Below are 230,868 nucleotides of genomic sequence, written 5' to 3'. Positions count from 1 at the left end.
CTGTACTATTGCAGTAGGCTCCTACAGGTCTACCTGCTTCTGCATTTACCTTCACCACAACTATTCTCAACACAAAATCCCGAGTGATGCTTCCAAGACCCAAGTAAGATCATGTCATTCCCCTGCTTACGATCCTCCAATGGCTGGTCATCTCAGAGTAAAAGCCAAAGTTCTTATATTGGTCTACAAGGCTCTACCTCCTGGCACTCATTACTTCTTTGACTTCATCTCCTACTATTCCCCACATTCACTCTGCTCCTGCCTCAAGACTTTTGCACCTCTGCCCAGAAAGCTTTCTCCATACCATCACACAAATGCCCCCTTCTCTGAAGACCTGACTTTCCTGTTTTAAACTGCAAATACTTTCCTCCAGGAGTATTCTCTATCCTTCCTTTCCTACTTAATTTTTCTTCACAGCACTAATCAGCTGGCACACCATCTATTTTGTTAATTTGTCAAATCAACCTTCATTAGAAGACAAGCTCTGTGAAGGCAGCAGGGATTTTCATTTTCTTCATGGATGTAGCCTCAGTGCCTGGAATAGTATCTGGGAAATGAATAGTAGGTACTAAATGAATGCCTGTTAGCTGAAAATATATATTATCATCATTAAGAATATTCATTCTTTAAAATAGTTATTGTGCAATGTTTCAAAAGACAAACCCTAAAAATTCTCAAGACCAACTACAACCTGCTTTTTAAAATTGACAGTGACTCTTTATTTGGGGTTATAAAAATTACACATCAAAGACTGACTTAAAAACCTAGAACCAGCCCATTATACTAACCTTTCTACTTTCATATAAACATGAAAAGTTCTTAATAGAAAGCTTTAATAAAGCTTTCAGGAGATGGTAGGATGAAATTTTAAATCTTAGGCTTAGATGTACATGAGTCTTTAAATATAGTATTTTCTATGTAAAGTCTTTTCCCCAGTTGGTTTTGGGTGAACTTTGAAAGTCTAGCTTACTAATTATCATTTAAAACACAATTGCCAACATCAGAATAATATTAAAAATAAAAGCTAATTAAAAATTAATGCCTATTTTATAAAAGTTTGCAAGTTAAAAAAAATGAACAGGAAATATACAACCTGAAATTTAGTACAGACAGGTGTATAATAGATTACTATAGATTTGAAAACAAACAAAGCAGAACTAAGCAGGGCTGGCTCTTCAGGTATGAGGAAAATTCCAGGTAGGACATTTGTTCTGTTACAGGGAGCTCTTGCTGTTCATTACCTGTCCCATCTGTCCACTTTCCAAGTTGATTAAGTCACTCAGCTTCCAGAGGCACTGGTTTTAAAGGCCAATCTAATTTCTCATAAAAATTTCACAAAAAGCCATCTTACTCTTGTTCAATTTCATCATGAATCACTTCTCAGTGGCAATATCTTGTAGGTGAACAACTTGTAGGGCACTCTATATACTCACTTTGGGATAGAAAACCAGAAGGGATTCTCTCTCCTGATCTGCCTTTTTCTATTTTCTCATTAAGTGTAGTCAGTCCAATCAGCTGATCTTCAGTAGGGAAGTAATTTCTGAGAAAAGTAAAGGATGTAATAGTAGCATGTGTCATCAATAAATATAAAGCTTGATCAGTCAGTAATGAAGTACTACTTTTGAGTAACTTATATGTGCATTAATTTTTTTAAGACACCACCTTTACAAAAATGGAAGTATTAAAGATATCTGCTGGGAATTCCCTGGTTGGTCCAGTGGATAAGAGTCTGCTTTGCAATGCAGGGGACATGTGTTTGATCCCTGGTCACGGAACTAAAACCCCACACTGCAACTCCTGAGCCCACGTGCTGCAAACCACGGAGCCTGTGCCCCACAATGAAAGACCCTGCATGTGACAACAGAGATCCCTTGTGCCACAACTGAGACCCCATATATATAAAACTGCTAAAGTTCCGTAAATTCTCCAGATGTGTGGAGGCTCACATTTCATGAAAAAAGGGAACAATCAACAGGATAGAATCATGATCTTTTCTTGAACTCTTGGACACTCTGCAATCTTCCATTAGCTTAACAACCCAGACTCTAGGCAGAAAACTCAGCCCCTGGTCTATCAGCTCGTTTCCCTTATTGGCAGTTGAATCAATTAGCTGACTATGTAGAAGGCAGTGAGTGGGGGGTAAAGGAGAGACGTGAACCTCTTTAATAAGCTTACAATTTGGTGGAGGAGAGAAACACATATCTATACCCAAGTGCCAAATGGAGGCCCCAACACTGCACAAGGCAGTACAGAATCTAATCTAAGTGTAGGGTCCAAGGAGGACTTCATGGAGAGGGCATCTAAATTGAAGCCATGAGGGACGAGCAGTAGGGAGAAAGGAGGAACATTACAGGCTGGGGAAAGAGAATGAATATGGCAATGGACGTGGGAATACAGCAAATCCAAGAATAAAGGCCAGATCAGTGTGGCAGGATCATTTGCTTCGGGACAGTGTAGAGGGTCATCAAGCTTAAATGGCAGATTTCAGATCAGTTATAGGCAAGAATTAGTCACTAACAGATTTTGAAGATTGTGTTAAAAGAGACTTCTGTGATGGCTGTGAAGGATGACTGTAAAAGGCATGAAGGTAGTTACTATGGTCACCCCCACCGAAAACAGTCCAGAATTCAACCTCTGACCAATAGACTTAGAAAGAAGATAGCTATGAGGCATTACAAAAGACAACTTTTTTACATCAGTTAATATGAGTAGGATGAAGTTGCTGAAAATGACCACTAACAGAATGATGGTGCAATTAACTGAGGTAGGGGATAAAGAAGCTAGTTATCAGGAGATAAGTTATTTGGTTTAGGGCTTAAGGTTGAAGTGCTGGTGGGGGTGGGGGTGGAGGGGAGGCAAAGTTGAGGTGGGATCCATCTATATGGTAATGTTCACCAGTTGGAAATTAGGGACTGAATCTTGAAGAGAGATCTTGGCTAGAAAAGTGGACTTAAGATCCACTTTAATGTAAGCAGCACTGTGTTCAAGAGAAAAGATGAAATTGTTCAGAGAATACAGGGACTTGCTTGAGAACTATTTCCCTTGCACAAATTTAAAATACAAAAAATCAGTATTTTAACACATTCAAAATTAGTGCCCAGATTTTATTTTCAAAACAGAAACTCCAGCAAGCTTTGAAGGAACTTGAATTCCTGAGAAAAACTTCTAATTCATCAGGATTCCCAGTCTTTATATGTCACTGTCTAAAGATGCTTTTAATAGTTGAATTGGGTAGTGGAAACAATGGCTGGTTTCATCACAAAGCCCAAGGATGGACTCTTGGGTCTAGCACTTATCAGCCACCTGACCATTTATCTGAGATTCAGTTTCACCATTTGTAAGATGGTACTATGACCTACTCTTATTGCTTTGTAGGATTTTGAAGATCAAATGACATATTGTATGTGAATGTGCTATACAAAGAAATTGTTAGCACAAGAGTATTAGCGTAGCATATTGCCTGGCAGAGCAGAAGTGAAAGTATTTAACTCATAATCATCTCCATTACTAGGAAGGAGGGAACTTCAGGCAAATGTCTTTGTGCTTCCCACACTTCCTATCAGTGTCTGTAAGGCAGCAGCTGCTGCTGCTGCTGCTAAGTCACTTCAGTCGTGTCCGACTCTGTGCGACCCCAAGTTCATATAAAATGGTATTAATCCTAAAAACTCGTTCCATGGTTTGCTTTATTCTGTACCTTAGGACCTCTGGACACTGGAGTGGGAGGAAAACCTGATGGAATATGGAAATTATTCCTTTAGCATTTTAAGTCTTCTTTCCTCAGGCCAATGTCTCAGGTTGGCCACAGATACCTCTAGGTGTTGCTTAGTTCTGCTGGTGGCACAAACGACCAAAGTTCTAAGATAAGCGCCAATGATGAGACCAGAGCTGTCCTCCAGCATAGAAAGATTTGTTGTCTGCAGAAGGATCAAGAGTGAAGAAAAAGTGAATGCTCCGTGATCTGCTCCAAGAAGCCAAATTTATTGGCTCACAAAAGGGATCTTCTGCCAGTCCTTTTCACACCTGCCCCACAAAGGACCCACATTTTCCCAAGTTCTCTCACACTAAGGGAATGACACTGCCATTTCATGGAGCCTTCACTTCCTGTTAAGATACACAGGGACAGAATGCCTCTCCCAAACTGTGTCGGGACTCCTGCTGACTTCATGCTAAAGCTCACCCCCATTCAGACTTCCAAAGGGCAGGCTCTCTGCCTGCCTCCAGAGAAGGGGCCTTGTTTGCAAAGCCCGTTTTTAAAAGTCATAAAGTCTGCAGGCTCCATATGAAGTCCTAAATCATATAGTCCAGAATAGTTCATCCAGAACTTGAAATTAAGAGCTGGTTTCAAGTCCCAGTTCCAGTGTGTGTGTGTCTGTGTGTTAGTTGTGTTGACTCTTTGTGACCCCATGGACTGAAGCCTGCCAGGCTCCTCTGTCCATCATCCAGAACTTAGAATTAAAAGAGTTGATTTCAAGTCCCAGTTCCAGTGTGTGTGTTACTCAGTTGTGTTCAACTCTGCAAGCCCAGGCACTGAAGCCTGCTAGGCTCCTCTGTCCATGGAATCTCCAGGCAAGAATACTGGAGTGGGTTACCATGTTCTTCTCAGGGCATCTTCCCAACCCAGGGATCAAACCCACGTCTCTTGTATTGCAGTCAGATTCTTTTATGACCTTTCTTTTTACAACTTTCTCAGAGGACTGCAGAGGTTTAAATGAGATAATGTACCTATAAAGTGCCTTAGAAATTGTTACAATGCAAATTTATTTTCCCTAAATTTTTAGAATTATCATCAGTTCCAAAAGATGGTGTAAAAGCTATAAAAGCCTTAACTTCTGGCAGGATAGGGCTGTTATGGAAGAGACCTCAGCTACTGGCTGGCAGTTTCCAAGAGAGGATCCGAAAGCCTAGTTCATATTCCTCCTGGAGCCAAAGGCTGATTTAAATTACTTTTCATTCCACTGGCTGACATAACTCTAATAACATGTTTGAGAACTCAGAACACTGGTTACCAATTGGAAAAGAGCAGCTCTCTGGGGCTCTTTCTTGCCTCCAGGCCTTCCTTCACATACACTATTTCTCAGAACTCTCAGGGTGCTCTGCACTGAGCTCCTTCCTCTGCATCCTGCAAACCTCACTTCAAATACAACTTCTTCCTCAAGGAAACCTTTGCGTCACCAGACAAGGTCTCACTCACAAAGCAACTTCTAACTCTCCTTTACACTGTGTGTGCTCAGTTGCTTCAGTCATGCCCGACTCTTTGCGACCCTATCGACTGTAGCCTGCCAGAATTCTGTGTCCAGGGGATTCTCCAGGCAAGGATACTGGAGTGGATTGCCATGCTCTCCAGGGCACTCTTCCTGACCCAGGGATTGAACCTGTGTCTCTTATGTCTCATGCATTAGGAGGTGGGTTCTTTACCACTGGTGCCATCTGGGAAGCCCTTCCTTTATACCACTTTATCCAATTGTGATTGTAACTATGCAAGTCCTGCAATGTGTATATATGATCTGAGAGGGCAAGGTTCACATCTCTCTGACTCCTTCCATATCCTTGTGTCCTGGATAAAGACAATAAAATGTGCTGAATTAGGACAGAGCTTTGTGCTTCTTCAATCTTGTTAAGAGCTCTTGTGGCAATGAACATAAAGCATATAAAGAAAACTAATTTAGTGCTGCAGAAAGGGTTCTGGATGGAGGAATGCTTCCTTTGGCAGATTTCTCCAATAAAAAAGAATTTATGGGCTTAATTAAATCATCAAGATTCTTTTCAGAGGAGCAGGAATGGTCAAGGATTGAGCTTGCCCTGAATTATTCACTGTATTCAAGTGGAGCAGTTCTTCTGGGAAGAGCAGTTAACATCAACAAGGAAATCAGCACAACTTCCTATGTAAACGGACAACGGTCCTTTCTTTCTCTTTGATTGGGAGGGCCCAGGAGACAGCTTCCAAGTGTGGAAACTACCTTAGGCAAAACCATACTTTGCTTAGGCAAGATGAAATTCTATATCAACCGTACTTTTTCCTCAGTTGTTACTATTTGCTTTTCCAATGCCCCTACCTTAACATAAATTTAAATCAATGTTCAGCTTCATCTAAGAGAAATATCCTTTTTTTTCCCCACCTTATCCTGACTTTTGGAAAAAAGGCTTTGCTCCCCCAAAAGTATGACTTCAGACAACAGCTACAAAATCTGTGTGTGGTTATGTGTGAGAGTATGTGTGTGACAGACCCCCTCTCTTCCCTCTAAAATCACATTTGCTCACCCTCCTTACCCCACTGGCTCTGGGTGGCCAAGTGCTGATAGATCTGGTTGCCTTAAAAACACACAAACAAGAAATAGGGCCTGATTTTCATAAAATGCATTGTCAAGAAGGAGCCTCAAGTAAGCTTCAACATCTGTGTAATAATAAAAAAATGACTGTCTGTAAACACCAATGACTGTGAGAAGGAGATTATCTCTTGGCCAGGCAGTGCTGCCTGGACCTGATTTCCTGGGTCAAGAAACAGCAGGACCACAGACAAATGGCCAGAGTTAGAACTTCCTCACAGCCTCCTATCACTGAGACCTTCTCAAATTTCCCTGGGCTGGTTCGTATTAGGGTGATTCTGAGGAGCTTTGGCTTCAGGGGTCCTTTGTTATTATCCTTTAATTATCATTAGTCATTTGGGTTTTGACAATTTCTGCACGATGTAGGCTTCTTTTCCTCCCTGTAAAAGAAGAGGCAACTCATCGATTCAGTACCTGGAAAAGTGAATTTCCTGTGGAATGACAGGAATTACATAGAAGCAAGCAATTTTATTTTCCTCAAATGTAGCAATAATTTTAATCTGTACATACATAAAACAAACAGTGCAATTATAAAACCTTGAAGGTGACATGCATACTTTAAGGTGCAGTTGGGATGGGGGAGGATGTTAGCATCTCCAATTTTCCTTACCGTTTTTTTTTTTTAAGTTCCTTATGCAAAAAGCACTGAGTCAGGAAACTTCATCTGGAATGCTGAAGTTAAAGGTGAACTTCCTGAAGTCTGCACGTCTAAGTATCACAAACAGAACAGAAATGACCTCCTAGAACAGTTTGAGAGGGAATAGAGTAATATGGCTGGGCTTTCAAGCTGGGAATGAATGAAATCAGGGATGCATTTTTCTGAAAAACTAAAAGAATGTTTGTAACTGAGTGTCCTGTTTCTGTTTCACAGTTGCTACCCACTTGAGCCCTTCCATCAATCTTTTTATTCGGTATAGGTTCTAAATAGATGCTGTTCAATGTTACTTGTAACTAAGGGTGATGAGATGCAGAAAAGAGGACCTGGGAAATGGCTTCTTCCTTGATGTCTGAGTCCGTGCTCCTCTTCCATTGTTAGTTCTTATGGCCTTTTCTCTGCCATGGAAGCAGAGGTAGCTGGTGCACAATGTCAGATGTTGTCATCGTTCACAGGCCCGGGGCGGGCAGTAAAGGCGAGGGACGGGGGGTCTACCTTTGCTTCTTCCACAATCCCTTTCTCAGGTTTTCCTGGCCTTTCAGTTGGAACTTCGAGAACTAGAAAGTCAGTTCACTGGGTCCTTGACTCTGAGGCCAGGATGAGACAAGACATGGTAGAGTGACAAGACACAAAGGGAAGATGTGGTACCAATTAGCCTCGGAGCAGGATAGAGAGATTTATATTTGCACTGATGAGAATTCAAATTCCCAAAGTCAATCTAAAAAAAAAAAAAGAAGAAGATTTTTCCTTTGAATATTACTTTTTTCTCTGTACAAGTGGTCTGTGCACTTCTGGTGAGAATTCCTTGCACCACTCTCAAGTCAGCTGATCCCAGGGACACGCCGGGTCAGGAGGCGCTAGGCTCGTCTGGAACAGCTCTTTCTGGCAGTGACATTTTGATTTGAAACCCAAAGTAAATCCATACGTGGTGTCATGGTTATTAAAATAATGAAATATTACTAGCCAAAGGTAACTGCAATTCAATCAATGTTATATTTCCACACACAGAAGTTTAGAAAAATCAAGAGTATGATAATAAAAACCATAAAATTAAACAGAAGAAAATCAATTTTTACAAGAAATCAAATATATTTACAGTGAGATTTAAAGGGAAAAATAAGCTACTTGAATCATAAATTTAATTTTATTTTAAATAACTTTAGCTAACCTCAGTTGTTAATACAATAAAAGCAGAAAGAACAGGCTGCCTTTGTTTTCTTCCAGATTTAAATCAGAGAATTGTATCTACAATAACTGACATAACTCACTTCTTGTCCTTCACCCATCTCATCAAAAAATTATTGCATTTTCCCCCAAAATTGTATATATATATTTTTTTTGGATTCCTCTGTGAATACACTCATTTCGTCCTCATTCCTGGAGGCATCTTGGTTTAAATCCATCTTTAAAAAAAGTAGAAGGGGTACATATGTGGAGGCAAAATATTCTCTCGAAGCCAACAGATACAGAGTTGCTAGAAGAAGCTGATTGTACACACAAGCTGCCTGGTTGGGAAGGGTAGGGCTGTTGATTCAGAGACGTGTGACAGCCTTTGGTGGACGGACGCAGGCCAAGCCCCACCGGGCCCTTCTTCCCTGGCAGGGTCGGGACTGAGCCAGCTGAAGTGGAGCTGCATCTTCCCCTTAGAACTTGTCCTTCTGGTTCTCCTCCAAAAGTCTTCATCCAGATAAGAAGCCAATGACTGATTACAAAAATAAGAATAATTAAATTTGGCTCAAGAGAGAGATTGTCCAACTGTTCTGCCTTGTTATTTTATCAATATCCAAGGCCTTTACAAAAAAGAAACAAAAACATCTCTCAATCTCCCAACAAAAGTGAACTTTTTTCTTTTTTTTCTTTTTTTTTTTGCTCCAAATGCTAGGACCTGAAGAATGGCTGCAGATTGAGATATCAAAAATCTCAGAAAAATATATAATATATTTGTATATCTCTGTAGGTCTATTATTTAAATTTCACATTCCTTTAAAAGTGGTTATTCAGTCAGTAGCTGCTGAAGGAGGCTCTTCTGCTGGGCCTGGGGGGTCTGTGGTCCTGCCGTGGGTTTTTGAGTTCCCAGTGGACCAGGCTGGTTCAGGTAAGGGTCCCCGCCTACCAGATTCACTGTACACTGGACGTCAGCAAACACCTGAACCTGTTGCACCTGCTGGAACACAAATAAAAGATGTGTTTAGACAGAAGGGTCTGCCCCCCCGGCTTATGAGTGGGTACTACTTGAAGTGGAAACTCACTAGAGCATTCCTCTAGTCTGTAGTCACCACAGAGAAGAACTCTTCTGTCTTCTTGTCCTACAAAAAGAAAATCGCTGCACTCATTTTGCTCAGGGTTCTGGAAAGTTCACACTTTAAAAATAAAATCAAAATTGGAATGGTCAAGCCTCCTACAGGGTTGCCATCAATACTGAAAATGAGCATCATTGCTAATATTGCCAAGATTGGGAAAAGCCCAGTTTCAGTCTGGGCATCCAGTGGTGGGTTTAAAAAATAGGTATATTATTTGGAAAACTGGTTATAAAAGTATTCTATGGATGACTTTAGGAGGGTAAAAAAAATCTTTATGATGTTAGAAAATTAAAGGTTTTAACTCAGTATTAGCAAAATAAAAACCACCACAACTCAGTAACAGGACATGAGTATTACTAAAATTAATGTCCAGAGGATTTTTGTAGTATCTAATATACTATTACATAGCTCCTTTACATATTACCTTTAGAATTACAGCAAAATATTAGTAGAACAATTTTATACTTAACTTATTTTTTCCTGATAGTCCATCCAAATGCATGAGCTGAAAATAACACTAAACTACTAGCTGAGAACAGTGTGAATTTTCCCTTTAACTATCAGGTTGGCCAAAAAGTTCATTCCGGTTTTTCCATAAGCGCTTAATACTTTCAGTAATAATGCATGTATTCCTTTAAAAAGTCTAAGGTTACATAGTTTTAACATTTTCTATCAGAAAAACAAAGCCAGAGTTAGTCTTTACCAACCAGCCTTATTATTAGAAAGTCGTTTGTAGAACTGATGAGGCCAGTATCACACTTGTGAATGTTCTAGACCAACAGTGGGGATGCTTTCTAAGGCATCCAATGCATCTATCTGTCTCCGCAGTTGGCAAACTTGTGTGTATTTAATAGGTTCAGGAAGTATTTTAGATTAGTGATAGATTTTTGGGGGGGGTCTTTCATCACTAACTTCATGCCAATCATACTTAGCATTTTTGAAAACTTTTCTATCCTAATTGAATAAAAGCTGCTTTCTATCGACCTTAACAGGCCAACTGTCAAATCTCCCGACTATCCAGTGTCTTCATCAGCCTAATGCCTGCGGTTTTCTCCTCTCGATTCACTTGAGTCACTTTCACCTCTACTCCACTCTCCCGGATAAAGCTGATGGTTCCTGAGCCGAGTGTCTTTAGTGTCTGGTGAATTAAATCTCTATTTGCATCAGTGTCGTTTCTCTCCTCATCCTCTTTCCCCCAGTTTCCCAAACTTCGCTTCTTGTTCCCACAGGTTCCCATCTGGCTCTTCTTTTTGGGGGCTCTCCCTTGCGTACCTAACATACACCAGCTCTCTGTCTGAGTCTATTCTGTGGCTGCCTCTGTGCCCTCCACCCACCTTTGTTCTCTGTAGAACTTCTCATTCCTACTCTTTTCCCTCTAGAGCTCCAACCTTGGCCTTCATCTCTCTCTGTGTTAACAATTCCCCTGTGTTCCTGTTCTCTCCTTTTCCCCATCCCAGCTCTCCGAATGCAGAGAGCCTTGAATCCTCCCCTAGTCCTTCTCTCCTTTCTCCTTTTGTGTACAACTACCTTTATACTTCTACCTAACTCACTCCCCAGCTTTCATCTGGCAAGTACAAAAACATTACAGCAAAGAGATTTCACGATGAGCCACTATAGAAAGATGATTTTGCTACTGAGACTCAACATAAACACAAACTACAGTGTGTTTAGGCAATGGTTGATTTAAAAATAAAATAACACAGAATTTTATGTTTCAACATATGAAATACATAAGGTGTTTGTGCCTCTAAACTCAAAAAAATTACTGATAAGGGCATGATAAAGCAAAGGTGAGAAAATTCTGCTCCTTTAAAAAGAATGCTATATTAAAAAAAGATCACCTATTTAGAACTTTTAAAAATTGAAAAGATTAAACCAAACTCCCAAAAGACTTCTGATATTGCTATACCTTCACAGACAGGCAAGGCAATACGAAAACAAAGCTTATGATTTGCCAGGTGAGAGGGGTAATGTGAGAGCTGAGTCCCAACCTCAGATCTTCTGATGCAGTTTCTACTTCAATTCAAATACTGTCCCAGGACTTAGGAACTTTGAAACTCAGTTGTTTTGTCTTAAGTAATTTGTTGAGTTACTCCAGTATATGTCTCTGTAAGTATGAGACTTTTAAAAAACTTCTAGTGAATGAAGACCTCAATTCCCCCAGCACAAAAGCCTCTCTTCACATAGCACACAGGACTCAGATCCTCTTTCCTGAGGCTCCAACTATGAACACAGCTCCCTAACTGGTTTTCCTTTTTCAGAGCTGGTTGCCCAGTGCTCTTCCTCTCCCCTTCTCCCCCTTAAGATGAAGTCTAAACTAGGTCTTTCATCACTGTTCCCCTTCAGGAATGAAGCTCCATTCGCAGGACTGAATTTGAATTCCTTAGAGTTTAGCATTCAAGGCCCTTGGAAATTTGCCCCAACCTACTTTCCCACTTTCAGTTCCTATGAATTCTTATCACAAACCCTTTCTTCTCAGTGGATGTGGGTTCCCAGGACTATGCTGATATCGCTGTTTCCCTGTCTCTGTGCCCTCTAACTTCCAATCCCCTGGACTTTCACGCTCAAGCTTTCCTTCCCTAGCCTCCAAAACCCACAATACCTTTCTATTCACTAGCCCTGCTGACTGTCCTTCAAGGCCCAGTTCAGTCCCATCTCCTATATAAATGCTCTTCTGACCATCTCCACAATGTTGTCCTTTCTTTGAATGCTTATGGGTTTTGTTACTTGTAATCAATTTGCGTTCGCTTTCTTTGGTTATGTAATAATTCATGTGCATATGTCTGTATGTTTTATCAGGCCCTAAGTGGTATGGCAGAAAGAGCATGAACTTTGGTGTTAGAAAGACCTGGGTTTGAACCTCAGCTCTGCCACTTTCTTTTCTGTAAATTACACAGTCAAATCTCCTCAGGTTCTGTTTCTTCATCTGTGCGAGAAAAAAGGGAAACTGATCCCTTCATAGGGTTATAGTGATGCTTACATGAGATGAAGCACACAGTGCCTAACACAATGCCTGGCAAATCATAAGCTTTCTTTCCTCACATCTTACCACAGTTCACCTAAAGAGCAAATATGTCTCATGTTTCTTTGTTCATGTTTCCTCCACCTTCGCATAAGGCCTATATTCTTTTTAAAAATCTTAATTGATGTTAATATAGGAAAGTGGCCACCCCTGTTATTTGTATTGTTCTGAAACAAACTTCTAAGAGGAGGCAGAGTACACAATATGCATTCCGTTTTGTCTGAATTTATTGAGCTCTTTTGAGGTATTTTGATTACACACAAGTTTTAGCACTGTGTTTACTTACAAATAGCAATTAGTGGTCACCATTTGTGATCCCTTATCCTGACATTTAATGTTGATTAAACATTCTGAAAGCTTAACTCATTTAACCCTCTCATAATCCTATGAGCAGGTTAGTTCTGCTGGTTACACAGCAACTCAGGAAAGTTCCCTAACCCGCCCAGGATGACATGACTTAAGAGCAGAGCCAGGACTCACACCCAGCTCTGACTCTCAAGGTCACGCTCTCAACCATGATGCTATACAGTTTCCTGTGTATCTAGATAAAATTTGACAGTTGTGGGCTTAGAATTGTCTTACTGACCTGGGTTCCATCTGCTTCTGTTTTGAGAAGGTCAGTGGATGAGAGCTGGTTGCAGTAGAGGCCTGTGTGTCTCAGTGCTGGATCATTTATCTATTAAAGAAAGTAAAAGACCAAATTACAATCTAGCTGTTTAAGTTGAAGACCAAATTCCTCAATGAGGAACAATCTTACTGACAGAAAAGTAATGGGAAGAGAGCAGGAATAACAAGCTTTGCAATTTACTGTGCAGTAAGAAGTCAGGACAGTGGTTCCCTTCGTAGGAGTAGAAAGAGATGTAAGGGAGTGTGTAAGGGGAGAACCTCTGGGGTGCTGCTGGTAATGTTCTGCTTCTTGACGTAGGTGATAGTTATAAAGGTGTGTTCAGTGTATGAAAATTCATCTGGTTGTATACTCTTCTTTATATTCTTATATATGATAACTTTAATAAAAAGTTAATTTAACACTCACAAAAGTTAATCAGCAAAACACTTCCATTGCCAGGCGAGATTCAGTAACAGGGATCAGATTTATCCTCTGCCTGAATCAACTAAAAAATCGGACAAAAATGTATGAAACGAACACATTCAAGACCTTGGACAAAGGTAATGAAGGAAAGTTGCTCCTAAGGATTGGGAAACAATTGAGGTGAGTCCTACCACAACCCTTGCCTACTGACTAAAGAGAATTTGAGGACAGTATGAGAACAAGGAACCAGACAATGCCTGGCAGTCTCACTGAGATGAGAAGATATAGCTAGAATTCATAGGGCAGAATATCAGATGAGAGAGAACTGCACAGAGAGAAAACCCCAAAGATCTGCAGAGAGTCCCCTCAAGTCTGCAGCTTAGTACTGATCAGTTGATTAATGGATCCATTAATGATTAATGGATCTTAGGGAACTACCCCAAGCAGAGGAAAGATTCATCTGAAAAGATGTACATGGAATAATTCTCAAAGATCACACAGAGTTGGGAATAGGTCCAGATCCCACCAGTTAGAGTGAAAAACTGGTAGTAATTCAGGTAGTATCAGGTAGTTTACTAGAATGGTTTTGCTGCAGTGGTAGGATAAAATTAGCCCTATACTAAATATTGTTCTAGTTCTACTAAACAAAAAGCAAGACCTGAAAAAATTCAAACTGTTTATTTCCAGGTAATTTAACCACTTTCCAAAACAAATCTCAATATTTATAGGAACATAAACAAGGTAAAATTCACATGTCTGGCATCCAATAAAAAAATTACCAGGTGTGCAAAGTAGCAGACTCTGACATAATCATATCAATGTTTTCTTAGGTCAGTCTTCCAAGGTAACAAAATTAAAGCAAAAATAAACAAACAGGAGTTAATCAAATTATAAGCTTTTGTACAGTAAAGGAAACTATAAACAAAATTAAAAGACAATCTATGGACTGGAAGAAAAATGTCTGCAAATGATGTAACTGATAAAGTCTTAATTTACAGAATATACAAACAGCTTATACAAGTCAATAAGAAAAAACCAAACAACCAAATCAAAAAATGGGCAGAAGACCTAAACAGACAGTTCTCCAAAGAAGACATACAGATGGCCAACAGCTACATGAAAAGATGTTCATCAATACTGATGATTAGAAAAATGCAAATCAAAACTACAATGAGGGGATTTCCCTGGCAGTCCAGTGGTTAAGATTCTGTTCTTCCACTGCAGAGGGCACAAGTTTGATCCCTGATCAGGGAACTAAGATTCTACATGCCACATACCACAGTCAACACCCCCCCCCCCAAAACAACAACAACAACAACAAAACTACAACGAAGTACCACTTCACTCGGGTCCGAATGGCCATCATTAAGAAGTCTACAAATAATAAATGATGAAGAGGGTGTGCACAGGAAAGAGAACCCTCTTGCACTGTTGGTGGGAACATAAATTGGTAGAGAATAGATTTGTGTTTGCTAAGGGGGTGAGGGGGTAGGGGAGAGAAGGACTGGGAGTTTGGGATTAGCAGATGCAAATTATTATACATAGGATGGATAGACAACAAGGTCTTACTGTATAGCACAGGAAATTATATTAAATAAACTGTGATAAACCATCATGGAAAAAAAAAAAGAAAGTAGCAAGAAAATGATCCACAATTTAGCGGAAAAAAATCAGTCAGCTGAAATCAACTCCCAAATAATGCAGATGTTAGAAGTGACAAGCAAGACTATTAACAGTTATAATAACCATATTCCACATATTCAAGAAAACAGCAGAAAGACTGAACATGTTAGAGATATGGAAGATATGAAAGGGGTTCAAAGTGAACTTCCAGAGAGGAAAACAGCAATGTCTGAGATAAAAAATACACTAGATACAATTGACAGATCAGGTATTGCAAAAGAAAAAAATAGTTAATCTGACATTACAGCAATACAAACTATCCAAAATGAAACACATAGAAAAAAAATGACTGGTCTCATACTCCCTTAAAATCTCCAAAGCCAGAGAATCAGTGAGCTGTGGGGTAACTTCAGATGGCCTACAATATGTGTAATTAAAATCTCTGAAGGAGAGGAGGGGGGTAGTGACAGAAAAAAAAATAGCTGAAGAAATAATGGCCAATACTTTTCCAGATTTAATGAAAATTATATACCTGTGAATCAAGAAGATTACTGAACCCCAACCCAAGCATAGAACTATGAATAAAATCACACTAAGGCATATCATAATCCAATTATCTAAAACCAGTGATGAAGAGAGTAACTCTTAGAAGCACCTAGAAAGGGAAAAACATCAATCATGTCCAAAGGAACAAAGATAAAAGTGATAGCAGATGCCTCATCAGAAATAAAGTAGAGCAATGTCTTTAAAGTATTGAAAACTACCAACCTAGAATTCAGGGAAAAGAATTTTCAAAGATGAAGGTGAAACAACATCTTTTCAGACACATGAAAGCTGAAAGAATTCTCCACCAGCAAACCTGTACTATAAAAAATGTTAAATGAAGATCTTCTGGTAGAAGGAAAACGATACCAGATGGAAATCTGAATCTACAGAAGAAATGAAGAACACTGGAAATAACTACATGAGGAAATATAAAAATTACCTACTTAAACCTTAAAAAATATAATTGTTTAAAAGTTTTTAAGTATAAAAGTACTAACAACATATTGTGGGGTACATAACATATATATGGTAATGTTCTGACATGACAGACACGATATGTACGACAACAATAGCATAGGAAAGAAGAAATGAAAATAAACTGTTGTGAGATTTTTGTATATTTATATGAGGTGATATAATTGCATTTGAAGGCAGATGATGACAAAGATGTATAATATAAACTCTAAAGCAACTACTAAAACAACAGAAATTATTTATAGCAATAAAGCAACAAAGGAGTTACACTAAAAAAGGCAAGATGGGAGAAAGAAAACAAATAAGATGAGAGATTTAAATCTTCAATATCAACATCAATAATCACATTAAATATAAATGGTCTAGCTACTCCAGTTAAAAGGCAGAGATTGTCAAACTGAATAAAAAAGCAAGACCCAACTATATAAGAAATACATTTTATTTTATTTTTTACCAGGGTAGTCTAAGAAATACATTTTAAATGTAATATTCTTTTCCCTAATTCATTATACTTTTTATTACTTTGTCTTAATATACAAGAGACGATAAATAATTCTAAAAACCAAACTACAACAACATAATAACAAGGACAAGAAACAATACTATTTAATTCTTATATTCTGTTATAACATCACTAGGTTGTTGGGTTTTTTTTCCCTGCTAACTTCTCTGGACAATGAGAACTTTAAAAAAAAAAAAATTCCAATCAAAAAGGAATTCTAAAGAAAAGGTAATTAGTGTTTACATGTTTTTATGACTTGCTATAAATTATGGCTATATGATTATAGCATAGTCACCATAGTCTACTTTGTGGTTGCTGATAGAATAGTAATTACAGAGAGTTACCCAAAGATCTTCTTAAATATCACTTTGCATTTAGTCATTCACTCCTTAAAAATCTTTAGGAGGCTCCAAGATTAACTGGACGTTTAGATGGCCTGCAACACCTCCTAAAAAGTTTACTACATAAATCTGCTCTAAATATAATATAAACATCCCGTTAACATTCATTAGATTTTTCATCTTGAATGTTCTTTTCTATTTCTTCCTTTAGGCAAATTTTCCATGAAGACTTTCCGAACCAGACCCTTTTTCTTTTAAACCCTCTGTGGTTAATTGTATATACCCCTAATCTGACAAAAATATATCTCCTACAAAACTGTTTTATCCTATTATTCAACTAACCTTTTGCTCAGGTTGTACCTTCCCAACTTGTTAATACTGTCTTCCCACAGAGCTAACTTTGTATATAGTAAGTACAGAGTTTATTGAATTGAAAGGCAAAAATGAAGAAAATATGTTCAGAATAGAAAGGGTAAGTTCCAATCAATGTATTATACATATATTATTTTATAATAAATCTAAAACAATAAAATCTCATGAGACTTGAATTTTACATGATCTGTCAAAATTATCTTAATAAATAGTAATTATCAAAAATAGGGAAAGAAAAAGAAGTTTGGTTACTTTGGGCAAGTATGAACATACCTGATTTTCTCTGGAATAATGAACTGCAGGGTGGTGTGATACAGAGCTGGGTGTGTGTGTGGGTAGCAAGTGTGCCAGTTGTGCCACTTACCTGCTCAGGGCACACGGTGTTCATTCCTGGCATCTGCAAAGAGCTCATCTGCATCTGGCCCATCATTGGGTTCATGTTCTGAACATTTGTGTTTCCACCTGCCATGGACACGGTGATGCTCATATTGTTGTACACTCCTGGCTGTGCAGGCGTGGGCTGGTTCTGTATAGCTTGACTGAATACACTGTTAACTCAAAAAGAATCTCAATTACATCCACTGATCATGAAGATGGGGATAATATGACTGGACTCTTTATCTAAATTATCAGATACAGGATTCCAAAGAAAATATTTTACATTCTAACTTATATGTAAGACTTCTTATTATTACAATATATAAAAACTAAGAACCATTCAGATACACTCTGAACTCTACCCAAGGGGTTTAATAACTAAAAATACCTCATTTTGATACAATTATCTGGCCCAGTATCAGAGCTGTTAAGCTTCAATTATCTGAATAACCAAGAGAGTTTTCCACTTAAGTAAATCTTGCAGATAATTGAAGTTTACCAATTTAATCATCAAAATCATTCTAAAATTTATTACATTATTTTATCTTAAACAGAGAACATCCTTTTTCAGCAAAGTCCCTTGCATATGTCCCTTCAATAACTATTCACTGAATAAATTAACAAAGGAATGAATGATTCAAAGGTAGCATTCTTATACTGTGATTGGGTATATATCCTTAGACTTAAAACTTGAGGGGAGTAATGGTATTTTGTTTCATTTATTCCTCGTCTCTAGTTAACAAGTGACACACAGCAGCAGGCACTCAGTAAATATCTCATGAATAACTGGGGACATGGGCTATTAGTGCTGTCAACTGGTAGAAGTTCAGATTGCTTTTTATTTGTTTATTGGTAGATTTTACTGTATTTATGGGGCTTGCCCGGTGACTCCAGTGGTAAAGGGCCTGTCAATGCAGGAGACAGAGAGACAAGGGTTTGATCCCTGGGTCAGGAAGAGTCCCTGCAGAAGGCCACGGCAACCTATTCTGGTATTCTTGCCTGAGAATCCCACAGACAGAGGAGCCTGGCAGGCTACAGTCCATAGGGTTGCAAAGAGTCAGATGTGACTGAAGCGACTTGACACGCACGCATTCCGTCTATACCAATGTTTTTTGAAGTGTAGTCCACAGACCATCTGCAAGAGAATTCCCTGGTCTTCATTGAAAATTGAGACTCTCAGGCCTTACCCCATCCTAGTGAATCATATTTTCTGGGGGTAGGTATGGAAAAGCATTTCTAACAACTTAAATGCACATTAAAATTCGAAAGCCTTTATTCAGTGTCCTACTGCTTACTGTCACTTCTCAAGGTTTCAGCTTCTGGCCTCTTTCACTATGCTATAAACTAAGAGGAAATCAGAAGTGTATAACCAGATATTTTTATTTGGAAAACAAAATGCTTTTGAAGACTTCAATGGTCTTCTCAGGTCTGAAGATAGCTTCATGTCTTTTCTAGGAAACAAGATACAAGGGAAATGATCATGGTTTTCAGAGTGCCTGTTTTACAGACTTCCTTCTTTACCACCAAGGTCTGGACTGTTGTTACACCAAGGATCTCAATGTTAAACTAGTTTCTGTTAGTAGGCAGAAGAGTACGGAATAAACTCCAAGTAAGTAGAATTTGAAACTTTATATCTGAATGATATAGTGATACAGATAAACACATCTAAAGGAAAATAATATGAATTTGCATTTTTATGTATGTCTTTGTGTCTTTGCTAAGCTCTACAAAACACCAAATGTTTTATGATTATCTATCAATTTTTAAACAATAAGCTGCTTGCAAAATTCCACCTGTTGTAATGTTAATTCTAAAGAATTTGATTTCAAAAATTATTGATTCCATCAATGGCTTTTCTATTCCTTGCTAGCTCTTTGGAGGAAAGCAGGATGTACTGACATTTATAGCTTCCGGTAAATTAAGGTAATCATACTGAAATTCACAGGCTGAGAAACAGCCTATTCATCATGTCTGAAGAAAAGAAGTGAATTTTCCCTAAGTAATTATAAAACACAAATGCTCAAAGAAAATTATATGCCTAGGAAATGGTCAATAATGCATCTGTGGACCATTAGTGTCTGCAGTGTGTATGCTTGTCAGACAGTGTCCCCACAACTAAAGGTGAGAAAAAAAAAAGCCTATTAGTCTACTGCCCATTTTCTAATGAGAACATTTCTGCCTTAGACAGTGCTCATTTGTCAACTGATACATAAATCACCACTGTGGAGGCACAGAGCTATGTAAGTTAATGCATGCAGAAGCTTCAAGGACTGCAATGATGTCATACTTAGTGAAAAAGGTTTAGGACTTAATTTCTTTTCAAATTTCTATTTGGGACTATATATTAGCTTAAGTTCTTTCAAACCAAGCCTGCTAATAGTTCCATTTTGGGTTCTTCCCTCATAGAAAGAAGACTAAGCTCTTTCGCAGCATTAATCACTGTTACACGGCCTGGAATGGATTGTGGGGTTCACTGGCACCTTAGGCCCAATGCATGGAGGACCCCTTCCCCTCACCTAATCCCTAACTGGCCTCATGGCAGTTACCACAGTTTCCTTAAGCTAGCACCAGGTATTTGGTAGCCCCTAAATCGTGGGTGGCGGGGAGGGGGGTGGTGGTGGTGAGGGGAGAGATGACAAAGTCGGCCTATAGTAAGTGCCATAGATATTACAGGTGTTAACAAACAGGGAGGAGTGTTCCGGTCAAATAAGTTTGAGAAACAAAGGGTTAAACCACAGGCCTTTGCCTTTAAATGCTAATAAGGCCTGAGACTCTCCTTTATAACTAGAGTTACAGGGAAACACTGCCCTAGTGCCTGGACAAATAGGTTTGTTTAACTCTTTGTTTCTCTTGCCACCAGAGATAAAAAGACTCATGTTAGTTATACTGTCTCCAAACTGTATCACATCATTCTGCTTAGTGAGTTTTTGTTTCATGTTTTATTTCTTTCTGACCTACTCCTGTTACTACACTCTAGGTAAACTGACAAGGGCAGTTTTCCCCAGTTTCTTGTGGTATCTTCCACTATGCAAAAGAGACAGTGAGTGATCACAAACTATATGCTGCCTGTGTTGACTAATAAGCTTTTATACATGAACTAAATAAGCAAGTATGAATATTTGAAAAGTCTCAAATGATTTGAGAAAGTCAAAGTTCACAGAAACAGCTAAAGGACAACAAAAACTCAAGTCTGTATTTGAATGTGAACCCAAAATATGATTGAGAAACAGGGAATCTCTGCACTCATTTCTTCAACGGATGTATATTAAGTGCTCATGTGTCTTAAAGGATGGGCATACAGAAGTAAACAGAAACAAAGTCCTTGCTCTTCTGAGATTTATAGTTCAGTTGGAGGAGACATACCATAAAGAGACTAATACACAATACGTCAGATGTTAAGCATAATAAAGAGGTATAAAGAAGGAAATGGAGGGACCAAAGAGTGGGAAATGGCGTTTAGAAATGATGGTAAGGGAAGTCTAAAATGGTGACATTCAGTATCTATGTCTAATAAGGTGAGACTTGAAGCATGAGAGAGAAAACCATGTGGCTACTGAGAGAAGAAGATTCCAGCAGAGGGATTTAAAAATGCAAAGACCTGAGTATGCAATGTACTTGGCATATCTGAGGAACAGAAGAATAAATAGAAGCCACTATGGCAGAGTAAGTGATGAGAATACAGATGAGGCCAGAGAGGTACCCAGGAGCAAGATTATGCAGGGTGTCACAGGCCCTGTGTTGTATTTTGAATAAGCTGGCATGTTTTGAGTAAAGGACTGTTATCTTGCCTCATGTTTTAAAAGCATCACAATGTGCAGACAAAACTGTAGTGGAGCAAGGGTGGAAGCAGGAAGACAGGAGGTCACTGCAGTGGTCCAGAAAAAGGATGATGCTGGCTTGCGCTAAAGTGTACAAGTGGAACAGGTAAAGAGTGAGAGCTGCTAAGAAGCTGATGTGATTTGCTGATGGATGTGGAATGTGAGAGAAAGAAAAAAGGTTTTCTTCTAAATATCTGGAAGAAGGGAGCTGTTTACTGAGATGTGAAAAAAATATGAGTCGAGCAGGTTTGGCGAAGAATATTACTTTAGTTATTGTCACGTTAAGTTTGACTTGTAAGTGGAGCTGTCATGTAAGTTTGACTTGTAAGTGGAGCTGTCCATTAGGCTGCTGTATATATGGTATGGTGTTTAGGACAGAAATCTGGGCTAGAGTCCTAAATCTGGGAATCATAAACATAGAGATAGGTATGCATTATCAGTATGATTGGAAGATATAATCAAGGGAGGAAGTAGATATGAGGAAGAGGTCCTAGAATGAGCTCTGAGGCCCTAAAATGGAGGTCCGAGAGATGAGGAAGAGCCAGCAGAAGAGACTGAGAGCTAGGAGGAGAGTCACCTTTCTCAAGAGAGAAAGCTGTTCCACAAACCAAATGAAGAAAGAGCTTCAAGAAAGAGTAAGTGTGTGAATATGTCAAGTGCTATCAATGCTCACTGCATTTGGCACTGTAAAGGACAGTAGGGACTTTGATAAGAATACTTTGGGTGGAATGATTGGGACGAAAGCCTGACAGATTCAATAAGGAATGGAAAGAGAGAAAGGAATTTAACTGCGAAGGTGAGCAGATCTGTCACCATTACTGCGTTTTTTTCCCTCAAGGCACATTTAAACAATCAGGCGTAGGTATGGAGCAAGCATTTAGTTAGATTCCGTTAGGGAACATTTTGCTAGGCATAACTGCAACGGAGGGAGAGCTGGGCAAGAGGGCTGAGAATGCCTGTTAGGGAGTAATTATAATGATGGACCATGGAACCTAAAGTGAGTTCAAGAAGCTGGGATTAGAACACCCTAGGAGACTAAGTTCTTGCACATCACACAGACTGTTCTATTTCTACCTAGCTGACACCAGTCCTCACCGAGAGCTACACAGTTCTCTAACAGGAAGTTTCCTCCCTCACCTTTTAATGAACTTTGAGAGAATATGGTCTTAAGTTTTCAACATTAATTACCTTACTTATTATGTTGTCAGATCAAACGGCTTCCCTGTCATTTAGAACCAAGACACACCCAAATTAAAACCCTTATAAAACTCAAGTGATGTGTGAAAAGTTTAGCAGACACAATTTGGGAGGAAAATGACTTTAGTAAGATAATTCTAAGTAAAATGGGTAAAATGAGGCCACTGAAAATCTAGAGATTCAAAAAGCCAGATAAGGCAGAATGACCTTAGAAGACTTAAAACCTTTGCTGTTGCTATGAAGTCTTTCAAACATATCAAGAGTGAAACTCACGTGCCCACTATTCAGCTCTAGTGAACTCTAACATTTTGCCATTCTTGCTTTAGATTTTAAGGGTTTTTACAAAGACTGATTTTTTAAAAAGTACTCCTACCTCTGTCCCAGGGAAGCTCTGTTTCTCACAGGAGTTGAGTGCATTCTTTAGATGCACTGGGAAGTGGGACAAAAAGGTCTGGGGCCACTACAGTAGTTTTCTGTACTAAAAACATACGTATTTGCTTAAAATTTACTTTAAACTTAAAGGACTTAAAAGATGCTATTTTTCAACATAAAATTCAGTTCTTTGAAACTGCAAATGGATAGAAACTTATTAGCTTATTATATCTTCTATTTGGATTTTGAAGGCGTATCTGTTCTTACGTGCTGTGTGTATCAGGATGCTCATACACAAAAGCTGCCCCCTTACTTGTTGTTTCCCATTGCTCCTTGCTGCCAGGCCTTCATGTCTGGTGACTGGTAGCCAGAGGTGGGCGGAGTCTGCTGAAGCAGGGAGCTCTGAGGAGGAGGGATTGGCATCGGCACCATGGAGCTCCCAGGGCTTAGAGATGGAGCAAAGTTGGCCTCACCTTGGGGAACCATTCCTACAAATTGACACAAATTAATTTACGTGAATACACTATACATTTATCAACACCATAAAAAACAATCCAGAAGGATCTGTCATAACATAGGTAGAAACAGCCTGTTCAACAGAGTAAGGGAAAGATTTTAGTTTCTCAAGAACAAAACAGGAAATTTTAGTATAAACAGATAAATAAACACGTAAAAGAGATTTGGAAGAACATTTCCATTCACTAAGATATTGATCTGGGTACCATGATTACACATGATTTTCTTTTCTGTTCTTTTCTGACTACATCAATTTTTAAGTATCAGAAACAAATCTGAGCACACATAAAAGATTTCTTTTGTAATAAAAAGTAAGTAGAAAGGCTATGGCAGATGTTCACTAAATTTTGATAAACATCTCATGACATATGTAAGTCAAATCATTACGCTGTACACCTTAAACTCACAGTGTTCTGTATCACTTATATCTCGAACTAGAAGAAAAAAATGACTAAGTCCTGGGGAGGTTAACGTATAATACAGTGACTAGAGTTAACAATACTGTAATGTATATCTGAAAGTAGCTAGGAGAGTGGATCTTGGAAGTTTTCATCATGAGAAAAAAATCTGTAACTATGTACAGTAATGGATGTTAACTGGACTTACTGTGGTGATCATTTTGCAACACACATAAATATCAAATCATCATGTTGTACACCTGAAACTAATACAATGCTATGTCAATTATATATCAATAAAAAATATTTTAAAAGCTTAAAAAATAAGTTGAAGAGGAAAAAGTTAAGAAAAACCCATGTATGAAATGAAAAGTGAGAAAGTTTTGTTATCTTCTTCTCCTCAGTTGTCTTTATGGGCTCTTCTTCCCCTCCCTCTTTTTGTTTTTCTCCAAGCTTTACTGAGATGTAATCTGTTTAGTGGGCTTTCCTGGTAGCTCAGTTGGTAAAGAATCTGCCTGCAATGCAGGAGACCTGGGTTCGATCCCTGGGTTGGGAAGATCCCCTGGAGGAAGGCATGGCAACCCATTCTAGTATTCTTGCTTAGAGAATCCCCATGGACAGAGGAGCCTGACAGGTTACAGTCCATGGGGTTGCAAAGAGTTGGACAAGACTGAGTGGCTAAGCACACACATACACAATCTATATAGCATCAAATTCACCTATTGAATTGTATAAGTCAATGAGTTTTAGTAAAATTATAGAGTTGTACAACCATCACCACCATCCAGCTTAGACATTTTTATCACATCTTAAGTTTCCCTGTGCTTGTTTGTGGTGAATGCCCATATCCACCTCTAGCCTCAGGCAACTACTGATCTGCTTTCTGTCCCTACAGATTTGCTTTTCACTGGAAACCATTCATATACCTGAGGTCTTTTATACCTGGCATCTTTCACTCAGTATTAATGTTTCTGAGGTTCAACCATTCTGTGGCATCAATCAGTAGTTTGTTCCTTTTTATTCAGGACAGTGTTTATTAGCAGCCATTGATACAACTATTGAAAATCAACTGATCATAAAAGTAAAGGTTTATAACTGGACTTTTTATTCTATTATAGTAATCTATATATTTCTTGTTGTTCAGTCGCTAAGTCGTGTACAGCTCTTTGTGACCCCATGGACTGCAGCACACCAGGCTTCCCTGTCCTTCACTAACTCCTGAAGTGATCTCAAATTCATGCCCATTGAGTAAGTAATGTGATCTAACCATCTCATCCTCTGCAGTCCTCTTCCTTCTTTATCTGTATGTCTATAACTTGTTCTAATACTACACTGTCTTGACTGTTGTATCTTTATAATAACTTTTGAAACTGGTAGTCATCCAACTTTGTTCTGAATTTGCAAAACTGTCTTAGCTACTCTAGGTCCTTTACATTTCCACATAAATTTTAGCAGAAGCTTGTCAGTTTCTCAAAAAAGCATGTTGATATTCAGATAAAGATAGTATAATTATAAGATCAATTCAGAGCAAATTATTATCTTTTCAATTTCTTTTCCTCTCTGATTTCACTATGTATAGTTTTCCATTGTTATATCTTCAAGTTCACTAACTTTTTCTTTTATAATGTCTATCTGCTGCTATCCTGTCCAGTATATTTTTCATCTCACACCCTGTAGTTTTTATCTCTAGAAGTTTGATTTTGGTTTTATTTATAAGTTTCATATCTTTAGTTAACACATTTAAGACTTCCTCTAGATTCATTAACATACAGAATGTATAATTTATAACTTTTAATTCTGTCACCTGTGTAATTTCTGGGTTGGTTTTGATGACTAATTTTTCTTCTTGTTATTGGTTTTATTTTCCTGTATCTTTGCACGCCTGATAATTAAAAAAAAAAATCAGCTTCCAGGGTTTGTGAATTTTGCCTTGTTATGTGCTAGATTTAAAAAAATCCTTTAAACTTAAATTTTTTAACTTTGTCTGGGCTATGGGTAGGTTACATGGTAACAGTTTTAATTCTTTTGGGTACTGGGCCTAAAGCGATAAGAGTAAAGTTTAGTCTGGTGCTTATTTTGCCCTGCTACTGAGGTACAAACATTTCTGAGTATTTTATTTGACAGTAATGAATTTTGAGGTTTTCTATTCTGGTTGGTGGAAAGAGGAATTGGCCCTGTGTGAACTCTGAAGATGTTCCTTCAGTTCTTTTTGGGTGGTCTTCCCTGGCCTTGATTTGCGTACACACACACCAACACTGATCAGTTCTCAACTTAAGACCTGAGCAGGATCATCTGTACATCCCCGTGGTTCTCTTTTTGTGGCTCTCTTCTCTGGGGTACTGTTTTACTCTAGCTGCCTTGGCTTTCCCAGACTCTAAATGCCACTACCTCAACTATGGGAAACCACTGGCTTCTGTTGGATCTCCCCTTCCTACAGCAGAGCCTGGACAATTCCTACAACTATTGTTCAATTTTTGGTTTGTCTCAGAGGGAAGAGTAAATCTCGTCCCTTTTACTCCATGACCAAAAGTGGAAGCTGACAACAATTTAAAAAAGAAAAAATGAGCTGCTTCTTATGTTTTCTGTTACATTAGCACTTTGTGCTTTTTTCTTTTTTTCCTGACCAAATATTTCATACTTAAATACTACTGAGGTAGAGAAAGTTATAAAGGTGCAGAAAAAAAGAATATCATAATGTGATTACCCATAATTTAGTATAATTCAATCAAATCTTCCTCTATGAAGTCTTGCATAACTTTGTGGACTGCTTCTTTCCCTTATCATTATACCATAAGTATGTTTCTATGCCCTTAAATGTCTCCTTGTAAACATAATTATAGGCTCCTGTATAATATTTTGTGTTCTGTCATTATTAATACAAAGACTTCTCTCTTTGTTTGGTTAATCTGGCCAGAGATGTAGTTACTTTATTCACTGTTGCTTTTTATAGGCTACAATTTAAAAAAAGTTTTAAATTTTCTGTGAAAGTTTAGTCAACTTTGGACTTTCTGAATTTTTTCTTTCACTAAATGTTTAGCTACTTGTCTTCTTGGCAAAATTTATATAAATAAAGCTACATATTTTTTCCTTGTTGCTTCTTCTAGATATAATTTAATCTCTGGTAAATAATTCTTGACTTAGAATATATAGAGAATTATTCTTTTCATTTATGACTATAGAGGGTGGGTTTTTCACACCCATCATCTTCATCTTTATATTGACTGTCTGATTAATTCTACATTTTAAATTTTAACTATTCTAGTTATGATCCTTAAAAAATATGTATCTGTTCCTGATGCATTTTTAATTTATTTATGATAAAATAATTTCAGGAAAAATATATATGTGAGGGGAGAGATGCTTAATATATTGTGAATATTATTCTGTGGGATCAAAGATAAACAATAAATAAGACTAAGTACATTAGCAAGCTTTTTGACATTTTTTTTTTTCTGGCCTCATTTCACATTCTAACTGCCCATGTTTTCCTTATCAGATGACCTAGTTTTAGTAGAAAGAACCAGTCCAGTGAATAATAAAATTGGAAGGGTAGAGTTTTGGTCCCAGTTCTGTTACTACATTGGACCGTGGATTTCCTGGACCAGACATCTTGTTCCTTCTAGTTTAAAAATTCTACAATTCTATCTTTGATTGTGTTAAGTCTCCCTGCTGGAGCGTAAACAGCACCACAGCCATCTGGCAGCAGCAACTAGAATTAGGATTTATTTTTCCCTTGAAAGACTCACTGAGCATCTGCTTTCCCCACCAGACCACTGTGCTAAGCACCTGAGAAACCAAGATTTCAAAGGTCACACTTAGCTCACTCAAGGAAGTGTGAGCTGTTTAAAAACAAAGGCAGCTGATAAACAAGTGGCTATAAGACAGGGTGGTGAAAACTTATGATTGGGAGTGTCAGGGAGGGTTTCCTAGAGGAGATACCTCTGACGGGAGAGAGGAACAGGAGTGAGCCAGGTGAGGGAAGGATGTTTTACAGAGAGGATACACAAAAGTCTAGAAGAGAGAGCAAGGTATGTATTCTTTCTTGAAACTTGAGAGGTTTGTTAAGGTGGAACATGGAGACATGGAGTGAAGGGGAAATGAAGCTGATGCATCTAGCTCTGGTAAAGTTTGGGTCCTGGTGGAAATTTCAAGTATGTCTGTCCAGCAGGCAGCAGTACACATGAGCTGAGGGATTTGGTTTAGAGATACAGTCATTGGCATAAAGAAGTCACTGAAGTCACAGGAGTAGATGAGGTCACTAGGAGTGAGCGCAAGTAGCACGTTTACTATAGTTCACAGAAAAGGGAGCTCTGGATTGGCTCTAAAGAATCCATGAAATAGGTACAAAAGTTTCTTTTTAAATTTCCCTTATATTCCCTTTGGAGATTACCACAGTAGATAATAAATTTTAAATTTCTAATCCTGTTCTTATGTACTCATCCTTATGGCACAATAGTCTAGAAAAATTTTCTGTTTTCAGATATAAAAGAAAGTATGCTCTGTCATTATTATCACCTGCGTTTCTTCATTTACGCTGGGCCTATATTAGGCTGTGGGATTCCCTTGTGGCTCAGTTGTAAAGAACGTGCCTGTCAATGCAGGAGACATGGGTTTGTCCCTGGGTCAGGAAGATTCCCTGGAGAAGGAAACGGCAACCCATTCTTGCCTGGAAATCCCATGGACAAAGGAGCCTGGCAGTTCATGGGGTCGCAAAAGAGTCAGGCATGACTTAGCAACTAAACAACAATAAACATTAAGTTGAAAGATGCCAAGACAAAGGGCTAAAGCAAAACTAATTTATTCATCCTTTGGTTTTACTATCACTGATTAACACAGGGGTCTGCAAACTTTTTCTGCAAAGGGCTCAGATAGTAAAGATTTTCAGTTTTGCAGGTCATAACATTTCTGTAAGAACTACTTTAACTCTAATGTGTGAAGTCAGCTACAGACAATAGGTAAACTAATGAGCATGGCTGTGTTCCAATAAAACTTTATTTAGAAAAACATGTGGTTTTTGTTTTTCTGTTTTTGGAGAAGGCTTGATTTGAAAGGGTTAAAATTTCTCCAGAACTTGAACTTATACCAACATAAAACCTGGTCTTGAAGCTTTCTACCAGCTTGCTAATCACCTTAGAGAAAGTTTATAACTTAGAGCAATAGAAAATATTTAAAATATTGTACCTTTAAATGTTTTTATGCTCTTCAGAAAAATAAAAAAATTCTTCCTCTGTGCTTTTGTTTTTTCCATGGAAGACCTGAAAGCTCTGCCATTTCATTTCAAAATGCAAATGGATCAAACAAACTGCTACTCTCTCCACTGTACCTAGCTTCTGGGGTTTGTTTGTAGTACAAATACTAACTATTTTTGTTTTAAATCTTATTTTGTGAAAAGCATTTTTTGTCAATCAAAAGTTGGACTGGAAGGAAAATCCAGGTACCAGATAGAGCACTTACAATGGGTAGAACACATCTGGTTACACTGCCTGGAGAAGAAGTTCACCCACTCATTATCTGGATCACTGTGTTCTATATACAATTTGCAAGAGATCAAAGACACAATCCACAACCCTGAGGGAAAACATGTCAGCTTCAAAGGAAAAGGGTTTTTGGATCACCACCTTTCCAGGTGGCTTTGTCGAGAAATAGGAGCAGGGGACTTCCCTGGTGGCCCGGCAGCTAAGACTCTGTGCACCCACTTCAGGGGCCCTGGGTTTGATCCCTGGCCAGGGAACTAGATCCTGCATGCTGTAACTAAGACCCAGTGCAGCCAAATAAATATTTTTTAAAAAAAGAAACAGGAGCAGGATAGAAGTCCTCCTTTCTTGGCTTTCCAGAGATGAAGCATTAAAGAGCATAACTGAAAATTTACTGTTTTGTTTAATTAGTTAATTTTTAATTGAAGTATAGTTGTATAATACTACATAAGTTTCAGGTGTACAACACAGGATTCACAATTTTAAAAGGTTATATATTTATAATCATGATAAAATATTGACTAAATTCCCTGTGATGTACAAGATATCCTTGTCTTATTTTATACATAGTAGTTTTTGCCTTGCCCCTAACTTGCCTCTTCCTCCTTCCTTCTCCCCACTGGTAACCACTAATGGTTTCTGCATATATATCTGGTTTTGTCATTGTTGTTCCTATTATATTCACTAATTTGTTTTATTTTTTTAGATTCCACATATAATTGATATATCACACAATATTTGTCTTTCTCTGTCTGACTTATTTCACTTAGCAAAATATCCTCCCAAACCCATCCATGTTGCAAATGGCAAAATTTCATTATATTTTTTATGGCCTAGTAGTATTCCACTGTATACATATACCATGTCCTCTTCATCCATTCATTTATTGATGGAAATTTAGGTTATTTCATTATCTTGGCTATTGAAAATAAAGTTGCTATGAACATTGGAGTGCATGTATCTTTTCAAATTAGTGTTTTCTTTTTTTCCAGATAATACATACCCAGTAGTGGAACTGCTGGGTAACATGGTATTTTTATTTTTAGTTTTTTGAGAAGTACAGTTAAATACCTTATTTTTTAAAAAGAGTTTACTGGGGAATTTATTAATGTTTGGCTTATCTGTAGTTATTTTTTCCCCAATGAATAAAATACATCTTTTGATTTAAAGCTCTACAATCAGTATCAGAAATGCTACTAAGAATCTATTTGCTGTTTTGGCTAAGTTGTCATTTTGGAAGAGCAGTGGGGAAACTACATAAGACTTAACTACATAAGACTTCTAATGCTGGAGGAAGTACTTCTGTAGGCTAGAATCAGGTGAAGGAACCACGTCAAATTCTTTGCATAGAGAAATCAAAAGATACAAGAAAAGAAAAAAAAAGACACAGGAAAATACAACTCTTCTGAAAGCCACTCCTGTTCAGACAGACAATCTTATAATTAAGATACGGATTTATAATCCTTTTCTTGCCCACACATATATTGTAAGTGATATAAACCAGCCAAAGATGACTTCATTGTCTTGAGGACAAAGAAACTGATGTGGCTTAATTTTGATTAAAACGTCTTAGAGAATTCTGATGCTCTTTGACACATGTCTCCCCAGATACTTAATTTAACAGTCAAAAGAATTTCAGCACTTGTTGCCACGAGAATAAAAAGTCTAAATTGATTTGGCTGTCAAAGTTGATAAGCATATTGCCATGTGAAAAAATCTCTATATAGCTTCAACATTTTATTCAAGTCAAATAGCAGACTTCTCACTGAAATTCATTTTGAAGCAGGATGAAAATTTACTTTTTCTTTCATTTTTAAAATATATGGGTTTATTTCAACTTATATCTTTTATAGAAACTTGCCATTAATTTAGCATCAAAGTTTAGTTAAACCTGATAGATTAATCAAATGTGTTTTAATGGCACTACTTATTAGAATCTCCAAGTGATAGAAAAATAAAAAAAGATATCATAACCTAGGACAAAGGAGTGCTTTTGAATTGTGGTGTTGGAGAAGACTCTTGAGAGTCCCCTGGACTGAAAGGAGAGCAAATAAGTCAATCCTAAAGAAAATCAATCCTGAATACGCATTGGAAGGACTGATTCTGAAGCTGAAACTCCAGTACTTTGGCCACTGATGCGAAGAGCTGACTCGTTTGAAAAGACCCTGATGCTGGGAAAGATTGAAGGTAGGAGGAGAAGGGGATGACAGAGGATGAGATGGTTAGATGGCATCTCTGACTCAATGGACATAAGTCTGAGTAGGCTCTGGGAGATGAAGGACAGGGAGACCTGGCATGCTGCAGTCCATGAGTCGGAAAGAGTCGGACACGACTGAGCGACTGAACAACAGGACAAAGGAAACAGGAGAGAGACAGTGCAAATAAAAAAATTAAAAAAAGAACAAAGCTTTTGGAAGCCAAAAAGTTGCCTGATATTTCAGAGGAATAGCTTACAACCTAAGCAGCTAAAAGTGGCGACACCAATGAGAGGTCTGAGATAATCTGTGAAGACTGACAATCCCTGCGTAAACTATCAAAAACAAAATTCCAAGATAATAAAAAATCTGTATGTAAATTTTGAGCCTATGTATTTATACCCACTGTCTGACATGGACTTTCCTTACATTCTTACAGGGATCCATGAGAGAAAGTAAGACAGTAAAAATGTGCTTTGCAGACAAAATGTTAAAAAATTTTAGTGTCAGACAGTCCTTAGTTATGGAAGAGAGAAGCCTCAAACCACTCAACCACTCGGTAGCAAGGGCTAAGCCTAGAGCTTGGATTTCCTGACCTCTGTGTCAGTGCCTTGTGGGATCTCAGGTCATCCAGGCCACGCCAGTGACAGCCCCAATCCTAACCTCTAGGCCACCAGGGAACTCCCTCAGCATCTTTCCTCTTCAGCACTGCCTCAATGTCAGTGAACTGAAAACACATGTGAAGAGAGAGACCTGAGTCTGATGTGGTACAGGCCTCCTTTCATATCCCTGAGGGATTGGTTCCAGGACCCTCATAGATACCAAAATCCATGGATGCTCAAGTACCTTAGATAAAATGGGGAAATAGAACCCATGCACATCCCTCCATAAATCATCTCTAGATCACTTTTGATATCTAATAAAATGTAAATGTAAATGCTATGTAAATATGATGTAAGTAGTTCCCGGGGTGCAGGGAATTCAAGTTTTGCTTTGAGGAGCTTTCTGGAATTTTTTTTTTTGGTGGGGGTGGATATTTTCCGCTGGGGTTGGTTGAATCCACAGATATAAAATCCATGGCTACCGAGGGCCAACTGTATGTACAAAAACAACATAAAGGTGTAAATCTTCATACCTGATCCTGGGTACTGGAAGACGTTCTGCTGCATCTGAGGATTGATTCCAGTGCCAAACTGCCCACCCATGTTTCCTGTCATGCCTCTGTTCACCATGCTGCTGCGGTTGGCCAAGGGCGCCTCGGGATTTGCTGCCAGTTGTGAAAAAGGGCTGGTAGAGGCAGGTGGGGTTCCTGGATTTGTACCATAGTTTGGTGGGTAGGGGAATTGCTGCGGAGCACCCTGAGGAAGACGGGGGTTCCCCATTTGAACTGGCAGTCCAGATGAGGGAGGGAGGTTGTTCCCAAAGCTTTGTTGCCTCATGAGCATGGCTCTTTGCTGCTGTATTAGCTGCCTCTGTCGGTGCTGTTGACTATACAACTCCCGCTGGCGCTGTGCCAACATCTGGGCATTCAGGGGTGGCTAAAGAAGAGAGGAAAAAAAAATCTTCCCTTATTAGTATTATTATTATTACTCCTACCTTGGAAAGCTTACAGGATAAAGCCTACTATCTTGGAGCAACAGAATTGCAGCAATTATCAGTGTACAAGGCAAACTAAAACAGAAAAGGAAGAAAACCTCTTAAATAACATCCACAGGACAGAAAATGAATTAAGTACATTTTACATATTAAAGTCAAACAGGACCGAGAAAAGTCAAAGAAAACATATATTGATTAGTACTATAATATAGGCCATGAAACCTATTAAGAGAAACATGAAAACCATAAAGGAGAGAAAATGTGCTTGATGATTTATATCTTATCTGGCATTAGGTTACTAGGGTACTTCTTTTCATTTCCACAAAATTCATCACATTTCTAGTATGGAAAATATTAGTTTTCTCTTTTCTCATGGAGATCATTTATTCCACTTTACTTAAGTGAATAAAATGTGATTATAGGTGATTTCAATTTTCTTCATTATACTTTTATGTATTTTCCAAATTATCCATAATGAATGTACATTATCTTTACAATTAGACAAATCTACAAATACCATTAGAAAAGGAAGAATCAGAAATCTAGGATCCAAGGCCAAACAAATGATCACTTAAAAAGAAAATCATTAATTAGAAACAAAATAATACACAGAAATACATGAACCCTGGTATTTTATAGCATTGTTGTAGTATGAGACTGCTCCAGGCATTAGAGTAAGTGTTTTAATAGCTATAATATTATGAATGATGAAAGAAGTGGTAAAATTAGTTTAGTGGTCTCCTTTTGGGCTAACTTGCAAAGCAACATGGCACATCAACAAAGCCTTCCTCAGAAAATGTCCATTCAGGTCGAGGAGCTGATTAAAGCATACTGCTTCATAAAAATGAAACTTGCCAACCAGAAGTAGCCCAATATGGAAGAAACTGACATATGACCTCTTAACAGAAGTTGTCTTTATGTGAATTCCAACAGTGGGGTCTTGTTACCTTATAATCGATTTCCCCTTGCATGAACTAACCACTGAGACTTTTAAGGCAGAGAAACCCAAGTCTGGATCCATGGAGACGTCAATATCTGCTGCTTAACAGGAGCTTCTATCAATATTTATCCTTTTGGTTAGTATTTGCCCTCAATCCAACTAGGTCCATCTTATGGAGAAAAGTTTGAATCCTTTCTAAAATACCTCATCTCCCCAATTTTTGCGTTCTTGGTTGGGGGGAAAAAAAAAGTGGTTGAGGGAATTCCCTGGTGGTCCAGTGGCTGGGACTAAGTGTTTTCACTACTGTGGGCCCAAGTTCAATCCCTAAGATCTCACAAGCCACATGGTGCGGTCAAAAAAAAAAAAAAAAAAGTGGTTGAAGCAAAAATATTAAAGTATATGCAGAAGTAAGGATGAAAGTCTATATCACACTTAGAAGGCTACCTGGTTCTTTTTATGTTTACTTTCAATGGCTATGAGCTCACACACAGGATTGTTAAAACAAAAATTGGAAAATGCTGATGCTCAGACTGAACAGCGAACACAAGGCAGTTAAGATAACTAGGCAATGTGACTGGGTTTGATCAGGTTTCAGGTACTGTGCACACAGTTTCATATCCTTGGCTTCTTATTACTGATACTATTCAGGACAGCAATAAGAGTTTTCTACTTAGTCACCTGATACCTAATAGCAATGACAACAATAACAATAAAATGAAACAAAGAACCCTCAGCTTTAGATCAAATATCAGTAGGGGGTATCACAAGCTGATTATAAATTCATTCTAAAAGAAAGCTACAGTACAAACATCATTAAGAGATGAGTTCACAGACCATTTCAAAAACACCTAAGTCAACACTCTAAGAAACACAACTTGGGTTAGAGAAGTACTAACAATGCCTGGTTTTCTCACATTACCTGAGGTGTAATTTGCTGCTGCATGCCTGATCTCATATTGATGCCAACAGGAGCGTTTGCTGCAAATTGGTTCAAGATAGCTTGCCGATTTTGGTGTATCAACTAGAGAAAAATAGAACAATGAGATAAACTTCTACACACAAACATATAGCATGGCCCTTTAGAGAAACATAAACTTTTTATTGATTATTAAGAGGTTTTAGTATTGCAGATTTAGTAAGATTATTTCCCACGTTTATTTGCCAAAAGGTGGCAATTCCTAACATTTATCAAATACTTTCTGCCTACAGAACTCTAAATATGGCAGAGCATTTAAAAGTAGAATACACACATAATGTAAATATATATACAAGTACATACATGTATCTACATGCACACATGCCTATATGCATTTATTACAGGTGCATGTATTCTATTTTTATGCTCTGCCATATTTAGTGTTCTGCAGTGTTATATACATATATATGCACACAAATATATTTATCATGCTTTTTGTAATTTTTAAAACTCTTTATCTTATATTGGGGTATAGTCAATTTTTGGGGGGGCTCCAAAATCACTGCAGATGGTGACTGCAGTCATGAAATTAAAAGACGCTCGCTCCTTGGAAGAAAAGCTATGACCAACCTAGACAGCATAGTAAAAAGCAGAGACATTACTTTACCAAAAAAGGTCCATCTAGTCAAAGCTATGGTTTTTTCAGTAGTCAAGCATGGATGTGAGAGCTGGACTTATAAAGAAAGCTGAGCACGGAAGAATTGATGCTTTTGGAAGGCAGCTATGCTCACCACTATACCACCAACGCAGAATTGATGCTTTTGAACTGTGGTGTTGGAGAAGACTCTTGAGAGTCCCTTGGACTGCAAGGAGATCCAACCAGTCCATCCTAAAGGAAATCAGTCCTGAATATTCATTGAAATTAAAAGGTGCTTGCTCCTTGGAAGAAAAGCTACAACAAACCTAGACACCAAATTAAAAAGCAGAGACATCGTTTTGCCAACAAAGGTCTCCATGGTCAAAGCCATGGTTTTTCCAGTAGTCATGTACAGATGTGAGAGTTGGACCATAAAGAAGACTGAATACTGAAGAATGGATGCTTTTGAATTGTGGTCTGGAGAAGACTCTTGAGAGTCCCTTGGACTGCAAGGAGATCAAACCAGTCAGTCCTAAAGGAAATCAACCGTGAATATTCATTGGAAGGACTGATGCTGAAGCTGAAACTCCAATACTTTGGTCACCTGATGTGAAGAACCGACTCATTGGAAAAGACCTTTATGCTGGGAAAGACTGAAGGCGGGAGGAGAAGGGGACAACAGAGGATATGATGGTTGGATGGTATCACCAACACGGTGGACATGAGTTTGAGTAGGCTCCGGGAGTTGGCGATGGATAAGAAGGCCTGGTGTATTGCAGTCCATGGGATTGCAAAGAGTCAGACACGACTGAGTGACCGAACTGAACTGATAGTCAATTAACAATGCTGTGATAGTTTTACGTGAATAGTAAAGGGATTCAGCCATACCAATATATCCCCCAAACTCCCCTCACATTCGGGCTACCACATAACAAGTTCCATGTGCTATACACTAGGTCCTTGTTGGTTATCTATTTTATAGATAGATAAAATGCTTTTAAAAACTCATTAATATTTAATTATTTCAGACATGTGCAATAATGGAGAAAAAAGAAACATCAGCCTTGGTCTTAAAGGGTTGTGAGTAAAAAAAGTACATATACATAGGGAACACTCTGTAAAGGTCTGGAAGATGAATGGAAAAGTTGAGGTACTTCTGACTTGGAGGGTACCTGTTTGATGGGCACGTATTTGGGAAAAATCCAATGTGATTTCATTAGCTGGAGAGAATTATGTAAGAAACAAATGGTCTGAGAAAATGGACTATTTATTTAACTAGAAGAAGTAATTATACTTTAGACCAGCATTTCCCAAATTGGTGTTCTAAAGAACATTGTTCTGCAGGATATTAATAGATGTGCCAGGAAAATAGCATGCTGTGCTGTATTAAGCATTGGAAATAATGGGTTACACAAGGTGAAACAGATTTCTTTAGTGTAGTAATTCTATGAGCCTTCAATTGGCTAAAGCACATTGTGGAGCTCCAAGAAGGGGATAAACTATGCAATTCATTTATCGTGAACCTTTTTTTCTGACATATAGCCATTTATTATTATTTCCTAGAACAATCTTCTATGGTACACTAGTTTGAAAGATACTGTCTGTATCAGGCTCAGGATTCCATATCAGAGGTATGCCTTAACTTTAGCAGGTAACAAAACAAGCATCCTTAGAAAGGGTATTTCCTGATAAACAATCTACTGCTTCAAGGATTACTTGCTCAATAATTTGATATGAATAAACTGGTTAGGGAGATAATAGTAACAATAATATCAACCATATTTTGTGTTGAAATAGTACTTTATGATTTATAAATTTCTTATAAAATAGTCAACCTATCAATATATTTTAATATCTTCATATTTAATACATTTAATAAATTTTAATATACTATTTATAAACTAGAAAGTCTCTCAAAGTTTTATAAGAGAATCCAAAGAGTTGTGAATAGTGATTAAATCTCTCATCTCTAACAAGCTCAATTCTTAACTCTAGTTTCATTCATTTTTTGACTCCAATTAGATTAGAAAACAAAATGACTTGGAGGGAGAAGTCCGATATAATATAAATATTACAATTATAACTTTCAGGCACTGTGGAATAGGATAAAACATTCAGAATCACGTCAAAAATAAAGATAACCAATATTATGGCTCTAAAAGTCAAAGAGGCTCTTAAAAGTATGAAAATCTACATATTTCTTAAACTCAAACTTATGTCAGATCTTGGACATAAGTTTAAATTAACCATTAGTTTTACAAAGATTTGTCATAAAACTTGGTAAATGCAAGATACTAAATAAAGTTTGAAGCCTACGAAAGTGAGTAAATTTCTATTTTCTGGGAATTCTCTGTTGAGTGGCACAGGTCAATACAGAACAGCACAATGCACAAGTTATAGCCTGAATATATAAAGAGATGTAAGCAGCATGGGGCAGCAACTAACTTAACCTAGGACATGAAGGCAGGGACCAAGAGCATGAGTGAGCTCAATGGGACCTTGAAAGATGAGAATGCCAGGTGGCAGAGGGTAGTAAACTCAAGGCAGAAGGAACAGCAAGTCTAAAAACAGAAGACACAGGGAATGAAAACAGGTGAGGAAAAGTAACACTGCCAGGAATGTGGGAGTTGGGATTCCAAACTGACAGCTTTATATATTCTTTGCATTGTGAGATAATGTGCAAATGAAAATGAGAAGTGACAAAAATGAAAAAACAACTTTAGAAAAATAAATCAAAATCCTATAAAATAAACAGGTAATTTTTAGAAGTAGAAGAAATTGTTCTAAAAGCAGCAATCTACGAGCACTTGCTGTTAAAGAAAAATGATGTATTCCTACCCTCAGAAATACTCTTATTCCCCACCCCCCTTGACTATCTGTGTGTACAACCTAACACTGTGTACAACAATTTCACTCTAATCTGCCTCTTCTTTCTGATTACTAAAATTTTACCCATTTTCCAGCAACTTCCTCCAAAGAAGTTCTCCTAAAAGGATCACCATGTCCTTAATCTCCTTTGAAATCTTAATTTTTGTTAGTTAGGGAGTTGGGAGGAGAGAGGTTGATAATTGTTAGAGCTGGTAACACTAATTCAAAAGTCTATAAAGGTATCGTTGACAGGCTTGTTGTATTACTAAAGGAGATGTATGTGGGGCTTGTGGCCACTGAAAAAGCACAAACCCAGCCTCTGTGTATAAAATGCACACATGTGCATGCATACACACACAATTCAGGCTTGCTTTCACTTTGTCTGAATGGAGTTTTTTTTTCAATGCCTCAGTAAGAAGTCCTCCTACAATAAACCTAAAAGATGATTATCTTGTCAAGAGGTTCTCAACCGGGGGTTTTCTGCCTCATAAAGGAGAGTTGGCAATACATGAAGACATTTTCAGTTATCACAACTTGGGGAGGGGCTGCTCTTAGTATCTGGTGGGTACAGGCAAGGGATGCTGCTAAATATCCCCCAGAGCACCAGAAGCACCCCCTTAACAAGAATTATCCAGTTTCAAAACACTAACAGTGATGAGGCTGAGAATCCTGATTCAGTCACCATGTAAATTATTGCCAAAACAAAGATTTCCTTAAGGAAGCTTATTCTTTTATCAAGCAGTTTTTATTGCCACAAAGTTTTGCTTCTCATCTAGAATTAAAACAAAAACAAAAACAAAAAACCTCTTTCTGAACCACAGTTGGTTTAATCTGCAGATGTGGAACCTGAAGATACAGAGGACTGACTAAGTTTTGAATACCCCAGGCTGACGATAAGCTCTGAAAATTGCCTCTATCTCTTATTTCTCTGCATTTCTCTCAGAACCTGGTACAGTCATCATAAACATGTTCTGTGAAAAATTAAATACAGGGAAGCTGGTAAGTATTTCTTATTCTTGTGCTGTCTAATGATGATTGACAAGTTCTAACAAGAAGCAGTTTATTTTAAAATAATATTCAGAACATATTATTAATACTATACCCTTGCTTTGTTTCTGTTTTTTTCCCTTCTCTTCCCTTAATTTCCCTTTGTGTCTTTTACTTCACACTAGCATTTAAAAATTACTCCTTATTAGTCTACCATTAAAAGTTTTTCACTTTATGCCATCTCTTTCTCCCTTTCATCATCTTCTTAAGTGGCATGGAAGCACATTTTATATTATTTGTTATATTTATTGGATATAAATTCATAATAATAGTGAGTAGTTACTAAATGGGACTACATTAAATTAAATGTGCACTATTTTTTTAAACACCATCCTTGTAGAGAAGGGGGACAAAAAGAAGCAAATGTAGCAAAATATGGGAAACCTACTGAAAATGTGATCATTTCCCCAGTACCCCTCGACTCCCCCATTCTGCAGCACAAAATTAGTGCAGCTCACGTTTTCATCAAAATTCCACTGTAACTCAAAAAGTAATATGGCTGGAAGTCTCCTGGCCCCTACATGGGAGTGTAGTTTTTATAGATATTAAACAAAAATCTCTAAAAATTAAATTTGCCTTTATATATTCTTTTAATATATCAAGCACTCTGTTAAGAGCTTTATATCCAAGCTCTACATCTATTAATGGCTACCCTGGTGGCTCAGAGATAAAGAATTCACCTGCTGCCTGTGATGCAGGGGACGTGAGTTCGACCCTTGGGTTGGGAAAGACACTCTAGAGGAGGAAATGGCAACTCACTCCAGTATTCTTGCCTGGAAAATCCCAAGGACAGAGGAGCCTGGTGGGCCATGATCCATGGGGTCGCAAAAGAGTGGGACATGACTTAGAGAATAAACATCTATTAATGTTATCTCATTTAATCCACAAACCAACTAAGAGGTAATGGAATTAGATTCTTTTTAAAGAGAAGTCATAGGCTTTAATAGGGTAAATAATTTTACTACTGACCCACCTCACGTAAGGTTAGAACTAGGACTTGAAACCAAGGCTAACTCTATCATGCTGCCTAATAAATTTACCTACCTCCTTCTTCCTCTTCCTTCCTCTATTCTATTAGTAAGGCTCCAGAGACCTTTTTTAAATGCTTTTTTAAAAATCCAAAGCAAAACAGACATATGGATAAAGAAATACAAAACAGTAATAACAACAGAAGCAACAACCTACATTCCTAGTCCCATTTCCCAGAGGATAGTTTTAACCATTTGGGTTTCTAGTTCTTAATGATTACCCCTGTAACTGCTGCTTAAACAGTCCTAAATATTTATGTCATTACACCTGCATATTATTTGTCATGAGAGAAAATATTTATCAGCAGTATCTCTTTATGCTCTACTTTAGAAATTGAAGCACTATGGGATGTTCATCCTAAATATTTTTTATCTCAAAAAATGTAAGTAAATTGCTTCTAAACTCTTGGTGTTAAAGGACTTTGTTATGAGCCAGCAGTCTTTAATTGAATGAGTCTCCCTTATTCTTATTAGAGCAGACTAAGGATGACTTTTTGTGTCATAAAGGGTCTGGGAGTGGACTTAACACCTTTAGTGCACTGGGTTGGCCAAAAAGTTCATTTGAGTTTTTCTACAACATCCCATGGAAAACCCACACCAACCTTTTGGTCAATCCAATAGCATTTGGGCTGTCTTGTTACATAGAGCTATTAGCACATACCTTTAAAAAGGATCACCTGTTGAACAAGGGTACTCACCTGCTGTTGTCCTTGCAATCGTTGTTGAAGTTGAAGTCTAAGTTGGTTGGGTGCAGCTGGAGGTCTGTTTAGTGTTTGCCTGGGCTGCATGCCCATGCCAGGTGAAAAAGCACCTCGAGGAGGTGTTACTTGAACAGGCATAGTCCCCAGTGAAGGTTTTTGCCTGACCATGCCCTGGAAAGGACTAGAGAGATTGGCAGTAGGCGAAGGAGAAGAATAAGGCTGGGAATAAAGGTTGGGTCTTTCTTCCATCATCAATGGTGGTGTTGCTTGCTGTGGTGGAAATCTCTCTGATAATACATCTAATCCACCTCCCTGTTGGAAAATAAGCCAGAACATTTTACAAATACATTTCTGCCAATGAATGACATGCTTCTCTATACAATTTTGGATATGAGATCATACAAAGAACTCCATAAGTTTGCTATTAATACTTAAAGGAATCACTTATGCAAGTTGCTTCTGAAATGGAGTAATAGATTAACTGGGATGTTTAAAATCTAAGTAAAGAGATGAAAATATGGTTAAAATGAAGACCCTAAATCAATGAAATAGAGCTAAATAGTTTGAAAAGAACCTCACTGCAAAGCCTAATAATCAACAAATGTTAAATTTAATAGATTATCATGAGAAGTAGATTCCTAAAGGAGAGATTAAATTTTCTATGTCAAATATAGATTTCATGCTTTAATCTTGTTTGAAAAAAAAATTCATAGCTGACCTAACAGAATGTCATAGAGCTATGGCTTTCAAACTTTTTGATTGTTACTTATTGAAAGAAATACAATTTAAATTGTGACCTACTGTTTGTTTATGTAACTGCAAACAGAGTTTCATAAAACATAAAACATGAAACTTTCCCTTTTTCTGCATTCTGACAGTCTTTATTCTACATTATTCTATCTATTAAAAAAAAAGCTGGTCATGATGCACTAAATTGATTTTTTAACTCCAAAGTCTCAAAAATACTAACCTGGAAGTTGGAATGTCATGGAACATATAGGCTGAAGTCTAGCATGAATGAAGGATAAATTAAGTCCTAAAATAAGAAGTAATAATATAAAATCTGGATTCTATTCTAGGGAGAGCTTCTAAGATTATGTTCCATAGTAAAAGGCTACAACTTGGTAATTATTATGACAGGCTTTTTGTTTAAAAAGCCCATTATTTAACTATTATATATTTGGATAACTTTCACAAGGGTAAATTATAAAATAGCTACCATAGAGTGAGAGTCATACAGAAAAGTCTTGCTTAAAAATAATTTTCTAGCTTTTTAGGGCTGCATCATCTAAAAAGTGCCAACTATAGTAAATACCTGAACAAGTTTGTCAATTCCCAAAGCTCTGTCTAGTTCAGCAAGCTCAGTTTCATCTTTTCCACTGAGGAAGGATACCAGCTGTTCAAGAAGGGCCTTCTCATCATTTCTTCCTTCGACTGTTGTTGGTGGACAGAGAAGTTCATCTAATTGTGAACTAATACACTGACTGATGAATCAAAAGATAAGAAAGATAAAGACTGATATAGCAAATAAGTATTCAACCTTAAGAATACAAATATACATACACATATATGCAAATCTAGTTCTAGGAAATTGCCAAGATTTTTTTAAAACCAATTCTTATGCAATGAAATTTTCTATACTTAATGTGCAGAAATTTATGAACATTTGGTATGCAGCTTGAATATATTTTTCATTATTTTGTCAATCACTGAACTTTGTTCCCACATTCTTCATGTTAGCTTACAGAAATACCCTGAAAAATTAACCAAACATAGTTAAGAGAAAATAATTTTTAACACAAGTAGAAAATAAAAATTAACCAAAAACTGAAAAAATCATTTAATCGAAATCAAAATTTATACCATTTATTGTTTATATTCTATACATGCAATTAATTATTGATAATTGAACCATAATTATATATATTACTTAACTTCCAAAGATGATCAAATCATGCTGATAACATGACAAAAGAAATCAAACTAGGAAAATGCTCAGTGTTAACCAATGCTCAGTGTTAACCAACAAATTGTTGATTACATGTAGGAAATACATAGTCTAATCCAATTGCTATCAATTGATGCATAAAACTTAAAGATATATAGAAAATTACACTAGTACTAATACTACTTCTATAAGGATTCTTCTTTGGGGAAGGTAAACGAGGCTAGAGGTCATAATTAAGGCTTCACACTCAATGCTACCTAGTCATCCTTTGGTTGCTATATATGAGATACCCTATATGTGTTGAAATAGAGCTACCTGTGTGGATTAAGAAATCAAATTCTACTCAAGTGGGGATACTAAGCAGATGCAGAAAGTACCTTCTCTTCTTATGCATTCTTGCTCCAAACAAAGAGAAAAGCAAAATAATTATACAACTAAGAACTCAAGAGCAATAGAGTTGTTGTGCTGAGGCCAATTCATCTACCAGTCCCAGAAATTTTATGGCAATCAATCAATGCAAAGTAAGAGATGAAAAATAAAGCTGCATACTATATCAATCTCTTGGTAATTAAAATATACACTAGTCTTGCAGTCATGCAGTAAATAAATCTGTTTGATTTGGTGTCCTCCCCCATTCTTTTCTTTTCATTAAACCTTCACCTTCTATTAATATCTACAAAACAAAACACCAACACAAACTGGAATCTAGTTTGGGAAAAGCAGTTCTTTGCTGTAGAAGATGGTATCTGTTACTTGATAATATACAAAATGTACTACTCACTCTTCTGGCTTATTCTGATTTACAGCTGTCACTGTATTATTTGACCATGGAATCTGATCACCAGTTCCTGGCTGTCCAAACTGGTTATCAATTGCTTCTAATTCCAGTTCAGGTAATCCTGGTTAAAGAAGGAAAGGTAAGAAGTCAGGATATATTAAAACAGAAGGTAAGATGATAATATTTTTCAGAAGTAATATATTATATAGTAGAGTGAGATTTCCCCTATAAAATACTACCTCAATGTTACAAAGGTCACTTATTCAGAAACTTATACTATCTAGAATGTGACCACATAACAACAAGTATATGGGAAAGTGAGAAAAGTTCTTTGAGTCAAAGAGAATCTGGACTTCCCTGGCTGTCCAGTGGCTAAGACTCTGTGCTCCTAATGTGGGGAGCCCAAGTTCGATTCCTGGTTGAGGAACTAGATCCCACATGCCACAACTAAGACCCAGCACAACCAAATAAATAAATAAGTCAATAAAATAAATACAAAGAAAGTGTGATGTTAAAGGTTTTTATACATTACCATTAGAGAATCACTTAGAACTCCTTCAGAAATTACTGATTTTAAAGATAATCATAACAATTTCAGTTAACTGTTTTTTCAGTCTATACGCTATTACAATATGCTATAAGTAAGGACAGTGCTACTGTCATGAAATGTTTGAGAGACGCAAATAGAAGACAAAATATGTTCTATAAAAGGCAGAATCAGAAGCTAAAGTGCACTGCAAACTGGGGCCATTTAGTAAATGGACAAAACTCTACAGTGGTTAACTGAGAATATAGCTGTACAATAATGGTAACAATAACTGTTGTCTATAATGATGACAAATGAAAAAAAGAGGTTGAATTATGCTTTATGGTGTAGTGGTAAAGTATTCGCCTGCCAATATAAGAGACACAGGAGATGCAGGTTTGATCCTTGGGGCGGGAAGATCTTCTGGAGTAGAAATGGCAACCCGCTCTAGTATTCTCGCCTGGAGAATGCCACGGACAGAAGGGCCTGGTGGGCTACAGTCCCTGCGGTTGTGGAGAGTCGGGCACAATTGAGCAGAGCACCACAGTACAATGGAAGGTGGTAGGATGCACAGTTTTTTTGAAGGCTTTGATTATTTCTGTACTACTTATATTAGGGAAAAAACTGTAAAGAACCTAAATTCCAGAAATTTATTGATTAATGGATTATGGTACAGATATTTATAACATGCTGATAAATGAAAAAGGAAAAAAGTATAATCCAAGACATTATGTTCAGGAAGAGTCTATTCTTATAACAGAATACTATAAAATTTCTATATATTAATCGAAAAAATCTGGTAAGCTATATATTCTTGGTAGATTTTAGGTTGTGAGACTAAGGATTATTTTCTTTTAGTGTTTCTGATGGCTATTTGTAATCTTGAAAAGGAATAAAATTTATATTTTGAAACCCTAACCTCTAGTATGTCAGAATGTCATTATATCTGGGGACAAGGCTTTGAGTGAAATAAGAGTTGTCAGGGTGGCTTCACTTCAAACACTTCACTATAACTGGTGTTATAAGAAGAGGTGATTAGGACACAGATGGCGCAGAGAGATGACCATGAGGACACAGCAAGAAGGAAGCCATCTGCAAGCTAGTGAGAGAGGCAGCAGAAGACAGCAAACCTGCTGACCTTCCTCAACCTGAACTTCCAGCCTTCAGCTTCTGAGAAAATAAATGTCTATTGTTTAAGTCACTGGTCTGTGGCATTTTATTATTATGGCAGCCCTAGTAAACTAACAAAAACTAAAAATGCCTTAGTGGCTTAAGAAAATATACAATTAGGTAGAATTCCTCATTTTAATGAATGGAGATAAATAGATTTAAGGATGCCCCTCAAACTTATTTAATGCTACATACTGATCATTATTAACTGCATAAAACATGTTAAGCTCACTTAATCTAACTTGACTACATATTGAAATATACTCAATGTTTAGTATGAATGAAATATAGGAGTGCACATAAAAGCACATTCACTTCTAAATACAAAAAATTATAGCTTGTAATTAAACTTGTCTTCTTTAGCATGACAAATGATATAGATATCAAATTCTGTATGATTTGGGGGGAAAAAAAGGCAAAAAAACACCAAACAACCACAATAAAAGGTGAAGGGAAAGTAATCACTTAATTCTTCTCATTATTTCAATCAGAAAGTCGGTCAGAGAAGATTATCTCAAGTTGTCCCTTTGCTCTGCTCCATACAATAATTCCTGTCTTATTCCATTTTAGAAACCTAACATAAACAAAATCATTATATTTAAAAGTCAAAGAAAATTTACATGGCTGTCTATTATCAAGACTTAGTATCACAGAATAGCTTATTTGACTCAGTAACAGGACAAAGTATCTCACAGCAGTCTTGATGGGAAAAAAGGTTAAGAAAACAAGCTGGATAAAATATTTTCAAAATAAAGTAAGATTATTGTGCTAAATTTGGTGACTAGGAGAAAAAACCCAATTAATCACTGATTTAATTAAAAGTTTTGTTTGCATAGGCTATATACTTAAAAGAAGCTGGTTTTTATTCTAAAAGTCACTTTAACATTTTAGGACTTCCTTTAGAAACTGATTTCTTTTAAAAAAATTCGATTTGCTGCAGTGTTTTACAAAATACACAATTTATCTCTCTTTATCCAGGGAATAAACCTACTACTTTTGGTCATGTTTGTGTCTCTGTTACAAACATGAGTAAGTATGTATATATGTTACACAAGATAGGCATAGTGATTTTTAAAGGGACACATTACTGTGTTTACTAGTCTCTGCTGGAGAGAGGCAGCTGACATGGGGGTAGAAAAAAAGCTATTAGGGACTCCTGATCAAGCTGTTAATTTTTTAAATAATCTGTGCAAAGGGCTCAGCATTTTATTTTCTCCATTTTAAATATGGTTAAAAGAAAATCTTATATCCCCATTAGCCACAGTGATTTCATGTAAAAAAAAAAACTGAATAACCCAGTAGATAATAGGTCACCAAAAAAGCACTGAAAAGTGATCATCCTAATTTCACAATAAAAGAAATACACATTAAAACTACATTGAGATACTTAAAAAACTCATCATATTGGCAAAGATGAGAAAGTGCATAATTCACTATTAGAAAGGATGTGTAGAAAGAAGAACATTATCACGGTGTAAACTGGCATAAGAAAGGCCATTTGGCAAAATCCATCTATGCTTTGACCCAGCAATTCCATTCAGAATTTACAGTTCAGATATACTCTTAGATGTGGTCAACTATCTGTACTATGTAAGACTATTAATTATAGTCCCACAGTAGCAAAACATGCCTACCAATAGTCACAACACACTAAACACAACCTCAAAAACAGAGAACTAAAAATGGATTTTTAAAAATACTGAAAATGTTTTATGTGAAACATTTATTTTTAGAGCTATGCAACACTCAGTGTATCACAGATTAATAAAATTTTAAAAATAATCACCTCAGAATGTGTATGTTCACAGAACAAAAAAACGAGCAGGAGGTCATTCATTTACTTCAGTAGTGTTGCCAGTGTTCAAATATTTTTTGAATTCTAGAACTGTCTTCTCTAGTATACAAGCCCTTCAAGAAAATACTTCTAATTATATCTTTGATTCTGATTTTTTAAAAAGTATTATTCTTTTTGGATCAACAAATTTGGCTCCAAATTATTTCACAAAACTTCAAAAGTCAAATCCACCTTTAAAATAGAGGAACTTGAAGACGGACAAAAAGACATGGCAGAGGTTTTGAAGGTACTGTTAAGAGAGCACATTATATACATTTTGATCAATATCTTCCTAAATTCCTTTAACGTGCTCTTATAGTACATTTCTAACAAAATTATTTAAGTCACGCGGTCACACTGCATGGGAGTTTGTGTGTGCCTATAAACAACGTGTTTTGAAACCAGGCAGGCTGAAATTTAAATCCTGGTTCTGCGTACGCTAACTGGATAACTTTGGGCAAGTTTTTGTCTGTGTGTGTGTGTTTTCTTTCTTTGGACCTTAGTTTTCTTGTATGTAAGTAGATCTACAGAAAATTTTTGGTTCAATGTGACAGATTTACCATCTCTATTTTATTCTACACCCAAAGTTTTCATGGAAATAAAGGAAATTAAAAGTGGACAATAAATCTACAGCTGAAGGAGAGGTAAAAGAAGTAACATGGCAGCTGACTAGAACAATGAAAACAAAACAGAATGAAAAATAAAACTGATGGAGAAGTTCACCTAAACTAAAAAACTTACATTAGGACAAAAGTGGAGATTTTCCAGAAGAGGGAGTTTACTCAGAGGGACACCAGAACAAATCCAGGCTCAGTGGTCATTTGAGCAAGTAAAGGAACAGGCCACGGGTGATTGCCGGGATAATTAAAGGACAACTGAACAGCTGTCACCAGGCCCTGCTCTGAGTGCAGCTGACTCTGGCGTCTGCCCATGGGATTAAAGTGGTGAGGACATGACTCAGTGTGGGAGTTCTGCCCAGGGAATCTCCCAAAGTGGGTGCGAGGGCTGCCACGAGGGATTTCCCTCTCACCAGCCCCCACTCCTTCACAACAACAACCGAGCATCAGGGCTTCTATAATCAGAAGCTACATTCACTGCCAAAGCAAAAGGGCCTCTCACTTTAGCTGAAGAGTCACTCTAGTTATCACGGTGTTTCATTCTAGGTCTTTTTCAGTCAGTATACGTGCACAGACAGCCCTGGTTCACCAAAACATTCAAGAAAAGTCAAAAGCAGGAAGGAAAGATGGCAAATTTAACAAAGAAACAAACTTTGAAGAAAAAAGGATTGTTATAGAAAATGGACAAACCCTAAAGGATGCCAAATTTATCAATACACAGATTTAAAGTCTATCATATATATAAAAGGCAATAGACTTCTATGAAAAAAATTTCCACACACATGATCGCTACAATTTAAAGAACTCAACAGACTGACTGAGGAGCGGAATGGATATGGTTGAAGATTCAGTTTTGATCTGGAAAATCTAGCACAGAGACTCTCTCAGAATATAGTGCAAATGGGCAAGGGCAAGGAGAGTGTGACGGAAAAGATAAGTGACATGGCAGATAGATCCAGGAGTTCTAATAGGTGGTGAATAGTTCAACTGTCCTATGAGAGAGCTTTGGGCACAAAGTTAAGATGTGGAATCAGCCATTTGATAATGGAGCCTGGCTTGGGTGAAAGGTAGTGGTGGACGGTGCAGAGGCTGGAGGTGGCAGAGACTCAGAGGCTATTCTCTTCCCTTTATGAGTTATTATATTTTTGTCCTCTTCTTTTTTCTTTCTCCAGTTCTTTGTCCTCTTTTCCTTTTTCTTCCCCTTGTTTCTTTCTTGTTTGTATGGAAACAAGTTCTGCAGCGATCACCCTCTCTTCATTTACCTCATTACACCCCTCTATTTCTGGTTTCCAGCAACACTACAGCACAAGGTTTAACAGATTCTGGCCTCAGTTCAGTCAGTTCAGTCGCTCAGTCTGAACCGACTGACAATCTACTCAGTTCAGTTCAGTTGCTCAGTCTTGTCTTACTCTGCAACCCCATGGACTGCAGCACGCCAGGCTTTCCTGTCCATCACAACTTCCCACAGCTCACTCAAACTCATGTCCATCAAGTCGGTGATGCCATCCAACCATCTCATCCTCTGTTGTCCCCTTCTCCTCCTGCCTTCAATCTTTCCCAGCATCAGGGTCTTTTCCAATGAGTCAGTTCTTCACATCAGGTGGTCAAAGTATTGGAGCTTCAGCTTCAGCATCAGTCCTTCAAATGAATATTCAGGACTGATTTCCTTTAGGATGGACTGGTTGGATCTCCTCGCAGTCCAAGAGACTCTCAAGGGTCTTCTCCAACACCACAGTTCAAAAGCATCAATTCTTCAGAGCTCAGCTTTCTTTATAGTCCAATTCTCACATCCGTACATGACTACTGGAAAAACCATGGCTTTGACTAGACAGACCTTGGTTGGCAAAGTAGTGTCTCTGCCTTTTAATATGCTATTTAGGTTTGTCATAGCTTTTCTTCCAAGGAGCAAGCATCTGGCCTATTTACAAACTTTTCCAGGTGGTGCTAGTGGTAAAGAATCTGCCTGACAATGCAGGAGAGGCAAGAGACGCAGGTTCAATCCCTGGGTTGAGAAGATCCCCTAGAGGAGAAAATGACAACCTACTCCAGTATCTTGCCCAGAAAATCCCATAGACAGAGGCGCCTGGTGGGCCACAGTCCATGGGGTCTCAAAGAGTTGGACATGACCGATTGACTGAGCACATGTACATAAAGCTGTATTCAGGCGAGGAAATCTCAAGAGAGAAAAAGAGCTATTTGAGTCAAGAGGGATTATGAATGAAAAACATTCTACTTTCAGAAAGTGGATAGCAAGAAGACACTTTCTGTTTTTATTAACTTTAATTTTCATCAAATTAACACATATACAAACTTTAAAAGTCAGAACCAAAAGGTCTATGAATAAGAGTAGTTTTCTGTCTTGCCCCTTCTGACCCTTTGATTACTCCCCTTTCAACAGAGACAACCATTCACAACTTGTTTGTTTTCTTTGGCATCTGCTTCATTATTTCTAAAATATCTCCATTTTAAGTTTCTGATGCCCCATCATGATAGATGGGGTTTCAGTTCTCTCACATCTACCACTCTTACTACCTCCTATGCTCCCAATTCCCTAACAGAGATCACTGCTTTTTTTTTTTTTTTTTTTTAAATAAAATGTTAATATTTAGATTCTTCAGTTCAGTTTAGATTCTTAGGACTATGCAAATATTACTTACTGCTAAGTCATATTGTGTACAAACATCCCTCCTTATATCATGCTTTCATTTTTCTTAACAATTAGTTTATTTTTTTCATTTTCCTGCTTTTCTAAGACTTTTTTAGATGCTTCAACATTTTTGACATAAATCTATCAATAATCTTTTCTATAAACTCAGAGAGAGATTTCATTTCTTCCCTGGAGGCTGTCTTTTCAGAAGACTTGGGCCTGCTACTCCAATTTACATGTGTTGTTCTCTAATCTGGCTGAGCACCTATCATTCCTGAACTTCTTTTCAGATTCTCTGTTTCCCTGGACCCTGTAAGCCTCTCTTTTTTGGTTTGCTCCCTGTTTGCTGAAGTATGGGTTGGCAAAAAAGTTTGTCAGAAAATCCAAATGAATTTTTTGCCAACCCAATATATCCTCAAGGGCCTTAACTAGAGAAGGTAAACATACTATGCAAGTATTTGTGCCCTTTTATATCCAAAAATGTCTTTATTTCACCTTCACAACTACTGGAAGTTGAATGCCTGATGACAGGTCAGAAATCATTCTAACCTCTGGTATTTCTAAAGTAAATTTTATTAATATAGAGTTTATACAAAACAATATGCACTGATTTTCAGTGTACAGTTTAATAAATTTGGCCAAAGTATAAACCCATATATAATCTTCCATCTCAATCAGGAATACAGAATATTTCTATCACCTTTAAAAATTTCCTCAAGCTCTTTGGCTATCAATCTTCCCTACTTTTACCCCACCACTGGCAACCAATGATCTTTACTTTTTTCACTCATCATATTTTTGAGACTAATTCATGCCCTGTACTAACAGTCCCTTCCTTTTCACTGCTGAGCAGTACTTCATTTTATAAATAAGCCATTTCCTTGTTGATGAACATTCAAACTGTTTCCAGTTTGAGACTATCATGATAAAGCTCTGTGAATTTTTGTGGTCAAGTTTTTAATGAACATATGCTTTCATTTGGCTCTGTCTCCCGTAACTAAGAGTTGAATTGTTGGGTCACATGGTAAAAGTGTGTTTAAGAGAAATGGTTGAACAATTTTGCAAATCTGTTTTACCCTTTTACATTGCTACCAGCAACACCAAAGTTCAAGTTGCCCCACATATTTGCCATCATTTTGTTTTGTCAGTTTTTAAAATGTTGGATACTTCAATGAGTATGTAGCAGTACTGCATTATAGTTTTAATTCACACTTCCTTGATGGTTAAAAACACTGACCATCTTCTTATGTGCTTACTTGCAACTTTCATATCTTTTTTTATGAAGTATATTTTAAAATTCTTTGCCCATTTTTTAGATTGGGCTGTTTCCCCTATTATTAACATCTTACATTAGTGTGGTATATTTGTTAGAATTGATGAATATTGGCACATTTTCATTAAATAAAGCCCACAGTTTACATTAGGGTTCATGCTTTGTGTTGCTCATTCTAGCGGTTTTGATAAATGTAAAATAACATGTATCCACCATTACAGTATCACACAGAATAGTTTCACTGCTCTAAAAATTACCCATGTTCCACCGATTTATCCCTCTCCCTGGCAATCACTAATCTTTTTACTGTCTCTAGTTTTGCCTTTATCAAAATGCCATATAATTGGAATCAAAAAGTACGTAACCTTTTCAGGTTGTCCTCTTTCACTCAGCAATATTCATTTAAGGTTTCTCCATGTCTTTCTGTGGCTTGATAGCTTCCAAGTTGGTCATTACAATTCATTGTATACAATTCACATCTCTCTGCAAGCTTTTAGAATCTTTTTCTCTGATGTTTTAGAATTACATGATAATAAGTTTTGGTACAGGTCTTTTGTGTGTGTGTGTGTGTGTGTGTGTGTATGTGTTGAATACTTGTTGAATCATTTCACTCTGAAGAATTACGTCCTTCAGTTCTAGAAAATTCTTTTTTTTGTTTGTTTGAAAATATCTTCTTTTCCATTCCCCCCCTTATACATGCTGCATGCTAAGTCACTTCAGTCGTGTCTGACTCTGTGCAACCCTATGGTCTACAGCCCTTCAGGCTCCTCTGTCCGTGGGATTCTCCAGGGATTGAACTCGCGTCTCTTGTGTCTCCTGCACTAGCAGGCAGGTTCTTTACCATTAGTGCCACCTGGAAAGCTCTTTTCCCCCCTCACTGTTTCTGAAATTTTTATCAATCGCTATTGGCCCTCGTAGGTCAACCTAACTTTTTCTTGCCTACTTTCTATTTGTCTTTTGCTTTCTCTGAAAGATTTTCTCAGCCTTATTTTCTAATATTTCTTTTGAAATTTAAAAATTTTGGATATGTAATTTCCAAAAGTCCTTTCTTGCTTTTGTCCTTTTTTTCTTCTGATGCTACTCATGGATGATGTATCTTTTCAAAAATTGTTAGTCTATACACTCATTATATATTTCCACTGTATACTCTTTTTGTCTGGTTAGTTTGCTCTCTTTTATGTTACAGGCTTCAACTCTTGATGGTCTTTGGCTGTGTTTGTTCTAAACAGATACACTGTTCTAAAACATTGACTGGTTGGGTTCTGTGTAAGGCTTGTGCCTGCTTGTAGCCTTCACCGTTGGACGCTTATTACTGTTATTTTATTTATTTTTATTTTTTGATCATGTCATTTGGCATGTGGGATCTTAGTTCTCTGAGCAGGGGTCAAACCTGTGCCCCCTGCATTGGAGGCATGGAGTCTTAACTATTGGACCACCAGATAAGTCCCACTATTGGATATCTAACCTTTGCACTATAGGGATTTCCCCATAAATACCCACATCCCAACATCTTCTTTTGGCCATGTGTTCTCTCTCAAGATAACTCCTCCAGTTTCCCACATCAGAAGGGGAAGGACCAGGATCGAACCAATCAGTTCACAAACTCTTATTTTATCTCCTTTTAGCCTTACACCTCACTGTTTCCCCACCTGTCCCTGATATCCCAGGGTCTGGAGTCTAATTTCAATTAGAAGACTTCTGAAATCATTTCATCTAATTCTTATTTTATAATAATAAAAGAGCTGACTCATTGGAAAAGACCCCGATGCTAGGAAAGATTGAAGGCAGGAGGTGAAGAGGACGACAGAGGACGAGACAGTTGGATGGCATCACTGACTCAACGGACATGAGTTTGAGCAAGCTCCAGGAGATAGTGAAGGACAGGGAAGCCTGGCATGCTGCTGTTTGTGGGGTCACAAAGAGTTGGGCACGACTTAGGCAACTGAACAACAAATCCTTGTTTTGTAGATAAAGAGAATGAGGCTCAGAAAATTCATTTGCTGAAGGTATAACTGTTATTAATAATAAATGGAAAATGTGAGACTTGAACCTAGGCTCCTGCTCTCATCTAGTGTTCTGCTCAGTTGAAAAACTGCTTCCCAAAATGTCAGAGATGATTTGAGATTTTTCTTTCCAAATGCCTAACTTTCCAAAGCTTTCAGGAATTGAGTCATGATAGCTAAAAGCTGAAGTATGATTGAAATAAACAAGCCCCACATCTGGTCCCATGAGATGAGGGATAGGCAAAACTTGAAAGTGGGCTGGTTCGTTTCCCTTACTTTCAAGGTCACACAATGGAATTATCACAACTATTTTTTTCAACTTCAAATCTGACAGGTGAAAATAATCTGACAGCTCTATCTTCATGAACTGGAAATATACTATTCAAAGTGTCTCTTAAGTAGGAAAGTAACACGGGCGAGAGCAGTCATGACCTATTTCAACACAGTTGTCTCCATGAAAAACTCATTCTGTGGGGTAACACATACTACTTACGAAAGGAATTCCATAATCAAGAAAAGTTTGGTAAATGTTGGGTTAAAGAAATATTTAATTTAAATTTAAATCGTAAGATAGGCAACAAGGATGTATTATACACCATAGGGAATATAGCCAATATTCTATAATAATTGCAAATGGAATGTAAACTTTAAAAAATGTGTAATTTTTTAAGAATTAAAAAAGAAACTGGCATGAAGACAAAGCAAAAAACTTAAAAAGCTAAACTGGTTTCTCTAAACACAGGACTTCATAAAAACTCTAATATACACTAAGGAATGGTATATGCGTCATGAAGCATTTGCCCAGTGTATGTCAGCACAAAATCCTTTTCCTCACAATTTATGGAACTAGTGTTCAAGAAAGACACTCTGGAAACATAATCTGACCCAACATTATACTTCTGAAAGTCCTACTATGGAAGGGTTGGGTAAGAACATAAAATTACTCTTCTTAATATCAACTGCTCACCTTAAAATTACCTATCAAAAAGTAGAAGCTATACTATAACTTAAAATACACAAGATGAGTGACATTCATATATATAAAATCAACTATATACTCCTAACTGTGGTATTAATGAAAAGATACTTCAATCCCAATAAACAAAAGGTCTGTGCAATAATTATGAGACAAAGCTCTAATCCATATCATCACTAAACATTTAAAATGACGTTCTGTCCCCAACACATACTGTTCAGCCTGGAAGTGGGCCTGGCAGTGGTGGACTGAAGTGCAGATGGCAGGATCTCCGATTTGATGGCCACACTGGTGACTGCACCATCCATCCTCTCTGTCTCGCATAAGCCTGACAACTGTGGTGCCTTCTCCAGCGCGGGTAGTAACTGATCAAACTGGTCAAGGTCAGCTGTAAACTAAGAACGGAAACCAAAGTTAGAGGAAACACTTTCTACACTTTCACCTGAAAGAAAGTAGAAAACAAGTTGTTCCTTTAAAATACATGAATTGAGTGTGACTATGAGAGAATGAAGAAAGAAGAAACCATTAGAAAGACTGGGGCCTCAATGAAATAGCATGACCTAACACAGGAACAAAATGTGGAAGTTTATGGTACTGATATACTGTAGGATGTAAGACAACATACATATGGGGCTTATCTATTATATTTTGGTATAAAATGTACACAATGGAAAAAGATTTAACTGGAAAGAGATATCGAGAGTACCGTGTTATGACAATAACATCATGAGTGATTTTTACCGATCATATTTTTCAAAATTTTATAAAATGGCTTACTTTATGAAGGAGTAAAAAATATATTTACATTGACATACTTTTTAAAAATAATTTCTTAAAGTTTGTGAAATTTCTTTTTAATGAATATTAGCTTCAAATACGAAGAAGGCAATGGCACCCCACTCCAGTACTCTTGCCTGGAAAATCCCATGGATGGAGGAGCCTGGTAGGCTGTGGTCCACGGGGTTGCTAAGAGTCGGACATGACTAAGGCGACTTCACTTTCACTTTTCACTTTCATGCATTGGAGAAGGAAATGGCAACCCACTCCAGTATTCTTGCCTGCAGAATCCCAGGGATTGCGGAGCCTGGTGGGCTGCCGTCTAAGGGGTCGCACAGAGTTGGACGTGACTGAAGCGACTTAGCAGCAGCAGCTTCAAATATCCCAGAAAGGTCACTTTCCATTTAAAGACTTAACAGAGTAGGAAACCTATTTTCTATCATAAGTAGGGAGTTCCTACATCTGTCTGTGGCTAGGCACAGGAGAAAATTGACCTTTATTTCACAACATTATTCCACGACGGTTACCTTAAGGTAATTCATAAACATAAAATGTCTAGCTGTTTGGGTTTTATTACTTAATTCAACTAAAATTTCTTCCTAGATTGTAGAATTATATGTACATATTTTTTTAAATGTCTGGCTTCTTTCACATTACATTTCTGAAGTTTAGACATGCTGTTCCAGGTAGTAATAGTGCATTTTGTTTCTGTTGCTGAATAGTATCCCATTGTATGAATATGCTACAATATTTATTTACCAATTCTAGTGATGGATTTGGGAATTTTTCTGGTTTGGGGCTAATATAAATAAAACTACTATGACTATTTTTAAACACATCTTTTGTGGCATGTGCAAAAAGTACTAATCAAAAAGGAAAAAACTGACAGTTTGGAGTCTACATTAAAATGGAGAACTTCACTTCATCAAAAAGCACCACTAACAGAGAGAAAAGGCAAGGCACAGTATAGAGAAGACATCTGTAAATATATAACCAATAAATTACTCACCCAAAATGTGTAAAGAACTCTCACACGTCATAGGAAAAGTACAACATATTGGGAAATTGGGCAAGACACTTCGACAAACTATTTACAAAAGAAAACATCCAAATGACCAATAAATATTTATTGTGTGCGAAGTCGCTTCGATAGTGTACAACCCTTTGCAACCCATGGACTGTAGCTGACCAGGCTCCACTGTCCATGGGATTCTTCAGGCAAGAATACTGGAGTGGGTTGCTATGCCCTCCTCCAGGGGATCTTCCCGACCCAGGGATCGAACCTGCATCTCTATGTCTCCTACATTGGCAAGAGGGTTCTTTACTACTAGCACCACCTGGGAAGCCCAGATATTTATTAGGGAAAGGCAGATTAAAACTATGAAATATCACTACACAGATCCCAGAATGGCTAGAAGTTAAAAAGATACACAACACCAAGTATTAATAAGGACATGGAACAGCTAGAAGGAATTCTCATACCCTGGAAAAACTGGCATTATCTGCTAAAGATGAACATACAAATATTTTATGATCCTGTAATTCCATCCCCAGGTATAAACTCAGCAGAAGTGCATGTATGTACACCAAAACAGATGTGCCAAGAGAGTATACAATGGCATTTTCTTATAAAGTTGTTATTTGTGAAGTCAATTTTAAAGACTGAGAATTTTAATGTAGTTATTTAAAGCTATTATCCAGCTTAGAAACACGACACTAGTTTAGCTGTACCAAGAAACACAGGACAACCTTCTCAAAGAAAACATGTGTAAAGAAATAACCAAAACAGCGTTATTACAAATAGTAAATAGAGACAATACAGAGACTCTGAGCATTTGAGGAAAAGAATGTCTAACTAGAGTGGCTGGGGGAAGCTTTACAGAAATGATTGTGTATTGTGTGTGAACGATTGTGAACTGTGTTTAAAGGATGAGTAGAAGTTCAGCAGACATAGAAAGGAGAGCAAGGCAGAAGATGCTTAGAAGAGACATGGCTTATCCCAAGAATAGGAAGGGCTTCCATGTACCTAAAATGTAGTATGCCTGAGAGAAGAGAGAGGCTTCTGGGAGATAAGGGCAGAAAATAAAGCTCACTTAAGAAACTCTAGGATCTATACATACTAAGTGTAAATTTGGCTTCATAAGGAAGAATCTTATTAATAAACTGCTTTGAAAAAACATATTCAGCTATTTCATGGATGTCTATATTCTGTCTAAATAATGCATAAGCTTCTAGTGGGGAGGAATCACATTTTCTGCTTTTCTTAAATTTCTTCAGAATCCACAGCAATTATTTAATAAATGAAGCTGCCTATTACTTTTCACCACCTGCTACCCCAGCCTAAACACAGAGGTTCCTGATCCATAACAATTTACACAAAGGTTTATTTGTATTTACTTCTGTTTCAGAGCATGTTATATACCCTACTATCCAGAATACTCCAAGTCGCTATCTGATGGGGGCTGGGGGTTGAGAGTGGTTAGAGTGAGAAGGAAAATGACTTTAGAAAATGTTTCAAAGAAAATTAAATAGTAAAGCAAGCCAGAGTAGGCAGCCGTGTCCACCTCCTCACATTTCTCTCTCATTTCATTTACATTGAAGGTTCCCAAACTTAGTTACCTATCAAAGTTCTCCAGGAAGTCTTTAAAATACCAGTTTCTGGGCTTTATTCTGAAAGAGCCGGATTTAATAGGTGGAGAGATGAGAGGAGGGGGCAGGGAAAGTATTTTTTCTAAAATCTTCAAAGATGTGAACTCTGACTTTATCAAAAGAAACATCTACTTTCTTAGAATGCCACACTAAATATTGCAGCTCTCCAAGGTCCCAAAGAGAATTTTTGAGGGCACCTGTGGGTTTTCAACCATTGATACTAATCTTTTAATATGTGCCCAGTGGATAGGGCAAAACATACTGCTACTGCTAAGTCACTTCAGTCGTGTCCGACTCTGTGCGACCCCATCCCTGGGATTCTCCAGGCAGGGACACTGGAGTGGGTTGACATTTCCTTCTCCAATGCATAAAAGTGAAAAGTGAAAGTGAAGTCGCTCAGTCATGTCTGACTCTTTGCGACCCCATGGACTGCAGCCTATCAGGCTCCTCCATCCATGGGATTTACCAGGCAAGAGTACTGGAATGGAGTGCCATTACCTTCTCCAAGAGCAAAACATAGCCTGAATCCAAATATAGTCTATGCATGGAACAAAACAAAAGAAAAAATAACTAGGAATGTTCATTCTATGAAGTAAAGCATTACCTACCTGGCTCTGTGACTCCAGTTTAATTTCCTCAGGAGCAGGTTTGGTCATGGGGGCTGGGTTTGTGTTACAAGGATCCATCTGTTCTTTCTTTTCCACCTTCACCTTTACATCATCCAGGCTCAGGTTCGGAGTGGATCTTAAATCTTTCTCATCTTTATCTAAAAGGTAGCGTAGGAGCTGATGGTCTTTTGATTCTTTTTTCTTGGAAGTATCCAGTTCCAGTTTTACACTGGAATTTCCCTGGACCTGTCCAGTCACTGACACAGAAGTAGATGCACTATCCTTCTTATCAGGCTCCACCGACAAAGTTGTGATATCCGAGGGGCTACCCTCCTGTAACAGACGGTGTAGGATTTTGTGCCGCTCGGTCAGTGAGCTATGAGAGGAGGGGCAAGAACCGCTTGAAGAGTTAGTAGAGGCAGAGGTGGAAGTGCCTGTGCAAGACAGTACCTCTTTGCAACTTGTGTCTATATCAGCATGCCGTAACTGCTGCTCTGCAGTCGTTGTCAAAAGCTGCACTAGTTTGTGACTAGTTTGAGAGTATTTATTGTCTCCATCTGAGAGTCTGTCATTGTTATGTAGAAGCCCAGAATCCAGAGGTTTGCTGTCATTAGAGCTATTGTCAGACTGAATCATTTCATTTAAAATGGATGCAATCTCTTTATTATCTTTGGATTCAGCTTTTGCTGGTTGTATATTTAATCTGCTAGGTGAATTCTGTGAGCTCATCTGCCTGAGGACTGGAGAACTGGCAGAGAAGCCAACAGAGTTATTGGGTCCTTCATTCATACTCTGTAAAGGTGTTACTGGGATGTTTGAATAGGATCGGTTACTATTATTACAGGCAGTATTTGTCATGCTAACGGGGGAGCTTAATGTTGGAATATTAGGAGGAAATGAATTGTTTGGCATCCTGGGCCTTGTTGCCAATCCAGAACTAACTTGTCTCCTTGGAGACATGAACTGTGCAAGGGATATTCCTGTACCTTCCATAGGGGAATTATTGAGGTTTAAAGGGGGATTAGTGCTCTGGGAACTGGCCTGTCCCTGGTTTAAGGCAACACTGGCTACAATCTGATTTCCAGGTGAGCATCCAAAACTCCCTTGGCTGTTGCTAGAATTGCTATGACTGCTGCTATGAAGGTCTGAGCTCTGTTGGCGGTTTACTCTGGTGGGTACCATGTTGCTGTTGGATTGTGGCAATGTAGATGAACGGGCCACACCGTGAGCTGGAGAGATACTGGGATTGACGGAAGGGTTTACCCGGGGCACTGACATTCCAGGATTAGTGTCATCTTGAGGAGAAAGACCACTGTGTTCCCTAGAGAGGGGAAAAGACATTCAGACATCTTCATTAGTTTCCATTATAATATTTTATAAAGCATATTATAAAACAAGACCATTAACCTCAATAATGTTGCAAACTATCATGTAAAAAGCTTTTGTATTATTTTAAACTAAAGAAAACAGTGGACTGTTAGTACCACAGTGAAATGTTAGAACATAGAACACTTCACGGGAAAATAGTGTTTAAGATACTATACATTTGATAATGGTTAAATGCGCAAGAAATCTTTCCTGGCCCTAGAAAACTTCCAATATATATACTTTAAAACTTTACAAAACTTAATCCAAATAATTAACACTACATCAGACTTTTGGTGGAAAGAGAAACTTCCCACACTTCTGGTTACAAAGTATTTACTCATGACTCCCTTCATTATAGCTTTTAAGTATTTTAACTCCAAAGAGGAAGACTGGGTAAGGAAAATACTGTGTCACTGATGTAAAAATTAAAAAGGGTGACATGCAGACATAGCAGATGTTTTGAAAGAGAAATCACAATATGAAAAAAAGAACTGTGCTAATTCCACTCACAAGCATAAATTAAACTAAAATTAGAAAAAGCAGAATACTGAATTCAGATTTTCATCAAGTTCTTTTACTCAAATCCATAATTATGACAACAGATTTGTGACTGGTATTACCATGTTCCAATAAGCAAATATATCAGATGAGGGAAAGATGAAGTGAGGGAAAATGTTTTTGTTTAATGCTAAATTTTAAATAGTTGTAGAGTTTTGAATAATTCATAGGATAAAAGAATGGTCTCATGAATTTACCATATATAATAGTGTAAAACACATTTTGAGAGGAGAACAAATTAGAGGCAGTGACATTCAAATATCTCAAGTTGATAGTTAAATAATTTGTAGCTTGAGAAACTGTCAACTTGAACTCAGGAGTCACTGAGTTTTGCCTTAATGAAAATAAAGTACTTTTAAAATTAAAAATAACAATACTAATAAACTTGAATCTTTTATACGACCATAAGTTTATATATGGAAAGCTGGAAATTTTTAGCCACGTTTTTGGTTTTTACCCCTAAAGCATATATTCAGTCACACCTTTTCTTTCTCCCTTTTTGAACAACAAAGCTATAGTTAGGCGACAAAACTATAAAACTCAGTATGGATATACTGATTATATTCTCATCGTGCTAGTTAAATGCCTAATGAAAAACTGGTTTTCTGGCCATCAAGAGTATAAAACTTTCTTTTCTAAGAAGAGATATGTGAACTGACTTATTTCATATGAAACTCTCCAAATAAGTAGTACCTGTCGATGATATGAATTCCCATGATGAAAGGTTGCATGTCTGGACTTTGAGGGTAGCAAAGTTTACACTTGGTGTGGGCGCTAAGCATTGTCCCATCATTCAATATGAATCTATAGGATGGGCTGGAGGCAGTGCCACGAGTCATCACTGTTTCAAACAAAAGAGAAACCTAGTTAAAACGCTGATACTTATACTTTGGGCAGAGGAGAGTTACTAAGCCTTATTTCTACCTAGAACCTCATTTAAATGTCCTTCCAGTTGCTACCTGCTCAGACTCAAAGTGTGGTTCAGATATAGCAGATATCTGAGGGGGAAAAATGATTCAGGGTGAAACATACAGTCTGAGGATAAGTTTTAATTCAGTTCTACTTGAATGGTTGCCTCCTCACAGAAGTTGTGATTATGAAGAAACCACAAACCACAAAAAAGTCAACCTAATCTTTCCCTGTAATGGGGCAGCTCCTTCAATTTATTAAGTGTTCGTTAAAAAGACCAAGAAGTAACTTCTTCCCCTCTCCTTTTCAGTATTATCTAACAAGTTTTTCCACCCCTTTAGCTGGCTGATTTTTAAAAACAGCTTTATTGAGATATCAACAAAGCACAAAATTCTCCAAGTTTTGATTAGTTTGCAGAACTCTTTAACTGAAATTCAAATTTAATTTTTCACTCAGGAATGTGAATTAATAAGATCCACCCCGACAAATTATTATAGTCATATATATTATTTTTGATGTTTGAATTTAGTTTACTAACAAGCAAATTAATAATAAAGCCTCTGATTACTAATACAGAATAAAACCTGGGTTAAGGCAATTGAATCACTATGTACACAACATGAGTTACTTTTGTCTTAAAGCTTTATTAACAACAGATGAAACTCTTAACTCTACTGGTAAATATTTATGAAATATGTAAAGGCTACATCAGACTACTAAATAAGAAAATGCCATCAATGTTTAAGTAATACAATAGAATTCTTTTTTAAGGAAGATTTAATAGGTAGATTCAGCTATACTAAGGTTAAAAATCATATCCACTTAAATACAATAATTACTACCACAAATGACTACTATAATTTAGTCCGTAATAAATGTTAGTCCTATTTTTCAAAGACATTTTAGAAAGAGCTTCAATCACACTTTAAAGACATATGAAAAAGACAAAATGACCAATTGATAATTTTAGAGGCTACATATTACTTTAAGCAACAAGAAGACAGGCTCTATTTTATTGTCTTGGGTACACCATGTAAACCGAAGAGGGCATAATCTGCTAGAAATCTATGCCATGCATAAATCTCCCTCAGTACCAAAACCAGGATATAAATTTAATAGCAAGGATTTCTTACCCATCTGGCAGTTTCAGCCAAATCCTGGCACATTTACCAAATAAAATATGGAAAAATTTAGTATCTAGAGAAATAATAAGTGATACATAAGTCTTTAATGAAAACCAGTAATTTCTGTATAAGGATATAAGTTAAATGTTTGTTATGACAAAACCCTAAAAAATATTAACAATTCCCATATGTCAATATCTTTTGACAATATATTTTGGAAAACATAGTTACAACAAAAAGGTGGTATTTTATGATAAATTATTAGCGTGGGACAATGAGAAAGTTATAAAGGGTGAGAAAAGACACAATATACATTTCATGTTATTTTGCTTATGCCATTCGATCTATTTCTTCATCAGTATTTATTTCTCATTAGGATCATTCTGCTGAAATATTCACTGGCTCTTCACCATTGAGCTCACTGTAAAATATGGTAGTCATCAGTCACTATCATAATGTGGAAAATTAAATTTAGAATTAAATAAAATTTAAAATTCAGTCCCTTACTCACACTAGCCACATGTCAGGTACCCAATAGATGCATGTGGCTAGTGACTACAATATTGGATAGCTCCAAAATAGTATAGCTCCATACATACATTATTTCCTAAACATCTCTTCTACAGCTCTTTGAGTAGGAGTAGATAACCTTTTATACACTTATTTTTCTTCTTCAGGTAGAATAAACATGAGTTAATACTATGTCCCATTCTTGTTTTCCACTCTCCATTGAAACTGTATGATGCTTTGCATATAGTCATCTAGTATTGATCTTCAACTTGAATTTAATCTCAATAGGTTAATATTGATTTGTTAATACTGATCAACTACTACAATTTTTCTTTAAAGGACAGATTTTAAATCTTACCTATCTTCTCAAATGCTTATATTGTATCTTAATTTATGTTTTTGCCTGTGTAGAAATCCAGATTTACTTTTACAATGAAAATTATTGGAGAGAAATTTCTTGACTTATTGACATGCCCTGTAAAGTGAGAAAGAACTAGAATCTTGGAGAACATTGACATTAACATGGGAACATTAAGATACTTGGGTTTCCCAGGTATGCCAGTGGTAAAAAACCCCCTGCCAATGCAGAAGATATAAGAGATGTTGGTTTGACCCCCAGGTCCGGAAGATTCCCTGGTGAAGGTCACAGCAAGCCACTCCATTATTCTTGTCTGGAGAATCCCATGGACAGAGAAGCCTGGTAGACTGCAAAGAGTCACCAGGGTTGCAAAGAGTCAGACATGACTGAACTGACTGAAGCATGCATTAAGATACTTTATGTGGATGACAAAAACATCAAGAGTCCTTTGGTAATTATGCTGCCTTAATTTGGAAGACACTAAATTAATGAAAATTCCAAAATTGAGGAATCTTTACTAACTTAATACAGGAAAATTATTACAAGTTTTTTTTTTCTTTTTACAGTTTAAGTTTTGAAGTTAAATGATTTATTTTGGATAATAATGTACAGAAAAAGACTCAGCAAAAGGAAAGCAGCACAGATCAATGAAAAGAATAAAAGCCTAGGAATCAGATTTAGGTATGAACTCTGACTCTCTCATTTACAAGTTTAGGACTTAATAATACAAATTAACCTTTGCTCAGTACCACTAAAATGGAGCCAGTTTATTGTGAGATAACACCTAGCATGGAGCCTGGTACATAGCAGGTACTGAATGAATATTTCCTGAATAAATACTAAAGAAAAAACAAACAACAAATATGTAGCTTCCAAAGTACTTGTGTCCCTTGTCACACTCACATTCGACCAATACCAAGATACTTCTTATACTAATAACTTCAACTCTGCATAACAATCTAAAATTTTGGATTAAGATGTGAGTACTGGAGCTATGGGGCTTCTCGGGCGGCTCACAAAGTAAAGAATCTCCTGCAGTGCAGGAGACCTGGGCTTGACCCCTGGGGAAGGAAGAGATTAAGAACAGGTGGCAAGAATACACAGAAGAACTATACAAAAACGGCTTTAATGACCCAGATAACCACGATGGTGTGGTTGCTCACCTACAGCCAGACATCCTGGAGTGTGACGTCAAGTGGGCCTTAGGAACCATTACCTCAAACAAAGCTAGTGGAGGTGATGGAATTCCAGCTGAGCTATTTCAAACCCTAAAAGTTGGTGCTATAAAAGTGCTGCACTCAATATGTCAGCAAATTTGGAAAACTCAGCAGTGGCCACAGGACTGGAAAAGTTTAGTTTTCATCTCAATCCCAAAGAAGGGCAATGCCAAAGAGTGTTCAAACTACCGCACAATTGCACTTATTTCACATGCCAGAGAGGTAATGTTCAAAATCCTTCAAGCTAGACTTCAATAGTACATGAACTAAGAACTTCCAAATGTATAAGCAGGATTTAGAAAAAGCAGAGGAACCAGAGATCAACTTACTAACATTTGCTGGATCATACAGAAAGCAACCAAATTCCAGAAAAACATCTATTTCTGCTTTATTGATGACACCAAACCTCTGACTATGTGTATTACAACAAACTGTGGAAAATTCTTAAAGATATGGGAATACCTGCCTCTTAAGACCTGGATGAAGGTCAAGAAGCAACAGTAAGGACTGGACATGGAACAACAGACTGGTTCAAAATTGAGAAAGGAGTTTCCAAGGCTGCATATTGTGACCCCGCATATTTAACTTATATGCAGAATATATCATGCAAAATGTTGGGCTGGATGAATCACAAGCAGGAATCAAGACTGCCAGGAGAAATATCAACAACCTCAGATATACCACATATACCTCAGATGATATCACTCATTAGGCAGAAGAGGAACTAAAGAGCCTCTTGATTAGAGTGAAAGAGAAGAATGAAAAAACTGGCTTAAAACTCAACATTCAAAAGAGCATAAGATCACAGCATCCAGTCTCATCACTTCATGGAAAACAGAAGGTGACAAAGTGGAAACAGTGACAGATTTTATTTTCCTGGGTTCCAAAATCACTGCAGATGGTGACTGCACCCATGAAATTAAAAGAGGCTTGCTTCTTGGAAGGAAAGCTATGACTAACCTAGAGAGCATATTAAAAAGCAGAGACATCACTTTGCTGACAAAGGTCCATATAAGTCAAAGTTACGGTTTTTCTAGTAGTCATGTACAGATGTGAGAGTTGAACCATAAAGAAGGTTGAGTGCAGAATAATTGATGCTTTTGAATTGTAGTGCTGGAGAAGAGTCTTGGGAGTCCCTTGGGCAGCAAGGAGATCAAACCAGTCAATCCCAGAGGAAATCAACCCTCAATATGCGCTGGAAGGACTAATGCTGAAGCTGAAGCTCCAATAATACTTTGGCTACCTGATGTGAAGAGCCAGCTCACTGCAAAAGACTCGGTGTCTGGGAAAGATTGAGGGCAAGAGAAGAAGGGATGACCGAGGATGAGATGGTTGGATGGCATATGGATACAAAGGATATAAGTTTGAGCAAACTCCAGGAAAGAGTGAAGGACTTGGAGTCCTGGTGTTTTGTAGTCCATGGGGTCACAAAGAGTCGAACATGTCTTAGCAACTGAACAACAATGAGAGCCGTAATTCTTTACAGGACTGATTGTTTAAAGGATTGCTCTACATGCCAAATTTTCTCCATAAGCAAGACTGAGGCATGGACAAAACTATTTGGAATTTCATTTGATCACAGATTCTGAGCTTGTTTTCTGATTTAGCTTTGTCAGGTTTTGATTCTTGACCCCTGCATCTATTTCTAAAAGTTTTAGAATACTTAGTGAGGAGGGATGTTACTGATGTGGTTATTACTGACACCCCAGAAACTCTTCAAAGAACCTAGAAATCTGGTAACAACTGTCCCAAATGAATGTTATCAGGCACTTTAGGGAAGCATTTAACCTAGACTTTTTTCTAAAAGAATGATTCTGAATTGAACTGAACTTAGGAAGCTTTTCGAAACTATATAGCTATATGAACTTCCTCCCAGTTTAGGAAGTTCCTCAGGTGATCCTGATACCCACACCGCACCCCCTCACCTCCCAGTCTCAGTGGTAAACTGCTCCTTTGATATAGTTTATGCTGCAAGCTCCCACATACTGTTCCGCTGAAATGTGTTTTCAATTTTTGATTCTAGAAAATAAAATGGTCAGCACTCTTTAAAAGCAGTCTGCGAGCTGTCTCTGTCAAAAGCAGCTGAAAAACTAAGGTTTTTAATGCATATTAGGATTTTATACCAGCTGCTGCCTTTAAAAATTAAGTTAAAGGCAGGAAAAAAGACAGATGGAGGACAAATTTTCTTGCCTAAATATCAGATATGCAGATGACAGCACCATTATGGCAGAAAGTGAAGAAGAACTAAAGAGCCTCCTGATGAAATTGAAAGAGGAGAGTGAAAAAGTTGACTTAAAGCTCAACATTCAGAAAACTAGGATCATGGCATCCGGTCCCATCACTTCATGGCAAATAGATGGGGAAACAGTGGACACAGCAGCTGACTTTATTTTTTTGGGCTCCAAAATCACTGCAGATGGTGACTGATTGCAGCCATGAAATTAAAAGACACTTACTGCTTGGAAGGAAAGTTATGACCAACCCACACAGCATATTAGAAAGCAGAGACATTACTTTGTCAATAAAGGTCCATCTAGTGAAGGCTATGGTTTTTCCAGTAGTCATGTATGGATGTGAGAGTTGGACTATAAAGAAAGCTGAGTGCCAAAGAATTGATGCTTTTGAACTGTGGTGTTGGAGAAGACTCTTGAGAGTCCCTTGGAATGCAAGGAGATGCAACCAGTGCATCCTAAAGGAAATCAGTCCTGGGTGTTCACTGGAAGGACTGATGCTGAAGCTGAAACTCAAATACCTTGGCCACATGATGCAAAGAACTGACTCATCTGAAAAGACCCTGACGTTGGGAAAGATTGAGGGCAGGAGGAGAAGGGGACAACAGAGGATGAGATGGTTAGATGGAATCACCAACTCAATGGACATGAGTTTGGGTAAACTCCGGGAGTTGGTGATGGACAGGGAGGCCTGGCGTGCTGCGGTTCATGGGGTCGCAAAGAGTCGGACACGACTGAGCAGCTGAACTGAACTCATAGAGGTTTTACATTTTAAAAGTTTTACAGAAAATCAAAAATACAGTGGCATAATATTATGCCATTAAAGAGCTATTACTGATAGTTCTTTCCACTATCCCTAGTGGAAAGGCAGCAAGGAAACTGCAAAGGCTATTTACATCTCTCTCCATTCTTAGTAGCCTGGTAGTTCTCCAACTTGATGTACTTAAGCATCACCTTCAGAGCTTGTTAAAAATACGTGGGCTCTCACCTGAGATTTTAATTCAGTAGGTCAACATCTTTAACAGGTGATTCCCATGTAACTGTTTCATGGACCACATTTTTCTTACCAGGTTAGATACTGCTGAATACAACATATAAGAAAAAGATGCACTCAATTCATAAATGCTATTTGGCAAGTTGTCCAGAATCTCCACAACACTAGAGTCAGAGTCATGTGAATTCTGGGCAATTTAACTCTAAGAAAAGAGTTATTTCTATTGAGAAATTTTTCTTTTCTTAAAAAAGTAGAAGCAAAGGACACTAAGACATGACTAATGGAGAAGAGGTATTGAATTATACTTCTTTACATTTCTCTCTAAATTGCTTCACTTCATATGTTAATGATTAGTTACTTATTACACTTTAATCAGTCTATTTTATAGAGAATTCCAATGGTTTAGAAACACATGCTTTAAACCATGGCTCAATCACATGTATGGGAAGCCTAGGTATTTGGACAATGAGACAATAATCTAGACCTGCTTTGCCTTGGTCATAATGTATATAAATTATAGGCAAGTAAAACTAAAAGTCTTTTAAGTAAGCCTTGGAAGGTTTAGCTTATAAAGTTAAGGTAAAAATCAAACAGAAGAGAACCATATACCTCAGCATTTGAGGGAGTAAGTGGAGGCAGTGCTCTCAATGTCCTACTTACACAAAAGTCAAGTGCTATAGATAGAGGGAGTCACAAAGTTTGCAACCAATAGTTGCTTTCTGTAATTGTTCCCAAACTTGACTGTTTGGTAATAGTTGCTTTCTGTAATTGTTCCCAAACTTGACTGTACTTTAGGACTGCCTGGAGAACTTCTTGGTCATATCCATTGAAACACTATCTTTGGGGATGGTAAAAGTAAGAGGCCCACTGAAGAACCGTTAGTCTGCACAAAGCTGTTCCAGAAGTAGACAGACTAGTGAGACTCATACAGATGGCTTTCTGGAAAAAACAAATCAAGCTGCTTCCTTCACATACCATTAGGAAGCAGCTGACCTAAAATGTAATGAATGAAAAATCATTTGTAAACTGAAGAAACCTAATATAACAGAAAAATGTTAAAATTAAGAAAAGTGATGGAATAATGAAAAACATTTTTTAATTGTTTTTCAGGGATAGCCATACAAAGAGTTTTTTCCCAGAGAAATTATTTACTTAAGAGATTAGAGAATAAATTACAATGGGAAAGGTATATTAGGCTCCCATAGTTACATGACAATATTTTTAAATATATCAAAACTCCTTATCTTTGAATCTTTATAAATTTTCTGGCCTTAGCTCTCAGCTAATTTCCCCTATCTTTCCTAAAATACTGTTAAGTTCCTTAAGGGTAGGAATATGCTTATTTCACATTCCCATAGTATTTACTATGACATAGCAGTTGTCAAATATTAATTAATAATTTCATACGACATAATTTTAACTTGAAACTCCCATGTGAGTCAGGAGATACTGGTACTGTAATGGTCAGGAAGTACAGATCTACATGCATGATATAGATCTGTATTATATAAAAGCCCCTTGACATGCCTGTTCTGCTGGGAGTGATTTTCTAAAAGCCAGACAAAAATAGCACTTCCTCTCCATCCCTGATTCTCAAGTCAGAATTAATTTTTTTCTTCTTTGGTTTTATCCTTATTATTAGGGCCCAGGCCACATAGATCTTTAAAACAGTCACATATCCTCCCAATACATAAGATTTTGAGCTCCTGGAAGGCAAAACCCTGCTTTGTTATCCTTGTATCCCTGGCACCTTACATAGTGTTCTATGTATGTGAAGAACTTGATACATGTCTACTGAATGAATGAATGAATGAATGAATGAGTGACCACCACATGATACCCTGTTCTTTAAAATGTGCATCCCAAAATTCAGTTTCCACTCATGAATTACTTTGCTTACCCATTTCTTCCTTTCCTAAAATGGATTACTGCAAAAACTAATTTACAATACTTGATAAGAAAATACTTATCAACCCATAGATTGTATATATGTTATTCAATAGTAATAAAGAGCAAGGTTAACGAAAATAGCTGAGAGAAAAAAACCTTACCTTCTTGAAATAGTTGTCTGGCATAAGATGGCTCTCTGCCTTGAGGTTGGAAAAAAGCATAAATGCACTTTCTCACTAAATCTTCCCAGCCAGTTCTGCCAGCAGCTCTCAGGGAACTAGTATCAATAGAGATGATTTTACCTATATAAAGAATGAAAGGTTACATCTATGATAGCCTCGGGATATGTCATTCACATTTCAAGACTAACAAGTGTATCTAAAATATTCTGCTGCCTCTCAAATGCTTAATGGACAAAAGCACTAAAAAGCACTATTAATTTTTATCACATACAGTAACAGAGTATATCAGTGACATGAAAATACAAAATTGCTGTGGTCTTGGGAGTGTGTTGTATCATATCATAAAATTCAATATCAGTCAAGTATTAAAGTCATACCATAAAGACCCAAAGCTATGGATACTAATGTAGGTCAAACTTTTCTGGGTTGCTCTTTGGATTCTGCTATCTATATACTAATGACTTATTGTGGATGGAGAGGCAGAGATGAACTATATTATTTTGGTTCCAGTAATTAAGTGAAGAGACTATGAGAAAGTAAGCAAGTCCTTCCTTTTCTACCTCCTCTTGAGCTGTAGACGATACTGCACTTAAGAGTAAACAAAGACTAAAGACAAAAAAAGCTAAATCAGAAAAAGATAAGTGAGAACATTAAGATCTGCTAGGCTATCTGCAAACAGAACATATGCTTTATAAAATTTAGTCGTGATGTGATACTGTTATCACATTTAAACAAGTTTCCTGAATGATTATGGAAGAATTCAGGCAAATTATTCCTTAATTGGGGGCCATTTAATCCAGTTGGTGATTTTTCAGATCAGTTTTATTTTCTATAAATATTATATTCATATAAGATAATATAGGGGAGATATATACATATATGTGTATGTGTGTTAGATTATTAAGATGAGACCTAAAAAGCCTCATCCAATTTCAGAACTTGACTATTACCAAGATCATCAATATCATTCCATTAAGTGTGTATTACACACTTGTCACATCCCTCTGTCTTTATATTCTCCTGTCAATCTAGGCTGTTTCCAGTTTTTTGTCATTACAATCAATACTGCTATGAATATCTTTCACATTTTCCATAGTGCATGAGGTATATACATAGGAATAGAATTGTTGAGTCATAGGTTACATGAATGTTCAATTTTATATTAAACTGTCTCCCAGAAACTTTTATAAGAGTTAATCCAACATCCTCTCCATCACTTGGTTTTGTTGGGCTTCTTTTTTATAATTAGCAGGTGAAAAATGGTTATGGTCTAACTTTTGTATTTCCCTGATTAATAAGGTTGAATATTTTTCATGTTTATTCACCTCTCAAGTTTCCTCTTCTGTGAACGCCTTGTTGTCTTCATCTTCCCTTTTTTCACACAATCAACTCAAACCTATTGTACTGTTTGTGCCTCTTTAATCCCTTTTTTACATATTTCTCTTGGTTTGTTTAGAAATAAAATATTTATTAGACCTCTATAAAGTAGGGTCTAGAATCTAATATACCCAAGTATGTCAGATCTGGTTGTCACCCAAGTCTTGGCATAAATGTAGAAACAAAATAAATCAAAATTTAAACGAGGGAATTCTTGTTATTTTAGAACAGTTTGTGGACAGCCTGGTGAAGACCGTGATTGAAACTATAGATAATTTTGGACTTCCTAAGAGTTTCAGTCATTCACTTTTTGTCTCATCACATCAGGGACTAAGAATTGGTTATAGCAGAGAATCCAGGGTTATATAATCTTCGAATGCAATAATGCTCCTCATATGCAGTGACAAAGGGAGGCCTGTGTGTTTGTGCTTATGTGTACAAGTTCAGTATTAGGCCACATGAGAGCAAGGAAGTCTGTAATTGTGGAACTGGAGGGTAAAAAGTAATTAAATTATCAATAATGGTAACAAATGATTAGTAATGTGATGAGTATCTTAGGAGGGATTCATAAATAGGTTGACTTAGAATACTTCTGCTTGCTAGAGCAAAGTTTAACTAACCAACCAACCAAACCACTGTTCAACATTTTCAGGGAGAAAACTTATTTTTTTTAAGGGACCAGAACCACTTCATGTAGAGTTGGAAGTACTGCTAAAATTTAAGGAATTAAATATCTAAAACTTTTTATAACTAGTTTATGATTTTTTATCTAAATCAATCCCATGATATAATGCTAATTTTATATTTTAATAATACTTCATATTATTTTGGCATCTTTATATTTTCTTTATACTTTATATTTTCTCTGGTATTTTTTGTGTGGTAGCTATGTACAGTACGGTAATGCCCTTTTAATAGTGCATTGGTGGAAGAAAGCACAATATAAAGTAAGAATCCTATTTTAGGGCCTAAAGATACCTGTTCTCAATAATTAGTTGCCTGGTTTTAGAAAAGTTACCATTCCCTCATGGGTAAAACGGACAGGCTGGATTCTATAATCTCCGAGGTTTCCTCTAGATTTATAATTACTTCATGATTCAGAGTTTTTAAATTTTTACAGATCTATTCTAAAATCAGGCATATTAGGATTTTAATGCTGGGTCCTTGGTCAGAAACAAAACTACCAGTTATATCATTGTTCCTATGGAAAAATACAGTCTTCTTTAAAACAATCTAATTTAGGACTCAGTTTATAGAAATACAATTGAAGAAAAGCTGAACTATATTGTTCCTAAATTATCCTCATAATTTTTAGGACTCCCTTGTCTTCCACATTTATTCTGTGGACTAACCATCACCCCTTTCCAATAGGTTTTTATTCTGCTAACTCTCAAGCCCTCTTTGGTCTTACTGGCACAAAAGACCAGCTATATTTTTTAACAGACCCTATTTTTCCTTCACGCAATAATATTTTTGGTTTTTGAAAAGTAAGGGTTTATTAAATTTTTCCAGTGTTGCTCACTGGTAGAGAGTAACACATACATGCTAGACTCAAAAAGGGAAAGGAAAGGTATGCAAATTGATCATTACTACACTTAGATGCTGTATATCTGAGCTCCCAGACACTCTCTTTGCTGTATTCTATTGTCTGTGCCAATGTATCCCAACCTGCTACTCTTTAGTGAGAGCTGTTGGGAGTTTATCTTTAAAATCCAAGAATAAAGCATACAACATAGGAATATTAGATTTCTGGGGCTAAAACATTGATAAATATTGTAAGAGGATCTTATAAACAATGGTAAACTAAAAAAGTAAATGCTCACAAAGAATAAAATTTAGTAGAAATGATTTTTAAAATCTTGGTCTGCTATAAAAACCTATCTATAGTATCTGTCTCTATTTTAAAACTAGAGTGGTGAGTGATACATATACAATTCTCATTGATGAAAACCTAAGTGAAGATAGGATTAAACAATATAGGGGAATTCCCTGATGGTCCTGTGGTTAAGACTCCATGCTTCCACTGCAGGGGGTACAGGCTTGATCACGGGTCAGGGAACTAAGATCCTGAGCATGCCACGAGGCACAGCCAAAAAAAATTTTTTTAATTAAAAATTTAAAAAAATTATTAAACAACATATGAGAAATTCTTTATATTAAACAACAGTAACTATTTGCTTTTGCTAAAAATCAAATCTGAAGTAGGCCTTTAAAAAGAAGGGCTTATTTTCAAGCACTCACTCACTTTGTGGCTGCCTCCTGTCCTCCTTTCAGTTTTAACAGATGTCTCTGTTAGAGCTTTCTGCAGCTCTGTTTCCTCAATCAGGAGCACTCATTCTGCACCATGACCCTTCCTCAGTGCACCCTTCCAACACTCTTACTGGCACAGTTGGCATAATCTCATTCTTTGGGGGTTGTGTGGTATCAGCTTGACAAGTTTTCTGTTAACCAGCTGATTTTTAAAACAGGACCTCCCTATTAGCTTCTCTTATACCACTTACACCTTTCCATCAAATAAGTACTAATCTGTAATCATATCATTGCTTTTTGCTCAACCATGTATACCCAGAGCAATCATACATATGACAGGCACTTTCAGGCATTTGATTACTATGTGCTGAATCCATTTAAAGGAAAAGAATAAAGGAAAAAAGAAATAGTCAGATACACTTATGCACAATATTAAGACCACCCTTTTGTATCTACTTGTAAGCAAATATATTAATATCGACACTGCCAATTTCTTTTCATGAATTTGAAGAAATAATTTATAATCAACAAATAGAGATATGTGAATAATTATAAAATAATTTCTTCTCTAGCACCCTCCCAACAATGATGACAGTATCTAAATTGCACAATATCAAGACCACATCTGAAATGTTTTCTATAGAGGACTAGTGAACAGCAGCCAAACAGCAAGAGAAGAGAGGGACACAATTAGTTTTAAGGGGATAGTCACATTCATTAATGCTGAAAGAACATTCAAAACTTTGCAGCTAGTACCTGTAGTATCTTGCTTGGTCATAAAGGATTCTACACCCGTAATAGCTGGAGGCCGAGGTAACCGCCGTGCAATACAAATCAAACATGACTGGAAATCTGCCCAAAACAAGAAAGGCAAATTGAAGGAAAAGAGGACAGAAAGTGGTTCACATCTATTACCTGCCATTAACAGTTTTTATAAAAACAATATATGTTGTAAGATCTGACACAATGTTGGAGTGCCTCTGATCTAACAGTATAACATTAGAATTAAAATTGCTCGCAAGCAAACACTAGCAGCTCCAGAAAGAGGTCTAGTTGGAATCAATTATCCTTTCCCACTGAATGCTCCTACGTAAACTAGAGGAGACCGAAGCATCTCAAGTACTTGGGGGATAACAATCTGAAGAAGTAGTTTGGGCTAGATTCAAGCAACACAGTGGTTTTTAAAATACAGGTTCATAATTTCCTATACTCATTAATGGCTACAAAGATTATTCCTATAACCACTGAGCAGATTACAAACTATCATATGAAAAAAAAAACAACACTTAACTGTTTCTGAAGAAGCATTATTTTGCCCTTGACAGAAGACTTTTATGTTCCTAGGACCTATAATTTTTTTGAATGTCCCATTTCCATTTTTGTGAGAGGCTGCACAGAGTATCCTACAGCTAAACATGAATTTGAATCATATAAGACAGGCCTGCATGTATATTCTGTAAGAAGTCCCCAGCTGACTGCTGTACCCTTTCCCTGGTAGCACCCACTACAGACAAGCCTTTTTGCATCTGACTGACTTCTCCACAGCTTCCTTCCCTGTTCTTTACTCCACCAATTTGTGGTATTCTTAACTTAGTTCAGTTTAAGCATGCATGGAAAACTCATCCACTGAAATGTATTTAACTAATACCATGTTCATAGCCTGTTCCCATTAGAGCTTCAGCTGTGTTTTCATCTGCTCCTAAGCTTTCGCCTTATAAATTACCTTGTATGGCCTCAAAAGTGCTAGCTCTATTCTCCAGTGTTCCATACACGCTAAGCTTGAAACTTTCTAAAAATCAGAGCTGTTCAACAGCCTGCTGCATCTGGTACATTTCCAACTGGCAGCAGTGAGTTACAGCTCTTATTTCTAGGCAGCAAGTTGGTTTGAATGTGACATTTTAGTGGGAATGTCAGCTACAACTGAGAATTTGGGGGTATTTTAAAGGGGGGTAGTTCTAGGTGTTAACAATTTTTTTCTTAAGTATTAAGAAATATATAGCAAATTGAAGAGCCACCAAGATATATAATATCATAACCAAAAATATTATCTGAAGAAGGCAGTTTATAATCAATTTCCTCTCTGTTTCTAAAACCACAGGAAAAGTGATCGAACACCTTAAAACCACCCTCTGTTTTACCTTCTCCATCCTCCTGAATCGATTTCGGCTGTGACACAGTGAAACACTGCATCACTTCATACCGCTGGCAAGCTTCCTGGTTCTCGGGGCCAGGCTCATCTGGACGGTGAATTAACATCCTGCAGTTAAAGGTATGACTGTTTCGGCGTGTTGCCTCTTGAGGCCAAGGAACTCCATTCACTGTGAAAGAAAAATTGATTATATGCCTGTGAAGGAGAGGAAAAGGTACAAACTCTGAAGATACAAATGACACACCTTTACTCATTTGCTTAATTAGATACTCAGATTAAAAGACAGATCCCTTCAGATCTAACACTATCCTGAGGCAAAAAGAGACTTAACTCTCCTTTGCAAATCTAATCCTTTTACCAATTAGAGAAATGTAAAATTTGCAAGAAACTGTATAGGATTTCCTCCCTCAAAGATAAGGCCTTACAAATACCCTAATTCGTTAACAGATAAAGAAAATTAAAAATTAATAGCTTCTTGATTTTTTGCTCAGAATTTTATAGCAGTTAGTTAATAAGCTTTTACACTTGCTTCCTGCTATACCCTGGCATTGGAAAAAAACGGATTGATAATCATAGGTCTGTTACTAAGCAAGAATTTTAACCTGGAAGGCAAGGCTGCTTAAGGGATGGCTTGAGAGTATGTTGTATGTTCCTCCTTCTGGTTGGAGGAATCAAAGTTTTTCAAATGAGCCTGTCACTCAAAAAAAAAAAAATTTAGACTAGACAAGAGACCAACCTTGGTTTTTTAAATCATTTTTTCTTGCTCTTTATTTTATTTGCACAATCTGCATGCTACAATGCCGTAAATATAGCAGATAATCATTTTACTTCATTAAAATGATTGCTAAAACAGAAATGTTACTGGATTCAGTGTAAGAAAACTGAATTCCATTGTAGAGCAGATATCTATACATGTCAAGTGAGAATCCCTGTGTAGCGAGTCACTACTTCCCAGTTACAATATTATATTCAAGCCATGGTGACAGACAGGGTTTTTCAGGCTGTTCTCTCACCATTCCCAACAGTTTTCTTACCATAGCCTTGCTGTTGAATCTCATTCCTTTTATGATCTCATCACTCTACAACAGTTAGAGGAAATCACGGAAACAAACCTATACTGGAGTAAGAAGTCTCGGTTCTTCTAACTAGTTGTGAGGTTTGGGTTAATAACTTAATCTTTGCCTCATCTCTAAAATAAAGGAATCCACTATATTATGTCTCAAGTCACTCACACTCCACATTAAGACCCCTTGATAATTCAAGTGTCAAACTAGTGATTTTAATAGTAACAATCATTTCAGGCTGCCAGTAAACACATATTATCTTTTCAAAGAAGAAATAACACTTTCATTTCATCAAGTGAACAACATAGAAAACAAAGAGCTATGGATAACATTTTATATTCATGTCTGACTTACTTATACAGGATTTCTAGCCAAGACTCTCCCCCCAACTTCTGGAGTGCCTACAGGTTAAGGAGCAGGTATATGGCTTAGTGAATAGAACACAGGCTGGAAGTCAGCCCTATCTATCCTTTCGCTAGCCTCCTCTGGCAGTAAACTGCCCGTCCAACCATTGTATGGAACTCCAACCATGCTTGGAACTCCTGAGTTGAAACCACTTACATCAAAAAATGTTCATTTTAATAAGTATGTAATATGAACATATTCCTTCCACCCTCCTTCCTTTTTTCTTTTCTCTGAGCAAGGTGGTAGGATAAATTACACACATTTGTCTCTTCCTTGGACATAATTAAAATTCAAAACAAAAGGAATTCCAAGCGGAAGCAAGACGACTAACTGTTCTGCTTCCTAACTCTGTCACAGAATTATGGCAAAATCTAGAGGAAGAGGATAAAAGGAATGTTCTCTATCAGCTATTTGATGATGTTCCTTCTTCATATTTAATCTCAGGCTGAAATTAAATTTTAAAATATTTTAAATATGTATGATATAGAATAATACCATATATTATAAACATAATAATAATTATACTTTATTGAGGGGAAGTGACAGAGAGCTCATATTCCTTTAAAAAAAACACATTCCTTTTACCTAGTGATTTTGGTAGCAGATTCTTCACAAATTCTGCATGATCACCCACATGCAGTATGCTGTAGACACTGGTATTCATTAATTCCTCCTGATTATAACCCAAGTAGCTGGTCACATTTTCTGACACAAACACAATCCTCCCTTCACAGTTCACAACAAAGAAAAATCCATCCAAAGCCTGTAAAGGAAAAAAAAAAAAAAAAAAGGATGAAGAGGTTATGAGGTTAAAAGAGAGAAGAAAAATACACAAATATGTTTTTCTATTGAAAAAGAGATTGGAAAAAAAGAAAAAGAGATTGGAAATATGTGTCACGTTAAAAAAAAGGGTACTGAATAGAAGATTTAATATTGCATGTTCTCTGTGGAGGGAACAGGATTTAAAAACAGACTGTACACTTATGTTTCATGTAGGCATGAATGAATATGCCAAACTTCTTCCTTAGAAAGAAATTTTATGGCAGTAATGTGAAATAAGTGACTGACCCATTCAGTCATAAACATCTCTAAACTGTGGGTTAAGACCTGGTGTCTACCCTCAAGGAACCTGTGGTACAGTGGAGAGACATAAGCCTAATAAAATGCCAGTGAGAAATGCAGTATGAGAGACAAACACAGACTATTCTGTGAGTATAAAGAAGGATGCTTATTTGGGGTCAAGGTGGGAGGCAGAAAAAGGCTCCTTACAGGCCCTGATCTGAGTTATAAAAGGCACAGTGGAGGAGGGGAAGAGGAATGAGGGAAGAACATTCTAGGCAGAGGAGAGAGCATGGCATATAATGGAACAGAAAAGCAGTCTGGAGCTGCTGGAGCACATGGCACAAGACAGGCAGTGAGTCAGGAGAGGTGGACAGGAGCCAAGTCACACAGGGCTTCTATGCACGGAGATGGAGCCCAGGAGCTCCAAAAGAAGATGTATATGCCCCAGGGAGAACATAATATCCACAGAGGTGCGGCAAAAAAGTCAGAATCTCTATTTATAGTAAAATCTAAAACATAAGGAGGAAATTAAGCTTTATTAACATATTGACACCCTGGTGCCTCACTCAGTCCATATCAGAATCTGAGAGAGGATCCAGAATGGAAAAGATGACAGAGGTACCTTATTTATAATCCTTCTGTTTATTGCAACATGTTTTGCAGTTTACTTGTTATAGAATGTACAAAAGTAACAAAAACAAGTCCTTTAAAAAGCAGAACATATACAGAATTTTGTAACAAGACGTAACCACCCTTGGTATTACACATGATTTGCTGGTTACTTGTGGCAAAACACTTAACAAAGCTGTCTAACAATGTTATGAGCTACTCAGGGTAGAGAGGGAGGTGGGAGGGGGGATCGGGATGGGGGATACATGTAAATCCATGGCTGATTCATGTCAATGTATGACAAAAACCACTATAATATTGTAAAGTAATTAGCCTCCAACTAAAAAAAATAAATGAAAAAAAAAAAAAAGGTAAGTGTCCCAAGTTTGCTGACCTTTTCTATGATGATGCATGCTAATGATAATACCCTACCCAGCAGGTATTTTCCAAATAACAGACACACTTAATTTTGTTCCTTCAGGGTGAAGATGAAATTTTAACAATGAAAATAAACTGCTTTCAAAAAGACACGTTATAGAGACAGTATGTGAAAATGGATGCTTTGAAATGTTACCACAGTTATCATTTTGTTGCTGAAAATGATGTAAATCACTTATAAAAATTATCTTCTCAGTTTAAACATTTAGAAACAAAACATTTTCACTGCTCAAAAGTCTTCCAGGTTTGGTGGGCTTTAAAAACCCATTTTTAAAAAAAGGAAAATGCAACACCTTCTGATTACAATACAATTCAATTACAATACAATTCTATTACAAATAGAATCACTATTTGAGATTAAAAAAAAAAATGGAATTTAAGGAATTCCTTGCTGGTCCAGTGGTTAGGACTCAGCACTTTCACTGCTGGGGCCTGGGTTCAAGCCTCGATGAAGATGCCTCAAGCTGCACAGTTTGGCAAAAAAAAAAGATGAATTTTGAAGAAAAACTTACATAATTGGTAGGTAGAATTTCAAAATGAGTAACGTGACTCAGAAACTCATCCAATGATACATTTTTCCATTTGTTTCTACCTCATTTTTATGAGGTGTCTTGAATTTTCAGGTGATTATTTAAGCCAAATATTCAAATAAACTGTACTTGAAACTACATCTTAAAATCACTGCATTCCAAAGCATTCAATCAAGATTTTAAAAAATAATGAAGAACAGCATAGTTCTCATGAAAAATACTGCTAATATCTTCTTTAACAAGAACAAAAAGAAATAAAACTATTTTTACGCCACCTGACTGTTGTGACTATTTTTCACTTAGTTCATAATGTGAAGAGGAAAGGGATGTGATTAATAATCTAAAACCTCAACACTAGACAAACCTTTCACTAATCTATTTTGGATTTAGATGAGCACAAGAAGGCACTCTCATATCCAATGGTTTTCTAAAAGTCAGAGTAGCTACAGATTAGATCTATAAATTAAGATGAGAATAGATCACAACAGGTGATCAATATATGTATTTTTTTTTAAAAGTTAATGTGAAAACAGGGATAACTGAAATACAAACATATCATTTTCTTAGAAGATCTAAAAGATTTTTTAAAATGTTCAAGCTATTAACTGAATCAGTATAAATACAACTCAACTTTTTTTTTTTCCTTTTTGGTCTCTTAGAAGAGTTTAATAAAAAACAGTTTGGGCTTCCCAGGACGCACAGTGATAAAGAACCTGCCTGCCAATGAGGGAAGTGCAGAAGATGCAGGTTTGATACCTGGGTCAAAGGGATCAAAGAAAGATCCTCTGGAGGAGGAAATGCCAACCCACTCCAGAATTCTTGCCTGAAAAATTCAATGAAGAGAGGAGCTTGGCGGCCTATGGTACAAGGGGTCACAAAGAATCGGACACGACTGAGCACACACACATGCACAAGTACAACAAAGTATCTCAGAGCAAGAAATAGGATTTATATACAAAGCAGGCAAGTAAAAAAAACTTGGCTATTTCAAGGTGAATCACTTCCAAGGGGCATACTACCCAGCTTCCAAATCACTACCTTTTTATTTTTCTATCTAGCTTCCAGGGTGTCCTTCTAGGACACTGCCTCCCTAGCGACCCTGTCTAACTTCAAAGTCAGTCAGCTTCTCCCTTGCTTTTTTCACTCTCCATATCTGTCTCTAGGTCTGGAAGTTATTACCCTTTGTCTGCAGCAGGGCTGGGAGAGACTGAGACCCATTCCTGGGGTCATCTCTGCCCACTCTGAAGACTGGCCAGTTGTGGGCACAGGGGTGGTGGCAGACAAACCTCAAGCACTAGCAAGGTCCAGAGAGATTCACCTGGACTACACAGTGCAATTATTTTTAAGACATGTGTGAAACCCAAAGGACTTAAAAGCCCTCCTTCCTTGCAATAGGTCTGTAGTCCCTGCAGGCTCCTGTTTTCACACTTTCTGGGACTTCTCCAGGCTCTCCCATTGACTGCACCTGACCTCACTGCCAAGCTGGGAAGTTATTCTAGTAGCTGGCCTCTGGAATATGCAGTTGGTCAGCCTTGCAGAGAATACAGAACTTTCACCAGGTTCCTGCTTGGCCTCGATTACATGGAATCATCATTTCCTCTAAGAAGTCTGGGGCATCATGTTTCTTTTGAGCTTCCCCAGAAAAGACTGGCTTGGAAAACCGGTCGACAAAGGCTACCCCATGGCTGCAGAGATGTTCTGCTGACCTTCTCCTGAGATGCAGACAGCCTATCCTGAGCTGGATATGTGTATTTTTTTCTGTTTTGTTTTCTGAATTAAAATAAAATATGTACTTGAAATTTTTAAAAATATGACAATTAAGTATAAGATCTGCCAAAATCCTATTCCCAAGAGATTGGTAACATTTCAAGGAATCCTTTGAAACTATTCCTATGAATATATAAACATTTTTAATTTCTAAAAGTGTATCTAATTAATATAACCTGCTAATACTTGTTCTTATTCTACAAGTTTCCCTCATGTGTTGTGCATATAATTAATTTCCAAGTGTGCTGCTGGGAAGGAATCTTCCTATTTCTCCAAGTTCTCACAGCTGGGCTCACTGAGCTACACACATGAGATGACAACAAAGGCCACTCCATTAAGAACAGCATCATCAGTTGGAAGAGTTTTTCTCTCTTCCCAGGATATCAGCCTTTGAAGAGGACCACCCTGGGTCTCAACGCAGGGCTCGCACTGGCCAGGGCTTCTCACAGGGCCCTTGCTTTAAGTGATTACACAAGCTTCCCTGAGTACCACTGTCAGTCACTGGACAAAGTTCTGGGAATAAAACACACATTCTCAACAATTTTATAGTCTCTGAGGGAAAAAGACAAGTACACATAGTCACAGTGTAGTACAATAGGTGTTCACAAAGGTTACACACAGATCCCAAATGGGCAAAGGAATGGCTGTTGTGGATAAAGTTTCCTGGGAGGAGGCTCAATGACACCAGAGCCGAGGCCTGAAGGACACAGAGCAATAACTCGGGGGGACGAGGGGTGGAAAGAACATTCCAACAGAGGAAACAGCTCAGAGGTTAAAAAAAAAAAAAATCACCTTGTACACACTTGTCCTATTTGTTATACTTAACAATAAAAAGTTATTTTTTTTTTAAAGCTTCAAAGTAAGGCACCATTTACCCCCACCCCACCCCGCAAAAAAAGTCATGGGGATTATTTTGAAAGTAGTGTTTTTAAGCAGGAGAGTGACATGATCTACTTTAACAAAGATCTTTCTGGCAGTGGGTGTGGCATGTGGACTGGAAGTAGGCAAACAAACTGCAATGCTATTGGGATACTCCAGGTCAAACGTGAGCCTGGATCAAGGCAACGGCAGTGGAAGTGACAGAAGAGAAATCTACAGATGCAGAACAAACAGCATCTGGGGACCTCTAGCAGCCATGGAAACAAGCACAAGGGGTGATCCTTCATTAGTGACTTCAGGGTTCTAGTTTTTAATTTTTTGACTTTTTTTTAAAAATAGGAGATAAGGGGATCAATTATAAATTTAGCTTTAGGAATGTTATATTTTGAAATGACTGAGGAACTTTCTGATGGAGATGCTGAAAAGGCAATAGGATACAATGAAAGGGAAGCTGTGAAGAGAGATCTGGGCTAATAAAAATATACCTGTGTGACTTACAGGTACATATTGTATCATTTGGTTTTTGCTTATTTGTTTTTAACTATAATTACCTTTTCCCCTTTCAGAGAATATCTGATTTCCTTTGAGGAGTTACTTCTTCCCCATTTAATAAAGTCTCATGGGATTCTTAATCAGGCCACTGGGAAACTTCCTCCCTAAATGTGAACCTTGAGAAGAATTACAATCAGAATGTACATGGCTGGAACACATTCATTCTGGCAGCAAGGCACTGTCCAGAGGGGTCTTTCAAAGAGACTACTTGTATAGTAGACTTTGTTTTCTGCCTCCTTAAGACGCCTTGACAATTTAGCTGCTAGGTTGTGTCCAAATCTTCTGTGAACCCATTAGACTGTAGTTCACCAGGCTCCTCTGACCTCGGGATTTTTCCAGGCAAGAATACTGGAGTGGGATGCCATTTCCTTCCCCAGGGTAATCTTCCCAACCCAGGGATTGAACCTGGGTCTCTTGCATGGCATGTGGAATCTTTACCAACTGAGCTACCAAGGAAGACCAAGATGCCTTGATTTCACCTTATTTCTAAGCATGGTTTTATGTATCGAAATAGCATCCCAATGAATTCCTATTTGGTTAAGTGAAAGTGAAAGTTGCTTAGTTGTGTTGGACTCTTTGCAACCCCATGGACTATACAGTCCTTGGAATTCTCCAGGCAAGAATACTGGAGTGGGTAGCCTTTCCCTTCTCAAGGGGATATTCCCAACCTAGGGACTGAACCCAAGGTCTCCCACATTGCAGGCAGATTCTTTATAAGCTGAACTATGAGAGCCCACATTTGCTTAACTTAGTCAGAATTGATGTCTGCTGTTTCAAATCAGAGAGCCCTCATTGGTATTTTAACAGACACACACACATATGAAAACATCATATAAACAAAGATATAGATGTTGATAAAACGGTCCAGGAAATGTGCACAGAACAAAAAACAAAAGGAAAGGAGCCAAAAGAACCTGGGGGAAGCTAACACTGAAGAGGCAGATAAAGAAAGAGAGTCAAAGCTATGGTTTTTCCAGTAGTCATGCATGGATGTGAGAGTTGGACCATAAAGAAAACTTAGCTTTTGAACAATGATGTTGGAGAAGACTCTTGAGAGTCCCTTGGACTACAAAGAGATCAAACCAGCCAATCCTAAAGGAAATCAGTCCTGAGTATTCGTTGGAAGGACTGATGCTGAAGCTGAAGCTCCAATACTTTGGCCACCTGATGTGACAAACTGACTCATAAGAAAAGACCCTGATGCTGGGAAAGACTGAAGGCAGGAGAAGAATGGGACAACAGAGGACGAGATGGTTGGATGGCATCACTGACTCAATGGACATGAGTTTGAGCAAGCTCTGGCAGTTGGTAATGGACAGGGAAGCCTGGCATGCTGCAGTCCATGGGGTCTCAAATAGTCAGACATGACTGAGTGACTGAACTGAACTGAACTACAAGAGAAACCTGAGAAAATAAGGCTAACGAGCAGCCAGAGAGAAGAAAGATAGTTTTATAAAAAGAGGATTATGAAGAAGTTTGACAAAAGAGGGAATGCTGAGAATATGCTCAAATTAGTATTGTTGGTAGAGCGAATTCTATTTAATACAAAAACAGAGGATTAGTTTGGGTAATAGGAAAAAATGTATAAAGGAGTTAGAAAATCAAGAGACCTATACAAGTCTGAGTGTTAGCAAGACTTCACCAGAAAGAAGGACCTTGAGGTGGGACAGGAAAGAAGAATTTATTTTATTTATATATATATATATATATATATATATATATATAAATACATGTATGATTTAAATACACATATTTATAGCTATGTACATGTGTGTATATAATAAATATATATATATATAAAATAAAATTAGGCCAAGAGATAGAAAAGCCTAATTTGTGGGAAATAAGTGTATATATACACACATATGTATGTTTTTAAACATTCATGCATGGTAGGGAGCACTTAAGGTGATGAACCTGCTTGGAAACAAAACATCTGTGTTGAGAACAGAGGGAATAAAGATTAGAAAAGAAAAAACAGGTGAAAATTACACAGTAACTACAAAGTAATTCAAGATTAAAAGTTCTTCATTTTTAAAAGTGTGACAGAGTTGTTAAAATAGTAAGTTCCCTTATAATGGTCACATAAATAGTTAAAAATTCTTAGTCAGAAAACACCTACTGTAACAAAGTGAGGCATCCCTTACTCAGAAGTAAAATCCTACAGCAGTACTGGACTTCCCTGGTGCCTTAGGCGGTAAAGAATCTGCCTGCAATCTGGCAGACCTGGGTTCGATTCCTGGGTTGGGAAGATCCCCTGGAAGAGGGCATGGCAACCCACTCCAGTATTCTTGCCTGGAGAATCCCCATGGACAGAGAAGCCTGGCGGGCAACAGTCCATGGAGTTGCAAAGAGTTGGACACAACTGAGCAACTAAGCACACAGCACAGTAGAATTAGCACTAGCTAGCTAAATAATTCCAAAAGTTTCATTTTCTCAACTAGTCCTAACTACCATAAAGAAAGAGCAAGGCCAGACAGTTTTCTTTAGTTTTCCATGTGACCATTAGAATGTCTTTATGAAAATTTCTCACGTCCATTCCTCGCATTTGATTATGAAATAATAACAACTGTCAAAATAGTTTCTGAGATAAAATAATCATTAAAAGTTATTTACAATTTTACTTTGTTTTATAATTTATTAACTGGATGTAAAATGTAAGGAGATAAAGAAAAAAATCAGATTGGCTAGAACAAGGATTTGATCACTTTCTGAGTCAATGAGAATACCCACCTCTAAAAGAAGAGGCCCCAGGGATTCCTTTTCTATCACTCCTTGACTGCTGGATGAGATGTCTGACTTCTGTACTTCATCATCAGTTGTTGATTTCTCTGTAACAAAGAAACAAAAAGTCACACATCTGAAAGGAGCTCATTTCCACAATGTCAAGTTTATGAAGACAAAAATTCATCTAGTTTCAGATTCAAATAACATTTACTCATTATCTAGGCACTTTCACATTTAATTGTAATTATATTCATTTTGTAGATGATAAAATGGAGGTTCACAAAGGTGAAGTAATCTTACAACTAGTAAGTGGCAGCAGGAAGATTTGAATTTTCTGTTAGAAAATTTGAATTTTCTAACAAGTACAGTGTTCCAACAAATGGAAAAAAATGGTATAAATACATAACCTTTTTTTAAAAAGTCTACACCAAAAGTTTTTTAAAAAATGGGCAAATTGTAAATGAATAATTATTCCTATATTTTTCTTTTTCCTTTTCTGAGCTAATCAATTGCCATTGAAGAGAGAGTTAAGATATGACTCTTGTGAGCCTTCATGAACTTTCACCTTCATGTCATGATGATCTGATTGATAAAACAACAGCTGCTAAATAATTTGCAATTCTTTTGTGGGGAAATGTTGAAAAGTCCAACCATTGTCTTAAAGTAGCAATAATACTTATATAAAGGTTTCCAATCTGTCCGACTGGTTAGCTGACAAAAAAACCAAATATGGTATTACTGAATACAGAGATTCATATTTTTCACTTTAAAATATGAAATATTTCAAATACTACAAAAAATACATAAAGTGACATAGCTACATGCACACAGCCATCATTCATTTTTCACAGATGTAAACGTTATCTGCTTCAGGTCTTTCTTTTTTAAATAAATAAAATGCTACAAACAGAACTATAGCTCTACCACCTTTCCACCTCTGTCCCTTTCCAGAAGTAACCTGTTCTGAAGGTAGTACAACTATTTCTAAGCATGTTAGCATATTTCAACTACATATATATGATCTTACAAATGCAGTACTGTTCTGTGTCTAAAGTTTACATAAAAACATACAGACTTTTTCAACTTATTTTTCCACTCAATATTATGTTTGAGATTTAACTATACTGATACTTATAAATTTGATATATTCATTTGAACTGCTGCATGAATAACCCACAGTTGACTTCCTTGTCCCCTACTGTCAGGCCTTTTGACTACTATGAACAGTGCTGTAATAAACTATTTTCCGTATTTTCTCTTTGGCATATTTGTGACAGCTTCTTTAGGGTAAATACTAGAAGTGAAATTGCTGGATCGCAGGTCCTGTATATTTTCAACATTACCTAAGTTTGACAAATTACTCTCCAAAGAGGCTGTACTACCAGTAACATACAAGTGTTATCGTTTTTCTTTATGTTGATACTTGATACCAACACAGTTTTTAACTTTTGGGAACCTAATGGGTGTAAAACATTATCTCATTTAGTATTTATAATATGTCTTTATTATGCTATGATTCACCCAACACACTACTCAGGCATTTAAAACATACGATTCAATGGTTTTTAGTACATTCACAGAGTTGTGTAACCACCATTACAATAAATTTTAAAACACTTCATCACCTCCAAAAGAAATCCCACACCCTTCAGCAATTACTCCCCATTTCCCAACATTCCCAAGCCAAAGACAACCACCAATCTACTTTCTATTTCTACAGATTTGCCTAGTTTGGACATTTTATATAAATGGAATCATATAATAAGTAGTCCTTTGTGACTGGCTTCTTTTGCTTAGCATAATGTTTTCAAGATTCATCGATGTTGAAGCATTTGTCAGTACTTCACTCTTTTTACTGCTAAATAATATTCCAATGTATAGGTATACCTTATTTTATTCACCCGTTGATCAGCTGATAGATATACAATTTGCTTCCACTTACCATTATTTATGAATAATGCTATTATGAACATTTCTGTGTAAGTTTTCAATTCTCTTTGTTATATACCTACAAGTGGACTTGCTGGGCTATATGAGAAACTACTAGACTGTTTTCCAAAGTGGATGCACAATTTTTCACTGTCACCATCACTGTTTGAGGGTTCCAACTTCTCTCATCCTTACCAACACTTGCTGCTATATGTCTTTTTGACTGTAGCCACCCTAGCAATGTAAAGTGGTATTTGTATTGTGGTTTGGATTTGTGTTTTTCTGATGGCTAATAATACTGAGTATGTTTTTCCAGTGCTTACTGGTCATTTGTATGTTTTCTTTAGAGAAATTTCTATCCAGAGCCTTTGCCCATTTATTAATTGGGCTTCCCTGGTGGCTCAGAGCATAAAGTGTCTGCCTGCAATGCGGGAGACCCGGGTTCGTTCCCTCGGTCGGGAAGATTCCCTGGAGAAGGATATGGCAACACACTCCAGTATTCTTGCCTGGAGAATCCCATGGACGGAGGAGCCTGGTAGGCTACAGTCCAAGGGGTTGCAAAGAGTCAGACACAACTGAGCAACTTCACTTAATTGGGTTATTTATTTTGAAATTATTATAGTATGGGAGTTTCTCATCTAGTTCTAAGATACACCTCCTTCATCATTTCATGTATTTGTAACCTTAAGACAGATTTTGTTATTGTTGTTTGTTTTTTTTTAAAAAGAAACAGTTCCAAAAGAACATAAACTTTCAAGGCCAAGTACATTAAGTAACTATGCATGAAAAGTAAAACATAAAATTTTAGGCAAAACTTAAGGCAGGAGAGGCTAGATAGAAGTGGCTATATCGACTAGCCTAAGGCATGTGAACAGAAGTGACACACAGTTTCTGAGTCTTGTCCTTAAAGAGAAAGAAGCATACCTTCCAGTTTTCTTTTCCCTTCTTGTCGTCTAGGACGTGCACAGGTGAGCCATGTTTGACATGGGTAAGGGCAATACCCTAGGAGTGGCACAGCCCAAGAGATGGAAGGAATCTGAACCTCTGACACACACCTAGACTATCCTGTTAAAGCCACTGTACATTGGGTCTCTTGAAATAATAGCCTTGCCTGTATCCTAATACATTCTTTATTTTTCAATAACATGATTATTTACTATATCCTGACTGTGTCCATGTTAGACAATCTATTAACATGCTATCATAAAAAGCAAGAACTTAATTTACTTACATCAACCATCTAGACACACACTTCCCCTCTTTCCATCCTCCTAGTATAGTTACAATAATTTTTAGAGCAGTCAGTATTTAATATATGTTACTATGGCTACATACAGTCCACAAATGAGTCAAGGTATGTACTATAATTTACAATTCTCATGTTTTATGTTCTAGTTTTTCTGTGAAGTCTGACTCATCTCTAAACTCTCCACTAGACTGAAAAGTCCCTCTCAATTTGCTCAGTCATCATATAATTCTATGAGCCCCATTTTTTTTTCCCAAGGAAACATTCCTCCTGGAGTCTTCTATTTGCCTCCTCCAGCTGGGACTGGCTACTTCTTTAGTCTGCTGCTTAACTGTAACCCTTGGTTTCCTTTTACCTTTCTTCTGTTACGATTCCATGGTTTCCCTGGGTTAAGAGCCAATGCCTTTCTTTCTTGGTTTACTACCTTGGTCTTGATAGATATTTCTTTTTAATTTTTATTTTTTGGCTGCACCATGCAGCATGTGGGATCTTAGTTTCCTGACCAGGGATTGAGCCCACACTCTCTGCATTGGAAGTAGAGTCTTAACCACTGAACTGCCAGGAAAGCCCTTGACAGATATTTCTGAAAAAAGTACATAGGAGATAACATTTTTGAGGCTTTAAATGTCTGAAAATTGTCTTTATTTTGTATCCATACTTCATTTGGATGAATGCATAATTCTAGGTCCAGGAATCCCATTTCCAGTGTTGTTATTTAGAAGTCTGGATCCTTCTGAAAGTAATCCAGTATATGTCTGTTTTTTTTCCTTTCTCTTGTTTTTTCTCTCTGGTGTCTAGAAATTGTGTATTGGGGTGAAGTCTTCTTCTTTCCTTTTTAGTCATTGTGCTGCACATGACATGTATGTTTTCCATCTGGAAACCCATATCCTCTAATTCTGAGAATTTTTTTGTTTTTGTATTACTTCTTGTAATTTCTTCCCCTCTAGTTGGCCTGTTTTTTTTCTTCCCCTGGGACTAATGATATGTTCTACCTCTTACCTTTCTCTTGCTTTCCTTTGCTTGCCTTTTTATCTTACTTTCTAAGGGATTTCTTCAAATTGTCTTTCAACACTTTATCCTTTTATTCAACAAATACTCACTGAAAGCCCAGTGAGTACCCAGGAACTATGTACCCAGGAACTGCGTTAGGTATTAAGGACACAGTGGTGAACAAACAAAAACCTCTGCTCTCATGAAGCTCCAGTGAGGGTAGGGAGACAATAAACAAACAAAATGTATAATATGTTAGATGCAACAAATACTGTAGGGAAAATAAATCAAGGAAGATGTAAAAAGGTGTTTGTGTGTGTATACACACATGTGTATGTGTGTTAGATAGGTTAGTGAGGGACAAGTTTGCTTAGAAAAAATATTTGAACCATGACATAAAATGGATACGGGAGTAAGCTTTATGAACATCCAGGGAAGAGCATTCCAGACTGAGAGAACAGCAAGTACAAAGACCTGAAGCAAACATGTGCCTGGAATGGCTGCAGGCGACACAATGAGGAGGCAAGGAGTGGAAAACAAGGTAATAGGGTAAAGTTTTTTTTCAGCAATCCTGATTTTAAGTTCCAAAAGTTATTTGTTTTGAATGTTTCATTTTATAGCATTTTATAGATGATATATCCTCCCTTTTGTCGGTGAAAGACTGTTGGATGGCTTTACATTTTTCTTTCGCTCCCTGTATCATCTCTGCTTCCTCCGAGTTCCTTTCTTTCCCTTTTGTTTGCTTGATTTATTCTCTTTTATATTACAGACTTTCCTCAAATACCTGGACTTTTATTCATATTAAAGAGTAAGGCACTAAAATCCTGACTGGCAGCTGTGTGAAGGGTGTGGGCAAAGCAAGGGGCTGACTTTTTCATTTGGGGCCCTATACCAGTGTCAGTGTCTGCGTGTCCTTCCGTTTGGACTACTCCATTTCCCTATCTTCAGAGTCCTCCCATCTTCGGCTGACAGAGGGTGAGCAGCCTGTCGGGGTGTCCAGATCCAGCAGGGAAGGGGCCATACAGCCTCTGGGTGGCTCTCCCCTCTGAAGACCTAGAATTCCAGTGTCTCTTGTCTGCTGAATCAGTGGTCACTAGACTACCCAGCTCCTAAAATCGTAAAATCCTATCACTTTAACCATTTTAAAACAGACTATTTGTTCAGTCTTTTCACATTGCTGCTGCTAGTGTGAAGTTCTTCAGAGTCTATTCCTTCTGTTTGTTGTTTGTGTTCTTACTCACTGTAGATGATTTCTTGTGTTATATAAGTTTATAGCACACAATCTCCCTCGGGAGCACTTTTTCCTCTGGGAATCTGATGGGGTGCAGTATGATGATGTTCCTTCAAAGCACTTTGCCTTTGTTTCTGGTGAGCAACCCAGGGGTTGTGTGGTATGGGGTCCCCAGTGAATACGAATAGTATAAACATGAGCCATAAAAATAAATCAGGGTTTTCTCAGAGCTTCCCTGGTGGCTTAGACAGTAAAGAGTCTGCCTGCAGTGTGGGAGACCTGGGTTCGATCCCTGGGTTGGGAAGATCCCCTGTAGAAGGAAATGGCAACCCACTCCAGTATTCTTGCCTGGAAAATCCCATGGATGGAGAGTCTGGCAGTCTGCAATCCCTGGGGTTGCAAAGAGTTGGGCACGACTGAGAGACTTCACTTCATTTCTTCTTCACTTTCTCAGAGAAGGCTGTTCCCCCCAGCCACAGCCCAGGCAGAGATAAGCTTAAATTCAGGTGGAGGGACTCTCCTACCTCTGAACTGCTGTCTTTCAACCCTATGCAGAGCCTCGGGTCCGACACCACAATGTGTATCTCCTGACTTAATCCCATATGATTGCTATTGTTGATTCGCTAAGTTTTATCTGACTCTACTGAATTTCAAAAGTTTCAAGGCAACCAGTTCTCAAGATAACAAGCCACTTTGTGGTAAAAGAAAGGTCTCAGATTCACATTCTAAAATAAACAGCATCTACCCAAAACTGCTTCTTTAATAAAATTACAAAATTAATTCCATTTCTTAATAATAAAAAGTAAAATCACATATTGTAAATGTCTTAATAACAAAGACCACAGCCAGAGAGATTTTCTGTTTATTTTCCTACCTTGTTCCATTCTCTTCATTAGTTGTATCTGATCGACTGTCTTCTTCAATATTTTGCATTTGTCTGGTTTTACACTTAAGCTGTCAATGTCACTGATGTTGGCAGACAATAACTCAGCTAGCTCTTCCAAATATTTATTTTCTTGCTCCCTGCGCCTCTTTTCAGTGCTGTTACACAAAGAAAATTCAGTTACTGCACATTTCTACCACCATATTTCCTTCTCTGATCAAGTATTTGATACTTACATATTTACAGTGATTCCTATTTTCATCTAGAATGTAAAGCCAGATTTAGAAAAAATCTAAATTTGTATTTGAAAAACATACTACAAAATACCAAAGAGCAGAAAACAATTCTGGCTAAAATACATAAAGAGAATGACTGCTATCACAGATGTATTCCTCAATGATATATATATATACACTGAATCTTTCAAATAACCAGTAAATACTAGATAGTAAAAGAAGCAGACTGCATATATACTAGTTGCATTTGAAATTATTAAGCATCCTAAATAATAATTCCCTAAAAATAGAAAATCTGAATTTTTAAATAAGTTTGTTGTAAATTAAGCAGGCTGACTACCCAGATTTCAAAGAAATTATAATTGGAAATCTGATAAAATCTTGATTCCTATAATAATCAGACCATTATTTGGTCCCTATCAAAAGGAAAAAAAAATTTCTTCCAAAAAGTAAAATAAAAAGAATAGTAAATCATTAATTAGAGACAGAGGTACAAAGAACAATGTCTCTCATATACTGCTTTGTTATAAAGATATAGAAAAAAAAATTTGCTTATAAGCTCTCATTATATAGTAAATAAAATCAAACTCAATTTATCTTAAAGGAAAATAATGAGAATAAAGATAACAGTGCAAACAACTAGCATTTTACATACATTCAAATGTAGTAACTGAATATTGTTCATTTTTGTTTTCTCGTTCTTACCCCTTGTTTATTTAACCAAATCATCAGGCACTTAATTTTATTAAAACATACAAAGACAATAAAGCACTACTTTAAGTGAATTTTTCTATTATCAAACTAATATAGAAATAAAATTTGCTCACAAGTAGCTCTCAGTTTTATAAGCATCAATCAAAATCATTTGACTCCATATAAAAATGGTATTAAAAAAAGAGGTGAAAGAGGGAAAAACCAGTTGCTAAACAATTCTTAACTGGCAACAATTAAACTATCACTTACTTTTCATAATTTAAAAAAACTATAAAAGCAAATAGCATTTATATAACAGCATGGTTAAGTTGAAAAGAACCAAGTTAACAAAGGTCAAATGTATTTAATCTACATAAGACAAAATACTACAAAATGGTACACATCCAAAATAAAACCAAATTTTAAAACTATAACAATCACACATTCTATCTTTAACTTTTAAATCTTTCATTAAGGAATTAATCTAATTTTACTCAGTAAGACTTTATCTTACAATGTTCACAGGCAAGTATGTATAGTGAGATATTTTGACAAATTTCACAACAAGGTATTGAAAATGAGGCATGAAGAAAATGAATAACATAACACACACACACACACAGGGTTTTAGACAATCCAGCTCTGTAAACTGATAATATTTTGGAGGACATCTGATTTTACCTTAGAGAAATTAATTGACACTAGGTTTACTTAGTAGACTCAGTCTAAAGTATGACTTGCTTAAATCTCTTGGTCTAAATACTAACTGGAATAAATTGGATTCATTTCGTGGAACTCCTAAATCTGTTTTTAACATTAAGTTTTATGTAAAACTAAAGTTCTGGAAACCACTGTTGAGTAAAGGAAAAATAAAAAGTAATAGAATTGGGGGAGGATCAGACAGAGAGGTGATAAAGGAAGCAAGAAGCTAAAAGTAATGAGATCGTAAGGTGTCTATAAAATGACCTAAGAAAGAGACTAGGAAAATCACTATGAAATGAAATAACTGATAAGCAAGAAGAGAAAATGAGAAAGATTTTTTTTCAAATAAAGTTAAAAACTGAAGGAATGGTAGAGATGACAAAAAGAAATTCTACCTTAACAGAAAAGACATCTTCACTACTTTGGGCCATCTACATTTCTCCTCTCACTAACCCACTTTACTTCCACTGATACTATGTACATGATAGCTAATGCTACTACAAGTTAACTTCTCAAGTATCCTATCTTTTTTTTTTTTTAAACCTCGTTAGCTTTTTCAACAAATGCTCACACACTTTTATCATGTGCCAGATAACCAGGTACTATGTCCTGACAACCCAGGAGTAAATCAGATGTAGCCTCCAATAAGTGGGAGAACAAAGAAGCTACTATGTGATAAATTTACAATACTATAGAAGCACACAGAGATGGCACCTAGATCTAGAGAATGAGATGTCTAAACCTAATGGTAGGGAGAGACTAGTTTTCTAAAAGGAAAAAACAGCTTTTTCAAAGGTAATAGTGAGAGCAAAAATAAGTAGCTCAAGATAGTTGGACTATAGATGATTAGAAACAAAAGGGCAGGAGATGAGGTCCAGTCAGATCACCAGGGCTCTTGTATACACCATAATGAAGAGCATAGGAAACTCCTTACAAATACAAGTTCAAACTTCCTCTGTCATTTACTAGCTAAGTAACCCGGGATAGGTTACTTAACAGCAATTTAACTTCTCTAAGCTTCCATTTCTTTATCTGTAAAATAGGGATAATGACATTAATTACCTCCTAGGGATTTGTGAGGATTAATAAAGATCATATTATACATAGAAATGTTTTGCAGAGTTACTGCCACATACCATTAGCTCAACAAATATTATCTATTATCATCCCTTTGATTACGATTTACTTATTTTCAGGGCAAAGGAGAGCCCAGAAGGGTTTAAGAAAGAGAATGAATGGCATGACTAGATTTGTAAGCTCCTTGAAGACAGGAAACATATTTCACACTTATATCCTTCAAACATCAAGCATATGGTGCTGGCTGAATAGTAGGTATTTTAGTAAAGCACTTGTTGAATTGTTAATGTTAAATAAGCATTGCCCACAGCTACCCACTATTTAAAGACTGGCATTTTAATTCTTATTTCTCCTAGAAGAGTTAAGAAATGGAGAGGTAACAGGAAGGATATTTGAGATGTCTCACTCCACCAAACAATTACTGAGAAACTGCCCTAGCTAGAACTCCTGTACACAGGGCTGGCTATCCCCTGAGGTCTAACATATGCTCTTTATGATTAATTAGTTTGCAATCTGTTTGGAGTGACAGTATACAATAACAAAATCAAAAGAAATATTATAAGCTGGTAGTCATGTACAAACTCATCAATTTCAAACTCACAAAATTTTAGTAAAATAAATTTTTTTAAAAATTACTTAATTAAAATTGAAGCCCATACTTATAAACCTGACAAAGACTATGTTTTCAAATATTTTTAAAGCAAATGTGCAAGGATAATAATTTTTAAGACAATTAAGAAGAGAAATATATGCATATATATAAAAATTTTGATATTCATCATGATGTGATTACAGACACACACACACAAATCAAAGATGATCTGCAGATAAAAGCCATTAAAACAAATAAGAAAGTTTAGAACAATGGATGAAAATGTGATCAAAACTCCCAAATCATTAGCATTCCTATACACAAATAACTGCCAAATAGAAAATGCAATACACAAAATGATATTCCTAAAAGCAATAAAAATCCTACGGTATCCTGGAATATATCTAAGATGGGCTAGACATTCAAAGGGGGAAATTATACACTATTATTTAAGAACAATGAAGAACTGAATAAAGGAGAAACCTTTACATTCAAAAATAACAACACTCTAGAATTTACAAAATAAAGCTGTCAGTTCTCTCCAATTTAATTTATAAAAGCAAATGGAATTCTAATTAAAACCCAACAAGGAAAAAAAATCAAGGGAAACAAAAAACTGACTCTAAAATCTGTACAGGAGAGTAAAAGACCAAGAACAGGGACAACAATTTTGAGAAATAACAAGGAAGAGTGACTTGCCCCATCAGAGAGCATGGCAGCTATCATATGAAGGCTCAGATCAGATCCCTGTCTATGCAGGAACTTGGTTTCTGATGAAGGTAAGAGCACAAAAGCAGGAATGGATATGGTTACAGCTACTGACATTCCATATAGGAAAAAAAATCTAGGTTGTTACATTTTTATCCCACAAAAGTAAATGCTTGTTTACTTAAAATTCTAAATGCATATTAAAAGAAAATGTATAAAAATACATTTTAGGCCTTGAAATAGAGGGAAAATTCTTGACAAGACCCTAAAAATCTGACATATGAAAATCCTAGGTTCTAAGGGATGTCAACAGGTTGGGAGAAGATATTTGCATCAAATATAAGCAAAAAAGAGTAAAAATTTAACTAGAAAATTAAAAATAACTCTTACAAATAAAAAAAGGAAAGCACAAACTACACAGAAGAAATATGGGCAAGAGAGACAATCAGGTAATTCACAGAAGGGGAAAATATAAAGAGCAATAAAAACAAAAATCATGATCAACTTATCTACTTATCAGGGAAATGTACTTAAAATGATAATCCCACACCCATCAGGATGGCAAAAACTTAAAGTGAGGGAAAATAGTGACATAAAGATGCAGGAAAAAAAGGAACTCTCAATGACTGTCATTTGAAGAATAATCTGGTAAGTACATAGTTAACATAAAAATGTACACAGATTCTAATGAAAGTTTTATGTATAAAATAGTAGGTATGTACAAGAATGTTCATGTTTGCTATAGTGCTGGCTCTAAGAATGAAAATTTGTAACAAAAAGGCTATTTACCCATAGGGAATGTCTAGCTATTGGGAAACAGATTCTTCAAATATGGTATTTCATGTAATGTAATATTTATCAAAAGTTAACAGAACTGAATAAATCTATGTATCTTTATGTCTAAAGAAAAATATATACATATTATATAATACATAAATTTAACAAATATTCTATATTGTTCATGGATACCTATACATTATCATTAAAAAACAGACTGAAAGAATTAGAGACCAATCAGTTTAATCATTAACCATTTTACTATTTTTACTTAAAACTGCAAATACAATAATATATTAACAAAATACTAAGAATATGACAAAATATTATCAATTACATGTGGTGGGTAGTTTCCTAGTCTCTAAATTTTTTTTATGGATTAAAAATATCCCCCCAAATAAAAATTTCAAGTAAAACACAAAAGTGTAAGTCACTCAGTCACGTCCGACTCTTTGCAGTCCCATGGACTATACGGTCCACGGAATTCTCCAAGCTACAATACTGGAGTGGGTAGCCGTTCTCTTCTCCAGGGGAATCTTCCCAACCTAGGGATTGAACCCAGGTCTCCTGCATTGCAGGCAGATTCTTTACCAGCTAAGCCACCAGGGAAGCCCCAAAATACTGGAGTGGGTAGCATGTCCCTTCTCCAGGGGATGTTCCCGACCCAGGAATCGAACCAGGGTCTCCTGCATTGCAGGCTGATTCTTTACCAGCTGAGCTACTAGGGAAATCCTAAAACACAATAGTTTTATTTATTTATTCTTAAATTAAGAAGGACTGACTTATAAGAAATAAACAGGAACATTAACTCTGACAACACAGGCTTGATTATGAGTACTGAGGTTACCATCGCTCTGTAACAGTTCTCTGTATTCATTAACATAAGTAGTCACTTTTCTTTCCCTAGCCTGAAACCCTGGCACTCTCCTGTAAAAATTCTTTCTTGGTTGCCCCATGAGAAAAACACATGTAATCCAATGAGAGAAAAGTCTTCTGCTGCTTTATACTCTGATCAATGATTATCAACTGGGGGCCATATTGCTTTCTCTGTCCCCAGGAGTATTTGAAAATGTTTGGATTATCATTTTCGGTTATCCAAACTGGAAGGACATTTTGGTATCATAACTGATATAAAAATTCTATTGGCGTCTAATCATGTAGAAGCCAGGGATACTGTTAAACATACTACAACATACAGGATAGCTTCCCACAAGAAAGAATTATCTTGTCCACAATGTCAATAGTGTGGAGGCTGAGAGACTTTGCTCCAGATCCTTGGAGGTGAGTGGAATAAAATCCCCACTCTTCTCTCTGGTAGGAAGCTGCTGTTTTGATCTGACTGAAGTTCTATCTCTGTCTGGCATTTATTAGAGCCTTCTTAGCAATAACTCTCTTTTGCCTATTTCAGATGACCATGTTCTGTTAAAACAGAGATATTTAATTCCAAAAATACTCATTCTTTAAAATCCTGATATTATCAATTTATTTCTTTGTTCCACTAATACCATAATGTACTGAGATGGCAGTTTAAAAATGTACAGTGGATTTATTCATTCCTTTGCCAAATACTTTCTGTGGCCTTACTATATATAAGCTACACATTGTGCTGGGAAGTAGGGATAAAATGGTGAGCGAGGATAAAGTTCTTACAGCAGCACAGCATGCAGCAGAGAAGCCACGGAACTCATTAAATAAGTACACAAGCGAGTAAAACGCTGAAATTATGGATCATAGCTCTAAAAATACATGTGAAATACATACACTAATAGGGGAGGTCTGACCTAGTAGTTATGGAAGGAAGAGAAGGCTCTCTTTTAAAAAATAATGACTAAACTGATATTTGGAGAACACACAGGTGTTGAATACAGGAAATCTAGAGGGAACAAACCAGCCCTGGGGAAAGAAGAGGAACACGGTGAGTATGAGCGACTCAGAGAAGGCCGGTAAACTTACAGATGAAGCAAGCTCTAAAGTGACAATGAAAATGGTAAAGCAGCTCTGCCAGAAATAAGACTAAGAAAAAGAGTGTTCCTACCTTGATGCCAGCGTGTCACATGGCGACCCTTTTCTCTTATGTGAGTCTGGGTTAGCAGGGTCAGATGAACTGTCCCCAAGGCCACTCATGTTGACAAACTTCACACCTAAAAAGGAAGGAAAATGGTAAGAAATCTGCCCTAATGAACTTTTCAACCATAAGGGGATAGAAAGCCCCCTTTATGTCAGAATATATCTAAACACTGCACTTTCTCAGTGGGTAATTACAGTCGTCATAAAAGCATTCACATTTCTATAAAAGCACAGGAGCAATCAGCTATTAGTGTTTCTGCACCTTCTTCTCCATACCTGTAAAATAAAATTAGTCACCCTTTATAAGACCATAGAGATCAATTAGGATGAAAATATTGCTAGAATAATTAAATAGCCAATGAGATGTTTTTAAGAGAAAAATCACTTCATACGTAAATGCAAAAAAATAACTCTATGAGAATCAGAAATTATTTATTTTATTTATTTTAGACTACTTTGAAAAGGACTTAAAGCAACTTTTTACTCATAAGGTTTGAGGTTTTATATTGAGAGAAAAAGAAATAATACATATATAATTAAAAGTTAAAGCGATTAACTAGATTTGGATTTTGAATTGTACTTACCCACTTTGAATTCTATATTTCTAACTTTGTGTTTATGCAGTCAGGCGACAAAGATCAAGTGTTTAGTCTATGTTAGGATCTTGGTATAGATGCCAGAGAACACAGAGTCATTTCCCCTAGCATGCCAGCCAGGTCTCTCTCTTCCATGCTATGCCGGCTAGTGACGGCACTTAAAGATCCCTTCTGATCTGTCCCTATCAACACTATTCTCTATAGAATCTCTAATGAAACTCGGATTCCTGCCTCTGGCCTTATGTTCATCACTGCCCTTAGACTTTATTAGTGCTAAACAATACACTGCTCATTCTCTTCCACTCCATCTACCCTTGAGAAAGGAGAGGAAACTCTAGTTAAATGGGAAAAACCTTTAACTATTCTTTAAATTCTAAAATTATTAAATAGCTACAAGTGCTGTATGTTGGCAGTCATGCTTGTAAAGTTGAGATCCCTAAGAATTTCTCACATGGCTTTAATTAATGTTTAAGTAGATCCTTTTTCCTCTCTCTAGTCCTAAAACTTACTTTGTCTCTAGCTCTTTCTCAACACTAAAGATTTTCATATCCCCTTTTCAGTATAAAAATACCTAGAATTCTAATCATGAATTTATTATTCCATGTAACCAAAGAGACACATTTTTAATTTCTCCATATTAGATGTAAAGGTCATGAAAATCTCCAGCTTCTAGGACTGCAATCTTGTAGTTATTCCTTACTTTTCTTTTTCACTCCTCATTTTGTATCAGTATCAATGTCCTGTCAAGTCTTTATTAACAAAGATCCTACAACATCCCCTCTTTCTTCATTCTCAAATACAGTTTTGATTCTTGCTTAGAAGCTAATACCTCATTCTAATTTCATGCAAGATCCTTCTATCTTATTTCTCATTTCCAGTCATTCTCACTTCTAATGTGTCCTATAAACAGCAGCAAAACCATTCCTACTCAAATGGCACTTTCAAGGTATCACTTCCGTGATGAAGAATCAGCCTGATTCTCCTACTTGGAGCATGGTAAAAGCATGTGCATTAGGGTCAGAAAGGGCCTGTTTAATCACTACCTGCCTATTTGTGGGCAAAACGCTTCATCTCCTTAAACCTATTTCCTCATTGGTAACTTAAGAATAATAACTATGCTTTGTTGCTGTTGTTCAGTCGCTCAGTCCTGTTAGATTCTTTGAGACCCCATGGACTGCAGCAAGCCAGGCTTCCCGGTCCTTCACCATTTCCTGGAGCTTGCTCAAGCTCACATCCATTGAGACAGTGATGCCATCCAACCATCTTGTCCTCTGTCATCCCCTTCTCCTGCTTTCCATCTTTCCCAGCATCAGGATCTTTTCTAAAGATCTGGCTATTTGTATCAGGTGGTCAAAGTACTGAAGCTTCAGCTTCAGCATCAGACCTTCTAATGAATATTCACAGTTGATTTACTTTAGGATTGACTGGTTTGATCTCCTTGCAGTTCAAGGGACTCAAGAGTCTTCTCCAACACCACAGTTCAAAAGTTTCAGCATTCAGCCTTCTTTATGGTCCAACTCTCCCATCCATATATGACTACGGGAAAAACCATAGCTTGGACTATACGGACTTCTGTTGGCAAAGTAATGTCTCTGCTTTTTAATATGCTGTCTAGATTTGTCATAGCTTTTCTTCCAAGGAACAAGTGTCTTTAGATCTGTAGTGAGGACTGAGTGAAAAGTGCATGAAAAGGGTGCACTAAGTAACTGTTGGTTATTGTAATTATCTCCCCTTTAGACCAAGGGCTCCATGAGGGGTAGTGTTCATTAGTGGATAACTCATTCTATACGTCCTCATTGAAAAATAAAATGGACACTTTTCATTTCTTCATTTACTGACACTAACTATTATCACTACTACTTTACTGGGCTGCACGGAGCAGCATCTGAAACTGTTTCCTTCTGGAAACATTGTCACCCATTGACTTCTGTGATCCCACACTTTCATCACTTACTTAATAAATAAATCAAGCATCTATCATATCTCAGGCACTGTGCTAGGAGTTGAGTAAACTGTGGATAGGAAAATAAAGGTTTCTGCCCTCATGAAGTGGGAAACACAAACAAGGAAAACACAAAACAATATGTAATTTTCTACAATGATAAAAGTCATAAAGAAAACTAATAGGGTTCATAGAGAAAAACAATAGAGGAGACCTATTTTTAACTGGGTGATCAACTGAGGTTTCCCTGACAAACTTATGTTTAAGCCATGACCTGAGAGATCAACAGAAGTAGTGTGGTTTTCTACTTACCTTATTCTCAGTGCTTTTTGCCCAATTGGATTAGATTGTGTTAGATTTCCTCGAGGCTCTAATGTCCTAGTCCTCTTTTCCCCCATATTATACATTATTTTGGGGGGATATCACTCACTGAATAATGGCTTCAAAAAACATTTCTAAACCAATTATTCCCAAAACTCTATCTCCCAAGCAGATCTCCTGGGTCTCAGACTCACAACCCACTCCTTGCTGGATAACTCTATCCAGATGTCACATAGACACTTCAAACTCAACTTTCCAAAACGAACTTAACATCTCCTCCTCATGTACTTCTTTTCCTCACAGTTGGTACACTGAAGTCATTCCAGTCTCTTCTCTCACCCCACATGCAATCAAACATTAAGGTGTGTCCATTTTTATTTCCATCCTATACTTACAGTCTCCTCCCACCTCTTCTGGAACTATCAAAATAACTTCCCAGGCGGTCTTCATGAGCCACCAAAGCAGGCTATCAAAAACATAAGTCTGGTCAGGTCAATCTCTTGCTTAAAACTCCTCCCTTAATCTTCACTGTCCACAGGATAACTCTAAAGCCCCAACATAATACACAAAGATTGCACCAGCTCCCATCTATTCTGTGTCCATTATGGAATTTGGTGAATGAGTGATGAAATATTTGTCCAATCAACATTAGCCCAACCAATATAACCTATGTATAAACAGATTATAATATATATAAAAAACTACATAGAGTCCCTATAGACACATATAGATTATATATGCTAATTTTAGTTTCAATACTAAGGGAAGGCTTTAAAATCCTTGGTAATATCCCATCCTCCCTGCAAAGGTAAACATTAGTCAGAAACTTTACAATGACGTCAGTGTGGAGAGCCTAACTTAACCCAGCAAAGAGTATTTGTTGAGCTCCTATGCTGTGTAGTAAGTCACTTCAGTCATGTCTGTGTTTGTGACCCTATGGATTATAGCCTGCCAGGCTCCTCTGTCCATGGGATTCTCCAGGCAAGAATACTGTAGTGGGTTGCCATGCCCTCCTCCAGGGGATCTTCCTGACCCAGGGATTGAACCTGCGTCTCCTGCATTGGCACGACATTACCATTACCATTACCACGACTCTTTAACATTAGCGTGACCTGGGAAGACCCACTGAGTGCCTACTATTTGCCAGCTTCTGTTCTAGGAGGTGGGAATACAATTGTGCAGGAAACTTATAAAAATTCACTGTCTTCATAAAGTTTCATTCTACTGTGAAGGAGAGAGAAAAAGTGAAAAAGCTAATTACAGAGTATATGAAAAGGTGGTAAAATGGAGAAAAATAAGGTAAAAACAGAGGCTTAGGTTTATGGAAGGAGAAGGGCAGCAATTTAAAGTACAGTAGTTAGGAAGTGCCTTACTAAGAAAGTATTGAATTGTGTGTGCTCAGTCATGTCCAACTCTGCAACCCCATGGACTGTAGTCTGCCAGGCTCCTTTGTCCCTGGAATTCTCCAGGCAAGAATACTGGAGTGAGTTTCCATTTCCTTCTCCAGAGGATCTTCCCAAACCAGGGATGAAACCTGGGTCTCCTGCACTGCAGATTTTTTTACTGTCTGAGCCACCAGGGAAGCCCTAAGAAGGTGAGATGTGAGCAAAGACTTCAAGGAAGTGAGGAAGAGAGAATGACATCTGAAGGAAGAGTGCTCCTGGCAGGGGAAGGGCTGTACAGCCCTAAGGTTGGAATATAACTATACTTTTTGAAAAATATGAAAGAGATCAGTGTGGGTAAAACTGGGGAGTGAGGAGCAGGAGACAAGGCTGCATCATGTAAGGTCTTGGCTGAAACCATTTTAAAGACTTTAGTTTTACTCTGAGTGAATTAGCCAATCATTGGAGGGTTAAGAACAGAGGAGTAACAAGGTCTGCTTTTCATTCTAAGACTTCCTGCACCAAGGGCAAGCATAATCCTCCTGATCTCAGGGATCTGCTATCTAAATAAGTTTCTAGCTGCTAAATGCACATTTCCACTTGGATATTCCACTGTCACCTCAAATTCAACATGTATAAACATAATGGACTTTTAAGTTCCGGGTTTCTATTAATGATAAATAAATGAGATGAGCTGCATTATGGATTAATGTCATCAGAAGAAAACGTTTATTAAACCTCCCATGGTGGGGGAGAGGAAGGATCTATAGGACAAGGAAAAATAACTACAATTGAAAGTAGATAACCTCAATGCAAAGATAAATATACCAGACTTGAAACCACAACCACAACAAAAAAAGATGTTGAAAGACCTGACAATGGTTTTGGTAGCATCCATTCTTAAACACAAAACAAGAATAATCAGTTAAGTGACATATTATTATAATGAATAAGATGGCTAACATCTTTTCCTGTGAAAAGTCACAGAAACATTAATGAGGTTAACCAGATATCACAGAAGTAAAGAAGTCACTGAATTTCATTTTTACATAGAAATAAAATATATTTCAAAATTAAAACAAAAAAGAGAAATCATGTGATAAATTAAAAATAATGAAAAATTATCAACTCTAAACTTTTCAACAAAATTAGAAATACAAGAGAGAAGACAAAGATGAACAAGAAAGAAAAATGAAAGAATTTAGAGCCGCTAACAATCCCAGAGTTTCCTCACTCTTACTTAAAGTCCAGTTTTACTCAGTTGCTCATCTTCTCTGTTACTTAAGGCATTAGGTTCCACCTGTCTAAGAATCAACCTATTTGAATTCTGCTGGCTGTCAAAATACTCCTGGACATATATTTCTTATGCTTATATGCTGCAAAATTACAATTATCTTGTTTGTCTCCTCTTCTAGATTGTGAACTCAAAAAAAATTACTAGATCTTTTTATTGTATATCCAACAAGCAACATAATGTCTAAAGGTTACAGAAGCCAAAACAGGTGATAAATTAAAAGTGAGCTGTTTTACTAATATGACATTTAAATTTTTTAAAGAATGTTTAAGGTTTTTTTACAATATTTTCTGAAATCTTTCCTAATGCTTTGGAATTCTTTTCTATAATTGAGAAATTGAGCTTTCTTGAAATCCTCTTTCCCCTGTTTTCAGTGGGGGAAAAAAAGAAACTATCTTTTTGATCTAGAAATTTGAGAACATCTTTTCTAATTCTGAAAAGGTTAATAAGGTCTATTTTGAAGAAACCTTCTACAATATTTCACAGTACAATAGAGACACAAAGACATGTTGTATTTACACAACTGTAAACATAAGCAATACAGTCTCATAGTTTGGACAATTTTGAGCAACAAATAAATCTAGATTTAAAACAAATTTCCCATACCATGCTACTACCGGCTGGAGACTGACATCTGCTAAATTTATCTGAAATTCTGGGGCTGAGGAAACATTAGACAACAATTCAACAGCAATTCAATATCTGGCCTACCAAAATAAGAGCCAATAGTAAGAAGCTATGAGAAAGTCACCAACAATTTGCTGATGATATGATTCTGGTATTAACTACTTTCTATTTACAAAACACAATAAACAGATAGTGGAATGCAAAACCTCTGATGAGTGAAAACTTTTATAGCTGTTCTATTTGTGGAATGGCTTTATATCTGGCAGTAGGGAACTTAAACAAGGTTCATTAAGAAAAGAAATGCTGGTTTCAGGAAGCCAATTTACATATCACCTTTAAAAAAAAGAGGTATGGTTTCTAACTAAAAGTACCCTGTTGATTTAAAAAGAGTTGCTAAGTTATACACAATCTCATGCACTTTCTAGAGAGCAGTTTTAGAAACCAGAAACCACATCTACCTCTGTTCAAGTAGACCAGACTAAACCAAATAGGCGAGGCTGAAGAAATAGGTCAGTGCTTTATATTTCAGGTGAATTATAGATTTCTACATATGAAATTTGTCACTCATCTCCCAGATGAAGCTGAGGATTACATAATCTGAAAAATAACAATTAATTAATAAACAATGCTAACAATGTACTTTAAAATGCTATTAAGCAATTAGCACAGAGCACAAACATGAAGAGACACCGAGTTAAACCTCTCCCAGATGGTAAGAATCTGCCTACAATGCAGGAGACCTTCAATTTGGGGTTGGAAAGATCCCCTGTGGAGAAAGGAATGGCTGCCCCCTCCAGTATTCTTGCCTGGAGAATTCCATGGACAGAGGGGCCTGGTGGGCTACAGTTCATGGGGTCGAAGGGTCAAACACAACTGAGCAACTAACGCTTTCATTTTCCTTCAGCTGACAATATCACACAGGAAAAATCATGATAAATAGAGAGTTCCTGCATTGGGTAACTGCCATAAGGAATGTTTCTCAAACTGCAGTCCTCAAATACCTAAGATTCTCTTGAAAAAAGTTTTCACTTTTGTCTTCTCATTTCAATGACAATTGAATTCTTTCTCATGTGATAAAAAATGGATGGGGACTTCAGGATTTCTATTGCCCTTTTTATGGCTGAGTAATTTCACATGTTTGGATATAGCACATTTTGTGTACCTACTCATCAGATGGTGGCCACTGAGGTTTTCCATTATTGGGGCTATTAAACAACAATGCTACTATGAACATTTATGTGCAAATTTTTATGTGAACATGGTTTCAATTCTCTCAGATATGAAACTACTAGGTCATATTTTATTGATAACTCTAACTTTTTGAGGAACTGTCAAACTGTCTTCCACAGTGGCTGTACCACATTAAATTCTCACCAGCAATGGGCAAGTGTCCAGTTTTTCCACATCCTCACCAAAAATTGTTATTCTCTGTTTTTTAAATTTTATTTTAATTATAGCCACCCTAGTGTGTATGAAATGGTATTTCAATGTAGTTTTATTTTACATTTCCCTAATTATTAGTGGGGGCTTCCCTGGTGGCTAAGTGGTAAAGAATCTACCTGCCAATTTAAGATCCCTGGGTTCGATTCCTGGGTCAATCCCCTGGAGAAGGAAATGGCAACCCACTCCAATATTCTTGCCTAGAAAATTCCATTGATAGAGGAGCCTGGTGGGCTACGGTCCATGGGGCTGAAAAGTCAGACATGACTTAGCAACTAGACGACGACAACTATTAATGACTAACCAACTCATGTGCTTACTTTCTATCTGCATACCTTTGGAGAGACTTTTTTCAAGTCCTTTGCCTATTTTTAAAATTGGTTGTGTTTTTATTGTTTGTGTTTTTGTTCTTTATATTCATGTCTAGATCCTAATCTGATATATGATTTGCAAATATTTTCTTCCATTCTGTGAATTATCTTTTCATTTTCTTTATAGTAACTTTTTAAAAAATTAAATTTATTTTTAATTGAAGGATAACTGCTTTACAATATTGCACTGGTTTCTGCTAAACTACGTAACTTTTGATGACCTAAAGTTTTCAGTTTTGATGAAATCCGACTTATCTACTTTTACTTCTTTGTTTAATAAATACAATGTCTGGGCTTCCTCTACTAATGGCTATTTTTCCTGTGTGTAGGTCATACTTTTTTATTTCCTTGTAAGTCTAATTTTTTGTTTAAAAAAAAAGAAAAGATATTTTAAAGCTAATGACTGAACAGTGATGTCCTTAAACATCTGGAAACAAAAATTCTCTCTGAACCCACAAAGCAGGAACCAAAACTCAGATGGCGGTTATCCCTGACCCAAAAAAGAGTCCTGGCTTCTTAAGCCTCTGCCATAAACAACGTGCCCATATCTTAATCTTTATGGCCAGGAATAAACAGCAAAGGCAAAGAAACAGATTCAAAGAAACAGAGTCTTTGAATCAGACTCATCTTATCTTGTTTCATTTATTCTATAAACTATCAGACTTTTTAAATTGCTTTAAAAGAAAATTCTGTACACATTCTTTTCAATTTATTATACTAATAATAAAGACATTATCAAGAACTTGCAACTTAACTTCTAAAAGTATATAATGTTTGAAACAAAGTATTTAACAAATTTATGTTTACCACTAAAAGTTTATTCTACAAATCAAGAAACAATGTTTCCAACCTTTGCATTTTTTTCCTAGATGGAAAAGAATAAGTTTGGGGAAAGGGTAAAAAAGTATTTTTTTGTTTTCTATTAGCAAATAGATAAGAAGAAAACAAAATAAGTTTTAAACCCAATATTTTAAATTCCTCATACTTAATTTAAAATTTAATTTTTTAACTTAAGAAATAAATACAAATGCATTTGCCTTGTGAAAATACTCTAGGAAAAATAGTCAGCACATGAAACACATTTATAGTAGCTATCTTATTAAAACAATTTGGCAAAAATACCCTCAAATACCCTCAACATTTCCTTGTAGATCTGTAAAACTAGATGATTCCAGTTATCTTAAAAGGACATGGGGTAACTGTAGATACACTGTACGTGTCTTCCAAAAATCAGTTTCACATTGTTCTAACTTGTAAAAAATACATTGGCACTAAAAAAAATAAAGGTTACAATCAGTCTTGCTGACGACAGCTGTCCTTAAGCAACAAATAAGCATCTGATATTTACTTGCATGTGCACAGCTTATAGTAAGCTAGCAAAAAGGCAACAGCTTTTAAAAAATTAAGTTATGGTCATACAGACAAAATTAAGTGACAAAAATGGCAATGTCTGTCTGGTTCCACAAAACAAAGTTCTTTAAAACAGAGTTACACTTCCTACCTGGGAGACTTCTTTGTTCATAATGAGTCCTCTAAACAGATATGGTCAATTATGGTGCTCCGTGGGGTAGTTTCCAGTGGAATGGGGGAATTCTCTTTTCCAGAGATGGCTCTAGGTAAGTCTCTTCACTCTTACCTCATTTAAGGCCAGTTATGCAAACAACTAAAACAAAGGAGAAACAAAAAAACAAATGCAGAAGGGAGATTAGATCGTTATTTTATTTTCTATGAAATAATAAAAGTCAGAATGCAAAGTTGAAAAAAAAAAGACACAACTTTTCAGGCCAAATGGAAAAATACTTCCAAAAGACAATGGATGAATATCTGATTTCACAACTGAAATCCTTCTGGTAACTAAATATATATTCCTATTTAAGACTGCTGCTTAAGTAATACATAATTGCATTCTGCCCTTACTGTTCTGAGAGGCCCATTTATATGTCTTTCAAAAAAATTTTTTCTGGCTGCATTTGCAAGTTTATCTTTCTTTCTATCTATAAATTCTGATTTTTAATGTTTTCAGTTTGCATTTAATTCTTTCATTTCTGTAACACTTCCCATTATATATTAAAGTTACTATGGTATTTTACTTTCAAATTATTTTATTGAAAAAGTGTATAAACTTTTTATATTCGTAATACCTAAAAATAAATTTCACTGACTTGTTTCCATTAAGGATGAATGATCCTGTATTGGACTAACTTGCCTACAGATAACAATGGACAAAAAACTCTGGACAAAATAAAATTTACTCAAAGACAGAGAAAAGTGACCAAAAGCAGGCAGAAATGCAGGAAATCTGATAAGTGAAAGTAAGGAATCGTACTGAAATAAGATCTATACTCAGAGAACTCTTCCCAGTATACCCCTAAGTACTACAGGGAGGCTAGGCCTAAGGGCCACTGTCTCTTGGCTTGAAGCATTGGAGAATGTAGTTCAGAGCTGACAGAATGCTAGATAACAAGAGGAGAAAATCATGGTAAGAAGGCAGCAGAGCAAGGGGGCGGGGTACCTTAAATCTGTATACAAATGTTCCTCAAATTCTTGGTTGAGCTTCTGAATTAATTGCTCATGCACAAGGAGACTCCAAGTAGCTCCATGTAACCATACCACAACTGAGATTTCCTTTTGCTGTTGATAATCACACACTCCTCACTTCCTTTTTCTTAACTCTTGAGTAACCACGTATCTGCTTCCATTTCTATAATTTTGTCACTTTGAGAATATTACAAAAATTGAATCAAGTATGGAAATATTTTGTAATGCCTTTTTCACTCAGTATAATGCCCTTGAGATCCATCCAACTTGTTGCATATAAAAATTGATTGTTGCTTTTTATTGCTCCATGGTTTGAAGGTACCACAGTTTCTTTTTCACCATTCACTGTCGAGGTATATTTGGGCTCTTTTCAATTTGGGGCTATTATGAATAAAGCTGCTGTAAATATTTGTGTACAGGTTTCTGTGTGAATATAGGTTTTCATTCTTCTAGGATAAACATCCAGAATTGCAACTGGATTGTTCAGTAAGTGTGCATTTACTAGCCAGTAATTTAGTTGTCAACTAGAACAAAAATCAATACTCTTCAGAAAAAAATAACAATCCACATTAGTATCCACAACATCCAGTATAGAATAAAAATTTACTAAACATGCAAAGAAGCTAGAAATTGAAATTCAAAATCAGGGTAACAAAAGGGGGGGTCAATAGAAATCTGTCATAAAATAATCAGTTGAAATTAGCTGATAAGGATGTTAAAGCAGTTATTATGAGTATGTTCAAGATGTTATAATAAGTTAACAGATGGGAAATATTGGGAGCAAATGGAAACTATAAAACAGAAGTAAATGGAAATTGAAGAACTAGCTCAACATTGAAAATTTTCAATTCACTGGACAAGCTTAACAGTAGATTTGTGACGGCACAAAAATAAGTTGGTGAACTTGAAGTCAAAACAATACCAAATATGAAGACTGGACAACTGAAAAAAATTTTAAACCAAAAGCTGATGTTTTGAAAAGATAAAAAAAATTATTAATACCCGAGGTAAGACTAGACAGGGAGGCCTGGCATGCTGCGATTCGTGGGGTCGCAAAGAGTTGGACATGACTGAGCGACTGAACTGAACTGAGGTAAAACTGAGTATGTCCTTTTTCAGGGGTTCACTAAGACTAAGTAGCATTAAGATGTAAATTCTCCTACAAATTAATTCATATACTCAAAAATAAAATTAGCTGCTTACTTTTTGCATATCTAGTGCATTTTATGATCAAAGAATATAAATCTATTTTTGTTTTATTATATATTTATAATGTGGGTTTTAAATGCTTGAGGCTTTTGCTCTTTAAATAAAGACTATATTTTTTCTTAATCATGATTTCCCCCAATGATTAATTCCAGATTAAAGTGGAATGTCTATCTAATGTTAGAAAATTGGATGATTCTATGACTGGATCCAAAAGTGCTTACCTCTTATAGTCCCCTCTAAATTAAACTAAATGCTTTTCATATTTTCAAGAATTTTTTCCTTCTTTCCTTGATTTAGACACACAATTTGAAAATGCAAAGAAACCTGGACTGGCTCTTCACACTGACATAGGTTAAACTATTAAAGAAAGGAATTTATGGTTAGGTTAGTTGAATTTACATTATAGTTAGTTGCATTCTTCTCACTGTATATATCTAGCTTATTTGTAATTGTAATCAGCACTGCTATAAAATATTTCCTGGATGATAAGATTCCTCATGATTACTACTTTGTGTTCTTTCATCTTTGAAGCAATGTATCTTTGAATTTCCCTAGGTAAATCTGCGTAAAGTAGTAATCGAATATAGCAAGACGGCATTTTTTCATCTAGTCAACCACAAACCCAGGTTCTGTCATTTTCTGCCTTTCAAGGAAGAGCACTTCTCAAAAATCATTTGTGTAGTTAACACTGCAGATAAAATCTTTGTGAACTAATGCCACTGTCTTCCATAAAACCTGCGAGTTTTTACAGGTACTTTTTTAAAACCAGGCAGGAACTGAAGCCAGATGGATCCTGCTAATGACTGAGGGTACTGATGACTCATGGCCAAACATGTGAGGGAATACAGAAACAATGCTGAGAAGGGAGGCTGAGCATACTCACTCAGCGACTGCATGAAGACAGAAAAGCACGCGACAAATCCATACTCCAAAAAGATATGTAGACAATGAGAAGCAAAAAATATGAAAACCAAGAGATAGGTAATACACTGAGAACCAAAAAAGACAGGCGAAATATGAATGAATAGGGAGAAAAAGAGTAGTGCTGATGATCTGATGTTTGTTATTATGAAAAGCTTACTGTTCTTAAAACATCTCTCTCTAGTATTTATTATGTATTATCTGTGCTATGCAGAGCTCAGTATTTTAAGTCTTTTCTCACCCCCAGGAGCCCAAAGTAGGAGATCTGATATAGATGGTACAAATTCCTTATAGACCCTCAAGCCTGGAGGCTTCCCATTACTTGTTCCAATTCTCTCCTTACGGGTAAGGCCTTTCTGTCTTCATTATCTGCTTCTGCCACAAGTACTGGCTAGTGCAGCAGCACAATTCCTTTAATTTCATTTAATAAATTATTCAGTTTAATCTGTTAAATTCAATCCGATTTAAGAATCACATGAGGAAACAAAGGTGATAGAAAAGTACCTATAATGCACTTAATATATAGAAAGAGTAAAAAAAGGAAACCTATAAAACAGTCTTCCTTTGTTACTCTGGGGTCAGGCAGAGGTACAGGGCCAGAATTTTTAAATACAGAGAGAAACAGAACAAAGGAGTATCTATGGATCTACCACCCAGAAGTAACGACAGTAAACATTTTTGATGTATCTTTCTTTTAAAAATAAAATGAAGTATTATCAATAAATCAGAAGTCCCCATACTCATACAAAGACTACTCCCCTTCCTTTTGATAGAGATAATCACTGGCATAAATTTAATATATATGTTCTGGTCAAATTTTTTCTATCCATCCATAAACAATATACACTGATGTTCTATGCTTTAAAATATACATGCTTAAACTGTATACTATATATATTAAAATTACAATGTTTATAAGGTACTTTAAAAAAATTAGTGCAGATTGAAGGTTGTCTTTATCATAAAGTTACTTTTCTTCCTTATGATATATTTTTGATGAAGAGAGAAAGGGATAATGTTAGCCAAAACTCCCAGTGTACTGGGATTAATAGTTTAGATTTAGCTATGCTGTCATCCAATAATAGGTTGCTATAAATAAACCATTAACATTAGTGGCAATTATAAATTATTTTGGTTACATGTAGTTAAGATTCCAAAGTTACTTCTGTTTTCTTATTAATTCTACCCGGAATAAATTTTAAGAAGTAAAAGGGCACCTAAAAAACTGTGTGAAGAAATAACTTTTTTTCCTTGGGATGGATCGAAAGATTTTTGTGAAAGAATGAAGAAAAAAATGCCACCAACTTTCCTATTAGTGATGACACAAAAGTCATACTCTCCAAACCAAAAACAATCTAAATGAAATGTGAAATCAAGCCATCCATAATAGTTTTAAAATGTCTATAAAGTTTATTTATTTGACTTCTCTACAGTATATAGTTGTCTTTTCTTATTAACACTGTGAAGAGAAGGTCTAAAAGAAAATCAAGACTTTAAAAATAGAACTGTTCTTCTTAATAGAAGGATAATATTTGCTTATTTTTTCTTGTTAATCTTTAATTTTTAGAAGACTGACTTCATTGTTCTTATGATTACAAAATGCTTTTATGAAAATCTTGCCATTTCTCTCCAGAAAAGTACTTATTTCTTCACACAATTTTTGGGGTGTCTTAAAAATCTGGGTAAATTCATAAGTATTGTTAGAAGATAAAATTGCATTATGTTGGAAAGATAGTTAAAATGTCGTTTTTTGATAAACAAGAGTTCCAAAGGGACAGAGCTGGGAAACAAATCTTGGTAAATGGCAAGTATTCTACAGTGAATCAGCACTACAGAGAATGACTTCAGGGAAATTTTTCATACACATGTGTAACAGAGACATGAAGAAAAATATTCATGTTAGCAATGCTTATGAGAGCAAAAAATAAGAATAATCCAGGTGCACATAAATAACAGCATGGATTAGCAAAGCCTAGTATATTGACACACTAGAACCTAACACTAGTGAAATAAATTGACCAAGATCTAGCTAGTCACATCTGCCTACAGGCAACCACAGTCCTTTCTGAAAATTCAGGTAGTTCAGTTCAGTCCAGTTCAGTTGTTCAGTCATGTCTGACTCTTTGTGACCCCATGGACTGCAGCACACCAGGCCTCCCTGTCCATCACTAACACATGGAGTTTACCCAAACTCATGCCCATTGAGTCAGTGATGCCATCCAACCATCTCATCCTCTGTCTTCCCCTTCTCCTCCCACCCTCAATCTTTCCCAGCATCAGGGTCTTTTCCAATGAGTCAGTTCTTCACATCAGGTGGCCAAAGTATTGGAGTTTCAGCTTCAACATCAGTCCTTCCAATGAACACTCAGGACTGATTTCCTTTAGGATGGATGGGTTGGATCTTCTTGCAGTCCATGGTACTCTCCAGAGTCTTCTCCAACACCACAGTTCAAAAGCATCAATTCTTCTGCGCTCAGCTTTCTTTATAGTACAACTCTCACATCCATACATGACTACTGGAAACACTATAGCTTTGACTAGCCAGACCTTTGTCGGCAAAGTAATATCTCTATATTTTAATATGCTGTCTAGATTGGTCATAACTTTCCTTCCAAGGAGTAAGTCTTTTAATTTCATGGCTGAAGTCACCATCTGCAGTGATTTAGGAGCCCCCCAAAAAATAAAGTCTGCCACTGTTTCCCCATCTACTTGCCATGAAGTGATGGGAGCAGATGCCATGATCTTAGTTTTCTGAATGTTGAGCTTTAAGCCAACTTTTTTCACTCTCCTCTTTCACTTTCATCAAGAGGCTCTTTAGTTCTTCTTCACTTTCTGCCATAAGGGTGGTGTCATCTGGTGTCATTGTCATTTTCCCGGCAATCTTGATTCCAGCTTCTGCTTCCTCCAGCCCAGCGTTTCTCATAATGTACTCTGCACAGAAGTTAAATAAGCAGGGTGACAATATATAGCCTTGACGTACTCCTTTTTCCTATTTGGAACCAGTCTGATGTTCCATGTCCGGTTCTAACGGTTGCTTCCTGACCTGCATACAGATTTCTCAAGAGGCAGGTCAGGTGGTCTGGTATTCCCATCTCTTTAAGAATTTTCTACAGTTTATTTTGATCCACACAATCAAAGGCTTTGGCATAGTCAATAAAGCAGAAATAGATGTTTTTCTGGAACTCTCTTGCTTTTTCGATGATCCAGCGGATGTTGGCAATTTGATCTCTGGTTCCTCTGCCTTTTGTAAATCCAGCTTGAACATCTGGAAATTCTCAGTTCACATATTGCTGAAGCCTGCCTTAAAGAATTTTGTGCATTACTAATTTACTAGCATGTGAGTTGAGAGCAACTGTGGGGTAGTTTGAGCATTCTTTGGCATTCCTTTTCTTATGGACTGGAATGAAAACTGACCTTTTCAAGTCCTATGGCCACTGCTGAGTTTTCCAAATTTGCTGACATATTGAGTGCAGCACTTTCACAGCATCATCTTTCAGGATTTGAAATAGCTCAACTGGAATTCCATCACCTCCACTAGCTTTGTTTTTGTGATGCTTCCTAAAGTCCATTTGACTTCACATTTCAGGATGTCTGGCTCTAGGTGAGTGATCACACCATCGTGATTATCTGGATCATGAAGATCTTTTTTGTACAGTTCTTCTGTGTATTCTTGCCACCTCTCCCTAATATCTTCTGCTTCTGTTAGGCCCATACCATTTCCGTCCTTTATTGAGCCCATTTTTGCATGAAATGTTGCCTTGGTATCTCTAATTTTCTAGACGAGATCTCTAGGCTTTCCCATTCAACTGTTTTCCTCTATTCCTTTGCACTGATCACTGAGGAAGTCTCATCTCTCCTTGCTATTCTTTGGAACTCTGCATTCAAATGGGCATATCTTTCCTTTTTGCTTCTCTTCTTTTCTCAGCTTTTTGTAAGGCCTCCTCAGACAACCATTTCGCTTTTTCGCATTTCTTTTTTTGGGGACGGGCTTGCTCCCTGTCTCCTGTACAGTGTCACAAACCTCCGTCCATAGTTCATCAGGCACTCTATCAGATCTAATCCCTTAAATCTATTTCTCACTTCCAATTTATAATCGTAATAGATTTGATTTAGGTCATACCTGGATGGTCGAGTGGTTTTCCCTACTTTGGTCAATTTAAGTCTGAATTTGGCCAATAAGGAGTTCATGATCTGAGCCACAGTCAGCTCCCTGTCCTGTTTTTGCTGACTGTACAGAGCTTCTCCATCTTTGGCTGCAAAGAAGATAATCAATCTGATTTTGGTGTTGATTATCTGGTGATGTCTATGTGTAGAGTCTTCTCTTGTGTTGTTGGAAAAGGGTGTTTGCTATGACCAGTGTGTTCTCTTGGCAAAACTCTATTAGCCTTTGCCCTGCTTCATTCTGTACTCCAAGGCCAAATTTGCCTGTTACTCCAGGTATTTCTTGACTTCCTACTTTTGCATTCCAGTCCCCTATATAAAGAAAAGGGCATCTTTTTTGGGTGTTAGTTCTAAAAGGTCTTGTAGGTCTTCATTGAACTGTTCAACTTCAACTTCTTCAGTATTACTGGCTGGGGCATAGACCTGGATTACCGTGATGTTGAATGGTTTGCCTTGGAAACGTACAGTAACAGTGAAGCATCATCACGTATGGGCTCTGGTGCCCACTCCACTGTCACCAGCTTTGAGAACTTGACCTCTCCACGCATCAGTTTCCTCAACTACAGAAACCGGGACGACATCTGTACCTGCTCAATAGTTGTTCGGAGACTAAACATTCAATGTTGCTGTTGTTTAGTCGTTAAGTCTTGTTCAACTCTTTCTGTGATCCCATGGACTGTGGCCCACCAGGCTCTTCTGTCCATGATATCTAGGCAATAATACTGGAGTGGCTTGCCATTTCCTTCTCCCCAGGGATCATATCTTAACATATGTTAATTTTGATTACTTGCTCCCCTTAAAAAAGGCCGAAAACACCTTAAAACCAAAACTGTGCATTTAAACAGTCTGCATATCAACTACTAAATCTAAAATATTAACAACTTTTACATCTACTTTTATACTCACATTAAAGAGATAAATACTGAAAAGCCTAAACCAGTGGATTTTAATACTAATAATTCTTATAAGTACATGTTTTCGATACACGCTATTTTCAAAAAAATTGCTACCAGAATCTCATTTTTCATCCTTGAAATCTTTTTCACTCTCATACCCTATGTACGTTACTCATCAAGCTCCATCTAGTCTATTTCAAAACTAAATCATTAAGCAACAGACATACAAATCTGACACCCTATTCCTGCTTAGACTCTCCATGAAGTTTTATCTCATATATGACAAAACCCAAAACTCATAACACATAGCACGCTACACTAGAGCCACACTTATCTGTCCTTCACTTCCTATTCATTCCCCAGTCTTTTTTCCCCATTCCACAGCCTTTACTACAATACAATCTCTGCTGTGAATAATCCCTCCTGTTTTCTTCACCTGCTCAATTCCTTATGCATTGTTCAAGCTTTAACTCCAATTCAATTTATCTTACCCCAGTAATCAAAATCAGCCCTCCATGACAGTTTCAACTTTTTCTTCAAAGAATTTAAAAAAATACATTTTTTACATATTTGTTCGTGTAATTATGTACACCATTTACCTTCCTCACTAGACTGTAAAACACCAGGTATACATTTTTAAACTGGCACAGAGTAGGTATACAACATTTTAGAAGTTTAATTTGTGGAATTAATGAATCTGTTCTAATTCAAGAATGGCAGTGAAGTTGAAAGCTCAAAGAGAATGAGAATCATTAAACTGATCAAAGGACATTACAAATCTTTCTAAACAAATTCAAGAGGAGTATGAATGGCATAAGGGGGACAAACTAGATTATTAACATAAGGGATTAGGCAAAGGTTTGGTGGTGAGAACACAGGGAGGCAAGAAAGATGAAAGTAGTAAAACTGTTAGATTAGTCTCTACTAATTGGAGAATGCCTATTTCTGTGGCATCAATCTGCAACATAATTTGCAACCTCTCTGTTTCGGTCATACTGCAAGAGAAAACACCAGGGTTTGGAGAGAGTCCATATTCAAAGAGCTAAAAATGAAATGTAACACCTAAACTACAACAGTTTAGTTCTTTCCTAAAGAGCAACTCTACTAAAATGGAAGCGTTTGGGAGAGAGAAGTTCAAGAAGAGATGAAGATGTAGTAACTTAATGATAAACAGGAAAGTCTGAGAAGGAACAAAGATATTTAAAAACAACTGAGGGGAAGTTAAGTCTCTCTGGATGATAGAGAATAAACTACCCCTTTCACTCCAATAAAATCTTTAGGAATGGCTTGGTTTTATTCATCACCAAAAAAATAATGTTGGCATTACATTTTTTATGTTTCTTACTTGTTTTCTACTTTGCAAGAACTCTTGAAAAGAGCTCCAAAGACAGGGAATGGTAGTCTAAGGAAGAACAATTTGTTCCCCCACCACACAACAATTATATTATGAAAACACATAGGCAGTTAAACTGAATGACAGAATAATCTATTTCTTATTAAAAAAACAACATATTTCTTCAGGTCATCTAACTAGTTAGCAAACTGGTTAATGTAAGGCCATAATGAAGTCAAGGATTATGGGTCTGGATCCCTATGATCCATCAATATTTCTATTCCAAAATCAAAGGCTATATGCCTAATCTTTGGTAAACTGCCTTTCAAATGAGAGAAGCTAGATAGTACATTAATGGCAGACAAGAGAGTATGAACAGACGAATGAAAATCATCACTATCATTATTGGCAAAATTTAAAGTATATGTCACAAATGACTCCGAATCCAGGGTCATATTAGTTTGTGAAAAAATGTCAAAGGACCTTTGAAAGTTTGGAAAATAATTCTATTTTGGTCTCATGTAAATTCTTTCAAGAAAGTTCACCATGTAATTTTAAGTCTAAAACAAACCCAAGTGAATGCTTTCCAAGAATAAATTAAGGATTACATTCAAAAAGAAATGACTACTTATAATGTAATTATCTCATTTTAATGATGCTTAAAGTAATTAAACAATTTAATGAGGGAAAAGAATCTATGAAAGGTCCTGTTAACTGTTGACCACAGTAGAAGAGTTTTTTTAAAAAAACCACATTTTGTTAAAATTCCTCTCATGTTTAGATCTAACAAAAGCAATAATGCAATGTAAGTAGTAAGTAACATCAAATTTCTAATCATAATTGAAAAGACAGTACAAAATGTCTACTCTTTCCTATTTAACCATCTGGAACATGTTAGAGACTGCCTGAAAGCCAGAAAAATCTGCAAGTATAATTACACTCTGGGACTATTAGCATGACATGCTTCAATAAATACTCCTAATAGGATTTGCTGATATAATAATTGGCACTAAAATGGATGGATTTTCTTTATTTGGCTATTTGTTCTTACTGACTAAATACTCAAGAAAACCAGTAAATTGTCCCTCCAATAGAAAACAAACAAACAAAAGTCCACCAAGAAGGACAAAGTGCGACAGGTTGCAGAGGCAGAACGTAAGGGGTGAGCAAAGAGCAAAGATCTGCAAACACCTGAGTTCAATTTTTACTTTCCCTCCCACTGTTTCCCTTTCTCTCTCTCTTCCTCCAACCCCAATCTGGCATGATATCTGCTCTCTGGTCAGAAGTGACTTGGTTAGGGTTAAAAGAAAATGTTATATGCCATCTTGGAGTTGGTCAAATTCCAGTAGGCTGAAGGCCTTCAGACAATAACACGGGAAAACATTCAAAACTCACTCTACTACTGATGGGTTTGGAGATGTAACATTTAGTTACCTAAACTGGAAAGGTTAAGCAAAGGAAGAACCCAACCAACTAAGGTGTCCAGGAAGACAGTTCTGGCAGCTGAGCAACAGAGTGAATGGGGCTATTGTGATAGACTAGTTCTGATACATTGAGCAGTTGAACCAATGCAGCAACAGTGGGGTTGAATGAGACATTGGACTAAATCAACAAGAGGAGGAGGTGAAAAAGAGAGCCCCAATTGTCAGCATGTACGAATTATGAAAATAATTTATGTTTTCTGTACAAGTCCAGAAAATATAAGTAAATAAAAAGAATAAAATAAAAACCACCCACAACTGTTTCATCTAGAATTAATGCAAACATTTGTATATATAGTCTTGTACAAATATAGACTACACATGTAATTCTTTATAGTTTTGTTTTTAATGATCAGTGCACATATTAAGAGCATCTTTATTCACTAAACTGACATAATTTTCTTTATTATTAATTTTATTTATTTTTGGCCGTGCTGGATCTTGGTTACTGCATGCAGGCTTTCTCTAGTGGCAGCAGCAGGGGCTGCTCTCTAGTTGTGGTCCTCAGATTTCTCATTGTGATGGCATCTCTTGTTGCAGAGCAAGGACTTACAGACTTCAGTAGTTGAGGCACATAGGCTTAGTTGCCCCATGGCATGTGGAATCTTCCCTGAGCAGGAATCAAACCTGTGCACCCTGTGTTGGCAGGCAGATTCTTAACCACTGGACTAACACGGAAGTCCACTACATTTTTATACACACAACTTCTCATGTTATTAAATATTCTTCTACACTGTCTGTAAAATATTCTTGTGTGTGTGTGTGTATGTGTGTGAGTTTTTAAGCAGAGGGTGGGACTTTAGATTAGTTCCAACTTTTTGCTATTAAAAACAATGCTATGATGAGGCATCTCTCAGGCTAAAACTTTACTTTCATTCAGGATTATATTCTCTAAATAAGTCCTACAAACACCAAGTGTCCTATAATGGGAGTCTAGGAGTATATTAAAGACATTTAGCCAAGACTGAGTTTACAGGAGATAACAGACGTCTGAGAGAGAAGCTAATGAATTTTCAGTTATGTACACATTATTATGAATATGATATCCAAGTAGATCTGTCTAGCTGACTTCCAAAGTAGTGGGATGTAAAGATCTTCAGGATCAATGACATATTGATAATAATAGAATAGATGAGAGGACCAAGAAAAAGTATTAAGAGAAGAGAATGGATTACTCTGGAAACATTCCCATATTTAAAGAAGGAGGCAGTTACAGCCAGAAGATCAAGTAACAAAAAAGAAAAAGAAAGAAAAGAAAGAAAGAAAATGAATAAAGATAAGAGGAAAACCAGAAGTTGAGAGCAGAGAGACCATAATGTCCAATTTCAAGAATTATTTTGAACCTGACAAAACAATCACAAGCCCTTTGAGGGTAACAGCGAACACACATCTGTCAGATATCACATATTGTTTCAGTTGCAACAGTAAATCACACTGCATTCCTTCTGATGACCTCTTTTTATTGTGAATCTGAGTTTATGGTAGGTGCTGTGATAAACAGCAAGCACCATGTGGAAATCAACATGAAACAAGAAATGAGGGTCACAGTGCCCAAGCTAAGCTCAAGATGTGAGAAGTTATGCAGTACTCTCAGATGCACACGTCCTATCAGTAAGCAACTGCGGTTATTTAAGAATAAAATTAAAATATTACTTCTTCTTTGAATTCATGTGTATTATTTTTCAAACAGCTGCTAAGTTGCTAGCACATACAAACTTATTAAGTTTTTTGACCTAACTACTCAATAAATGTAGCTAACAGGTATTCCTTGGATCGAAGGACACTATGAACTCAGAAACAGTCGTTACATCCTTACCAGACCCTTAGTTACAGCCATTATACCCTTACTATGAATACATTCAAACTAAGAATCCAAAAAAACATAGATAGTGAAAGAAAACTTTTATTAACAAATGAATGGAAGATTTATCAATATGAGTTTATGCTAGAAACAGAAGTATGGAATAGGAATATTCCAAAGATATAATAAATATTATTATAAATATTATTCATAAATAATTAATAAATATTATTCACAAAATTAACATATCAAATGAGAAAAGCCAAGTGATGATTCCAAAAGTTACGGGTAAAACACCTAAATTCAACATTTCTGATAAAATTTTTAGAAAAATCATTAAGATTTTTAAGAAACACTTTATAAAGGATATCGAGAGAACACAGAAAATACTGTAGATAACTGTGAAATATATGAAGCATACACTTTAAAAACAGAAACAAGTCAAGGACATTCACTAATCACCATCTGTATTCCACTTGTACAGGAATACTTAATCTTTCTAGCATAGTATATATAACGGGAGGTTAAAGAATTAGTATGAAAGAAAACTTGGCCAGAAAATGGGAAAGGAGAAACTTTGCCATATCACATATGGCATAATTTTGAGGACTAAGCCTGAAGGTGGCATACATTACTTCTACTCACATTCTAGAGACTAGAACTCATTTAAGTGGACATTCCTAATGCAAGGGAGGTGGAAAATACAACCTAACTCTGTGCCTAGGAAGAAGAGGAAATTTTTAGTGTACATCTAGCCACCCTGTGCAACAAACCAAGCTGGAAAACAATTTAGCACTAAAACTGAATGTGCACATATATACTCTATGATCTAGCAATTCTATTCCTAGATGGAAATGCCTGTACATGTATATACCACTAGACACTGTAAGAAACTCACTAAAGTATTGTTCATAATAGTAAAAACAAAAACAAGGATAAAACAATTCATCACATATTCATAACTAGCTATGAAAATAAATGTGCTACAGAGCAATGCAAATGAATCTTAAAAGTAGATCTTAAGAAGAACACATAAAATACACTGCTTTTATACTGTTCAAAAATAAATAAATAGAGTATGTGTGTGTGTGTGTTGTCACTTCAGTCATGTTCAACATTTTGCAACCCTGTGAACTATAGCCTGTCAGGTTCCTCTGTCCATAGGATTCTCCAGGCAAGAATACTGGAGTAGGTTACCATGCCCTCCTTCAGAGTATCTTCCCAATCCAAGGATCGAACCTGCCTCCCTTATGTCTCCTGCACTGGCAGATGGGTTCTTTACCCCTAGTGCCACCTGGGAAGCCCCAATAGAGTATATTACTTAAGTATAGATATATATGTAAAATGTATTTTAAATTAAAAAATAACAGTCACAAAATTCAGTATAGTGTTTACATTTAGAAGGTGACAAAATGAGGGATGTGCTGAGAAAGGTTTATTTACACTGGGAGTTTCCACTATATTGGTAAAATTTTATTTCTTAGGCTGGTATTTATACCACTGTTTGGTCCATATAACAATATTTTATGTCTACTTTCTAATGGAAGACAATAAATTTTTATTAAATGGATTAAGGAGATTACAGAACAGTATTTTATGGAGAATAATTTCAATGTTTTCAAATATTCAAATAACCCTATTTCTTTCCTTATTTATTAACCAAAATACATTGTCTTGATTACCTAGAGAACTATTCAAGAAACTGCTGGTCATCACATAAACATAGTGAAGAATTCAGAGTTTATTTTAAAACTTTTAGCAGTTAACCATCCAATTACTTCCCCAATCATATGACCATTCAGTAAATTCTAACTGACGGCCGCATGGAAGACTCAATGCCCTTCCTGAATTGTGATCATAGTGGTTATTTTTTGAAACTATAGAAGTAGTAACAATGAACAATTAAGCGGGGAAGACATAATAGCTCTAAGCAAGATTAAAGTACATGCAAAGGAAGAAATACTTGTATTCTGCGCTCCTGAGTAAAAGTAGGAGAAAGGAGGAGTTGTTTTCCACAGAATGATATCCAGAGGAATTCCAAAGAATTCTGTCAGGGCAAGAAGTGGGATTAGGATGTTAAGAAGCTATTAAATCCTTTTCTCCCAGCATTGCTTAAAGTGTAGCTTCATTGTCTGATTATAAATCAACAGTATTATTTTTTAAAAATATTGATGCTACAGATTTATGGAAAATTTTCCATGTATACTGCATATTTTAAATATTCTATCTCTGACTAACTTTGTGACAAACCTTAACAATATCAGGTATCATTTTTGTACTGCAAGATGATAACTTATACTGAAACCTTGAAAATACTGACTACTTGTAAAGAAAAGTCATCTGACTAGATGAAAACTGAGATACCCAATATTAACTGAGGTAATGGAAAACAGTCTTATTTCAGTAATTCAAATTCTATGCATATCATAAAAACTGCAATAAATGCAATCCAAAGAAGAGATTTACTGTGGGAGTAATAACAGTAAGAGGCAATGAGGTTTGGAGAAGAGAAATTAGATGGGGCTTAAGAAGCAGGCACAAGAAGAAATACCATCATTTAAAGAAGCTCCTATCTGGAAAGAAAGCAAGAGAAGATAGGCTCAAGCACAATGACAACAGTAGGAATATTTGGCTCTGGACCAAGAAATATCCCAATTAATGCCACTTGGGACTAGGGGCAAATCAAACTCATGAAAACAAAGGCACATACAGTGTAATGACAAAATAAAGAATGACCAAAAGGAAATAACAGATAATCTCAATGCTACCTCAAGAAGTGACCAGTATTTTCATTAATTTTTGACACTGACAGATTAAAGTAGAGAATGGGAATTGAGAGGGGAAAAAAGGTAAATTATACAACTGATGATGCTACAGTTGCAGGTCATATACAAATGATTAACCATATATAATAAGCAGATAAAAGCTGTGTGTAAGTTACAAGATATCCAAATTAACAAAGTCTTATTTAAAATATGTAGTACCTTTCAGTCATCACTAAGCCTCCAACTTGTGGGGTTTTCCATTTGCCCTATTACCCCCACTATGTAAAGCATTTCAAATCTTATATGTAAGAGCTTAAATCTGATACCTGCCATAAATTCTTCCCAGACAATAGTCTTAAATACCCTCTCACTTTGAAACTCTACAGTTTTCATTGTCTTTGTTACAATACATACTAACTATACATATGTGATGGTTAGAGATGATTAACCAGTAATTTCATGTCTGATATCTTCAAATATTAAACTTCACACTATAAAGTTTATAATAAAAGTATGCTGATTTCACCAAGTAGAATAAAATTCCTTAATAAGAAAGTACTATATTTTATGCCTCAGAGTAAAATATTAGAATATTATAGTACAGTATATTGTAACTTTTATCCTATTGAATACCCCTTGAGACTTATCTACATATCATTCATCATATTCTACCTGTCCACTTTCTGTATTTCCACATCACTGTCAAAATTAACAACATTATTCTCATGGCACCAGACTGCCAATTCAGACAAAATTAGTGTATCTCTCTTAAATGTGTCTCCAACATTAAATCACAAAGTTCTGTCAATTCTCTCATCAGTTGCTAAGAGATCTGGGGATTCTCTATATACAAATCTTTGCCAAGGTTCTCACATAATGTACATGGGCTTATAAACAACTTTAGTCCGTTATACACACAGAACAGTACCTTAAGAAATGTTTTTTATTTACTTACTTTCCTCCTAATTATTCCTCACAGTTTTTTGTAATTGCCCAGCTAAAAAATATAAAATGTATATTCAAGGCTCCCCTTTGGTTTGCCCCCATCTTTTCTTCTCTCAGCTTCTCATAAGGCTTTAATATTCTACTTACTGGGATTATCCTCCAACTCTATATATATGCATAGCCATACACTTTCTTCAAAATTTGATCAAAATTTCTATTCTTTAAGAATACTTGCCTTCAACCCCATTCTGATCATTGTTTCTTGAAAATTTTCTATTATGTATTATGTTATACTTGTTCATATGCTTTGTTTTCCCATGCTGCACTGACATAAAAATTCTATTATACAAATATATTCCTAGCCACAATCATGGATGTTTCTTTTTAATTTTAACTTGATATTTCTTACATTAATTTCAATTTTTATAGCTAATTTATGAAAATACTAAGGAATCTTTTTCCCCCACTAAAATTAATTACTTACGTGGTACCTATATGGTTAATTTTACGTGTCAACTTGGCTAAGCCACAGTGTCCAGATATACAAACACCAGTCTAGATGTCGCTGTGAAGGGTTTGTTTGTGTGGGTTTTTTTCCATGACATTAACATTTAAATCAGGAGACTCTGAATAAAGCAAATGACCCTCTGTAACATGGGTAGTTCCTCAATCAATTTATTCATTTAAAAACATATACTGTCTGCTGCTTGCTATCATACATTCTGAAGATACAAAGTTGATCTAGCTTCCTCTCCTCAAGGACTTGGAAATTGGGGCAGTCTAGTTGAAGAAACAAATAATTAAAATAATGTAACAAATATTATAAGGTTATGAGCTCAAGATACTATTCATGGGAGCACAGGAAAGGGACTCATATATTAACTGAAGTTCCTGCATCAACTGAATCTTAACTGCCTATTAATGAAAATATCATTCATCATAGAGTCACCCTTGGAAACCAATTATATACCTTAAAAATACGGAAATAAAGTAAAAACATTTTAAAAGAACAGAATGTGAAAACAAGCACAATATAAATACTACATTGTTACTATTCCTTTGGAGTGATTACTTTGTAAGAACTGGCTAACGAATCTTAAAAGAGTAAGATTTAGAATGTTGAAGAATCTTGATCTCCAGTTTAAAAGGCCAAACTGATTAACTCGAATTGGAAAGACACACAAATCTCACAGTTCATAAATCTCAAGCATACTATGTAAAATAAACATTGTAAAATGGGATTAGTCTTTCAATCTTTGAAATGCATATTAAATCATAAAATCCTTATTTTGAAAGCACCTTAAGTATACATGAAGAGTGACTGAAATTTAAGTTCATTTAAGGATACTTCCAATGAATTTGCCGCACACTTGCCATACACTTTTTCCCACACTTACAGCTATGCTACAATATATTACCAAGTAATATAAAAATTCAGGATCTATGTTCACAATGTAAAATATGACCACTAAATTTAAACATTAAAAAAATTAACTTAAGAATAATAGCTAAATCTTTATCAGACAGTGTAAAATGGTAAACGAAACAAAATCTTTTTTCTCCCCCTGCGTTGGTCTTATATTTAAACAAGGAGATCTCCTTAATTACCAGTAGTCTGAGAATTTATATTTCACAACTCTATCAGATTGGTGTTCTAGTGACCATTATATAAAATGGCTGCCAATGTTATTGTACAATATTTTTTTCTTTGAGTTAGTAATTAGAAAGGAAAGCATCTTCCAACATTAATTAAACTGGTGGTATCATTAAATGAACACAATCTCATATTTTATCACAAGTATTCTTTATCAACTAGTTAAACCTATATTCCCACAGTGAGCACATAATAAACATCTGTTAAATGAATGAACAAAATGTTCACAGGCCTGAGATTTCTTGGTCTGACGTCTCACGATCTTGCTCCTATATTTTCATACGAACACTGGTTTTTTAATGAAGACTCAGAGATTTTCCTTTGGGACTTTAGGGGCCCTCTGTATATAGCTCCTCTAAGAAACTACATAAAGAGTAGTTTATGCTAATGTTTCATGAAACAACCGGAGCAAATTGTGAGAGAGCTCATATTGCACCTATAAAAGGTTGGTATTCAAATATCTTGCTGCCAAGATGAAAGTTCAATAACCTTTCTGCATAGGCTGGAAGGTTAAAAAAAGCCCTAAGAAATCTATCAGGATGTAACAAGAGCCCTAGGGGAACCCACGTTAATTAAACAAGGATTTAACTACAATATCTTTGAGTAAGCCACTTAACTTCTAGGAGCTTCCATTTCCTCACCTATGAAAAATCGCCAAGATTCTACAGAAAGCAAAGCAAATTTACCTTCACTATTCCTTTGGAAGGCAAGAAGCTTCTAGAAGCCTTAATAAAAAATGCTTTTTGACTTTGGGTGATAGATAGCTTTGAGACTTCAATAAAAAGACAGACACTTTACCTCAAAATAATTTTCACAAGGACAAAACTTTGTATATAGTATCAGAAAGTTTAATGACCCTCTGAAGTGGTCCAAGGAACACGTTATAAATTTCTGTTGTGTAAATTTATACAGAATTCAATAAACTGGGGACATGTTAATAAGCTTGGAGGGGGAAAAAAGCACTTTGTACCTAAATCTTTTGGTTTTTTTTTAAACAAATGAAATTTACTTTAAATTTCAAGTAATAGCAAAGAGGAATCAACTACTTCTATGACTATCAAGAGAAACCTGGTTTTGAAGGACTGAAAACTACTAGCTTAGATAATTAAGCTATGCTAGTAAGTGAAGAGTTCCAGATTAACTGACACCCAAAACCATTATGATTATATCTCAATCTCAATTCTAATGAACCAACTATAATAAAAATATTTACTTAGGAATTCCAAATTTAAACATAGTTGTTCCTTTTGATTTTTTATTTGGACAATCCATTTGGAGATAGGCCTTCACAATGGCTTAAATTTCTGAAAGATTAAATAGCAATCAAGTATTTTGAGCTTAATGGTTTCATCACATCCTAATTTAGAATTAAAATAGGTTAAGTCTATTAAGCTGCAACTTAAATTTGCTCATTATTTTACATTGCTAAGAAAAAAAATTAACTTTTCCAATGTAAAAAGAAAGAAAGTAGAGGGGCCTGACTTAGCACACAGAGGGAAAAAAGAAACAATTATACAATTCTGTAGAGATTAATTAAATACATGCATCTAATACTGGTGTTAAGGTTTTACAAATCATCTTCAGAATAAGCCAAAAGGATACTAATATCTGCTCTGACAGCAGAGGTTCCAATGTAGAGTTTTGTGTGTGTGTGCATGCTGCTGTTAGGATTTCTCCTGTCTAAAATGGGTCCCTGGGGAACTAGCAAGGAGAAATTCTATTATTATTTTCTGATGCAATAAAGGGAGAGGCCTTTCTAGTACTGAATTTAAGGAAAATACGTAATGACTCTGCCCCAGTTGTTATGGCAATATCCCTATCAGGAATATAAAAGTAAAATGGCTACAATTTCTGGCATATTCCTTTTTTGTATTTTTAGTTAAACAGTATTTAATTTTCTTAAGGAAGATTTTTTCATTAGATCATGAAGTCATAAATTAAACTGTTTTATTATAAATTACAGTTTGTACAATTCACAAAAGAAAAATATTTAAACTCAATTACATACTCCACTTATAGCAACAGGGATTCTTGCTTCTACAATGTTTTACTTACAAATTACTGAGGAATTAACTGTGTTTACTCGAATAACTTGCATATTTCCCAACAAATATCTGGAACTTAATTTATAGTCATCCTTACAAGCCTAACTTATCTTCTAGAGTCTTCTGTTTATCAAAAATTGGTACACTTACTAAAAATGATAACCAGTAGCAAAGTTAAATTAGAATCTAGATTTAGCACTTCTCTCCTCTTTGGTTGTTTCTTTAGATTTCTAAAAAGATTTCTTAGAGCTGCAGATATATGGGTGAGGGTAGTCTTCATATGTAAATGCCTCTATGCAAGACAGCAGGAAATTAGTCAAAAAATCAGAGCTTTATTCCCAGGATTTGCAACTAACCTGCTTTTGTGACATCAGATACAGGAAAACTTCTTGGGAACTCGGTTTCTGGAGTCTGTAAAATAAGGATATTGGAGCAGATGATCTCCAAGTTCATTTCCAATTAAAATATGTTAAGTTTACATTTATGGAAGTGTAGGAAACAGAATTAGAGTTAAGTCCATTTGAGACTACAGACACGGCTGTGTGTGTAGGAACAGAAGATGGCAAAGAAATGTCAAAAACAAAATACAAAGATCACATTTAATGTTTCCTCTCACAAGTTAGGTTTGGGCTTATGACTGAAAATGGCCAGAGAGCCCACCACTTTTATCCAAATCTTCAGCATCGTCCCTTCAAGATGCCACTATTCTAATGTCCACAGGAGTGCAGCCTATGAGTGTGTTTCCTCTCAATATAACCCTTCCCATACCTGGTCCAAGAACTGATTCAGTTCATCTCGATCAGGGGTTAGCAGATTTTTCTGTAAAAGGCCAGACAGCAAATACATCAGGTTTTACAGGCTATCCAGTCTCTGTACAGGATTCTGTACTCAATTCTGCCTTCAACATGCAGAAGCAATCACAGACTACACAAAACTGAATGGGCATGGTAGCTATGTTCTAATAAAACTTTACTGAAAACAGACTGTAGGCAGGATCTGGCCCACAGACTGTAGTCTGCCAACTCCTGGTCTAGATCACACAAAGAAACAAGATGGTATAAATCAGTTATTCTAAATTTTTCAGAGTCCTTTCACAGTCTAGAGTAAGAAACAGCATAATACAGTAGAAACTACTAATGCAGATACTTCGTGTGTATGTGTAACTCAGTTGTGTTTGACTCTTTGCAATCCCATGGACTGTAGCCTGCCAGGCTCCTCTTCCATGAGACTGCCAGGTAAGAATACTGGAATTGGTTGCCATTTCCTCAGTTCAGTTCCTACTCCAGGGGATCTTCCCAGTTCAGGGACTGAACCCATGTCTCTTGGGTCTCCAGCACTGGCAAGTGGATTCTTTACTACTGCACCACCTGGGAAGCTTCAGATGTACACACTAGATGCTTAATAAATATAGATTTCCTTTCTCTTCTCAACACCACCATCCCTCAAAATTTACTTCTAGAAATCACGTATTCTGGCCCTCTCACAAGAGGTGGACCTTGGTCCTGACAAATATGCTCCTGGTACTCCTATACCACTGGAGAAGGGATAGACTACCCACTTCAATATTCTTGAGCTTTCCTTGTGGGTGAGCTGGTAAAGAATCCGCTCCGCAGTGCAGGAGACCTGGGTTTTATCTCTGGGTTGGGAAGATCCCCTGGAGAAGGGAAAGGCTACCCACTCCAGTATTCTGGCCCAGAGAATTCCATGGACTGTGTAGTCCATGGGGTGGCAAAAAGTCGGACACAACTGAGAGACTTTCACTTCACCAATGTACCAAGATATTGGTACTCCTTCACTCCTCCCCTTACCCACCCTGTTAAATCCAAAGCTGCAACTTCATAACCTTACCCATCTGGGCCTCAAATGTCAGTATTACTTCACTCACTACTGGCCCTGGGGAGGTGTAAAGAAATAGAGGAGAGAAGAGGGTAGAGAGGGAGGAGATTTAGGTGGAGGGCAGGTGAGTGGTAGCATTACCTCCCTTTCCTGACTCTAAAAAGGAGCCAGGTGCTAGCCTATTGTTAATTTAAATGAAAATATGGTCTACTCTGGTGGGAATAAAGAACATTTCACTTTATGTGAAGTGCTCCCCATTGAAAGAACTCAGTTCCAACAGAAGGAAAAAACCACAGTCAGCTTTTTTCTTTTGCTTTTATCTAGATCACTCTACCTCCAGCTGTGAAACTGACTAATGTTTTCAAAGCTCCAAGGAGCTTACTAGTAACCATGGTTACTGCTTCAAAACAGTACAAAAAAAGTAGGAGGGGATAGCAATTTGAGGAGAAAAACAGTTTTCCTGATTTTCATCAAATGAAGCTAGGTAAAGTAACAAGAGATAGATAGACTGATGGCTGGACAACGGCCTCAAGACTGTTACTGAGGTGCTTAATCGCTTAGCCCCACAGACCGAGTCCTCAGTGGATCAATTTATCTTATCCAAGAGTGGTCCCCAAAAGCTAATTCAGTCCTTTACAATGAACAGTATCTTATAAACTCAACTAATATCCTTGCCAGGAAGTCAGTGAATTTGCTTTCCAGCAGAGCAGTTTACTTGGGAAAAACAAATTAAAAGCATAAGCTTCCTTAGAAGTATGTGATTTGAGACTAAGAAGGTCCCTATAGCTTTAATATAAAGCTGCCCAACTCATTCTTCTTAACCTCTGTTAGTCAAAAGGTTTTCCATCAAATGTTTCTCTTTTCAAACTTCTTAGCAACCTTCTCAAGTTAATTAATTCATACATATACAGTGTCTATCATGTTTCAGGCACTGTATAAGACAACTGGATACATCACAATAAAGATGCCTTTATGAAACTTACAATCTAACAGAGAAAAGAGACATTAAATACACAATTGTAAATTCTGTTAATGTGCTATGAAGGAAAAAATAAAACCTAAATGGTATTTACTGGGATATCAAGAAAAATATTCCAAATAGTAATAATGGGAGCCACCTTCACTGAGCCTTCACCAAGTGCCAGGCAGTGTGCATTCTTAAGTTAATATGCTTTGTCTCATACATGTTTCAGAATGATCTATAAGAAAGGTAGAATTATTCTTGTTGTGCAGAGGAAGAAGCTGATGCCTGGGAGATCGGGTCACTTGCCTACATATACCTAATTTCTGATTCCCTTTTCTTACCCATAATCACACATCTTTCCTACCACATATCCAAATATCAATATAAACTATTAAATTTTACTCAAGAGTTCTCACCTCTTGTTCCATCTCTACAAATAACTGACCCTGGGCTTAAATCAAGTCATTTCACCTTTTGGTCATTTCCCAAAATGAGACAGAATTAGATGATACTAAGGTTTTCCTAGCTTTTGAACTCCACAGTTTTATGATTACATAAATTTTTTCCATATCAGTAGTTATACCTATCATATTTTATGGATCATACGGTATAATTTAGGCAAGTATCTAAATATGAACAATTCATTAGTTAATCATTCCACAAATAATCACTGGTCACCTCTGTTCCAGGTACTCTTCTAGGTGTTAGAAATACAGTAGTAGGCAAAACAGTTAAAAATCCCTGCCATGGTGGCACTTACAATTTAGTGAGAGGAGAGAGCTGATAAATAAAACAAGTAAATAATGTAGTCTGTTAGAATACAGTAAATATTATGGAGAAAAATAAATCAGGGAAGGAGTATAGGAAGTGCTAATTTCCCCAAGTCTCTTAGGAGCAGGAATTTGTTAGGCACTAAGGCAAATAAAGATAAGCACTACCTGAGTCCCTGCCCTTGACCTGATCCACCCAAGTAAATACAAATATGAGGAATTTTAGAAAAAACAAATAAACAAAGTACCATGGGAACACACAGGAAAGAGCCACAAAGCAGAAGCAACCGAGCTGCAAACTGGATTTTGCTTTCTTACACACACACAAAAACAGAAAGAAAAAAAATCATGTAAAAAAGAATATTAGCTCTATATTTTAAAATCATGTTTCAAATTTTTACAAAACCTTACTGATAAATGTTTTTTAAAGATAGGAAAAAATACAGACAGATTATTTTCCTGTTTGGGAAAACTATTATAAAGATACAAACTGATCCAAAAATTACAGGCTTAATATAAATCAAATAAAAACTAAAGTATGTTTTAGTATGTTTTAGAAATATAATCATATACCAGAATAAAAGGGTAAGAGTAAATGTATAAGGAAAAACAAGGAAATTTTTAAAAAGAAGAGTAATGAGGGTAGATATACCTTAATGATTAGGAAAACAGTTATATTTTCTCCCATTTGCATTTCCTTCTACTAACTTTTCTACTGTTCTACAAGTAGCAACCACTTCCTTGGAGAAGTTTAGATACATAAAAAAATAATATTTAACATTTGCCTTTTGAGTTAAAGAAAGGATTTTGTAGCAAGGTAAGTCTTGAAAGTCTGGTTTTCCCAAAGGAATATATTTTTTTTACACTAATGTTTTCTGACCAAGCTTGAAAGACTCAGAGTGCAGTTTCTTTCACTTTGGAGAGCAGATATCTCTTTTGCTCATGATAGCTAGAACGTAATGCCTACTACCTAGGGTAGAAGGAGGATAAAACCGAGAGACTGCAAATTAAAGCCTCAAATTCCTGATTCTGGGGCTTCCCTGGTGGCTCAGTGTAGAATCTACCTGCCAATGGAGGAGACATAGGTTCGATCCCAGGAAGACCTCACATGCTGCAGAGTAACTAAGTCCATGGGCCACAACTATTGAGCCTGTGCTCTTGAGCCCCAGAGCTGAAACTACTGAGCCCACGTGTCAGAACTACTAAAGCCCGCATGCCCTAGGGTCTGTGCGCCCCAAGACGAGAACCACTGCAATGAGAAGCCTGTGCACTGCAGCTAGAGAATAGCCCCCGACTCAAGGCAACTAGAGAAAGCCTTCACAGCAATGAAGATTCAGCACAGTCAAAAAAAAAAAAAAAAAAAAAAAAAAAAATCCTGATTCTGGCCAAAGGACTGTGGGATAAAGACATTAAAAGACTGAGACAGGAGAAGCAAGTGATCAGACCAGGACTTCCTTTACCCAGTCCATGTTGACGCTGCAAAAGAAAAAGAATGTCTGAAAGATTGAGGAAATCTGGGAGTTAGAATGGTTTCTGCTCTGCTTCTTATTGAGAAAGTGCAAAGTCACAGCCTTCCAGAAACATCTTGTGTACCCCCACTGCCCACCCCCACCAAGCCATTATCTCCCCTCATACACACCCTGGGCTCCCCAGGGGGCACTAGTGGTAAACAACCTGTCAGCACATGCAGGAGACACAAGAGAGCTTGATCCCTGGGTTGGGAAGATCCCCTGGAGAAGGAAATTGCAACCCTCTCCAGTATTCTTGCCTGGGAAATTCCGCAGTCAGAAGAGAATGAAGGCTATAGTCCAAGGGGGCCGGGGGAAGGGGCCAAAGAGTCGAACACAACTGAGCTACTGAGCACATACACACCCAGGACAAGCTGAAGAACGCCACACCAGAGCACATGCACAGAAGCCGGATCTGACAGAGGAAGGGTGTGAGACCTGCTCTGGGTCTCCTTTTTCTCCTATGTCCCATAAAAGGCTCTGGGAAATTCTTAAGTGCTCTAAACTAGTGCAGAAAGGTAACTTAAGATGCTGATTTTAAGTTTGCCGAAAGAGGTCCCTGTAACAGGGGCAAAGCGGCTCTACAACGGAGGCCTGGAAAAGAGACCACCTGGCTAGTGAGTCGATGGGAATCCCAAACCAGACCTCAGGTTATCCATGCTGCTGCTGCTGCTAAGTCACTTCAGTCGTATCCGACTCTGTGTGACCCCATAAACGGCAGTCCACCAGGCTCCCCCGTCCCTGGGATTCTCCAGGCAAGAACACTGGAGTGGGTTGCCATTTCCTTCTCTAATGCATGAAAGTGAAAAGTGAAAGTGAAGTCGCACAGTCGTGTCCGACTCTTAGCAACCCCATGGACCACAGCCTACCAGGCTCCTCCGTCCATGGGATTTTCCAGGCAAGAGTACTGGAGTGGGGTGCCATTGCCTTCTCCAGTTATCCATGACACCTGGGCAAATGGCAATAGATCCTGGGAACCAAGAGAACAGATCTAGAGTAACATTAGTTGTAAACTTCAGCTTCAGACATCTGAAGAATACTCTAGGACAGTGCTGGTAGCACCACAGTAGTCACAATTCCAGGAAATAGCCTGACCAGTTACCTTAAAGGAGAGACCAGTAAACCAGAGAAAACAGCACATGGACTTGATGGTTCTGGTACCCTACCATGACTACAAGGTCACACAAGCATCCATAAACCCAGATTTCATTGTGGGAAAGCGAGAGAAAAGAAATGATACCTGATTGACTAGTATTCAAACAGAGACTGAAATATCCAAAGAGATCAATTCAAATTACTAGATACGACTTAGTTTACCAGCTTGGAATAACACTGGCACTCTTCCTCCAGTTACCCAGTACCCAGGGTTCATCAAAAGGAAGACAGGACTTTTAGAAAAACAGAGAAGCTATATTTTCTTCATATACCCGAGTCAGTAGGAATAAGTTATGATCCTGCTACCGACTTTATGATGTTTGTTTTATGTAAGAATTCAAAAGAAACACTTCTTGGCATACTAGAAATCAACATCACTTTAAAAGTAACAATGGATTTCCAGTTCAAGATGGCAGACTGAGTATCCACTTCTCCTCAAACACCTCATGTCAAGCCACAGAATAACTAAGTGAAAAATCACCAAAGATAACCAATAAAAACTCTGATGATAAATGGTAAATGCTGACCACAGCATTTACTGTGAGTCTAAAGTCTTTGTCAGAGGACTTATAGTATGAACTTTGAGTTGGAGATAACAGCAGGTTAGGGACAATCTCAATAGACTGTGATGGAGGGAGACAACGCAGAACTAATCAGAACTCTCCCTGTAGATAAATCCCTTCCTTATAGCAGAGGCTTCCCTCATAGCTCAGTTGGTAAAGAATCCACCTACAAAGAATCCACAGGAGACCCTGGTTCAATTCCTGGGTTGGGAAGATCCCCTGGAGAAGGGATAGGCTACCCACTCCAGTATTCTTGGCTTCCCTTGTGGCTCAGCTGGTAAACAATTTTCCTGCAATGTGGGAGACCTGGGTTCAATCCCTGGGTTAGGAAGATGCCCTGGAGAAGGGAAAGGCTACCCACTCCAGTATTCTGACCTGGAGAACTCCATGGACTGTATAGGCCATGGGGTTGTAAAGAGTCGGACATGACTGAGCGACTTTCACTTTCACTTACAGCAGAAGTTTGTTAGCCTTGTCTTTGCAATTGCAGAAAAAAGAAAAAAGGAACTCTACATCCCATTTACCACAGCAAGTGGGAAATCAACTGGCAGAGTCATGTGGTCAGTGATAATATTCAGTGGAGAATACAATTTTCTGGAGAGGAAAACTGACTTTTATAGAATTACACCAGTTACTAAGATGTTACCAGCATCAGAATTATCTAAACTGTTTAAATGCTCCACCCAGACATACTGAATCAGATGTTTCGAGAATAAGGCTAGGAATCTGCATTTAAACTTGGTCCCCAAGTGACCGTTACAAGTACGGAAGTTGGACAAACACTTGTTTAGACCTTCATTTAAAAATACTATAAAGAAGAATAGCCAAGAACTGATGCTTTCAAACTGTGGTGCTGGTGAAGACTCTTGAGAGTACCCTGGACTGCAGGGAGACCTAACCGGTCAACCGCAAAGGAAATCAACCCTGAATATTCACTGGAAGGACTGATGCTGAAGCTGAAGCTCCAATACTTTGGCCACCTGATGTGAAGAGCAGACTCACTAGAAAAGACCCTGATGCTGGGAAAGACTGACGGCAGGAGAAGTGGGTGACAGAGGATAGGATGGTTGGATGACATCATCAACTCAATGGAGATGAGTTTGAGCAAACCCTGGGAGACAGTGACGGACAAGGAAACCTGGTGTCCTGCAGTCCTTGGTGTCGCAAAGAGTCAGACACGACTGAGCAACTGAACAAGAGCAAGCCAAGAATCATCAGCTACTTAATAAAAACTAAAAGAGGCACTAAGGTGAAAAAGCAAAGGCACAAAGACCCATAAAAAAGAAAGCAAGGCAACAAAAAGAAATAAAATGTTCTTTAACTGGTATCTTCAGAGAGATTCAGGACAATATATCCATAAAATAAGAAAACTGTCATAAAATGTAGTAACCAAGGAAAAAGAAAGAAAGTTTAGAAAATAAAAATTATTTTCAAAATGAAATATCTTGACTTTCAGTGAAGGCCAAGATGGAGTAAAAGCCCATTATAACTCTCCCGCTGATTACAATTAGTAAAAAACTCTGGAGAGAATCCTAAAAGCAGCTACCTGAGAACTCTGAAAAATAAACAATGGCAGGCAAACTGGGGAGGGAAGTCAAAACGTGAAGAACAATCAATCTGGCAGTGAGTTCATGCTATTTTAAAAATCCTTTCTTGTTTACCACTTTGACATGAGGGTGGGTCGAGTCCCAGAATTACACAGCAGGTGCACACAGCAACAACTGTAAAAGAAACCCCCTCTTTCTCACTGGAATAAAAGGGGCTTCTGCAAGCTGGGAAGTGTAAATGTTTGGGATGGGGAGTTCCCAGCTCCTTTTCTTTTTTTTCTCTGCTCACCTGCTCTGAAGTCAGTACAAGTCATAAAGCTGTACAAGTGAGGTAGGAAACCCAAGGGCCTAAGAGAAAACTGGCTCCAATCTCCTGAGAAACTAGAAAAAGGAGCCAGGGTGGCATGAAGAGTACTGCGGTTGGGGAAGGCAGCCTCATTTCTCCTTTTTACCCCCTTATTCCTTCAACCGAGGAGGGCTCCGGGGGGTGTGACTGTGCAACACTGAAGCGTGCCGGGCTGGGGGGGTGCGGGTGGCCACCACGACCGAGAGGAAGAAAACTCTGCGTTCTAGTGAGAAAGCCAGGGAAAGACTCCTGGGAGCCAGAGAACATAAGGAAAGTCCCCAAGAGTACAGAGACAGAAGATTCCACTAAGGTGCAGAAGTATAGATAATAAAGAGATACTAGTTTCTGCTCAAATCAAGACAAACATTTTTAAAAGTCTAGGAAGAGAAAACTTAAAAGTTACTTTAAATAATATAACATTAAAAGAGTATGATAAACACATAGCAATACAGAATAAGATCAAATGAACATTATACAGACAAATACATATATAAATATATGGGAATTTTTTATATGATAAAGGTAGACTTCAAACAGTGGGTAACCAAAGAAACATTCAATAAATGCTACCCAAATGAATTACCTAATTTAGAAGAAAAAAGTTAGATTTCTATATAGCATCATTAAAAAAATTCTGAAAGATTAAACAAAAAATATTTATGCATCTGATCAACAGGCACAAGAAAAGATGCTCAATACTGCTAATTATTAGAGAAACGCAAATTAAAGCTACAGTGAGGTATCACCTCACACCAGTCAGAATGGCCATCATCAAAACATCTACAAATAACAAATGCTGGAGAGGGTGTGGAGACAAGGGAAACTTCCTACACTATTGCTGAAAATATAAACTGGTGTAGCATCTATGGAGAAGAGTATAGAGGTTCTCTAAAGCACTAAAAGGGCTTCCCTCATAGCTCAGTTGGTAAAGAATCTGCCTGCAATGCAGCAGACTTGGGTTCAATTCCTGGGTTGGGAAGATCCCCTGGAGAAGGAAATGGCAACCCACTCCAGTATTCTTGCTTGGAGAATCCCATGGACAGAGGAGCCTGGTTGGCTACAGTCCCTGGGGTCGCAAGAGTCAGACACGACTGAGTGACTTTCACTACTACTACTAAAGAACTAAAAATAGAATTACCATAAGTTCAGTTCAGTTCAGTCACTCAGTCGTGTCCGACTCTCTGTGACCCCATGGACTGCAGCACGCCAGGCCTCTCTGTCCGTCACCAACTTCCAGAGCTTATTCAAACTCATGTCCACTGAGTTGGTGATGCATCTCATCTTCTGTTGTCCCCTTCTCATCCCACCTTCAATCTTTCCCAGCACCAGGGTCTTTTCAAATGAGTTGGTTCTTGCAACCAGGTGGCCAAAGTATTGGGAGTTTCAGCTTCAGCATCAGTCTTTCCAACGAATGTACAGGACTGATTTCCTTTAGGATGGACTGGTTGGATCTCCTTGCTGTCCAAGGGACTCTCAAGAGTCTTCTAAAACACCACAGCTCAAAAAATCAATTCTTCAGCACTCAGCTTTCTTTACACATCCATACATGACAACTCTCACATCCATACATGACTACCAGAAAAACCATAGCCTTGACTAGATGGACCTTTGTGGGCAAAGTAATGTCTCTGCTTTTTAATTATGCTGTCTAGATTGGTCATAACTTTCCTTCCAAGGAGTAAGTGTCTTTTAATTTCATGGCTGCAGTCATCATCTGCAGTGATTTTGGAGCTCAAAGAACTAGTCTGTCACTGTTTCCCCATCTATTTGCCATGAAGTGATGGGACCGGATGCAATGATCTTAGTTTTCTGAATGTTGAGTTTTAAGTCAACTTTTTCACTCTCCTATTTCACTTTCATCAACAGGCTTTTTAGTTCTTCTTCGCTTTCTGTCATAAGTGTGGTATCATCTGCATATCTGACATTATTGATATTTCTCCCCGAAATCTTAATTCCAGCTTGTGCTTCATCCAGCCCAGCATTTCTCATGCACTCTGCATATAAGTTAAATAAGCAGGGTGACGATATACAACTTTGACATACTACTTTCCCAATATGGAACCAGTCTGTTGTTCCACGTCCAGTTCTAACTCTTGCTTCTTGACCTGCATACAGATTTCTCAGGAGGCAGGTCAGGTGATCTGGTATTCCCATCTCTTTCAGAATTTTCCACAATTTGTTGCGATCCACACAGTCAAATGCTTCGGCATAGTCAGTAAAGCAGAAATAGATATTTTTCTGGAACTCTCTTGCTTTTTTGATGATCCAACAGATGTTGGCAATTTGATCTCTGGTTCCTCTGCCTTTTCTAAATCCAGCTTGAACAACTGGAAGTTCATGGTTCACGTACTGTTGAAGCCTGGCTTGGAGAATTTTGAGCATTACTTTGATAGCATATGAGATGAGTGCAATTGTGCGGCAGTTTGAACATTCTTTAGCATTGCCTTTCTTTGGGACTGGAATGAAAACTGACCTTTTCCAGTCCAATGCACTAAACAGCAATATTGCATAGGAACCTGGAATGTTAGGTTCATGAATCAAGGCAAACTGGAAGTGGTCAAACAGGAGATGGCAAGTGTGAACATTGACATTTTAGGAATCAATGAACTAAAATGGACTGGAATGGGTGAATTTAACTCAGATTACCATTATATCTACTACTGTGGGCAAGAATCCCTTAGAAGAAATGGAGTAGCCCTCATAGTCAACAAAACTGTCTGAAATGCAGTACTTGGATGCAATCTCAAAAACGACAGAATGATCTCTGTTTGTTTCCAAGGCAAACCATTCAATATCACAGTAACTCAAGTCTATGCCCTGACCAGTAATGCTGAAGAAGCTGAAGTTGAACAGTTCTATAAAAACCTACAAGACCTTCTAGAACTAACAACCAAAAAAGATGCCCTTTTCATTATAGGGGACTGAAATGCAAAAGTAGGAAGTCAAGAAATACCTGGAGTAACAGGCAAATTTGGCCTTCGAGTACAGAATGAATGCCCTTAGCAGGGCAAAGGCTAATAGAGTTTTGCCAAGAGAACATAATGGTCATAGCAAACACCCTCTTCCAACAACACAAGAGAAGACACTACACATGGACATCACCCGATGGTCAATACCGAAATCAGATTGATTATATTCTTTGCAGCCAAAGATGGAGAAGCTCTATACAGTCAGCAAAAACAATACCGGGAGCTGACTGTGGCTCGGATCATGAACTCCTTATTGCCAAATTCAGACTTAAATTGAAGAAAGCAGGGAAAACCACTAGACTATTCAGGTATGACCTAAATCAAATCCCTTATGATTATACAGTGGAAGTGACAAATAGATTCAAGGTATTAGATCTGATAGACAGAGTACCTGAAGAACTATGGATGGAGGTTTGTGACACTGTACAGAAGGCAGGGATCAAGATCATCCCCCAAAAAAAGAAATGCAAAAAGGCAAAATGGTTCCATATGGTAATGGTTGCATATTACCATATGATCCTGCAATTCCATTTCTGGACAAAACTAATTCAAAAAGATACATGCACCCCAGTGTTCACTGCAGTACCTTTTACAACAGCCAAGACATGAAAGCAGCCTAAATGTCCATCAAAAGAGGAATGGATAAAGAAGATGTGGTACACAGATACAACGGGATACTATTCAGCCATAAAAAGAATAAAATAATGCCATTTGCAGCAACATGGATGAACCTAGAGATTATCATACTAAGTGAAGTCAGAGAAAGATGAATAGCATCTTATATCAATGTAAAAAAAATTATACGAGCTTATTTAAAAACAGAATAATAAACGAGCTTATTATTGAAACACAGAAACAGATTTGCAGACACAGAAAACAAATAGATGGTTACTAGAGGGTATAGCATGGTGGGAGACATGGATAAATTAGGAGTCTGGGATTAACAGATGCACATTACCATATATAAAATAAAAACCAAGGACCTACTATATAGCACAGGAAACAATATTCAATGTCTTGTAATAATCTATAATGGAAAAGAATCTGAAAATAAATATATATACCCATATACATATCAGTTTAAGAAACAATGGTGTGGGGAAAAACTCAATGTGATAACATGGTGAAAAGGCATGCTCATTTCCTGATAGTGAGGAAAAGATAACTCTACCTTATTAGGAAGCAATTTGACAGTAAGTACCAAGAACCTTAGAGAATGCTGATGCCCCCTGAGAAACTGTCACAATTTAGAAAGCTGTCAGTTCTACACTCGCATTTCATAGCTACACAACTGGATAAGCCACACACCACTTTGAGCACCGGTTTCTTCATTATTAAATATGAAAACAAGCCACTAATTCTCAGGGCTCTTGTGATATTTATTAATAAAAGAGCAACAAAGCAAGTAAAAGTGTCTTAAAAACTATAGAGCAGACACTTGACCCAAGGCCTGTGAACTCTGGGGGATTTCAGAAGGTCCTCAAACTCTCTGAATATCTATGAAAGTTTGTGAAAAGTGACAACAGCTTTATGCAAAGCTTCCAAGGGGCTCCCGATCCAAAAGAAAACTGAGAAGCTCCATAAGCAAAGAGCAAAATCAAAGTTGAGAACATGCTCTCCATTCAATGTGTCCAGCTTGATGCAGGGCGCATAACAGGTCCAAATCAGGAATTCACTAGAAAAATCCAGGTAGTATTTAAGATAATATTAAACTTACCCAACTTATTTCTAAACCCCTCAGAGCAGGATTTAGTGATTTCTTAGCATATTAATTCAATCTCTGATGTAGCTGTAAGAGAACCTGAAATCAGGAGAATAATTAAACAGTCAGTTGGAGCTATCTGGATCAACTGCATGAAATTAATGTAATCTACTAAGAAAACTTGAAGTGGGGGTGGTAGTGGCAGTAAATAAATTTAACATATTTAAAGTACTATTCTTTATTTATTAAGATATACATAATTAATACATAAGCCTTCTTGGGACTTCATCTTTAAGCAAACAAAAATCAGAGATTTTATGTATATACTTCTAATAAAATGGGATATAGAAAATTGTTGCTCTTCCTCCAAAATAATTAAGACTAAAAGATTAATTCTAAAACTTCTATTTCTAGATGGTAAGTCATACTTTCATTAAAAAAAAAGTTAAAGCCCTAAAAGTGAGGCACACTGATAAAATTCTACTCAATCAACAGATGGCACACAGACTAAAAGGTACTTTAATTATATTGAAAATTAAACAATTAAGAATTTAAAGTACTTAAGGTCTTCCAGAATAGATAATATTTTTCCCTGTTCTTCCCACTAAGTAAAACTAAAAAGTCTGGACAACAAATATTGATATAACAAACATAAGTAGACTCTAAAGGTGGCGAGAAGAAGGTGGATCAGTTAGAAATCACCAGATCTAAGGAAAACAACATGGTGGTGAGTTCTATGGGTTTTCTTTTGTGCCACATATGCTCTAGACTTGGAGCTGACGAAGCTTGAAACCTAGAAATATCAACAGGCCCAGACCCTTCAAAACAATCAACCAAATAAAAAAAATCCTGTTCTCCCCAGCCAAAAGATCAGGAAAGAACCAATCTAGACAAAAAGCTGTTATACCCAGACAAACCTCACAGAACAAAACTGTGGACCAAGCTCTACCAGCAAAGGTCAAATGGAGAACCTAGCCTTCTAAGGACATTTTCCAAGCTGTAACAAGGTAACCCAAACTCCCTACCACAGTGGTGTCAGAGAAGGCCATTTGGGAGTTGGTCCTTACCAAGTGACAATGAGACCTTCTTCCTGCTGGTGTCAGTGAAGACCACATGGAGAGCCAGGGTGTCCACCTGGCAATAAGAAAGTGTACTTCCCTCTCCTTGGTACAGGCTGGTGTCAGAAGAGGCCCAGTGGAGTCGGGTCTTTTGCCACTCTCCAACAGTAAAAAGGCTCTTGTGGAGGACATGTGGGGAGGAGGGCTGAGGCAAACTAGCCCCTCCCAGCTGGGGAAGTCAGTGGAGGCCAGACCTCCCATCTCTGAGCATCAGTAGTGAGGAATCTCCCACAAACTTGAGAGTCAACAAAGGCAGAGTGAGGAACTTGGACTTTTATTCCCACTAGGCAGTAAAATGGCAAAGCACTCCCCTCCTTCCCATGCCGGAGCAGTGCCAGAAGAAGACAGCTAAATCAAAATGCTTAAATAAGATCCAGCGTCTCAGAACATAATATCCAAAATGTCCAGGTATCAAATAAAAATCACTCATCACAACGAGAAATCTCATAACTCTCATCACAACAAGAAGCATGTCAAACTGAATGAAAAAAGACAGTTCACAGGAACCAGTTACCTGATAACGGAAGCCCTGGCGTCACAGTGGTAAAGAATCCGCCTGCCAACGCAGGAGACCCAAGTTTGATCCCTGGGTCAGGAAGATCACTTGGAAAAGGAAACGGCAACCCACTCCAGTATTGTTGCCTGGAAAATCCTATGGACAGGGGAGCCTGGCAGGCTATAGTCCATGGGTTCACAAAGAGCTGGACATGACTTTGCAACTACACACACACACAATATTTATTGAACATTATTACTACTATGTGCTTAGCTAATGCCATAAGCATATTATATATATTAACTGTACCCTTACCATAATTCTATGAAGCAGTTACTAATTACTGTTAATAGTCCCATTTTACACAGATGAAAAGCAAGGAATATAGAGATTAGATTAGAGATTAAAACCCCTGAGGTTGCCCAGCTTCATAAAGTTACTGAGAAGCAGATTCTGGATTAAAATCCTGATGGCCCCACTACTGACATAATGTTTGAAGTGGACATTATAAAAATGTCTCCGAGAGCAACTATGCACATGAGTGAAACAAATAAAAAACAGGGAGTCTCAATCAAGAAAAAAATACACCAAGAAAAAAAAAAAAAAAGTCAGAACTGAAAACATGCAATAAGTGAAATAAAAAACTCAACAGATGAGAACAACAGTAGAATGGAGAGGACAGAGGGAAGAATCACTGAACTGGATGACAGGACAGAAGAAACTACCCAACCCAAACAATAGAGGGAAAACACTGAAAAATAAAACAAAATAAAACAGAGCCTTGAGGACCTGTGGAACTACAACAAAAGACTTATATCCCATGTCTTCTGAGCCCCAAAAAGAGAGAAAAAAGGGTAAGACTGAAAAAGTTCACTAAGAAACAAAAGCTTGTAACTTCTCAAGCTTAGAAAAACACACAAGTTTATAGAAACTAAGTGAATTCTAAACAAGATAAGTTTAAAATAATCCACACCAAGAGAGTTTACAGTTAAGCTTCTGAAAACTAAGGACAAAGAAAATATAATGAAAATAGCCAGAGAGAAACAATGCTTTACCTATATGAAAAAAAAAATTCAAATGACAGATTTCTCGTCTGAAACAAAAGAGGGATGAAAGAAGTGGCACTGAAGTCCACATCTGATCATCTGTGGTTACATATGTGTTTTTCTCTTGTTCATAACTCTTGGCATGCCTGGAATTTGGAGACTGAATGTCAGATATTGCATAATAAAAATTGTAGAGGTTGTGTCTGATATCTTTTTCAATAGATCTTCTTTAGTTTCTGGTTGGTAATGGGACCTAATTCCATTTAATCAGATATTAAGCTAATCTGACGACAATTTTCAATCATACTGAGACTGATGAACATGCACCCAATGGTCACAGCAGCATTATTTACAATAGCCAAGATATGGAAACAACCTCAGTGTCTATCAACAGACGAATGAATAAAGAAGATGTGATGCATATGTATATACACACATACACACAACACACTATGGAATACTACTCAGCCATAAAAAAAGAATGAAATTTTGCCATTTGTAACATGGATGGACTTGGAGGGCATTATGCTAAGTGAAATAAGTCAAGACACAGGAAGACAAATACTGTATGACATCACTTTTATGTGAAATTTAAAAAATGAAACTATTGAATATAACAAAAAAGTAGATACATATATAGAGAACAAATTAGTGGTTGTAAGTAGAGACAGGGAAGTGGGGAGGGGCAGAGACCTAAGAGGCACAAGGTATTACAGCTGGGACTTTCCTAGTGGTACAGTGGATAAGAATCCACTTGCCAATTCGGGCGACATAGGTTCAGTCTCTAGTCTAGGAGGATTCCACATTATGCAGAGCAACTATGCCCATGTGCCACCACTACTGAGCCCAAGTTCTAGAATCCAAGAGTCACAACTACTGAGCCTGAATGTTGCAACTACTGAAGTCTGCACACCTACAGCCTGTGCTCTGCAACAAGACAAGCTACTGCAGTGAGAAGTCCACACACTGTCACAAAGGGTAGCCCTTGCTCGCTACAATTAGAGAGAACCCATGTGCAGCAACAAAGACCCAGGGCAACCAAGAATGAAATGAAATAAATAAATAATTGTTTTAAAAACTACAAATATTGGGACTTTCCTGGTGGCCTAATGGTTAAGATTTTGTGCTCCCAACATAGGGGACACGGGTTCAATCCCTGGTCAGGAAACCAGATCCCACATGCTGCAGCGAAGACCCGGCACACCCAAATAAATAAATAAATATTTTTTAAAAAATGTACAACACAGGGAATATAGCCGTTATAACTATAAAGGGAGTATAACCTTTAAAAATTGTGAATCACTATATTATATAATATATTATACATGAACTACATATAATTCAATTAAAAAAATAAAAAGACCTGGTCTTCTCTGGTTTACACTTACTGTTACAATATAGTTATTTATAGATCTCAACTGAAAGTCTAGGCTATCTACCAGGATTCTTCTATTTCTTTAGTACCATGAAACTGCTGAATATTCTGCTTAGCTTCTCAACTTCTTAGTAGCCACCAGTGGTTCAACTTTTCTGCCTATTGGCTTGTGCAGTTTAGCAATCTGCAAAAACTTCTGGTGGAAACATGGTTCAGACTTTTGGCTCTCCTTCTCTGTGTTTATATTCTCTTTAGGATCTTGGTCATTCAAGCCCTAGATGTCTTGTAATCCTGAAGTCCAACAGTCTCTCCACCCTTTAAGACTGCCAAAAGCTCCACTAAATTTCTGTTTCTTAGCAACCACTATATGTTCAACTCCTCGCTCTTGGTGGTATCATCTACAAAATGGTGATAACTTTCATTAATATAGATTATTTATGTGTCTTTTCCATTGATAAAATTCAAAATTCCAAAATAAAAACTTTTAGCAACATAGGAACAAAAAATGAACTTCCCTACTTTGTTAAAATCTATCAGAAGTCAATAGTAAACATTGTATCAATACTTAGGAATAAAGTAACAAATGAATATTCATGTATGTTAAAAACAAATACTGAGGGAAATCCCATGAACTATTCAACACAGTATTAGAAGACTTAGTCAATGCAATAAACTAAGGAAAAGTTAAATTAATTCTAGAAAGGAAGAGACTCCCCAAAAGTCATTATTTGCATATAACATGAAAACTTCTCCTTATAAAACTCAAAAGAGAATATAAAACTCATAGAATTCATGTCAGTTCTCAGTATGATGTCAAGAAATAAAAAGATAGATCCCTATCCTTGTAAAAATTACATTCCAGATTTGGAGAGACAGTAAGGAACACAGGTAGTACAATACACATAATAAATAGGTAAATTATCAAGTCTGTGAAAAGGTGACAAATGCTGTGAAAATGTAAAGTAAAATAAAGGAGGGAACGGGGAAATCAGAACTGGAAACAGGTAGACTATGATTTGTTTTAAAGAAATCAGAACCACTCCATTCCAGAAAAGACAAAAACAAAAAGCACCTAGAAATAAAAAAAAAAAAATCTGTGGAATATGAGTAAGGTCTTTAAGTAGAAAACAAAGTTTTCAAAAGTGAACCTTATCTGGATCATAATTCAAACAAGTAAATAATAAAAAAAAAAATGGAAGAAATGTTTCTCACATTAAATGTTTCTGACATTAAAACAATTTAAATTTTGAATACTGACTCAATATTCAAAGATATTAAAGAATTATTGTTAATTTTCAAGTGTGATTTGTTGTTCAGTCACTCAGTTGTGTCCAACCATTTGCAATCCCATGAACTTCAGCACACCAGGCTTCCCTGTCCCTTACTATCTCCCAGAGTTTGCCCAAACTCATGTCCATTGAGTGGATGATGCCATCCAACCATCTGATCCTCTGTCACCCCATTTTCCTCATGCCTTCAATCTTTCCCAATCAGGTCTTTTCCAATGAGATGGCTCTTTGCATCACATGGTCAAAGTATTGGTGCTTCAGCTTCAGCTTCAGTCCTTCCAACGAATATTCAGGGAATGGTATTACAATTCCATTTTTCTTAAAAAAACAAAAACACCTTATATTTTTCCAGGAACACATGGAATATTTACAGCTCAAATGACTCAGTATCTGGATTTGTTTCAAAATGTGAGAGGAGATAAAGTGAATGAAAGTACAGATAAAACAAGACTGATAACTGTTGAAGGTGAGTAGTTCATTCTTCTATTTTGTCTACTTTGGCATTAAGTTTGAAATTTTCCTTAGGAAACATTTAAAGTTCATATACCATATGGTTCTGCAATTCCACTTCTTTTTATCTTAAAGCAACTATCATGCAGGTACATGAGAAAGTACATACAAGATACTCCTGACTCCACTGTTTGTAGTTTTAAAAACTTATAAACAATCTGCAGTAAAAACCTTGAGGCTCCAAATAAGACTGATACAGCCAGAGTATAAAACACAATGCAGAAAAATAAAACAACAACAAAACACAGATCTAAATATGCTGCAGAGTTAAAAAAAAATCAAACTGCCAAACTATATAAACATACCACTTACAGAAAATAATCCACACAATACATTTCCAAAAATGTGTGTACATATGTTTATGTGTGTATATATAAATCAGTTTATATATGTATATGTGTGTATATATAAATCATGTATGGATCACCATTTACTAAAAAGAAAGGTTATTCTCTCTAGAACTGCTTTTGCAACTTTATCAAAAATCAACTGGCCATATTTCTAGGGGTCCCGTTTCTAGCCTGTCTGCCTGCCTGCCAGATAAGTCACTTAAGTCATGTTCAACTCTCTGTGACTGTCTACTCTGTCCCAATGATCTAAATGTCTATCCCTTTGCCAATACCACATCATCTTTATTTCTGTACTGATATTCTGTGGGTACCTCCAATATGCTATATGCTCCTTCCTTACCTCAAGAACTTCAGATAAGCTGGTTCTGTCTGCCACCACATTCTTCCTTTCTCACTTAGTATTAATAACTCCTAACTCAACTTTCAGAATTTAGCTTAAATATTGCTTTCTCAGGAAAAACTTCCCATCATGAAAGTCAAAGCGGTTTCAAGAGAAAAGAGAAAAAAGTCAAAATGCATCAGTCCAATAGGGCATCCAATTACCAACTCAGCAAAAGTCAGAGACTACCTGTGGCTTTAAGAAGTTGCTAACCCACGCCAGTGTTCTCGCCTGGAGAATCCAGGGACAGGGGAGCCTGGTGGGCTGCGGTCCATGGGGTCGCTGAGGGTGGGACACGACTGAGCGACTTCACTTTCACTTTTCACTTTCATGCATTAGAGAAGGAAATGGCAACCCGCTCCAGTGTTCTCGCCTGGAGAATCCAGGGACAGGGAGTCTGGTGGGCTGCCGTCTATGGGGTCGCACAGAGTCGGACACGACTGAAGCGACTTAGCAGCAGCAGCAGGAAGATTTCGTAAACTTTGTCACACTGTGTTTATTTCTGTCATGACCAGCACTCCTCCTCTACCACTTCCTCCTTCTACCTTTCCCCTAAAGCTTAGCTGTAAAGTCCTAAAAGCAAAAAGGGAAAATGAACTTGTCATCCTCCTGGCAAGCAAGGTGGAGCTGCCAATCCATCATTCCACTTCTGCTCTGGATAACTGTTAGAGAAGATTCTCTAAGAAACAGAAGAAAGTGGATGAATTCCCTTGGACGTAGAACAAGGTGAAAACTAATCTAGGTTTAACAACAAAAAGGTCCATCCCCCAACCAAAAAGATAACACAGTACAGAGGAACAAGCTGATCTTTGTATTAATATTAAGTAATCACAACGTAGAGAACTAGTTAAGGAAGAAAAGCTAAGACCTCTTTTAAAGAGCCTCTTCCCTTAAAATGCCAAGTAGATGACAGTAATGATTTACATTTTTCAAAATTATAATCAGAAAAAAGAAAAGCAAAGGTAACTAATATTTTCTGAGCACTGTTACATGCCAGGGACTGTGTTGGATATTTTAGATATGTGTTCTCATGTAGTCTTTGTAAAGAATCTGTGGAGTAGATATTATTATTTCTACTTTACAGAAAAAGAAATTCAGTTTACACAGATAGACTGATTCTATTTCCTCTTTATTCTCATTCCCTTAATTCATTTTTATCATAACTATACTCATGAAAAAAATAAAGCAATATATGAAAAACTGCAACTTAACAAGACAATTAACAGACACCAGTACTGACATGACAAACATCTGAATTATCGAACGATGATTTTAGGGCAGCTATCAGTAAAACAAACCAAAATGCAACTGTGAACACTACTGAAACAAATGGGAAAACAGAAAGTCACAGCAAAGATACAAAAAATACAGAGAATCAAATGGAAATTTTAGAATTAAAAAATACAATAGCCAAAATTAAATTCAATGGATGGATTCAACAGCAGGATGGCAATAACAAAGAAAAAATTGATATTAAAGCAAGTGAACTTAAAGATTGATCAACAGAAATCCTCCAACCTGAACAAGAGAAAAGGAATAGACTGAAAAAAATAAATGGAGCCTCAGGGACCACCGGAACAATTACATAACATCTAACATTCATGTCATCAAAGTCCTAGAAAAAGGGGCGAAAAAGCATGGGCTGAAAAATTATTTGAAGAAATAACTGCTGACAATTTTAAAAATTTGGTTAAAATCATAAGCTAACAAAATTCAAGAAGAGCTGAGCAAACTGCAAATGGGTTAAACCCCCCCAAAATCCAAACACACTCACATTTAAAAAAAATTTTTGAAACAAAACACAAAGAACTAAATAGTGTATGCAGGCAGAGAAAAACAATGCATTATCTACCGGCGAATTTCTCATCAGAAAACCATACAGGCCAACTGTACCAATTCCAAAACAATGCACGAGTACTCGATTCCCTATGGACTACTTTATTATAGTTATTAAATAAGTAAAAAAAGATTATTCACTATTGTTTCAGTTACCCAGGAGGATGAACTCTTTTCCTTATGTTTGTTTATTCTAATAACTCTACACTGACCTAATAGACATAATTTTATCAATGTACTTACTGGAATCTTCGTGTTATAATTATTTTTAAATATTTGTTAGGTAGTTAGAATAGGGAAAAGGAGTCCAAAATGGCGGTGGCTAAAAGACCTGGAAGGGGAAAGCCTGCGAAAATAGAACAAAGGAAGGTCCGAGGACTGGAGTGAGAACCTCAGGTAAAACAAACAACGCTCCTGCCTAAGCCCAATTTGCATAGGACAGGCCTGGGGGAACAACAACAAAAAAAACAAATAAAAAGAGGAGCCAAAGCCCTCTTCACTCTCTCTCTCTCCTGCACGATGGGGCGCTCTTCTCTTCCCATCTTTGGATCCACGTGCCCTCACACCTCGAAGATGGGTTTTCCTGCTATTATCTAAATAAATAGAGCTATAACACTGAGCTGTAACACTGATTTATTTAAGAGCTGTAACACAGTCTGTCATCCAAGAGCTGTGACCCGCCGTGGGGGCTTCAATGTCCGTCACTCCAAATTTTTGTTGTTATGAGACAAAGAACCGAGGAGCATACACTCGCCTGACATATTCATGATTACTTTAGATAGTATTTAAGGTCAAATTTGTAAATATCTTCCATTTTGTTATTTTCCTTTTTAATTTTGCGGTGGTTTTTTCATTTAGACGTACTTAATTTTTTAGTCTTCTCGCTTTGGGTTACTATTTGCATAGCTTCACTAGTTTTTCAGTTTTTAAAAAGTTAACCACACATTTGCATATGGACAGGCTCAACACTAATTTTTCTAACTGCTACCTGATCAGATCAAAACTTATAATTCTACCACTTGGCAGACATCAGGATTATTGTGTACTTATTTCCTATCATATTTTCTCAATTCTAAAGATGCTTGTTTCCCTTAAAATAATACTTTTAGGTTTCTGAAAACAGAAGTATCTGAATTAATGTTCAGAAAAATGTACTAGTAGTTAAGCAAGAGTAAGTTGTGATGTATGTAACTGCTTGCCCAGGTGTAAAACTGTGAGAAATACCTTCCCATAGGAAGTATCTGTTTATCCAAATATCACCACAGCTGAATTAGCTACATGGGTAAACTCACAAGCTATAGAATGTTAAATTAAATCCCAAAGCCTGACTGTTGCTTGAGAACGTTTTCAGAAAGCACTGAAATAAAAAGCTACCGTGATGCAAATATTGTCTGTTCCAAGACAAGCAAGAGCAATTAAAGGCAACAGAAATTGTCCAGTCCTTCAAAATAGATCACAGAATTATCAGAGCTGGGAGACACCAGTGAGACCACTTTACATTTTATAAAGTACTATTACCCAAGTGCTGGATATCTGTCAGAAGTTTCCAGCTGACTCAAAAGAGAAGTTATTTAATTCAGTTTATCTATAGAAAAACTGAAACTATGAATTTAGCTAAAAAAGAAAAGCAGTTAAATTCCAAACATTTCCCATATGACTCAAAACTACACTGATAATCATAATGTGTAAAAAAGGCAATAACAGGTGAGGAAAATCAGCATGTCAGAATGAAAAAGGATTAGACTCACTCTTGTATTATGATTCCAAAGAAGATGGTATAGGAACTGTATGGATAAATGTATGCTTCTCTCAGTTAATTTCTAAGAAGTATTTTCAAAATAAATTTAATGCTTCTTCTTTCTTTAAAGTATATTAAATCAAGAGTACATATCACAATATTTAATCTCAGAATAGAGAAAATGCACTCTGTGTATATGTGTGTATATATTTACAAACATCAATGGCACTCCACTCCAGTACTCTTGCCTGGAAAATCCCAAGGACGGAGGAGCCTGGTAGGCTACAATCCATGGGGTCGCGAAGAGTTGGACACAACGGCTCGACTTCACTTTCACTTTCATGCACTGGAGAAGGAAATGGCAACCCACTCCAGTGTTCTTGCCTGGAGAATCTCAGAGACGGAGGAGCCTGGTGGGCTGCCATCTCTGGGATCGCGCCGTCGGATACAACTGAAGCGACTTAGCAGCAGCATTCAGTTACTAGGGCTTCCCTTACAGCTCAGTTGGTAAAGAACCCACCTGCAATGCAGGAGACTCCAGTTTGATTCCTGGGTCGGGAAGATCCACTAGAGAAGGAACAGGCTACCCACTCCAGTATTCCTGGGCTTCCCTTGTGGCTCAGCTGGCAAAGAATCTGCCCCCAACGCGGGAGACCTGGATTCAATACGTGTATTGGGAAGATCCCCTGGAGAAGGGAAAGGCTACCAACTTCAGTATTCTGGCCTGGGGAAGTTCATGGACTGTATAGGCCATGGGGTCGCAAAGACTTGGACACGACTGATCAACTTTCACTCACATTCAGTTACTTATCTGCTCATTCATTTCTGGGTAAAGGAAAGCAAGAACAGAGAAGCAGGACCAAAACTAAAGATAATAAAGCATAAAAATCAAACCCTTCAAAGATCCTAAACATTACTGTGATGCAGAAGAACACATGATGAAGTAAATACAATCCAGTGAAAAATGACAACCATCTAGACAACTATTTAGCCAATAACATAACCAAAATAACCTGATACAATTAAAGGTAATCGCAAAATGAAACAGCTGTGATAAAGTAAGTAAAAGTAGGTCTCAATCCAGTTGAAAGTAAGAGTGTTAAGACCTTAAACTAACCAGGGCTTCCCAGGTGGCTCAGTGGTAAAGAATCTGCCTGCCAATGAAGGAGATGTGGATTCAATCCCTGGGGTCAGGAAGATCCCCTGGAGAAGGAAATGGCAACCCACTGCAGTATTCTGACCTGGGAAATCCAATGGACAGAGGAGCCTGGTGGGCTACAGTTCATGGGGTTGCAAAGAGAGAGACACGATTTAGGGACTAAACAACAATAGTACCTAACCAAGATTCAGAATACCATAATTCTTGACCAACCACCCTACCACCACAATAGGTTCCAGAAAATGAAAGTGAGAAGGAATGTACCAAGTAAAACTGACTGTTTATTATTATCAAAGGGTTTGGACCACAGGCTAGGAACCCCTCTGCCTCAGTTCAGTTCAGCTCAGTCGCTCAGTCGTGTCTGACTCTTTGTGACCCCATGGATTGCAGCATGCCATGCCTCCTTGTCCATCACCAATTCCCTGAGTCTATTCAAACTCATGTCCATTCAGTCGGTGATGCCATCCAACTATCTCATCCTTTGTCGTCCCCTTCTCCTCCTGCCTTCAATCTTTCCCAGCATCAGGGTCTTTTCAAATGAGTCAGCTCTTCGCATCAGGTGGCCAAAGTACTTGAGTTTCAGCTTCAGCATCAGTCCTTCCAATGAATATTCAGGACTGATTTCCTACAGGATGGACTGGTTGGATCTTCTTGCAGTCCAAGGGACTCTCAAGAGTCTTCTCCAATACCACAGTTCAAAAGCATCAATTCTTAGGCGCTCAGCTTTTTTTATAGTCCAACTCTCACATCCATACACGACTACTGAAAAAACCATAGCCTTGACTAGATGGACTTTTGTTGGCAAAGTAATGTCTCTGCCTTTTAATATGCTGTCTAGGCTGGTCATAACTTTTCTTCCAAGGAGCAAGCGTCTTTAAATTTCATGGCTGCACATTAAAAAGAATTCATTTGAATCAGTTCTAATGAGATGGATGAAACTGGAGCCCATTATACAGAGTGAAGTAAGCCAGAAAGATAAAGAACATTACAGTATACTAACACATATATACGGAATTTAGAAAGATGGTAACGATGGCCCTATATGCAGGGCAGAAGAAGAGACGCAGAAGTACAGAACAGACTTTTGAACTCTGTGGGAGAAGGTGAGGGTGGGATGTTTCGAAAGAACAGCATGTATATTATCTGTGGTGAAACAGACCACCAGCCCAGGTGGGATGCATGAGTCAAGTGCTCGGGCCTGGTGGGCTGGGAAGACCCAGAGGAATCGGGTGGGGAGGGAAGTGGGATGGGGGACCGGGATGGGGAATACGTGTAACTCTATGGCTGATTCATATCAATGTATGACAAAACCCACTGAAAAAGAAAAAAAAAAAAAAAAGAAAGAAAGAAAAAAATTTAAAAAATTAAAAAAAAAATTTCATGGCTGCAGTCACCATCTGCAGTGATTTGGGAACCCCAAAAAATAAAATCTGCCACTGTTTCCACATCTATTTGCCGTGAAGTGATGGGACCGGATGCCATGATCTTAGTTTTCTGAATGTTGAGCTTTAAGTCAACTTTTTCACCTCCTCTTTCACTTTCATCAAGAGGTTCTTTAGTTCTTCGCTTTCTGCCATAAGGGTGGTGTCATCTGCATATCTGAGGTTATTGATATTTCTCCCGGCAATCTTAATTCCAGCTTGTGCTTCATCCAGTCCAGCGTTTCTCATGATGTACTCTGTATATAAGTTAAATAAGCACGGTGACAATATACAGCCTTGACGTACTCCTTTCCCTATTTGGAACCAGTCTGTTATTCCACGTCCAGTTCTTGCTTCCTGACCTGCATACAGATTTCTCAAGAGGCACACAGCTGGTTAAGCCTAATACCTGAAACACTCAGCTCAAGCCAATGGTTTCTTGGTTTCTTTTTTTATACTTAGGTCCACATCTTAACACAGAGAAAAGAAGGAAAAGAAAATCAAATATTTCTACAAAAAACTAACAGGGATCTGATTAATCCTTCTGAATATACAACCAGAAAGCTGGGATAAAATAAACAATAGCTTTCAGATACTGGATAACAGTCAAAGCAGGAGGGGGCTACCTGTGAAAAGGGGGAAAAAATTAGGTGAGCCCTACAATGCTTCACCTCACACACCCTGGAAGCAGTTTCCAGGATGCAGGGTAGAGAGGGAGAACTTCAGCAGAGCCTGGCAGTCTCAGAGAATTGAGGAGACAAGAGACTGGCGATCTTCAGGGAGGCCACGGCGGCCAGAACTTGTGTTAAAGCCTACCAAAGAGAAGGGACCTGCATACACAGAACTCTGGAGATCTACAGAGGCCTCCCCTCAAGCCTTTGGCCGGTCATCTATGACAGGAAACTACCAGAGGTTGGGGAAAGGACCCATGTTAGAGGTTGGGGAAAGGACCCATGAAAAACAGATAGGTCAAAGAATTCCTGAAACTCATACAAGGGTAGAGAGAATTTTTATTCCCACCAAGCAGAGTGAAAAGACCTCATAATACATGAGACATTAAGTAAAGTACTACAAAAATATCAACTCTAAATTAGCTCAAATAAGGTTGCCTGGGACCCATCCAACCAAAGCTTCCTCAAGGTACATTTTCCCCTAAACTGCTCCCATCACCTCATTCCCTACTAGAAAAGTATTATTTTGGTATCCAATTCTCTCAGTAATCTTTCTTAAACTCAGAGACTATTATAAGAAAGTGTCTTACGGAGAACACAGAGATTACTCATTAAACCACCACAGCGCATTATCAACAGTTTTTCCCATATGTCTCAGGCCTGGGGCTTCTTAAACTAACTAAACCATATTCACTTCTCCTCATTTAAAAAATTAATTAAAGAAATAACAATTGTTAAACAAAATTATGAAGGAGTTTTCTCTTAAACATGTGCTAATAAATGCTTTGCCTAATTTTATCTCAGGTAGCCTATGTAAAGTCCAATGAGAAGTAACTGTGTAACAGGTGTGGAGGTTGGGGGAAGAAAGAAATTTTATCAGAGAGTCACAAAGAAATTCAGGAAATCGAACCAATAGAATCAACAAGTAATTCAAAGTAAAATGAACCATGAATAAGATGCTTACTGATCAAGAGATAACTATACACTTTGCTCCTTTTTTTAAATTGAATATAATTGCAACATTGTGTTAGTTTCAGGTGTACAGCAAAGTGATTCAGAAATATATATATATATATCTCTTACATGTATTCTGAATGTAAAAAATATATACGTGTTTTATATAGAGTCGTGTGTTATCTGTTAATCCCTAATTCCTAATTTCTCCCCCACAACTGCCTTTCCTCTTTGGTAACCATAAGTTTACTTTCTATGTCTGTGAGTTTATTTCTGTTTTTTTTAAATAAGTTGATTTATATCATTTTTTGAGATTCCACATATAAGTGGCATCATGTGACATTTGTCTTTATCTGACTTACTTCACGATGATAATCTCTACTTACATCCATGTTGCTGCAAATATGATTATTTCATTCTTTTTTATGGCTGAGTAGTATTCCATTGCATATATTTACCACATCTCTATCCATTCATCTGTTGATGGACATTTAGGTTGCTTCCAAATCTTGGCAACTGTAAACAGTGATACATTCATTCTTTGGCTTCTGGCTACATACTAAGTCAATTCTTAGTCTCTTAGTGAGTACCATGTATTTACACAGGAATAAACTTGACTCTGGATTCACTAAATATTAAGACAACTTCCAAAATCAAAATTGAAATGAAAACTGCTATTTAAAAGTTTAAATTCTAGACAGCACAGTAAAACAAAAGAAATAAACAGTACAAGGATTGGAGTGGAGGGATTAAAAATAAAATTTATGTAAGGAGAGACATAAAAACTAGAAAAGTACAGACTCTAGGGCTAGAATGCCTGGGTTCAGGTGTACCACATACCAGCTAGGCAATCTTGGGCAAGTTAATGTCTACTTCACTGAGGTTTTTATAAGAACCTAATGGATTAATGCTTCCCTGGTAATTCAGACGGTAAAGCGTCTGCCTACAATGTGGGAGACCCGGGTTCAATCCCTGGGTCGGGAAGATCCCCTAGAGAAGGAAATGGCAACCCACTCCAGTATTCTTGCCTGGAAAATCCCATGGACTGAGGATCCTGGTAAGCTACAGTCCATGGGGTTGCAAACAGTCGGACACGACTGAGCAGCTTCACTTCAATGGATTAATATGTGCAAGTGCTTAAAATAGAACTTGGTAAACAGTAAGCACTATACAGTAAAACTGTCCTTTGTAGACAATATGATTTTGTATATAGAAAACCCAACAACTCAAGAAATTATCAGAAATAAAAATCTGGCAGGTTACTAAATACACATAGTTTAACTGCATTCTTACAAGCCAACAAAGAGAAAATGCAAATTTCTGGACATTTTTCTTATGGGAAATCTTCCAAAAAACTTAGAGAATAATATCAAGAATTATACCACCACCACCCTCCAACACCACAAGTGCCTAGTATAAACAATGATCAACTCATGGCCAATCTTGATTCATCCCCACCCACAGCCTCCTCTCCACTCAAGATAATAATAAAGTAGATTTCACACATATCCTTGCATCCATCAACATTTTAATATGTACCTCTAAAAGACAGTGACTCTTTTTCAATATAACTACATGCTATTATCTATCATATCTAAAAATTAATAATTTAATGTAAAATATTCAGTGTTCAAATTTCCCTGATTATTTTACATTTTACATTTACTTATTAAAATCTGGACCCAAATAAAGTCCAACATCACTATTAATTCCAGTTTTCTTCTTTCTTTTCTCTTCTTTTGTTCCTCACAATTTGTTTAAAAAAAAAAAAAAAAGTTGATGTCCCGAGGACTTCCCCATAGCTTAGATCCTGTTGACTCCATCTCCATGGTATCATTTCACTGTTTCCCTGTAAATCAGTAGTTGGAGCTAGAGGCTTGATCAGATTCAGATTCAAATTTAATTTTTTTGGCAAGGATATTTCACAGGTGGGATTACAAACTTTCATTAAGAGAAACCTAATGCCTAACTGTCTTTATTCTTGTGATGTTAGCAGCCACTGATGATCTTTGCTTAAGTCCAGGAATTCATTAAGAAACGGTGATGTTCTATTTATCATCTCTTAAATGTAAATAGAATACTAGTACTGAGAAAAGAAACTTCCTCTCTTCAACTATTTGGTTACCTTCAAGTATAGTTGGTTTCTTAGCATACTCCAAAGAAAACAAATGAGTTTTTTAAAGTATCACCATGAACTCATGAGTTTAAACATATTTGATGTGATTATGTTACCGTTTTACATACTAATGCTCAAACTGTCTCATCTTTGGTCAGACAGAGCATGTTTGTTGTTCTGTCACACCCTATTACTGTTTGATAACTTCCTTGCAAGATGTTCAACGCCCCCAGTCTGAAGCAGCTTTAGCCATACTATGTTTTCCCTTTCAACTAGCTCTTCGCTTATTCTTTATTTCTACTAAATTAAAAATGCCTAATTCCTGGGACTTTCGTGGTGGTTCAATGGCTAAACTCCGTGCTCCCAGTGCCAGCGGCCCAGGAACAAACCCTGGTCAGGGAACTAGAACCCAAATGGTGCAGCTAAAGATACTGCATGCCACAGCTAAGACCCACCGAAGTAAGATAAATAAATACATCTTAATTTTTAACTATAAATCAACTGTATTTGTATTCTAGATATTATGATTGACTATGGACCCAGAAATTTTAGAAATATTTCTTTCTCAGGTCTACTTTCAGGATTCCATTGACTGCCCCCACCAAAAAGCATACCTGACTCAAAATTAAGATGTTAAGTGCTTCAGTTTGACAGACTGGAGCAAAAAGAGTCCTAATATATTCTCTGCTGGTATTTTAGCTCTGCAAAGTATGTCTTCATGTTCTATTTCAAAATTCAGATATGGTTTTTAAACATGTATAATAAAAAAATTCATTCCTTTGATAAATTAGTAAAATCATCAAGTGTGGGGAAATGGTCAAGCTCCTGGAGAATTATTCTATATTATAATTCAAACTTTTATAAAATCCTCATGCTTCATCCTTAACATTGAAACTCATGATATGTGAATATGAAAGTTTTAAGTTCTGACTATTTCAAAAAGCAAATGTAAGTTTATGCCTCCTTGAAATCACAGAAATGGCATTATAAGTAGTAAAGAAACATTCATCTTATTTTACTAAAAAACAAACTAATAAACATGTAAAGCCCTGTCATAGTACACAGTACGTCAAATACATCACTGTGGAAAAGCAGAATCCTACACTTGCTGACCATTTCTTCACCAAAATCCTAAAAAAACACAGCGTCAGTGGTCAAAAATTGCTTACATCCACAATTTTTACTATTTTTTTCCAACATTAAATCACAACCAGAAATGACATTATTAAATGCCGATTTTCCTCTCTGAAAAAAGGATATAAATTTATACTTGGTACAAAGTCTTTTATTCACAGACCAAGTGTACCCTCTCCTACAGCTAAGTTGTTGGCGGTTGATCAGAGGAAACAGTGCAACTTTTCCAGGCAACAATGGCTTAAAAAAAAAACTCAACCAATCACTACCACCACCACCACCAACAACAAAAACAACAAAACAAAAGAAAAGTGACAACAGAAAGCTTTCTGCTGGTGCAAACCTCTCAGTGACTAAACAGTAACACCTCTCTATGAAGTGCTGGTATGTCCTCAGCACATCAGTGCTTTCATCCAACTGAAAAACAAAAAATTCTGCTAGCATGCACATGACAGTAATTGCTTTTCCAGATGGTATGCCTTTGATAAGGGATTTTTGCCAAAAGCTCATTTTACTTTCTCTCCAAGCATAATATTTGTCATTAAGTTTGAAACTGGTTTGACAAGCTTCTCAATAGTAGTGTGAGCTGACCTGTTTTTGGCTAAGAGGATAACTGTGACTGATCCTTCAGCAGTGTGGTCTTCTTTGTCTTTATCAACAACGTGCTATAACACTGAAAAGCATTATTTTATAAAATTTTATACATTTGTTTCATTTTTATCACAAGTCTAAACAGTAATTATTATAGAAAAGGAAACTAAGACAGAAATATTAATTCAGTTCCTCAGGGTGGCATGAAAGTCGAAGAGCCAATGCTTGTGCTCTTTCCATCCCACCACAGAGAAAATCATGGCAAGGGAATACCTATTTCCTCAGTATACCTGTTGAAATGTTTTTGTGAGTCCAAACAAAATATATTTAAAAGGCATCATTTTAATTTAATGTGAACTATAATCCAAGATGGGCTTCCCAGGTGACACCAGTGGTAAAGAAAACAAACAAACAAAAAAAAACCTGGCTGCCAGTGCAGGAGACATAAGAAACATGGGTTCGATGCCTAGGTTGGGAGGATCCCCTGCAGGAGGAAATGGCAACCCACTCCACAACTCCTGCCTGGAGAATCCCATGGACACAGGAACCTGGAGGACTACGGCCTACAGGGTTGCAAAGAGTTGGAGACAACTGAAGCAACTTAGCACACGCGCACACGCGCACTCGCGCGCGTGCACACACACACACACACACACACGTGTGCATGCATAATCCAAGACATAACCTTACAAATGTTCTAGTGCCTCAAGTCATGCACTGACTTTATTTTGTACAATAAAAATACAAAAAAGAAAAAAAAAACTCCCACAATCTCAAAATCTTAAAAACCTCTCAAAAATTTTTTGAAAAATCTTTAAAAAATATTTTCAAAATCTATTATATAAAACTTCAGAGTGCAAGTTTGTGAAATTTCTACATCATTTTTGAAAGGGGAAATGACAAGTATCAATAGGAGTATCACTCTGTGTAAGTCTGCAAATAAGTGGGGCAACGTAAGAAACTAATGAATTGAAATCTCTAATTTAAGGATTTAAGCAACTTAATTTGGTTATACGGCACTTTCACAAGTAGGCACCATAAACAGCCAACAACCACAACCAATCAGTCACAAAATTCAATTGATGAGAATTTCCAACTTTATAATCTTTTTGTTGACATCTGAATATAGAACTTAACTATACTACTCAGAAAAGAATACTAAACTATGATTTTATGTGCTCATTTCATAATTGCTTTTAAATGGTTTTTAGATGACAGTGTTTAGCCTCCCTAGCCCCAGAGTAAATATTCTGAGTGAAAGAGGTCTTCAACTTCACTCATAATGAAGTTATAGAATAACCTATATCCTTCCACACATTTAGAATTACTCTCTACAAAGCTTAACAATTCAACTAATGCTGTTAAATGAAAGCAAGAAGGAAAGGTATCTTTAAAAAATAAGTTAGGGCCTTCCCTGGCAATCCAGTGGTTAAGACTTGACTTTCCAATGCAGGGGTATGGGTTCAATCCCTGGTCAGGGAGCTAAGATCCACATGCCTCCTGGTCAGAAACCCAGAACATAAACATAAGCAATACTGTAACAAATTCAAAATGACCACATCAAAAAAAAAAAAAAAAAAAAATCTTAAAAAACAATAAGGGAAATGGTTATGGTAATAAGTTAAATTACATATTTAATCATCATTGCCATTTGATTCAAAGTGACACCAAAAAGTTTTCTAAAAGTTCAATGCATCTGCTAGCTGCCAGAGAACTTTTAAAACTTCTAACCAAAACAGCCTCTTTTTCATCTGCTATTTGATTCAAGGTAATTTTTCTTTGATAAGAATTGCTCAATTACACCACCCCCTTTTAGAAAGTAGTCCATCTATTTTAACTGAAGCAGTCTTAGGTGTTCTATTATGGATTCTTATATTTTAGAATTTACTACTTTACAAGTTCTTCTTTGGAAACAGAACAAAATGAAATTTAAAATCCAAGTAGTAAGTGATATATTTTTCTTAGATTTTTCATCTACTCTATATCCTAGCAAATACAGAGAAGCAACCAACTCTGTCACTGAAAATAATTATCTTTCCATAATTTCTGCCTATTTGGAAACATACAATTAAAAAAATTTTATTTTTAAATAAACACCAAACTAACTGTATTCTCTTTGGATTTTATACGTATTTTAGAAAAATAGAGAGCGCTGTGTTTTCTGTTGATACTATGTTTCCTTTGATTGTTTTCAATTGTCTTATGTAGTCTTTAAAGTGGACAGCCAACCTCTGATTTGGAAGTACCATTTGACTCTTTAATTACATATCTGGCTTTTCTGATCCAAGTGAAACTAACCCATCAGATCCCAAAGGTCCTAAAGGGACTCTACGGGGAGTATAAGTGACACTTCTTGGTGAATAGAAAACCCTTCACAGTAAGCTTAGGAGAACAGGAAAGAGAGGTTTTTGAATCAAACCAAAGGACAAGGTCTCTGGTATCATGGAAGCACATGACGAATTCAACTGTTTACCTCGGAGCGTCATGACATAAATAAAATAATAATTAAACTTTCGGCATTTATTTTATTCCAGTTCTTCTATACTGAGTCATAACCTGCACTCAGTATATTTCTAATAATTGACATGCTTTTCTAATTATAAGGATTATCTCCTCTTAAAATCTGAATCTTGTCTCAGATTGTGGGGAGGGGAGTGGATGCGTCCCCAAAAGCTAGCCATTCTAACATAGAAATTTTTAAACTTATAAAATCTATATAGATAGAAATCAACATTATACACTGACTGCCAAGGAGTCAAATTAAAGTAAAGCTGTACCTTGAATACCTTAGAGTAAGTAGAAGTTATAAATGTCAGTGTCTTCATTTGGAAGCAAAAATTCTTATTGCCTGATCTTGTCTGATGGTCCGTGATTTTTATCATCAGAGTCAGTTCCAGTCACATCCCATTAGTATGGATGGATCTAAAGTAGAAGAGACATTAGATTTTAGATACTGTGACATATCATTGTTTCCCTGTAAGAATACAAAGATTCTCACACAAATGCTTTAGTTTTTCAAGAAATTCTAATTCCCATTCTTGTCCCTACCACAGATTTGAAAAACTGAAAATAAAGAATAAAGATTAAATAAACAGATAAAGTTATCAGTGGTAATTAGTTACTGGCTTTAAAAAGGTTCAGATACCCAAAGGAGGTATGCCGCAAATTAGGCTTCATATGGGTAATTTAAGGAGGTAAGGGTAACTCTGACTCACTCATCAGAGTTGCTGAAGTCACCCCAGCAGCAATGGCTTCAGGACCCAGTTTCTGGTAAAATGAAACAGTAGGAAGAAACAGGATTTCCAGCAGAAGATACCTCTATGACAAAGAAGCGCCTGATATGATGGCTATCATTCATTCCTAGATCACTGGCAGTGGGAACGTGACAAATGGTCCCCCTTACTAAATTAATGGTAGTACTCTACCTTCCCATTCTACCTCAAAGTTAACTCCAAACAGTGGGACTCTGCAGACATCAGAGAATACTTGAGAAATGTGAGCCCTACTGGCTTTCAATATTTAAAGCCTAACTGCTTTAGGTTTTACCACCCAGGGTTAAGCTTTTCACTAATACTCCCTTTAGACCACAAAGACACGGTGGATCAGGATCCAGCGACGATCTTCATACCACAGATCAACTCAGGAATCTTGCTAGTTACTTCTACCTGTGGCTCCCATCCCTGTCACTCTTGGGCTTTATTCAAAACATAAACTATTGTGACTGACTACTGTCTCTCCTGTTTTCATGTCCACAGTGTTCTCTTTGCTCTCTCACCCACTGCATGTGTTCCCCAAATGCTGTCCTTCCTTCCAACCTTTTCCACAGGGACCTCTGGAAACCCCTTTTACATAGTAAAACAAATGACCTCTGTATCTTCAGCCTTATCACTGAACTTCGTTTCAACCACTGGGCTAAATCCACCTCTTGAAACAAACCCTCCGGAGTGAAGACTAATAAGGTCATAGGAATCATCTCTGTACACAGTGGCATTTCCAGACCCTAACTCATAAGCAACCCCAACCCCTCCCTCAGAGTCATACCATCTGGCTGTCCTATGCTCGTCTTATCTTTGTCACTGAATATTCCACTCTTTCATTCCTAACCAAGGTCCAGACTCAATTCCTCAGATACACTCTACCTACACTCATCTCTCCAGTTGTGTGTTGTCACCAGTCTCAAAATCCGGGTTGTCACCACCCAGGCTAACAGTCCACCAAGTATGTTAGTTTCTTTCTTCCACTTCACCACTCTCAAATTCCTAATCCTGGGTCAATCTAACCAACTGCTAATGAAAAAACACACAAGCATGTGGACTAATCCTGCTATAACATTAAGGTCTTCAAAGTTAGTCAGACACTGAATGCCCCCATGTCATTAATCAGATCCTTCTTCCACAACCACACTGCCTCTGTTGGCAAATGTGCAGCTCTCACTCTCCCAGTCCCACAGTGGGTAGAATGGGAAAGGGGTTTCATGTCTTCCTTATGTGTGTAGGTTATTTATATTGTGAAAACACCATTACTTTCATCTACTCTTAACATTTTTCTCAGTCTACCGCTGGCTTTTAATACAAAAGTTTCTATTTTCAGGTGGCCAGATTTACCCATCAGTGCATTTTTCATTTCTCTTATTATTTCTTTGCTTAGAAATTTCTTCCCATTCAACAATAACAGATAGCTACTCTGATTTTCACTTTTCTGTGGGCTGTTTTTGAATACTTCATTACAAATGATGAATGGAAAGAGATTTAATTCTAAACTGACCTGTATTTCAAATTGCCAGTTTTCCTAACAACTTTAAGTAATTAAGTAAACTTCTTTTTGATTTATAAATTTCTTCTTATAAATTTCATTTGTCTACAACAAAGTTGATTTCCAGGCTATCATCCATTTCTGTAATGTAATTATTGTTTCTTTTTATGCTTTAATTTGTGATAAGAATAATCTTTGGTATTCTCATGTTCTATTCTTGACAACCGTTAGATACATTTTACCAGTTTCCAAGGAGATGCCGAGTAGCTTCATGAGTAAGAAATGGTTTGCCAGTCCTCTCTGAGTGGTGTATTTCTGTTACAGTTGCTATCTGTACACAGTGCTCCTTTGTACTTTGAAGGATCATCCTTATTGGGTCTAGACCCAAAACCTCCCTAATCATGTTAGAAAACCAGCCTTTTTATGTATTTATCTATCTAGAGCCAGATTCATAAAACCATGATCTCTGCAATTCTCCATGCTTTGTATTTACCTTTTCATTTCTAAAATCTACTTTATGTAAAAACAGAAGTATCTCACACACAATTTGTATTTCACAGGCCAACATTTTTTTTATCAGTTCCAATGGATTTTTCAAATCTTCCTGTTATCTTTTAAGGTTCACATAGTTATGTTTACTAATTTTAATTTTTCTGAATATATACCACATTCACATGAATCAAAAAATTAATATGATGTAAAAAGAAACATATTTGAGAAGTCTCATTTCTCTATCATCCACATGTGGTTTCATGCTGTCCTTGCTTACTATACATCACCACTTTTATTAAAGTGGTGTATAAATAAATATATATTTATTATACATTCTTATATGTATATGCTTCCAGTGATTGTTTATGCAAATACACTTAACTGCGAATATAGTCTTATTATTCCTGCCTTCTTACATAAAATATTTAATTTTGCACATTATCTTTTTTCGATCATTATATCCTGCAGATTTTCCATGTTAGGATATGCTTCCATGATATTTCATTGTGTGAACATACACTAGCTTGCATAACTAAGCTCACAGTTATAAGAAATTAGATTCTACAAATTTAAGTCTTATTTCTGAAAATAACTTAGTTCAAGAGCAACAACTGAACAAACCAAACAGCACAAGAAACTATGTGATGTGATTTCACAAAATTTTATTCCATTAATAAATATAAGTTCTCTTGTATATTTATCTTTTAATCTCAAGTTTACTTTATGATCCTATCTAAAATTTATCAACCATAATAGTCATAAACTTTGAAAGCAGAAGGACAGTTATTAGGTTGAAAGGCCTCAAATTCTGAAAGCTGCCTAACCTCAAAGAGGGTTTCAATGGGTCTACAAAAATGAAATACAGTTACACAAGAATCAAAACAGCTATTGGAGCAAAAAAATGTTCCATTCTACTTAGTAAGACCAGGGAAAGACTCACGGAAGAAAGAGTCCCTTGGGTTCAATCCTAAATGACCAAGTGCTCAAGAGACAAATAAAGAGAAAACAAGGAAGACCAGAATAAGCAGCAGTTTGAAAGAGCAAACTCTGTCAAGACCTTTAAGCAGTTCTTCTTCCACTTAGAATGCAGAAAGCCGCAAAAGAGTGTTTTCCCACCCTAGTGAGAAAAAGCCAGATACATAAAATCAAAACTTCTCTTGAATCTAACAAAGAATTGAAGTCAGAAGGCAACCAAGTAATTCAATTCCAAAAAGGGAAAGTTCCTCCAGTGAGAGACTGTACAAACTGTTTTACCTTTGGCAGGTTCCCAGAAAAAGAAGTGGGCCTCAATCAAGTATAAAGGGGAAAAAAATCAGTTAAATCTTAACAAATTCTAAGTGACCAAATATAAACTACTATATCAATTAGGAATGGTTGGAAACCCCAAACACAAGGGGAGTTTACACTCAGTTGCAAGCTCTTCTACATGCCTCAACCAGACTCTCACAAGAAAGATCAGAGGTAGGACAGGAAATCAGAGAAACCCCCTCATCACTGAAGCGAGTGTGTATGAGGTGACAAGTACAGGTCTGAAGCCTTGCCTGATTCCCCAACCTATCCCCAACACAGACCAAAAGCCTAGAGCCACTGGGGGAATGACAGAAAATTCTCTCACACCAGAATCCAGGCAATAATCCACTGCTTCAGCGAACAAAAGCAAATGCCTCATCCAGACAGGGAGAAAACACTCTTAAGCTCTCAGACACAGGCAAAGATACACTGGTGCTATGAGAATACAGAGGCAAAAAAACAGCCCTCTGCCATTGTGGGGGAAGGGGGAAGGAAAAGTCTTGGGTCAGGATCCTGCACTAATAACAAAAGAAATGTACTGCTACAAGGGAGGAAAAGGATATTCCTGCCCAAGACCAATCACAAATTATGACGGTGTTTGACCATCACAGGGAAGAGAAAGCAGGAAAGCTAAGAAAGTTCTACCCCTGATTCCTGTAGGGTCTAATCAGGATTGAGTTTGGACCAGAACAAAAGAGAACCCTGCCCTGTCCCACAAGCAACAATAATCACTGGGAGAAAGACAGAAACATGAAACCTCTCTGCAAACAGATGTACAAAGAGTGAAAGATGGGGGTAATATAGCATCACAGAAAAATTCTGTAGTACCACACACCACACTCAAAACACAAGGCAACACCAGCCAGTCACTTGTGAACTCTGAAGCCTACTGAAGGTAATAATGGCCACAAATTCCAAACCCCGCTCATTTCAGGATTAGGTTGACTCAATCTCTGACACAAACAACCTGACAGGAGAGAATCACTTCAATCTCTCCTATCCGTCTATACATGACGACGAGCATTAAATCACAAATTATGAAGTATCCACAAAACCAAGAAAAAATAACTCTTTGTTAAGAGATAAAGAAATCAACAGAATCTGGACTGATTCATTCATTTAAATTATCAACCATTCTAAAATAAGTATGCTAAATGATCTAGTAGAAAAGATGGAGAGTATATGTAAAAAGATGGAAAATTTCAACAGTGAGATGAAAACTTTAAAAAAGTAAAATAGAAAAGCTAGAAACAACAAAAAAATTATTTTACATTAGAGAAGAAAAATTTCTTTGGCAGCCTCAAGAACAGCCTGGACACAGATGAGGAAAGAATCAGTGAACTCAAAGACAACAGAAATAATACAAAGTGAAACTACAGTTAGAAAAACTAAAGGAAAAAACACAGCTCAGGGCATCCAAGAGCTGTAGTACTATATCAAAACAAATTACATCCATTTAATTGGAGTCCCAAGAGAAAAAAACAAAAATAATGAGGTACAAGAAATACATGAACACGATAATGGCCAAGAATTTTCCCAGAAAAATCCAAGACAACAAACCAGAGAGCAAAAAATCCCAGAGAACCCCAATCAAGATAAATACCAAAGCACACACACACAAACAAACATACATGGGTATATCATAGTCAAACTGTAGAAAAATAAAAATCCCAAAGACAGAGAAAAAAAACCAAACACTACATATAAACAACAAAGATTAAAATTTTCTTCAGAAAATTATACAAGTCAAAAGACAATACTGAATATAATACCTTTTAGGTACTGAAAGAAAACAAAAAGAGCTGAACACAGATTTCAATAATCAGCAAAAAAAATTTTTTTTAATTGAAGGAGGACAGAAAGAATTTTTTACAAATAAAATGAGAGAATTCACTGCCTAAAGACACCAGGAATGCTAAAGGAAGTTGTTTAGGCAGCAGTGAAAATTACCAGGTGAAAATCTGGACCTATAAAAAGGAAATGAAAAGCACTGGAAAGAGAAGGTAAATATAAAAGACTATTTTTTTTATATTTTATTCATTTTAGAAGGTTGCACATGAACTAAAGTAAAAAATGATAACATAGGGTTAATAACATACAAGGAAATAAAATTTATGACAACAGAGTATAAAGATGCTAGGTAGAAAGTTGAATCATATTGTGTATACATGAAGTAGTATAGTATTAGTTAAAGAAAAAATGTGATATTAAAAAATGTGGAAAAAAGAATATGATAAGATTTTTAACTTATATATCTTTTTAAAAGATATACCTTTTAAACCTGAGAGTAGTGGTTCTCAACCAGGAGCATTTGGACCCCTCGGAGACATAGAGCAAAGTCTAGAAACATTGCTGGTTGTCAGAACTGGGGCAGGAAGTGCGTGCTACTGTCATCTAGAGCACAGAAACCAGGAATGCTAAAACTCCTGCAGTGCACACAGGATATCCCCGCCATGACCCACAACAATCACCCAACCAAAAAGACCAACAGCGCCAAAGTTAAGAAACCACGACCTACAGCAACCACTAAAATGTGTGTATGTATACCTACAGAATATGCCAAAAGTTAGATAAAGTGAAATTATGAAAAATGATTAATTCAATAGAAGGCAGAAAAAGAGGGAAAAATAAACAAAAAGGATTCAAATAGAAAATAACTAGAAGGATGGAACGTTTAAATCCAAACTTCCCAAATGACTACATTAAATAGAAATTATCTAAACACCCAATTAAAAGGTAGAGATTATCAAATCAAATTTTTAAAACATAATCCAATCATATGCTATCCACAAGATAGTTTCTGTACAAAGACATAGGTTAAAAGTAAAAGGTTGGAAAGGAAAGAAGAAATAGCATGACTGCATTAATATCTGACAAAGCAGACTTCAGAATAAGGAATATTACCAATGATAAAGAGGAACATTAATGATAAAGGATCAATTCATGATAAAACTCTAAGGAGATGAGACAAATTCATAATTACAGTTGTAGACATTAATACGACTCTGCTATTAATCAAAACAACAAGAAAACAGGAAATCACTAAGATATAGAAGACTTGAAAACACTATCAACTGACATGACCTAATCGAACATTTATAGAACATTATACACAACAAGAACAGAAAATGCATTATTTTCAATGCTACATAGAGGATTCACCAAGAAAGACCACATTCTGGGCCATAAAACAAATCTCAAAATATTTAAAAGAATTAAAATAATGCATTTTTTCTGACCAAAACAGTATTAGGTTAGAATCAATAACTGAAAAATACACTAAGAATTATTAAAGGTTAGAGATTAAACAATATATTTCTAAAGAACTCAAAGATTAAAAATTAAAGGAAATTAGAAAAAATTTTAGTTGAACTAAAAGTAAAACAGAACATACCAAAATTTGTGGAATACCACTAAAGCAGTTCTTAGAAAAACTTATAGCATAAAACATAAACTGCTTATAATAGAAAACATAAGTTTTGCCTCAATAATATAAGCCTCCACCTTAAGTAGAAAATTAAACACAAAGGGATTAGAAGGAAGAAATGAAACTGAAAACACAACACAGAAAATTTATGAAACTGAAATCTAGTTCTTTGAAAATTTCAATAACACTGAATAAACTTCCGGCCAGAAAAAGAGAGAAGCCACAAATTTAACTATATCAACAATAAAAAGAGGACAGCACTAGAAACTGTACAGACATTAAAAGAATAACAACAGACTATTACAAACAACTTTATGGCAATAAAACTCTATAATTTTGTTAAGATGTACCAATTCCTTGAAAGTTTGGAAGACAAACTACCAAGTTTACTCAACAAATTAAATAACATAACTCTTAGTAAGCATTAAGAAAATTTAGTTCATAATTTAAAATCTTCCCATGAAGAGAGGTCCATGACAAATGGCTTCCTTGGTAAATTCTACCAACATCTAAGGAAGAAATCATAATAACAATACACAAATTTTCCAGAAGTAAGAGTAAACATTTCCCAATTCATTTTACAAGGACAACATAACTCTGATACAAAAATCAGACCAAAAAAAAAAAGTTTAAGAAATACAAATTATAGACCAATCTTCTTTCATGAAGTCACAAAATATCTTAACCAAATATTAGAAAAATGAATCTAGCAATATAAAGAAAGGAATATATGTAATAACCAAATAACATTAATACCAAGAATACAATATTAGTTCAATAAAGAAAAAAAAATGAATCAATGTAATCGAACATATCAATATAAGCAATCATCTAAAAAAAAAATTCAAAAAAAAAAAAAATTCAGCAAAAACCCACAACCAGTCATGATTCAAAACTCAGAAAACTAGGAACAGAAGGGAATGTCCTCAGCCTAAGGCATGAATATACAACAAATCTACAGCTAATGTCATACATAACCATAAAAGGCTAAATGCTTCCCCTCTAAGATCAGGAACAAGGCAAGAACATCTACTCTCATAACTCCTATTCAGCACTGTACTGTCAGTACAATAATGTAAGAAAATGAAATAAAAGCACAGAGGTGGGGAAAAAGAAAAAAAAACTATCTTTTTTTCACAAGTGCTAGAGTCTATACAGAAAATCCCAATGAATCTATTACTAAAACTAAATTTGCTTTGAATACGGCAAAACTTCAGGATACAAGGTCAACAAACAAAATTCAACTGTATTTCTATACGACAGCAATTAATTAGAAATAAATTAACCAAACAGTAGCAATTATACTGGCATCAAAAAAGAAAGATTTAGGATAAATATAACAAAATAAACAGAAGAGTCCTGTGCTCAAAAATACAAAACACGAAGCGAGAAATCAAAGACCTCAATAAATAGAGGTATACTGTTTTCAAAAATCAGATTAATCAACATTAAGGTATCAATTCTCCTCCAACTAGTATACAGATTTAACAAAAATCCCAATTAAAACCCCACCTCGCTTTTTTGGTAAAAACTGGCTGCTGATTCTAAAATTTATATGGAAATGCACAGAACATTATCGGAAATTTTATACAACCTAATTTCAGTACTTTCTTTTTCTTGTTTAATTAAGGTCTTTTTATTCTCAACCTGCATTGGGGGGAGGAGAGGGGAGGGAGGGGCACCACTCTGCATCCTATGAGTACTTAGTTTCCAGACCAGGGATGGAACCCATGCCCCCTGGAGTGGGAACACAGTCTTAACCACTGGACTGCCAGGGAAGTCCTTCAATACTTTATATAAAGCTATAGTCATCAGGATATTGTAATTCTAACATAAGGATAAACACACAGATCAGTGGAATAAAGGAGATGTCCAGAAACAGATCTACATATTAATAGTCAATTGATCTGATCTTCAACAAAAGTACCAGGGTAATTCAATGGAAGAAGAATTGTCTTTGTAACAACTAATGCTAGAACAAACAACAATCCATATGGGGAAGGAAAAAAAAAAAAGAACCTCAACCCATACCTCACATCTTCTATAAAAATTAATAGACTTAAATATTTAAAATATAAAACTATAAAATTTCTAAAGGAAAACACAGGAGAAAACTTGGGGGACACTAGGTTAACCCAGAGAACCTAGTGAGAAACCCTGAGAAATCAGTATGCAGGTCAAGAAGCAACAGTTAGAAATGGACATGGAACAGACTGGTTCCAAATTGGGAAAGGAGTACATCAAGGCTGTATACTGTCACCCTGTTTCTTTAATTTATATGTAGAGCACATCATTCAAAATGCCAGGCTGGATGAAGTTCAAACTGGACTCAAGATTGCCAGGAGAAATATCAACAACCTCACATACACAGATGACACCACCCTTATGGCAGAAAGCAAAGAGGAACTAAAGAGTCTCTTGATGAAAGTGGAGAGTAAAAAATAAAAAGGCTGGCTTAAAACTCAACATTCAGAAAACGAAGATCATGACATTCGGTTCCACCACTTCATGGCAAATAGACGGGGAAACAATGGAAACAGTGATAGACTTTATTTTCTTGGGCTCCAAAATCACTGCAGATAGTGACTGCAGCCATAAAATTAAAAGATGCTTGCTCCTTGGAAGAAAAGCTATGACCAATCTAGACAGCATATTAAAAAACAGAGACATTACTTTGCCAACAAAGGTCCGTCTAGTCAAAGCTATGGTTTTTCCAGTAGTCATGTATGGATGTGAGAGTTGGACTATAAAGAAAGCTGAGCACTGAAGAATTGATGCTTTTGAACTGTGGTATTGGAGAAGACTCTTGAGAGTCCCTTGGACTGCAAGAAGATCAAACCAGTCAATCCTAAAGGAAATCAGTCCTGAATATTCATTGGAAGGACTGATGTTGAAGCTGAAACTCCAACATTTTGGCCACCTAATGCGAAGAACTGACCCACGGGAAAAGACCTTGATGCAGGGCAAGACTGAAGGCAGGAGGAGAAGGAACGACAGAGGATGAGACAGTTGGATGGATGGTTGGATGCCATCACCAACTCGATGAGTTTGAGCAAGTTCTGGGAGATGGTGATGGACAGGGAGGCCTGGCATGCTACAGTTCATGGGGTTGCAAAGAGTCGGACACAACTGAGTGACTGAACTGAACTGAGATTAACCCAGAGGTTGGCAAACTTTTCCTGTAAAGGGTCAGACATTAAATATTTTAGGCTTTGTGGGCTTAACTCTGTCCTGCAGCAAGAAAGGAGCTATAGAGAACATGGAAATAAACAGGCATAGCTACACTCCAATAAAACTTTAATCAAAAAAATAAGCAGCAGACTGAACTAGCTGTAGTTTGCCAACCCATGAGTTAGGCAGAATTTTTTTATATGATACAAAAAACAGGGACCATAAAAGAAGAAACATGAGATATTGCACTAAATTCTGCTCTTCCATAGACAGTGTTACGAAAATGTAAAGACAACACAAACTTGGAGAAAATATCTACATGACGAGTATCTCGTAAAGAACTTGTTTCTGGAATATAAAGAACTCTTAGACACAATAAAACAATAAACAGTTCAGTAAAAACAATGGCAAAGTATTTGGACAATGCAAAAATTACAACTTTAACAAGCAGCCTGCTGACACGGTACATGTGTTTATTAACCTTTCCCACCGGCCTTCAGGCTCCTATCTGAATGGCACACCCAACATTCTGCAAGAAGATAATCAACAAATGAAATAAAGCTATCAGAGGATTATTTAAGCTGATTTTTAAAGTAGTGTATTAACTGTTATAAAAAGTAAACTGTACTAACAGGTTATGATGAACAGAAAGTCTCCCTTAGTCATTCAGCTGCTTTCCCTTGCTTACTGTGTATTCACTGGTATTCTATATAATGAAAATGATGGCATACTATACAACTTTTCATCGTGATTTTCTTTAACTTAATGTGTCTTAGAACTTACTTCGTATCATTCCTTAAAGAATTCTCTCATGCTCTTTTTTTTCTTACCAACTTCATTATATTATACCTGAATACATCATAATTGTCTAACCAGTTTCTCATGGACAAACTCATATTATTTCCAGTATTTTTCCATTATTCACAATGCTCTTAAGAATGTCTGTGTACTCATGAACTGGAATTACTTTCTGAGTCAAAGAGAGTCTGAATTTAAATTATGATACTTATGATACCCTTCACTAGAATTTTGTTTCACAAACAGGGCTTAAAAAATATACATATGGATATGTGTCAGTAAACCTTCCAGATCAGAGAAACTAAGATTTTCAATTCTAAGTAATCCAAGATACTTGCTAAGTCAAGATAAATTCAGAGTGAGTGATAACAAGAGTGAGACTTAGCATGGCCCCTCACTACCCCAGATTTTTTCTACTTAAGTAAGGTAATACTTTTTATTTAATATGTATAATCTAATCTCTAAGAGGACTTGAACTGGTTACAAGTTAAGATACAATGTACAGAGGATTAACCACAATAAAACTTTGTAAATAAAATTAAAAATTAAGATACTGTGGTAATTGGTTGATATGGCCACAAACTATCCTCCAAAGAGGGCAGCCATCAAGTCCTTACCAGTCTTTGTGCATGTCATTCCACCCATGATGATACGATGCTTATATCCCAGTTCCTTGAATCTTGGCTGGCCTACTGACTTGCTTTGACCAACAGTGACCAAAAGTGACATCCTGAAGCTTCAAAGATCTGCCGGATTGTCAATTTGCCCTTTCTCTTTCTTGGAAGCTAGAAGCCCTAAGAAATCGGAACACCCTGAAACTATCATGCTGTGAAGAGGTCCTGTGGAGGCACACCAAAGTGCCAGACCTGTAATGGAAGTCTCCTTAGACTATCCAGTCCAGCCCCAGCTACCAGCTGAGTGAATGAAGCCAGCTGATGCCACACAGAAAAGAAGAATCCCCTAGCCAAGCCGTAATCAAATTCCTGGCCCACAGAACTGTAAAAAATAATAAATCAATGTGATTTTAAGTCACTAAGTTTGGGAGTGATTTGTTAAACGACAACAGGCAACTGAAACAGACACTATCAAGCTCGTAATATCAGCAAGACGGTGATATTATGTGTCACTATTGGGTCCTGAGTGTCAAAATTGGCCCATGGTCCCAGGGTTTTAAGTTCTCAGTTTTGATAAGAAGGAAATACGTAAATTGTGTATCTGAACAGTATGTACTTGTAAAAAGAACAATGCACCTAGTAGACTATAGTTTCAAACATAATTTTAGAAAATGCATATCATTCAAAATGATATATCTATAGACAGATGGCACATCATTAAATCAGAATATGGTATAGGCATTTTCCTATTAGGGGAGACTGAGGAGTCATGATCTTACTATTTTTATTCTCTGAAGATCTGATACAAGAAATCAGATGACTACATAATTAAAATATTCATTAAACTATCCTCTCATATCTGATACTTTCAGTGAGCTTTGGATAGACATTAAATAACTGTCAGTCTGTGATTAAATCTTCTAATCAGAACATATAGAACATTCTATAAGACTGCTTAAGATTAGAGTCATACACATTTAATAGCTCCAAAATCTACAATTCCCCTACAACAGCTCCCACTTAAGACTACCAATATTCTTTAATGTTATATCCTATGAAAATACCTTGGTCTTTAACTTATTTAACCTTAAAGAGCTATTAGGGAAGCCCTAAACAGCATCTACCAATACATAAATAACCATTCTCTTCAGTTACTATGTGAAGCACATACTCAAAGGTTAGGGAGTTATATTCTACCTCCTTGAAGGAGAGAAATGTATGCATAAACTATCTGGAGTTCTTCTGTATGAGATAAATAATTGGGGGGTGGGAATACCTTTTTATTCAATCATTTAATCAGTATGGATGGAGGGATATTCACTTTATACTTCGGATTATAAACTGATCCAGTTTTGGTGTCTGGATGCTCTTTCAGGCTGTTTCCTATATTTTTTTGCCAAGCCCCATCCTTTGGCTTTTGAGTATGTTTACTTACTTTCTGGCTCTACAAAACGTTCCAAGTTCATCTTCCATATTCCCTACTCCAGTCCTAGAATCAGCCATTTTCTAAGAAGTTTCGTTCTTGTTATTGGACAACTGTATTAGAAATCAAGATCTGAGTGTTAGGTTTGCCCAGCGCTAATGGGGTGTCACTGCTTCTGGGCTCTTTTATCAAAAGAAGATAGAAATAAATGTCTATCTAGGAAATAAATGTCTGTATTTTTGGCCACATATATCTACATATCTATAATTATTTCTGTATCCATATCTACATTAACTTAAACATGAGTTCATCCTGACTTCTCTAAGCCTAATCTAGTACCACATGGTTTGTTCTAGCCTTCCCCTTGCCATGGTTATCTGTAACCTCACTCACCAAAGAAAGAAACCTGGTTCCCACAATTCACCATCCATTTACTTATTTAATATGAGTGTACATATATAATAGTTTCAGATTTGTTAGCCTGCACTCCTGAATTTTTTTTAATCATTATATAAGTTTTGGGTGTATCGCCTGAATTTTTGTCCTCCTTTTTTAGCCATTCCTTCCAAAAGTCTTATTAGAAGAATCCTCATTTTAGATGTGTGTGTTCAAAGATCTTTCATCTAAATCTCTTTCTGTACCTTCTACCAGGGTGATCTTTCATATCCATGCAGTCTTGCACTGTAACACTCAGGAAGCTGTAAGAGCATTTTTTATTATGAGGCTTTAACACTGCTAAGATGAGGCTATAAAGAAATCTGATATATAAGAAATGCCCACAAGACTTTGGTTGCATAGCAATCAACCCCTTTTAAAAGATATCCTCTATTTAAAACATTCTTTTTTTTTTTTTCCTTTCTACTTCAAGACATTTCTCAGTCCCTCCTTTTTCCTACCAGTGTTGAAAAGATCTGCAAAGGTCCTGTACATCCAAATCTAAGCACACATGGACTCTGGACTTTGAACATTTCAAAAGAAGTACTGAACAAAGTAAAAGGAAAGTATAAAGTAACCTGAGAGAGTGATTGGAATGTGGCTGCAGGTTGTTAGGTTTCATTTGCATAGAGATAATAAACTAGTGGGAAGTAGCTATGTGAAAACAAAAACTAGATTAAGAATAATGGGCCTCAGTAGGGAAAAGAAATCACTAAATCACCTGAGAGACAAAATGGACAAAAGCCAAAAATCTGAAACACAGACACCGAACCATATTACTACTGAAGTTTAAAAAACAGGTTTTTCTGATCATCAGATAAGTCCTTAATTCCCAAAATAAATAACTCTTATAAGCCAGAAATTTCAGTGTTAGTCATAATAAAGATTCTCACAACAATGTCATTACATAAATAGTAAGGTGAATGCAATTATTAAAACAATTATCCTTCTCTAGCTCTTAATGGTGAGCACATTGATCATTTTTGTTTAAATCAAAACTGTATTAAATACCTTTTGTCCAAAACTTCTTTAGATAGTTCTTCTGACCACTAGAAGACTCACAAATGTGGCACCAGAAAAATAAGCTATTGTTAATTCTAAAACTGAAAATCTTTGGTTGCAACTCTAATGAACTTTGCAATCTTTAGTGAGAACTATTAAATAAACTATCAAATAAAATTCTATTTCTAAGAAATAGTAGAGAAATTCTTAGTTTGTGTTGAATTACACTAAGGACTAGAAAAAGAAAATCTGAGAAATCTAAAACCAATTATAAAAATATATAATATGCTATTTTACCACTAGCTAAAATATCTAAATAGGAAAAGGAGTACATCAAGGCTGTATACTGTCACCTTGCTTATTTAACTTATATGCAGAGTACATCATGAGAAACTGGGCTGGAAGAAGCACAAGCTGGAATCAAGATTGCTGGGAGAAATATCAATAACCTCAGATATGCAGATGACACCACCCTTATGGCAGAGAGTGAAGAGGAACTAAAAAGCCTCTTGATGAAAGTAAAAGAGGAGAGTGAAAAAGTTGGCTTAAACATTCAGAAAACTTAGCTTAACATTCAGAAAACTAAGATCATGGCATATGGTCCCATCACCTCATGGGAAATAGATGGGGAGACAGTGGAAACAGTGTCAGACTTTATTTTTCTGGGCTCCAAAATCACTGCAGATGATGACTGCAGCCATGAAAGTAAAAGACACTTACTCCTTGGAAGGAAAGTTATGACCAACCTAGATAGCATATTAAAAGGCAGAGATATTACTTTGCCAACAAAGGTCCATCTGGTCGAGGTTTTTCCAGTGGTCATGTATGGATGTGAGAGTTGGACTGTGAAGAAAGCAGAGCACCGAAGAATTGATGCTTTTGAACTGTGGTGTTGGAGAAGACTCTTGAGAGTCCCTTGGACTGCAAGGAGATCCAACCAGTCCATCCTAAAGGAGATCAGTCCTGGGTATTCATTGGAAGGACTGATGCTGAAGCTGAAACTCCAATACTTTGGCCACCTGATGCAAAGAGTTGACTCATTGGAAAAGACCCTGATGCTGGGAGGGATTGGGGGCAGGAGGAGACGGGGACAACGGAGGATGAGATGGCTGGATGGCATCACTGACTCGATGGACATGAGTTTGAGTAAACTCCAGGAGTTTGTGATGGACAGGGAGGCCTGGCGTGCTGCGATTCATGGGGTCACAAAGAGTCGGACACGACTAAGCGACTGAACTGACTGACTGACTGAAGTGAAAATATCTAAGAGTTTGTTATATCATTATCCTAAATATGGCTGATTTTTTTTTTCAAAAAATTAGCAAATAATTTTCATAGCATAACAATAAAAAATTAGGTAGGTAAATTAGAAAATTTAGTATTATGCAATATTCATTGGAAGGACTCATGCTAAAGGTGAAGCTGCAATACTTTGGCCACCTGATGCGAAGAGCTGACTCATTAGAAAAGACTCCGATGCTGGGAAAGACTGAAGGCAAAAGAAGAGGGCCACAGAGGAGGGAGAGAGAGATAGCATCACTGACTCAATGGACATGAATTTGAGCAAACTCCAGGAGAGAGTGGAGGACAGGGAAGCTGGGCGTGCTGCAGTCCATGGTGTCACAAAGAGTCCAACGCGACTTAGCTACTGAACAACAACAGAAGAGAACATGTATCTGATAATGATCTTGTAAATATCTTTGTAGAGAAAAAAAGGATAGAAGGTTAAGTGGTAAATGTACTTCCAGGCAGAAGAGAAGCTAACTATAAAACCTCCACCCCAGAAAATGTCAATTAAGCACCAACAACGAGGGCTTCCCAGCTGGCTTGGCGATAAAGAAAAAAAAAGAAAAAGAAAAAATCCGCATGCCAAAGCAGGAGATGCAGTCTCGATCTCTGGGCAGGGAAGATCCCCTAGAGAAGGAAATGGAAACCCACTCCAGTATTCTTGTGTGGAAAATCCCATGGACAGAGGAGCCTGCTGGGCTACAAACCTTGGGGCCGCCAAAGAGCTGGACACAACTTGGCAGCTAAACAACAACACCCACCAATGAACAGGGCTGTGGCGGCCTGTCTCACTGCTTGGCTTCCAGCTGCCCTATTCAATTTTTTTTTCAATGTCTTACTCCAATAATTCAAAAACTTCTTCATCGTATCTGTTGATAACACAAAGCTGAATATGCTACAGAATGCAATAAATGAAGATTAAAAGTGGTAAATGGTCTAAAGGGTAGAACACCGGGTTAAAAACAAACTAGATAAAAACTTAGGGTGATAAGCGCACGAGAGGTTGCTGTATAGTATTCTTTACCAGGTATGTACTTTTAATATATTATTTTGTATCTAATAAATGTTTATTTAAAATTTAAGAGTAAATAAAGCACTAGGATAAAGCATATTAAAGTCCCTTTCCTAGATTATTTCATGTAATGCTCACAACAATCCTACTAATGAGGTATTAGTATTCTCATTACATTTTTTTAAGTCAAATTAATCCAAGGACCCTTTACTAATAAATGGCAAAACCCAACCTTCTTGCCCCTAGAGTTCATGGCTTGATTTGCTATACCAATCTCTTCCTTATTTCTCAGTTAAAATAAAGATAGGAAGACTCTGCCTAATAGCCAATTATAAAAATAAATAAATATACAAGCAAACAAATCTACAGGCTTACATGACCAAAGCTATTAATGGGAACAAAAAAAGGGATATACCGTCATTTAAAAAAAAACTAATTGAAAACTTGAACTATCTTAATCACACTGCTAAAATAGACCCATTCTAATCTGAGTTGTTCAGAATCACACTTAAGCCATCATATGAGGTTTTAAACAGTATGATTTGAAAGATTTAAGGTTAGAGAACATCTAAGGTTTTCAAGAATCTGAATATAACGACACAGAGGAAACAATTAGGTTACCAAAATTATTCTGGAAAAGAGAAGCATTTGGAAAGACAGACAGCTATCATCAAATAGAGACATCAAAGTAGTCATGAAATATCCGAACCCTTGATGTATCAAAAAGGAGAGCAATTTGTTATACACAGCTTCGAAGAGTAGAGCTGGGACCAATAAGTAGATAATATAAAGAAGTAAACCTCGGATCACTATTACTAAAGATAATCAAGCAGAAGAGAGACAGACTAAAAAACCAAAGATCCCTTACAAACCTCAGATTCTATTTCCCTAATCCTTATCCTTCATATGAAGTCTTTGTTCTCTACAACAAATTACAGCCTTGATTTTAACTGTATGTTAGTCATTTCACATTTTATATGCATTTTCCCATAAAATAAAGGTCACAAATTATGGCCTAACTGACAGGTCCAAAAACTTACTTTACAAAGCTGTATTACAACATTAATTAGAGTGGAGTCACGTTTTGTTTGCTTTTATCTTTCTCAAACTAGTCTCCCAAATATGAAAATTAGACTACACTGAAGAATCAACTTGAGTTCTGAGTAAGTGAGCAGGAGATCATCAGAACGAGGCAGACTTAATGAAAAAAGTCCTTTTCCCCCTAAAAGGGTCACTCCCTAAACTGCCAACCTTAGCGATTTTTCTAATAAAACAATTTGTCTTCTGTAAATCCCACCATTCTGCACAGCGTTTTCACTCTCCTCATTCCTAACTCCAGTATGTACAAATTACCCCACGCCACAGCATCCTACTCTAGCCCTATTCTGGCCGCTTCAACTGACCATGTATTGACAATTGACCAACTCTAATGTACAAAATTACGTTTCTCCCTTTTAATCACAACTAGGGATGGAGAGATAATCTGATTAGAACAATTTATAAAAATGACTGCAAACTCTTAACCTATCCAGAAGTATCTAAAAAACAAGTATTTGTCCATCCAAATTAATACTTAATAGGACTTCAGACAAAATAATAATGAAATTAAAAAATCATTGGACAGTATGGGTGACGATGCTTTCCATCATTAACCATGTCTAAAATCCCATAAATGGATTCTGTTCCACAACTTTTCTCCTCTAGCATGGAAACCTTCAAATTATTTAAAAGACAATGGTTTCCAAGAATTAAAGCCCTGGTTAACAGGGAGAAGGGAGACCATTTAACAATAAGTAGGACTGGAGAAAACAGTACTCAGTACTTGTGTAGACAATTAAATGGTAATTGGAGAAAAACCTGGAATAGAAAATGAGATAATAAGCAGGGAGTTATAAAAAATTTTAAGACTGAAGAAAATGAGTCTTATATACTTGTCTCAGGTTTACATGACATCTGCTGTCTCATTATGACCCACCAAATGTCAACAAACATGTTAGAAAGACAAAAAAAATCTACTTAACAGCTTTAAAAAAATAGATATAAATGATGATTAAAAAGAAAGCTAGTCAGATGCAGTAAAAACAACTGGGAGAAGGATAGTAAGGAGAAGATGGAAGGATACAGTCAAAGAAGAGATATTTTGGAATAGATGAATAATCCAAATGCAAATGATCTACCTACAGATCATCATGACTTGACTATATATATAGCCAAATGTAAAATATATTATTCTGAATCAACACGTGTAAAATGTTTACAGTGCTGCCTAGTATATGATAAGCTCTCAAAAAGTGTTCATTTCTACAACTATTGTTTATAATACCCACTGTTTGCAGCTTAAAAGAATTCTAAATACTCAATCCTACCCTCTCCTAAGAGTATGAGTACTATGTATTTTAAGACAATTAAATTGGTAAATGCATTTATCCCTTTCAGATCTTTAAAAGCAAGAATCTTACTCCAATGATACATTAAATTACAAATTACTGCAGAATATTATTATATTGCTAATGATTAAGGTTTTATTTCACCCTTTTCATCTTTAGCAATCTTAAGCCCTCTTCCAATCTACTTTAATACCTGGGAAAACCATCCCTCATGATTACTGTATCGTATTCAAGTATCCTTCCTCTTCCTGTTTCTATACCATCCCCAAATCAGAACCCAACTTCAAGCTCCCACAGAGTTGTGTACTACATCTTGTATACTCTTCTTGTACCTTCAAAATGCTTCTCATGTGTGCCCTTACCAGGTATCATTATAATAACCATTGATGGTTATTACAGACTGTGACTATAGTCTGAGAACAATGTCCATGTTTTCTTCATCATTATGAGCCTGGCACAGAACACTGAACACTAAAGTCTGCTAAATGTTTGCTGAATGAATGATTCCATCCTTCAGAAATAAACTAGATGACAAGAAATAGCTTAATAAATTACAGCACAATTCAGTTACTGAGTCATAAAACAAAAACAAGTCATTATTAAAACTCAATAATAAATGTTAGACTGTGTATCACAATGATTAAGAACATAAGATTTGAAGTTCGTCCAGCTTTTGTTCATTCGTTCAACAAATATTTAAAGAGAGGCAACTTTAAGCCAGTCATCCTTCTATCCTGCCTGCACACAATTTACACTCCAGTGGGGAGAAGCAAACTATAATCACAATGAAATAGGTAAATAACGCAGTATATTAGAAGGTAATACATTTGGGAGTGGGGGAAGAAGAGGGGAAGGGGAAATTTGTGATACTAAATAGGATGATACAGGTATACACACACTCCCCACCCCCTGCTTTACTGGAAACAAGATTTGAGCAAGACTTGAAGGAGTTGAGAGGGATATCCAAGAAATGGCCAAAATGTTTTCAAAAGTAGCTGTACCATTTTACATTCTTACCAGTAGTGTATGAAACTCCTGATTTCTTCCAAGTTCCCATCAACACTTGTTATTATCTTTTTAATTCTAATCATCACAATGGGTATGAAGTGTGGTATTTCATTGTGGTTTATATTTACCTCTCTGATGACTGTTTTTCCATGCTCTTCTAAGTGCCGGCCACTCAGTCATGTCTGACTCTTTATGACCCCATGAACTGTAGCCCGTCAGGCTCCTCTGTCCATGGAATTCACCAGGCAAGAATACTGGAGTGGGTTGCCATTCCCTTCTCCAAGTTTCATGCTCTTAATGGTTCTTAATTTTGATGAAGCTCAATTTATCAGTTTTTTCTGTTACAACTCATGCCTTTTGTGTTGAATCTAAGAAATCTTCACCTAACCCGTAGTCACAAAGATTTTATACTGTGCTTTTTCTAGAAGTGTTAAAGTTTTAGGTTTTACATTTAATTCTATGATCCATTGGGAGTTAATTTTTTTTTTTTTTTTTTAATGTGGTACAAACAATGGATCAAAGTCCAGTTTTCTGCATGTGGATATCCAACTGTTCCAGCACCACTGGTTGAAAAGACTGCCCTTTTGCCACTGAATTGCTTTGGTACCTTTGTTAAAAAACAATTTAACACAGGTGTATGGATCTCTTTCTGGACTGTCACAGAGAGTATACCATAAAAAATATAAATTCAAATCCCTACAAGAACCAAAGAATTAATAACAAAAGCATGTAAATGGGGCAAGTTTAAACCAACAGGAGGAAGTGTGGCCTGTATCTTACTGGACAGAACACGGGTTACCCTTAAACATTCAAACTTAACAGATAGTAAAACACTGTGTAGCCACAACAAAACAGTATGAATATATAGATGAGGGGAGTGCATAGGGAAAAACACTGTATTAAAGATATATTTTTATTTTTTATTTTTTTAAATGTTTATTTGGCTGTACCAGGTCTTAGTCACAGGATTTAGGGTCTTTGATCTGGCATGCGGGATCTTTAGTTGCATCATGCAAACTCTTCGTTGTGTCATATGGGATCTAGTTCCCTGACCAGGAATCGAACCCAGGCCTCCTGCACTGGGAGTGCAGAATCTTAGCCACTTTACCACCAGGGAAGTCCCCTAAAGATCTATTTTTCAATGAAAAACGCTGGACTGAAATAGGAGAGTAAACTGGGGGGAAAAAGTTAGAGAGGCAGTTTTTATACCAATAGATAAAACAAAGGGAGTAACAGAGAAAAGGAGAAAGATAGCACTAACAGGTGGGAGAGAGAAAAAGGTCAGATACCAGACTGAGAATTAAAGGGAGTTACATCAAGTTCTTTTTAAGTTTATCTCTACTATTATAATTATTATTATCATTTCACAAGGGTAGCCATTAGTGTGGCTCAGTTAACAACAATGATATACAACTATTTGCATTCACAGCTTAATGAACTTTTGCTCCCCCTCAATTAAAAAAAAAAGCAAAACCTATTCATAATCATAAATAATAAAAAAATATATTTCCTAGGTCAGGATCCATGTCATTGCTCCTTTATAACATGCAGAGCAAGACTCAGCCTATTCACCACGAAGGGGCTGGCACACAGGAGGTCACACTCAAGCAGCTCAGAAAGGGGCTGGTTACCTGCTGGCTGAGTGGCTCTGGCTCCTCAGTGACAGAACTAAGAATTACACTTTCTTTCCAGAAGGAGATTCACTGAAAGTTTCTGTTTGCTGTTTGTTTTGTGTATGTGTGTGTTTAACTCTTCAGCCAATGAATGAAAGAACAGTTACCTGCTTTGGAAAAGACACCCCAGAAATCTGAATAAAAATATAAATCTATAACTTGCAAAAGTTCACCAAACTATTAACAGCTTTTGTCTAGAGACAGGGCTATATATGGTTAGTTACTTGCTTATTTTACTTGCTCTGTGCTCCCCCCCCCCCTTTTACTTTTTAATTCTTTCCCTATTTTCCTCAATAGTCCATTTTCCTTTTCTAACATAAGGGGACAAAAACAAGCAATATGTAAATCCATGGCTGATTCATGTCAATGTATGACAAAACCCACTACAATATTGTAAAGTAATTAGCCTCCAACTAATAAAAATAAATGAAAAAAAAAGAAAGAAAGAAACTAAGAGAGCAAGACAGCCTTCCTCTAAGTCATATAATATGAATCACCTCTAATCTCTCAAAATACCAAGGAGAAATAAATTTTTAAAAGGGTGCCAAAATAAATGTCCCCCAAATAAATTATTTCTAAATGCACCTTCAAATAATTCAGAAATTTCACAAGAAACATGTTTTTAATACTAAGTATTTAAAAATAAAAGATAAGCTCTTTCTCAATGCTAAATTAAATTTGACAGCTATAACTTATTCTGATGCCCAGCGTTCAAGCAAGGGTCAAGATGTGATAAGCACTCTTACTTCCGGCTTGCACACTTGACTCAACCCAATGAATCTGTCTTTAAACTGTAACAGTTAATGTAACTACTCTGCAGATTCATGTGACACTCATACTATTTATATATATTAATGCATGTACTATATTTAATCATATTTACTTGGTATTAAATACCATAGATGTCTTTCAATATCAAAATCCTAACTCATTAAAATTTAACTATATCTACATTTTATTATCAAATATCTTATACTAATTTTATTAATCTATTTATATTATTCATTTGAAGTCGCAATTGCCAGAGACTAGAATCTTGCTTACCTTACTTGCTCCACATGGAGTTTAATCAAGTAAAATATAGGCAATGAAGACTATGGGATTCCCTGGCAGCTCAGAAGGTAGAATCTGCTTGCAATGTGGGAGATCTGGGTTCGATCCCTTGGTCAGGAAGATCCCCTGGAGAAGCAAATGGCAACCCACTCCAGTCTTCTTGCCTGGAGAATCCCACGGATGGAGGAGCCTGGCAGGCTACAGTCCATGGGATTGCAAAGAGTCAGACATGACTGAGCAACTTCACTTTCACTTTCAGTGAAGATTATTACCAATGCTTATGTGGTAGTGTTATTGTTTTAAAAAAATTAAGTCTGCTATTTTTCAACTAAACTGGTCAAATGAACTACAACTGGGCTTATAAGAATCAGTTAGCCACAGATCCTGAGTCACACGGTTTCTGGAGCCTTTTCATTTGACAGTATGTATAAATGCTTCTTTACCCATACCAAGTGCTTCTAGAGTTGGCCAGAGAAATTGCTGAACCCAGTAACTGCTCACCATGTAGAATCTGATGAATTCCATTTTCAGTTCAGTTCAGTTCAGTCACTCAGTCGTGTCCAACTCTTTGCAACCCCATGAATCACAGCACGCCAGACCTCCCTGTCCATCACCAACTCCCGGAGTTTACTCAAACTCATGTCCATCGAGTCAGTGATGTCATCCAGCCATCTCATCCTCTGTCGTCCCCTTCTCCTCCTGCCCCTAATCCCTCCCAGCATCAGGGTCTTTTCCAATGAATCAACTCTTCACATGAGGTAGCCAAAGTGTTAACAGTTTCAGCTTCTGCATCAGTCCTTCCAATGAACACCCAGGACTGATTTCCTTTATCATGCACTGGTTGGATCTCCTTGCAGTCCAAGGGACTCTCAAGAGTCTTCTCCAACACCACAGTTCAAAAGCATCAATTCTTCGGCGCTCAGCTTTCTTCACAGTCCAACTCTCACATCCATACGTGACCACTGGAAAAACCACAGCCTTGACTAGATGGACCTTTGTTGGCAAACTAATGTCTCTGCTTTTTTATATGCTGTCTAGGTTGGTCATAACTTTCCTTCCAAGGAGTATGCATCTTTTGATTTTATGGCTGCAATCACCATCTCCAGTGATTTTGGAGCCCAAAAAAATAAAGTCTGACACTGTTTCCTGATTAGATAAAGCTAAACTTGGTGGAAGAAAGGTAGGGACAGTAAAACTCTTGTACTCTTAACAGTAATGTCTAAATTGGTATTCTTTAATAAGTAATGTCATATTACTTTTCTACGTTGAAGAGCCATATACTATTCAACCAGTGATTCTAATCCTATACAAACACACACACACCCTACATTCTCTCTACAGAATCTCACACATGTTCACAAGAAACATGTTCAGGAAAGTTCATTGCAGCATCGGCTAATGATAAAAAAAAAAAATTTGAAAACTACCTAATAATCAACCAAAGGAGAAAAGGTAAATAAACTATGGTGTAGCCATGCAACAGAAAAATGTTGAGGAAAAAAAATCATACTGCAAGAGTGCACTGCAGTATAGTGTGTATTGAAAGTTTAAAAATATGCAAAACAATTACATTATTTATGGAAACAAATATATTCAAGTTAGTGTTTACCTCTGTGGAATGAGGGGGGGTGGGAAAGAAAAGGGTACACAGAAGGTTCAACTCCACAGTGTTTTACTTCTATCAAAAAAAAAAAAATCTAAGGCAAATAGAGGAAAACGTTAAGATCCAAGAACCAGTTAAGTTATAAGTTGGATGGGTAGTACATGGAATGATTTTTCTACTATTCTTTAGTCTTTTCTGAATATTTCAAATACTTCTTATCTATTCAGAATATAGAGAGATCTGAACTGGGTGGACTCTAATTAACAGAGTTAATACCTGACCAAGAGTAAGTAAAGCCAGTAAAGCCTGTGACAGAAGACTGTTTTCACAAGACCTATTTCCATCAGGGAATGTGAGAGCCATATGCACAAAGCATCTAATTATATCCCTAATAACACTGCAAAAATGGAGGCATTATTCCCATTTGGCAGATTTTAAAAATTAATGTCAAAGAAATTGGGTGACTTGGCTATGGTCACAGAGCCAATAAGAGAAGAGCACACATAATCTGCAGCTGTAAAGCAATGTCTATAACAACTCTGGTGTTTCAAAGAAATGGGACATGCAGCCTAGTAACTCTTGTTAAAAAGGGGTTTCACCTGATCACAAGCTCAACAGGAGCTCCAAAGAGGCTATGGTTACCAAAAACAGCTTAATTATGGGTTATATTAAGTAAAAGGGAAAACAAAAAATTATCAGTCGATTATACTTTGTACTACTACACACGTAAGTGAAGTACTGAGTTTAATTTTAGGCTCCAGGTTTTCAAGAGGACATTGATAAAATGAGGACTTGTTACCAAGGGCAACATTCCAGATGAATAAAAGAATAAACGTTGTACCCATTCGAGCTTTTTAAAGCTAAACTGAACTGCTTTAGGAATGTAAGTATTTTCCTACTATGCTGGTGGATACAACACTCCCCTTTACCCATAAACACTGTGGGCTATGATGTGCCTAAGATAACTCAGGCTGCTGTAACAATATGCCATGAACTGGGTGGCTTCACCAACAAACTGGCAAGTCCATGTGAAGGTTCCAGCAGATCTGATATCTCAAGAGGGAGGGCCCTTTTTCCTGGTTCATGGACATCTGCCTTCTTGCTATATCCCTACATGCTAGGAACAAGAAGGCAAGCTTTCAGTTCTTTTCTTATAAGGACATAATCCCATGGGGAGGACTCCACCTTCATGGCCCCACCTTCTCATACCAAAAGGCCCCACCTTCTAATACCAACACACTGGGGGGTTAGGGCTTTAACATAAGAATTTTGATGACAGACAAAAATTCAGTCCTTAACATGATGTAATCACCAACACCTTTTAACTTAAAATGCTACAGGAAAAACAACTCTTTAAAAAACAGTCAAGGCTCTAACTGCCTTTTCCCTCTGGAACATATTTTATTTATAAAATTACTTTTGATTAGGTAAGATTTCTTAATGTAACTACTTCTCTATAGTACAACACACTCATGAACTAACCAACTCTGAAAGTGTTGAAGAGGAAACTGAAAGCTCTTCTTTCACAAACACTGAGGGATCTACTCTGATAAGAGGTTGGACTATACAATCACTAAGCCTCCCCCTAATTCTCACAGTCTATGATTAGTGCAAAGATTAATATGGCTTTGTTAAAAAAAAAAAAAAAAAAAGAACTACATTTAAAACCAACAAAGTACTCATTAGCAAGGAATCAGAGGTGAAACTAATGAAGTGGCAGAAAATCATATACTAATTAAAATATTACCCAGTGAGGTGAACCAGAAGGTCCCACTGATATGTGTGTGTGTGTGTGTGTGTGTATAAAAGATAATGAGCTTTATCTCTATGGCAAAAAAAAAAAAAAAAAAAACCCACCTTGGACCTATATCAAACCATACAGAAAAATTAGCTCAAAATGGATGTAAGGCCCAAATGTCACTGCTAAAACTATAAAACTCTCAGGAAGAAAAGAGCATAAATGTTAATGACCTCGGATTAAGCAAGGATTTCTTAGCTATGACATCAAAGCACAAGAAGAAAAACTAAACAAATTGGGAGTTCATCAAAATTAAAATTTTTTTTGTTTCAAAGGAAACCACAGAGAAAGCGAAAATACAATACACATGATGGGAGAATATATTTGCAAATTGTTTATCTGATATAGGACTTGTATTCTGAACATATAGTAGTCCCCTCATCTGAAGGGGATTAGTTCCAAGATCCCCAGTGATGCCTAAAACTACAGTCAATACCAAACCCTATATATATTGGATTGGACAAAAAGCTGCTTGCTTCGATTTTTAAATAAAAATTAAAGACACATTTTTCACTTTTCACCAAGAACTTTATTGAACAACATATTCATAATTCGCCATTTTGTTCCACTACCTTCTGTCATTTTCCAGGCAACTTCATAATTCCATCTTCCCAAAACTTTTTATCTTTTTGAGCAAAGAACTGTTCCAGGTGCCTTTTACAGCCTTTCAGGAAATTAAAATTTTTTCCATTAAAAGAATTCTGTAAAGACCACAATAAATGGAAATCCAAAGGTGCAATGTCTGGTGAATCTGGCAGATGAATCAGAACTTCCCAGCTAAGCTGTAAGTTTTTGCCTGGTCATCAAAGAAACATGCGGCCTTGCTAACGGTCTTCCTGAGAGAAGATTATATGTTTTCTGTTAACTAACTCTGGACACTTTTCATCGAGTGCTGCTTTCAGCTGGTCTGTACTGGAGGCAGTACTTATTGGAATTAATCATTCAGTTTTCTGGAAGGAATTCATAATAGAGGACTCCCTTCCAATCCCACTGTAAACACATCACCTTCTTTGGATGAAGACTGGCCGCTGGTGTGGTGGGAGGCGGTTCATTTCGCTTGCCCCACGATCTTCTCCAACCCACATTACTGTACAGAATCCACTTTTCATGGCCTGTCACAAGTTGCTTTTTTTGTTTTGTTTTGTTTCTGTTTTTGACAAGTTGCTTTAAAAACGGAACAGTTTTGTTACACTTACTTAGAGAATCACATTTGGAAATACCATCAAGAAGGGTTGTTTTGGTGGGGGGGTTTTTTGATTTTTTTTTTTGCATAACTTATGTGGAACCCAAACATCAAAGCTATGAACATAACCACAAATTATTTTCAGTATTTGATTTGGATATTTTGAGTATGCCCGGCTATCTCTCGTGTGGTATAACGTTGATTGTTCTCAATGTCTCCATTTGATCGCTATCAACTTCAACTGGTCTACTTGACTGTAGAAGGTCCTGACCGTGGAAGGTCTCATCCAGTGAGAAATCTCCACCATGAAACTGCAAACCACTTCTGAAATGTTCAATCAGTCACAGCATCTTCTCCATACACGACACAAATCTTTTCTTGCATTTCAGTTGATAAAATAAAGCATAATATGTCAGAAAATGTAGTTTTCTCTCATCTACACTATTAAAATGGCTACACAGAAATTCACCAATTTTGCTAAGTTTTTTTTTTTTTTTAATGCACACTGTTATGACAGCTGTCACAATACAATCTAACAAAACTGTTTCAAATGAAGTTAAAGACAACTAAAGGTTATTAGACTCATCTTACCAGAAAAACCAAATGAACCTTTTGGCCAACTCAACACTATGTTTTCTCCGGTGCCTACATGCCCATGATACATACCCAAGATAGAGTTTTAATTTATAAATTAGACACAGTAAGAGACTAACAATAACAAATAATAAATTATAACAACATACTAGAATAAAAGTTATGTAAATGTGGTCTCTAGCTCTCAAAACATTTTACTATACAAATGTAATGCCTTTTCTACTTTTACGAAGCTCTTATCATCTACTGTGGTTGCAACTTTTGCAATAGGAGGTGTGACCCCAAAACCAGCAAGAATTTCTTTTTCCTTCTTTACAGTTTCACAGATAGGAGATTTATTCTTATCGTGTATCTTCACAACATCGGCATTTTCTTTTTCTTTCCTCATTAGGTGAAGAACTTGCATGTTTCCACTTAAAGGAAGCTTCTCTCTGGCATATTGAGTAAAATAAAGGTTACTTAAACACAAGCAACAGTCAATCTGATAACCAAGAGAGTTACCAAGTGACTAATGGGCGGGATAATCTGGACAAAGGAATGATTCACGTCCTGAGCAGGACAGAGTGGGACAGCACGAGATTTCATCACACTACTCTGAATGGTGTGTAACTTAAAACTTATATGTTATTTCTAGAATTTTTCATTTAGTATTTTCAGACCAGTTAACCAAAGGTAACTGAAATTGCTGAAAGCAAAACCACGATTAGGAGGACCACTATGTAAAGAACTCTTAAAATTCAATTATAAAAAAAAAACAAGTTTTTAAACAGGCAAAAGATGTAGCAGACATTTCTCTGAGAAAGATGTACAAATGGCCAATAAGCACATGACACAATGCTCAACACCTTGTCTTTAGGGAAACAAATCAAAATTATGAGATGCCACTTCATATTTACTAGGATGACTAGAATCAAAAAGGCATATAATAACAAGTATTTGCAAGGATGTGGAGAAATCAGAACTGTCATACACTGCTGATAGGAATGTAAATGATGCAGCTACTTTGGAAACCAGTTTTGTAGTTCCTAAAGGTTAAACATAGTTCCTATATGACCAAGCAATTCCACTCCTGGGTATATAAACAAAAGAAAAGGAAACATATTCCATTAAAAAACTTGCACATAAAAGTTAATAACAGCACTATTCACACTAGTCAAAAAGTAGAAATAACTCAAATATATATCAGTAACCTAACAAGTAAATAAAATGTGGTACATCCATACATGAGAATAATATCTGGCCATAAAAAAGAATGAAGTAATGATACATGCCACAATATGAATGAATCTTGAAAATATGCAAAGTGAAGGAAGCCACACACCAAAACCTTATATATTATGATCCTATGATATGTGAGAGGGGGTGGTGGGGGAAGAAGTAAGGAGGAGTGACATGGTCTGCTATTAGCTATGAGAGTTACATAACTTTTCAAATATATAACAAGCCACTGAACTGTATACTTTAAATGAGTAACTTCACAGTATGTGAATCACATTTCAAAAAAATAATAATAATAAAAAATAAATGGGAAATCTTTATTGGGAATATCACAATGAAATCCTAGATATTTCACCATAATAAATATAGTATGACAATATGATTTCCAAAGAAACAGAAGAAATGCAAGAAGCACAATAATAAGAAAATGAGTCCAGGTCAAGGCCTGGGGATTTCTGAAAAACACATTACAAACATGTAGCAAAAAACAAGCCTGTATGCCTACACTCTGCATGTCTGGCCCAGGCAGATGTCAGTCATCAATTCACCCTCTGCCATGGAGCTGGAAATGGCCATAGATCTCTCCTCAACACAGTTCTCCAAGTACTCAATACCTACTTATTGTAATTGATAATGAATTACTGAAGGTAAGACCCAAAGGAACTAACTTCACACCTATTTCTCTCTCAGTCTATTACACAAGCAATTATTACTGTTCAGCACTTTAGTGGTGTTATTAATTATAAAATACTTCAGACATACAAAAAAGGCATTCTGCATAAAATAAGTTTAACATACATAACACCCTCACTATCCAAGTAAAGAAATATAACATTACAAATTCAGTTAATGCTTCCTCCACTTTCAATGAGCATTTAACCTCAGAAAAGGAACTGTGACTACACTCTTGTCTCTCAGTTAAAAATATCTGTATGAAGCCTATACATGTAGCCCTTGGAGTAAAATCAAGACATCATTATTCACCCAAAGACTCTCAAGTGACCTCTGAGATGTGACATTTACCACATATGAAACCTCTATCACTGTCAATTTTAAGAGAAGGAAACTCTCCCACATGTCAACAGCCATAGTAATGGAAACAGAAAATGACCAGAGGGTTCTTTCCATCCAAACTTCTCACTATTACTTCTTGTTGAGTCACTAAGTCATGTCTGACTCTTCACTACTACCTTTCCAAAGGCAAAGGCCTCCACTGTCCACCTTTCCCTGTGTATTGTCAGGCCAGCGCACGTCTCATTTTTACATCTATATTTCAAGACACTTTCACATACAATATCTCGTTAGTCCTACAAGATAGATAAGGCAGCTATATTTATACCCCAATTTATAGATATGGAAGAACAAAGCAATTAAGAGCACAAGACTGGAGTCACTCAGGGCTTGAATCCCTGCTTCGTTACTTTTCTCACAAAGGGAACTGCAAAATAAAGATACCTGGTTTACTGGGAAATTATGAGAATCAGATTACATGACACATACAAAGCACCAAGCACAGAACCTGGTGTAAAATAAGCAATAAATGAATGATAGTTGCTGCTAGTATTATTGCTGTTATTAATTATGCAAGATCAAACAGCTCCTAAACAAGGAACTCAAGACTGAAACCTAGGTCTTCTTTGAGTCTTCACAACAACTGCTTCATTCTCAAATGATCACCAGGAGTCCTATCTGTACAGAGAAGATGGCACTATTTCCAGGCAATGCTTCCTCTTTCTCATTGAGACACCATGGTGACTGCTTTAGGATTTTAAAAACAGAAAGCCAATAGCAATACTCACAGTTGATAACTTCACAAAAAGACAACTAGACATTATGTGTGTCTCATAATACAATCTATAAAGTCATCTGGCCTTCTCCCCAGATGAAACCTTTATCAGCCTTCTATATCAAATAATCAATTTACAGGATGGAAAGAGGATAGAAAAACATGTTAAACTCAATAGAAATTCAGATTGTAAGAAATTCTAATAGGACAAACCACCCAGGTTCTTCAACAGACAAAAAAAGAGTGGGGAAGACAGAAAAGGAGACAGAGAGAAGGAATCTACAAATTAAAAAAAAAAAAAAAAGGACTTAAGACATTTTAATCAATCCTGATGTCAAAAAAACTTCTAAAAATTCTCTCTCCAAAAAGGCAATAGCATTGGCCCCATTATACATCTCTGCTTGAGGAAGAGAATATGCTAGTGATATCACCAGAATATATGTGAATATTTTAGGCTTTGAGACATTTCTTTTTTTTTTTTTTTGTAAATCAATAAACCTGGCATTCTGTTTTTTTTAAAAAGATCAAAACAACACATACAGCCTTTACTCTTCCTACACTACATGTATGATAAAAGTATCATTCTGACGTGTATTTTTAAAGACTAGGTCTACAAGTTCTTAAAATGATCCTCCCCCCTCAACCCCAACCCCCAAATCTACAAGAGAAGACTGGAGCAAAGGTCAAGGGAAAAAACAAACAAGAAAAGTCAGGAAGGAACACTTCTGTGACTGAAGCTTAAAAGAAAACCCACACCGACAACAGGATTAGCTGTCAATAGGGACCTTCCCAGAAGTAACCCTATGATGTGATTGGAGATACCTTAATGAGAAGTAGAGCACCTCCCTGTCATCAAGAAGCAGCCCTGCTTAAGGTAAATGAAAAGAAAATTTGTCTGAAGTTTCAACATGAGCTCATGCTGAATGAAGATTTCTTGTTTATTTCCATATTATTCTAAAAAAGATTTGAGACAGCTCAAAGAATGCATTAGAATTAAAAAGAAAGAAGTGGATAAGAAGGGGGCAAAGAGAAAATGAGGGAGGAAAGCAGACCACGCCAGGGGCAAGGGGACCACACACAATGCGTGCCACAAGGCCTTCGGCGGCTGTGCGGGAAGGGCTGCACACCTGACTGGGCTACCTCGCAGAGAGAAGTATCGAGGGTGAGAAGAGCCACGATGACCGTAATACAGGCAAACTAGCTGGTCAAAGGAAACTCGGCTACTCCTGGTACCCAGACCTGAGGGGAAAAATTACTACACATTTTTACATGGGCTCTAATGATGATGATAAAAATGATAGCAACTTAAGTGATACATTTAAAAATGGTTAAGATGGCAAATTTTATGTTATGTACATCTTACACAATAAAAAAAAGGGGGGTACAACAGCACCTCGCTTTCTCTTCATGTGTCCTGGGCCAGGCATGTTCTAAGCATTTTATATGCTTAAAGTCACAAAATTCTCACAACCACCTTGTGGAGATAAGTACAATTATTATCCCCATTTTATAGATGAGGCCTCAGAACACGGAGGCAGCAAGAGGCTAAATAACACACAACTAGGAAGTTGCAAAGCGAGGATTCAAGCCCAGTAAATCTAGCTCCAGGGCCATAACCATGACATCACCCCTCATCCATAAAGTTGCCTCCCTCTGGGGAAAGGAGAGGCAATTGCCATCAGCCAAGAGCAGTATCTGTCCATTAACTATCAGTTCAGTTTGTGTTCAGTCTTTGTCCTCTGGATCAGCAGCTAACATTAACAGTAGTAGCAATAGTTACAGTAACATCAACAACAGCACTAAGACAGAGGAGATAATATCCTCACAAGAATTCTACAAGAGGAGTACTTGTAGATTGTAAATTTCATGAAACTGTTTTAATGGCTCTCAATAAAGGCTGACTGCATCACACCAATAATAATTCTGTAAAAGTTATTCTACCCCAGTCTAAAACAATGCAATCAATATATGTGGCTCTCTGGTATTCTGGCTTGATTCAAGTAAAGACTGATTGTTTCTAAAGCAATGGATTGAATGTGTGTTATTTAAGCAATTTTCAGAGTCCTGTTTCTGACTACTAGGTGTTTGGTAAGAATCAGGCAGCAACATAAGTGAATTCATATTTGCTGAAGTGAAGCTATTCTATACTGCCAATTACAGGTAGACTATATACTTTCGTTGCCAATCAAGTACAGAATTAGGTTAATATGCTCTTCGGAAAATTAAGGAACCTAATCACTAAAGACACCTACGTTGCAGCTAACCCAGCTCTCCATGGAGATGAGCCAAGACAATAGTTCCTCATAGGGTCAAAATTTTCCTTTGAAAGTGGTTCTGATTCAACACCAATGTATAATGGGTGAGTGCCCAAATTCCACGCAATCACAAATCACAAACCCATGATTTGGACCTGGAAAATTCTCCAAATAAGAGTTTCTCAACTTTTTACTTCAGCCATAAAATTACCTCAATTAAGTACCCACAGACCATCTACTTGAGATGTGTACCCTGAAGCTCCACAAATGAACTGGGCAGCTCTCCAAAGTCATCACATATAAACCAATTAAATATCCAGGGATATCTGTAAATAAATAAGACATGGGTTTTGGAGTAGTAGATATCCCACATCTTTCTTTTTGAAATAACTAGGAAGCAGAATCAGCAGTTTACCAAGGCCAGCACTCGTTAGTATAAAATGACTACATCATGAGTATACTAGGGTTAGGAAGTGATTTTAAAAGACAAGCAGCCCAATAGAACATGGAAAAATATGAAAAAAGAAAGTCTTAGGGGGAAAATCCAATAAATAAACATCAGAGAGATGATCAACTTTATCAATAGGGAACTTCAAATACAACAATGCTTTATACCATTTTCACCCATCAGACAGGGCCAAAAAAGAAATGATCATTAATATCCAAAGCTGATAAAGTCAGGGGAAAGCAGTGACTATCATATACTCTTAGTGAAAGCATAAATTGGTAGAGCCTTTGGAGAAATGTTTTGAAAGGACATCAATTTTTTAAATATGCATAACCATTAATTCCATAGGTATGTTCTCATACATATACAAAAACAAGTTCAAACTAGAATGTTTACCAAAACATATCTTGAAACAGAAAAAACTAGTTATTTAAATGTCTATCAAAAGAGGGATGGTTAAATAAACTATGGAAAATATATCTAATGCAACACTATGCAGAATTTCACGTAAAGTAAAATGGCTCCTTCATATTCTAACACAGAAAGATTTTCATGATATTAAGTTTTTAAAAGCCTGTAACAATTCAAAAAGCTTGATCCTGTGGGTAGAGGGGAGGGAAGGAGAGGGAAGCTGACAACAGGGGTCTGAACTGGTCAGGACTCTTTCAGTTCCAAGAGATAGAAATTCAATATTCAAACTCACACAAGTTAGGCAGTGGAGTAGCTCGTTTAACCGGAAAATACAAAGTGGATCTACTTTAAGGTTCAAGTGGAGCCGGAGGCTCCAACGACTCCATGCTTACACATGCAAGCGTGTGAGACTGTATGACTGTACATCTGTGAGTGTGTCTGTGGTCACTCAGCTTCAGTCTGTATGTTGGCATTCTTTCCTCTGGCACACAGGTTTCTTTACTTGGCCAAGCACACGATATCTCACCTTAGCAACTCCAGAGGAATGAACCTGTCCCATGTCCAATATCTGCTTTTCAATCTCAAGGAAGGGGGGTCTGAACCTGCTTTGGTCATATGGACATCCTGTAGCAATCATTATTTCCAGAGAAATGGAGTGTTAATAGACCAAGTCTAAGTCACATGCTCACCTCCTGGCCAAGGGGTAGGATACAGCAACACCTGGAAAGGGGGGAAAGGGAACACTACACAGTCTAAATTACCAGCTATCATAAGCTCATTACGGAGACTTTCACCTTTTAATTCTACATACTCCCATTTCCTGGAATTTATTATTTGAATATAGTCATGTATTACATATATGATTTATTTTTTAATTTAAAAATGGAAAAAATACTAGAATGCAGTCAGAAAGAAAGCCTCAGGTTTAAAAATTTCATGGTGATTTTAGAATTAAGTCATAGGGAAAATAAGCCTCATGTATAAATAACAATCTGCACTTCCAAATCCTGGACACTTGGCCAACATTTTAGCCACCAGCCAGTCCTTATCAAACCAAGCATTGAAAGACAAACAGAAAATAGAGAAAACATATTTTAATTAATCAGCAATAATATGTTGATAAGAGGATGAGAAAAGACCTCCAGGACCTGTAAAGAGAAATGTTAAGAAATCCTGACAGTACATGGCTTCCAATAGAATCTGAAAGCTCTTTATATCCTCTCTCACTTTTCTCACCTTATAATCTTAACAGTACATGCAGAAAAATTCTGGATCAGTTTTACTGAAGCCAAATAATCACTTTCTACCTATTTCAAATACCTACTCTAAAGGTGGTAGCAAACCATCTAAACTAAAGCAACTTATAGTATCTACTCGTAGAGACATTAGCAAAAATTTCTCCTTTAACTGTCCCAAGAGCTACCATTCAAAACTACAAGTTCTTTTCACAAATAAATTTAATAATAAAATCCCCATTTAAACTGACACACAAAAACAATTCTTCTTCACTTCAATGACTCCAAGCAGGACCCTACCAATTCTAGTATTCATGGCTCTGAAGAAAGCCAGTTCTGCTATACTGTAGTGGGGCAAAGATATTTACTGTCACTGAATATTCATTTCTTGCCCACGTTGCCTAGCTCCACCAAGTAGTGCCCTGTGACTACTTCTGGCCAATGGGTTATAAAAGGACGTGACATGGGTCACTTCAGTGCCAAAGGCATAGTAACCGAAGAGGTTCCATGTTCAGATATTGCACCAAACATTGTACTTCATTATTTTAACTACAGGACCCCCAGACTTCTGAACACAGCCCTTGACAGCGACTTCTTGTGCTATAGAACTTACAAGCCCTCTGAGCAATATGTGATTTACAATTCAATTTCCCAAATACCCTGAAACCAGTAAAGAGGATTCCTAGATATGTTGTATGAGTATTCCAGTGTGTTAGTCACTCAGTCGTGCCCGACTCTTTGCGACCCCATGGACTGCAGCCCACCAGGCTCCTCGGTCCATGAGATTTTCCAGGCAAGGATGCTGGAGTGGGTTGCCATTTCCTTCTCCAGGGGATCTTCCCAACCCAGGGATCGAACCCAGGTTTCCTGTACTGCAGGCAGATTCTTTACTGACTGAGCTACAAGGGCACACATACAAAAAAGGCCTATTTCTCTAAGTACATTAATAAGTAGTTAGTAAGTACTATCATGATTTAACCAATGTAATTTGTCAAATATTTTAATATCTACAAGTACAAGACACTGCAGAGGACAGAATATAAAACATGATCCCCTTTGCCATTCTCATACCCTAATTTGGGAGACAGGATGCATGAAAACAAAAAAACTCCAGAGTATAAATGCAGTATAAAGTGTTAAGTTAATAATAAAGAAAATAAATATTAAAAGAGCTCTTTGAAGGAAGGGATTATTTTCAAATTTTACAGTCTGAACACTTAACAAGCAACTCGAAAACTGAACTGAGCTTTAAAGAATATGCAGAATTTCACAGGTTAAGGGAGAACATTCCACGGAAAGGAAAAATAAAGGGTGGCAAACAGAGAAGCCCAAGGGATGTATAAGGGACAGCGTGCTGACGATTTTACTTTGAGCAGTTCATTAGGGGAGACTAGTGGGAAATGAGACCAGAAAAGCAAGTTGGTGCCAGACACTGGAAAGCTTTAAATGCCAGACTACGGAACTTTATCTTGACAGTAATGAGGAGCCATTGAAGGGTTTAAACAAAGTAATGCAATGAAAAAAAAAATTAGGATGATTGCTCCAAAACAAAATTTAGGACAGACTGAAGAAGCAACTCACAGGGGACAGTGAGACCATTCTGGGGTACTTTCACAAATATCAGGCCTAGATTAGAATGACGACAGTGAGGAAAAAAGGAACAGATTTAAAGAGCTGATAGGACTTGGAAAGTGTTTTTAGCATATGTCAAATCAGATCTTAAGGGCTCTGAAGAGCTGAGATTCAGATGCTACAAAGAGGTTAAAACCACAGCAACTGCAAAGTCCAGTCTACCCAGCAGGGTGTCCCTATACGTGAATTGATACTGGGCTCTTCTTTACATTCATGCATTGCCATCTCCACAATCATACATAAGATCCACTCTTTTTCACTGGGATTTTGGGGAAAAAAGTGGGAAATGATAACTAAAAGCCGCTAAGTGATAAAGGCCAGGTAGTTGTACGACAAACAGATAGGAGCTCAAACATCTGTAAAGGCCAAAGGCACTGCAATCACATCTATTGCAAAATGGAAAAACAGACTGCAAATCCAGTCATACTGCGGGCCTGAGTAATGACATCAGATATATCCATTAAACTTGGCAAAAGGCTAAGACTGGATGAATGGAGTTATTGAGGTCCCAATCCTTAACAAAAGAGGTTCTTAACCTTTGGGGAGGTCACAGATCCTTTTGGGATCTGATGAATTTCTCTCCAGAGAAAGACTCATAGAATTTTGCATATACATAATTTCAGAATGTTCACAGACACCACTCACCCAAAGCCTATCTAAAGACTCTTAGTCCATGAATTCCAAGGGTTCTTAAGAACTCTTCCTAAAATTGGTGATTAAGAATTATCTATTATAATAAGCCTATTGACTAAAAATGATCTGACTTAATAGGGCATGTATAATTAATAGTGTGTCCTATGTAATATTAATTACATATGCTGTACAATAGATATCTAGTGACAAAAAATACTATGTATGCCAAAATAAATTAAAGCAATAATAAGGTCTCCAAAGAGATATACAAAAATGTAATAAATGTAACTTAAACACTATTAAAAAATGATATGTATGGTAAATCATTTTACAAGTTATGCAACACTTTTAGTTTAATGGATGTGCTTATAAGCATGGGGCAGATAATGTATGATTAGGGCTTCCCTTGTGGCTCAGCTGGTAAAGAATCCGCCTGCAATGCGGGAGACCTGGGTTCGATCCCTGAGTTGGGAAGATCCCCTGAAGAATGGAAAGGCTACCCACTCCAGTATTCTGGCCTGGAGAATTCCACGGACTGCAAAGTCAGACAGGACTGAGCGATTTTGACTTTCACTTTCATACATAGTACATATTATGTAAGATAAAGCGCATGTATGAATACATTTTGATTAGGTAGATCATCGAATGCACAAAATACACAGCAGTGGGGTTATTTAGAATATACTTAAGCGAAGTACTAGTACAGCATATGATAATACTGTTTCACTGTTCACGTATAATTTTTCAAGAAACAGTTTAAGCAGAGTTTCAGCTTTGGATGCTGGTGATGGAGTTGGGAGTCTTAGTAAGAACGTTATCCTCCTTTACTGATTTACAAGGCCTGAGTAATAAGTACTTACACTACAAAGGAAAAAAAAAAAACCCCTCCTATATAACTGTGGTATTTTTACCATATATCCCACAGTTAAAAAGGTTTTGAATGAGAAGCCACATATATATATATAAATTATTTGTAATTTATATACATTGCCCACTAGACCAATAAATTATGTGCTTTGTAAAGCATACATAAAAATGGAAATATAAAAGAATGATGATTATAATGTAATTTACCATTTTTAAACATTTACCTATTGATGACACAGCTTGTGCTATCCCTAACAAATACTATTAATACTACCACCATTTTTGTTAAGAAAAACATGTGAAAAGTCAAAGTCGCTCAATCGTGTCCCACTCTTTATGACCCCATGGACTATATACAGTTCATGGAATTCTCCAGGCCAGAATACTGGAGTGGGTAGCCTTTCCCTTCTCCAGGGGATCTTCCCAACCCAGGAATTGAAATCAGATCTCCCACACTGCAGGCAGATTCTTTACCTGTTGAACCACAAAGGAAGTCCAATAAGAGAGCAGCCCATATGAGGAATAACATAATGAACACTAAATTACTTTTAATTTTGCTTTCACATTTTGTAATATAGCAACTTAAAAGTCTGGTTCTAAATTCAGTTCATTATCATAATAGGTAATTGTTTTATTTGGTTTTAATGGTAATCATAGCCCAAAAAACATACTTCACAAAGACGAGTAAGGCAAAGAGAAGAACTGCATCACACTTGCTGCACTGAGTAAACCACCACATGATATTCAATCTTCAATCCTGTTCACCATTTATGCAAGTCTTTGCTAAAATTCAGATAGTGCATTTCCATATTTCCTGATGACAATCAGTTGTTCTTGCTAACTAATCAGATGGTAATGCCTTTTTAATTAATATATTCTCAGTTTTTACTAGATTTTTATACAGGTCAGAAAATTCTGTTTTCAAGTGTACATATAAAAATATTCTTAAAAGTTTTAAGATCATATCATCTTCAGCAATTAAATCCAATAATGATGGAAATAATTCCAAATATCCATTTTGGATGTTTGGAAATGGAAATATCCAAATATCCATTCCAAATAATCTCTCTTCATAACTCTGGATTTCACCTTGAAAGGTAGTTACTTTTTGGGTCACTGTTATGAATTTACCAATCATCCTAAAGTGACAGATTAAGTGTGTTAATTTTCATAAATATCAGCTAGGTAGTATATAATTCACAGACACCTGTGAGAGGAAAATGTCAGTAAATTTCAGACATTTGTATCTGAAATTGTGTTTTTGTGAAAGAGAAATGAGTCAGTCATCTTCAGATTAGACAATGCTTAAGTCCTTTGCCTCAAGATGACCAGTTAAACTGGATGAAATATTTTATAAAAGATCTGCATGGTGACTTCCTATTGCAACAATACATGTTAAGAGTCTACTATTTAAATCTAAAAATCTAATTACCCAGGCTCCTATGAACTAAAACACATCACAGCTGACTGAAAATAAAGAATCTTTCAAACAGACTTCTAGTATTTCTCCCATTTCCCAGATAATTCTATATAAACCCTACTGTAGAGACCACTGCTCTAAATGTGCCTGGGCTCCCAAGGGTCAAAGCCTTCCATGAGTCCCTTCCAACCAATTTTCCTTACATGCTCTCAAAGTTCAAAGGACTTATCCTTAAAGGTAGTCTAATTATCTTGTATCCATCTCTGAATCACTACCAGTTGGCAAAAGACACAACTGCAGCACATTCTGTGACACCAGTTGTCTTCAACACTGTTCCCTCAGTGTAATGTTGGCTAGCGATTCAGTCAAATAATAGACAGGGCTCGAACAAGGTCCAAGACTTTTCATGACATATCCTGCCTTAAATCCTTTCTGGAACATGGCAGGGCATAAATAAATCAGTAAAATAAATCATGAACTATATTGAGAGCCAGGGGCTTTCAACTTGCATGACCAACCTAACTTATACAGTGACATATATTTACATAAGGAGATGACATTTTTACACTTGAAAAACAAGTCTGCTGCATCATCTTAAGAATGCCAAATGATAACACACTGTTTAAAGAAATAGCTACTGGAAAAAAAAAAGCACAAGCCAACGAAAAAGATTTTGTACTAACTTCTACCAAGAAAAGGGAAAAAAAAGTCTGTTCTCAAATATACATAAAAATGAGTAAGTTCCCAGTGTGGTAAGCCTTACATATGGAATCATTTCAAAAACTATGAAAATATAAAATTTGGGGTGTAAAACCTGCCAAAAAAAGATCCACGTAGATTTGGAAAACTGGCACTTTTCATTTTCTTCCAGATCTACAAATTTCACTGTTCCTCACCACCTCCCTCCATTAAAATCCTTTAATGTCTTACAACTGCACCTAGAACATCTGGTTCCTTCTCCCACTTCAGCTGGTGCCACCTTCCTGCTTACACTTTCCCCCTTCATTACTCCCAAGATAACCCCAAGCTTTTCTGTCCTTTCATCTTTGCTATTTAATCTTCCTGAATATGCTGCTCTCCTCCTCACTCACACAGAAATCATCCCCTGCCTTCAATGTTCCTGTCCAACAACAAGCCCTCCACGAAACTTGCTATGATCTCTTTTAAATAAAAATAATTGCTTGCTCTCCAGATTCCTCAAAGTATACTATTTCAGTACCTCTCTCATCACACTCATCACATTTAATTAGTACTACAGGTATTTGTGTGTCATCTTATCACCTCTCTTAGGTCATAATCTCTGTAAAAACAGGATCTGTATCTTATCATTTAACTTCTCTATGTTTTCACAACACAGCACCTTGAACAAAGTAAGTACTCTTATAACTATGTCTTGAATGAATGATTGAGTACACCCTTAGAAATTCTAAAACAGACTTCCTGTACCATCTGGAATGGAGAGGGAGGTAGGACTTAAAACTCTGCAGAACGAGTATCTTTTCCCTAGCTTCCTCCAAACAAACTCAGCACAGTAAAGCCAATATTACACATACAGGTATTTTCAAAGGCAAGGACACTTCATCCTTCAACTATTTGGTCAAATATGGTGTGATTATCTGTATATATACAAACACACTCACAACAGAATATCTACTGTTAAACAATTGAATCTGTGCTTGATAATAAAAGTAAGTAAATATTTTAACCATATAGGCAAACTAACAATGCAATATATTAAAGCTACCAGATTAAGACCAACCATTCAAAATACACGTGGAAACACAGAGAATGACCAAGCAATTTATTTCAAATGAAAAAAATACCCTAAGCTCTAGCTATTCAAATACTAACAGAACTTGAGAGGCAGAATTGTATTGCTAAGACTCCAAACCAACTATTCAAAGATAAGCTTACTTAGACCAGAAGCACCAAAGAATCAACATTACTAAGTACAAAGGTGAGATCAGAAACAGCATGAAAATCTTAAAGTGATACTTTCATTAAGTAACTACTTCATGGCTCCTGGGTCATCAGAAAGCAATGGAGACTACAGCTGTCTCTACTGCCCAGGGAGACAACAGAAAGGAGTCCAGACAAGAACAGAGGGGTACAATGTGGGCAAATGTGGCTAACACGCTTGGAGAGAAGCCAATTTAGGGGTATGTTGGAGATTTCAGGTCTGAAGACCTGGACTCAAATGTCAGCCCTAATACCTACAAGCTGTGCAATCTTATAACAGCCACTTAACCTTCCTTATAAAATGTAACATGCAGAGCATCCATGATACCTGGGTACGGTGTGTCTCAATGTGTCTCAGAGACAGTCCTCAATAAATATTTATTGGCTTTAAAGGGTGAGGGCCATACAAGAAGAGCATACATATATTTCTCTCCAGGCACTTCTGTGCTTTTCGAGAGCGCAGTCTTAATTAATTTCTGATTAATACCCTATTATAATATCTGATAGCCAACTTTTGGCCAAAAAACAAAAATATTCCTTTCTTCCTAGCTTACACATTACTCAAAATCTTACTACAATTCTTAAAATTTTAAATCTCTTTGTACTAACTTTTAAACACAAAGGGTAACTCTCATTAAGAAGACTGGGAGCCGAATACCTGGGTTCCTGCCCAAGTAAAGACATTATATTACCCATGAAAATTAACATATTTGTCTGGCCTTTGTCTTCTCATCTATAATATTATTAACAAGGTTATTCCAAATTACCATTAAAGCCTCTTTGCTCTAAATCTCGTGGTTCATGCTATCTCAAGGATTTTCTAATCTAATTAGGAAAACCCATTCAACATACACTAATAAGAGAAACTTTTTCAAAAAAATAAATAAATAAAGGAGGAAAGGAAGAAAGAATTTATTTATAGAACAAACTGAGTAATTGATGCTAAAGGAGTGTGATAAAAATCAAGCTTTCGAGAGAACATACCGGCTTTGACTGTTTTTGAAGATCAAAAGATAAAGATAAAGGAAACACTTTAAATAAAGAAACGAAACATGTAAAATCAAAGCAGCAAGATATCTACAAGCGATTATAATACTTTCTTGTATAGCACTTTACAGTTTACAAACCATTTCTGCATACACCATCTGCAATAAATTTACTGGAATGAGAAATACAAGAACAGTTTAAATGATTTATATTTGATAAATCTGTCCACAGAGTGTCCACTAAAAATAATATCAAAAAATATCTCAGAAAATAATTTTTTCATCATTTATACGTAGGATGAATCAGTCAGGCAAACGCATGCAGGCAAACAGCTATAAACCTACAAATCACAGAATTTCAATTCAGCACAAGAAGAAATGTGAACTCAAACCAATGTGCTCATTTAACGATGAAGAAATTCCTTTAACGATAAAGGCCCAAGAGTTTATGTGACGATAATTACTCTATATACAAAATGACAGACCAGACTGTATAGGCAGAAATAAACAGAGAAATCCAAGAAATTGTAAAGAAAAGAATCAAACAATCTGATGATGGATTGAATAGTGATGTGTTTAGGATATGGAATGTAGAATAAAGTCTTAGTACACTCCAATGTTATCTACTTATTTAATATAAGTTAATTTAAAGATCACAACAATATGAGCTTAAGTACATTATTCCAATTTTAAGCATGAAAATCTGAGGTTTACAGTGGTTAAATAACTAGTGCAAGGTTACATCCACTAAGTAGAAGAGCCAGGACATCATCCCCTGTCTGAAGTCAAACATTCATTCACAAAAGAAGCTTAAAAATTGCCTCAAAGTTGCAAGCCAGGCAAAATTATAAGGCAAAAATGAAGCACCATTCTGGAAACATCGGATAATTCAGTGTCATTAGAATCCTGGTCCTGTTAATACGTGTATTTCACCTCTGTACTGGCACCCAGTGTTACTGATCTGGCCTGTGCTTTCCTCATGTGCAGGTCCAGTACTTAACAATAAAGCCCAACTTCCCCACCCTCCACACTGAAACATATCCATGGGGAGAGACTGCTGTTTAGTCACTGAGTCGTGTCTGACTCTTTACGATCCCATGAACTGTAGTCCTCCAGGTTCCTCTGTCCATGGGGTTTCCCAAGGCAGGAATACTGGAGTGGGTTGCCATTTCCTTCTCTGCGGGATCTTCCCAACCCAGGGATTGAACCGGTGTCTCCTGCATTGCAGGCAGATTCTTTACCATTCAGAGCCACCTGGAAAGACTGGAGAGATTAGATCAACTATATCTAAGATGAGGGTGACTAGACTGATTAATCTGAAGTCTTCTACAACTCCAGTGATTGCAGCTTCACCTTCTAAGTATGACAACTATACTAAGCTTTTCTAAAAGTCTGTCATTTCAAGGAGCCTCAGCAGTACTGTGTTGCAGATGGGGAATTGGAGGAGGACACACAGATAGAACAACCCACTCTACTTGCATTTCAAGAACTGGACTTAAATGTTGGAATCAGTGTTTTGCAATAATTCTTCTTTTTCAACCAAGTATCTTGCAGAAATAAAAAATAATCATTGGTACGTTAATCCAAATATGGTGCACCCACAAAACATCACCTAGAATGGAAAAAAATCTGCACCTCTTCCTTAAACTAAGCAACCAAGAATGGCACACAGTTGCTATTAGGCTATTTTATGACCTCTGACCCCGTATGTTGAGAGGCACAAAATCTGACTAAAACAGAAAAGAGAGAAAGGAAGGTTTGAATTGACTAGACCTCATCTCCGATGTTAAGAAAAAAGGTCAGAGACCACATAGTCCATCCTTAGTGACCAATAGCCAAGAGCTAAGCTACTGGTTAACCTGGGAGAAAAGCACTAAAGAAGTCCTTTCCTAGTCTGTCCAACTTTTAGGAAAGCTATATGAGGTGGGAAGAAATCTGTATGGTTCTGCAGCCCAAACTAAATACAGTGCTCTGGCTATTCAACTGCTGAAACACATGTACTTCACCCAGTCCCACACTCTTTTGCACCGATACTTGGAGGTAATGTAAAAAGGAGTCCACCACATGTTTTCAGACCTCTGCAAGAAAAGCAGTTGATGGCCCCCTAAGAAACCCTAGTTATCATACATAGAAAGTGAAAATCACAGCCAAGGGAATAATGAGCACCTTGGGATTTCCTCTACCCCATGACTTAGAAGATTCTATTCAGTGGTGTGTGCCTGTGTTGACCTCCCATACTTGCCCTAAAATGAAAGCTATTGTAGGCCATATGGTTTAAGACCAACCAACCCCAAAAGATATGTAACATATTCAAACAATGTGGAGTCCCTGGGGGATAGGGCAATAAAGACAAGTTAAAGTGAGGAATGAAGGTAATATCTAGGAGAAGGTATGTGAAATTGATGACAACAGAGATGTTCTTTAAAAAGAATTATAAATCATACTGTGATATATAGTCCAAAAGAGAAAAGATTTTCAAAGAATGTCCAGTATCCTTTCTTTCCCTCTCCAGCTTTCAGCACCTCTACACCATCCTCATCACTTACTCAACATTTAGTCCTGATAAAGACTGATCAGTGGATTAGCAGGATCAAGAGTACATGAAGAGGACATTCCATCCTGGGAACATCTTTAAATTATTTAATCGTGTTTACCACCCTTTCCTACAGAGTAAAAGCATGAAAATTTGTGACTGCTTTCACAATATGTACCAGTCAGCACCAGAGCAACCCAATCCTCTGCCCACCAAAAGATTAACACATACAAAGAAAACAGGAAATTCAACAAAAATTAAAGTTTGACCCTAGACTCCCTCAACAGTTACACTGTCTTAAATATTGGCAGTATCTTTGTACCACACCCACTTCATGCTACCCTTACAGCTTCCTGGCATAAGCAAGTTCTTGGGATTATACAAACTGCTGCTTCTGTTTCCAGCCCAGATTTCTAGAAATGAAACCCTGGAATTGAAGGAGAAAGAAAAACAAATGTTGGCAGAAAGAGGGAGGAAAATGCATTGTCTATATAATCCCAGTTTAAATGGAACAATCACCATTAGTCCCATCAAGCACTTTTTTTCAATAAAACCACTTACCCAAAAATGCAGATCTAAAATACTCCCTTGGTTTAAACCACACAAAAAGCAATTTAAAAGATACAATCTTACAGATTTTCTCAGAAAGAAATGAATAAAAGATTAACTATAAACTATATAAAATTTCAAATTTTGCACCTTAAAAACCAAACTTCATCGTGAGTTAACTAAATGAAATAAATCATCAGTGCAAAACGTCTACAAAAATCAAATGGAACGCCTGTTCTTATAAGCAGCACCCCTGCTTTTTCTCTCCAAACCATATATTCCCTATTCAGGCCTCCTTTTTGATCCATTGTTTCCAAAGCATAAATTCTGAATAAAAAATAAAGGGAAACCATTTCCAAACCTAGTTCACAAAACCAAATTAGACCCACAAAGTACAGGAGATATAAAAAAAACATTTGCAGTTGCATGTAGTTTACAACAAATAGTTCAAGGAATGCCCATTTATTAAGCTAAATCAAATCCCACTGCTACCTTTAACCCAAAACTATTTCTAGTTCAGGAGCCAAAAGACCCAAGCAAATACTTTCTTTTCACATTATTCTCAACATGAAGAAATCTGACCCCCTTCCTACTACATCACAGCTTCTGTGAAACAAGCTGAGAGGCCCCTTTGGCCAACTTTTTTTTTTTTTTTTGAGACTAACCTTCAACCAATTCCAGAATTGAAGACAAACCTCAAATTTAACCCCTGAAATCCATCCGTTCAGCTGTAGAGTATAATCTAGGCTGCACCGCAGCAATGTTTTACACAGACACTTGAAGATTTCTTAATCACTGAAAGTGTAAGCCTCAGCCCTCACAAATCATCGCCACAGAGATTACTCTTGGCATCAACGGAGGGTGCCGGGACTGCAATTCACTCAAGAACCCTTCATTCACCACCATCATACTCGACATTAAAAATTCACCATCTCAAAAGAAAAAAGAAAAAAATTTAAAAGTCACCTTCTCCACAAGGACACCTGCCTCTTCAACGTCTACAGTGAACGAAGAGAGTCAAGTCTGAAAAGCTAAAAGATCCTCCAGCTTAAAGTTTTCCTCGCCACCAAACTCTGCAGCCACAGCAGCACGGACTGTCCTTGTCACACACACAGGCTTTATTGTCAAACCCTCCGTCTCCCTCTAACACCGTCAACTGAGGCAGTGTCTACAGTCCACGGGAGTGACTGCTTTAAAAACAAACAAACCAAAAAAACATAGCTGGGTAGTAAGAGCGGGGACCCTGGTGTCCGGTTTCTCCCATTACTCTTCCAAGCGACTGGAGAAAGGTTCGAGTTCGGTCGAGCTAACCATTAAACCATCCCACCCCTCAGTCGTCCAGCCGACGTGTTTGCCACCACCCCCCCCCCCCCGCCCCACTCCCCACTTTCTACGTCCTTTCAGCGGAATCCGACGATGGGGACCAAACCCTAGACACAACAGAAAAAAAGAATCTCTTATCCATCCCATTTCTGCCTTCGAAATCCCTCTGTCTGGAGACGGGGAAAGCAAGTTCGCGGGGGGTAAAACAGAAGCGCCGTCGAAGGCTGAGGCTTACGGGAAGGCTCGCCACGGTCATCCCCATTTCGCAGTCCCGGCAAGCGAAGACTCGGAGAGGTTACCCGGCTTGCCAAGGTCACCGCGCTCGCCCGGGCCGAGGGGCGCCCGCGCCGACTTCCGGCTCCCCCTCTCGGCGGCGGCGGCGGCGGCGGGGAGCGCCCGCGGGCTCGGGGCGCCGCTCCCCACGCCGGGCCGGCCGCCGCGAACCTCGCGCACCCTCCGCGGATGCTCGCCCGGTCCGCGCTAACTAGGGCAACTGGGAAACCCGGACAAGCCAAAGTCGCTGCTGCAGCAGTTTCCCTCCGCGGCGCAGCCCCCAGCTGGTGCCCGTGACAGCTGCGACCTCCGCCCCCTCCAGCCGCGCGAGGCCGAGGGAGAACTCGGGGAAAGTGGGAGGGGGGACGAGCGGAGAGAAAGGAGAGCGGGGGGCGGAGGGGGCGCCAGCTGCTCCCGCCCCCTAGGGCCTCGGCGGCCGCGCGGCTCGTGACAGCTGCACCCACCGGGAGGCTCGGCGCCCGCCGCCCGCCACTCACCTGCCGCCGCCGCCGCCGCCTCTGGGCCGCGCTGACGGGCTCCGCGCTCGCCCGCGACCGTGGCGGCGTCGCCGCGGCCTCTGCCGCTGCTCGGGCCGGGAGCCCGCCGCCGCCGCCGCCGCCGCGGCTCTCCGGCCCCCTCCTCCGGAGCCAGGGGGTCCCCCCTCAGGGGGGATGCAAGAACGGACCCGACACAGGCTCCGCTGGACGGAGCAACAGGGAACAGGGCGGCCGAGGCGCTGGAGGCCGCGGTCCGGCCGTCTAAGGAGAAGGCTTCGAGAATCGCGTCAGACTCCCGCTCTCCTGGCCTGAAGAACAGGCATTTCAGCCGCTCTCCGCGGCCGCCATGTTCTCCTCCTCCTCCTCCACCACCTCCTCCTCCTCCTCGGCTGCCGCCGCCGCCGCCGCCGCCGCCACCGCCCCCCGCTCGCGGCCCCGCCCCCTTCGCGCCCCGCCCCGCCCCGCCCCGCCGGCTCCCGGCCGCCCCGCCCCGCCCCGCCGCCCGCCGCCCCGCCCGGCGCGCTGCCCCTGAACCCTCAACCCGGCCCAGCCGCCGCGACCCGGTGCCCGCGAGCTCCGACGGCGCGCACGGGACAGCCAGTTGCCCCGCCCGCGGGGCGGCCGACCGAGGAGCCGCCCCGCGCCCCCTGCTGGCCGCAGGCCCGAGGGAGGGCTGCCGCGGTCCCGTTCCGGCCCGCGTCCTAACGAAGTGTGGGAAAGGAGGCCCTAACTCTTCCCCCTCCCCTCGGGGCGTTCCTCTGACGCTGCCGGGAAGCCGCCTCGAACCCCAGGGCGCTTTTAGCTAGGCCGCCCGGCCTGCAGCCTCCCGCTGGCCCAGTCCCGCCGGGAAGGTGGGGCGCGCGATAGACCCGGGAGGAGTCGGGTCTGGCCTGTCCCTCCGCTGATTTCTTGTATTACTTCGAGCGAGGCACCTCCGAGGGCCTCGTTTTTTATTCCGAAAAAATGGGAGTTGGTTGCCTGGATGATTTCACAGGCTATTAGATAAGGGAAAAGAAAGATCTGCCCCCTTCGTTTTACAGATGGAAAAAAAAAATGTGACTGGCGCGTCTGGCTGTGCAATTCCTTGAATTACCCAAAATGTCTGTCATTGACAGACCTTTCCCCGCAAACGAGGTATACACATTTCTTCTTTTCGACTCGCTTTTTAAAATTTTTCTAATAGAAGTGCTACTTCCCAAAGTAGAGTGCTCCTTGTCACTGGAGGAATCAAACAGCGGCTGAACAGGCTTTATGAGCCGTGATCGCCTTATCACGTGAAAGCACCCCTCACTTCCAGAGGCTGGCAATGTAATACCTATCTCTGTCCTCGGGTTGTCCCTAGGATGAATGAGTCGCTGGCTGCGGAGGTGCTTTATAAAGCAGCTATCCTTTCCTGCACTCCTCTTTCCAGGTAGCTGTCGGCACCTCCCTCAATCCAGTCCTGCTGTTGCTGTTTTCTGCTGTTTCTCCCTCAGTGTTTTCTACCCTAAAGCAACCTCTAGAAATCCTTAAGACCTTCACACCCCTTCTCCTAACTGAAATCTGAGTTTGCATTGAAAACACCAACCTCCTCGACACCTCTCTGAGTTAGTGAGCCGTTCCTTCCAGAAGCAGGTACTCCATCCTGCGATCATTCACTGCCGTGCCCTCGTTCGGATCCTGCTCGTAAAGGAACCTTTAGCCGACACCCCACATTCATCTTAGACTCATTTCATTCTTATTCCTGGAGCTCTAGGTGCATTTCTTTAGTTCTTGCCCTCACCGGTTTTACAGAACATCTCGCCTCCTGCAGTGTCCGCAATAATCGCTGAAAATACCAGAGCTGTATGTATCTCTTATTCGCCAGGTTAATCTGCTTGTGTAGGACATACCTTCCAGTCTAGTCCAATCCAAACTGTGTGAAGTCTACAAACGCACCACTTGTGTAGGTAATCCTGTCTCCTGGCGGGGCTACCCTTTGCTCACTGCACATTGCCAGATCCAGATTCAATGTCCCTGCCCACCCCCCCCCCCACCCCCCATTATAGGGCCTTTCTTGATACTGCGAAGTCCTCCTTTTTGGAACTCTTCTCCTCCCCTCCATATCTTCTACACTATTCTCCTCTCTCTTTGCCTGTTTTCTGAATGTCCCTTCACTAGCACTTTTCTTTGCTGCTTCTTTTCCACAGAGCCATATAATGTTGGTATCTTTAAGGTTTGAATTTTTTCCCCCACCTCTCCTCTCACTTAGATTGACTTGGTTTTGTTTCCACTTCTTTAATTGTTAAAAACACCTGCATCTCCTTCTCCCAGCCCCTGCCCCCCCATCCCACCCACTCTGCAGTCCAGTCTCTTAACTTTTAAACATCCTCAGGGAAGGCAGTGCTGAGATTTTGTTGGATGATGAATGAAACTTAACGTATTATTTATCTTACCATCCATGGACACTAAAGAAAGGACTTTCCTAGGGTGACATTCCTTCATAAGTAAGATCCTTTGACTTTCTTCTCTTTTCCTCTACATTCTTAATCACTTGCCAAAACAGTTATAACCCACTTTTTCTTTTTAATTGTGTTCAAGATCACATAACATAAAATTTACTGCCTTAACCATTATTAAATATGTTGTTCAGTATGTTAAATATATTCACATTGTTGGGCAGCTATCAGCACCATCCCCATAACTTTTTTCATCTTGTAAAACTGAATATCTTCGCTTATCAAACACCAACTCCCCATTCTCCTTTTCTCCTGTCCCTAGCCACCACCATTCCATTGGGCTGGCCAGAAAGTTCGTTCAGGTTTTCCATCACATCTTACAGAAAAACCTAAAGGAACTTTTTGGCCAAGTCAGTATTTTGTCTTTATGATTTTAACTACTCTGTGTACCTCAAATAAGTGAATAAGACAGTATTTTTCCTTTGGGGACTGGTTTATTTCACTCAGTATATGCTAGGTCGCTTCAGTCGTGTTCGATTCTGCATACCTATGGACTGTTGCCCGCCAGGCTCCTCTGTCCATGGGATTCTCCAGGCAAGAATACTGGAGTGGGTTGCCGTTCCTGCCCCCACTGTATCTTCCTGACCCAGGGATCAAACCAGCATTGGCAGGTGGGTTCTTTATCACTAGTGCCACCTGGGAAGGCTTCCTCAAAATTCATCCATGTAGTATATTGCAGAATTTCCTTCTTTTTTAAGGCTAAATAATATTCTATTGTACGTACATACCACATTTTGCTTATTCATTCATCGGTCAATGGACACTTGGGTTGCTTCTACTTTATAACTAGTGTAAATAATGCTGCTCTGAACATAGATATACAGATATCATTTTGAGATCCTGCTTTCAATTCTTTCGGGTATATACCCAGATATGGAATATCTGGGTCACACAGTAATTCATTGTTTAATTTTTTGAGAAACCTCCATACTGTTTTCCACAGCAGCTATACCATGGTACAGTCCCACAACCATGCACAAGTTTTCCGATTTCTCCACATCCTTGACAACACTAATTGTTTTCCATTTTTTTTAATAGTAGCCATCCTAATGAGTGTAAGGTGGTATCTCATTGTAGTTTTGATTTGTATTTCCCTAATGACTAGTGATGTTGAGCATCTTTTCATGTGCTCATAAGCCACATTTCTGTTTCCCAATTGGTCTCCTCTCATTTTGAACACCTCTCTGGCTCCATCTACATTTCCTAAAACAGGCCTATTTCTTTAATTCCAACCAATGCCCTACCCCCAGGAACCATTAATACAGAGGCAAAAGATTTGTCAGATTTACTTCCTGAACCCCACACAGCTTCTTTGAAATCCATTTACATTAGCTATTTAAGAAAAAGTTCTTTTACTCCCAAAGTACAATGCCAATCAACAAATAGGGCTGACTCCAATTAAAGTGTTTTGAAGAGGTTTTTTTTCTTATGTCTTTTTTTATCATTTTTATTTACTTTTGACTGCACTGGGTCTTCACTGCTGCATGGGCTTTCTGTAGTTGTGACGAGTGGGGAGGTACTCTTTGTTGTGGTATACAGGCTTCTTACTACAGTAGCTTCTCTTGTTGCGGAGCACGGGCTCTAGGCAAGCAGGCTCAGTAGTTGTGGCTCGCAGGCTTAGTTGGGATATGTTATCTTCCTGGACCAGGGATTGAACCCATGTACCCTGAATTGGCAGATGGATTCTCAACCACTGGACCAGCAGGGAAGTCCTAAAGAGATTTTTTTAATGAAAATGTAAGACAACATTTTAACTTTTATAGCCCAAGTAGGTCTGATTTTAGTCAGGTCCTGCTCTGACCTCATATTTTAATATTAATCCTTTGGTGAAACAGAAACATGGTAGTTACATGACCAGGGTCTATAATATACCTGTTGAATTTTCTCCAAGGCATAATAGATTCCTAGTGGTGTAAAACATCTGGCTAGTGTACATGAAATCACTCCAGTTGCTGAGGCAAGAACTGATTTAACATCAACACTCTTTTTTTTCAAATAGTTTTCTTTTTGTTTTGATTCATAAAATAACCAAACAATACAGAAAACTATAAAGAGGTAAAACAAACTCTTTTGAGCCAGAAAAAAAAAGCATAATGGACACCTTTTCACATATGGACTAAGTGTATTTGCACATATAAATACAGTATGGTATTTGATTTTACATAACACACTATACATCCTCATAGATAATCTGGTGTATGCTTAAAAATAAATTTATTTATTTATTGGCTGTACCACACAGCATGTGGGATCTTCACTCCCTCACCAGGAATCAAACCTGTGCCCCCTGCATTAGAAGGCCGAGTCTTAATCACTGGACAACCAGGGAAGTCCTTCTACTGTCTTTTATTATATAATACATTTTCATCATTAAAGAGGCTGAATACTCTTGCCTTGTATGTCTCTTTAGCAATTTAATTAACCAATCCTTTGGTGGGAGGTGTTCACATTGTTTTTGTTTTCATAAATAAAGCTAAAATTCTAATACATGCTCTGATCCAGGGCTTGAAGATCATTTTCTTAGGTTAAATTCCTAGAAGATTCATTGCTGTCTCTAAGTGTACATGTTTAATCCTTTTTTTTTTTTTTTTTTACTATATATTTGCCAAACTGACCTCCAGGAAAACCGTTCCAATCTTGTCTACCTTGCATGAGACTGCCACAAAAGAATTCCCCACAAAAGGATTTTGTCACTTTTCTTCTGAATAGTCTTTTACTTCTACATTTGCTTGATTTATGGACATTAAGAAAGCTAGGTTTAAGCTTAGACAGACTCAGTTTTGAAATGGCCATGTTACCAACTAATAGTGTGACCCTAAACAAATTCCTTTAACACCTCCAAGCCTCAGTGTCCTCATCTGTAAAATAGGATGCTAAGAGAGGATTACTGCAAAGACTGAATGAAATAATAAATGCAAAGTGCTTAGTCTAGTGTTCAGCGTTTAGGATTGCCCATGAAAAAGTAAAAATTAAGCTCAAACTAAGAAGGTAAAAATCTGCCTGATTCTTCCATCGAGCTGGAAGAATAGGCCCAGATACAGCCAGCTGCACAGTCGACGGGATGCAGTGTCCCCTAAGGACACACTACAGCTGTAAAGTGCCATAATAGCTGCCTTCTTCCAGAGACTACTCCTCCCCTACTCACTGAGAAATCTTGTTCTCTACAATCATCAATATCAGAAACTTTGGTGTTCATAATTATATCAATAAAAATGATGCATCTGTCTCTTGTCTGGAAAATCTCAGGCCTCTTTGACAGAAATGTGGCCTTGATTTAAACCCCAGAAGTAGAGTTTTCAGTAAAGAGGTGTCTGGATGAAAATTCTACATCTATCTTAACTTTACTGTTTCCAAAGCAAGAGTATACCCTGGGTCCACCTTGCAGTCCTAACTGGATGTTGACCCCTTTATACACAGCCACGCTTTACTTTGAGCCTATAAAAACAGTTTTATTTAAATTGCATCTAAACTCTGAGAAGAGTTACCACCTCTTGTTGTTGTTCAGTCGCTCAGTTGAGTCCTACTCTGTGTGACCCCATGGACTGCAGCACACCAGGCCTCCCTGTCCTTCACCATCTCCTGGAGTTTGCTCAGACTCATGTCCGTTGAGTCAGTGATACCGTCCAAGCATATCCTATGATGTGGTATTAAGTAGAAGTAGATATTACATAAATATAGGGTTTCCTTTGGAGTATCTTAAAAGTTTCTTCTTAATAGTTTGCAAAGGGACTTTCTTGATGGTCTAGTGGTTAAGAATCTGCCAGTGCAGGGGACACGGGTTTGATCTCTGGTCCAGGAAGATCCCACATGCCACTGGGCAACAAAGCCTGTTCACCACAGCTGTGAATCCAATGTACTAGAGCCCGTGAGCTGCAACTACTGGGCCCACGTGCTGCAACAAATGAAGCCCGTGCACCCTAGAGAATGTGCTCTGCAACAAAAGCCACCTCAAAGAGAAACCTGCGCTCTGCAACAAAGAGCAGCCTTGGCTCACCACAGCTAGAGCAAGCCAGCACACAGCAATAAAGACCCAGCGCAGACAAAAATAAACAAATAAATAAATAAATTTTTAAAAAGTACTTCGAAATAGTATTTGTTAAATTAGCTGTTGTTAAACAAATTGAATGATTTTGCCCCCAGCTAATACTGATTTTTTAATTGTTTCTTGGAGTTTCTTTCACTTCTGATACTCTCTAAGTTGTTATTTTGGTGGCAAAACTTTTTGCTCGGGTAGTTGATTTTTATAAACTGAGGGGTAATTGACATATATCATTATATTTGTTTCAGGTATACCACATAATGATTTGATACTTGTATACATTACAAAATGATCACCATGGTAAGTCTAGATACCATCCATCACAAAGTAAAGTTACATATTTTTTCCTTCTGATGAGAACTTTTAAGATTTATTATTTTAGCAACTTTCAGATATGCAATACAATAATATTGACTGTATTCAACTACATGATACATTATATCTCCATGACTTATCTATTCTACACCTGAAAGTTTGTACCTCTTAACCCCTTCACCCATTTTGCCCACCCTCTAACCCCCATCCCCTGTGCAACCACTAATTTTGTCACTGTATCTGTGAGTTTGATTTTGTTTTGTTTTTTGTTTGTTCTATTTTTTAGACTCCACATATAAGTGAAATCACACAGTATTTTTATTTTCTTCTGTCTGACTTATTTCACTTTGCATGATACCCTCAAGTTCATCCGTGTAGTCACAAATGGCAATAATTTTTTTAATGGCTGAGTAGTATTCCATTGTGTGTGTGTATGTGGAGATATATATATGTGTATATATATATATATATATATGTGTGTATATATATATATATCAGTTCAGTTCAATTCAGTCGCTCAGTCATGTCCGACTCTTTGCGACCCCATGAACCGCACGCAGCATGCAAGGCCTACCTGTCCGTTACCAACTCCTGGAGTCCACCCAAACCCACGTCCATTGAGTCAGTGATGCCATCCAACTATCTCATCCTCTGTTGTCCCCTTCTCCTCCTGCCTTCAATCTTTCCCAGCATCAGGGTCTTTTCAAATGAGTCAGCTCTTCGAATCAGGTGGCCAAAGTATTAGAGTTTCAGCTTCAACATCAGTCCTTCCAATGAACACCCAGGACTGATTTCCTTTAGGATGCACTGGTTGGATCTCCTTGCAGTCCAAGGGACTCTTGAGTCTTCTGCAACACCACAGTTCAAAAGCATCAATTCTGTGGTGCTCAGTTTTCTTTATATAGTCCAACTCTCACATGCATACATGACTAGTGGAAAAACCATAGCCTTGACTAGATGGACCTTTGTTGACAAAATAATGTCTCTGCTTTTTAATATGCTGTCTAGGTTGGTCATAACTTTCTTTCTGAGGAGTAAGCATCTTTTAATTTCATGGATGCAATTACCATCTGCCGTGATTTTTGAACCCCCAAAAATAAAGTCAGCCACTGTTTCCACTGTTTCCCCATCTGTTTGCCATGAAGTGATGGGACCAGATGCCATGATCTTAGTTTTCTGAATGTTGAGCTTTAAGCCAACTTTTTCACTCTCCTTTCACTTTCATCAAGAGGCTCTTTAGTTCTTCTTCACTTTCTGCCACAAGGGTGGTGTCATCTGCATATCTGAGGTTATTGATATTTCTCCCGGCAATCTTGATTCCAGCTTGTGCTTCCTCCAGCCTATCCCACTTCTTTATCCATGTATCCATCAATGGACACTTAGAGTTTATTTATTTATTTATGATCATGCCACACAGCTTTCAGTTTAGTTCCTCAACAAGGTATTGGACCTGGGCTACTGCAGTGAAAGCTCTGTGTCCTAACCACTGGACCACCAGGGACCTCTCTAGGTTGTTTCCGTGGTGGTGGTGGTGGTTTAGTCACTAAGTTGTATCTGCTTTTTGTGACCCCATGGGCTGTAGCCTGCCAGGCTCCTCTGTGCTTGGGATTTCCCAGGCAAAAATACTGGAATGGGTTGCCATTTCCTTCTCCAGGGGATCTTCCGGACCCAGGGGTCAAACCTCCTGCATTGTATGCAGTCTCCTGCATTGCAGGAGGATTCTTTACTGACTGATCCACCAAAGAAGCCCTGACTGTTTCCATACCTTGACTACTGTAAATAATGCTTCAAAGAACATGGAGGAGCTTATATCTTTTCAAATTAGTATTTTTGTTTTCTTCAAATAAGTACCTAGAAATGGAATTGCTAGATCACATGGTAATTCTAGTTTTAATTTTTTGAGGAACCTCTATATTATTTTCACAGTAGCTGTACCAATTCACATTCTTGCCAGTAGGACACGAGGGATCCCTTTTCTCAACAACTTCTCCAACACTTGTTACTTCTATTGTATGACAAACATTCTGATAGGTGTGAGGTGATATCTTCTTGTAGTTCTGATTTGCATTTCCTTGATGATTAGTGATATTGAGCATCTTTTCATGTGCCTGTTAGCCATCATCATGCCTTCTTTGAAAAAGTATTTGTTCAGATCCTCTACCCATTTTAAAATAAGATTATTTGTGGTTTTTTAACTATTGAGTTGCCTGGGTTCTTTATAGATTTTGGATATTCACTCCTTATTGGATATGTGATTTGGAAATATTTTTCCCTGATAGCTCAGTTGGTAAAGAATCTGCCCACAATGCAGGAGACCCTGGTTCGATCCCTGGGTCAGGAAGATCCTCTGGAGAAGGGATAGGTTACCCACTCCAATGTTCTTGAGCTTCCTTTGAGGCTCAACTGGTAAAGAATCCACCTGCAAGGCAGGAGACCTGGGTTTGATCCCTGGGTTGGGAAGATCCCCTGGAGAAGGGAAAGGCTACCCACTCTAGTATTCTGGCCTGGAGAATTCCATGGACTGTACAGCCCATGGGATTGCAAAGAGTCAGACACAACTGAGTAACTTTCACTTCATTTCTTCATCTTCTTTTTGCTGTGCAGAAGCTTTTTTCTTTTGATGTAGTCCTATTTTTGCTTTTGTTGCCTTTGCTTTTGGAGTCAGATCCAAAAAATCATCACCAGTACCAATGCCAAGGAGTTTATTGGCTATGTTTTCTCCTACGAGTTTTATGGTTTCAAGTCTTATATTCAACTCTTTAATCCTTTCTGAGTTAATTTTTACATATGGTGTAAGATAGTGATCCAGTGTCATTCTTTTACACTTAACTGTCCAGTTTTTTTCAGTGAAGTGCAGTCGCTCAGTCGTGTCTGACTCTTTGCAACCCCATGGACACCAGGCTCCTCCGTACATGGGATTTTCTAGGCAAGGATAGTGGAGTGAGTTGCCATTTCCTTCTGCAGGGAATCTTCCTGACCCAGGAATTGAACCCAGGTCTCCCGCATTATAGACAGACACTTTACTGTCTGAGCCACCAGGGAGTTTTTTCAGTACTACTTATTAAAAATACTGTCCTTTCCCCATTGTCTATTTTTGCCTCCTTTATTAAAAATGAATTGGCCACATATGCATAGGTATAATTTCTGGGCTCTTTATTCTCATCCATTGATCTATGTGTCTGTTTTTATGCCAACACCATATTATTTTGATTACTGTAGCCTTGTAATATAGCTTGAAATCAGGAAGCATGCTGCCACCAGCTTTGTTCTTCTTTCTCAAGATTGCTTTGGCTATTCCCTGTCTGTTGTGGTTGCATAAAAATTTTGGAATTGTTTGTTCTGCTTTTGTGAAAAATGTCATTATAATTTTGATAGAGATTGCATGAAATCTGTAGATTGCTTTGGGTGGAATGGACATTTTAACAATATTAATTCTTCTAATCCGTGAGAATGGAATATCATTTCATTTGTGTCTTTTTCAATTTCTCTCATCAATAGTTTTCAGTGTACAGGTCTTTTTCCTCCTTAGTTAACTTATTCCTAGGTATTTTTTAAAAGTTTGTATTGTATTTATTTATAATTCTGTGCTTAGTTGCTCAGTCGTGTCCCTCTCTTTGTGACCCCATGGACTGTAGCCCACCAGGCTTCTCTGTCCATGAGGATTTTCCAGGCAAGAATACTGGAGTGGGTTGCCATGCCCTCCTCCAGGGGATTTTCCCAACCCAGGGATCAAACCTAGGTCTCCTGAATTGCAGGTGGATTCTTTACCATCTGAGCCACCACGGAAGCCCTATTCTGAGGTATTTTATTCTTTTTGATGCAATCATAAATGGGATTTTTTTCTTAATTTCCCTTTTTGATTGTTTGTTGTTAGTGCATTAAAATGCAACCAGTTTTTGTATATTGATTTTGTACCCTGCAACTTTACTGAATTTTTGTATTAGTTCTAACAGCTTTTTGGTGGAGTCATTAGAATTTTCTAGCTATGAAATCATGTCATCTGCAAATAGTAATAATTTTACTTCTTCCAATTGATTTTTTAAGTCAAATAAATAACTTACTATGTCATAGTGTTCTATTAGCAAGTAACAGGATTTCTGATCTCTTTTCCAAATCTTGTTGATTAGCTACTATCACTCTATTCCTGTACATTACAGACGAGATCGGGCGCGTTCAGGGTGGTATGGCCGTAGACTATTCCTGTACATTACAGAGCAGTTATTTTCTAAAATATTTTTATGTCCTATGTCAGTTAATTCAATTAATTCACTTGTCAGAGCTAACTACTTAGCAACATCGTCTTGCTTCATGCTTGGTAATGAATTCTCCAGTGATATAAGCAGTCCCTGCGTGTCAGACCCAAAGGCAATGTAGATGTGGTCATTTTTAAAAAACAATCTTCCTTTCCTGAATGACCACTTCACACCTTTTAGTCTCAACAACTGTCCTGTTTCTCTTAAGGTGGACATTATCTATGCATATTCATTGTAGCTAAAAGATGAAGGTACCATAAAATATCTTTGGTTTTCATGTCAGAATTTGGAAGGTTATATTGTCTATGATTAACATTTTGGTTATTTATCATTTTACACTACTAGAGGCACACTGCAATGGATGCTTCTTTGTACCCTTCTGGGTGACAATATCTCAGACAAGCGTTAATGATGTAAAACACAAGCATACCTGCCTAACATATGTGGACTTCAATCAGACTTGCTGTAGTGGCTGCCTCTTGCTTTTATTTACTTATTTTTGACTGCACTGCATCTTTGTTGTGGTGCACAGTCTTTCTCTAGTTGCGGCAAGCAGGGCCTACTCTCTAGTGGCAGTGCATGGGCTTCTCTCTTTGCGGTGGTTTTTCTTCTTTTGTGGAGCATGGGCTCTAGAGCTTGCCGGCTCTAGAGTGTGGTCTCAGCTGTTGTGGCGTACAGGCTTGGTTCCCCAGGAGCATGTGAAATCTTTCCAGACCAGAGATGGAACCAGTGTCCCCTGCGTTGCCAGGTGGATTCTTAACCCCCAGACCACCAGGGAAACCCTGCTTTTTACTTTTGAAGTCTCAATACTGATGTCAGCTGCATATGTAGGAGGACTGGATTGGTGGTAGCTTGTATTATGCATTTCAAGAGATGCCAGACAAACCCTCACTCTCAAGCTTACCAGTGCCTTCAATTTCAACAACAGAGATTCATTCCTTTGGGTTTGTAACTTGCTACTTCAAATTGTTTCTCTGTGATTACGATTATTGTGGAAAATCAAGAGCTTCCAGAGAAGTTGATAAATGAAAATAGAAATTACCTATAGCTCACAATTCAGACTCCACTACTGTTAACATTTTGTTACATATACATAAAACTGAAAAGATAATCTTATCTTTAGAATCTTTTGTTATGTATTAAAGTAGCTTTGCGTGCATGCATGCATGCCTGTTCAGTCGCTCAGTCGTGTCTGACTCTTTGTGACTCCATGGACTGTAGCCAGCCAGGCTCCTTGCTCCTTGGAATTTTTTGGGCAAGAATACCAGGGTGGGTTGCCATTTCCTAATCCAGGGAATCGTCTCTGACCCAGGGATTGAACCCCTATCTATGTGTTTCCTGCATTGGCAGGCAGATTCTTTACCACTGAGCCACCTGGAAAGCTTGGTAGCTTTACAGTAAAAGAAATCTGATGAATATAAATTCCAAGCATTTCTCTAAATTTACTTCTGGTCCCTTCATTCATTCAATAAATATTAACTAAACATCTACTATGAGCAAAACTTTGAGCTAGACACAGATTAATGATACAGAACATACTATCAGTGTATAAAAATTCACATATTCTTAATCAGTAGTCAGATATGTAATCAGTGAATAAACTATTTTAGGTTCATTATTTCTTATAGATAGCTCAAGCTTATTTGGTTTTAAGGGTTGTATAGTATTCAATTGTATTGATTTCACCATTCTCTATCATTGCAAATTTGGGATGTTTTCTCCTCTCTCATTTTCAGTCTTTCCTTGAACTCAGATCCTCAAAGTGAAGTAAAAGTGTTAAGTCACTCAGTCGTGTCCAACTCTGTGTGACCCCATGGACTGTAGCCCAGGCTCCTCTGTCCATGGAATTCTCCAGGCAAGAATACTGGAGTGGGTTGCCATTCCTTCTCCAGAGGATCTTCCTGACCCAGGGATTAAACCCTGGTCTCCCTCTTTGCAGACAGACTCTTTACTGTCTGAGCCACCAGGGAAGCCTCTAAATCCTCAAACTGCTACTGCTAAGTCACCTCAGTCGTGTCTGACTCTGTGCGACCCCATCCCTGGGATTCTCCAGGCAAGAACACTGGAGTGGGTTGCCATTTCCTTCTCCAATGCGTAAAAGTGAAAAGTGAAAGTGAAGTCACTCAGTCATGTCTGACTCTTCACGACCCCATGGACTGCAGCCTACCAGGCTCCTCCGTCCATGGGATTTTCCAGGCAAGAGTACTGGAGTGGTGGCCATTGCCTTCTCCAAATCCTCAAAATCCTCAAAAGAAGTTATCAAATCAAAGGACATAATTGTTACTTATTTGAGCAGTCTTCTTTCAGAATTCAAATACAGAAGGGAGAGCAAATTGTGTGTGCCATTGCAGCACACGGGCTCTTTGTTACTGTGGGTGGGCTTTCTCTAGTTGCAGTGCTCAGGCTTCGCGTCATGGTAGCTTCAGTAGTTGTGGCCACCCCTCGACATGTGGGATCTTAATTCCCTGACTAGAGATGGAACCCATATTCCCTGCATTAGCAGGTGGATTCTTAACCACTGGGCCACCAGGGAAGTCCCAAGCCACTCACCTTCTAAAAAGGAAGTTTCACATATTCAACTAAGTGGTTAAATATAAGTTGGTGCTTATACGGTTTGGGGAAGGAAAGTATGCATATTTCCTTTCTCAGAGCTAGCATGTGTCAGGGACATACTTCAAACTCAGCAATCCTGGGTCCACAAGCTCAGAGCCTGCACATAACTTCTTGTTCCAAATGTGTCTATAGCTATGACTCCAGAAAAGAGTTTATGTTGCCCTCTGCTCCTCCCCATTGCCCAGACTCATCACTGCCCTCCAGCCTCTCCTTGCCTCCTCCTCCCCATGAGCTACTTTTGCTGAATGAGCTGTCAGAGTTTGCTGTCTCCCCACTTTCCTGTTGTCCCTAAGGTCGGGAGACACTGGGGTCCCTTGACTCTTCCTTCATCTGATTTCCTACACCCACAAACTTCTAAGACAGGAAGAGATCTTGGTACAACTTACTCATATGACAGATAAGGCAACTGAGACAGCTAGTTAGCTGCTTCCTACAGGAGGCAATTTTGCTGAGATGAGACTTAGGAAAAGGCTTTCTGGGACAAAATTTCCTAGATTTAAAGGATCTTGCTTGCCTGCTGCTTCCCGTTTGCATGGAAAGAAAGGAGAACACTCAGATGACCAAAAAGAGGCGACTCAGAGAGCAGGAAAATCACCAGCCACCCAGGGAGGTAAGGATAGATGCAGGATTACAGGTGGTAAAGGAGTGGGCCCTGGGAGGTCAAGACTAACTCACTTGTGAAGTCTGTTAATGGAGAGAGAAGATAGCAATCAAGAACTTAAATGAGGGACTTCCTTGGTGGTCCAGTGGTTGAGACTCCATACTCCCAACGCAGGGACCCAGGTTCAGTCCCTGGTCAGAAAACTAGATTCCACATGCCACAACAAAGATGCAGTGTGCTTCGTCTAAGACTCATAGCAGACAAATAAACTAAAAAAATAAAAACAAGAACTTAAATGAACACAAGAGAATTATCATTGCAGTAGAAGGGAGATAAGACATGTTGCTGCTCAGAGGAGATCACTTATTAGAAAAGACTGAAGTGGCAAAAAAATAAAAATAATTGACCAAGCAAGGTTTAATGGACGTGAAATAGGGATGAGACTAAAGCCAAAAGTGGGCACATAACTCCTTGGCTTATCCTGCCATTAAGCTATCCAATGACTCTAAACTCCATGAGAGCAAGGACCATATCAGGTTTTGTTCGCTATTATCATGTCTAGTACCTGATACAGAGTAGGAACTCTGTCTTGTTGAGGAATAAACAAATGAATAATAAAGGAACCTCCCAATGAGTACCTGTGTTGTTGTTGTTCAGTCACACAGTTGTGTCCAACACTTTGCAATCCAACAGACTGCAGCTCGCCAGGCTTCCCTGTCCTTCACTATCTCCTGGAGTTTGCTCAAACTCATGTCCATTGAGTTGATGATGCTATCTAACCATTTCATCCTCGTTCACCCCCTTCTCCTCCTGCACTCAATCTTTCCCAGCATCAGGGTCTTTTTCCAGCGAGTCGGCTCTTTTCATCAGTTGGCCAAAGACTCAGGAGCAAAAGTTTAGTTGCAAATAAAAGAAGAAGAGGGGGAAAAAAGAGAGACAAGAAGGAGGTTGAAATATAACACAGATGCCTACTTTGGCCTCTTTGGCCTGGATGACATCCAGGAAACCAAGACAAATTGTCCGTAGTCACTGCCATGTAGAGAAACTGACAGTTCTGTGACTGCAGTGCTGATGTTAATTGGAACTGTACACTACAGCACAATGTTATTTATCATCCTGAATTTGGAATGCCAAGTGAAATCTATCATGTAAATCTTTGTATGAGGACACTGAAGAGCAGATTAGCTGGTGCCCTTGACAGAAAGTTTACCAAAAATGATAGAAAACTTATACATCTGCACAAGGGCGGTATTGAAAATATTTAACAACTGATATGACACAGAAGCTAACAGACCAGCCTGCGGCAACGCATGAGGCTGCATTAGTGCACACTGACAATCAGGACTGCATGTGACTATTGCTTATACTGATGATGCTCAGAGAACAATAGTGCTGTTTTAAAAAAGCTATTCAACTGGATAGAAAGGAGAGTCTTGCATGTTCTCAGAGCAACATTTTCCCGTCAAATTCTTAGCCTGAAGGTTCTCTATCCAGAAGCAAAGAACTGTACTCATTCTTCAATTTTGTCCTCCAGACTTTCAGCAAATCCTGATCCTGGTCACTTGCTTTAATCTCTGCGTTATTGACTCATCTAATATCTGAGCCAGCCACACATATATAAGGCCTGCCCTTAACTAATTCATATACTGATCACCTTCTCCAGCCTGTGGTTATCCCCAGTATCTACCACCCTACCCTGGTCATGCCTGAATAGACCAGGTTCTTAACAGGACTTAACCACAGAAAAGACTCAAAGAAAACTTTACAACATAGAGGACCGATGGTTGAAGATAGTTTCAAGAAGTTGCACGTGGATGATCATACAAGAGAGAAGATTATAATCTCCTGAGTTTCCCATAGATCACATAGAGACTCCACCTCTAACTTTAAAAGATGGAAAACCAAATATAGAGATGCTACACTTCTAGTCACTGCTTAAGAAAATAAGGTCTTCTTTGTGTTTTGCATTGTATTTTGTGCTATTAAACCCCAGGAAGCATGCCTGGTGGACTGCCTTTGAAAATCCAAGATTGTGATAATCAACAACTCACAGACAATTGCCACAACTGTTTAGCCTCCTATGGAAAGTGTAACTTACGCCTAAGGGTTATAATTAGGCAATCATCCAAAAATGTTATGGTCTATTCAACAGGACTGTGGCTGCCTCCAACTCGTATGTTGAAATCCTAACCCCAGTATATCAGAATGTAGCTATACTTGGAGAAAGAGCTTTCAAACAGATGATTAAATTAAAATGAGGCTGTCAGGATGCCCTAATCTTATCTGATTGATTTTCTCATAAGCAGAGGAAATTTGGACACCCAAAGAGATACCAGGGCTGCGTACGCAGAGGAAAGACCATCTGAAGACACAATGAGATGATGGCCATCTACACACCAAGGAAAGAGGCTCAGAAGAAATCAAACCAGGCAACACCTTGATCTTGGACTTCTAGCCTCCAGAACTGTGAGAAAATAAATTTCTGCTGTTTGAGGCACCCAGTCTGTGGTATTTTGTTATGGCAGCCCTTGAAGTCTAAGATAAACAGGCGCTTATTGTGGGCCTAATGCACACAGGCTACAGGGACAAATTTTCCTCAGCTAAGCTGTAACTATTTGCAGCCAGGACCTAAGTCCTTTTTTTCTGTGTCACCAAGAGTCCAGTGAAGTCCCCTTCAAAGAGTAAGACTGCAGCACCAATATTTTAATTGATAGTATGGAGAAAAATCTAAGACAAATCACTACCTTCAAGACCACTTAAAAAAAAAAAAAAAGACCACCTGAAAACTGGTAGTAGAAGAAAGATGAGCATGGCAGAGCAACTAGAAAAACAGAAAGAGGGACTTACCTGACAATCCAGTGGTTAAGACTGTTGCTGCCAATGCTGGGGGCACAGGTTCGATCCTTAGTCAGGGAACTAAGATCCAACATGCTGTGCAGTCCTGTCCAAAATAGTTTTTTTAAAGAAAAGAAAATCAGGAGGAGATTCATGGATGGAGGGGTTGGGAAGCTCTGAGGAATCCATAGGAATATTTGGGGAGTGCTTGGATTCAGGCAGGGAGAGAAGAAGTAAGGGCATTCTTGGAAGAGAGAACAATGTAAGCAAAAGCAGAGAGTCCAAAATGATTTATTTTCTATTTGCAAAAGAGTAAATAATCACTCCAGCTAGAGTGGCATACTCATGTTAAGAAAATACACGGCATTTGGGAGAAGTTTGAATGCCAGTCTTAGGCCTCAGACTCCAGATTTGATCCTTATCCTCACTCCCTCAGAAATTAGGAGACGTCAGATACTAATCCCTCCTGGCTATGGGGGTTGAGGCAGGGTAGGAGGGAAGGCAAGACTGGCACATGGAATTGCAAAATGTACCGAGGAGGAAGATCAAGATAGCGAATTGAGGCATGGCCAGGATCAAGATAAACATATAGGAGAAGCAGGACTAGTTATGAGGTAACCAGAGTGAACTAGAGGTGCTGTGGAAGAGCAGGCTCTGAAAGGGACATGGGAAGCAGTGCCTGGAGCAACTCCCCAAGGCCCAAGAATGTAGCAAAAGAACTTTTTGGAAACTTCGTTTAGGAATAGGGAGGGTGACATTAAAAAGATGGAAGCATTCTGGATGATGGCTCAGATAGTAAAGAATTTGCCTGCAATTCAGGAGACCTGGGTTCTACCCCTGGGTCAGGAAGATCCCCTGGAGAAGGGAATGGCAGCCCACTTCAGTATTCTTGTCTGGGAAACCCCACGGACAGAGGAGCCTGGCAGGCTACAACCCATACAGTCACCAAGAGATGGACATGACTGAGTGACTAACACTTTCACTGAAAATTTTTGACCAGAGTGCAACAAAATGGTATTTTAGAAAAATATATTGAGGAACACTGTAGAACTAGAGTTAGAAAGCACAGCACATCAAGACATGAGTTGAAGGTTATAAAAATTATTTTGAAAGCATGCAGTTTCATATTTCTTTGCTCACCCTAGTACCTAAAAGTCAGTCCTTAGTAAATAAATGCTAAATACGAAATGTACATCCTCTACAAATGATTGTTTTTGTCTTTAGACCAAGAAAATCTCCTAGAATAAGCAAATAAATTAATATCATGGCTTATATATGTCAAATTTCTATGAGTTTGGTCAATGTGTATCACTTTTATGCAGCATAATAATTCCTGAATGAACTGATAGAACTCAGATTATTAACCTTGCAGGTTCTGATGCTATATTGGTTCTTTGGTTGAAAATTATGAAAATAAACCCTTGCTATTGATGCAAAAATTGATTGGAAGGATATAGGGTAGATGAGGGAATACAAAGATCGGTTGGATCATTTGTTCTCAGGAGGTCAGAACCAAAGCAGCTTCAGGGATTTGGAAATCAGGAACTGTGAACTGTCTCATGGCAGCATAGAATCATAGCTTCCCACCTCCTGTGCCTGCATTTCTCAGCTCAAAGTTCAAGTTCCTCGGATAAAAAGTGTGATTGGCCAAGGGAAGATCAAACATCAACCTCTCTGTTGGGGGTAGAGTGTTGTAATTGACAACATATCAAAACCACATACTGAACATATTGGACACTAGCAGCCCCCAAGGAAGTAATTCTAGGCAGAAAAAATAACCAGTGTACACTCTGGGTACTTTTTTTTTTTTTCATTTATTTTTATTATTTGGAGGTTAATTACTTCACAACGTTGCAGTAGGTTTTGTCATACATTGACATGAATCAGCCATGGCACTCTGGGTACTTATACTTCAAAATTCACCCTCAAAATAGTGTGGACAACTGATTAAACAAGATTCTACTTAGTTGGCCTTTTCACCTGTGAGAATTAATTGGAATTAATATTTGTCACTCCAGAGACCAAATCCTACTGATGATGATGAGTTTGTGTACTGCGAAGCTTATCTACTTAGGAGATTCTCGTTT

At 37.4% G+C, this 230,868-nt stretch overlaps 1 protein-coding gene across 7 annotated transcripts; it reads right to left on the bottom strand.

Annotated features, from left to right (window-relative positions):
* Window positions 1-6,776: 6,776 nt before the first annotated feature.
* On the bottom strand, window positions 6,777-211,131 carry NCOA1 (nuclear receptor coactivator 1). 7 transcript variants are annotated; one of them, XM_065928673.1, is made up of 24 exons: window positions 211,114-211,131; window positions 163,399-163,543; window positions 129,435-129,489; window positions 108,831-108,992; window positions 99,325-99,430; window positions 92,496-92,662; window positions 86,232-86,329; window positions 78,247-78,424; window positions 76,182-76,361; window positions 74,800-74,895; window positions 70,396-70,536; window positions 61,695-61,842; window positions 59,076-60,396; window positions 55,256-55,436; window positions 43,999-44,116; window positions 42,585-42,753; window positions 41,267-41,581; window positions 34,992-35,093; window positions 32,672-33,074; window positions 23,267-23,441; window positions 17,553-17,736; window positions 12,887-12,976; window positions 9,228-9,284; window positions 8,919-9,142 (listed from the first exon to the last, which is right to left on the bottom strand). In XM_065928673.1, the coding sequence occupies exons 5-23, from the start codon at window positions 99,411-99,413 to the stop codon at window positions 9,240-9,242; spliced, it is 4,200 nt and encodes a 1,399-aa protein (XP_065784745.1). In that variant the 5' UTR covers window positions 99,414-99,430; window positions 108,831-108,992; window positions 129,435-129,489; window positions 163,399-163,543; window positions 211,114-211,131; the 3' UTR covers window positions 8,919-9,142; window positions 9,228-9,239. The 7 variants fall into 7 exon arrangements, with proteins under 7 accessions (XP_065784740.1, XP_065784744.1, XP_065784741.1 ...); XM_065928674.1 differs by having other exon boundaries at window positions 8,919-9,139; XM_065928668.1 differs by lacking the exon at window positions 9,228-9,284 and having other exon boundaries at window positions 6,777-9,142.
* Between the last annotated feature and the right edge of the window lie 19,737 nt (window positions 211,132-230,868).

Source organism: Muntiacus reevesi, chromosome 3, assembly GCF_963930625.1.
Source record: "Muntiacus reevesi chromosome 3, mMunRee1.1, whole genome shotgun sequence".
NCBI lineage: Eukaryota > Metazoa > Chordata > Mammalia > Artiodactyla > Cervidae > Muntiacus > Muntiacus reevesi.
The sequence above is the reverse complement of the archived record's forward strand: the minus strand, read 5'-3'. Positions and strand labels throughout refer to the sequence as shown.

Bases quoted from the DNA above. Each gene is read 5' to 3' on its own strand.
- NCOA1 (XM_065928668.1), bottom strand. From the start codon at position 99,413: ATGAGTGGCCTTGGGGACAGTTCATCTGACCCTGCTAACCCAGACTCA. The intron at 78,425-86,231 runs GTGGGTATTCTC...TTTCCTTTACAG, and splicing joins TGGGGCCTCTTCTTTTAGAG to GCTTTGGATGGATTTTTCTT. The intron at 41,582-42,584 runs GTATTTACTATA...ATTTTCCAACAG, and splicing joins GAATTGACAAACTTGTTCAG to GGAGGTGGATTAGATGTATT.